This window comes from Pleurodeles waltl, chromosome 5, assembly GCF_031143425.1.
Source record: "Pleurodeles waltl isolate 20211129_DDA chromosome 5, aPleWal1.hap1.20221129, whole genome shotgun sequence".
Taxonomy (NCBI): domain Eukaryota; kingdom Metazoa; phylum Chordata; class Amphibia; order Caudata; family Salamandridae; genus Pleurodeles; species Pleurodeles waltl.
Window position 1 is genome coordinate 40,130,427 of NC_090444.1, and position 288,358 is coordinate 40,418,784.

Genomic DNA, 288,358 nt, shown 5'->3' on the forward strand with positions numbered 1-288,358 from the left:
AGAAAACATTTGAAAGGTGACATTTGGCCAAGGAAAAGCTCAAAAGGGGAGAAGATAAATTTAGTTTCATCAATTGAGGAAAAAGAGCTGAATTAAGGATAAAACATCAGTGAAGAAGAAGCTGAAAATAGTCAAAGAGAAAGAAAGTTGCAAACAGGAGATATTCTGGACCAGAATGGGCATATGTAACTAAAAATGAATGGCAAGAAGAGTTTTTGTTTTGAAAGAGGCATTCAGAATTCATATTTTGGCATGTGAAGAGACAAAGAAAGGAACTGGTGTTGAACTGAATTTCGAAAATAGAAAGTATTCTCATAAAGTTATGCCTAAAGATAAATTGATAACCTGACTTGACAAGCTGCTGAACTGGTATTAACAGTTTTTTTCTGAATTATGACAAGGAGGATCTTGATGATGTGAATTAATTTTGAAGGAAATAAAAATAAGAGGGATTGATGCTGTTGATGCAGAAAACTTTGAAAAATTCTGAAATTTTTTGTTTTTTGTTTTTGTGTTGATTTTTTCTGCATAGTTATATTTTGCTTACTTCTATTTTTGGTTCTCTATAGATCATGGGAAACTTTAGCAATCAACACACTAAAAATAGTTGTTGTAAATGTATAGGTATTGGTTTGACAGTTGTTTGGGTGATAGTATGTTTATTGTTATTTGTAGGTGTGATTGTTTATGAGATGAATGGAGCCAACCATGTTACAGAGAGACTCACATCTGACAGTTCTTTAGTGACTACACCAATGTTTCCAGTAATAGATAGGTTTAAGATACATATGAAATACTTACACAAAGAGAAAGAGCTTATGTCTATGGTCTTCTATTGCTTATTGCGTGAGTATGTTGAGGTGATGGGCGCGAAAGATTGTTATGTTTGCACGCAGATTCCAGCCTTTGTAGAGGAGGAAATTGCCTATCATAGTATACCTTTAATTTATGCTATATGTTGCAGTCTTTTACTAACACGGTTCTACCAAGAACATATTCAATACTTCTCTAATTTTGATGTTGTGTTTTCTTTTGTGCCTGTTATTTGATTAAAATAGCCAAGGATATCAATGTAATTTTAATAAGGGGTTTCTTTGAGCCTACACTAACTTTTGGGACTGCATTTGCCTACTGTTATAATCTTACTTGTTTACTCACATCTGTAGAAAATACGTTTTTAGATAACAAAAAAGATAGGAGAAGAGAAATTAAATCTAAGATAGATAAGGGAATACTAAATGGTAGACCTGGAATTGACTATGCTTATACTGCCATTACTAAACAAGGGAAACTAACATTGGATGCAGAACATGTGGGAAATATATAGGCAGCAAAGTCACATTGATAAAATACTGTATATGTGGGTTAAAGTGAATGTAGACATCTGTTTTTGTTTAGAGTAAATGGAGTTTTATGTTAAATGGACAAGACCCTCCAGTGGCTGGTGTATATTATATCAGTAGTAAAAATGATTATTACCGTTTTCCTAGAGGATGGTATGGCACATGTTATTTGTGAGTAGTCTTTCTGAAAATGTATCAGTTGGAAGACTTGATTAAGTAGTCAGAATCAGTTTCTGGCATTGTGGGAGACATATTTGGAGCAATAATTCCTTCAGTGGGAGTTGTACTGAATTTAATAAAATTACAGAAGGTGTGTACAGTTGTGGACAACATGTTGACAAGTTATTCCGGATCTGTTATTCTCCTAGATACTGAATTGGCTGCTACAAGAGCTATGACTCTTCAGAACCAACTTGCCTTAGACATTCTTTTTGCAAAGAAGGGTGGAGTTTGCAAATTACTTGGTCTGAGTCACTGTTGTTCATACATGCCGGACAATTCTAAGTTAGTTAGAGGTTTGATTAATAATTTAACAGATGATAAAACTGAACTAAAATAACTAACTGAAACCACTATCCAGGAGAACGCTGGCAAGGAAATTGCTTCAGGGAGAAACTGGATTGGTAACTTGGAAAAAGGGATTATATTGAAATTGACCATATGGATTCCAATTATTGTGTTTTTCTCAATTGGAATTTGGGTGGGGAATATATAAATTGTGCAAATTAATTAAAAGAAAAAGGTTTGAAAATAATCAGAGGAGACTGGATGTTCAATTGGATAGATGTAATGGCAAAAATACATATATAGTCATCAGAGGAGGGATTGGGAAAGTGTAGATTTTAGTGATAAAAATCTAGAATTATTATGTAATCATTTTGACAGAATAATGTGTGATTTAACTTTGATTAATAATCATGTTAACAAAATGGGTGACTTTTTGGCCACCATCCTACATTGACTTATGTAAACTTAAGCTAAACTGAGTTATTTTTCATTATTCAGTTTTTCTTAAGAGAAGAGTATGCCTCTTAACCAATAAACGTGTTTATAGTGACATCTGCAGGACCAGAGCGGAAGCAGAAGCAAGGTCATTGTGTAATACAGCAACTGTCTCTCTAAGTTTGAATATCTAATTGTTAGAGAAATGTTACTAACATGTGTATTTTCCTCGAGGGTGGAAGTAAAAGAAACAGTGTTAATCATTAATCGTTGTTTCTACGTGGTTGTATTCTTGGTGAAGTGAGAACAAAGGATCCACAGATGAGACCGAAGAGAAGAAAATCAAGAATATAAAATGTATTCATTTAGGTTTCGTCAATGGCGCAATAGTGAATAGAAAACTTGATGTAAAACGAATGTATAATTTCTGAATATCTAGATATCTGTTAATATTCTGACTGGTCATAATTGTCTCACCTTATTTCTCATCTAATCATTTTAACTGCCAAATTTAATTTAATATTCTGTCATCACTTTTCGGGGCAATCTTGGGTCAGTCTTCGGGCAGTTACCTCTTGGATCATTTGATGAGTGTATTCTTAGGCTATATTATTGTTCTGAATGCTTTATTGGTTAAGCATTTCTTATAGTACAAAGTCTAAACCATTATCCCTATCCTGAATCCTGATGCCGACTGCTGTTGGTGTCCCTCTGATGAAGTACACAGTGTTGCTGTTATCCATAGTGCATTGGTAATGTATAGACTGTGATTTGCTATGTGTCTTTTCTTTTCCAGGTACCAGCTGCAACTCATCAATTAACTGCTGCATATAATTTTTGATATAACGCAAGTTAGATGTTTACCTAACTTTTGCACTGCTAAAACTTTTACATGAAGCCCAACATGTTAATGCTAATGATTGGTTAGTGAAAGAAGTGTTTCTCACATGCTCATGATATGTTTCTGATGCTTTTTTGTTTATCATTATACTGATGTATTCAATCTCTCTTGCTTAGATTCTGGTGCTTTGGTTTTGTGTTATAACCTTTGAATTGATTTGTCTACTTGCATTGATTAAACTCAGATATATAAGGTATTCGAATCAGTCTTTATTGTCTCTCTATATGTATCATTTGTCTTTGAGAATCATTTTTGTGACCCTAGCGTTGTTAATATAGGGGAAATAAAATTGTAATAACTGGTGTGCTTCTTGAAGTGTTATTGAGATTGTATTGATTCTCATATGCTGTTGTGATGTTTATGACGTATTACAATTGACATCCCCTCCAAACAATGTCAGTTTGGTTCATCGCCCTGATGCTTGAAATCCACTATTCAGTCTAAAATAATAGCTAGGCCTTCTTCTCGTTCATACTTCCTGATCCTCATCAGTAGCCTTCATCATGGTTATGTCTTCCCTATCATTGTAGCATTTCAGGCGGTTAGCATGGATCATACTCTTGGGTGTCCTGCTAGTGCCCAGGTCCACCACGTAGGTGACCAGACTCTTTTTTTCTAGTATTGAGTAAGGGCCACTCCATCTGTCCTGAAGTGCCCTAGGAGCCCCAGGTTCCAGAACCCAAACTTTTTGCCCTGGGTGGAATTCCACCAGTGCATCCCTTTGGTCATACCACAACTTCTGGAATTGTTGGCCGGCCTCAAGTTTTTTGGATGCCTTTTCCATGTACTTAGCCATCCAAGAGTGGAGGCCTAGCACAGTCCACCATATCTTGTGTAGGCTCATGGAGAGGTCTCTCCCAGTATTCTTTAACAAGTGCAAGTTGACCCCTTATAGGATGGCCAAACAGAAGTTCAAAGGGGGAAAACCCTACTCCCTTGTGTAGTACCAATCTGTAGGCAAAAAACAGGCATGGCAGGAGGACATCCCCTCTTGTTTTGAGCTTTTCAGGGAGCCCAATGATCATGCCTTTCAATGTCTTGTTGAATCTTTCAACAAGTCCATTGGTTTGTGGATGGTATGGTGTGGTGAATTCATAAGTCACCCAGACACATTCCACATGTGTTTTAGGTAAGCTGACATGAAGTTTGTACTCTGTCAGAAACCTCCTCCTTAGGAAAACCCACTCTGGTAAAAATACCAATCAGGACCTTCGCTACTGCAGGAGCTATAGTAGACCTCAGGGGAATTGCTTCAGGGTATCTGCTAGCTTGATCCACTAATACCAGTATGTACTGGTTCCTTGAAGCTGTAGGTGGCTCAAGTGAAACCAAAATGTCCACACCAACCCTCTCAAAGTGAACCCCCCCACAGAAAGTAGAATGAGGGGGACCTTTGTGTGGCCACCTGTCTTGCCACTGGTTTTCCCGGTGACACAGGAGCTACAAAACTCCTTTAGTTTCTGTGATGTATTGGGCCAATAAAGTTGGTTGACAAGTCTACTCCATGTTTTTGTTTGTTCTAAATGCCCAGCTAAAGGGATGTCGTGGGCCAAAGTTAGGATACACTCCCAAAACTCCTGAGGCACTACCACTCTCCTAGTTTTACCAGGTGTGAGGTCTCTGGCCTCAATGTAAAGGAGTCCCATTTCTCAGTAGACCCTCTGGCACCACTGACATCTCCCTTCTCCTGTTCAGCAGCTTGATGCCTCATGCCTTCAAGAGTGAGACGAGCCTTTTGTCCCTGGCACAGCTTTTCCCTTGAACGTCTCCCTGGGCCCAACAGCTCTACCTGATGATGCTCCAGCTCCATGGACTCAGTTCCCTCAGGGGATAAGACATCTTTCTGAGAAGAGAGGTCTTGTTTCTTGTGCCGTTCAGAGGCTGGTCCCCCAGTCCTCTTATCTTTTCTCTTGGAAGGTTGGGCCATTATTCCAGGCTCCAACACTTCTTTTTTACCGTGTGCTCTGCTTTGCGCGCTAGTTTTCACACATACCAGTTCAGGGATTCCCAGCATGGCTGCATGGGATTTGAGCTCTACCTGAGCCCAAGCTGAGGACTCCAGATCAATCCCTATCAAGCATTCCACTGGGATTGCAGAAGAGACCACCACATGTTTCACGCCAGTAACCCCTCCCTATTCTAAAGTCCCCATAGCCATGGGATGGACTTTAGTCACATTGTCAGCATTGGTAACTGGATATGTTTGTTCAGCCAAATACTGTCCTGGGGAAACCAGCTTCTCTGTTACCATGGTGACACTGGCACCTGTATCCCTCAGGGCTTCTACTTTTGTCCCATTGATTAAGAGCTGCTGTCTGTATTTTTGCATGTTAAGCGGCCAGGCAGCCAATGGGGCAAGATCCACCCCATCCTCAGAGACTAGGGAAGCTTCAGTGTGGAACCTGACTTGCTCTGGACACACTGTTAATCCCACCTGGAGACTGGCTATTCCAGTATTAACTGGAGCAGCGCTAGTGGTATTTTTCTTGGGACAGGCCATGTCTCCAGTTTGGTGTCCATGCTGTCTACAGTTGTGACACAAGGCCTTCTTGAGATCAAAGTTTTTACGCTTATACCCATTTGTGCACTGTGAAGGGGCTCTGACCCACCCTCCTGAGCAGGTTTTTGGGGTCCTTGTGAAGACTCTGTTTTTGTCCTTACGCGTCTCACCACCCTTCCCCTAGGAAGGCTTTGTGGCCTCTTTCTTTTGGTTACCCCCTGTGGAAGTCACCCTAGTCTTGACCCAATGGTCTGCCTTCTTTCCCAATTCTTGGGGAGAAATTGGACCTACGTCTACCAGATGTTGATGAAACTTGTCATTAAAGCACTTACTACACAGGTGTTCCTTCATAAACAAATTATAAAGCCCATTATAGTCATGCACTCCACTGACAGATATCCAACTATCTAGTGCTTTTACTTAATACTCTACAAAAATAACCGAGGACCAGCTCAAGGTTTTGTGAGCCCCCCCCAAACCTTATTCTATACTACTCAGTGGTAAATCCAAAGCTCTCAATCAGGGTAGCCTTCATGTGGTCATAGGATTCAGCCTCTGCACCAGTGAGTGTGAGGAGTCTATCACTACACTTACAAGTAAACAGTTCCCAAAGGAGAGCTCCCTTGTGAGATCTGTTTACCTTTCTGGTTGCACAAGCCCTCTCAAAGTCTGTGAACCACTTGGTGATATCATCACCCTCTTCATATTTTGAGGCAATCCCTTTGGTGATTTTTAGGATATCGGTATTCTCTTTGACCCTATTTATATTGCTGCCACCATTAATGGGTGTTAAGCCCGTTTCTGGTCTCTATCTCTCTATGGCTAGGAGTTATTGCTCCAAAGATTTTGGCCATCCTTGCTAAAAGGAGGTCTTCTTCATTGGGGCTGCCCTCAATGTTCCCAGAGGAGCTGGACTACCCTGTGGAAGATCTAGAACCTGTGAGTACTATCTTTGGAGACTGGTATCTTGTGACCTTCATCTCCCTAGTTAGGTGAGGAGGAGGGAGGTCATCCTCCACATCTCTAACATCTTCCCTGTCTGAGTGGATGTCTTCCTCCTCAGCAGGCTTGTCCAATGTATACTCTGCCAAGAGCTCCTGGAGCTTGACCTTGGTAGGGTTGAAACCTGTTCTAATCTTTTTCAGCTTACAGAGGGACCTTAACTTTGCCATCCCTACATGGAGTTAAGGGGGGAAGTTGAGTTTCAAAACCATTTAATCTGAGCTGCTCTTCATGTTAATAAAGTTGGGATTACTTTTTAGAAACTAAAATCAAATTCTAGTAACTAACTCCTAACTTACAATAACTTTTAAATCTAGAAAGAAATGCTCAGGGGACTTAAGAAAGGCCCCAGCAGTACTTTAGAGTTTTTTTTTTAAAGTTTCCAAATTAAAAAAAAAATATTTCTAAAGGCAATTTTGGCATTTAGTCATGTGATCAGGTACTGGCTGAGTAGTCTAGCAAATGCAAAGTCGTAGACCCCAGTGCTGATTCATCAATGTAGGAAGCTGGTTCTGTATATACTAGATATACTACATCAAAGTGAGATATAGATGCAGAGCGTCTGGCGGTTCCCCAGAGGCTTAACAGAGGCCAAAGTAGACAATACTAATGCTATATTTGTGTTAGTGTCGTCGAGCAGTTAGGCTAATCAGAGGGTAGTAAATAGTATTTGTTGTACACATACAGACAATAGAAGAAGCACACACTGAATGACTTAACTCCAGACCAATGGTTTTTATGTAGCAAGAATATCATTTCCTAATTGATTTCTAGAACCACAAGATTCAAGTTGCAGGTAAGTACTTCAATAGTTTCGTATTTCACACATATATCAATAGCACTTTGTTTGAAATCCATAAGTTATACAGTTTTTGCAATATTGGCAATTATCCGTTTTAAAAGTTGACACACAACACTTTCAGGAACAGTTCCCTGGGGGAAGAAAAGTTAGATCAATTTGTGAGTAAGTACAACACTTACAGTTCCAATCTCTGTGGGTTAGGAAGTCAACAGGTTGGGGTTCAAGTGAACCCCAAACTCCCACCACCAGCAACACGGGGCCAGCCGGGTGCAGAGTTCAAAGTGTAGGCAAAATTAACATGTGCTCCTGTGAGAGAGTAGCCTCTTTCTAGCATGGTCACCCCCATTTTTGGCCTGTTTGTAAGTGTGTATGACTATGTCACTGGGATCCTGCTAGCCAGGACTCCTGTTCTTATGGGTTTTTGCCTGTTTGTCAGCATGTTTGACTGTTTGTCAGAATGCTTGACTGTGTCACTGGGATCCTGCTAACCAGGACCCCAGTGCTTATGTTCTCTCTTTTCACAAATTTGTTACTACATACTGGTAACCCACTATTTCAAACCAAATTGGCATACTGGTATCCCCATATAAGTTCCTAGTATATGGTATTTAGGTACCCAGTGCATTGGGGTTCCAGGGAATCCCTATGGGCTGAAACATTACTTTTGCCACCCATAAGGAGCCCATGCAAATGGTTCTACAATACTGCCATTGCAGCCTGTGTGAAATGGTGCATGCACCATTTCACAGCCATTTACACTGCACCAGGTCACTTCTAAGTCACCAATAGGTCAGGCTTTCCAACCCCAGAGGCTGGGGGCAAAGTACCTGTGTGTGAGGGCACCCCTGCACTAGCAGAGGTACCCCCATGTCATCTAGGACCATGTTCCCAGACTTTGTGAGCGTTGTGGCACCATTTTACACGTGCACTGGACATAGGTCAATACCTATGTCCAGCTTCACAATGATAACTCTGAGTATGGCCATGTAAGGTGTCTAACAACTGAGAATTATACCCCAATGCTAATTCTATTATTAATTGTGCAATCCCATGCACTCTGGGGCTCCACTATGGACCCCCAGTACTGCTATACCAGCCTTCTGAGGTTTTCCAGGTAGCCCCAGCTGCTGCCACCTCACAGACAGGTTCCTGCCCCCCTGTTGCTTCAGCAGCTCAGGCCCAGGAAGGCAGAACAAAGGATTTCCTTTGGGAGAAGGGTGTCACACCATCTCCCTTTGGAAAGAGGTGTTACAGACATGGAGGGGTAGCCTCCCAGAGCCTCTGGAAATGTTTTGAAGGGCAAAGATGGTGCCCTCCTTGCATAATCCAGTCCACACCAGTTCAGGGACCCCTAGTCCATGCTCTGGTGCGAAACTGGACAAAGGAAATGGGTGTGACCACTCCCCTGTCCATCACCACCCCAGGGGTGGTGCCCAGAGCTCCTCCAGAGTGTCCCTGGGTTTTGCCATTTTGGATTCCAAGGTGGTGTGGCATTCTAGGAGCATCTGAGTGGCCAGTGTCAGCAGGTGATGTCAGAGCCCTTCGCTGATCGGTGCTTACCTGTGTAGGTGACCAATTCCCATTTCAGGGCTATTTAGGGTCTCTCCTCTGGGTGCTTCCTCAGATTAGGATTGCAAGACTCCAGCAGGAATCCTCTGCGTCCTTCACTTTATCTTCTACTGACAGAACCGCAGCTGAACCCTCCAGGAACTCTACAAACTGCAACAAAGAAGCAAAGATGAATTCTGCAACATTGTATCTTCAGCTCCTGCTGTCGCGTGGGCTCTCATTATCCTAAATGAGACTACTGGATTTCTAGGCAGCAGGATCGATAACGGTGTGGGGGACTGAGTCTGACCCACGGGTAAGGAACTCTGTCACCCTAAATCCGGTTGTTGCTCCGGCTAACTAGCAGTGCCTCATTTCTCCCACGGGGAAGAAATGATTGGGCAGCCGAACGCATGACATCTTTGGAACTTCTCAGGGAAGTCATGGTCACTCAGATCCAAACCAACTCTCTCATTCACAATATGGTCTCATATACAAATGACAAAGACAGTATAAGTTTTATGTAATGTTTTAATAAAACAACTGTATTTTAGATATTATGGCGTGAGCCGCAATAACCAGAACAATACTACATAGTAGGATTGATATAGTAACCAGGAGAGTAAAACATAGAAATAAAGCTATCATAGGCCCTCATTACAACTTTGACGGGCGGCGGAGGCCGCCCGCCAAAGTTGCGCCGCAGGAATACCGCACCGCGGTCTGAAGACCGCGGCCGGCATTCCAAGTTTTCCCCTGGGCTGGCGGGCGGCCGCCGAAAGGCCGCCCGCCAGCCCAGGGGAAAACGACCTTCCCACCATGAAGCCGGCTCGTAATCGAGCCGGCGGAGTGGGAAGGTGCGACGGGTGCTACTGCACCCATCGCGTATTTCACTGTCTGCTATGCAGACAGTGAAATACAAGCGGGGCCCTCTTACGGGGGCCCCTGCAGTGCCCATGCCATTGGCATGGGCACTGCAGGGGCCCCCAGGGGCCCCGCGACTCCCCCTCCCGCCATCCGGTTCCCGGCGGGAGAACCGCCAGGAACTAGATGGCGGGAGGGGGAGTCGGAATCCCCAAGCCGGCGCAGCAAGCTGCGCCGGCTTGGAGGATTCCTTGGGGGCAGCGGGAAGACCGCCGGTTTCCCTTCTCTGACCGCGGCTAAGCCGCCACGGTCAGAATGCCCCGCGGGGCACCGCCGGCCTGTCGGCGGTGCCACCGCGTCCCGCGGCCTCGTAATGAGGGCCATAATTCCTAACCATTTCTACTCTCCCTCTGCTTGTTCTATTTAGAGCACAGCATGTTAAGCTTTCAGCTTGCCTTTCTGTATCACTAGGGAGACGGACACCCTCATACCTGAGCAAAGGCCTGTGATCTGGTTCAGCATCTGCAACGAGGCAGTCAGCGTCTAGTTGTGGTTCCCTGGTCGGAATCTCCCTCTTCCATGTATTAGGACAAGAAAGTGATTTTATAACTAACATGTCATCGTGATCACAAAATGTTCCCACGCAGGAATGGCAAGTCTAGACTCCTACCACGTCTATCGGCAATGTACCAGACTGTATCCTTGACTAAAGCACAGAGTGAATATGTTATGAAGAACTCCAGTGCTGAAGTAGGCAAAACAGTGTGATATGAATAAAAAACAACACCGTAGAACTGGCTATTCTGTAAAATAACAGTACGAAGCCTAATAGAAAGCATTCAGAGTAAAGTGCACAGAGGCTCTAAGCTGTTAGCAAATGAATAAAATATATTTAGGGCAAAGTGCACAGAGGCCTAAGGCCTGAAGCTAATGCGCAAAATATACGTAAAACTGACCACACTACACCCTCCCCTTGTCGGTAGCAAGTGGTTCTAACAACATAAAAAAAAAACATGACCTAAATTTAAACCCAACATTTCGACAAGATGAGAAGACAACAAAGTCATAAATTTAGGAAACATGTGACGATAGAGCGAATTGCAATATAGTGTCAATTTAGTCGGGAGAAAAAAAAAATCCAATTGTCAGACAGAAGCAATAGAACGTAGAAGCTCCTCCACTTCGAGATATGTCAATATCGGAAGATCCACGCCACAAAGTACCATGGAGCAGGTGTGTTCCAAAGCCCCAGAACCATTCAGGGCGGCACCCCGTGTAGTGCCAAGGAAAGAGACAAAACCATCTTCCTCCAGGAAGGGAATCTCATAATCCGCTTCACGAAGCAAACGCAACCGTAGTGCACAAGTCTGGGAATGAGCCCTAATCGGGAACATCAACAGATCAAGATCAACCACTGGAGAGCGCTGCAGTGAGAGACAGAAAGCCAGTGCATGTTCAAACGAGCACCAAAGGCATCGAAACACAGGTTGCACACAATCCAAAACCGGTCGGAACGACAAAGACCAGTCACACTCCAAAGGAGCCAGGAGTGTTGCTCCAAAACGCTGCATCATGCGTTCACGACACAGCTGCGCTGACGGGAGCAGCAATACAGGATCTCGTTGCGGCGGGACAGCGATTGCGAAAAAATAGCAACAATAGCAAAACTCCAGCCAATAAAGCCAAAGTAATTGGGAAACCCCCAAAAATGCTTCCGAAAATAGAGTGTATAGCCGAAGGTATCAAACCAAATATGGAAGAGAAGGTGTGAACGAAACCAACACCAACGGCTTTGAAAAAATGAGCAACACCAGCAGTGCTGGATGCATTAAATATACGTCCCACAAGTTCACCGAAGTGACTCGGAAAGTTAGTATTCAAAAGGGACTGTATCTCCGCCGATGACCTTGCCACTTGAAGTGCGTAGGTCTCGCTAGCAGATGTAAGGGCCACATGCTTTTGAAACAATAAAGCTTTCAGCCGACTCAACTTGTCGAAATCAACCTTGGAAGTAGCAATATGAGGCCAGATGTCCGCTACCTCCCTAAATTCAGTAGGGGGAAACAACACATTCCCGCAGCACGTAACGGCCTTGTTGACGACAACGACGTAAACTATTCCGGCACGCATGCCACAGCAGCGTTCGCTGTTAAGAACAATGTAACTGCCGTTAGAAAGCACCTGGAAAGTGTTTTTAATTACCGGGACTGGAACTCCCTTCAGATAACAAGCTAAGTTAGCAATCGAAGCATTACACGCTCCGTGCAAGGACAGCTGTTTACAAACCATGGAATGGCTAACAGAAGCTTCACATTCGCTACCGCTAAGAAAAACTTCCCGCAAACCATTAACACATCTGTACTGAAAAGGAAGCTCCCACACCTCGTGTATGTAACAGTCACCCAATAGTTCATATCTACCCACCGGAATGTGCTTCTTGTGGGGACAGGTATACTAGGCAAAGTAAATTCTCTAATCGACGCCAAGCCCAAACAACTAGTCTGTTGTACTGTGTCATTGAGGAAAATCATTTGCACAGGGATAATGCATGCTCGAAATAATGTATCTCTGCCTTGCATCTGCCAATTTTTAGTACCCCAAACACTTTTCAAGTCAACAGTCTTCAACCAGTATTCATATCCTTCGACCGAAAGTTTAGATACAAATGAATTATAATACAGTAATTTAGTATCGGTCAACAAAATTTGCTTATTAGAATACGGTGTCACTTTAAAATAGTAAGACTTAGCATTTCGCTGATCATGCCCAGAAAAATATGCAAATTTATCATTATACGTTTTCAAACTCCCTTGTGGAGGAGTCGAGCAATGTTCCCATTGTACATAATTAAAGATGGACTTAGGGCTACTCGCTTTGTGAATAAAGTGGTGTCCATAATAGGTGTAGCAAAACATATCACCATGATTATCTCTAAATTGGTAAGCATCTTCATCGTCATAGACAGTATAATATTGCAAATCTTTTAGCATAGCATCTACTGTCTTCACATCCCAACCATCAGAAACAATGCCTGGAATAACAATATCATTCATTGATAACTTAAGGACATACGGTATTTGAATCAATTCAGTGGGACCGTATATATCAAACATTACTTTATCCCACACAATCCCATCCGGAATTGGTATTGCAGAAATGTTCACATTGGATAAGTCTCTTCGAACCATATGAGACGAAAAATGTGGTCTCAACACAGTCTCCACGTGCTCAATGTCTGATCGATCTGGAAGAAAATGACCATGTATTACCAGAAAAAAGGTAACCACAAATCCCAACCATAAAAAAAAAGTCAGTACAGCCATAAAAAGCCACAAATAGTTCCAAGGAATAACAAAATATGTACGTTTAAGCCAACTGAGTAGCTTACGTGGACCTCGGATTGAAGACAGCGAAGACGAAGAGCTGGATACAGCCGCATCCGCGTCGTTGAAGCAGCCAGAGGCAGTTCTTGCAAAAGGTGCAACAGTGAACAAGGAAGCTGATGGAGGTTCTCTCCTAGGTACGCTATAAATCACATGTTCAGAAACATCAGAAGAACATACAGCAACTTGAGAAAAAGAATCGATATCAATCGTTGACTGTGGAACAATCGCAAGATCATCTTCCACCCTCCCCAAGCTCGGAGAGGAAACAGAGTCGGTGCAAATCACCTGCAGCGGGACTTCTTCCCCAGTAGTGAGAGGGATGCCGGAACTACTGGGTGTCCCTCTTGGTCTGCTGTGCAGAATCGGCCACATGTTGTAACTTGACATTATCAATGGAAACAAAACGATTTCCTTTGGCCCCTTGCAGCGGCGGTAAAATCACAGTTCTCGTGCCGCTCACCCCCAACACCGGGACAGGTGCTCGATAAGAAGGACCAAATTCTTTCTTTACTGCGACCTTTTCACGCACTAGATCTCCAATCCTGGGTATCCAACCAGTAGGTGTTACTGGCTCAACCTTAATTCCAGAGGAGGCAGCACTCGCAGAAGAGTTATCTTCACAAAATTGTTGTAAATCCTGCAAAACAGTGACACAATCATTTATGTCAAAGGGCGTATCTGCCGCCTCCACAACAGGACCATCTAGATCAGGAACATACATTTGTGTTCCGAACAGGCACTCATATGAAGTACGACCCCCCAGTGACCTTCTAGGCAAGTTATTAAGTGCTCTCTGTACTCCATACAGGTGGGCTAGCCAACTACGACCCGTACCTATAACCCTGGCTGTTAAGGATTGCTTTAAATCACGATTTAAACGCTCCATGACAGAATTTCCCTCGGAATGAAATGGAGACGAGAATTGGAGTTGGACCCCCAACGAAGCCATGGTGTCCCTGAATGCCTTAGAGGCAAAAGCAGGGCCCTGGTCCGAATGAAAAGCCGCAACTGCAAATGTATCGACAAAGATACGCAAATCTTTAATAACAGTCCGAGCATCAGCCGAGCGCTGTGGCCAGACCCACACAAATCTGGAGCACGAATCTACAGCAACCAATATGTATTTGTATGCACTATCTGGTGTCAGTGGACCACAATGGTCCAAGTACACACACTGTAATGGTCTATTTGATATCAGAAGAGGAGTCTGCTGCGGGCGTCTAGCCGACGATGCTTTAATTTGTTGACAGACGTCACAACAAAGGACATACTGCTTTGTCTCCTTATAGAGACCAGGCCACCAATAACGGGCCTGTAAAAGTGAAATTGTGGCAGCCACACCAGCATGCGCAGATGCCACCCCTTCATGTGCTGCAGAAATTAATCGAGGTCTCTCAATCTTATTCGGTAACTCACGTACACCAACGCCTGGAATATTAACAACAGCATTTAGTGCACCACTCAAGCAGTAACTATATTTAGAAGGGAATCCTTAAGGAATTGGCGTGCCATCATCTGTAGCTTTTATGGCAGCCGAAATCTCTATGTCTGGTTTTGAACTCGAACGAGTTACCGCGGCTACAGTGGCGATAGCCACTGCCGACTTTGCAGCCTCATCAGCCAAAGTATTCCCAGCAACGTGTATTCCAACGCGCTGGTGTCCAAGTGTATGTACAACATGGACTTTAGGAAGCGTTTCTTTCAGACCCGCAACCTTACCCCACAACAATTTATGTTTAATGGTGTTGCCTTTAGAATCTCTGAACCCATTCATTTTCCAATAATGCAGATATTCATTGAAGGATTGCACACAGTAGTAGGAGTCACAGACCAGCAAGGTCAATATCGCCGGCTCTGCATGTTCCAATGCTAACAAAAGAGCTTTGAGCTCAGCCAGCTGCGCCGTGCAATCTCCCAAGGTTTTAGTATAAGTATGTCGGGGGCAGAAGACTTCCCCCTCCATTGTCCCGCTCACCACCGCACATGCAGCAGAATACTGTTGTTTAGTCCCAACCGCCGGTTGCGCAGAGCCATCGGTATACATGACCACTTCATATTGGTCAATAGGCAATGTGCCAGCAGGAACTGGGTACTCTATTTCATATTGAAGAAATTCTTGAGTCTGCAGCTTAGGGTCAAATATGTAATCCACATCAGTGGCCGTCAAAGACGTAGCCCATTGTATCCACCGCGGGTGTAAAGCTTTCGAATTAGGGACACTCGCTTTTGTAACAGCCTCTAAGGCCGGAATTGGGGAAACGACAATAATGCGTTGGCCCTGGGCTAGCGTTCTTTCTTTGATCACAGCCATCTGGACTGCAGTGAGAATTTTCTCAGTCTGTGCAAAACGTTGTTCTGCAGCAGAATACAAGTGGGACTTGTATGCTATCGGGACTGTCTCCCCTTCATTAAAGGTGACATACGTAAATCCAACAGCCCCAGGAATCACCCTGATGACCAAATGAGTTTTATTGTCCCGTGTGTGTAAATGTTTAACCGCTAAGAGATCAGTCTGCAACTCTCGCAGTATGTGTGTATGCTCAATCGTCCAAAATCTACTTGAAAAATTCGGGCGAATCAGTTCATATAAGGGTTTTATACGTGTAGCATAATCAGGAATGTAAGTTCTGCCAAAATTCAGAAACCCCAACAATGACTGGAGCTTCCGAACCGTATTAGGAGGCTGCAGTAAAGCACATTTCTCCCAAAAATGTGGCGCCAGGCTCTTGCCCTCACTCGATAACTCATATCCCAGGAAAATAACACTGAGGAAGGCAATCTTCGATTTCTTAAAATTAAACTTATAACCAATATCAGCAAAACCCACAACAATGCGCGATACGCGACTGAGATGTTGTAGAATCTCATCGTCCGTCAAATAAATGTCATCAACATATGATAACGCCTCAGGGTCCAACTCGTGCAGAAGTTCAGTCACACAAGCCGAAAACAGTCCTGGGCTATTCTTATACCCCTGAGGTAAACGACAAAACTTTTTCTGAGAGCCAAACGCACTGAAACTGGTATAGTCCCGACTTTCGGGTGCTATATTCTGTCAGAAAAATCCATTCGAGATATCCAAGGTTGTTTTGTATTTTTTACGCACTATATTATTCATAAGCGCAGCGCTATGTGAATTCTGTATTGCATATGTGCGTGTATGACTATTCAAATGTCTGTAATCCACCACTATCCTATAGGAATGGTCCGGTTTAGCAACCGGAAATAAGGGATTATTCATCGGCGAGACACAAGGCTCAATCACACCTTGGTACTCCAATTGTGTAAGAATTTCCCGAACCGATGCCCTCGCTTCAAATTTAATAGGATATTGCGGCTGTGGCTGAGGTTCTCCTTTAATGGGAATGACATGATAAGGTGATTGTTTATCCCACCCCACACGATTTCTATATAGGGCGGGGGCTTGTGCTAGAGCCCATGATGTACGATAGGACTCCGCTAGTTCTCTCGGAACAAGTGGTGAAAAGGAAGGCGCAATAACCTCCTCCCCAACCGGACAGTCGCGAACAAAGTCAGGTGGCCAATCTTGTTCGGCCAACAGGACATCATATGATTTCACCACATGGTCCCAAAAGATGGCGTGTACAATGCGGTCAATGTCCCCTTCTAATCGTAGAGTCACAAGATATACTTGATCAGGAGCAGAGACTCGCATATCCGCCATCTCGACTTGTATGAAGTCATCAGTTGCTTTCGCCTCCAGATGCTCTAGAAGACTCCGGCGAAGTATTGTGACCTCTGCCGCGCTGTCTAACAGCGCTAACGCCCATGTCTTGTTCGTCAAGAGAACCCTCTTCTTGAGTGGCATGTCTAACTGAGACTGCTGCCACTTTTTCCTTTTTAAATTGCTGTTTTTGTTGCAGCGGTTTCTCTTCTTGTTTAATAGAAACCTCCGCTGAGCGTTGTGAATCCTGTCTCGGTTTCACGTACTCCGTCCTCCGCTCTGACCGCCCACCTCTCTCACTTCGTTTCTCCGAGGAGTCCTGAAAGGAACGAGATTGGCGCGTATCAGTATATTGATATCTATCAGGCGTCTTCAAAGTATCCCTATTCCTGAGATTATACTTATTTTGTGGGGTCTCCGGTTGCGGAGACTGCCCACCATCTTTCTTAGGTGTCTGCTGTTTCTTATCCCAGCGCTTTTTCGCACCCTCAGGTTGCTGTTGCTTAGAATTATCCTTATTATTTTTACCCTGCAATTGTGGCTTCTGCGGTCGAGCCCCTAGGCTATCACGACCAATACTAGAATATGTTTCAGCTATTATTCTCGGAAGTTCCCGCTCCTGATTAATCTGCGGAACGTCCCGAAGACGCATTCGCACTGCTAGTGCTACAGCCTCCCCCTTGAGATTACTCAAAATAATAGAAGAAACCGCGTCAAAATTACCCATCAATTGCATGCCTAAATCTAAGGCAGGGGCAGCCCCATATTCATCCTGAATTTGTTTAAGCACCTCCGGCAAATTAGCCAAAGTCGGTGTACCGTGTGCTGTAGTATATAGTGCGGCAAACACCGTGCCCCAAGTATTACAAAGATCCACTGTAGGAACCATCCCATACGGCAAACACATCGTCAAAATTCTATGCTTATCCTGAGGTCCCGGGTATACTGCTTCCAGTGTATTAATTTTTTGCGCCAGCCAAAATGGAGTCTCCTCACGTTTAGCCGGTACTTTGCCCATTACAGAGTGTACAGTGGCCGGATTGATTCCCGGTACCACCGCATGTGGGTGAGCTGGAGCAGCACGCGCTGCATTAGTATTCAATGTCTGCATCACAAACTGAACTAATCGTCTGTACGTTGCAGTTAATTCCACATATAAACGACGCACCTCAGCCACTGCCACATTTGCCACTCCAGGATATGGTGTATATGTAGCCAATAAAGGCCAGGTCGGACCATCATTACTCAACGGACCTAACCTTACTGGTGTTACTGAATGTGGGAGGGCGCCATCAAGCCAATTATGGTGTTCTTGATAAGATAAAGGTATTTCTAAGTATGCATAAGCCCTGTATTGTCCAGGGACATTCGCAACAGTATATTCGTGAAAAGTATTTGTACCCCCATCAGCTGCTGGAAATACGACCCAAGAATAAAATATTTCTGTTCTATAGGCTGCATGGGCGTCCACCACAAAAGTGACCGGACCCCCCTGGACCGTCAGTCCATGTGATATCAGATGACCCGTGAGCGGTAATCGCATATTAAGCGGTATATTTACTACAACTGGATTCGCCATTAATATAACAATAATAGCTCTAGGACAGAGAAGGCAGACCAATATCGGGGTTTTTCCTTTCAAAGTTCAAGCTTGAACAACCAACCACAAAGTATTAGGATGTACCCAACCTGTGGTGGCGGAAACCCTCAGCCCCACGGACGTCTCCGTATACGGAACCGAGGAGTCAAAATATATACGAGACCGAGAGAGTCAGTCGGACCCAAACATTAGAGCCAGACCAAACGTTGGCGGCGCCATGTCGCGTGGGCTCTCATTATCCTAAATGAGACTACTGGATTTCTAGGCAGCAGGATCGATAACGGTGTGGGGGACTGAGTCTGACCCACGGGTAAGGAACTCTGTCACCCTAAATCCGGTTGTTGCTCCGGCTAACTAGCAGTGCCTCATTTCTCCCACGGGGAAGAAATGATTGGGCAGCCGAGCGCATGACATCTTTGGAACTTCTCAGGGAAGTCGTGGTCACTCAGATCCAAACCAACTCTCTCATTCACAATATGGTCTCATATACAAATGACAAAGACAGTATAAGTTTTATATAATGTTTTAATAAAACGACTGTATTTTTGATATTATGGCGTGAGCCGCAATAACCAGAACAATACAACATAGTAGGATTGATATAGTAACCAGGAGAGTAAAACATAGAAATAAAGCTATCATAATTCCTAACCGTTTCTACTCTCCCTCTGCTTGTTCTATTTAGAGCAAAGCATGTTAAGCTTTCAGCTTGCCTTTCTGTATCACTAGGGAGACGGACACCCTCATACCTGAGCAAAGGCCTGTGATCTGGTTCAGCATCTGCAACGAGGCAGTCAGCGTCTAGTTGTGGTTCCCTGGTCGGAATCTCCCTCTTCCATGTATTGGGACAAGGAAGTGATTTTATAACTAACATGTCATCGTGATCACAAAATGTTCCTACGCAGGAATGGCAAGTCTAGACTCCTACCACGTCTATCGGCAATGTACCAGACTGTATCCTTGACTAAAGCACAGAGTGAATATGTTATGAAGAACTCCAGTACTGAAGTAGGCAAAACAGTGTGATATGAATAAAAAACAACACGGTAGAACTGGCTATTCTGTAAAATAACAGTACGAAGCCTAATAGAAAGCATTCAGGGTAAAGTGCACAGAGGCTCTAAGCTGTTAGCAAATGAATAAAATATATTTAGGGCAAAGTGCACAGAGGCCTAAGGCCTGAAGCTAATGCGCAAAATATACGTAAAACTGACCACACTACACTGCCAGCAACTGCAACTGTTTCCAGGTTATGCATCCTCTGAGGACTGCCTGTTTTCAGCCTGCAACAGAAAAACTAAAGGAAACTCCTGTGGAGGTACGGAGTCACTTCCCTGCTTCAGCAGGCACCTCTCTTCAGCGATGACCGGTGGCGTGGGTCCCCTCTCCAGACAATGAGTGAGGATCCAGCAACAATGGTGGTGGACTAAAGTGACCCCAACAGTCCCAAGGTCCAGCTGTCCAACTTTGGTGGAGATAAGAGCATGTTTTCCAATGCAAGACAGTACCCCCGTGCACCGCGTTGCGTTGCCAAGGCTTGTGTGCAGCCTTCCAAGAAGGCCCCACAGCTTAGGCCTCCAGCACTCCATCCTGTGATGCACAGGTTCCTGAGTGGTTTTCTGGCGGTGTTGGATCCCTTTGTGTAGTGCTGCATGGCCCTCCATTTGCACCTTCTTTCTCCCTGTGCTGTGGGACTCCTGTGTGCGCTGCCTGGGCTTTTGAGGGCTCTCTGAATTGCTGAGTGCCCCCCCATCTCACCCTCCTGGATAGAGGCCACCAAGTCCCTAACGGTTAATGCCAGCACCATTTTCCAATAACTACGAGCTTTGCATTTGCCCGGCAATGCCTTTCAACAAGCCTTTTCATAGCAGGCTCCCCTCCATGAAAAGGCTGGCAGAAGGAGGGGTTATATTCAGTCAGGCGGCTCTGAGTTCAGGGCCCCCATGGCTGATTACAAGCCTAACCGCCATCACCCCATTGGGATCTTTGATCCTGGTGGGAACTGTGGGCCAGATGTAGCAAACCATTTGTGACTCGCAAACGGCGAAAATCGCCGTTTGCGAGTCGCAAACGTGGGTTTGCCATGCAGAAATGCATATTGCGAGTCGTTACCGACTCGCAATATGCATTTCCGACTCGCAAATAGGAAGGGGTGTTCCCTTCCTATTTGCGAGTCGCAGTGGGATGCAATACCATTTGCAACCGCGTACGCGGTCGCAAATGGCATCGCAGTTACCATCCACTTCAAGTGGATGGTAACCCACTCAAAATTGGAAGGGGTCCCCATGGGACCCCTTCCAGTTTGTGACTGGACCCAAAAATATTTTTTCAGGGCAGGGAGTGGTCCAAGGGACCACTCCCTGCCCTGAAAAAATACCGAAACAAAGGGTTTCGTTTTTTTTTTAAGTGCAGCTCGTCTTCCTTGAAGGAAAACGGGCTACACTTAAAAAAAAAAAACTGCTTTATTTAAAAGCAGGTCACGAACATGGAGGTCTGCTGACGTCAGCAGGCCTCCATGTTAGCGAGTGCCTATACTCGCTATGGGGCAGCAATTTGCGACCCACCTCATGAATATTCATGAGGTGGGTCATTGCGACCCCATAGCGAGTCGCAGTCGGTGTCTGAGACACCGTACTGCATAGCAATTTGCGACTTGCAAATTGCGAGTCGCAGGGACTCGCAATTTGCAAGTCGCAAATTGCCGATTTGCTACATCTGGCCCTGTGTTCTTTAGGAGGGGCCTCATACCAATCTTGTAGTGTGGCGGTGTGCCCCCCACAGCCGCAGCAGTCCGACTGCCACCGTGAAGCTGACAGTCCTAGAAATGCCAGCCTCTTAATGAGGCCATTAATTTTGTTTTTGTTAGCCTGCATCTCACCGGTCATTGCAGACACATAGGACATCACCAGCTCCCAAACATTCTGCACAAGCATAACACTGCAGAGCATTTTTATCTGAGATAGAGGCTCCACTGAATATTTTCTTTGTGGGAAGTATCCATCTGAAATGTTTTCCAACAGATTTATTAAGACACACTAAAAATTAGGAAGACTTGCTAAGTGCTCTATAGACCCTTCAGTTGAATAAAAGAAAAACAAATAGAATGCTGAAAAGGGCATGTATTTATGGCAAGGCATTATTTAGTAGGACCCCGTTAGAAATGGGGTCTCTAGTTGTTAGTCAGTTTGCACTCTGTCCAAGTAGGGGCCCTCACTCCAGTCAGGGTAAGGGAGATACACACCTAGGATAACCCCTGTTCACATCCCTTGGTAGCTTGGCACAAGCAGTCAGGCTTATCTCAATGGCAATGCGTACAATATTTGTACCAACACACAGAGTAATACAGTGAAAATACTACAAAATGGACACCACACCAGTTTAGAAAAATAGCCAATGTTTATCTAAATCAAAAAAGACCTATTGGAAAGTGCCACTATTGGCATGGTTACCCCCTCACTTTTTGTGTAATGTTAATGCCAACTTTGATTGAAAGTGTGCTGAGATCCTGCTAACCAGGCCCTAGCACCAGTGTTCTTTCCCAAAATCTGTACCTTTGTTTCTGCAATTGGCCCACCCATGGCACACAGTTATGTTTGTTGTAAAAGGTACCCATGGTACCAAGGGCCCTGCGGCCAGGGAAGGTCCCCAAGGGCTGCAGCATGTATTATGCCACCCTGGGGACCCCTCATCAAGCACATGTACACTGCCTTTGCAGCTTGTGTGTGCTGATGGGGAGAAAAAGGCAAAGTTGACATGGCACCCCTCTCAGCGTACAATGCCCACAAACCACTGCCTGTGGCATAGGTAAGTCTCCCCGCTAGCAGGCCTTACAGCCCTAAGGCAGGGTGCACATACCACAGGTGAGGGCATAACTGCATGACCAGTATGCCCCTACAGTGTCTAAGTACATTCTTTGACACTGTAAGTTCAGTGTAGCCATATTGAGTATATTGCCTGGGAGTTTGTCATTTACAAACTCCACAGTTCCATAATGGCTTCACTGAATACTGGGAAGTTTGATATCAAACTACTAAGCACAATAAACCCCCACTGATGCCAGTGTGGGAGTTATTGAAAAATGCACCCAGAGGGCATATTAAAGATGTCCGCTGTACGTTAGCCCAACTGCTAGTGCAGGACTGACCCAGTCTGTGCCAGCCTGCCACTTTCAGACAAGTTTCCGACCACATGTGGGGGAGACCCTTTGTGCTCTCAGCAGCCAGAAACAAAGCCTGTCCTGGGTAGAGGTGCTTCACACCTACCCCCTACAGGAACTGTAACACATGGTGGTGAGCCTCAAAGGCTCAAGCCTTGGATTATAGTGCCCCAGGGCACTCCAGCTAGTAGAGTTGCCCACCCCCTGCACAAAGCTCCACCATTGGTGACAAGTCCAGCTAGAAAATTAGGGAAAACAGGGAGGAGTGACCACCCCAGCCAGGACTACCCCTAAGATGTCCAGAACTGAGGTGACCCCCCTCCATGCATAATCCTTCATCTTGGTTTGGAGGACAGGGACCAATAGGATTAGGGTTGTGCCCCCCTCCCCTAAGCACGTGGGCACATGAAGGGTGTAGCCACCCTCAGGGACAGTAGCTATTAGCTACTGCCCTCTGACCCATGAAACGCCCTACGTCTAGGATTTAAGGACCTCCCTGAACCCAGATCACCAGATTCTTGGTGATTTGACAAGAAGAATGACTGCCTAGTTGAAACCCCCAGCAGAGAAGAAGGAAGACGACAACTGGCTTGGCACCTGCCCTAACAGCCTGTCTCCTACTTCAAAGAACCTGCACATGAACAACAACGCATCCAGCAGGACCAGCAACCTCTGCCAAGCTCCAGAGGACTGCTCTGCACCCAAAAGGACCAAGACCTCTTATGGACAGCAGCCCCGTCCAAAAAAGAAACAACTACCAAGGACTCCAGCCTCACTTTGAATGTGTGAGACAACTCTGCACCTGACGCCCATGGCCCGTGTCTAGCTGGCCCAAATAACTAGAGAGGATCCGTAGGGGATTCTGAGCAATTGCCCACCCTGGGTTGACCTCATTACCCCTCCACGACAACACCGGCATAGGGAAGCCCGAGGACCTCCCTGACCGCAAAAGCTCAGGACGAAGATATCCAATGCCTAAAGGCAGACTGCACCCGCAGCCCCCCGACCTTGGAGAACGTGACCTGGGGCAGCCCGCCTACCTTTCCAGCCTGTGGTTTGCCCGAGCTGACCTCCTGGACCTCGCCTGCAGCCTCTGAGTGACCCTTAGTATCTCCTCATAGAGAATTATTGGAGACTCAACACCTTGTTTGCACCCTGCACCCGGCTGCCCCAGTGCTGCTGAGGGTGTATGTTTGGTGCCTACTTGTGGCTGCCCCAGGTCTGCCCTCCAAAGACGTGGGTACTTACCTGCCTGCAGATCTGAAACTGAGGCCCTGATTTATACTTTATTTGCACTGCATCACTGTCATTTTTTGACACAAAAAGTTTGTGTCGCTTTTGCATCAAAAAATTACTGTGATGCAGCACAAAAAAAGTATAAATCAGGGCCTGAGTGCCCCCAGTCTCCTTAGCAGCTGTAGGAGTCTGGCATGGCTTGTAGTTGGTACCAAGGGTACTTACACCTTATATCAGGTCCAGTTATCCTTTATTAGTGAAATGTAGTCAGTGTCTAGCAGCCAGGCTGTGTAGGGGTTGCTGTAGCTGAGCAGCCAATGCTAATCTAAGAGACATGCAACACTCTTGCAATACTACTGTAGCCCCACAGTGCTCACACACATGAAAGAAAATATTCAGTGTTACAAAAGGAAAGGTACTTTATTTTTAGTTACACAATGCCAAAAATACCTTAAAGACTATACTCCTTTAGGAGGTAAGTAATATACACAGTATATACACTAGAATTCCGTGATAGCTGTAAAATAGGTTAGAAAACAGCGCAAATAGTGAAAATCACAATAGGCTGAAATGGGCCTAGGGGGGACACAAACCATATACTAAAATAGTGGAATACGAAAGTTGGTTTCCAATCTAAGCAAGTGTAGTGTAGTGTGTAGAGGGGCACTGCGAGTCTAAGAAAACAGCAAAGGTAAATAATAGAATACATCCCAGAGCCCAGGAAAACAGGAGTAAATCACATTACGTTTTCCTGAAACACACAAGTCATTATAGAAGATTATGCAAGAATCAGAAGAGACTGCAAGACACCAGTGATGGATTCCTGGACCTGAAGACCTGTGGAAGAAGGGGACTAAGTCCAAGAATCACTGAAGAGTCCAGGGAGAACAGGAGCCCCTGCTAACCCGGATACAGGTGCAAAGGGAGAACCAACAGTGAGAAGAAAAAGTCAGTTATACATCCAAGAAGACACATGCAGGTTCCTGGTTTGTGCAGAAGATGTCCCACGCCAGATGGATGATTGCAGTCTTGTTTGCGTCGCTGGGTTCCGCCAACAAGCCTTGGCACATGCAAAGCTCACAGTTAGCAGAAAATGGTGCTGCCCAGGAACAAGAGGGACCTGGTTGACTCTACCCAGGAGGGAGAGTCAGAGGTGGCTCTCAGCAACTCAGAGAGCCCTCAGAAGACCAGGCAGCACCCACAGGAGTCCCACAGCAGGGGGACAAAAAAGGTGAAAAAGCAGGCCCACACAGCACTACAACAAACAATCCCACACCACTGGAGAACCACTCAGGAAGCTTTGCATTGCAGGATAGAGTAGTGGGTGCTTAAGCTAACCGGTGCATGAAGAACTTTGTTGAAGGAAGCCAATAAGCCTTGGCAACTGTGAAACACACAGTGCATGGGGGTACTGTCTTGTGTGGGGAGGTAAGCTCTTACCTCCACCAAAGTTGGACAGTAGGCCACCACGACTGCTGGTACCACTTCAGTCTACCAATTGTGATGCAGGATCCATGCAGCTTGTCAGGAGAGGGGTCCCACGCAGCTGGTCATTGATGCCGAGAGGTGCCTGCTGAAGCAGGGGAGTGACTCCTTTACTCCAAGGGAGATACCTTTGTTCTTCTCGGGCAGGCTGAAGACAGGCTGTCCTCTGAGGATGCAGGGCTGGGAAACAGTTGCAGTTGCTGGCAGGAGCTGAAGATACAATGTTGCAAAAGTCATCTTTGCTTCTTTGGTGCAGATTGCAGAGTTCCTAGAGGGCCCAGATGCAGTTTCTTCAGTGAGAAGGTGAAGTAAAGGATGCAGAGGATTCCAGCTGCAGTTTTGCAATCTGAATCTGAAGAACCATCTAAGAGATACCCTTAATATCCCTAAAAGGGGGATTGGTCAGCTAAATAGGTAAGCACCTATCAGGGGAGGGCTCTGATCCCATCTGCTTGCACTGGCCACTCAGATGCTCCCAGAGGTCCCTGCTGTAGGAAGGTAGCCTCTTTCTAGCCTTGTTACCCCCACTTTTGGCCTGTTCATGAGTATATGTCAGGGTGTTTTTACTGTCTCACTGGGATCCTGCTAGCCAATGCTCATAAGTAGGTGGCCTATATGTGTTTCCTGTGTGGTGCCTAACTGTATCACAGAGGCTCTGCTAAACAGAACTTCAGTGTTTATGCTCTCTCTGCTTTTAAAATTGTCACTGCCGGCTAGTAACTAATTTTACCAATTCTGATTGGGACACTGGAACACCTTTATAATTCCCTAATATATGGTATCTATGTGCCCTGGGTATTGGGGTTCCAGGAAATCCCTATGGGCTGCAGCATTTCTTTTACCACCCATAGGGAGCTCAGACAATTCGTACACAGTACTGCCACTGCAACTTGAGTGAAATAACGCCCACGTTATTTCACAGCCATTTTACACTGCACTTAAGTAACTTATCAGTCACCCATAGGTCTAATCCTCACTTAGTGAAGGTTAGGTGCAAAGTTACTAAGTGTGAGGGCACCCTGGCACTAGACAAGGTGCCCCCACATTGTTCAAAGCAATTTCCCCAGACTTTGTGAGTGCGGGGACACCGTTATACACATGCACTACATATAGGTCAATACCCAGAATCCCCTATCTTGACTTTACTGTCTTTCTGGGGTAGTAGGGTAACTTACTCCTACTTTTCAGGGTCTTGGGGTGGGGTATCTTGGACACCCTTAGTGTTTTCTTACACTCCCTGCAACCCTTTACACATTCGTGGTTCGCATCCCCTTTTAGAGCATATGGTTTGTGTTGCCCCAAGGCCTATTGTCTCCTATTGCAGTCTATTGTGTTCTACAGAATTTGCACTACTTTGCTAACTGTTTATTTACCTAATTTTTGGTCTGTGTGTATATTTTGTGTATTTTTGCCTACCTCCTAAGGAAGTATATCCTCTGAGATACTTTTGGCATATTGTCACTAAAATAAAGTACCTTTATTTTTAGTAACTCTGAGTATTGTGTTTCTTATGACATAGTGCTAAGTGATATAAGTGGTATGGTAAGAGCTTTGCATGTCTCCTAGTTCGGCCTAAGCTGCTCTGCTATAGCTACCTCTATCAGCCTAAGCTGCTAGAACACTTCTAATCTAGTAATAAGGGATAACTGGACCTGGCACAAGGTGTAAGTACCACAAGGTACCCACTATAAGCCAGGCCAGCCTCCAACACCTGCCAACTTGGAATCCAAGATGGCAAAACCAGGAGACCCTCTGGAGGAGCTCTAAGCACCACCACTGGGTGGCGAAGGACAGCGGAGTGGTCACTCCCCTTACCTTTGTCCAGTTTCACGCCAGAGCAGGGACTGGGGTCCCTGGACCATTGTAGACTGGATTATGCAAGGAGGCACCAAATATGACCTTCAAAGCATTTCCAGTGGCTTGAGGAGGCTACCCCTCCCAAGCCTGTAACACCTATTTTCAAAGGGAGAGTATGTAACACCCCTCTCCTAAAGGAAATCCTCTGTTCTGCCTTCCTGGGTTTAGCTGCTCAAGCAACAGGAGGTCAGAAACCTGTCTGAGAGGTGGCAGCAGCTAGGGCTGCCTGGAAAATCTCAGAAGGCTGGAATGGCAATACTGGGGGTCCTCTTAGGAGCCCCCACAGTGCATGGGATCATATAACCAGTGCTTGCAAAAGCATTGGGGTATGATTTCAACATGTTTGATAGCAAACATGCCTATGTTCAGAGTGACCTATGTCCAGTATACAAGTAAAATGACTGCCCCGTACTCATGAAGTCCGGGAAAATGGTCTTGGAGGTCTTGGGAGCACCTCAGCTAGTGCAGGGATGCCCTCACATACAGGTACTCTGCACCCTGCCCTCAGGGCTGGAGGGCCTGCTATAGGGGTGACTTATAAGTGATCTGGTGCAGTGTAAGTGGCAGTAAAAGGGTGCAATGACAGTCCTTCAGAAGCCTTTGCATGGGCTTGCTATGGGTGGCAAAAGAAATACTGCAGCCAATAGGGATCCCCGGGAACCCCAGTGCCCTGGGTACCTAGGTACCATATACTGGAGATTTATAAGGGGGTACCAGTGTGCCACTTTTGGGTGAAATACTGGGTTACCAGAATGCAACAACAAAATTTAGAGGAGAGAAAGCATAATCACTGGGGTCTTGGTTGGCAAGATCCCAGTGAACACAGTCAAGCACACTGACATCAGGCATAAAACAAGGGTAACCATGGAAAAAAGACAATACTTTCCTACACCAGGACACTGGAGGACGGAAAAGGAGGTGGTTCAACCACCAGCACCACCACCCAACCAAAAAGACTCTAATCATATTATTATCCACAAATCACAAGAGCGATTCTTCAACGGTGGAATACCATTGGCGGTGTGAGTCGTGGCGGTCTGAAGTCACATCAGTCAGAACACCACACCACATTGGATAGCTTGAATACCCCACACCTGACACACCTACACAATGCACTATACAAGACACCCCCACACAACCTACAATCCTTTGCAACCAGAACGCCACCCACAGCCATAAGCAATACAAAAATTTAAGATATAGCAAAACAATAGACACCCCTATACATTTCACTCCGCACTCAATCCACACCTGCACAACATACACAACACCCAGTTTAGTATCCTACACAATATACAACTATCACCCACTCACATCACAGAACTCACACCTCTTCACTAAATAATGTTTTCCTAATTTTTCACTACCTCACCGTCTCTTCCACCACTACCATGTCCCCAGAAAAACATCCACGTTTCACTGATGATTAGTTGAGGGTCATGGTGGCCGAAATTGTAAGAGTAGAGCCATAACTTTTTGGAGCACAGTTCCGGCAAACATCAGTAGCCAGGAAAATGGAATTGTGGCAATGGATAGTCGACAATGTGCATTCTTTAAGCAGTTGTTCATGCACAAGGGAGGACATCAGGAAGAGGTAGAACAACCTAAGGGGGAAGGTATGTTCATGGCCCTCAGGCACGAGCTGGTGGTTTGAAATACTGGTGGTGGACCCCTACCTCCTCCCCCTACTTTCACATCATGGAAAGAGAAATTCTTAGACAACCTGCAGCCTGAGGGGCTCACAGGAAACAGAAGTCTGGTAAGTCACCTCACCATTCATGTCACCAAAAAGTTTTGTCTTGCTTGCTCGCTGATAATCTTTCCCCACCTCAATGATCAAGTCACCCAACGCCCCTGTGTTCAAATTTCGAGATGCCATTCTATGGCATGCCACATGTCAACTAAGCTCACCTGGGATCACAGTGTTTGTGCGTGGCATATGAATTATGGGTACTGACAGCACTACAACTCCCAGCAGGCACTGTTCCACCTGTTATAAAGCCAGAACAATGTACTACATTTTAAAATGTCTTGCATGTAAAATTCACAATCAATGTAACCCCTTGTGAATGCACCACTTTTTAACAGTCCATGGCAATGACAGCAATACTATGGCCTACTACCAGTACTATTACAATCAAAACACATCTACAGCTGTGTCCCCTACTAAACTGGCCTTTGAGTAACCCATCATAACAATATCATATACTCGCATGGGGGAAAACTAACTGGGATGTACATGCAGTAAATCCATACAGAGGCACAGGTCAAATGGTAACTCTGATACTGTTTGCCAGCCCTGTCACCACTGTGCATTGTGCAGCTATTAGTTGAATCAATTATGCCATTAACCTTACTAGGAGATAAATGGACATTGCCATTTCTGTATTCAGACAAGATATGAGGGTATTAGTCATCTAAACACCAACATGTCCAAGAGCTTGGAGCACGGTGTATGCAATTACAAATCTCAGTGTCCCACATTGCTCTAACTCAGATTTGAAATCAGCTGCCATTGTCATATCATTGGATCATGTAAAGACAGTGTATGCATGTCACAGTGCAAGTCTAGTTGTCAAAGTTAAACATCACTTGTTGCATCACTTACAGCAACTGTGCGTTCCACTTCTCCTATAGGTAACCTTGTCATTCTCAACATGAAAAGGACACCAGAGACTGCCACTTACCCTCCGGATAAAGGCTCCATTGGGAAAAGTACCCCTGGATGTTTAGACACTAAGGACAGAGCTGACCATCAGGGACACCTGGTCAGTAGACAACAGTAAGCCTCACCCTGTCCACATCGACTCCTCCCAGCCCGTTGCATCCACATCACAGGCAACTATTTGCCCCCAAACCTGTGTCCCAAGGACAGGGTATTTCATCGTGTGCCACCCAGTAAAGGTGCATGAGTCTCCTATTGTCACCCCTGACAATGATAGTCCTGCTACCAGTGGGACTGGGCACACTGTGCTAGGGGCACAGGTACGTGGGGGCAGGGTGCATGGGAGCGGTGGTGTGGGCCAGAGGATGGAGCTCCAAGGTACACAACTAATCAGGACTCTGTCTCCCAAGTCATTAGAGCCTACCAACATTCCCAAGGCATGATGGGCCAGGCACTAACCATGATGGGGGAAATCTAACAGCTGCAGAGGGACAAGCACCAGGAAGTCATGCAGCAGTGGCAGGCCAAAAATGCCATCCTGGCTTCCATTGCTGGGGTGTTGAGGGACATGAATACCACCCTGAGTAGGTTTCATACCCATCAGGTCTCTTCCACTAGTGAAGAAACATCAGGCCCTTCTACATCAGTGTCTGCTAGCAGAATTCAGGCCCTGGCAGTGGAAGGGAATGCCTCAGACACCCCACCCTCTGTAGCAGAACCCCCTCGCCCCCAAAAGTGGACGGCCACACAAGCATCCAGGAGGAGCAGATGCCAAGACCAAAACCACTGTCAGGAAGTGAACCTCTACTGATTGGTCCCTCTTTTGTGGCACAGATACACCCTGTTGACTGTTCTGAAACCATATCTCCATGTTGATATGGTACAAGAACACTGGCCTTGTGTTTCAAAATGGTGTAGCAGTTACCCTGATGATTTCATCCACCATGACTGAAACCTTCACTGTTTGTTTGTGTTATTTTTGTTTCTTACCACTCATTTTGCTGTGAACTCCCCAATAAATACCACTTAACCACAAATCATGTGTTAATGTGATTTATCAACCCTATACAGCTGTTATGAATGACATGTCTTGTATCAAAATGTTCCACTCTAATGTAAAACATTTGTCATGGTCATTACACATGTACTGTTTAACCAGGATACATATTGCAGGATACATATTGCAGTGACAATGTATTATAAACATAACACAAATCACTCGTATTGTACATTTCCACATATTTATTTGGAGAATGCCAATTACCACATAGTGAATTATTACTGTTAACGGAAGTGTCTCAGCATAGGTGTCATACACTACGAACACACAGACTTCTGAAGTTGGGGACATGTCAGTCTTTCATTATTCCAGGAGGCAAACAGATTGGTTCAATATTTCATCAGATAAAGCCTTATCACATATTCATACTGTAGCTCAAAAGTGACCAAACCCCATGAAACAGACAGAGGTCATGTTGGAATGGGGATTTTGGTAAGGGCAGGTAATTACCTACACATACCAATAGGCCACTAACCCCCATTAGGTTCAGTTAAGTCTCAATAAATTAACCCCAGCTTAACCCTTGGTAGCTTGGCAACGAGCAACAAGGCTTAACTTAGGAGACAAAGGGGCTCATTATGACTTTGATGGCCAGTGGAGGCAGCCCGCCAAAGTCCTGCGTAGGGCTGATCGCCTATGCGGCTGTCCCTCCGCGGGCACTATTCTGAGTTTCCCACCAGCCCAGCGTGAAACTCACCACAACATTGACGTTGGCTCATAATCGAGCTGGGGGCAATGTTGCGGTGCGTCAGGTGCGACAGCACTTGTTGTGCTTTTCACTGCCTGTAATTCGAGCAGTGAAAGCGCAACTGGGCTTTCCATGGGTGCCCCTGCACTGTCCATGCCAAGTGCATGGCCAGAGCAGGACCCCCCATGGGGGACCCAACACCCCCTTTCTGTCGGCCTTTGCATGGCAGTCTGACCGCCTTGCAAAGGCTTGTAGGAAAGGGGACTCGTATTCCAGGGGGCAGTGCTTGCAGTGCTGCCCTGGCGGTTCAAAACCGCCATGACCGCCAGGCTGTCAGGCAGTGGCAACCTGACAGTGCCAGCAGTTGGACCATGGAGACTCTGCTGCAGTCATAATATCGTGGTCGGACTGCTGCTTTTCTGGTGGTCCGACCTCCATCGCAAGATTGGCCGTCCCTGGAATGCCAGACTAGTAATGAGGCCCAAAGTGTGTAAGGCAGCCAAGTATCACAAAACAGTAATTAAATAAATCACATGAAACAGAATCCAACACCAATGTACCAAAATAGCCAATATTTTTATCTTTAATTTCACACCAAAACGAAGAAAATCGGATGAGGGGAACTGGGGATATGATTTTTTTTAAAGAATTAGGCCCTCATTATGACATTGGCGGTAAGTACCGCTTACCGCCATGCTGACTGCTGCCAACATACCGCAGCCGCAGTGGATTTCTGCTACCTATATTATGACACACACATAACAATCCGTCACAAGACCGCCAGCCCAAAGGTCAGTGACAAACTGGCGGTAGCAAAACCCACACCGTTATGCCAACAGAACTACACCCACAGCATTATGACCTATGAATCACCACGGTGGACATTCAATGGCGTTGAACCATTGCCAGTACATACCGCCGAACAAAAAATACACACACACACGGGCCCGTCTTTGCACGTCATCGCCCGACTGAGGCCAGGACGGGACCAGTCCCTTTAAAGGAAGTTTCCAACTTCACCCAAGTAAGACTACTATCCTATCTCTTTTACTTTTGGCTATTACTGTTAAAATAAAAAAATCATGGGGAAAAGGAAAGCCGTTGATCTGCCGGCATCACTGGATGACATTAAAAAACAGAAAAAGCGTCCCAGGAAACTAGCAAATAAGACCGCATGAGGCGGCTCGAAATCACTCGACGAGATAGATCTATTATTTGAGGAGGTGGAGGCCATTCTCAATAGCGAATTAGTTACCCATGAAACTTTGCCCCTAAAGAAGCCTTTGCCCCAACCCTAAAGGATCCAAGAGTTCTTTAACAAGAGAAAGAAGGGCCAAACTGTTGACTCTGGAAAATTGATCAATGGTGCAGAAAAACTGCCTAAAGTCAATGTTACTACTCCCCCTACTCAACAGGGAACTGTGGCCTATAGTAGTACCACTAATGTTTCACCCACCCAGGGGACATCTCACGTAGAGGTAATAGAACACATATCCCTCCCAGTGAGCCCTGAGATAAGGCTGGTCCCTAACCTACCGTGTAGAAATTGCTTTGAGCTCTTGAATGAGGAGGGTGATCCGATTGGGGCCCATGATGATCTCACGCCCAAGCCAGTCATCGAGGCTGCTATTTCCCCTCTTATTAACGCTACTCGCTTTGAACCACCTGCTAGTGAAGTTAACTTGCCTCTAATTCTTCATAGAGTAGATGAAGTTAGGAATTTGGTACTGCAGCTAACCAAATTCCTCCAGGGGAAAATGGCACAACTACCGAGATGTAAATGTCAAGTGTCAGAGGCAGCCGGGGAAGGAGGAACCCTGGCGGACGAATTAATGCCATCCAACATTAATGTACATGGGGGACTGTAGGAAAGTACCATCTTGCCTGGCATGTTACCCCCATATTTCACTGTATATATGTTGTTTTAGTTGTATGTGTCACTGGGACCCGGCCAGCCAGGGCCCCAGTGCTCATAAGTGTGCCTGAATGTGTTACCTGTGTAGTGACTAACTGTCTCACTGAGGCTCTGCTAATCAGAACCTCAGTGGTTATGCTCTCTCATTTCTTTCCAAATTGTCACTAACAGGCTAGTGACCAATTTTACCAATTTACATTGGCATACTGGAACACCCTTATAATTCCCTAGTATTTGGTACTGAGGTACCCAGGGTATTGGGGTTCCAGGAGATCCCTATGGGCTGCAGCATTTCTTTTGCCACCCATAGGGAGCTCGGACAATTCTTACACAGTCCTGCCACTGCAGCCTGAGTGAAATAACGTCCACGTTATTTCACAGCCATTTTACACTGCACTTAAGTAACTTATAAGTCACCTATATGTCTAACCTTTACCTGGTAAAGGTTAGGTGCTAAGTTACTTAGTGTGTGGGCACCCTGGCACTAGCCAAGGTGTCCCCACATTGTTCATGGCCAATTCCCCGGACGTTGTGAGTGCGGGGACACCATTACACGTGTGCATTACACATAGGTCACTACCTATGTGTAGCTTCACAATGGTAACTCCGAATATGGCCATGTAACATGTCTAAGATCATGGAATTGCCCCCCCAATGCCATCCTGGTATTGGGGAGACAATCCCATGATTCCCCAGGTCTCTAGCACAGACCCGGGTACTGCCAAACTGCCTTTCCCGGGGTTTCACTGCAGCTGCTGCTGCTGCCAACCCCTCAGACAGGGTTCTGCCCTCCTGGGGTCCAGCCAGGCTTGGCCCAGGAAGGCAGAACAAAGGACTTCCTCAGAGAGAGGGTGTTACACCCTCTCCCTTTGGAATAAGGTGTCAGGGCTGGGGAGGAGTAGCCTCCCCCAGCCTCTGGAAATGCTTTGATGGGCACAGATGGTGCCCATCTCTGCATAAGCCAGTCTACACCGGTTCAGGGATCCCCCAGCCCTGCTCTGGCGCGAAACTGGACAAAGGAAAGGGGAGTGACCACTCCCCTGACCTGCAGCTCCCCTGGGAGGTGCCCAGAGCTCCTCCAGTGTGCTCCAGACCTCTGCCATCTTGGAAACAGAGGTGCTGCTGGCACACTGGACTGCTCTGAGTGGCCAGGGCCAGCAGGTGACGTCAGAGACTCCTTCTGATAGGCTCCTTCAGGTGTTGCTAGCCTATCCTCTCTCCTAAGTAGCCAAACCTCCTTTTCTGGCTATTTAGGGTCTCTGCTTTGGGGAATTCTTTAGATAACGAATGCAAGAGCTCATCCGAGTTCCTCTGCATCTCTCTCTTCACCTTCTGCCAAGGAATCGACTGCTGACCGCGCTGGAAGCCTGCAAAACTGCAACAAAGTAGCAAAGACAACTACTGTGACCTTGTAACGCTGATCCTGCCGCCTTCTCGACTGCTTTCCTGGTGGTGCATGCTGTGGGGGTAGTCTGCCTCCTCTCTGCACTAGAAGCTCCGAAGAAATCCCCCGTGGGTCGACGGAATCTTCCCCCTGCAACCGCAGGCACCAAAGAACTGCATCACCGGTCCTCTGGGTCTCCTCTCAGCATGACGGGCGAGGTCCCTTGAACTCAGCAACTCTGTCCAATTGACTCTCACAGTCCAGTGACTCTTCAGTCCAAGTTTGGTGGAGGTAAGTCCTTGCCTCCCCACGCTAGACTGCATTGCTGGGAACCACGTGTTTTGCCGCTACTCCGGCTCCTGTGCACTCTTCCAGGATTTCCTTTGTGCACAGCCAAGCCTGGGTCCCCAGCACTCGAACCTGCATTGCACGACCTCCTGAGTTGTCCTGCGGCTTCGTGGGACCCTCTTGTGCAACTTCGGGTGAGCTCCAGTTCACTCCACTTCGTAGAGCCTGTTCTGGCACTTCTGCAGGTGCTGCTTGCTTCTGAGTGAGCTCTTTGTCTTTCTGGACATCTCCTCTGTCCCCTTACGCAATTGGTGACATCCTGGTCCCTCCTGGGCCACAGCAGCATCCAAAAACCCTTACCGTGACCTTTGCAGCTAGCAAGGCTTGTTGGCAGTCTTTCTGCACGGAAATACTTCTGCACGACTCTTCACGATGTGGGACATCCATCCTCCAAAGGGGAAGTTTCTAGCCCTTGTCGTTCTTGCAGAATCCACAGCTTCTACCATCCGGTGGCAGCTTCTTTGCACCCACAGCTGGCATTTCCTGGGCATCTGCCCACTCCCGACTTGATCGTGACTCTTGGACTTGGTCCCCTTGTTCCACAGGTACTCTCGTCAGGAAATCCATCATTGTTGCATTGCTGGTGTTGTTGTTTCTGGCAGAATTCCCCAATCACGACTTCTGTGCTCTTTGGGGAACTTAGGTGAACTTTGCACCCACTTTTCAGGGTCTTGGGGTGGGCTATTTTTCTAACCCTCACTGTTTTCTTACAGTCCCAGCGACCCTCTACAAGGTCACATAGGTTTGGGGTCCATTCGTGGTTCGCATTCCACTTCTAGAGTATATGGTTTGTGTTGCCCCTATCCCTATGTGCCCCCATTGCATTCTATTGTGACTATACATTGTTTGCACTGTTTTCTATTGCTATTACTGCATATTTTGGTATTGTGTACATATATCTTGTGTATATTTGCTATCCTCATACTGAGGGTACTCACTGAGATACGTTTTTTCATATTGTCATAAAAATAAAGTACCTTTATTTTTAGTATATCTGTGTATTGTGTTTTCTTATGATATTGTGCATATGACACTAGTTGTACTGTAGGAGCTTCACTCGTCTCCTAGTTCAGCCTAAGCTACTCTGCTAAGCTACCTTTTCTATCAGCCTAAACTGCTAGACACCCCTCTACACTAATAAGGGATACCTGGGCCTGGTGCAAGGTGTAAGTACCCCTTGGTACTCACTTCAAGCCAGACCAGCCTCCTACAGGGACCAACCAACTATTCCCGAAGTACTGGACCTCATATGGGTGCCGCAGAGGTGAATCTAATTCCCCATATAGCCAGACCTAAAAGTAAACAACTAGGATGCAACAGTACCATCTTTGACGGAACTACTGTGGCGAATGGTGTTGATGTTACCGGTCGCCCTCTTGCTCCACTGAATAGCCATCTACCCAAGAGGCACAATATCACTACCAATATTTTAGGTACGATGGATTGTACTCCCCCTAATACTAATAGGCTGCCCACCTCCCCCCTGATTAATGATCCAATCTGTACTATCCCCTCCCAAGGAGTTCATAGCGCCTTAGACATGCCTTTAAAAAGTACAGGCCCTAGGCACGGAGGCAACATTCTCTTTTTAACTAATGTCCCGAAGTTGCCACCTAGGTCTGTTGAGGACCAAGAGTCCTGGATTAATAAGATTACCCACTGGCTACGTTATCGACAGGAATGCCTTTCAGTTATACGTTCGCACATCTTAAAAACTGACGGATGGAGTCCCTCTGGGTCAAACTTCGATGTAATCTCAATTGAGTTTTTGGATTAAACCTTGGCAGACCAACTCATTGACTTTGTTGTACGCGTGCACCAGCACAAGGGGCAAAAAAGAGGAGGTATTATGTTAGTCTCCGAACTAGTTGATCTAAAGCAGGCCCCTGTGTCTGGTCATACCGCCCATACCAATAGGAGGGATCCCCCGGAGCAAGGTGAATTTACGCACCATGGTTCTGTATGACTGTCTTCTGGCCAGAAAGCTCTCATCAGGGACAACTTAGAAGAATCCCAAACGAATAGCCCTGATAAGATTATTACTAATGAGTTGAACCTCGAGGATGCTTTCCCACAACCTATGGTATTGAAACAGACACTACTAGCCTATCCATAATGACTTGGAATCTAGCTGGCCTTGCTAGGAAACTGTACGATATAGATTGGGTCACTTATATAAAGACCCAAGACGTGTGTCTCTTCCAAGAAACATGGGTAGAGGGTTGAACTAGTATAGACGGGTTCCTTTCTTTCAATATTCCTGCACAGCCATCAGAGAAAGCAACAGGTCGTGCAAAAGGGGGACTTTTATTTCTTTTAAACTCAAAACTTCAATGTGATTATAAGGTTTTAAAATTTGATTGTGCTGATCTGATGGGTTTACAAATTTCCTTCTAACAGAATTTTAATGTAATTTTTATTAATGTATATGCTCAATCTGTTTCTCGAGGATCAGAATCACACATTTTAACTTTACTCTCTGATTTCCTAGATAGTATACAAACCAACTCTTATTTAATTATAGCTGGGGATGTAAATTGTACTTTTGAACCCTCTGTCCTTTTTAGTGACTTAACCATGGAGGAGGACGAACTATGGGGGATTGCACAATTGAATGGTGACATCCCTTGCCCACGTTCTCGAGTTGCAGTCCAGTTAGCCTCACTATGCTTAAAGTTTGGCCTTAGGGCTTGTAATGGTTGTACTCCTTCTGATTTAAACCTTGCACCTACATTCCAATGAGGTTCTCTGACTAGTGTTATCGATTATTTCCTAGCGGATATGCGACTTTGGCCGTTATTGAGAGATATGAGGGTGGATTCCAGGTGTGAGAGAGCGACCACTACCCCCTGTTACTCACCCTCTCTGGGAATATCTTTGGTAGAACCTTGAACATGCAATTCACAATGGTCCCTCCCCCTATTCAGAATAATGCTTATACGAAGGTTGGGTGTCCTAAAGTGTTGTCGAATCCCTATCTGTTACGCGAGATCTACCAAATGTTTATTGATAATCTGTCAGTCTATGAAGACCTTGATCCTAAGGCTATTCCAATTCTTGGTATTCATGAAAACATGACTGTCAAACTCCAAAGTATTTTTTACAAAAAGGTTATGGTAAGACCGCGATGTGGGGTTTCGACTAATAATAGATGGGTCAACGATTCATGTATGAGAGTCAAGTCCGGGCTAAAAAAGGCTATTAACGATGGGACCCCGGGGGCGATCCAATCAGCTAGATGTCTGTATAAGAAGACAATCTTACAATCAAAGAAATACTGGGAAGATTCTATTTGGCAGGAACTGTTGGATGCCACGAAAACTAATAATAACACGCTGTTCTGGGAACTGTTGACTAAACGTGAGAAAGGGGGCAGGTCTAGCCTAAGGAACCATATTCAACCTGAAAGTTGGGTGGAGCACTTCTCTTTCCTTTATGAGAAAATTACCACTCCAGGGGCTCCTGATAGTGACAACGTGGGACTAGATCCCCTCACTTTGTTAAATGCTAACCTTGTTATCTCTTGAAACCTGGTAAAGCCCCAGGACAAGACAAAATCCCAGGCGATCTTTATAGATCTGAGCCATCTATATGGACCTGGTATATCAACTTACTGTTGAATAAAATCACAGAAGGAGGATAGATTCCCGGGACGTGGAAGGGTGCCGAAATTATCCCCATCTACAAAAAGGGTAACGCAAATCTCCCAACCAACTATAGACCGATTAGTCTAATTGATAACCTGCAAAAAATCTTTGCCAAACAGCTCTTAGATAGACTATAGAGTTGGGTCATGGAACAACAGATTCTTTCTCCGCTCCAGGGGGGGTTCCGGCCTAGAATAAGTACGGTAGACCAGGCTTTTAGGTTAGCAGTGCTACATTGGAAATATGTAGTCTTGGCAAAGCAAACCTTATATGTTGCCTTTGTTGATTTGCGATCTGCTTTTGATTTGGTCCCAAGAGAAAAGCTGTGGGAAGAGCTATACAAAATAGGGATACCAGCTAATATAACTCACCTATTGAAACGCATGCATGAAGACACATACGCGCAAGTGAGATGGGGCAACCAAGGTGAGTTGACTAATAAATTCCCCATTAAAAGGGGTGTCCGACAGGGTTGTGTGCTAGCACCACTCCTGTTCTCCCTATTTATTAACGAGGTGGTGCAAGAATTAAGGGCATGTCAGAATGATGCTCCTACCTTAGACAATCAGAAAATTCCTATTCTTCTCTTTGCAGATGACTCCTTACTCAGCTCAAAAATCCCTATGGGCCTACAAATTCTTGTGGACAAATTTAATCTATTTTGTCGGAACTCTGGTCTAGAGCTGAACTTGAAGAAAACTAAACTGATGGTGTTTCGCTCTGGTTCTCGGAAGAAATGCACTATAAGATTAGATGGTGTTACTTTGGAGCAGGTTAGTTCCATCCATTACCTGGGTGTGAGGCTTACAGATTCACTTCATAGGGAAGAACAGGTTAGCAAGAGTGCTGGGCTCTTGCAACATCGGGTAGCATCCATACTGCGCCTTTATAGGAGCACGATGGCCAAAGCTGTATCCCCAGCAATTAAGATCTATGTGGCCAAGGCGCAGGGAGCTGCTGCCTATGGTGCAGAGATCTGGGGCATCTCTGATAGTAGTAGAATAACCAAAATCGAGAATAGCTTTGCAAGGGCCATATGTGCGTGCCCTACTAGCACCCCATTAATCCCCTTGTTTCTAGATTTACGACTAAAATGGATGGCCGACCTAATTATTTTACGACCTCTGCTGTATTGGGTGAGGCTATGGATAGTCCCTGAATTGGTCGTATATAAGACCTCACTTCTAGAATTGCTAAAATGTTCAAATTCTACCTCCATTCCATGGATTAAACACATATCTAGTTGGTTTCGTACATTGGGATTGAGAGATTTATGAAAGAATCCCCACCAACTTGAGAAATCCCATGTAAAAGTATTGAAGGGTGTTTACTGGTCCTACATACGGAACAATTATATTTCTCACAAATCCCATGGCCGTCTAACTAATCTTTTTATTGATTTTAAATGGTACCCAGAGTTCGAATCATATCTAGATATAATACCTGACCTACTAGGAAAAGGACTGTATGCCAGATTCCGTTTTGGGACACTACCATTGAAGACCCTGATGGGGATCCAATACCACTTCTGATATTTGCCCTGTGTGTGGCAATTCCCCCGAAACAGTAGAACATTTTATGTTTTTCTGTCCTGCATACTTAGTCCCAAGGTTTAAATGGATCTGTAAAATCTGCCGGGAATTGAATTTAAGGAAATGTGCCTTAGCTCTGAGGATCTTAAAAAGTCACAATTCAAATGTGTTAATTTATGCGGTAAGCAAGTTTTTAGTAGCAGCATGGTGTATACGCAATTTTTATATAAACAAACATCTTTAAAAAAAAAAAAATTTTTTGTTTATTAGAGAAAAATATAGGACGATACACAGTATGCATTGACATTTTTTTCAGTAGTCCGTAGTTCAGTCGGTAATTTTACAAATGATATCTGAATGTACATTGTCTAATAGGTACACTGATTCGTCGACATAGACTGTGGTTTGAAGATTAGGGAGGGTGAGGGGAAGGGAGGTAAAGGCTGTTGGGGGGTCAGGTTGTTGTAGGGGGGAGCAGGAGAGAGAGAAGAGTGATGAAGAGGAAAGCGGGGAAGTGGGGAGGTTAGGTAGGGTGTAAGGGGGGAAGAGCAAGTCTTTTGGCTCAATGTTTCTGGGTTATTAGATGGATATTCCAGTTGTTCCTCGTCATTTGTCGACGATCTTACAGGATTGTGCCATGTGGTACATTTATCGAAGTGTATTTTAGGGTGGGCCAAGAGGGTTAATTTATGGGGGGGTAAAAAGCCATTCCGGGGGAGGGTAGACAAGGGAGAGTATCTGTGTGGATACAGGGTTAGATGTATGAAGAATCCGGCCTTGCCTACTAGTGTTGGACAGTTAGCCACTGGTCGAGCAGATTAAAGGAGGATAATTTCTAGTGCGTATTTAAACGGGTCGATATGGTATGGTATGGAGGGTGTTCTCTGGGATGAATAGTCTCAGGAGTGGAGGAAAATGATAGGAGGGCGGGGAGGGGAGCGAGGGAGAGAGAGAAGGAAATGATAGGGTGTCAACTGCCATCCACTGACCATCAACTAGCTGCCTCATGGTCTTGTCAGGAAGGGGCTCCAAATTTCTGTGAATAGGGCCGCTTGATCCTGCAGGTTATAAATGACTCGCTCATGAGTAGCTGTTTGGAACATGGCTGTCATCCATTCCGTTGGTGTTGGGGCGATAGTAGACCTCCAGTGTCGGAGAATGCAGATTTTAGCTGTGGCAATTGGCAAGGGAGTGGTATGGGCGCATGTCATGTAACATAATGAGTGTTATCGGTGACGGGTTTGGTATTGATATGAAATCCCTAAGTGTCTGGAACACAGCTTCCCATAGGGGTTGTATCATCGGACAGTGGCATAGAATATGAAGTAGATCGCAATGGAGATCTGCACATCGCCAACACCTCCCGTGTGGTATCAGACCTGCCCTGAAGGTTTGTGGGGGTCCAGTAGCAGTCCTGGAGGATTTTGAAGAGACAGAATTTCAGGTGGGCTTCGCGGACCCCCCTGTCTAGGGCCTCGATTATGTCCTGCCATTCTTCTTCTGTGTAGGCTATCGCTAGTCGATCTTGCCATCTGAGGTGCAGTCGCTCTAGGAGAGGTTGCGAGTAAAGGTGGTTCGTAATCTCTGCATATAGACCGCCCATAACTCCTCTGTGTCGGCCCCATTTCTGCAGGTAATTGACAACAGGTGAGATTTTGATCGTCCATGGGGGGGGGTCCTAGGGCCTTGCGCATGCAGTGCATGAGTTGCATGTACCTCCATTCCTGATTTTTGTGAATTCCGAACTCTTCCCGTAAGGATTCAAACGACTGGAGACCATTGGCATCTATTATTTGGGTTATGTTGTGGATACCAGCGTCGCTCCACTGGGGCCATCTTAGGGTACTTCCCCCTATTTTTATGCATTTGTTTCCCGCTAGAGGGGCTTGATCATGTAGAGAAGGGTGCACTCCCAGTAGCCGGTGGGCTCTGCGCCACGCTGCATTTGTGGCCGCGAGGATAGGGTTGGACGAGTGAGAGTAGTCGGTATATATCCCGCCTAGTTCGGAATGCTGTCCCTGTATGTGTTTCTCCGTGATTGTCCATTGTGGGGGGTCTGGGGTACCTGGTAATGTGTAAGCTAGTTATGATAGTTGTAGGGCTAAAGAGTATTGTTCTACTGAGGGTAGACCTAGTCCTCCATAGGGTCTGCGTGCTAATATTGTCCCCAGTTTTAGTCTTGGCCGTATAGAACCCCAGACGAAGGACCTTATTAAGGTATCAATCCTTCGGAGAAGAGAGAGCGGAATCTGTAGGGGGAGCATGCCTAAAACATATGTGAAGCGGGGGAGGGTGACCATCCTAACCACCTGTGTTCTGCCCCACATGGTTAGGCCGAGTAAGGACCACTTGGCAAAGTCCTGTTTCAGCCGGGATATTAGAGGGTTTAGGTTGTCCCTGACCATGTGTTCTAAGCCTCGGTTAATATATGTCCCCAGATATTTGAGGTGGGTTGGAGTCCATTTAAATGGGCGGCCATGGATTGCAGCTCTCATTGTTACGCGAGATAGGGGCAACAATTCACTCTTGTCCCAGTTTACTCGATACCCGGACAGGGGTGCAAAGCTTTCTATGATAGAAAGTAGGGATGGGATGGATCTTTCTAAGTCGGGCAAGGTTAACAGAATATCGTCTGCATATAAATAGATTTTGGAGGAACCCCCTGGTAAGGAGATGCCTGTTATCTGTTGAGAATTCCTTATAGTTGCCGCCAGCGGTTCCATTGCTAGTAGGAATAAGAGCGGTGACAAGGGGCAGCCCTGTCGAGTGCCCCTTCCGATGGGGAATGGGCCCAACAGAAAGCCCCCACAGTTAACTTGTGCCGTAGGGTGATCGTATAATAATCGGACTTTAGAAATAAATTGATCTCCGAGGCCAAAATGTTTCATGGTGGTGAATAGGTAGGGCCATTGCCTTCTCCGCGTCGAGGGATAGTGCCAACGCTTCTTCTGGTAGGTTTAACGATTCAAGTAGGGTGTGGCATAGTGTGCGCATATGGTTTCTGGAGGTGCGGCCCGATACAAATCCCACCTGGGTATTGTGGATTAGGGACGGTATGACTTTGCTTAGACGTGCTGCAAGGACACTAGCTAATAATTTAACATCTTTGTTTAAAAGGGAGATGGGGCGATAGCTACTACAGAGTAGGGGGTCCCTTCCAAGTTTAAGCAGAACGACAATCGTGGCCCTGTTGGACAGGGCACCCAAAGAACCCTCCTGGCAGGCCTCCACGAGTGCCTCGTGTACTGCTGTGGTTGTCTCTTCCCCTGACCATCTGTAAAATTCCGCGGGGAATCCATCTTCGCCTGGGGATTTGTGGTATGGGAGTTTTGTGATAACCTGTGTGACTTCTTCCCTGCTTATATCGCCGTCAAGGAGAGCTCGTCCGGCTTCTGATAGGCAGGACAACTTTGCCGCAATAAGAAATGCCTCTGTCTGTGCCTGGTTGGTCGTTGTTTCGGGGGTGTAAAGGTGTTGATAATATGTAGCAAATTCATTCACAATGTCTTGCGGGCGGGTCAGTACTGCTCTGGAGGGGGACTTTATGGCCGGGATGGCTGAGGCAGCATCTCTCTGTCGGAGCTGTGCCACTAAGAGGCGTCCGGCCTTTTCTCCTTGCTCATAGTGGCGGTAGCATAACCTTTGTAGTGCATATTCTGCCTGTGTTGTGTAAAGAACGTTATGTGCCATTCGGGCTTGTTCGAGGGAGCGGCGTAACGCAGGGGATGGCTGAATAGTGTATTGTTTGGTGAGGCATTGAATTGTGTCTTCTAGGGTGCGGTAGCGGACCTCCCTATCTCTATTGGCCAGTGCTGCGTCCCTCATCATGTTCCCTCTCAAAGTGGCCTTAGCTGCTGCCCACAAGACCCACTTGGATGTCACAGAGCCCATGTTTTCGGTCATATATGTGGATATGTGGGCCTTGAGTTGCTCTTTCCCCTGGGGGGAACGGTATCTGTGTATGGCAAAGCGTCATGGTTTACGACCAGGAGAGGTCAAGCCCACCTGAATAGAGAGTAGAATCGGGGAATGGTCTGAGAGTCCGCTATCTAAGATGCTAGGGTCTTGTATTTGGGGGATTATGGTGTGTGATACAAGAAAATAGTCCAGGCGTGATTGGGTGCCATGGACGGACGAAATGAATGTGAATTCCTTGTCCTTTGGGTGTGTTAATCTCCAGCAATCGACTAGGCCTACATCCGCTGTGATGTCCATCAGTAGGGCCCTATCGGAATTATTGCTCAAGGATGATGTTGAAAAGAGTCAAGGAAAAGGCTCAGTTCGTCTGGATTATAGAAGTCTTTGGATATACTGTTATTGGTGACCCACATTCTGGCGGGTCGAAGAGGCCGTATTTCATCCCCAGTTGGCGAAGTCGAGGTCTTAAAGCTAGGAAGGCTTTTCTTTGTTCGTTGGTGTCCTTGGAGTAATCAGCCGTTATTCGGATGTCATGTTGGCCTATCCGGAAAGGGCCATGTTTGCGCGCCGTTTGTAATATCTGTCGGGCATGGTTGTGGCGTAATAGACAAGCGATTATCGGTCTGGGTCTTAAAGATGTGTCAGAATGTTTCGGGCCTACTCTGTGTGCTCTTTGGAATTCCAGCGGTGGGTCAAAGTCCAGGGAGGTTAGCTTGGGGAGAACGGAGCCCAGGAATGTTTGTATGCCTGTGCCTTCTTCATGCTCCGGGATTCCCAGTAGGCGAATGTTATCTCTTCGACTCCTGTCCTCTAGGTCTGTGAGTTTGCTCCTAAGGTAAAGGAGGACTTGGTCTCTGTCTCGGTGAGTGGTCACCTGCATTTCTAATGAGCCCATGCGGTGTTCCAAGCCTGTCACCCTGGTTTGAAAACCTGCAATGTCTGATCTCATAGATTTGGTTTCCAGGGTCAGTGAAGATAGAGAAGCGTCCATTCCCTCTGACAGCAGTGATCTCCTGTAGTATCTTTTCCATGGTTATGGATTGTTCCTTGTTAGACACTGCGGTGGGTTGCGTTGGGGAGGGTGGTGAGTGATCGTAGATGTTGGGCGCCTATGATGAAGAGCTTTGGAGAATAATAATTGTCGTGCCGACTTACCAGTGGATTTCTGGTTTGTTTTGCTGCCGGGCATCGCCTCGTACGTCTGCGTGTGTTGTCCATCTGATTCCAGAGTTTTCCTCGGGGTCTGGCGGAAGCAGCGTTACACAGTCAGCCGGCTCTTGTCTTGTTCTGACTTTTTTATGTTCTTTTTTTTTCCCCTTTCTTTTCCCCTCCCCTCCTCTTTTTTTTTTTTTTTTTTTAGGGTTTAGGCTGTGAGAGGATATTTGGTCCTTTTTCTGTTCCCGGATATGTTGGGGGGGGGAGGATTTTTTGGTTTGTTTCTTCTTTCTTTCTTTCTTCTCCCCCTTTTTTCCCCCTTCCCCCCTTCGCCTCCTCTCTCCTCTCCTCCCTTTCTTTTTTTTTTTTTTTGTTCTTAGTTCTCTTCTTCCCCTTTTCTGTTGGCTCTTTCTTCTTCCTTCCTTTTATTTTCCCTTACTCCCCTTCTTCTCTTGTTTCCGTGTCTTTATTGATTTCTATTATTTACTGTCCTGGTTCACTCCTCCTCTCCTCCTCACCTCGTTCCCCTCGGTGTCGGCGGACGGTTGTTAAGGTTCGGGTCGGAAGCTCGGGGTTGTGGGAGGGTTTCAACGTGCGTTAAGGTGATTTTTCGGCCTCCGCAGGGCCCCCGCCGCGGCACGGAGCTCGGGATTTAGGCGCCCATCTTCTTTCATGGCCCGGCCACGCCCCATAAACAATCATCTTAACTGATTTTTAAGTCTGGGCAATCAGGGATTTTTTACTTTAGATTTTGGTTCATGGTAGATTTGTACTGTTTTATTTATGATGATTATTTATCTTTGTATTGTATTGCTTTGATGGTCTGTTGGCCGAATAAAGCTTATTGTGAACGACCTATTGTGAACGACACACACACATACATTGGACAATTTGAATAACACACACCTGACACCCATACACACACCACACCCACACACCCACACCACTATAAAATGCACACCCACATTACCCACAACCCTTTGAGACAAAAAACAATTGTCACAGGAGAGATAGCGAAACCACAGACAAGACCACAGACACATGCCACCATCACCTATACACCATCCACGCACCTTACATCACACACCCCAACACATTGCCCCACACGCCCTCACCCACACCACTCACACTACACCCATGGCACCACAACGACACCCCAGGTTCTCAGAGGAGGAGCTAAGGGTCAATGTGGATAAAATCATCTGGGTAGAGCCACAGCCATTCAGTTCACAGGTGCAGCAGACATCCATTACAAGGAAGATGGAGCTATGGGGGAGAATTGTGGACAAGGTCAACAATGTGGGACAGCACCCCAGAACGAGGGATGACATCAGGAAGAGGTTCCACAGCAGCAAGACATCAAATAGATGTACATAGGACTGGCGGTGAACCTCCACCTCCTCCCCTACAACTAACAACATGGGAGGAACAAGTCTTGGCAATCATGTATCCTGAGGGCCAGGCAGGAGTAGGAGGAGGACTGGATTCTGGTAAGTCAAATCTCTATTACTATCACCCCCCTATCTGCATGCCATCAAAAACTCCCACCCTTACCCTCGCTCCCATCACTCCACCACCTCACACACACCCCACCATCACAACCCACCCCTTGCACTACTGAGCCCTGCATGTAACACTAATGCACGGACCCCCATCACAGACCTGCATGGACACCCATCACTAAAGCATGCACACTAGAGAGAATCACTTAGCCCACCAAATAACTACTCACACAAGGCAAAGCTGCCAGGGCAATAACAACCATAGAGGGCAGCACACCCATGCACAAGATGTCATACGCAGAAACAATAACACTGCATTTACATCCCCACAGGTCCCCGACCCAATGTCACCAGAGAGGAGGGTCCAACCCCAGAAGAGGCCCACAGTGATAACAGCAGCTCTGGACGCTTAGATCTGGATGACCAACCTGGCCCATCAGGGACCTCCAGACAGTCGGTTACCCAGGCACAGTCCCATACCACCACATAGCCTACCCCCTCATGAAACAGCAGCACAGTACCCACCCAGCGGGCCCATACCTCTGTCCCCATGTCAATCAGCAGTGTGTCCACCACTACAGGTACCCCAGTGCACCCCACAAACACAGGATGATCAGGGACCTGGGGTCAGTGGGCACACGGTTCAGGAGACAGAGGCGCAGGACAACAGGGAAGCTGGGAGTACTGCTGTGCAACAGGGAGAGGACAGGCCCAAGGAACCGACTCTCCATGAGGCACTTACCAAGATCCTGGGAGCATACCACCATTCCCAGAAGATGATGGGCCAGATACTGGACAAGTTGCAGGAGACCCAACGGCTGCAGGAGGGACAGTACCTGGGGATCAGGGAGGACTTGAAGGACATCAACACCACCCTGGTCACCATTGCGGGGGTGCTGGCAGACATGGCCATGAGGGAGGCAGTGGAACACCAGCGGGCCCCTGACACTAGCCAAACCGATGAACAGCCTTCCACCTCCTTGGCCGCTAGTGGACAGGAGGCCCCGCCACAAGCGTGCAGAAGGAGAACCACCACACAAACGGTCCCTGCGATCCAGGCAGAAACCAGACTATTGCCAAGACCCCCGCCAGTAAATAAGAATCTCCTGATTGTCACCCTTGTGTCCCACCCTGTCACCCTGAACTGCCATTGCTACACTTCCTATGCCCCCTTGTGCAATGCACCTGTGATCCATATAGACTGGACTCTATCCTGGACATTCCTCCACCATCACCCCAGCCCATTGCACATCCCCCTCTACTTATTGGCACTTAAATAAACACCATTTGAATAAATACTCTTATGGAGTCTGTCAAATGATTGAACCATGTGTTAGTTTAACAAGCTTTAAACACTGTAATACAACTGTACAGTAATGTAACCATAAGAACGACCAGTAATTGGCTGCAGTCAACACACCAGGAGTGATAGTGGGGCACAAATCTCTGAAAATAGAGGTGCCAAAGGGTACAGTAAGTGGCCAAAGAAGTGGGAAAATCAGCCCGCCAGTAACAATGTCAAACACAAAACTGTCAATGAAAAGTGAAGTTACATTGTCTTACCTGTGTCTCATAGGAAGTATTGTTGTATTATGTTGTTTTATTGCACTTCTGTTGTCCTCATCCTCATCCTCTGCCTCCTCATCTTCACTATCCACAGGGTTCACTTGTGCCACACGCCCATCTCTAGCCTCATCTTCCTGCAGAAAAGGCACCAGGCGACGTAAGGCAAGGTTGTGCAACATACATCATGCCAAGATGATTTGGCACAACATCTTGGGTGAGTAGTACAGGGATCCACCTATTAGATGGAGGCAACAGGACCTGGCCTTAAGGAGGCCGAATGTCCTCTCTATGATTCTTCTTGTTCGCCCATGTGCCTCAATGCAACTTTCCTCTGCACTTGTCCTGGCATTCCTCACAGGGGTCAGTAGCCATGAGAGGTTGGGGTAACCAAAGTCACCTGCAAATATCGAGGGACAACTGTTAGCCACACTCTAACCCTTAGGGCCCACCCCATACACCAACTCCTACTGGGTGGGAATCAGGGCTCACCTATTAGCCACACCCGATGCCATCTGAATTGAGCTATTGCATATGGGATTCTGCTATTTTTCAGGCTAAAGGCATCATGCGCATTCATGGAGTGAAAGCTCTTTCGACTTCTGAACATATGTTCATTTCACCGGGGGAGGGGGCACATGCAATATGTGTACCATCAATAGCCCCACTGAAATGTCGTCTGCCTGTCCTGTATGGAAGGACACGTAGAAATTAGGTGTGAGAAAACAGGGCTGATTGCAGAGGCCCCATAACTTTTTGCCTCCATTTTCCACTTTATGCTGGTGTTTTCCTGACTCTGATGGTGCCCTGGGTACTGCTAACCAGTCCCAGGGCCTGTGCTCTGTGTAAAATGGATATGCAAATTAGGCTAATTATAATTGGCTAAGTTAACCTACCTATAAGTCCCTAGTATATGGTAGGGCATGTAGGTTTAGGGACCACAGCATAGGTGGTGCACACCTAGGTGCATTGCTGAGGTGCCCAGTGTCATTTTAAAAGCAAGCCTGCCTTGCTGGCTGCTTTTAAATTAAAGTTATATGCAAATTCGACTTTGGAATTAAAGGTACTTCCAAAGTCTTAAACTACCTTATTTTTACATATAAGTCACCCCTAAGGTGTGCCCTATGTGCCCCTAGGGCTGGGTGCCATGTAACTATAAGCAGGGACTTTATAAAAATAGATTTATAAGCCCTGGTGAGGTAAAAACAGCCAAATTCGTTTTTCCCTCATTGAAGTAAATGGCCTTCATAGGCTAGAATGGGCAGACTTTATTTAAAATTTTAAAGTCTCCATAAATGTTGCATACCAAGAATTTGGTATCAAATTAATTGTTGTAATAAATCCTACAACTTCCAGTTGTTGGATTTAATATAACTAGTTCAGGTAAAAAGTTTAGACTTTACCTAAAAAGTTGCCAATTTCAGCTCTGCATTGTTTTTGCTGCTGTGCTCTGATTGGCCAGCCTGCAGCAGCTTCTGCCAGGCTGACTTGATGAGGTGTGAAGTGGCCAGGCTTCACACAAAGGAATGTGCTTGGGGGAGAGAATCTCCCCTCAGCAGATGGTGAGGCAGGAAGGGGGAGGGCTGCCAAACTGGTCTTCAAAGGCAGAGAAGGACATTTGCAGCACCCAGCAACACCCCCACATCCTGCAACCCCAGACAATTAGGTGCCCCCTTGATTAGATTAGGAGAGGGCAGGAGAGGGGTGTGTTTATGATTTTTAGCCACACCAGTGGGTGGGCTCAGCCAGATGTAACCTCCAAAAATCAGATTCATCCATGTTGGATTTTTAGAGACTGTTGCCTTCTGGGATGGATTTTTGCCACACTTCCCAGGAAGTGGTCATCACAGGGGGACGACCCTGTCCCTGATTGGAGAACCAGGGCCCCCCTGCTTTTCACCCAGGAGCAAGGATAAAACTGGCAGACCTGCACCCACGCCTCAGATCCCCTCCAGAATTCAACAAGGAAGGAACTAAAGAAGAAGAAGGACTGCCCTGCTGGACCCCTGGCCTGCACCTGGAACCTGCACTCAGAAGGACTGCACCAGCTGCACACTTGGGCTTCACCACATGAAGGACTTTGCCTGGCTTCAACTGGTTCAAGGAGGGACTCCCTGTTTGCTACAGGTGAAAAATTGCTAACCAGAGTCCCCTGCACCAACTCCTGAAGAAAGCGACCAGCTGACCACTGTCCAGTGGCCAAAAAGGAGTTTGCGCCAGGTGCATTCTGGGAGTTGAAGTCCGCACCCCCCAAGGACCATCACAGAACTTCTGGACCCTTGGGGTGAGCTGTGGACCCCAAAAGAACCTTAAAAGAACATCTGGGTGAAGCCCCAGAAGTTTGGAAAAGATTTGAGAATTTTGGGAAAAAAGCTCCAGAGAGGGACCGACCCGCCGCGGAAATTCTAGCCGGCTTGCCTCAACCGCGACCCGGCCTGACTTCGTGGTTCGTCCCGGTAAAGAAAAACATCCAAAAAAGAGACTAAGTCCGAACGTAAAAAGTTGACCGGGACCTCCCAGCCATCGTATCCGAGAAGGGCTCCATGGACGTCGGATCACGATCCAGGTTTACCCCGGTCGAAGGATTTTCATCTCGAAAAAACGACTAAGTCCGAAGGTAAAAGTCTCCACCGAGGAAACCCACATCGCGTATCCGGACAAGGGCTCCAGGAGGTCGGATTCAACTGGCAGGTTCGTCCCGGTGAAGAAAAACTTCAAAATAAAGACTAAGTCAGAAGGTAACTTTTTAACCGAGGCCTCCCGCGACCTCTAGCCGAGCGGGGCTCCATCGCGGTCGGCCTGAAAGTTTGACTTTGCCCCGGTCGAGGTGCAACCAGATGACCCGATTGGCGCTTTTTGTTTCTAAGCGCTAGAAAAGTAATAATTCTTTAAAAATTCATATCTCCGGTTCCCCTGAACCGATTTTAATCGTTTTTGTGTCATTTTAAAGATAAAAATATAAACTATTTTTATAAATTGGTTTTGGATTTTTAAACTGTTTCCTGTGTTTTATTTAATTACTGTTTTGTGATATTTGAATGCTTTACACTTTGTCTCCTAAGTTAAGCCTTGACGCTCGTTGCCAAGCTACCAAGGGTTGAGCTGGGATTAATTTACTGAGACCTAACTGTACCTATGTGGAGGTTAGTGGCTTGTTGCTAGGTGTAGGTACCTACCTGCCCTATCAATAACCCATTTTCCAACATAATTGGAAGCAGCGACGGGATCCTGTACTTGTGTTCAATATCACGTTACAGTTTTAGGTAAAACAAATTAAAAATCCTTTAAATTGTCCTAGTGCAAAAATTGTTTTTAATTTTTAATTTGGATTAATTTCAATTATTGAATTTTTGTAATTTTTCTAAATTCTTGTTTCCAATTTTTGCAAAAAGTTTTTGTTGACACAAAACTAGGGAACCATGGAGCTTGATCTGGCTAGCCTACCCACACTGTCAGTAGTCCAGCTTAGGGGTTGTGTATTGAAAGAGGGTTGCCTGCAACCACTGATCTCAGGAAGCAAATCCTGATCACATCCCTGACAGCATGGGCTGAGGCCCAAGAGGTAGAGTCAGAAGAAGCTCCAGAGGAGGGAGAAAGAAGGGAGGATGCAAGCTCTAACCACTCAGGGGAGGGAAGGCATCTGAGCCTAAGTGAGGATGAGGAAGAACGGTCCTCAGTAAACACAGTCACTAGGGGCAGATCCAAAGCTAGTGGTGGGAAGGGGGTCCTTTCAGGAGGAGAGAACCCATCCATCAGAGAAAGAGAGCTGGAGGCCCAGCTAGCATACATAGCTTTGGAAGCAGAGAAGCTGGCCCTAGAAAAGAAAAAGTGGGCATACAAAGAAAAAAGAGATGGAAGCAGCGATAAAGAAGCTGAGGTGTCCATGGGTGGGGGAGTTTGCCCCAGATTACCCAAGGGGGTAGTTCCTGCTTATGTAGAGGGGGATGACATAGATAAGTGGCTGGGGTCCTTTGAGAGGGCACTCCAAATGAGAAGGGTTAGGCCTCAATACTGGGGTTCCCTTTTGTGGGAGTTGGTCCCCAACTCAGGGAGGGATAGGCTTCTGACCTTAAGGGGGGAGGAGGCAGATTCATACCCTAGTATGAAGAGGTTCTTAGCCAAGAAGTTTGGTCTGACCCCAGAGCAATATAGAATGAAGTTCAGGGACACCCAGAAGGTCAGTACCCAGTCTTGGGTTGACTTTGTGGACATTTCACTAAAGGCACTAGAGGGCTGGATTATTGGTAACAAAGTAGATACTTATGAGGGGTTATACAATCTGATCATGAGAGAGCACATCTTGACCAATTGTACCCAAGAAAGGTTACGCCAGCATCTAGTGGACTCTAAGCAGACCAACCCTAGAGAGCTAGGGGAGGCAGCTGATGAGTGGTGGAGAACCAGGGTGGTTGTCAAGTCCCAGGGGGCAGACTCCAAGAAGGGGGGGACAGGTCCCCAAAAACCTAAGGAGGGAGGTGGTAAGCCCACCACAGAGACTCCCTCTGTACCCCAGAACCCTAAGAAGGAGGAGAGTAAATCCCACTCTGACCAGCAGAGACAGTTAGACCCAGGGTTAAAAAAGCTCTTGGACAGTAGGGCTTGCTTTGACTGTCAGCAGACAGGTCACTTCAGAGGAGATGCAGCCTGTCCAAAGAAGGTGGTTAGCACTGGGCTGTCCAGTGTAGCCATAGAGGAGGATTCCTCAGATGATGAAGTCCTCCTAGCATTTAGCTGGGAGACAGGACCAGATGGTAAGCTGGTGATCCCTGAGGGTGGGAGTAGGCACTTCCACCACATTCAAGTGAATGGGATCCCTACCACTGGCCTGAGAGACACCTGTGCCAGTCACACTATAGTGAGTGACCGGTTAGTGACCCCAGACATGTATGTCCCAGGAAAGACAAAGAAAGTCAGGATAGCCACAGGGGAGGTCACCTCCAAACCTGTAGCCATAGTGCCCCTAGAGAGGGAGGGTATCCTTGACTGGATTAGGGTGGTAGTCAGTGCTGACCTTCCCCTAGATTGTATCCTGGGCAATGACCTCCCAGAGGTGAGTCTGGTCACAGATGGGGTGGTCGCCCAGGGCGCCCCCCCAAACCAAAGTCCTGGGGAGTCAGTCCCTACAGTTAGGAGACAGGGGTCCCCAAGAAAAGGAAAGAAGAAAAGGAAGGGTAGGTCACTCTTAAAGAGAGTTCCAGGGAGCCAAAGGCCTTCTGCCCCAGTAGGGGGGGAGCCCAGAGTTGGCACTGGTGAGGCCTCACCTGACCCCAAGGAAGTCCTGAGTAGTCAGGCAGCTGTCCAGATGCAAGGTGTTGCCCCTGCACTGACAGAAGGGAGAGTGGAAGGAGGGTGTCTGCCACAGGAGGTGGTAGCCCCCCACTCTAGACAGCAAGAGGGGTACCAGGACCCCAAAGTTGCCCTTAAAGCAGCTCAGCCACCTGTCAGTGGAGAGCTTAGGGTGTGGTTCTGGGTACTGACAGCTGTCAGTAGCCTCTGCTGGGTGCTAGCCTTCCTGGCAGCACTGTACTTGGCCTGGGAGGCAGACCCCAGGGCCAATAGCAAAGTAGGCCCCCTGACCCTATTGGTCATGGTGGGGTTGTTCAAGTGTTGGGTAACCTCTTTGGGTAAGCTAGGTGTTGCCCTAGCAAAGTTAGGAGTAGGGGAGGTGGGCACCTCCCTACCCAAGTTGGCAGAGAGAGAGGAGGAAGACCCCCCTAGAGGGAAGTTTCAGTTTGAGTTGGGTCCTTTTACTGTTGGGATGGCTTCACTACCCAGAGGGAGTGACCCTGACAGGAGGATGTAAGGCAGAGTAGGCCCTGCAAAGGGACAGCCAGTTTTCTTCACTGTCTTCCTCGCCTAACAAGCCAGGAAGACTCTCCCAGGGTTGGGCTGAGTCTCCTGGGCGTGTGGGCTGGGGGGGGGTTGTGTGAGAAAACAGGGCTGATTGCAGAGGCCCCATAACTTTTTGCCCCCATTTTCCACTTTATGCTGGTGTTTTCCTGACTCTGATGGTGCCCTGGGTACTGCTAACCAGTCCCAGGGCCTGTGCTATGTGTAAAATGGATATGCAAATTAGGCTAATTATAATTGGCTAAGTTAACCTACCTATAAGTCCCTAGTATATGGTAGGGCATGTAGGTTTAGGGACCACAGCATAGGTGGTGCACACCTAGGTGCATTGCTGAGGTGCCCAGTGTCATTTTAAAAGCAAGCCTGCCTTGCTGGCTGCTATTAAATTAAAGTTATATGCAAATTCGACTTTGGAATTAAAGGTACTTCCAAAGTCTTAAACTACCTTATTTTTACATATAAGTCACCCCTAAGGTGTGCCCTATGTGCCCCTAGGGCTGGGTGCCATGTAACTATAAGCAGGGACTTTATAAAAATAGATTTATAAGCCCTGGTGAGGTAAAAACAGCCAAATTCGTTTTTCCCTCATTGAAGTAAATGGCCTTCATAGGCTAGAATGGGCAGACTTTATTTTAAATTTTAAAGTCTCCTTAAATGTTGCATACCAAGAATTTGGTATCAAATTAATTGTTGTAATAAATCCTACAACTTCCAGTTGTTGGATTTAATATAACTAGTTCAGGTAAAAAGTTTAGACTTTACCTAAAAAGTTGCCAATTTCAGCTCTGCATTGTTTTTGCTGCTGTGCTCTGATTGGCCAGCCTGCAGCAGCTTCTGCCAGGCTGCCTTGATGAGGTGTGAAGTGGCCAGGCTTCACACAAAGGAATGTGCTTGGGGGAGAGAATCTCCCCTCAGCAGATGGTGAGGCAGGAAGGGGGAGGGCTGCCAAACTGGTCTTCAAAGGCAGAGAAGGACATTTGCAGCACCCAGCAACACCCCCACATCCTGCAACCCCAGACAATTAGGTGCCCCCTTGATTAGATTAGGAGAGGGCAGGAGAGGGGTGTGTTTATGATTTTTAGCCACACCAGTGGGTGGGCTCAGCCAGATGTAACCTCCAAAAATCAGATTCATCCATGTTGGATTTTTAGAGACTGTTGCCTTCTGGGATGGATTTTTGCCACACTTCCCAGGAAGTGGTCATCACAGGGGGACGACCCTGTCCCTGATTGGAGAACCAGGGCCCCCCTGCTTTTCACCCAGGAGCAAGGATAAAACTGGCAGACCTGCACCCACGCCTCAGATCCCCTCCAGAATTCAACAAGGAAGGAACTAAAGAAGAAGAAGGACTGCCCTGCTGGACCCCTGGCCTGCACCTGGAACCTGCACTAAGAAGGACTGCACCAGCTGCACACTTGGGCTTCACCACATGAAGGACTTTGCCTGGCTTCAACTGGTTCAAGGAGGGACTCCCTGTTTGCTACAGGTGAAAAATTGCTAACCAGAGTCCCCTGCACCAACTCCTGAAGAAAGCGACCAGCTGACCACTGTCCAGTGGCCAAAAAGGAGTTTGCGCCAGGTGCATTCTGGGAGTTGAAGTCCGCACCCCCCAAGGACCATCACAGAACTTCTGGACCCTTGGGGTGAGCTGTGGACCCCAAAAGAACCTTAAAAGAACATCTGGGTGAAGCCCCAGAAGTTTGGAAAAGATTAGAGAATTTTTGGAAAAAAGCTCCAGAGAGGGACCGACCCGCCGCGGAAATTCTAGCCGGCTTGCCTCAACCGCGACCCGGCCTGACTTCGTGGTTCGTCCCGGTAAAGAAAAACATCCAAAAAAGAGACTAAGTCCGAACGTAAAAAGTTGACCGGGACCTCCCAGCCATCGTATCCGAGAAGGGCTCCATGGACGTCGGATCACGATCCAGGTTTACCCCGGTCGAAGGATTTTCATCTCGAAAAAACGACTAAGTCCGAAGGTAAAAGTCTCCACCGAGGAAACCCACATCGCGTATCCGGACAAGGGCTCCAGGAGGTCGGATTCAACTGGCAGGTTCGTCCCGGTGAAGAAAAACTTCAAAATAAAGACTAAGTCAGAAGGTAACTTTTTAACCGAGGCCTCCCGCGACCTCTAGCCGAGCGGGGCTCCATCGCGGTCGGCCTGAACGTTTGACTTTGCCCCGGTCGAGGTGCAACCAGATGACCCGATTGGCGCTTTTTGTTTCTAAGCGCTAGAAAAGTAATAATTCTTTAAAAATTCATATCTCCGGTTCCCCTGAACCGATTTTAATCGTTTTTGTGTCATTTTAAAGATAAAAATATAAACTATTTTTATAAATTGGTTTTGGATTTTTAAACTGTTTCCTGTGTTTTATTTAATTACTGTTTTGTGATATTTGAATGCTTTACACTTTGTCTCCTAAGTTAAGCCTTGACGCTCGTTGCCAAGCTACCAAGGGTTGAGCTGGGATTAATTTACTGAGACCTAACTGTACCTATGTGGAGGTTAGTGGCTTGTTGCTAGGTGTAGGTACCTACCTGCCCTATCAATAACCCATTTTCCAACATAATTGGAAGCAGCGACGGGATCCTGTACTTGTGTTCAATATCACGTTACAGTTTTAGGTAAAACAAATTAAAAATCCTTTAAATTGTCCTAGTGCAAAAATTGTTTTTAATTTTTAATTTGGATTAATTTCAATTATTGAATTTTTGTAATTTTTCTAAATTCTTGTTTCCAATTTTTGCAAAAAGTTTTTGTTGACACAAAACTAGGGAACCATGGAGCTTGATCTGGCTAGCCTACCCACACTGTCAGTAGTCCAGCTTAGGGGTTGTGTATTGAAAGAGGGTTGCCTGCAACCACTGATCTCAGGAAGCAAATCCTAATCACATCCCTGACAGCATGGGCTGAGGCCCAAGAGGTAGAGTCAGAAGAAACTCCAGAGGAGGGAGAAAGAAGGGAGGATGCAAGCTCTAACCACTCAGGGGAGGGAAGGCATCTGAGCCTAAGTGAGGATGAGGAAGAACGGTCCTCAGTAAACACAGTCACTAGGGGCAGATCCAAAGCTAGTGGTGGGAAGGGGGTCCTTTCAGGAGGAGAGAACCCATCCATCAGAGAAAGAGAGCTGGAGGCCCAGCTAGCATACATAGCTTTGGAAGCAGAGAAGCTGGCCCTAGAAAAGAAAAAGTGGGCATACAAAGAAAAAAGAGATGGAAGCAGCGATAAAGAAGCTGAGGTGTCCATGGGTGGGGGAGTTTGCCCCAGATTACCCAAGGGGGTAGTTCCTGCTTATGTAGAGGGGGATGACATAGATAAGTGGCTGGGGTCCTTTGAGAGGGCACTCCAAATGAGAAGGGTTAGGCCTCAATACTGGGGTTCCCTTTTGTGGGAGTTGGTCCCCAACTCAGGGAGGGATAGGCTTCTGACCTTAAGGGGGGAGGAGGCAGATTCATACCCTAGTATGAAGAGGTTCTTAGCCAAGAAGTTTGGTCTGACCCCAGAGCAATATAGAATGAAGTTCAGGGACACCCAGAAGGTCAGTACCCAGTCTTGGGTTGACTTTGTGGACATTTCACTAAAGGCACTAGAGGGCTGGATTATTGGTAACAAAGTAGATACTTATGAGGGGTTATACAATCTGATCATGAGAGAGCACATCTTGACCAATTATACCCAAGAAAGGTTACGCCAGCATCTAGTGGACTCTAAGCAGACCAACCCTAGAGAGCTAGGGGAGGCAGCTGATGAGTGGTGGAGAACCAGGGTGGTTGTCAAGTCCCAGGGGGCAGACTCCAAGAAGGGGGGGACAGGTCCCCAAAAACCTAAGGAGGGAGGTGGTAAGCCCACCACAGAGACTCCCTCTGTACCCCAGAACCCTAAGAAGGAGGAGAGTAAATCCCACTCTGACCAGCAGAGACAGTTAGACCCAGGGTTAAAAAAGCTCTTGGACAGTAGGGCTTGCTTTGACTGTCAGCAGACAGGTCACTTCAGAGGAGATGCAGCCTGTCCAAAGAAGGTGGTTAGCACTGGGCTGTCCAGTGTAGCCATAGAGGAGGATTCCTCAGATGATGAAGTCCTCCTAGCATTTAGCTGGGAGACAGGACCAGATGGTAAGCTGGTGATCCCTGAGGGTGGGAGTAGGCACTTCCACCACATTCAAGTGAATGGGATCCCTACCACTGGCCTGAGAGACACCTGTGCCAGTCACACTATAGTGAGTGACCGGTTAGTGACCCCAGACATGTATGTCCCAGGAAAGACAAAGAAAGTCAGGATAGCCACAGGGGAGGTCACCTCCAAACCTGTAGCCATAGTGCCCCTAGAGAGGGAGGGTATCCTTGACTGGATTAGGGTGGTAGTCAGTGCTGACCTTCCCCTAGATTGTATCCTGGGCAATGACCTCCCAGAGGTGAGTCTGGTCACAGATGGGGTGGTCGCCCAGGGCGCCCCCCCAAACCAAAGTCCTGGGGAGTCAGTCCCTACAGTTAGGAGACAGGGGTCCCCAAGAAAAGGAAAGAAGAAAAGGAAGGGTAGGTCACTCTTAAAGAGAGTTCCAGGGAGCCAAAGGCCTTCTGCCCCAGTAGGGGGGGAGCCCAGAGTTGGCACTGGTGAGGCCTCACCTGACCCCAAGGAAGTCCTGAGTAGTCAGGCAGCTGTCCAGATGCAAGGTGTTGCCCCTGCACTGACAGAAGGGAGAGTGGAAGGAGGGTGTCTGCCACAGGAGGTGGTAGCCCCCCACTCTAGACAGCAAGAGGGGTACCAGGACCCCAAAGTTGCCCTTAAAGCAGCTCAGCCACCTGTCAGTGGAGAGCTTAGGGTGTGGTTCTGGGTACTGACAGCTGTCAGTAGCCTCTGCTGGGTGCTAGCCTTCCTGGCAGCACTGTACTTGGCCTGGGAGGCAGACCCCAGGGCCAATAGCAAAGTAGGCCCCCTGACCCTATTGGTCATGGTGGGGTTGTTCAAGTGTTGGGTAACCTCTTTGGGTAAGCTAGGTGTTGCCCTAGCAAAGTTAGGAGTAGGGGAGGTGGGCACCTCCCTACCCAAGTTGGCAGAGAGAGAGGAGGAAGACCCCCCTAGAGGGAAGTTTCAGTTTGAGTTGGGTCCCTTTACTGTTGGGATGGCTTCACTACCCAGAGGGAGTGACCCTGACAGGAGGATGTAAGGCAGAGTAGGCCCTGCAAAGGGACAGCCAGTTTTCTTCACTGTCTTCCTCGCCTAACAAGCCAGGAAGACTCTCCCAGGGTTGGGCTGAGTCTCCTGGGCGTGTGGGCTGGGGGGGGTTGTGTGAGAAAACAGGGCTGATTGCAGAGGCCCCATAACTTTTTGCCCCCATTTTCCACTTTATGCTGGTGTTTTCCTGACTCTGATGGTGCCCTGGGTACTGCTAACCAGTCCCAGGGCCTGTGCTATGTGTAAAATGGATATGTAAATTAGGCTAATTATAATTGGCTAAGTTAACCTACCTATAAGTCCCTAGTATATGGTAGGGCATGTAGGTTTAGGGACCACAGCATAGGTGGTGCACACCTAGGTGCATTGCTGAGGTGCCCAGTGTCATTTTAAAAGCAAGCCTGCCTTGCTGGCTGCTTTTAAATTAAAGTTATATGCAAATTCGACTTTGGAATTAAAGGTACTTCCAAAGTCTTAAACTACCTTATTTTTACATATAAGTCACCCCTAAGGTGTGCCCTATGTGCCCCTAGGGCTGGGTGCCATGTAACTATAAGCAGGGACTTTATAAAAATAGATTTATAAGCCCTGGTGAGGTAAAAACAGCCAAATTCGTTTTTCCCTCATTGAAGTAAATGGCCTTCATAGGCTAGAATGGGCAGACTTTATTTTAAATTTTAAAGTCTCCTTAAATGTTGCATACCAAGAATTTGGTATCAAATTAATTGTTGTAATAAATCCTACAACTTCCAGTTGTTGGATTTAATATAACTAGTTCAGGTAAAAAGTTTAGACTTTACCTAAAAAGTTGCCAATTTCAGCTCTGCATTGTTTTTGCTGCTGTGCTCTGATTGGCCAGCCTGCAGCAGCTTCTGCCAGGCTGCCTTGATGAGGTGTGAAGTGGCCAGGCTTCACACAAAGGAATGTGCTTGGGGGAGAGAATCTCCCCTCAGCAGATGGTGAGGCAGGAAGGGGGAGGGCTGCCAAACTGGTCTTCAAAGGCAGAGAAGGACATTTGCAGCACCCAGCAACACCCCCACATCCTGCAACCCCAGACAATTAGGTGCCCCCTTGATTAGATTAGGAGAGGGCAGGAGAGGGGTGTGTTTATGATTTTTAGCCACACCAGTGGGTGGGCTCAGCCAGATGTAACCTCCAAAAATCAGATTCATCCATGTTGGATTTTTAGAGACTGTTGCCTTCTGGGATGGATTTTTGCCACACTTCCCAGGAAGTGGTCATCACAGGGGGACGACCCTGTCCCTGATTGGAGAACCAGGGCCCCCCTGCTTTTCACCCAGGAGCAAGGATAAAACTGGCAGACCTGCACCCACGCCTCAGATCCCCTCCAGAATTCAACAAGAAAGGAACTAAAGAAGAAGAAGGACTGCCCTGCTGGACCCCTGGCCTGCACCTGGAACCTGCACTCAGAAGGACTGCACCAGCTGCACACTTGGGCTTCACCACAAGAAGGACTTTGCCTGGCTTCAACTGGTTCAAGGAGGGACTCCCTTTTTGCTACAGGTGAAAAATTGCTAACCAGAGTCCCCTGCACCAACTCCTGAAGAAAGCGACCAGCTGACCACTGTCCAGTGGCCAAAAAGGAGTTTGCGCCAGGTGCATTCTGGGAGTTGAAGTCCGCACCCCCCAAGGACCATCACAGAACTTCTGGACCCTTGGGGTGAGCTGTGGACCCCAAAAGAACCTTAAAAGAACATCTGGGTGAAGCCCCAGAAGTTTGGAAAAGATTTGAGAATTTTTGGAAAAAAGCTCCAGAGAGGGACCGACCCGCCGCGGAAATTCTAGCCGGCTTGCCTCAACCACGACCCGGCCTGACTTTGTGGTTCGTCCCGGTAAAGAAAAACATCCAAAAAAGAGACTAAGTCCGAACGTAAAAAGTTGACCGGGACCTCCCAGCCATCGTATCCGAGAAGGGCTCCATGGACGTCGGATCAAGATCGAGGTTTACCCCGGTCGAAGGATTTTCATCTCGAAAAAACGACTAAGTCCGAAGGTAAAATTCTCCACCGAGGAAACCCACATCGCGTATCCGGACAAGGGCTCCAGGAGGTAGGATTCAACTGGCAGGTTCGTCCCGGTGAAGAAAAACTTCAAAATAAAGACTAAGTCAGAAGGTAACTTTTTAACCGAGGCCTCCCGCGACCTGTAGCCGAGCAGGGCTCCATCGCGGTCGGCCTGAAAGTTTGACTTTGCCCCGGTCGAGGTGCAACCAGATGACCCGATTGGCGCTTTTTGTTTCTAAGCGCTAGAAAAGTAATAATTCTTTAAAAATTCATATCTCCGGTTCCCCTGAACCGATTTTAATCGTTTTTGTGTCATTTTAAAGATAAAAATATAAACTATTTTTATAAATTGGTTTTGGATTTTTAAACTGTTTCCTGTGTTTTATTTAATTACTGTTTTGTGATATTTGAATGCTTTACACTTTGTCTCCTAAGTTAAGCCTTGACGCTCGTTGCCAAGCTACCAAGGGTTGAGCTGGGATTAATTTACTGAGACCTAACTGTACCTATGTGGAGGTTAGTGGCTTGTTGCTAGGTGTAGGTACCTACCTGCCCTACCAATAACCCATTTTCCAACATTAGGTAATTCCTCTGACATTGTGCCCCGTCGCAGGAGGTGGTCGAGAATCACCGTGCAACTCCTCATTGTATACCATTGGGCCCTATGGGTTACAGAGGCCAATTGTGATGTACTCCGGTGGTGACAGTACCACCGCCACGGACGTGACCGCCATTTTCTATCTGTTGACTCACTTGCTACCTGACCTTCAACAGGAGAGGACCTACACTGAAAGTGATGCTGTGACCTGTGTCTGGAACCGACCATGGCTTGTGTCACTGGGGAAAGGGCCCCTGCCTTCACCGCTGCGGAGTTGGAGAGACTGGTGGTTGGGGTCCTACCCCAGTAGGACTGCTGTAAGGGCCTCCAGACCAACAGGTAAGTAAACTGTGAGCACGATGCATGGGGCATGAATGCATGGAGTGCTGCGTGTGAGGGCCTTGTGTGGGGTGGAGTTGGTGGAAGGGCCCTGAGGAGCGTGCTGCATGTATGGTGGGCAATGTCTGTGCATAAGGGGATGTGCGGGCTATGGTGGGCCATGAGTGTAACAGGCAGGATGGTCTGACTGATACCTTTTCACATGTGTACTTTTCTGCAGGTCAGCACCCATCAAAAAAACGGTATATGGCATGCCATCACCAAGGATGTGTGGACCCTGGGGGTCTACGGCAGGCGGAGCACCCACTGTAGGAAACAGTGGGAGGACCTGAGACGCTGGGCACAGAAGACGGCAGAGGCCCAGCTGGGGATGGCCTCCCAATGAGGAAGGGGTGCCCGTCGAACCCTGAGCCCCTGATGGCCCACAGACTGGCAGTGGCCTATCCGTAGCTGGATGGGCGCTTGGGGGCATCACGGCAGCCACAAGGGGATGAGTACAGTGCCCCAATATACTACTTGCACGTGGTGGGGTGGAATCCGTGTGGGGGATGAGGGCCTGTGGGTGCCCCTAGGCCAGGCCGGACTGTGCAGGGTAGGGCTCATGTTGGGCACGGTCTGATGTAAACCTCCTCCAACCAAGGTAGTATGCCTCCACTACTGGGTAGGGGTCTGTAGGTCTCAGGTATGCTACAATTTGTGTTAGGTAGCCCTGTCCATGGGCTGGTAACTAGCATTGTGACTGTTAGTGCATTGCCTAGTGTGTAGGGTTGTTTCCTGTGTGTGTGTGTCGTGTACCCCAATGGTGGTGTTGTTGCCGCCATTGACCAAGGGTATCCTTTGTCTCTGCCCCCCTTTTTGATTTGTCACCCTGTCCTTATGTGCATTAGCAACATCTGGCAGAGGAGCAGAGGAACCAGCGATGGGGAGAGCTGCATCCCATAGGGCCCAGGAGGCTGAATCCACTGAGGGTGTGGGCACCAGTGGGATGGAGGGTGAGGGGAGCACCACGGCGGAGACTGGAGTGGACAGTTCTGACAGTGATACCTCCTCCAATGGAAGCTCCCTGGTGGTGGCAGACACTTCTGTTCCCACCCCAACTACAAGTACAGCCGCCACCACCACACCAGCACTGCCCTCACAGCAGCCCCTCAGCCTGTTTCCCATGCCCGCTCACCCAGGCGGGTGGGCATCTCCTTCACCCCAGGCACCTCAGTCCCTACCCCAGTTAGCCCTGCTGCCCTGAGTGAGGAGGCTATTGACCTCCTACAAACCATCTCTGTTGGGCTGTCAACCATTGTGAATGCCATCCAGGGGCTGGTAGCCCATTTGCAACAAACACATGCATGCCTGGAGGGCATTCACACTGGCATGGCGGCCCTACAGAGATCAATCCAGGCTCTGGCCTCTTCCCTGATGGCAGCTATTGTCCCTGTTTCTAGCCTCTCCCCTCCAACTTCCTCTTCCCAGTCCCATTCCCCTCAACCCCAACCGATCCCAAGTTCATGGGCTGACCAGCATGCACCCAGGACAACACACAGGTGTGGTTCAGGCAAACAAAAGCACCACACATCATCCCACAGGCACTCACACAAGCACCATCCAGATGCAGACATACCAACATCCACTGCCTCCAGTGTGTCCCCCTCCTCACCGTCATCCATCTCCCTCCCAGTAGCATCTACACTCACACCTGCATGCACTACATCCTCATCCACTACCATCATCACATCTATAACTACACACCCCTCCGTGGCAGTCACCACCCCCACATCTATGCACATGTCCCCTGTGTCCTCTCCCACTGTGTCTGTGCCCCCTCCTCCCAAAGTATACAAACGCAAGCAGTCAGATACCCAACAGCCATCCACCTCACAACAGCATCCAGCCCACCTACAACCTCCTACAACCACTTCATCTTTCTCCACTGCCAAACCTTCACCCTCTTCCTGCTCTGTATCCCTAAGAAGCATTTCCTCTCCACCGTTGACCTCTTCCCTACCACTTCCTCCCCATCCTTCATGTCGGGCCAGGGTGGTCAGAACCCAGACGAGCACCTCAGCCACCCAGTCCACAGCCACAGCAGTGTTGACAGCTACTGCAGGTGGGAGAGGATTCTGGGCACCAGGCAGCAACACTGAAAGGGTGCTTGCACCAGGTGCATCAAGGAAGGGCAAGGAGGCACCACCAGCTGTGACAGGGAAGGGCAAGGAGGCACCACCAGCTGCCCCAGGGAAAGGGAAGGAGGCACTGCCAGCTGCAACAGGGAAGGGCATGAAGGCACTACCAGCAGCGTCTAGGAAGGGCAAGGATGCACCACCAGCTGCAGGAGGGAAGGGTAAGGGGCAATCCTCGGCTGCTGACAGGAAGGGCAAGGGGCCTGCACCAGCAGGCAGGAGAACAGGAGGCCTGGTGCTGGCACTCATTCGGAGCCCCCACCACCAACCATGGTGGTTCAGCCGTCCGAGGCTGCAAGGAAAGGGCTGGAGCCTCCCCCCATCACAGCCAGCAACGCCACCAGCACGGTCACCAGCACTGCCACCAGCACTACTATCAGCAGCAGCAACCCCAGTGGGCAGCCATCTGAAGCTGCAGGGGATGAGCTGGAGCCTTCCCCCACCACTGCCAGCACCGCCACCAGCACCACTGCCAGCAGCAGCAGCCCCAGTGGGCAGCTGTCCGAGGCTGTAGGGGATGCCCTGGAGCCTCCCCACACCACTGCCAGCACCACCACCAGCATTGCCGCCAGCACCGCCACCACTGCCACCAGCACTGCCACCTGCACCACTGCCAGCAGCATCAGCCCCAGTGGGCAGCCATCCAAAGCTGCAGGGGATGGACTTGAGCCTCCCCCCCACCACTGCCAGCACCACCACCAGCACCACTGCCAGCAGCAGCAGCCCCAGTGGGCAGCCGCCTGAGGCTGCAGGGGATTGGCTGGAGCCTCCCACCACCACTGCCAGCACTGCCACCAGCACCACTGCCAGCAGCAGCAGCCCCAGTGGGCAGCCGCCTGAGGCTGCAGGGGATTGGCTGGAGCCTCCCACCACCACTGCCAGCACTGCCACCAGCACCACTGCCAGCAGCAGCAGCCCCAGTGGGCAGCCGTCCGAGGTTGCAGGGGATGGGCTGGGGCCTCCCCTCACCACTGCCAGCACCGCCCCCAGCCCCACCACTGCCACTACTGAGCAGCCGTCACTGCCGACGGACAGTGTGTAGTCCTGCCTCCAGGGCTGTTGTGCATCCAGGCCCCTGCAAATCCTGTGAGTGTGACACCCAGATGAGAGACTGTGAACTTGCACTCCCTAAAATCTGCATCACAGGGCACAAGGCCCCCTCCAGAACCAGTGGAAGAAGCCATCCACTCACCCCATTCTTCCCAGGATAAAGCACACTGGGCATAAGGCCCCCTCCAGAACCACTGGAGAAGCCATCCACTCACCCATCCTTCCCAGGATGAAGCACACTGGCACAAGGCCTCCTCCAGAACCAGTGGAGAAGCCATCCACTCACCCCATCCTTCCCAGGATGAAAAACACCGGGCACAATGCCCCCTCCGGAACCAGTTGAGAAGCCATCCTCTAGAGAGACTGTGGCCTTGCACTCCCCAGGACCAAGAAGTGGGCAAACCACCCACTTGACAGACTGCGGCTTTGCACTGCACATTACAGCGCACAGGGCATGTTTCCCCCTCCAGAGCAAGTGTGCAAATCTCCCACTTGAGAGACTGTGGCCTTGTACTCTCCAGGACAACAAACAGGGCATGTTGCCCCCTCCAGAGCATGTGGGCAAATCACCCACTTGAGAGACTGTGGCCTTGCACTCCCCAGGACAGCGCACAGGGCATGTTGCCCCCTCCAGGACCAGTGGTGTTGCACCATCTTCTGGCTGAGGTGCCCCCCATTTCCCATCCCCTGAGGTGCCTGTGTATTTTTGACCTGATGCTCCTGCAGTGTTCTTTCCGTGTTGTTGCAGGAGGGAGGTGGGGCCTTGGCCTATGTGTTGTGGACCTGTGTCCCACAAAGAGGACTGGCCAGTGTCCCTAATTTGTAAGTATGTCTATACGTTTGTATTTTGATGCACTTATTCATGTTATTTTATCGTATTACACACACTTTCTTCAAATCATTTTGTCCTTGCAATATTCCTGAGGGGTACAGGTTGAATATGTAATGTTTGTGCTCTAGTTGTGTGTATGGTGTTGGTGTTGGGGGTGGGGGTGTGTGTTGCGTGTGTGTCACTCTTTTGCCTCCCCCCTCCCTTGTGTGCTAAGCGGCAGTACTCACTGTGGTCGTCTTTGCCGGCACTGATGTTCATAATGCAGCAGAAGGTAGACGAGTAGCTCGGGCTCCATGGCGTTGTGGTTGTTCCCCGAGTCTCCACAGGTGAGTTCTTTGACTTCTGTGCAGTGTTTCTGCCATGCTTTTGATGTTGTTGATACCTCCCTGGAAAAGGTGGCAGATAGGCCGGTCGTAATAGTGTGGGCTGTACATTGTCTTCTGCCTGGCTGTTGGCGGTTACCGCTGTGGTGCTTGTTGATACTGCCGTGGTGGTCGGTACGTTAAAGTGGCTGTCTGTCTGAGCAGTTTCCACGTTGGTCATAATTTGATTTTGGTTACCGCCGGCCTGTTGGCAGTATTACCACCACTTTATCACCGACTGCCAGGGTTGTAGTGAGGGCCTTAATGTTTTCTAGTACAAAGAAAAAAAAAACGCCAGTCTGGTCATCTGATCGGACCTCGACTGGGGCAAAGTCAAAGTTTCAAGCTGACCAAGATGGAGGTCTGCTCGGCTACAGCAAGCTGGAAGACCTAGGTCAAAAGTTTACCTTCTGACATGGTTGTTTTCTTGAAAAAAAAATCAGCAGGACGAAGTCACAAATCCAATCCGACCTCCCTGGAGCCCTCTTTGGATACACATCACAGAAGTGAGGATTTCTACATTTGGACTCAGACCATTTTTTTGGGACAGAAAGCTGAATCTTGATCTGACGTCCCTGGAGCCGTCCTTCGGTTACGCTGCACAGGAAGTCCCCATCAACTTTTTACCTTCAGAGTTAGTCACTTTTTTTTAGCTTTTCCTCTCTGATGTCAGACAACCCTCCACAGCAAGCCGATTTCGAGTTGATGTCGCCGGATTGCCTTCCCAGGAACCCCCGGTGAAATCCTGGAAGTCTGGGGCTCCGGAGCTTTTTAGTGGTATGAACCTGCAAGTCAAGCAGGGCCGCGGTAGACGTAAGTCAGGTTGACTCTCGACAGCGGGTCGGTTCCTTTATGGAGCTTTTTCCAAAAGTTCTGCAATATTCTCCAAACTTCTGGATCTTCTTCCAGAAGGTCTTTGAAGGTCCTCTAGGAGTCCACAGCTCACCCCAAGGTTCTAGAAGCTCTGAGTTGCTCCTTGAGGGTTAGGACTCAAAATCCCAGAATGCACCTGCCTTAGACTCAAATATGACCAGCTGGTCAGTTTCTTCAGGATTTGATGCAGGGGACTCTGGTTAGATATTTTCCACCTGTAGCAAGCAGGGAGTCCCTTCTGGAACCAGTTAAAGCCAGGCAAAGTCCTTCTTGTGGTGAAGTCCAAGTGTGCAACAGTGTCCAGGTGCAGGCCGGGGGTCTAGCAGGGAAGTCCTTCTTCTTCTAATAATGTTCCTGGTAGGAATCTGAGGTCTGAGATCACAGGCAGTATCCTTCCCCCTTTGATGACCGCTTCCTGGGAAGTGTGGAAAAAATAAATCCCAGGGAGCAACATTCTTCTAAAATCCAGCTTGGTTGACAGTGGTTTTTGGAGGTTTGGTCTGGCTGAGCCCACCCACAGGTGTGGCAAAAAAATCCTAAACACACCCCTCTCCTGCCCTCTACCAATCTAATCAAGAGGGCTCCTACTTGTCTGGGGTTGCAGGAATTGGAGGAGGTCCTGAGCTGCTCCAAATGTCCTTCTCTTCCTTTGAAGACCGGTTTGGCTGCTCTCCCCCATCCTGTTTCAGCATCTGCTGAGGCAGATCTTCTCCCCCAGGCACATTCTTTGTGTTCAGCCCAGGCACTTCGCACCTCATCAAGGCTGCCTGGCCAGGCTAGCAGAGGCTGGGCAATCAGAGAGCAGCATTACAGAGCTGAAGTGGGCAACTTTCAGGTAGAGTTTTACAACTTTTTACCAGCACTAGTATTGACTGTATTAAATCCAACAATGTCAAGGTGTGGGATTTATTATAACAATTAATTTGATACCAAACTCAGGATATCTCTTATGGGGACTAAAGTCTCCCTATTTTAGCCTATGGAGGCCAATCACTACAGTGAGGGAAAAAATGCATTTGGCTGTTTTACCTCACCAGGGCTTATGAACCAATGTTTATAAGGTCCCTGCTTATAGTTACATGGCACCCAACCCTAGGGGCACAAAGGGAACACCTTAGAGTTGAATTACATGTAAAAAATAAGGTAGTTTAAGACTTTGGAAGTTCTTTTGATTCCAAAGTCAAATTTTGCAAATAACCTTCGTTTAAAAGCAGCCAGCAAGGCAAGCCTGCCTGTAAAATGAGACTGGGCACCTCAGCAGTGCACCCATGGGTGCACCACCTATACTGGGCTCCCTAAACCTACGTGTCATACCATATACTAGGGACTTATAGGTAGGTTGATACTGCCAATTATAATTAGCCCAAATTGCATAACCACTTTACACAGAGCACTGGCCATGGGATTGGTAAGCAGTTCCCAGTCAAGAGTCAGTAACCTTCAGTATGTGTCCACAATGTTTGGGGGTGACCAGTGCAAAAAGGAGGTATTTTATACAGATCAGTACTAATGTCCCCAGTCATGGAACCTTCTAGTTACCATGGTCAGGTATCTGTAGGCTTGCCGCTCATCTATGTTAGTCTGCAGACACATGCACATTGGTCTGCAAAGTGGAAACACACCGATAGGTGTGCACAAGTTTGTTCACATACAACACCAATCATTATGACGTTAGAGGGTCTGAATACCACATTATGACATGTGTCAGAGACACATGAACACACACATGGCATCATTGGCCCTACCTCCAATACCAAGCAGGTCTTTAGTGTGGAAAAGGACACTACCATCCCACTGTCCTCGCAGTCTGGGCATAGAACTCACTCACCACAACTCTCATGCCAGAAATACCTGGTTTAATCCATGTTCACTTCACGTGTCCGTCTGCCAGTCTCATCTGCCTGTGACACTGTCTGATATTGCCAATTAAAGATGAGCCAGTCAATCTACAAACATAAGGTATAGGCCACATTGGTACATGTACATTACACTGCCAAAACATATGTACAAATGTGACTTTGATTGTAGATTGTGAAAACATAACACTATGTATATAACAGTGTTGCACACAACTTCAAGTAGCAATCTGCATGCATATCTGAGCCATGGGCTTTGAAGCCATTATGACCCATCTGAGGGTCATAGTAAGAAACTTATCTGGCATTCCTAACCTCACCAATACACCATTGAACCACTTTTATTACATCACATCACATGCCTTGAGTCAGTTGAAGTACTGATTGATAAGATCAGCCCTGATGTCTCCAGCATCGTGCTCATCCTCATTTGGCAAATCTGCATTTCAACCTACAGGATCTACTTGCTTCCTCTCATCTGGTATGAATGGCATCTGATGTCTCTGGACAAGGTTGGGGAGCAAGCAGAAAGCAAGAATAATTTTACAAACCTCGTTGGGTGAGTAGAGGAGGGCTCCTCCATATTTATCAATGCTGCAAAATCCTGCCTTCAGGAGCCCAAAAGCCAGCTCCACGACACGCCTTGTCCTTCCACTGGGCCTCATTGGAGCAGACTTCACCTGGCGTGGTTGGGTACCTCACTGGTGTCAACAACCAAGGACGGTTTGGGTAACCAGAGCACCCTAGAAGGTATAGTTACAACAATCCAAACAATAACCTTGCACATCCACATATCTGGTAGCAGATAAAAGGTACACATACACATGACATACATCACTTACCAACCAGCCAGGCCCTCTCTGTGAATAGTCGTGTTGTTAGCAGTGGGATTTTCTGTTCTGCATGATAAAAGAATCATGGACGTTGATCGAGTGGAAGTTTTTCCTGTTCCTATATACCTGTTCATTGGCACGTGGGAGAACCAAGGCTGCATGGGTGCCATCTAAGGCTCCAACCACATGTGGAATGTGTCCCAAAGAGTAAAAATCAGCCTTTACATGGGCTAAATCATCACAATGGGGAAATCTGATGTAGCTATCCAGGTGTTTCAACAATGCAGAGAGTACAGCTTTCAAAACCAGACTGAACATGGGCTGAGACATCCCTGCAGTTAGTGCCACTGTATCTTGAAAGGAGCACTAACATGACTTGGACAATGGGAGGTATGGAATAGGAGTTACAAATGACAGGCATCAGATCTGGCCCCAACTGACGACAGAGATCCATTATTGGCTGCCCATCCAGACGGTATATTTGGATGACATGTCGCTCCTCCATTGTGTGCAGGTCTGCTAGTGGACGGTACGCTGGAGGTTGTCTTGCTCTTCTCATACCAGGTAACTATTTGGGACAACACCAGCATATATGTGTATGACTCAATCGATACGTCCTAAGTATGATCACACCAACTTCACAGATAAGACTACATTATGCACATGAAACAGTGAAAAAGTTGTATTCGCGCATACCTAGGCAACATTTGGCAAAATACTGGAATCAGATCCCCTAACCCATAGCACGTTCTTTAAATAGAGAAACATGTCACTGATAGTAAAAATGACATCAATGTACTTAACATGTGAAACATATTTGTAACACCTATGCTATGTTCAGGTCATCATTACTCTGCTGACAATACTGTTTCATGCACATAACTCAGGATAGATCATTTGCACATCCTCTATATATTACATACAAATTGCTACATGTTTGCATAAAGCCAGCAGTTCCCACATTATCATAAATACGATACTTAGTCAATGATACACCTTTCATAACCTTAATGTACATATATGAGCCTTAAAATGGCAGCTGCCTGACTTACTCTACTAGTCATCAGGTAGTGACCTAACTTCTGGCGGATGTCATCATGGCAGTAGGCGGTCACAACCATGGTGGGCATTGCCATTGGAACACATTGCTGCTTTTGGCTGACTTGGATCAATTTGGATGTCCGCCAGTGGTGATGGTCCTGTATGTGGTAGACGTGACCTCCATCTCATACGTCATGCCTCACTTGACCCCTGACACTGCTGCCAGCAAGACCTCCATGACCTGAGCTGCTGAGTACTGCCTTTGGGAGCAATCATGCCATGTCTTACAGGTGATAGGTCCCCTGCCTTCTCAGCAGATGAGCAGAGCAAGTTTCTGGAGGAGGTTCTACCCCTGTATGAACAGCTCTGTGGTGCACCAGAGGAGCAGGTAAGTTCAATGCAATACCAATGTTTGAAATGTTGAGTGTATGATGATGTTGATGAAATGTGGTGGAATGAAGGATTGGTATAATATATGTGCGTAGTTGAACATGTGAACATGTGCTTAGATCCGATACATAGTAGGGAATATGTATGTGTGTACCCTGGCCCACCTAAAAACTGTACATTATAATTGAAGGTGGTGTTAGAAATAGTTATATACTCATACCATGTTTAAAAACATGCTTGTGGTCTGGTCATATGTTTCTAGCCAAAACCTGGTACTGGATAGCATGGTGTATGCCTGACTCCACTTCACACATGGCCTGACTGCAGATAGTCATTCCACTTAGAAGGGAATGTTAGAGGAAGTGTATGTATAGATACTTGTGCAAAACTTTTTTTTAACCCTTTTTGGAAAGTGGATTTTTGGTAGTGGTAAGTATGAACCTACCACTGGCAACGAGGCTTCAGTAAATTAGCCTCTTGTTCAACCCTTGGTAGCAGTAACCAAGCAGGCCAGCATAACTTAGGAGACAAAAGTATAAAGCATTCCAAACAAAAATAACAGTAAATAAATGAGAAACAACACACAATAAAATCCTACACCAATTTATAAAAATAGGTTATTTTTTATGAGTAAATAGACACCAAAATGACAAAACCTCAGTGCACCGAACCAAGGATCTGAATTTTTAAAGAATTAACACTTTCTAGTGCTTAGAAACTCAAAGTGGCAACTTTACCAAATGCCTCCAAACTTCAGGACGTGTTTCGTGAAGTCCTCCTTGCAGGTACAAAAGGTCAAAAACCTGGTTGGTCCTTGGAACTGGAGCTGTGAATTTTATAAAGACTAAAAACTTCCTAGTACTTAGAAACACAAAGCGCCAACTTTACCAAAATTCTCCAAACTTCAGGAGCTGTTTCCTGAAGTCCTACTTGCAGGTACAGAGGGTCTAAAACGCAAATCCAAAGGTCTGGAATCACCTGGCTGGTCTTTGGAAACGTGAACCACAATTCCCACAATACACCAGGCCAAATCCTTAAAAGTCCACTGGATGCACTCCAGGCAGGCGACTCTTGCTGGAGATGATGCACATGAAGCTTTGTTAACCTGTAGCTGCAGGGAGTCCTCTCCTGAGACCTTCTTGAAACAAGGCACTGTTCCCAGGGCTGTAGTGCCAGATTGTACAGCAGACACAGTTCACGCAGAAGTGCAGGCCAAGGGTGCAGATCCAGATTCCATCAGGGTAGTCCTTCTTCCTCTTGTAGTTTCCGTCAGCAAATCTGGGAGGCAATGTACCTGTCACATATTTATTCTCAGCTCCTGGGCATCAGGAAGGGGGGCTTTCCAACCAATAGAATGCTGAGTGATTCCCAGATGCATGACTGCCATGAAAAGACTGCTGGAGAAAAGGTGCAGGGAGACTCGGGGGGGCTGCACTGCCCATGCCCTTGGCATGGCAGTGCAGGGATCCCCCTGCCCAGCACCCTCTTAATGCACACTGTCTGCTGAGCAGACAGTGCACATTGCAAGGATGCTGGTGCCCCCTGCGGGAAGCAGTATTGCTGCCGGTTTAATTACGAGCCAGCGGCAATGCTGCCACCACTTTCCCACTGAGCTGATGGGTGGAAACCTTGGTTTCTACGCATCAGCCCAGCTGGAAAGTTAAAATATGTCTAGCAGGAGGTCACCAGTGAGGCAGAAACCTCCCCGTCAGAAGTTCAGCGGACAGGTCTTCCAATCTGCCAAACTCGTAATGAGGTCCAATGTCTGTAAGTGTTAATATGAACAGCCTCTTGGAGAATGCAGCAGAGATGTGTACAAGTGCACCAGGAACCATAGCCTTTGAAAGGTTCCAGTAAGGTTAGGTCCAGTCAATGTTTGAGGGACTTCAGTCCCCATAGTGCTTTCCAGTAGAGCAGTGGTTTTTAACTTGAGGTCCAGGAAGCCTTGAGGGTCCCGGAAACGTACTCAGGAGGTCCAATGCTACATAGAAAATGAAATAATATTAACAGATAATTAAAGTGTAAATAATTAAAGGAGCAAATTGTAAAACTGAACATTTTAAAGCTTTCTCTAAAGATGAGGGAATCTAAAGTTGTAGGTTACAAATGAAGGACCTGGGGCCAGATTTAAGACCCGTAAAACTATTTTTGTCATATAGAAAGACAAAATGCGAATCTGTAACTTGTTACCAGATCACATTCTTCTTTTACTATTCAGTATTAGGAAGGGGCTTGTTTAGGGCATCCCTTCCCAATATTGAATTGCACGGGTTTGTATGACTGTTTGCAGTCAGAATGCAATTGCAAAACATTCAAAGATTACCACCAATTTCAAATTGGTGGTAAGCCATTCACAAAAGGGAAGGCACCCATAAGGATCCCCTACCCCTTTCTGAATGGGGTTGCCAACATTTTTTCAGAGCAGACATTGGTTCCATGGACCACTGCCTACTCTTAAAAAATGAAAACAATTTTTTTTGTTTTTTTTGTTTGAAATGCATCCGGTTTTCTTTAGAAAAACGGGAAGCATGTAAAAAAAAGAAAAACAAAAAAACAGCTCTATTTAAAAAGTAGTCACAGACGTGGTGGACTGCTGACCCCGGCAAGCAACCATCCCTGTGAGTGCCGGCCATTCCCAATGGGTCACAAATTATGACCTGTCTCATGAATGTTAATGAGGCAGGTCCTGTGAGACCCATTTGAGAATCGCAAACAGTGTCTCACACACTGATGTACATCAGATTTTGCGATTTGCAATTTGCAACTCGCTAAAATTCACAATTTGCGAGTCACAAAATCTGACGGTCGTACATCTGACCTTGATTTAGAGTTTGGTGGATGGGGTTACTCCATCACACATGTGACTGCTATCCCACCTGCCATATGATGATGTCATTATGTCCTGTGGAGATAGTAATATGGTGAGCGGGATATCCGTCATGTTTGTGATGGATTTGCCTATCTGCCAAACTCTTAATTAGATTTAGGATTAGCTTTTATCCTCAGATTGATTCATGGGTGTAGTGTAGGTACATGAAACAGAACCTAGAATGGAAGATGTATAGCCTCCCAATTAAAATTAACATTTTGATTTTTAATATTTGTTTGTGAATTCTATAAAATGTTTCATCATTTGTGGTTGTGTTTGATGAATACTTGTTTCTGTTTCATATTTTATGCATTGTTTTGTGGTTCACATCATCTGAAATACTTAGTCTGTAGTGGCACAGTGGGTGTTTCCTTCCCTCCAAGTTCCAGTAATGATTAAGTAGAGTCAACAGATATAAAAAGGTCAAGAAGCATGCAATAGATTACTGAACCTTCTCTTAAGCAGGCACATAAAATAAAATGTGCACCTCCACAGAAGAACTCTTATTTTCATGTAAGAAGGTGTGGCAAAATGAATGTGCATGGCTTAATCATTTTAATTTCAGTTACACAAACAAGTGCAATGGCACCTTTCCGGAAGATAGCTCTGTATTTCAAGAATGTGACCTTAAAGATGACCTTGTGGTTATTTTGAAAAAGTCCCCGCCTTGAAATGGAGTTTATTATCAGTTGTTGTATATGATGGTAATGCTATGAAGATAGACCACAGCCTTGAATTTACCTGTTCATCTTCACCCTCATGACAGAGTCTTCCCTAGGGAAAGAAATATTGAAATGGATGCATAGTGGACCCACTTTTGTCTGTATTATGTCTAGATGATGTCTCTATTGTGTCTAAAGACAGGTCTCCAAATCAGGACTCTGGCTTAAGAAATATTATCACCAGGGGGTATACCCCCCAATGCACAAGGGTCATTCCTGGACTATTTTCTCTGTTTGTGGTAGAAAGACTGAATCCAAAGGAAGTGGAATCAGTGCAGCAGCCCCAATAAAGTATGAAACGTTCACATTCAGGCTGAGAGTGCTGGATCAACCTCAAATGTTTTTGAAATCCCTTTTGATTATTTAACTATCCCATATTGCAATACCACCAATCCAACATAAGGATCATATGTAGGTGTAGCCTTGTGATCACACATATTGAATCTGTATAGGTTATAATTACTGAAAACTATTAATTAGTGTTAGTTTCTGCAGAGCCTTTTTCACATCCTTGTTTCTCAGACTGTAGATGACTGGATTTAGAGCTGGGGGGATTACTGTGTAAAACAATGAGACAATTTTTTCCTGATTTTCTTGTCTTTTAGACACTGGTTTCATGTACATGAAGAGGGCTGGTCCACCTGTCAAGCTGATGACAACCATATGTGAGATGCAAGTGGAGAATGCTTTGTGTCGACCTTTAACAGAGCGTATTCCCACAATGGTAATGATGATACTGGAGTAGGAGAAGAGACAGATAAATATTGGAACCAACAGAACAAGACCCCCAACAGAAAAAATCACTATTTCTGCAATTAAGCTGTCTGCACATGCTATCTTCACAAGAGCACTGGGTTCACAAAAGAAATGGTCAATGACATTGTTGTCACAGAAGGACACCTGTAGAGTAAAAAATGTTTCTAAAACTGCCAACAGGCTGCCACTTAACCAGCAACACATCACCAGTGTAATACAAACAGGCTTGCACATGATAAGGTTATAACGCAAGGCAAGAGAGGTGGCTACAAAGCGATCATATGCCATGACAGCTAGAAGCAAACATTCTGTACATGCTAAGAGCAAAAAGATGTACATCTGAGCTGCACATGCAGAGAATTGTAATGTCTTCCTCCCATTCAGCTGCATCAGCATTTTAGGCACAAGTGTGGATGAGTAGAAGAGATCTATCAGCGACAGGTTGGTCAGGAAGAAGTACATAGCAGTATGCAGACATGGGTCACTGGTACAAGCTGTGATCAGGATGATGTTTCCACTGAGCGTGGTTATATAAACCACCACAAACATCATAAAGAGAATCATCTGTATGTTGGGGTCCACAGTTAGTCCCACCAGCAGGAACTCAGTTACTGAGGTTCCGTTCATCTTCTCCATTGAGCCTTCTTTCATTTGTCTGCAAGACAATTAGGATAAAGCTACAGTAACATAACAACAAGTATTGGAAGGTGTTTCACCATGTTATTGGTTGCAGACATGCTATAATATGGTTATATATATATACACACATATCTGCCTGCCACTCTACAGGAATGTGGTAATTTAGAATCCTTTACTGCTTCCCAGGTATACAGTTCTACTGTGGTAACTCAGAGCCCTGCAGTGCTTCTCTGCTACACAACTACAATGTGGTAACTCAGAGGCCTGTGCTGCTTCCCTGGTATACAGCTGTAGTGATGTAGCTCAGAGCCATGCACTTCTTCCCTGGTGTGCAGCTATAATGTGGTAACTCAGAGCCCTGTGCTGCTTCCCTGGTATACAGCTGTAATGATGTAGCTCAGAGCCATGCACTTCTTCCCTGGTGTGCAGCTATAATGTGGTAACTCAGAGCCCCCTACTGCTTCCCAGGTATGCAGCTATAATGAGGTAACTCAGAACCTTGTACTACTTTTCTGCTATGCAGGTGTAATGAGGTAACTGAGAGCCATATACTGGTTCCCTGCTATGCAGCTGTAATGTGGTAACTCTGAGCCCTGTGCCACTTCCCTGGTATTCAGCTGTAATGTAGTAACTCAGAGCCCTGTATCTTTCCCTTGTATGCAGCTGTAAAGTCATAGCTCAGAGCACTGTACTGCTTCCCTGGTATGCAGCTCTAATGTGGTAACTCACAGCCCCATACTGCTTCCCTAGTATGCAGCTCTAATGTGGTAACTCAGAGCCTCATAATGCTTCCCTGATATGGGCTGTAATATGGTAGCTCAGAGCTCTGTACCGCTTCCCTGGTATGCAGCTCTAATGTAGTAACTCAGAGATCTGTAATGATTCACCTGGTATCAAGCTGTAATGTGGCAACTTAGAGCCCCACCTTGTTTCACCTGGTATGCAACTATGAGGTAACTCAGAGCCCCTCTTTGCTTTCCCGGTATGCAGCTGTAATGTGGCAACTCAGAGCCCCGTACTGCTTCCCTGGTATACAGCTGTAATGTGGTAACTCAGAGCCCCGTACTACTTCCCTGGTATACAGCTGTAATGGTAACTCAGAGCTCCGTACTGCTTCCCTCGTATACAGCTGTAATGTGGTAACTCAGAGCCCCGTACTGCTTCCCTAGTGTGCAGCTGTAATGTGGTACCTCAAACTCCTGTACTGCTCCCCTGGTATACAGCTGTAATGTGGTACCTCAGACTCCTGTACTGCTTCTGTGGTATAAAGCTGTAATGTGGTAACTCAGAGCCTCGTACTGCTTCCCTAGTGTGCAGCTGTAATGTGGTACCTCAGACTCCTGCACTGCTCCCCTGGTATACAGCTGTAATGTGGTAACTCAGACCCCCGTACTGCTTCCCTAGTGTGCAGCTATAATGTGTTACTTCAGACTCCTGTACTGCTTCCCTGGTATACAGCTGTAATGTGGTAACTCAGAGCCCCGTACTGCTTTCCTGGTATAAAGCTGTAATGTGGTAACTCGGAGCCCCATACTGCTCCCCTGGTATACAGCTATAATGTGGTAACTCAGAGCCCCGTACTGCTTCCCTGGTGTGCAGCTGTAGTGTGGTAACTCAGAGCTCCTCTTTGCTTTCCCGGTATGCAGCTGTAATGTGGCAACTCAGAGCCCCGTACTGCTTCCCTGGTATACAGCTGTAATGTGGTAACTCAGAGCCCCGTACTACTTCCCTGGTATACAGCTGTAATGGTAACTCAGAGCTCCGTACTGCTTCCCTCGTATACAGCTGTAATGTGGTAACTCAGAGCCCCGTACTGCTTCCCTAGTGTGCAGCTGTAATGTGGTACCTCAAACTCCTGTACTGCTCCCCTGGTATACAGCTGTAATGTGGTACCTCAGACTCCTTTACTGCTTCTGTGGTATAAAGCTGTAATGTGGTAACTCAGAGCCTCGTACTGCTTCCCTAGTGTGCAGCTGTAATGTGGTACCTCAGACTCCTGCACTGCTCCCCTGGTATACAGCTGTAATGTGGTAACTCAGACCCCCGTACTGCTTCCCTAGTGTGCAGCTATAATGTGTTACTTCAGACTCCTGTACTGCTTCCCTGGTATACAGCTGTAATGTGGTAACTCAGAGCCCCGTACTGCTTTCCTGGTATAAAGCTGTAATGTGGTAACTCGGAGCCCCATACTGCTCCCCTGGTATACAGCTATAATGTGGTAACTCAGAGCCCCGTACTGCTTCCCTGGTGTGCAGCTGTAGTGTGGTAACTCAGAGCTCCTCTTTGCTTCCCCGGTATGCAGCTGTAATGTGGCAACTCAGAGCCCTGTACTGCTTCCCTGGTATAAAGCTGTAATGTGGTAATTCAGGGCCCCATACTGCTTCCCTGGTATATAGCTGTAATGTGGTAACTCAGACTCCCGTACTGCTTCCCTGGTATAAAGCTGTAATGTGGTAACTCAGAGCCCCATAGTGCTCCCCTGGTATACAGCTGTAATGTGGTAACTCAGAGCCCCGTACTGCTTCCCTGGTATACAGCTGTAATGTGGTAACTCAGAAACCCGTACTGCTTCCCTAGTGTGCAGCTGTAATGTGGTAACTCAGAGCCCCATACTGCTTCCCTGGTATACAGCTGTAATGTGGTAACTCAGAGCCCAGTACTACATTTTCTTGGTACGCAGGTGTAATGGGGTATCTCAGAGCCCTGTACTGCTTCCCTGGTATACAGCTGTAATGTGGTAACTCAGAGCCCAGTACTACATTTTCTTGGTACGCAGGTGTAATGTGGTAACTCAGAGCCCTGTACTGCTTCCCTAGTGTGTAACTGTAATGTGGTAACTCAGAGCCCAGTACTACATTTTCTTGGTACGCAGGTGTAATGTGGTAACTCAGAGCCCTATACTGCTTCCCTAGTGTGTAACTGTAATGTGGTAACTCAGAGCCCAGTACTACATTTTCTTGGTACGCAGGTGTAATGGGGTAACTCAGAGCCCTGTACTGCTTCCCTAGTGTGCAGCTGTAATGTGGTAACTCAGAGCCCCGTACTGCTTCCTTGGTATGCAGCTGTGATTGGTTGCCTTTGGCTTGTGTCTCTAAGGTTGCCCTTCTGAAGACACTGTACATGTCCTGCCACAGGAATCTATAAAGAGGAATGAGTCTTATTTCACCAGTCTCTAGTCATGGAGGTGAGAAACCCAGAAAAAAGCACAATTTTGATGGGGAAATTGCGGTCCATATTGAAAGAAATATGGTTAAAGATGCATTTTGTCAAATATATTGGTTGAGAAGTCATAGCTTTGGCAGTTCACAATTAAAGATACGTTTTACCACACTACTCACTGTAATCTTTGTTTCACAATGGATTATGCCTAAAGGCATCCACTAGAAATATCAAATTTTCCTCTTAGACGCACTGGATACAACACAAATAAATATATGTATGGTACTTTTATGATAATGGCCCAGACAAAAAATGTACCAACTGTACAATATTTCATTTACGCTGCTATGCCTCACAATATAATAACTTACTATTTATGAGTTAACATCTCATGAAAATCCCTTTGCCAAATAAAATATGGATTGTTTTGACATCTTATGCCAGGGTCTTTGACGATTTGAAGGGCAAATGACGGGCATTTCGTTTGTCTGGAAGTGAGAGTCACTGTGTGGTAATGTGTGGTGACAGGCCCATGTCAAGGGAGGGATAGGCCATTTAGCCTTAGCAGCTTGGATTACATTGCATTGCCTGACATGAGTGCATGTAAAAGATGGAAGATTTGCTACAAACCACTAGGCCTAAAAAAGAGATAGCTTTTCTGCATTTGTGGCATCCAGGTAACTAGTGATTTAGCTTAGCTAGTGAGTATGGTATTTAAATGAGAGGGTCTTAGAAAGATGCAGATCTACTGTTACAAGAATGACAAATTCATTTTAGAGACTTTTATTTTGCATCAGCCTATTTGTCCGAAACAGAAAGCTATCAGTCTACAGAGTGCAACTCATTAATGTGACACTCAGGTCCAGATTTGTCAAACTTTCACCCAACGCAATGCAGCAAGACGCCTTGCTGTGCTACCTGTAAGGGAGAGGGCAGCAATGTGCCATGTTTAGCATTATATGGTCCATTCCTGTCCTCTCCTCGTATTGGCATACAGCGTGCTGGCTTGCGCCAATGCAGACACTGTTGCACTGTGGTATCAGGGTGCCTGCATTGTAGGCAGGATTTCTTTTGTGCAAGAAGGTACACATTCCTGCACCAACACAATCATCTGAAGCTTTTTCTGCAAAATTAAGCAAATGTAGAAAGAGGAACAACGAGGAGAAATAAACATATGTTTCCTCCCTACTACTCCATTATGAAGGCAGAACATTATGATGCTTCCCTGGAGCACAGTCATGCAAGCACCAGAAGGGCCTTGTAGGAAGGTAGCCTTTTTCTAGCCTTGTTACCCCCACTTTTGGCCTGTTTGAGAGTATATGTCAGGGTGCTTTTACTGTCTCACTGAGATCCTGCTAGCCAGGGCCCAGTGCTCATAGTGGAAACCCTATGTTGTCAGTGTGTTTGATATGTGTCACTGGGATCCTGCTAGCCAGGGCCCAGTGCTCATAAGTTTGTGGCCTATATGTGTTCCCTGTCTTATGACTAACTGTCTCACTGAGGCTCTGCTAACCAGAACCTCAGTGTTTATGCTCTCTCTCCTTTAAAATTGTCACTGCAGGCTACTGGCTAATTTTACCAATTCTCATTGGAACACTGGAACACCCTTAAGATTCCCTTGTATATGGTACCTAGGTACCCAGGGTTTTGGGGTTCCAGGAGATCCCTATGGGCTACAGCATTTCTTTTTCCACCCATAGGGAGCTCAGAGAAATCTTACACAGACCTGCCACTGCAGCCTGATTGAAATAATGTCCACATTATTTCACAGCCATTTTTCACTGCACATAAGTAACTTATAAGTCACCTATATGTCTAACCCTCACTTGGTGAAGGTTAGGTGCCAAGTTACTTAGTGTGTGGGCACCCTGGCACTAACCAAGGTGCCCCCACATTGTTCAGGGCAAATTCCCCGGACTTTGTGAGAGCGGGGACACCATTACACGTGTGCACTACATCTAGGTCACTATGTAGCTTCACAATGGTAACTCCGAACATGGCCATGTAACATGTCTAGGATCGTGGAATTGTCACCTCCATACCATTCTGGTATTGGGGGGACAATTCCATGCATCCCCGGGTCTCTAGCACAGAACCCGGGTACTTCCAAACTGCCTTTCCGGAGTCTCCACTGCAGCTGCAGCGGCTGCCAACCCCTCAGACAGGTTTCTGCCCCCCTGGGGCCTGGGCTGCCTGGTCCCAGGAAGGAAGAACAAAGGATTTCCTCTGAGAGAGGGTTTTACACCCTCTCCCTTTGGAAATAGGTGTGAAGGGCTGGGGAGGAGTAGCCTGGACCTGAGGACCTGCAAAGGAAGGGGACCAAGTCCAAGAGTCACGCAAGTGTCCAGGGGGGGCAGGAGCCCACTAAACCCCGGATGAAGGTGCAAAAGGGCAGCCTCTGGGTGGAAGAAGCTGAAGATTCTGCAACAGCGGAAGGGGCCAGGAACTTCTCCTTTGGTCAGAAGATGTCCCATCGTGTGCTGGAGGATGCAGAGTTGTTTCCACGCAGAAAGACGGCAAACAAGCCTTGTTAGCTGTAAGAGTCGCAGTTGAAGGTTTTGGGTGCTGCCAAGGCCCAGAAAGGACCAGGAGGTCGCCCCTTGGAGAAGGAGACAGAGGGGGCGCTCAGCAACATGGAGAGCCCACTTAGAACCAGGCAGCACCCACAGAAGCACCTGAACAGGCATTCAGAATATCTGAGCACAATGGTCAACTCAGCACAACAAAAGAGGGTCCCACGAAGTCGGAGTCCATCTCAGCGAGTTGGGCAATGCAGGACGGAGTGCTGGTGACCTAGGCTAGGCTGTGCACAAAGGAAGTCTTGCAAAAGTGCACAGAAGCCCTAGCAGCTGCAGTTCATGCAGTACACAGGATTACTGTCTGGCGTGGGGAGGAAAGGACTTTCCTCCACCAAATTTGGACAGAAGGGCCACTGGACTGTTGGAAACACTTGGATCCAGCTCCTGTGTTCCAGGGACCACGCTCGTCAGGATGAGAGGGGACCCAGAGGACCGGTGATGCAGAACTTTGGTGCCTGCGTTGGCAGGGGGAAGATTCCGTCGACCCATGGGAGATTTCCTCTTGGCTTCCAGTGCAGGGTGAAGGCACACAGCCCTCAGAACATGCACCACCAGGAAATAGCCAAGAAAGCCGGCAGGATGAGGCGCTACAATGTTGCTGGTAGTCTTCTTGCTACTTTGTTGCAGTTTTGCAGGCGTCCTGGAGCAGTCAGCAGTCGATTCTTGGCAGAAGTCAAAGAGGGAAGTGCAAAGGAACTCTGGTGAGATCTTGCATTTGTTATCTGGTGAGATACCCACAGGAGAGACCCTAAATAGCCCTCAGAGGAGGATTGGCTACAGAGAAAGGTAAGCACCTATCAGGAGGGGTCTCTGACGTCACCTGCTGGCACTGGCTACTCAGAGGTGTCCATTGTGCTCTCCCACCTCTGCATCCAATATGCAGAGGTCTGGGACACACTGGAGGAGTTCTGGGCACCTCCCCTTGGGAGGTGCTGGTCTGGGGAGTGGCCACTTGCCTTTCCTTTGTCCTGTTTCACGCCAGAGCAGGGCTGGAGGGATCCCTGAACCGGTGTAGTCTGGCTTATGCAAGGAGGGCATCATCTGTGCCCATCAAAGCATTTCCAGAGGCCAGGAGAGGCTACTCCTCTCAGGCCCCTCACGCCTATTTCCAAAGGGAGAGGGTGTGACACCCTCTCTCAGAGGAAAACCTTTGTTCTGCCTTCCTGGGACTGGGCTGCCCAGGCCCCAGGGGAGCAGAAACCTGTCTGAGAGTTGGCAGCAGCGGCAGCTGCAGAGAAAACTCTGGGAAGTTAGTTTGGCAGTACTCGGGCTCTATGCTGAAGCCCCGGGGATGCATGGAATTGTCCCCCCAATACCAGAATAGTGTTGGGGTGACACTTCCATGATCCTAGACATGTTACATGGCCATGTTCAGAGTTACCATGGTGATGCTACATATAGGTATTGACCTATATGTAGTGCGTGCGTGTAATGGTGTCCCTGCACTCACAAAGTCCATGGAAATTGCCCTGAACAATGTGGGGGCACCTTGGCTAGGGCCAGGGTGCCCTCACACTAAGTAACATTGCACCTAACCTTCAATAAGGAAGGGTTAGACATATATGTGACTTATAAGTTACTTAAGTGCAGTGTAAAATGGCTGTGAAATAACGTGGACGTTATTTCACTCAGGCTGCAGTGGCAGTCCTGTGTAAGAATTGTCTGAGCTCCCTATGGGTGGCAAAAGAAATGCTGCAGCTCATAGGGATCTCCTGGAACCCCAATACCCTGGGTACCTAGGTACCATATACTAGGGAATCTTAAGGGTGTTCGAGTATGCCAATCAGAATTGGTAAAATTAGTCACTAGCCTGCAGTGACAATTTTAAAAGCAAAGAGAACATAAAGACTGAGGCTCTGGTTAGCAGAGCCTCAGTGATACAGTTAGGCACCACACAGGGAACACATACAGGGCATACTTTATGAGCACTGGGGTCCTGGCTAGCAGGATCCCAGTGACACAGGCAAAAATCATCATACGTACAATAAAAATGGGGGTAACATGCCAGTCACGATGGTACTTTCCTACATAGACCAATTCTTATAGCAAAAATAGCAGAGTGAAAAATGGGTATCAAGGAAACTTATGCATTTCTGAAATGGGCAGAAGATAGATGTATTAGGAGAAGTGGTTATTTCTAAATCTCTGAATTTGTGCATACCAATACTAGTGTATGATTTTGAGGATATTTGTCAAAAAGTCATCTTTTTATAGACTAGCTTACAATTGAAAGGGTCAAATGCAGCGAAATGCAATTGATAATATCAAATGTTCAACTATTCTATGTGCCCAATAAAAATGGTACCTCACTTATGTGGTTCATATATTCTGTTTAAACATCCCCCTGCCCAGATTAGTGAACCCTTATGCATGAAAGTATATTTGAAGGGCATTATGGGGCACTCCTTTGTAGACCAGTCAATTACAAATGAGCGGCTCTGGCAACTATTTATAATTATTTCTCTAAAATATACATATATATCATATAGATATATATATGTATGTGTGTGTGTGTGTGTGTGTGTGTGTGTGTGTATGTAACTATAGCTCATGCCCTAAGGTAACTATAACCCGCGCCCTCGCCATCCACTGCTAATTACCCCAGATATTACAGCACTCATGACAACTTCTATAACATCATTAAAAATATAAATGCAACATTAACACTCATATTATTGAAGTACAAACTGTGCATTGCGGGGGCACAAGTTATAGTTTCCTTAGGACACGAGTTCTAGTTACTTGAAATAACTCTAACTATAACTGCTGGATTTTTATGGTTTTGCACGAGTAAATTCAGAACCAAACTATAACCTAACTAATATATATTTTTTTTTTTAAGTGTTTCAGGAGCTTCCAGAGCACCCAAATTTTTTTTTTATCTGGGGCTACGAAGAAATGCTCAGGGCCTTCAAGGAACCTTCCAGCTTCCTGGTCAGAACCCATTGTGTGTGCCACTGATAGCTAGCCACTTTTAATTTGTAACTGTGCCAGTGCCCACTGGGTCCAAAGGGGGAGCTCCATAGTCCACACAGCCCATCCTGGCTACCCTGCCAACTCCCATCCTGGACGCTAAAAAACACTAGAAATGGAGTACTGTAGGTACAAGTTAAAGTGCCTAGTACACAGAAAGACACTGTTAATTGGGCATAGGGATTTTAATCACTCACACAATTTGCTGTGTTCATTATATACCAAATTCATTTTGAATGGGTCTCTGATAGCAAAAATAGGAAGAAAAACAATTAAAATCATTAAACCTGTCAGGACGGTCAAAAAGTTCACCATTTTTGTCTCAAGAATGGCATGAAGCTCAGAAAGGGCCCAGCTCCATTCTCAACAGAGCTCCCAAGTGAATCACACTGGACCTCAGGTGTGCCAGGTAAGGGGAAGGGAAGGGAACAATGGAGAAGGGGACCTGAAATAAGAAAACGGGAAATTAGCACCATCTGTTTTACAATGATTATTTATACTCATATACAGGGAGTCCAGAATTATTAGGCAAGTTGTATTTTTGAGGATTAATTTTATTATTGAACAACAACCATGTTCTCAATGAACCCAAAAAACTCATTAATATCAAAGCTGAATATTTTTGGAAGTAGTTTTTAGTTTGTTTTTAGTTTTAGCTATGTTAGGGGGATATCTGTGTGTGCAGGTGACTATTACTGTGCATAATTATTAGGCAACTTAAGAAAAAAAAATATATACCCATTTCAATTATTTATTATTACTAGTGAAACCAATATAACATCTCAACATTCACAAATATACATTTCTGACATTCAAAAACAAAACAAAAACAAATCAGTGACCAATATAGCCACCTTTCTTTGCAAGGACACTCAAAAGCCTGCCATCCATGGATTCTGTCAGTGTTTTGATCTGTTCACCATCAACATTGCGTGCAGCAGCAACCACAGCCTCCCAGACACTGTTCAGAGAGGTGTACTGTTTTCCCTCCTTGTAAATCTCACATTTGATGATGGACCACAGGTTCTCAATGGGGTTCAGATCAGGTGAACAAGGAGGCCATGTCATTAGATTTCCTTCTTTTATACCCTTTTTTGCCAGCCACGCTGTGGAGTACTTGGACGCGTGTGATGGAGCATTGTCCTGCATGAAAATCATGTTTTTCTTGAAGGATGCAGACTTCTTCCTGTACCACTGCTTGAAGAAGGTGTCTTCCAGGAACTGGCAGTAGGACTGGGAGTTGAGCTTGACTCCATCCTCAACCCGAAAAGGCCCCACAAGCTCATCTTTGATGATACCAGCCCAAACCAGTACTCCACCTCCACCTTGCTGGCGTCTGAGTCGGACTGGAGCTCTCTGCCCTTTACCAATCCAGCCACGGGCCCATCCATCTGGCCCATCAAGACTCACTCTCATTTCATCAGTCCATAAAACCTTAGAAAAATCAGTCTTGAGATATTTCTTGGCCCAGTCTTGACGTTTCAGCTTGTGTGTCTTGTTCAGTGGTGGTCGCCTTTCAGCCTTTCTTACCTTGGCCATGTCTCTGAGTATTGCACACCTTGTGCTTTTGGGCACTCCAGTGATGTTGCAGCTCTGAAATATGGCCAAACTGGTGGCAAGTGGCATCGTGGCAGCTGCACGCTTGACTTTTCTCAGTTCATGGGCAGTTATTTTGCGCCTTGGTTTTTCCACACGCTTCTTGCGACCCTGTTGACTATTTTGAATGAAACGCTTGATTGTTCGATGATCACGCTTCAGAAGCTTTGCAATTTTAAGAGTGCTGCATCCCTCTGCAAGATATCTCACTATTTTTGACTTTTCTGAGCCTGTCAAGTCCTTCTTTTGACCCATTTTGCCAAAGGAAAGGAAGTTGCCTAATAATTATGCACACCTGATATAGGGTGTTGATGTCATTAGACCACACCCCTTCTCATTACAGAGATGCACATCACCTAATATGCTTAATTGGTAGTAGGCTTTCGAGCCTATACAGCTTGGAGTAAGACAACATGCATAAAGAGGATGATGTGGTCAAAATACTCATTTGCCTAATAATTCTGCACTCCCTGTATTACCTCTCCCTCCTCCCTCTACTGTGTACCTGATATCAATGTGGTAAGTGTCTCAGAATCACCAAGCAAATATAACATGGATAATGACCAGGGCCTCATTGTGTTCTCTTTAAATAAATATTGGGAGCTGAAGGCATCAAAAGACATTTTTAAGGTTTGAACTACTTCATTGTTAGTTTCCTCTTGTTAGTTCTCCATATCACACACCTCAACAAAAGTAACAGTTTAGGAAGTTATATCTCATGGAACATCTCTTTTAAGTTAAATTAAAATGAATGTTCACCATAATATGGTAATGGGCTTTATTGAAACTTCTATGGTACTTGATAACTATTGCACCAGATGAAAAAGAAAATAAAAAAATGCATAATATTTGCATTTCGGCCAACTTGTTTTTAAAAAAAAAGGCTTACTGAATTCTTGTGGAGCGATATTTCTCCTGGAAAACTTTAGCATGAAGTAGAAACGAAAATCCAGACACTAATTTAGCTTTTGTCCATAAATCATTATGAAAACAACTGTGTTTGAAAAGTTCTCTTCTATGGAGAACCAAATGCCTGCTCAGTGTGTCAGATCAAAGTAAGGCACATCAACTTGTACAGCATTCCTTGCCTTGTTCAAAGAGTAATATATATATATATATATATATATATATATATATATATATATATATATATGCACTTTCTAGACTCTTCCCTTCTGTATCCTTCATTTAACTCATTCCATATCTCATTTTACTATCATCTCCCTAATAATCCTTTCTAGTCTGTTCCCTTCTATATCCTTCTTTTGACTTGTCCCAGTCTTCATTTTACTACTATGATCTCCCAAAAACACTTTCTAGACTCTTCCTTCCTTTAGCCCTCATTTATCCTATTCAGTCCAATTAACAAACTCATATGTCCCCCTCTTGATTTAACAATTTATATTTCCCTCTACAAATCCACAACTAATCTGCTGTGGGTTACAAAGTGGCATGCTACTCACTGAAAAGCACTTACACGCTTCATCATGAGTTGTAAGAGCTATATAAATATAACTACAATTGCATTTGGATTGTGATAATAGAAATATGCAGTTTATATATGTAGGAAAGTACCATCTTGCCTGGCATGTTACCCCCATTTTTCACTGTATATATGTTGTTTTAGTTGTATGTGTCACTGGGACCCTGGTAACCCAGGGCCCCAGTGCTCATAAGTGTGCCTGAATGTGTTACCTGTGTAGTGACTAACTGTCTCACTGAGGCTCTGCTAATCAGAACCTCAGTGGTTATGCTCTCTCATTTCTTTCCAAATTGTCACTAACAGGCTAGTGACCATTTTTACCAATTTACATTGGCTTACTGGAACACCCTTATAATTCCCTAGTATATGGTACTGAGGTACCCAGGGTATTGGGGTTCCAGGAGATCCCTATGGGCTGCAGCATTTCTTTGGCCACCCATAGGGAGCTCTGACAATTCTTACACAGGCCTGCCACTGCAGCCTGAGTGAAATAACGTCCACGTTATTTCACAGCCATTTTACACTGCACTTAAGTAACTTATAAGTCACCTATATGTCTAACCTTTACCTGGTAAAGGTTAGGTGCAAAGTTACTTAGTGTGAGGGCACCCTGGCACTAGCCAAGGTGCCCCCACATTGTTCAGAGCCAATTCCCTGAACTTTGTGAGTGCGGGGACACCATTACACGCGTGCACTACATATAGGTCACTACCTATATGTAGCTTCACAATGGTAACTCCGAATATGGCCATGTAACATGTCTATGATCATGGAATTGCCCCCTCTATGCCATCCTGGCATAGTTGGCACAATCCCATGATCCCAGTGGTCTGTAGCACAGACCCTGGTACTGCCAAACTGCCCTTCCTGGGGTTTCACTGCAGCTGCTGCTGCTGCCAACCCCTCAGACAGGCATCTGCCCTCCTGGGGTCCAGCCAGGCCTGGCCCAGGATGGCAGAACAAAGAACTTCCTCTGAGAGAGGGTGTGACACCCTCTCCCTTTGGAAAATGGTGTGAAGGCAGGGGAGGAGTAGCCTCCCCCAGCCTCTGGAAATGCTTTCTTGGGCAAAGATGTGCCCAATTCTGCATAAGCCAGTCTACACCGGTTCAGGGACCCCTTAGCCCCTGCTCTGGCGCGAAACTGGACAAAGGAAAGGGGAGTGACCACTCCCCTGACCTGCACCTCCCCTGGGAGGTGTCCAGAGCTCCTCCAGTGTGCTCCAGACCTCTGCCATCTTGGAAACAGAGGTGCTGCTGGCACACTGGACTGCTCTGAGTGGCCAGTGCCACCAGGTGACGTCAGAGACTCCTGCTGATAGGCTCCTTCAGGTGTTAGTAGCCTATCCTCTCTCCTAGGTAGCCAAACCCCCTCTTTTCTGGCTATTTAGGGTCTCTGTCTCTGGGGAAACTTTAGATAACGAATGCAAGAGCTCATCCGAGTTCCTCTGCATCCCTCTCTTCACCTTCTGATAAGGAATCGACTGCTGACCGCGCTGGAAGCCTGCAAACCTGCAACATAGTAGCAAAGACGACTACTGCAACTCTGTAACGCTGATCCTGCCGCCTTCTCGACTGTTTTCCTGCTTGTGCATGCTGTGGGGGTAGCCTGCCTCCTCTCTGCACCAGAAGCTCCGAAGAAATCTCCCATGGGTCGACGGAATCTTCCCCCTGCAACCGCAGGCACCAAAAAGCTGCATTACCGGTCCCTTGGGTCTCCTCTCAGCACGACGAGCGAGGTCCCTCGAATCCAGCGACTCTGTCCAAGTGACCCCCACAGTCCAGTGACTCTTCAGTCCAAGTTTGGTGGAGGTAAGTCCTTGCCTCACCTCGCTGGGCTGCATTGCGGGGAACCGCGACTTTGCAGCTACTCCGGCCCCTGTGCACTTCCGGCGGAAATCCTTTGTGCACAGCCACGCCTGGGTCCACGGCACTCTAACCTACATTGCACGACTTTCTAAGTTGGTCTCCGGCGACGTGGGACTCCTTTGTGCAACTTCGGCGAGCACCGTTTCACGCATCCTTGTAGTGCCTGTTTCTGGCACTTCTCCGGATGCTACCTGCTTCAGTGAGAGCTCTTTGTCTTGCTCGACATCCCTTCTCTCTTCAGGTCCAATTTGCGACCTCCTGGTCCCTCCTGGGCCCCAGCAGCATCCAAAAACGCCAAACGCACGATTTGCAGCTAGCAAGGCTTGTTGGCGTTCTTTTGGCGGGAAAACACTTTTGCACAACTCTCCACGGCGAGGGGGATCCGTCCACCAAAGGGGAAGTCTCTAGCCCTTTTCGTTCCTGCAGAAACCTCAGCTTCTTCTGTCCAGTAGAAGCTTCTTTGCACCCGCAGCTGGCATTTCCTGGGCATCTGCCCATCTCCGACTTGCTTGTGACTTTTGGACTTGGTCCCCTTGTTCCACAGGTACCCTAGATTGGAAATCCACAGTTGTTGCATTGCTGGTTTGTGTCTTTCCTGCATTATTCCTCTAACACGACTACTTTGTCCTTAGGGGAACTTTAGTGCACTTTGCACTCACTTTTCAGGGTCTTGGGGAGGGTTATTTTTCTAACTCTCACTATTTTCTAATAGTCCCAGCGACCCTCTACAAGGTCACATAGGTTTGGGGTCCATTCGTGGTTCGCATTCCACTTTTGGAGTATATGGTTTGTGTTGCCCCTATCCCTATGTTTCCCCATTGCATCCTATTGTAACTATACATTGTTTGCACTGTTTTCTAAGACTATACTGCATATTTTTGCTATTGTGTATATATATCTTGTGTATATTTCCTATCCTCTCACTGAGGGTACACTCTAAGATACTTTGGCATATTGTCATAAAAATAAAGTACCTTTATTTTTAGTATAACTGTGTATTGTGTTTTCTTATGATATTGTGCATATGACACTAGGTGGTACTGTAGTAGCTTCACACGTCTCCTAGTTCAGCCTAAGCTGCTCTGCTAAGCTACCATTATCTATCAGCCTAAGCTGCTAGACACCCTATACACTAATAAGGGATAACTGGGCCTGGTGCAAGGTGCAAGTACCCCTTGGTACTCACTACAAGCCAGTCCAGCCTCCTACAATATACACATATCCCAATAATTTCAATTGAAGTACTCACATAAGTGAATCACAGGGAATACAATAACACCAATGCATTATCCAAATGACCTGTCCATTGACATAATCGCTCCCAAGTGAGCATATGCATCACACAAATGTAAACATCAAGAGAAAGTAAAAAAAAAATATAAAGGAGTTGCTTCTACTTAAGCACAAACCCGCTGATTTGTCAAATCGGTGTTAACTCATACAGCAATTATCAAATCTTACCAAAGTGGATATGCAAGCCTAAATACACCAATCCTATAAATGTGCATAAAAAATACCCACAATGTGAAAATAGAAAATAATCGAATCAATAACACTGAAATGGACACCCTTATGGGTAACATCATTAAACTGAAATTTGACAACTTGTATCACGGAACAACCCTTTATTCTTAAATCAATCCCCTATGAACTGAAGCTATAATCCACCCCCAAAGTACTCTAAAAAGGTGTACAGTACACATTATTATGATACAGGTTTATACAATGAAAGAAAAACAAAATGCATAATATTTACGTATCAAAATCTTGTGGGAACACAATGGTAGGTGGTGCCGACCAACTCTCCTGAGAGAGTGCCTCTCTCATCTCCGATGGAAAAGCGCAGGGAAGAAAGAGAAAAAGTAATACAGAACCTGAATTCAATGAGAGAGCAACATGGCAGAGAAAGAATAACAATTCTAGCATAAATCTCCTGAGTAAGAATATCTAGTCACCTAAGTGTACTGTAACTTATTCCTCAGCATTTAAACCCCTCGGTACATTTGTCCCTAGATCAATAATGTACCTTGAATTCATACACTTAAGTTGTGAGACCATGATACCACCTCAGCAGTCACGATCAATTTGATCAGAGCCATCAATTTATAGTAGGTTGTGGCAGTAGAATTCTGTGAAATGATGGGTCAAAGGATAATGTGTATCAATCTTATCAATTGGCCTCAAATGTTCAAGTACCCATTTTTGCACGCCGGATAGTGTTTCCAACATATAGTTTTTCTAAGGGCATGACAGAAGATAGATCACATAATTAGCACTGCATATTATGAATTTTCCAATCCTTCTCTCACATGTACCATCTGGGGTTGGGAAACGTTTCTGGTTATTGTTATTTTTACATGCTTTGTACTTTTCACAGATGAAAAAACACTAGGGCCCATATTTATACTTTTTGATGCAAAACTGCACAAGCGCAGTTTTGTGGCAAAAAGTATAACGCCGGCTTGCATCATTCCAGAGCGCTAGACAGGTGCCAAATTTATGGAATGCTGCAAGCCAGTGCAAAGGATGGGCTAGTGTAAAAAACAATGGCATTAGACAGGTGGGGGTGGCAGTATGGGAGAAGGGGTTTTGCACCCAAAAAATGTGTTTGGCTGGTTAGAGGCAAACAAATGCCTCTAACCAGCCTAGCATAGTTTTCTGATGCAAAACCATCCATACCACATGACTCCTGTCTTAGAAAATACAGGATTTATGCCCACTACCCCAATGGCCAGCACAGGAGACCAGTGTCCCCTGGGCATGGCCATTGCACCCTGTGTAATGCAGGGGCCCTCAAGTTGGGCCCAATGGCACTTTAGTTTTAGAAGAAAATACTTACTTATACTTACTCTACTTACCTAGGATGGGATCCCCCATCCTAAAGTGTCCCTCTGATGTGCGTGGGGGTGTTCCTGGGGCTTGAGGAGGGCATGTGTCGACCCATTCCATGGTGATCAACCATGGAATGGGTCCACAGGTCTCCTAACACCAGGTCTGGCCCAGGCATTAAATAACGGTACAAAGCAAGCTTTGCTCCATTATTTAACCTCTCCTCCCACCCGTGTGTCATTTTAGCACGGGGATAAATATGGGGCTATGGAGTTAGGACCTTTTTTAGATGGGAACGCCTACCTCACATCTCATTGACGCAAGGTAGGTTCACTCATCTAAAAAATGGTGCAATCGCCAATATTTTAGCGTTAGACGGGTCTAACTTCAAATTATAAATATGGAGTTAGTTTTGCACTGAATTTGCATAAAAAGAAATGACGCAGATTTGACTCAAATGGAGTATAAATATGCCCCTAAGTTCCAGACCCCACTCCTGTCTTTCTCTGTAATATTGCTGTGTACCAGCCAATTCTGAATAGACCTGCTTTGCTGATTTGTAATTTTAGGACTTCATCCAATCAGTGCTGTCACCTTTCCACCCACACTTGGCACCACATGAAAGCATCACATGGTGGAAAGTTGGAGGACACAGGACAAGTGCTGCACTCTTTGATAAGTCTTAGGTTTCGAACAGTATTTTTGGTCTGGGGCTGGAAACTGCAAACCTAGTTTCATTTCAACTCATTCAGCCACAGGGTTCTCTTTGGCAGTCTATTTCATTTGGTTAGCATCATTAATATAGCATGATTTTCATTCCATTCAACTCCTTTAATTATTTTGTTTTCTTTAGAGCGCTTAAAAACATTGCAGTAAGTTCTGAGTTACATGCCAGAGACATAAATGATTGAAAAGTGACTTAAGTTTTGCCGATAATGGACCATCTGATATTATCTGAGGGCTGAGGAAAAATGGAGAACAGAGACAGGCACAGGGAGAGCTATCAGAGAGTTTGCTTGAACACATGGGTGTTCAGCAATCTCCTAAATATGAGCCACTCAGATTCCTTGTGTAGAATGAGTGGTAGGGAGCTCCACAATGATTGGCCTTCACATGAGAGGTCATTCCTCTTAGGTTCATGTAACACGCTGGAAGTGTGGGGAGTCGATTAAGATTAAGACATCTGTGGGACATAAAAAGACAAACTTAGTCAACAGGCAAATCAGAGTAAAGCCATGTACAATTTTGTAGACAAAGCAGACGTATTTGAAATGTGTTCCTTCGGTGATAGTGATCCAGTGGGGTCCCTCTGTCCAGGGCTAATACAGTCAGGCTGTTTCAGCTGTTGAGCAGGGTGGTATCGATCTCTTTGAAATTTGGATAGTGATTGTTTGAGAGTTGAGTGTAAAGATTATTGCAGTAGCGAAAGTGAGAAATGGTTACCTAAATGCTGAAGAATGTTTCTCTTTTCCCAAACACTAGAGGTTATTCTTTTAAAACATGTAATTGATCTAACTATGAAATAAAGAAAATGCATTTCAAGCTTTTTTATCTGCCTGGCCCAGTCATTCTCACTCGATTGTGTTAGGTATCTCCATTCAGTGGATGACAATTGAATTATTTTCAAATTAGAACTCTACTGCCTACAAGAGTAGACTAATATCACACAATGCAGCTCTTTCCATATCATGCGAGGTGCCCAGTCCATGTTGCTCTTTCATTCAAGAGGAATGAACAGAGGCTTGTGCAGTGCTTCCTGCTGGTGCAGCCCAGTCATTATAATCATGAGTTCACAGCACCAACCAAAATACTGAGTACTTTTCCCCTGGTTTCTCTCCTACTTTGACAGCCAAAACAGACACACTTGCTATACGCCATCATCACATCTTTTGTGCAATCCTTTCATGATCTACCCTACTTTGCCCTAGTTCACATAACCATGGGAAGGAATTTCAAACATGTGCCACTTGGACCTTCTATGTCACTAGCACTCCTGCCTACAAGGACCCAGAGACAGTGAGTAAAGTGTGTTTTGCTGTAGCCTTGCACTCAGGATAATGACCACTATCCCAGGTGATATCTTTCACTTTCAGGTGCATCCTTCATGTCAGAAATATTTTGCAGAAACATATCTTCATAGATCTGTGCATCTGCCCATCCACAAACAATGAGAACAGGCACATCCTTTCACAGATGTTATGTGTAAGCATGGTCCTGTTAACTACAACTAATTGGTACTTGTAAATTTAAGATGGCGACATACTGGTTTTTAAGTTGGGCCTGAAAGAAACAGTGCCTTCTTACTGTACCACACTAAAGAAGACTGAGGAAGCATGAAGACATTTTGGGTTACCTGTTGTTGGTTTCATATTTGGTCTGATTGTCTTAATAGTGTTGCAGCTTGGTCCTTGTACCAATAACACAGAGGAAAAGGCAATGGATACTGCTCAGGGGGGACTATCGTCCGCAGGGAGATCTAATTTCTTTAGAAAGTGAACACTTTATCACAGATGACTCTTCTTCAGGCACATTGATATCACAGATGATACAATTCACCAGATAGAATTAAGGATGACCCCCTGCTCTCCTGAATCATATTCAAGCTTTTGAGCTGGAGGAGAGAGGGTCTATGGTCATTGACGGAATATACTACCAGAAGTCACATGCTTTAAGACTATGGGCCAGATTCACACACATTTTGCTTAGCAAATTAAACATAGCAATTCCATTTGAATTGCTATTAGAAAATTGTTTTTGGAAATGTATGAATACACCTTCTGCAAATAGCGATTAGGTAAGAATACCATTTGCAAGTTTGTGATTTCCTAATAATAAAACTCGCTTTTGGGAACATAATGATGACATCACTATGAGGAAGTGTTTAAACGCATGCCCCTCTTGTGTTCTGTAACACACAGAAAGTGAGTGCTGTTGCTGGTGTACATCTGTGCAGTCTTGTGGGAGACTGGCTGCAACCAATTTCTACAATATCCAGAGAAGAAGCAGACTATGACCTTGTAGCATGAAAGATAAAGCTTAGGTTCTCAGAGACGGAGTTGGAGGTCCTCACCAAGGAGTATATGAGACATAATGAGGAACTTTTTGGGAAGGGCTCATTCACTGCTCCAGAAGCACAAAAAAAGAAAATCGGGAATGACATCCTGATGAAAATCAATTCCCTTGAAGTGATACAATGCACCATCCCAGAAATCGGGAAAAGACGTAATGACTTAAGATCGCATAAAAATAAACCAGAACGTTTCTTGGCAGAGACACATGGGACCATCTCAGCAGCCACCCCCAACACCCATGGAAATATTTCAGCCAGTGAGCGTTGCTGGGATGCCTAACAGAGATACCTCTAGTCTTCCATATACATGGGACGGTAGGATTACATTATAGTGACACCATTCATCAATGTATCATAGATAGAGAAACACAAGTAAACTAGTTTGCACCCAAAAACATTGTCCCTAAAGGTATCCAATAAAGAGACAAGTGAACTTAGAGTTACATAAACTCATAAATATTCATGTAAAAACTCAGATGCATCACAACAGAGTGTGACACAGAGCAAGATGGCGCTGATAAAACCATTGTAAAATTGAGCAATCCAAAGACATACCTTCCCCAGGACAGAGTAAGTAACAACCAGAAGAGCTATAGTTTGACCACTCTTTGATTTTGGAGAAGAACCAAGCCTAGCCAGGAATAGTACTACAATACCTTTGAGAAACATATAAATGCATCACGGTCTTTTCGTAATGCTGATCGCCTTGCTGTGGAAAATGCTTTGAAGCATCTTAATACTTTGGAGGATTAGATGCGAAATGCTTTAATTGCAATGGCTGCAGACCAAAAATATAAAAATGTCAATCGGTAACTTACTTGTATCAATGAGCAAGAGAGTTTTAGCAAAACAGTTGAGGATGGTCCAATCATGATGAATAATAACTTTGCAAGACTTACTGATTCAATTGATAGACTAGTTACAACAATGCAGCAGAAACACTCAACACAAAGGTACAAGTGTCACCAGCACATGGTGAGGTTCAATACATTAAGCCCATCCATCAACGGTATGACAAAGGGTAATAGTAGATTATCATGATGCACTGCAACATTCAGACTCAGACAGGGCACTGTTTAGTGATGTAGTCAGTGAGTTAACTCTGATTACATCTCCCTTTGAACACATATAATGCCAGTTTCATATCAGGGCCTGCAGAAGTAAAGTTCGGGAATAGTGAAGAGTATAAGTAGCCTCTCTGTGCCTGTTGTCTCAAAACATAGGTACACACACCAACATATATATCCTACAGATTTGCTGATACTACATAGGCAGAAACTGCTGAGAAAAGTGATGCAAACAGAGGTAGAAGAAAGCATTAATCTGCTTGTTGTCTGGTCATATGATTTCACAACTTATCATGTTTGTTTGATGAAAAAAACACTGAACAATTGTGAAAAAAGTTGATCATGATGTACATTATTTGATCTTTCAACAGAAAATGAGAATGGATCCTGAATAAAAGGAACCATTTTATTTCAAACCGGTTTCAATCATTTGGTATGGTCTTCATTTCCAATGTTCATTTGTTTCCCTTTTACTTACCTTAAAAAAATAATTGGTGATCTCAGCATGAACTTCTCTACCCTCTGAGGTATGAGAAGCATCCTGTCAGTGTTTTATTTGTGGTATTCAATCCTCAGGATCAGAATCCAATTCTATATTCACATTGTGTGGAGTCCTCCCAGTAGCAAGATTGTGCAACATGCTTTAGCTATGATTTTGGAACATGCTTGAGGATGGTCCTGGGGGCGCCAATACTCTTCTGCAGACACCTAAAGCATCCTTTATGATTCCAAATGTCACCTCTATGACAGAGCGTATAGTTTTGTGAGCATGGTTATATCTCCGCTCACTCCTTGTACTTCGATTTAAATAAGGTGACACGATTGAATGCATTAATCCTTATGCATTGTCCCCTGAAATGGTGCATAATATAAATTAGTATGACTTTTTAGTTTGCGTGCTAAACTGTGTGTAAAATAATTATTTTGTCTTACCAAATAGAAAAATGTCGCCAAATCCACTTTGGGACAGCCTATTTTAAATCCCACTGTGGTGGAATACATATGAATCATGAGTGCTAACTTGGAAATCGTGCAACCTGGTCTGTTATAGAGGACGCTTCCCCCAAAATCTGTATATAGAGGGAACAACTATTATTGTGGTTTCTAAAAATGAATTCATTAGCAGATTGTAGACAGTGGCGATATGTGTATCATCAACACACCCTATGACACTGGGAAACTGCCAGCCGACAAAATTATATTTTTGCATGTTATAAGTCCTGTTGAGATGTAGGAAAACAAATTACTCATTCATTTTGGATAACATAATTACAAGAAGTCTGTGGAAAAAAAGTGACAGTGCACTTTGGGACACTCCCACTGTTACTGCTATTACTCCCTGCGTAGACAGCACAGTACCTTCACATGTGGTGAAATAGACTTGTTCTATATGTGAGGGTGTGTAGATCTGTATTTAACTCATTAAATAATTCTAAAATGACCTGACTTCCGAGCCTATATTTATCAAATATCTCCACCTCACTTTGATTGAACAAGGTTATCCTAGCCCGAAAAATCTTCTCCTGTCTCCTCTGTATACCAACCAAAATCCTCATCCTCCTCACCAAAACATACAATACTGCCATTGCAAAGGTGTCTGATGCATTTTGGGACAATTTTTATAGGTTGCACCTGATTAGCACCTGATTGACATTGGTGGTAATTGCATCATCTAAAACTGCATTTTGAGACTAGTCATAATTAGGAAATTCTTCATACATACAAATTGTGATTCACAATTTGGAAATTCCGATTTGAGATTCGTTATTCGCAAATAGTGATTTGGACCATTTGTGAATCCAAAAACCTTCAGCTACAGCTAGTCCTAAATTCTTTAAAGATGATGATAGCATAAGCAAACACTAAATTCTCACCATAGAAAATGTATGTTTCAAGGAAGAATAAAATAGTGATTGGTGTTTCTCTAAGCATAACTACAGTGATATAGACTGAGGGTTGTGTTTTTTTTTAAATAAGGTGTAGTTATATTTCAAGTATACTGAAGATATACCACTTTTGACATTACATATTGTTTTCAAACATCAAAACTATCTCCTTGTAACGGCTGAAATGCTTTACGCTTTTATTTGTATGTGTTTACCACTGATTACTGGTCAGTACTGTCATTGGAAATGGGCTACAAGAAAATCCAACCAAAGTAATCCTAGACATAGAGTACCCTTAAGCTCAGGGTCATTAGTATAAATCAACAAAAACAGGCTTCCCTAAAGGAGACCTCTAATCAATTTTCATTTCTTGGCTTTGTATGAGAAACTAGCACCCTTACCTTCAACTGTGGCTGGTGATGACCGATCAGTCTTCATGGTCAGAAAAAAAGATTCAACAATGAATGGATTATATTTGAGATCTGCTGGAGATCCCTGTGTCTGCTAGAGACTCCTACTTCGAAACTCCCCACCACAATGCTACCTGGACCCGTAGATCATCTTCTCAATGACCTATTGCTTTGTGAGTCCTGCAGGACATCTACAGCATCTCAATAGGAATATAAAAAGTTAAGCTATCCTCTATCTTCCCCTATCTATCGCGGTGTCAAGCTCTCACAATCTACAAATGTGAAGTGTTCCTTTTCCTGGTCTACATAATTATTCCATAATAATCTTCCACGTATAAGTTAACATCAACCTTTTTGTGTGATGTCCTAGGGCTGCTTTAACCATTGGCATTGGATGAATGTTGTGAAGCCACATCTTCATCATAAAGCTACCATGGCTTTAATGCAATGAGGAAAGTCCCTTTTATAAAGATTAAAACATTGAGATAACTCCTGCTGATGTCATTCCTGACACTGGTAATTAGACGATTCATTGTCTCAATGGAGCTGCCTGATCTCAGATGCCTTTCCTTCTACTGAGCTCAGAGGTAGTCACATGTGGCCAATTATTGACAAGCCACAGAAGGATGGTTTGAGATGGTGTTTAATGGGTAATGAGTAGGAAGCTTTTGACATCTTTATCTCTTATCATTTCATCATGCCATGGCCTCTTCATATCTTGTGACCACAGTCAATAGTTATAAAAAATATATAGTATGCATAAAATAAGATTGAACAATAATGGGTATACAAGAAGTGACCAACTTCCAGCATCACCCCCAGCTGTGTGCTGTACATACTGTTCTTAATCCAGCAGACCCTTCTCTGTGGAAACCCCCACTTTCAATGCCCAGTCACTTTATGACCATGCTGTGACAATCCAAGAGCACCTCTAGGCCTAGAGTATTCTCAGCTGCTTTGCCTGGTTTGGGTTGTGGGATCAGTCCTTACGCCTTTGGGGGCCATAGTTTGGGTCAAATCAGTACTCATCTCCTCCCTAAACAACATTAAATCAGAGAATGGTCACAACATATTTAGAAAATCAGCATGGGCAAGTGGAAGAAGCACTGCAACACATTCTTTCATCTGTGATGTATTAAATAGGCTCTATTTAATATACATAGCTGCATCAATGTAATCCTATCATTATGCAATAATTGGCTGGGACACACCAGTTTCTGTCTTCCTGTTGTCAGGCAGAGGACCCTGTCAGTCTGTCTCCCACTAAGTATGGAGCCTAAGTGTTGATACCAATTCACAGCTAATGATTTCTTATTTGGAACGTCTGAAAAGGAAGCCACCAGTGATAAAGAATCAATGTGATTTGTTTTTTTTTCCAAATAAGGAATCCTTAAAATTCAATCTCAATTTACTAGCTTTCAGAAATTGTGAATGATGACCTGGCTGTGCTTGAACTAGTAGTTGAGGACTGCATGGCAAAAACAGAGGATCTTTTGGAAAGGCCTCATTCAGTGTACTAGAATCTACTTAATTGTAGCAGCTCCTAGAGTGCACTTAGGCTCTGAAGGAAAGTGGAGTGTTACGCAGTGATGCCCGTAATACTCTCACAAGACCCCAAAGATGGTCCCTCGGATTCATAATCTAATTTACACAAAATAAAGCAGGTTTTACATAATTATAGATACCAAAACAAAGCAAATATGATATGTATAACTGAGTTATGGCATTTAGAGTAGACATGTAACCAGTGCATTCACAAGCTGGCAAATCTCACCATTGCAATCAATGGGAAAAGTTACTATTGACAAGACCTCTGGCAGGTGAGGCCAGGCTCCATCAGCTGTAGTTTCCTCCTCAGGTGTTAGGGCATCTCCCTCAGGAGAATTCTCCCACTGGTCCTGTGACCTCTTAGAAGCTGACTTAGCAGTCTTCCTGCCCTTTTTCTTGAACTTAGAGCCTTGGGCCATTATTTCGGGCACCAAGTCCTCTAGACTGCTCTGTCATTTCGTTGTGCTCTTGTTGTCACATGTACCCACTCAGTGAGACCAAGGGTTTCTGCATGAACCTTCCTTTCTACCTCTGCTCATGCAGAAGTTTTAAGATCATTTCCCAACAGACATTCAACTGGGACGGCAGGGGACTAAACAACCTTTTTTGGGCCAGTAACCCCTCCCCACTCTGAGCTTACCAAGGTGTAGGATGCTGGCCTGGTTTGTAGTGGATACCTATGGTACTTACACCTTATACCAGGTCCAGATATCCTTTATTTGTGAAATGTAGGCAGTGTCTAGAAGCCAGGCTCTCTAGGGGTAGCTGTAGCTGTGCAGCCAAGGCTTATCTAGGAGACATGCAGTGCTCATGCTATACCACTGTAGTCATACAGTACTCACACACATGAAAGAAAATACTCAGTGTTACAAAAATAAAGATTCTTTATTTTGGTGGCACAAATGCCAAAAATACCATAGAAAATATACTTTCTCAGGAGGCAAGTAATACACAAATTAAATACATTAGTATGCAGAAATAGCTATCAAAACAGATAGAAAACAGTACAATCTGTGACAATCACAATAGTTAGAAATGGGCCTAAGGCGAACACAAACCATATACTAAGGAAGTGGAATACAAATGTCAGTTTCCCACCTAGGCAAGTGTAGTGTGTAGAGGGGTGCTGGGAGTATTAGAAAACACCACAGGTAAGTAATAAAACCCACCCAAGAGCCAAGGAAAGCAGGAGTAAATCACAGTAACTTTCTTAGAACACTCAAGAACACTAGAAAGAAGAATATGCAAGAACCAGAAGAGACTGCAAGACACCAACAGTGGATTCCTGGACCTGAAGACCTATGGAAAAAGTGAACCAAGTCCAAGTAGCACTGAAGAGTCCAGGGAGAACAGGAGTCCCTGCTAACCCAGATGAAGGTGCAAAAGAAGAACCAGCGGTGAAGAACAATAGTCACTACTGCAAGAAGACAGGTGCGGGTTCCAGGTTGGTGCAGATGATGTCCCATGCCGGATGGAAGATTGCAGACTGGTTTGTTTTGCTGGATTCTGCAAACAAGCCTTGGCACACGCAAAGCTTGCGATTAGCGGAAAATGGCGGTGCTTAGGATCAGGACTCTACCCAGGAGGGGGAGTTGATGGGGCTCTCAGCAACTGAGAGAGCTCACAGAAGACCAGACAACATGCACAGGAGTCCCACAGCACAGGAACTAAGAAGACTCAAAAGTATGCCCATGCAGCACGACAACACAGGATCCCATACCACCGGAGAACCGCTCAGGAGCTGTGCATCGCAGGAAGGAGTGTTGGGGGCCAGAGCTGCACACTGCATGAAAAACTTTGTGGAAGGATGCCAACAAGCATTGGCAACTGCAAAACACATTATGCATGGGGGTACTGTCTTGCGTGGGAAGGGAAGCTCTTACCTCCACCAAAGTTGTATAGAAGGACATCAGGACCATTGGGGACACTTCAATCTACCACCTGTGATGCAAGATCCACGCAACTCTTCAGGAGAGGGGACCCAACCAGCCAGTCATCATTGTAGAGAGGTGCCTGCTGAATCAGGGGAGGGATTTCTTCACTCAAATGGAGATTCCTTTGTTCTTCTGGTGCAGGCTGAGACAGGCTGTCCTCTGAGGAAGCACAACCGGGAAACAGTTGCAGTTGCTGGCAGGAGCTGAAGCTACAATGGGGCTGATTACGTTCTTGGTGGAGGGGGTTACTCTGTCTTAAATGTGACGGATATCTTGTGCGCCGTATTACAAGTTCCATAGTATATATTGGAACTTGTAATACTGTATAGCGGCGGGATAGCCGTCAGATTTGGGACAGAGTAATGCCTTCCACCAAGGTCGTAATCAGGCCCAATGTTGCAGAAGTCGTCTTTGCTTCTTTGTTGCAGTTTATAGAGTTCCTGGAGGGCCCAGATTCAGTTTCGTCGGTGAGAGGGTGAAGTTAGGGATGCAGAGGATTCCTGCTGGAGTCTTGCAATCCGCATCTGAAGAACCACCCAAGAGAGAGACCCTAAAGAGCCCTGAAATGGGGATTGGTCAGCTAAACAGGTAAGCAAATATCAGGACAGGGCTCTAACATCACCTGCTGGCTCTGGCCACTCAGATGCTCCCAGAGTTCCTTGCCAACTTAGACTCCAAGATGGCAAAACCCAGGGACCCTCTGGGACCCTCTGGAGGAGCTCTGACCACTTGCAACAGGAGGGCAGAAACGTGTCTGAGAGGTGGCAGCAGCTGGGGCTGCTTTGAAAACCTCAGAAGGCTGGAATGGCAATACTGGGGGTCTTCTAAGGAGCCCCGAGAGTGCATGGAATCATATAACCAATATTTGCAACCTGTTGGGTATGTGAGTGGGTGTGTGGCTGGCTGTATGTGCCTGTCATCAGGGGTGTGAGTGGTTGTGTGTGTCTGCAAGTGGGTGTTTGAGTGGCTGTATGTGTTTGTGAGTGACTGTATGGGTATGTGAGTGGATGTGTGAGTGGCTGTGTGGAGGTCTGAGTGAATATGTGAGTGGGTTTGTAAGTGTGTGTATTTGTTTTATATAATTGGGCTCTGCATCTGCTGATCATGGCAAATTTACTCATGGAGGCGCGCTGAGCACTGCAGTAAATCTGTGGATCCTCTATTGTGCAAAAAAAATATTTTTTGCAATATCTTCCATGTGAGGGGTACCTCACAGACCCCTCCATCAAACTTCATTCAATTGAATGTCTTATTTTTACTCAACGGGACTGAGACCCATAATTGAAAATGGTGGCCACAACTTTCCTTTCAGGGTTGCGGCTAGCTATGTGATTCTGCATATCCATGTATCTGTGTCCCTAGATATACATAAATCTTTTTTCGTTAATAACTCCAGAATTATTGAACAGATTTACATCAAGTTAGAAAAAGTACCCTTTCTAGACCAAGATCTAGCTTTATTCCAAATTTGGTGTACACCCATTTATTGGTTCAGGCGGTAGTCGTGTCTAAATTTCTCATGGGAAATTGCATGGGGCAAACACATTTTCAGAATCCCACTTTTTCTCAGTCCCAGCTTGATCACTCACCTCTGAAATTTTCCAGACATCAGATGAGGAGAGTGTATATATACTCAGCAACCAATCAAGAGAAAGTCAGGTAGTAGACCAAAGCCAGCTTAAAAGTATAACATGAAGGTAACATATATGTAGGAGGAAATATTACAATGTTATTTTTTATTTATTGATTCTTTTGTTATTGTTTGAAGAAGATAATGAACACATATCTGTGATGTAACAGAAAAATTACAACGTAATGTTAAACAAAATTAAAAGTATGTTTGTTTTTTAAAAAATACATTTCATTAAAAATTTCCATTCGTGATCTCTGTACTTCGGTCTCCTTCCGCTGAATATAAATTGCCTCACATCAATCAGTGTTGTTAATTATTTCCTGTATTTATCTTCTCCACATTTCTATATAATGCAAAATTGTGCACACAGCTGGTGCTTACTCAAATGCACCCCTCACTTCTATGAAGGCATCGAAATCTGCTCCTCAAAATCCCAAAGATTTTCTCAGTCGCATTTCTGGTTTTGTGTGTAGCACTGTAATGCCATTCCCTTGCTGACCTAGGCTTGAATCCAAAGATGAATGGCATAAGACTGTCATATATAAAAAAAAAAAAACGTTGAGTCTTAAGTAAAGTTGGTGTCTTCAGTTATATGTTAAATGCATTGTCCAGACACCTAGCAAATAACCATCTCCCATGTTGCCTTGGGCTATTCGACTAGAGCCTACAATTGTGAAAGAGTTCTGAGTGCTCCCAAGATAATGGGCAACAGTGTCCATTATAATATATTCTGAATTGCAGACCACTTGAAATTTAAGGAAGTGCTATTGTATTCTGTTTGGGAAAAGGAACACAGTTGCAGAGGTTGGAATTAAAAGGAAGCACGTACCATTCAAACATTCTATGTATGTGAGATACAGACGAAGCAAGTCCATCGTTATGGTTGTAATTAATGACTTGGATCCTCTCATCCTCTGAGATTTGGTAATTGTGCAATTTGGTAAAAAACTAAATTTAGTTGACTGCTTATCAGCATGGCTATTTGGGGGGAAAATGCTCATTGCTTCATAGAGATCAAAGCATGCAAAAATTACAAAAAGCACAGGACTTTGAACTCTTGGAAATGCCAACAGAAAAATCCATAGTATTCACCTAATGCCTTGGCACAACCAGATGTAGGAAGCATAAAACCTGAACGTGCACTAGGATGGCTTGTTCTGCATCCATGGGGCCTTGCAAGCATTGGCTCCAAGTCATTAATTACATCCATAATGATGGACTTGTTTACATACACGTCCTCCTCAGTTTGATCAAATAAAGTTATACGCTTGCATTAAATACGCTTCTGTAACCTTCTCACCCTTTGAGCTCCCACCTCTCACCTTCCGATCACCATCACATAGATTGTGGCCATTGTGGATGTTAGCCCTGGAATTCAGCTGCCTGTTTATACCTTCTATGACAAAGTGCCTCTTTGAAAAGGTAACCCCCCCCCTTTTTGCCTTGAACATAATATAGTTTTGAATTGTAGTGCCTTGGGGCCCTGCTAAACTTGTCCCCATATCTCTTTCCCCTAAAACTTCTCAGATGTTGTTATAATTGGCAGCATCTTTTGCTACTACTATAAATCCCTAATAAATGGTACACATGGTTCCTAGGGTATGGGGTACTAAAGGAAGGCCCCTGGGGACTGTACCACATACTGTGCCACCCTCAGGGACCCTGCCACTAAGAGCACATTGCACTGCCATTTCAGGCTGCATGTTGTGGTGCAGAGCCAAAATGAAAGCATGACATGGCACACAGGCTTTGTACCATGTCCCCTAACACTGTATGCAATATAGGTCTTTCACCCCTCTAGCAGGCCTTACAGCCCAAAGCAGGGTGCACTATAATGCATATGTGGGTATAAGTGCATGAGCAACATGCCCCTACTCTGTCTTTGTCAATTCTTAGGCATACTAAGTGTACAGGGAATCCATTTAAGTACATGTGCTGGACACTGGTCATCACGAGTTCCCCAGCTACATGATGGCTTCTCTGAACCCAGGGTTGTTTGGTAACAAACAGCTCAGTATAATAAATCCTCACTGGTACCAGTGTTGGATTTATTATAAAATTTACCCAAAGGGTACCTTAGAGGTGTCCCTGCAACTCTAAATAGCCCTGGCATGTTTGCTAGCTGGTCCTAACCAGTTTGCCACCATCAGACACAAGTCTCAATCCCTGGGGTGAGCGCTCACACTCTCTGTGACCAGAAGACAGAGCCTTTCCTAGGCAGAGGTGTCAACCCCTGCAGAAGTGGGAAGCTTCAAAGGCCAAGCTACCTTTGAAATGCAATACCAGCTGTTTGCTACTAGCAGCAGATGACAACTCCGCAGTCCAGATCCCTGTTTTGGTGGGAGGAACGGACGGAAAAGGATAGGAGGTGTGGCCACCCTCAGCCTGCACCACCCCTCAGATGTGGCATTTTCCTTCATTTTGGATGGAAGGAAAATAGCCAATTAGGGTCAGGGTTGTGCCATCTTCCCAAAGGAAGTGGTCACTTAGTGGGTGTAGCCAACCTAAGGTAGGTAGTCCAGTGGATCCTACCAGGTACTTCCACAAATGCCCCTTAAGTACAGTATTTAGGGGGCAACCCCTTACCAGGGCTTCTGACTCAATGGACACAAGAAGCCCAGGACAAAAGAACACATCAGGCATGAAAACTGAAGCCCTGCTTCAGAAAGAAAAAGACACCAACCCATGCCTGCTGCCCCAAGGACATGAAAATAGCTGTTTTAGTGTCGTCCTGGAGCCTAAAGGCCTCCACAAAACCCTGGAACACATCTAGCCTTCTACAAATCACAAAGAACCACCCTCAGAGTGAAGGTATCACTCTCCTGCATCCTGCAGGCACCAATCCCATGATGTTCATTTCAATGACATGCTGCTGCCTGACGCCTGTGACATAGGCCCTCATTACAACCCTGGGGGTCGGTGTTAAAGCGGCGGTAATACCGCAAACAGGCCAGCGGTAAAAAAAAATGGGATTACGACCGTGGCAGAAACCGCCAACATAGACAGCCACTTTAACACTCCGACCGCCACAGCGATAGAAACAAACAGCGCGGCGGACACTGCCAACAGACAGGTGGGAGACAAAGTAACGCCCACTTTATTACAAGAGGCCTATCCACCACCTTTTCTGGGGTGGAACCAACGCGACCAAAAGCACGGTGGAAACAGTACACAGAAGGGAAAACACTCACCTCTCGACATCCAACGAGAAACCAGGACGCCATGGAGCCCGAACTTCACGTCCTGCCCATGTTGTTTTACCTCTTCTTCTACCAGGAGTACGAACGGCAGCGACCACGGTGAGTACTGCACCTACAACACAGGGGAGGGGGGAAAGAGAGTGACACACACACACATAACGCGCAACATCCCCACCCTCACACACAACAACATAAACACAAATACATGCAGCAACATTACATATACACTCCCCACCCCCTGGAAGAACGCAAGGACAAAAGGAAATGATTGTAACGATTGTAATCATGAAAAATCTATTAGTCAAAAGTAAAAATTCTGTATATACAAATATGTACACCAACTACACAAGTCCAGATAGTGTAGTAATCATTGTCCGTGGACCACTGGGCCCATAATGCATGGGCAAGGCCCACACATGATACCTGACTAGAAACGGAGAGAGCACTGCAGGGGCATCAGATCGAAATATACAGAGACAGAGGTAGTGGATGCTTTTCTCCACTGGTTCTGGAGGGGGCATTGTGCCCAGAGTGCTTCATCCTGCCAAGGACAGAGGTAGTGGATGTGATACTCCACTGGTTCTGGAGGGGGCTTTGTGCCCAGAGTGCTCCTTGTGCAGTGTGGCCGGTACAATTCCCTCACCTGGGTGTGCGTGCCACGAGATTTGCGAGGTTCAGGTAGCATGATACGCCATGGAAGCAGCAACATACCCCACACTGTTGCGGCTGCGCCTTGCACCTGCAGGTGCAAACAGTGATGGAAGAAATGCCTCATGGAAGCAGCCCAGGGTCCAGGAATTCTCCTCCAGCCTCAGACGACTGACCACTGGGGATGGTGGCCATGTCAGCAGTGGTGCCTGTGTCCGAGGATGCCGCGGGGCTGGTGGCTGTGCTTGTGGCGGTGTCTGTTACGGCAGTGCTGCCGGCGGTGCTGCCGGCGGTGCTGGTGGCAGTACATGGGTCAGCACCTGCTGAGGGACACAGCAGGACGTCTCCTGCCGCCTCGGATGGCTGCCCACTGGGGAAGGGGCTGGGGACTGTCGCTGAGGCTGTAGACGTGCCGGGGGTAGTGCAGGTGGCGGTGCTTGCGGCGGTGTCTGTTGCGGTGGTGCTTGCAATGGTGTGTGTTACGGTGGTGCTGGCGGCAGTGCTGCCGGTGGTGCATGGCTCAGCACCTGCCGAGGGACACAGCAGGATGTCTCCTGCAGCCTCGGACTGCTGCCCACTGAGGAAGAGGTTGGGGACTGTCGTTGAGGCTGCAGACGTGCCAGGGGCGGTGCAGGTGACGGTTGTGGTGGCGTGGCAGCTAGCGGTGTTCGCCGCCATACAGGTTGGCGTGGTCGTGGACACAAAGTGTGACACTGGTCCATCAGTCGGTGCCACCATGCCCTCTCTTGACCTGCTCCTTAGCTTTTGGCCCTTCCCCAGCTTTGATGGTGCCACAGTTGTCTTGCCACTATCCCCTTTGTTTTTTGCTGAGCCCTTGGTGGCTGGTACTTTCAGCTTCTCCCTCTGGGATGTAGGCACCTTTTTCACCTTGGCAGGTGGCGGAATGTCCTTGCCCTCACTACGTGGCACACTGGCAGCCCTGATGTGTGGTGTACTTGATGAGCCCGCAGTTGCTGGCACCACTGTGCCTGGGGATTTGGTGGCTGAGGTGCTGGGCTGGGACCTGGAAAGCCTGGCCCTAGGGGAAGGACGGGGATGGAGGTGAAGGGAAGAGGTCAAGGTTTGCCAGGAACAGTTTTTTAGACACACTAGGATGGGAAGATGGAGTGGGTTTGGGAGTGGAGGTAGAGGTAGTGGTTGTAGGAGGTGTACATCTGCTGAATTTGGGTGAAGGTGCATGGGCCGGAGGCTGTTGTGAGGTGGATGGCTGTTGGGTGGGTGTGTGCCTGCATTTGTGTACTTTGGGAGGAGGGCCCACTGACACACTGGGAGAGGACACTGGGGATGTGTGAATGGTTGTGGGGGAGGTGAGTGCACGTGAGCGGTGTGTGGTGATGGGCGTGATGGTGATGGAGGCAGTGGCTGAGGATGTAGAGCATGCAGGTGTGAGTGGAGACGAGACAGGGAGGGAGGAGGAGGACGTGGAGGAGGGGGACACAGTGGAGGCAGTAGATGTTGGTGTGTCTGCATGGGGATGGTGCTTGTGTGAGTGCCTGTGGGATGTGTGGTGCTTATGTTTGCCTGAGCCACTCTTGTGTGTTGATGAGTGTGCATGCTGGTCTGATGGTGTGCTTGGGATAGGCTGAGGCACAGTGGATTGGTTCTGGGTGGAGGAAGTTGGAGGGGAAGGCTGGACACAGGGACAAAGGCTGCCATCAGTGCTGAGGCCAGAGCCTGAAATGCTCTCTGTTGGGCTGCCTGCCCAGAATGAAGGCCCTCCAGGTATGCATTTGTTTGTTGCAATTGCCTCTCTACACCCTGGATGGCATTCACAATGGTAGATTGCCCAACAGTGAGGGATCTCAGGAGGTCAATAGCGTCCTCACTGAGGGCAGCAGAGCTGACAGGGGCAGGGCCTGAGGTGCCCTGGGCGAAGGAGATTCCCACCCTCCCAGGTGAGCGAGCACGGGACACACGCTGAGGGGCTGCTGAGAGGGCAGTGCTGGTGGGGGGGTGGCGGCTGTACCTGTTGATGTGGTGGGCACAGAGGTGCCCACCACCGCAAGGGAGCTCTCATCAGAGGAGGAGTCGCTGTCACTGCTGTCCGCTCCTGTCCCCACTGTGGAGCTCACCTTACCCTCCGTCCCACTGGTGGCTTCAGACTCCATTGTTTTGCCCTCCAGGGCCAAGTGCGTTGCAGCTCCCTCCTGCTCCGGTGCTAATGCTCCACCGCCTGATTATGCTATTGCACACAAGAACAGGGAGACCACAAAAAGGGGGGAGAAGACAGAAGGAAGACATGTTCAGTGCATGCAAAACCTCTACCGTTGGCGGACACAACACACAGGGAGCAGCCCTCAGCACTATGCCATGCACTGACAGTTCCTAGAAATTTCAGCTGACCATGGGGTAAGAGGCCTAAGATCAATTGTTGCACACCTTGAAGTCACAGGAGCCTGACTAGGTGTAGATGGCTATTACCACTGGTGGGTTTCGGGTGCCACATGGCCTGCCTCACAAGGGACCTTGCCTAACAAGTTTGCCCTGGCCTAGGGGAACCCACTGCCCACCTCCCCCACCCAGACACCTTCTAATGCGTGCAGACTCAGCTGAATGAGAGTGTACTCACCCCCTTGTGGCTGCTGTGATGCCCTCAAGCACCCCTCCAACTCCGTATATGCCACTGCCAGGATCCGGAACATCAGGGGGGTCATGGTGCGACGGGCACCCCTTCGATGTTGGGAGGCCATCCCCAGCTGGGCCTCCGCCGTCTTCTTGCTCCAGCGGCGAAGGTCCTCCCATCTTTTCCGGCAGTGGGAGCTCCGTCTGTGGTAGACCCCTAGGGTCCGAACGTCCTTTGCGATCGCATGCCAAATACCCTTCTTCTGGTACCCTTAGATGAATGGTACAGGGGGAAAGGAAATTACTTACCCATCAGGGCCGTCATACTCATTGCCCCCCAGTTTCCACCCTTGCCCTGATGCACAGACACTCCCCATCTACACATGCAGGCCTCAGCCCCCCTCCCATGTATCTTGCATCCACACCACTCAAAACAGGCATTGCCCATGCAGCATGCTCACTGTACTCACCTGTTTGTCTTGAGGACCGTACAGTTGCATGTACTGGGGAAGGACCCCATCCACTAGTTTCCCCAACTCCTCCGAAGTGAAGGCAGGGGACCTTTCCCCAGACACATGAGCCATCGTTGCTTCCAGACACAGGTCACAGCAGCTCTTGCAGTGTAGGTCCTCTCCTGTTGAAGGTCAGGTTTCAAGTGAGTGAACAGACAGAAAATGTTGGTCACGTCCGTGGAGGTGCGCACCGTGACCGCCGGCGTACATCGTCATTGGTTCCTGGGACCCATAGGGCCCAATGTTAACCAATGCAGAATTGCGCCACGGTCTTTGACCGCCCACTGCGACGGTGTAGAACGCCAGTGCAGTTACCTCATATCCCCTTGTCCCACCTTACAGGTCAGGCAGCCGCTATTTCAGGAGGCCACATGGGATGGATGTTAACTGCGACACACCTATATAGGCTGGGTATATAGACAGATACTGGCACATTGCGGATTAATAACGTTTCTGCAAATAACACATTGTGATACCTCAGTGTTGGATGACTCTCTGTTCGCTGTTCTCTTCCATAGGGCAAGTCTGCTGGGGCAGGTGATGAGATGGCGGCATCCTCCGGTGTACAAACCCCTGGTGGACCTGTCGACAATGGAAGAGAGACACATCCTAGTCACCTACAGACTTGATCGTGCAAAAATCCAGGAACTGTGTGCCCAGTTGGAACCGCACCTGATGTCAGCTATTCGCCATCCCACAGGAATCCCCCCTCTAGTACAGGTCCTGTCTGTGCTCCATTTCCTGGCCAGTGGGTCTTTTCAAACAACAGTGGCCATGGCATCAGGGATGTCCCAGACAATGTTCTCTAACGTGTTGTCCAGAGTGTTGTCTGCCTTGCTGAAACACATGCGCAGCAACATAGTGTTCCCTCAGGTGGAGGATTTGTCCACAGTGAAAAGTGACTTTTATGCCCTGGGACATATGCCCAACATCATTGGTGCCATTGATGGTACACATGTGGCATTTGTACCCCCGCAGGAATGAACAGGTGTACAGAAACCGGAAGAGCTACCATTCTATGAATGTGCAGATGGTGTGTTTGCCAGACCAGCACATCTCCCATGTGAATGCCAAGTATCCTGGCTCAGTCCATGACGCTTACATTTTGAGGAGTAGCAGCATCCCTTATGTGATGGGGCAACTCCAGAGGCACCGTGTGTGGCTAATAGGTGAGCCTAAAGTCCCACACAGTTTCATTTGCTGTCTGGGTATGGGGCTGTCCCTAAGGGCTAGTGTGTGTCTAACAGTTGTCCCTCGACATTTGCAGGTGCCTCTGATCACCCCAACCTGTCATGGCTACTGACCCCAGTGAGGAATCCCAGGACAAGGGCAGAGGAACGCTACAATGAGGCACATGGTCGAACTAGGAGGGTGATCGAATGCACCTTCGGCCTCCTGAAGGCCAGATTCCGGTGCCTCCATCTGACAGGTGGCTCCCTATAGTGCTCACCGAAGAAGGTGTGCCAGATAATCGTGGCCTGCTGTATGCTGCACAACCTGGCTTTGCGACGGCAGGTGCCTTTTCTGCAGGAGGATGGGCCAGATGGTGTTCTTGTGGCAGCTGTGGAGCCTATGGACAGTGAAGAAGAGGAAGCAGAAGAGGATATCGACAACAGAAACAACATCATCATGCAATACTTCCAGTGAGACACAGGTAAGAAGATGCCACTGCTTCCCACATCTCATTCTATTGTTGGAACTAGCATAAGTCTGTCATTTTAATTTAGTATATGGACCCTGACTTGTCACTTTGACTTTCCATTTCACAGATCTGGGTCCCACTTTGTGCCCTCTGCTATGTTTACTGCTGGCCTACAGCTGTGTTACATTGGTATGTGAACATGTAAATTGACATTGCTATTTTCCATAGTTATTGCAATTGCACATTTGTGAAAGCACAGACTGACTCCAGGTTGTTTTGTGATTGAAGTGTGTTTATTCCTGTGCTAATAAGTGGAGGGGATTGTAAAATGGGCTGGGGGGATGGTGAAGGAATGTCCATGGGAGAGTTCAGTCTATTTGTTTCACAGGTGCATTGTCCAAAGGGGCATAGGAAGTGGAGCAATGGCAGTTTAAGGATGGACAGGGTGACATAGTGGGACAGAAGGGTATCATTCAGGTGGGGTCCCATTTCCTGGCGGGGGTCTTGAAATGTTCTCTGTCTTGTGTCTTGTATTGTGGCGGATTCTGGGCTGTCAGCCGCAACGGTATGTTGGCGGTCTTCTGCACGATAAGCGGGATTTACCGCCAGGGTTGTAATGAGGGCCATAGTATCTTAGCCAAAAACTGTACACGATCTTCAGTGTATCCCTGACAAGTTTGGGGACCAGAGCTGTGATGTCCGATACCTGGGGCACCGGACCCCCGAAGGCAACTTCCAAGAAGTAGAGTCTGCAGCAGATTCCCAAAGGACCAGAGACAGTCTGTTACTGAGGGACTTCAGAACACTTGAGACCTACATCCTGAGTGGTCTGGCTGAAGTGTGAGTTCCCCTCCAGTTGCCTCCTTCTAACCAAGAGGACCTGAAGACGCACAACACCTGGCTGACATGTCCATGCCGCTCTCAGCCCCAGTGACCCCAGTGACCCCAGCATTGACTAACCAGCTATGCTCCCATGGGCCCCAAGCCCTTGTGACCTCCACCCTCCAACGGGACCCTCCAGACTTACCTTTAAGTCCACATGTGCAGTGAGTTTCCAAGTAGCCCCTTTCCTCATTGTGCACCAGCTCCTAGATTTTCAGCCACTGCTCCCATCGGAACGGGGAGTCGTCCAAACTCCTCCTGCTGGGCTTTTGGACCTGAAGTAATGGTAATTTGCACATACTTTTTTTTTTTTTTAACATATCACAGTTTGGAAATGTTTAGTACATAGAAACAATGATTTACAAATTGAGATCCCTATTTAATGAATCACTAAATCCGGGCCCATGTCTGTGACTGCCTTTTAAATAAGACAGTTTTTTTGTTGAAATTCCTTAAAGGAAAATGGTATGCATTTCAAACAAAAAGTGAACAATTTTCTTTTCATTTATTCAGAGTAGGCAGTGATCCGTCGGACCACTACCTGGTCTGAAAAAATATTTTTGCTTCCATTCGCAAAGGGGAAGGGGTCTCATGGGGACTCCTTCCCATTTACAAATGGGTTACCACCAACTTGGTGGTAACTGCAATTGTTTTGTGACCCCATTTGTGGGCTCAAAACAATCCTACATGCCCCTGCAACTTGCTATGAGGAAGGGATCCCTTTGGTATGCCCCTTCCTAATAGCGACTTCGAAACCTGTTCTGTGAGTCAGTAACTGGTTATCGGTTCGTAGAATAGGACTGTTATATGTAGAAAAGCCTTTTCCCAGTCGCAAATGGCCCAATAGGCCACATGCGACCAGGAAAAAAACTTTCATACATCTGTCCCTAAGTGTGCAGGTGAGAAGGTTTATGATGGATTAATGGAAACGTGAGTGGCTAGGCACTTGATAAACGGGGGAGAGATTAGTAGTACAGGAAAGGGGGATTTTCATTTGCCATCAACATGATTGAGTGTATTGTCTTAGATATTCATGCATCCATGCTCTGCCTCACACATTAATACATCTGTACAAGTGTCTATTCATACATACATCTGCTGATGTATTAGTTTACTCGTTTATCCATCCATGCACTCCCTCATTCATATATGCGCTGTCACGCATGAACTCACTTATTTAGCCTTTCATTTCATTCATCAATTCAACTGATGCTGGTGATCCTAGAGAGCTCCAGATTTCAGTGAGCTCAGTGGGCAGGCCAAATCTCTGCCTTGAAGGTGGTTTGCCAACTTCAACTACATGGCCCAGACCCATGGCATATTTTGTTAATTTTTTCACTTTTTCCATATATATGTATTGGCACTTGTGGTTGATTGTAATACAGCGTTATTATTTTTATGAATGTATTAAATTTTGCCTGCCTTCATTTGCCTCCCATGGAGACCCTGTAGGTCCTGGATGGGCACCAGTGGGTATTTCATTAACTTATTCAATTTGTGCCTGTCTCTATAGAGGGCCCGTGGGTACTAGCAATTAATTCATTCATATACTCAATTTTTACTTACCTCCCCATGTCTGCCATAGAGTCTCCATGGGCCCTGGAGGGGCATCATCAATTCTTGAAATTAATTTATTACATTTTTGTCTGTCTCCCATAGAAGGGGCATCAGCAGATATTTAATTTCTTTATTTCATTTTCCTGGCTCCCATAGAGGCCTCATGAGACATTGAGTGGCACCAATTTATGTTAAATTAATTTATTGCTTGTTGCCTACCACCTCGACCCTCCATACAGTCCCTATGAGCCCTTTAGGTGCACCAACAATTATCCAATTATTTCAGTCTTTGCACTCCCCCTCATCCCCAAAGGGGTCCAATGGGCCATCGAGGGACACCAGAAAATATTTAATTAATTTATTCCATTTTGGCTGTCCTCTTCTCTCCCATGAAGTCCTTATAGGCCTTGAATAGCAGTACCAGTAATTGGTTGGTGATTTATTTGTTTTTGTACTATTTCCTGTAGTGTCCCTATGTGCTTCTGAGGAGCACCTGCAATTGTTGTATTAATGTAATGAATCCAATAGGAATCTCAGGGGCTCTGGAGGGGTAACAGTAATTATTTAACTAATGTGTTCAAGTTTTGCCTGCCTCCTACCTCCTATGGATTCCCAGTTGACCCAGGAGAGCTGCCATCAAATAATTTATTAATTTGTTTCATTATTGCATGCATCCCACGCCAAAGGGGTCTATTGAGCCCTGGAGGGGCACCAGAAATTATTCCATTCATTTATATGATTTTTGCCTTCCTGCCCTTATCTCCCATATACCCCTATTTATTCATTACACGTTTGCCTTCCTCAGTTTGAGCCCTCATGTGATTTATTCAATTTTTTCCAGCCTCCCATATTACCCCATGGGCCCCTGAGGGACACTAGAAATGATTTACTTATTTATTTGTCTTTTGCTTGCCTCCCTCTGCCTACCATAGAGCGCCATGAGGTCTCCAGGAACACCACCCATCATTGAATTTTTTAATTTTATTTTTGTACACCCTTGGCACCCAGACAAGTTCCATGGGTCATAGAGGGGCACCAACAATTATTTAGTTGCTTCATTTAATTTGTAGATGCACCTAGTTTAGGTACTTGTAAAGCACTCAGCTACATAATTGAGTGTCCTGGCACTCGCAGATTAGAAGGCCCAAATTCCTGCAATAGGAGAAAGCTACATTAAAAGAAACATTTAAAGGAGTCAACCTCCTTTATGTCAGGAAGATGTAGTGGAAGAGCATTCCACTCTAGCTGCGGGCAGTGCTGAGAAAGCGGGACCACCACACCTCTTCCTCTTCATTTTAGGCACTGTCATCAGCAATTTACTAGAAGAACATAAAACTCTAGATGTGGGTAGTGGGAAAGTTTCTTGATTTTTTAAGAGGGTCAAAGACCATATAAAGCCATATATGCCAAGACAGCCCCTTAAACCTCACTCTCTCCTGAACACCCAGTCAGTGCAGCTCCCTAAAGTGAGCCCTAACAGAGATGTTTCTCAGAATGTTATGCAAAATCCTTGCTGTAGCATTCTGCACCAGTTGAAGTCTCTTAAGTTGGTATAAAGGGAGACCCCAACATAGTGCATTAGCATATTCTAGATGGGCGGGAATCCGTTTGTGAACAACCATCTTCTGACATGAAATTTGGAGCAGGAACAAGAACTTTCCTATGAGCGGCAAAAGACTAAGGCGGTCATTACATCATTGACGGTAAAAGCCGCTTACCGCCGTGCTGAAGACCACCACCGCACCCGCGGAAATCCATTATGACCCACAGCACAGAATCCGCCAATATTCAGACACCCACACAAGTCCGCCACACCAAAGGTCAGTGATAAACTGGCGAAAACAAAACCTCTACCGTCACGCCAACAGAAATACGCCCACACTATCACGACACACGAATCCACATGGCAGTCTTTCAACCGCGGTGTTCCATTGGCAGTACACACTGGCGCGCTCAAAATACACACACACATACAAAACACAACCACATTGGACAATTCGAAATACACACACCTGATACACATACACACACACCACTCCCACACACTCAATACAATATAAAAAACGCACCCACATCACCCACAAACCCCTGCAACCACAATTGAGAAAGAAGCAGAGAGAGAGACATCACCTTCAAAAATACTAGCATCCACAGGCACATAACACCATCACCCACATAACTTCCATGCACCTCACACAACACCCCACTACATATCACCACACACACCACTCCACACATCATCCACACCACCCCATGGCACGGCAAAGACACCACAGGTTCTCGGAGGAGGAGCTCAGGGTGGAGGAAATAGTCCGGGTAGAGCCACAGCTATTCGGATCACAGGTGACGATCACAGGTGCAGTCCGGGTAGAGCCACAGCTATTCGGATCACAGGTGCAGCACACCTCCATTGCAAGGAAGATGGAGCTATGGCAAAGAATAGTGGACAGGGTCAACGCAGTGGGACAGCACCCAAGAAATCGGGATGACATCAGGAAGAGGTGGAACGACCTACGGGGGAAGGTGCGTTTCGTGGTCTCAAGACACCACCTTGCGGTTCAGCTGAGTGGCGGCGGACCCCCCACCTCCTCCCCCACAACTAATAACATGGGAGGAGCAGGTCTTGGCTATTCTGCATCCTGAGGGCCTTGCAGGAGTAGCAGGAGGAATGGACTCTGGTAAGTCAAATCTTAACTATTACATCCCCCACCCTACCTGCATGCCATCACATACCCCCACCCTCATCCTCACCCCCATCACTCCAACTCCTCACAAATGTCCCAATATCACAAACCACACATCCCAACACCAAGCCCTGCATGCAACACCAAAGCATGGACACCCATCACTAAAGCATGCCAAATGAACATACCCATACACCCCCCTAAACCATCATCACACAAGGTCCCACACAGGAATGCAAGCACTGGGGTACATGGTCACCCACCCAATGCACACCATGGCACACACAGATGTAATAAACACCCTTTTATACCGCTGCAGGACTCCTTCCCAATGTCACCGGACAGGAGGGTCCACACATGTCCAAACCACCAACAGAAGAGGCCCACAGTAATGACAACACCTCTGTTCAACTGGATCTAGATGACCAGCCTGGACCATCGGGGACCTCTCGACAGTTGGTTTCCATCACACAGACATAGGCCACTACAGAGCTTCCCCCCTCTGGAAACACCAGCACAGCACCCACCCAGCGGGCCCATACCTCCGTCCCCAGGACACGTCAATCAGCAGTGTGTCCACCACTACAGGGAACCCAGGCTAACACACCACCCCAACAACAACAGGAACCTGGGGGCAGTGGGCACACGGTACAGGGGACGGAGGCCCAGGAACACAGGGGAACTGGGAGGGCTGCTGTGCAACAGGGGGAGGACTGGCCAAGGGAACCCACTCTCCACGAGGCCCTCTCCAACATCATGGGAGCCTACCACCACTCCCAGGAGACAATGGTACTGGCCAATTTTTAGGAGACCCAGCGCCTGCAGGAGGAACAGTATTTGAGCTTCAGTGAGGAACTCAGAGCCATCAATTCCACCCTGGGCACCATTGTAGGGGTGCTGAAGGAAGTACTCAACACCAGGAGGGACACTGTGGCACTACAAGGGGCCCCTGACACTAGCCTGGACGATGAACTGCCCACCACCTCTGCCGGCGCTAGTGGACAGGAGGCACCGCCACAGGACCACAACACCAGCACCCCACCCCCTGCAGAGGGAAAACCACCCCGCAAACAGTCCCTGAGATCCAGGACAAAGACAGAGAACAATGCCAAGACACCCACCAAGAAATGAGGCCACCCTGAATGTCATCCTTCTGTCCCACTTTGTCACCCTGTTGATCCTTAAACTGCCCCAGCTCCACTTCCTAGGCCCATTTGGGCAATGCCAATGAGACTAATAGACTGGACTCTGCCATGGACATTCCTCCACCATCACCCCTCACCATTTTGCAATCCCCTCCAACATTGAGCACTAACTGTGAAATCATAAGGGAAAGTGACAACTCAGTGACCATACACTGGGTGAAAACGACAGACAGTAGAGAGGTAGTAGTGTTAAAGTGCATGTAGTAGGCAGGGTTGTATTCTTACCTGTGTCTCACTGGAAATATTGCACGATCACTGAGTCCACTGTTGTCCATGTCTTCTTCTTCTGCTTCCTTGTCTTCACTGTCCACAGGCTCCACAGCTGCAACAACACCACAATCTGGACCATCCTCCTGCAGAAAAGGCACCTGTCGTCGCAAAGCTAAGTTGTGAAGCATACAGCAGGCCATGATGATCTGTCACACCTTCTTTGGTGAGTAGAATAGGGATCCACCTGTCATATGGAGGCACCTGAACCTGGCCTTCAGGAGGCCGAAGGTCTGCTAGATTATCCGCCATGTTCGCCCATGGGCCTCATTGTAGCGTTCCTCTGCCCTTGTCCTGGGATTCCTCACTGGGGTGAGCCATGACAGGTTGGGGTAACCAGAGTCACCTGCAAATGGCGAGGGGCAACAGTTAGACACACACTAACCTGTAGGGATAACCCCAGACCCAGACAACCATTCCCACTGTCTTTCTTCCAGGTGCTCACCTAATAGCCACACACGGTGCCTCTGGAGTTGACCCATCACATAAGGGATGCTGCTATTCCGCAGGATGTAGGCGTCATGCATTGAGCCAGGGAACTTGGCATTAACACTGGAGATGTACTGGTCTGCCAAACATACCATCTGTACATTCATCGAATGATAATTCTTCCGGTTTCTGTACACCTGTTCACTCCTGCGGCTGGGACCAAAGCCACATGTGTCCAATCAATGGCACCTATGATGTTGAGGATATGTCCCAGGGCATAGAAATCACATTTCACTGTAGGCAAATCCTCCACCTGAGGGAAAACGATGTAGCTCCGCATGTGTTTCAGCAGGGCAGACAACACTCTGGACAACACGTTGGAAAACATAGGCTGGGACATCCCTGATGCAATGGCCACAGTTGTTTGAAATGACCCACTTGCAAGGAAATGGAGCACTGACAGCACCTGCATTAGAGGGGGGATTCCTGTGGGATGGCGGATAGCTGACATCAGGTCTGGCTCCAGCTGGGTACACAGTTCCTGGATTGTGGCACGGTCAAGCCTGTAGGTGATGATCACATGTCTTTCCTCCATTGTCAACAGGTCCACCAGCGATCGGTACACCGGAGGATGCCGCCATCTCCTCACATGTCCCAGCGGACGGTGCCTATGAAGGACAACAGCGAGCACAGAGTCAACCAACTCAGAGGTACGTACCCACAGCTTACACAGAACACGAATCATAATCCAAAAAGTGGCCTGTATGTGTGTTGAGTCTAGGCCTAGGTATGTGTGACGCAGTTAAAAATGAAGCCATGTGGGCCACTGAAATGGCGGCTGCCTGACCTCTTAAGTGGGACAATGGGATGTGAGGTAACTGTGCTGGCGTTGTACAGCATTGCGGTAGGCGGTCGAAGACCGCAGCGCAATGCTGCATTCGTTAACATTGGACCCTATGGATCCCATGAGCCAATGACGATGTACGCCGGCGGTGACGGTACGCACCGCTGCGGACGTGACCGCCATTTTCTATCTGTTCAATCACTCGATACCTGATCTTCGACAGCAGAGGACCTACACTGCAAGTGCTGCTGTAACCTCGGTCTGGAAGAGACAAGGGCTCGAGTGTCTGGGGAAATGGCCCCTGCCTTCACATCGGAGGAGTTGGAGAAACTTGTGGACGGGGTCCTCCCCCAGGACACGCTACTCTACGGTCCTTAATACAAACAGGTAAGTACACTGGGAGCATGGTCTATGGGCTATGTCTGTGTGGAGTGGGGTGGATGTAAGAAGGGGAGGGAGATTGCGGCATGCATGAAATGACGGTGAGTGCATGTGCCACATGGCAAGGGTAGGGATGGGGGCCAATGACTGACAGTGCAGTTGGTAATACGTTTCTCTTCCCCCTGTACAATTCATGTAGGTCAGCGCCCACCAGAAAAAAGATTTTTGGCATGCCATCACCAAAGACGTCCGGACCCTGGGGGTCTATCACAGACGGAGCACCCTTGCCGAAAAAGATGGGAGGACATTTGCCGCTGGAGTAAGAAGACGACGGAGGCTCAGCTGGGGATGGCCTCCCAATGTGGGAGGGGTGCCCATCGCACCATGACCCCCGTGATGTTCAGGATCCTGGCGGTGGCGTACCCGGAGTTGGATGGGCGCTTGAGGGCATCACAGCAGCAACAAGGGGGGTGAGTACACTCTCCTCCTGCTGTGGAGGGGTCTGGGTGGGGGAGGTGGGCTGTGGGTTTCCCTGGGCCAGGGCGAGTTTCATAGGCAAGGTCCCTCCGTAAGGCAGGCCATGTGGCACCCCACCCCACCTCTGTAGAGTGCCAAGTACACCTAGTCATGCCCCTGTGTCATCCATGTGTGCAGATGTCGTCCATAGCCTAGTAGGCCATTTCCCAGGGATTGAACAGTGGAGCCCAAGAGCGCGGCATAGTGCAGGGGGCTTCTGTGTCTGTTGTTTCCGCCAACGGTAGCGGTAATGAATGCACTCGACATGTCTTTCTTCTTTCGTTCCCCCTCTTTTTGTGGTCTTCCTGTTCTTGTGTGCATTAGCATCATCAGGCGGAGGAGCAGTGGCACCGGAACATGAGGGGGCTGCATCCCACATGGCCATGGAGGGCCACACTACGGACTCAGACTTCACCAGTGGGACGGAGGGCGAGGGGAGCTCCACGGCGGGGACAGGAGCTGAGACCAGCGACACGGACTCATCCTCTCATGGGAGCTCCCTTGTGGTCGTGGCAACATCTGTGCCCCCCATCTACAGGTACAGCCACCACCCCCCCTACCTGCACCGCCCTCCCAGCAGGCCCTCAGCCTTTGCCCCGTGCCCGCTCACCCGGGAGGTTTCGCCCCAGGCACCTCAGCCCCTGCCCAAGTCACCCCTGCTGCCCTCAGTGAGGAGGCCATTGACCTCCCCAGGTCCCTCACTGTTGGGCAGTCTACCGTTTTGAATGCCATCCAGGGTGTAGAAAGGCAGTTGCAACAAACAAATGCATTCCTGAAGGGCATTAATTCTGGTCAGGCGGCCCTTCAGCGAGCTTTTCAGACTCTGGCCTCAGCACTGATGGCAGCCATTGTCCCTGTCTCTAGCCTCCCCCCTGCAACTTTCTCCACCCAGACCCAATCCCCTGTACCCCAGCCTATCACAAGCACACCTACAGACCAGCATGCACACATGTCAACACACAAGGGAAGCTATGGCAAACATAAGCACCACACATCCCACAAGCACTCACGCAAGCATCACACACATGCAGACACACCAACATCCACTGCCTCCACTGTGTCCCCCTCCTCCTCATTTCCCTCCTCCCTCCCAGTCTTGTCTACACTTACACCTGCATGCACTACATCTACAGACACTACTGCAATCACCAGCACACCCACCACCACGCCCCGCTCACGTGCAGTCACCACCCCCACTACCATTCACACGTCCCCTGTGTCCTCTGCCAGTGTGTCTGTGACGCCACCTCCCAAGATACACAAATGCAGGCACCCACCCACCCATCAGCCATCCACCTCACGACCGCCTCCAGCCCATGCACCTTCACACAAAGTCAGCAAACGAACACCTCCTACAACCACAACCTCTTCCTCCACTCCCAAACCCCCTCCAGCTACCCGTCCCAGTGTCTCCCAAAAACTTTTCCTGTCCAACCTTGACCTCTTTCCCACACCTCCCCCACCCCATCCGTCTCCGAGGTCCTGAACGAGCCCCTCAGCCACAACATCTCCGGGACCAGTGGTTCCTGTAGTCACCGGAATGTGGAGTGCACCGGCCACCAGGGCAGCCAGTTTCGCATGGAGCCACAGCACGGACAGTCCCCTACTTGTCAAGCATCAAAAGTTGGCCAGTGCCCGGCGAGAGTGGGGGAAGGCTTCAGCCACCAAAGCCGCTTCCATGGGTTCCAGTGGGAGTGTGGAATCAGCTGCGACACCTTCCAAGGTGGGGAAGGGCCACAAGAAACCAGGAAAGTCTGGGAAGAACAGCACGGTGGAGGAGACCGCCATCATCCCCGCTGCCCAGGAGGCCACCGCCATCATCCCCGCTGCCCAGGAGGCCACAGCCGTCATCCCCGCTGCCCAGGAGGCCACCGCCATCATCCCCGCTGCCCAGGAGGCCACCGCCATCATCCCCGCTGGGACAGAGAGGACCGCCAGCACAAGCCCCGCTGGGACAGAAAGGACCACCAGCACAAGCACTGCTGGGACAGAGAGGACCGCCAGCACAAGCCCCGCTGGGACAGAGAGGACCGCCAGCACAAGCCCTGCTGGGACAGAGAGGACCGCCAACAGCTGGGTCACCGCAAAGGAGCCTGCCGCCTCAAGCACCGCTGAACAGGGCACCGCCACCTGGAGCACCACTGAACAGGGCCCCGCCGCTCCAAGCACCGCTGAACAGGGCACCGCCACCTCAAGCACCGCTGAACAGGGCACCGCCACCTCAAGCACCGCTGAACAGGGCACCGCCGCTCCAAGCACCGCTGAACAGGGAACCGCCGCTCCAAGCACCGCTGGCCCATGAGCGCCAAGGGCACTGACGCTACTGAGTCCGTCACAAGCAGGATGAAGCACTCTGGGCACCATGCCCCCTCCAGAACCAGTGGAGAGATACATCCACTACCTCTATCCTTAGCAGGATGAAGCACTCTGGGCACAGAGCCCCCTCCTGAACCAGTGGAGAGATACATCCACTACCTCTGTCCTTAGCAGGAGGAAGCATGCTGGGCACTATGCCCCCTCCAGAACCAGTGGAGAAAGTCATCCACTAAATCTGTCCTTAGCAGGATGAAGCACTCTGGGCACCATGCCCCCTCCAGAACCAATAGAGACTGTCATCCACTTGTGAGACTGTGGCTTTGCACTCCCCAGGATGGAACAGTGGGCAACCCACCCACTATAGAGACTTGAGAGACTGTGGCTTTGCACTCCCCAGGATGGTACAGTGGGCAGCCCACCCACTGTAGAGACTTGAGAAACTGTGGCTTTGCACTCCCCAGGATTGAACAGTGGGCAACCCACCCACTGTATAGACTTGAGAGACTGTGGCTTTGCACTCCCCAGGACTGCACAGTGGGCATGTGGCCCTCTCGTGGATTTGGCGTTGTGCACTCAACCGGCTGAAGTGCCCCCCCTTCCCTCCCCCTGTGGTGCCTGTTTTCTTGCTCTCTGATGCTCCTGCAGTGTTCTCTCTGTCATGGTCGGGGATCTTGTGTGGGCCTCGCCCATACCGTGTGGGCCCAGTGTACCACGGACTTCATTGGAGCACTACCTGGACTACTAAGCTTGGTGTATATTTTGTTTATGGTGTATATATATATTTTTGCATACTTCATTTTAATATATTACAATGGTTACACTCATTTCCTTTTGTCTTTGCATTCTTCCCGGGGGCTTGGGGGCTGTAACTATAATGTATAAATATGTATTAGTGTGTGTGTTGTAGTGGGTGAGGGTGGGGGTGGGGGTGTTGCATGTGTGTGTCCCTGTTTTTTCCCTCCCCCTCCCCCCTCCCCTGTGTCATAGGTGCAGTACTCACCGTGGTCTTCGCCGCCGGCGTTCGCGATCCTGGTAGAGGAGCAAGGAGATGAGGGCTGGCAGGATGTGCAGCTCTGGTTCCATGGCGTCCGGATTCCTCGTGGGGTGTGTATAGGTGAGCGTTTTCCCTTCGAAGTCCTGTTTCTGCTGTATTTTTATCCGCAGTGAATCTGCCCCGGAAAAGTTGGCGGATTGGTCGGTTGTGATACTGTGGGCGATACTTTGTCTTCCGCCTGTCTGCTGGCGGTGACCGCCAAGCTGTTTGTCTGTACCGCTGTGGCGGTTGGAGTGTTAAAGTGGCTGTCTTTTTTGGCGGTTTCCGCCATGGTCGCAATTTAAATTTTTTTACCGCTGGCCTGTTGGCGGTCTTACCGCTGCTTTAACACCGACCGCCAGGGTTGTAATGACCACCTAAAACAGGATGCAACCACACTTCCGGTCTGGGGTTTAAAGGACAGATTATTGTCAAATTTTACTCTAAGATTCCGGACCACGTTGGTCCGGCATAGTAGAAGATGGTGCAGGGCTAAGCCAAACTACAGCATACCAGCAAGGAGGAGGAACCCAAAAAACAGAACTTCCGTCTTACTTGTGTTACACTGGAGCTTACTTAAGCATATCCACTGGAAAACAGCTGACAGATATGCTTCAAATTTAAATGGGTGATGGAGACCTTTTGATCCCACATTAAAATCATCTGTGTGCCTGCTCTGCCACATAAGAGATGACCTGCACTCCAAAGGATTTCATCGGGGGCCAAGGATGACAAATAAATATTAAACAACATTGTACGCAACGCCAAACCCTGAGTGACACCAAACTTAAGAAGTTTGGAGACAGAAGCATAAGGAGCCATCCACATAGATTGGCTTCTGTTTGATATAAAGGAGCCCAACCAGGCCAGCACGCTCCCACCTACCCCTATGTCCTCTAGTTGACTTAGTAAAATCAGATGGGAAACCATATTAATATTTTTGGTTTTTGCCTGTCCCCGACTTTCCCTAGAAACACCAATGGGCTCTAGAGGATCACCAAGTTAGCTTTTACTACATAATGTCTAACACAAAATAGTTTATGCATGGGAACACTGTTACACATTGATGATGCTGATGATTTGTATTACATTGGCTAGACTGAGCAAATCTCACTGATTTCCTACTTTATTGGGATTGCCAAAAGTTTCACAAAGCTTCATGTCATACATAATACTATGACATGAAGAACTCCAAGAAGAAGCTGACATTGACACCATAGTCCGCTGCTAAGTATTTCTGCTTGTGCTAAATACTACTGTGTACCCCATCAAATAATATTTCCCCAAATAGGGAGGCCCTTGAGGAGAAGACATCTGTTGCCACCACCTAAATCAAGCCCTCCTCTTTCTTCATAAATACAACATATGTGTTGCAACCCCCTCTGAACCGGAAGGGGCTAGAAGGAGGGTCACCCCTAAATCAAAGGTACCATCACCACCTAAACGTAAGTCCATGTCTTTCAGCACTACAGTGCCCACGGCCATGCAGAGAACTGAGGCCTATATTTATACTTTTTGATGCAAAACTGTGCAAACGCAGTTTTGGTCACAAAGTATAGCACCAGCTTGCATCATTCCAGAGTGCCTGCTGGGCTTCAAATTTATGGAATCCCGCGAGCCGGCTCAAAGGGTGGGCTAATGTTTGGGAAAATTACATTAGCCGGGTGGGGGTGACGGTATGGGGGAAGGGGGTTTTGCACCCAAAAATGACGTTAGTCTGGTTAGAGGAAAACAAAATGCCTTTAACCAGCCAACCATCATTTCCTAATGCAAAACCATCCATACCACATGACTCCTGTCTTATAAAAGACAGGAGTCATACCTACCACCCCAATGGCCAGCACAGGGAACAAGGCTCCCATGGGCATGGCCATTGTACCAAGTGCCATGTAGGGGGGCCCATTTCAGGGCCCCTAATGGCACTTAAAACATTTTTTTAAATACTTACCTCTACTTACACTACTTACCTGGGATGGGGTCCCCCATCCTCTGGTGTCCCTCTGTTAAGGGTAGGGGTGTTCCTTGGGCTTGGGGTGGGCCTTGGGCTCTTTCTATGGTGTTTCACCATGGAAATGGGTCCACAGGTCCCCTAACGCCTGCCATGTCCCAGGCGATAAATAATGGCGCTAAGCAGGCTTGGCACCATTATTTAGGCCAGCCTCCCTCCGTGCACCTTTTTTGTAGGAGCTTTGAGTCATTTTTTGGACGAGAACTCCTATCTTACATCTCATTGACACAAGGTGGTTTCACGCATCCACAAAATGACCTTAACTCCAATATTTTAACGCTAGACGGGTCTAGCATCAAAATATAAATATGGAGAAAAAGAAGTGCAAATATGCCTCTGAATATAAATTAAAATTGTCCCAGCAGACAACCAAATTATCACAGGAATATCACAAAAGGAACCACAGCATGCAACAACAGTTCTTCAAGAAGAAGGAGCAGGAAGGTGAGCTTTTTGCAGAGCAGCATGCTGTTGTGACTGCTCTTCCACTGGACACGTCAGCTACAGAATCTACATCAAGGGAAAAAAGAGCACTCACCCATCCTCTCTAAGCCCACCTTCTGATATTCTCAATAAGAATTGCAGCTCAACGGAGCCACATGTCAGACAAGGGAAAATGAAGTTTCCAGAAGCCTTGGGAGTGAGGAAGATAATGATGAGAATTGTTAGTATGGAGAGTGCACACACACACACACACGGAAAATAAAGCTCACTATACGTAACCTACTCTAATTCATATAGTACCACCAACACCACCTGCTTCCATCTTTTCAAGACCCCAAAAACCTGAACCAGCTATCACCCCTATCGCTGTCACAACCTGTGCTAGTTTATGGCCAGCCAACCACATAGCTCCAACTCAATACCTTTGTTAGCCTTTACATTTGTAAGAAAACTCACCTTCCCTGTTTGGGACATCTTTACATGCAGGCAGAAGGAGGATCAAATCTTAAAATGCTCAATTCATTTAAAACATTAATAGTGATGAACCAGGTGGACATTATTCAGCATGTAATTGTGTGCAGATCACATCAAAAACAAGTTCAAGCCATAAAACGAGGTGGTGATGATGGAACAGAGGTAGATGTCCGCAGCATGCAAAGCATCTCTGCTGCAGATGCTATGCAATCATCAACCAAAGCATCCTAAAAATGACAGAAGGAACAGAAGTCTATTTTCACCCCAGATAGCATAAGCAGTCTATCTTTTCCCATCGGACACTACTACTGGAGGTATTACACAGAGAACTGTCACAAGAATCTCCCATCAAGTCTTTGTTCACCAAGAAGTAACAGTACCACTGTACCCATGAGAACACCAATTTATACAATGAGAATCTTATAACAATGTTAGTGCATAACCCCCTCAATTTTTCTATTGTATAAAGCGAAGGGTGTTGCAGATTAGAAGATATAGGCCCTCATTACAACCCTGGCGGTCGGTGATAAAGTGGCGGTAATACCGCCAACAGGCTGGTGGTAAGTACCGCCAAATTATGACCATGGCGGTGATATCTCCCATAGACAGCCACTTTACAACATTGACCACCAGGGCAGAAAAAACAGCCACCACGGCGGTAGCCACCTACAGCCAGGCGGAAGTCAATGTTCTGCCCACCATATTAAGGCACTGGAAACAGCCAACTTTTCTGGGACAGTACCAATGACATCAAAAGCATGGTGGAAACAGAACTCAGAAGGGAAAGGACACACCTTTGGAGACACAGGGAAGAACCACGCTGCCATGGAGCCCGAGCTGCAAATATTTCCAATGATCTTCTACATCCTGCACCACCACGAACACCAGCAACGGCGAAGACGACCACAGTGAGTATAGATGCCTAGCTTACAGGGGGGGAGGAATCATTGTGCGTGGGCCACAGGCCAAATTCCAGGGCCCCACCTGTCACCTGCAGCAACACGAGTGGAGAACACTGCAGGGGCATCAGTTAGAAAATAGGCAGGCACCTAAGGAGGATGGGGAAAGGGGGGCACCACGGCCAGCAGATGACAGAAGACCACTGGTTCTGGAGGGGGCAACATGCCCTGTGCCTGATCCTGGGGAGTGCAAGGCAACAGTCTCTCAAGTGGGTGACTTGCCCACATGCTTTGGAGGGGGCAACATGTCCTGTGCTTGATTGTGGGGAGTGCAAGGTCACAGTCTCTCAAGTGGGTGACTTGCCTACATGCTCTGGAGGGGGCATCGTGTCCTGTGCCCTGGATCCTGGGGAGGCTGGGGTTGGTGGGTGTTTTACCCACTGGTTCTGGAACGGGCATAGTGCCCTGTGCTCTGGATCCTGGAGAGACTAGGGTTGGTGGGTGTCTTACCCACTGGTTCTGGAGGGAGCATCGTACCCTGTGCCCTGGATCCTGGGAACTGCGTTGGGTGGGTGTCTTACCCACTGGTTCTGGAGGGGGCAATGGGCCCTGTGCTCTGGATCCTGGGGAGTGCAAGGTCACAGTCTCTCAGGTGGTTGTCATACCCACTGGATTTTCAGGGGGCAGGCCGCACAGCAGCCCATGGATGCAGGACCACATACCGTCCGCCGAAGGTGATGGCTGCTCAGTGGTGGTAGTGGTGCTGCTGGTGGTGGTGGGGGGAAGCTCTAGTCCATCCCCTGCAGCCTCAAATTGCTGTCCACTGGTGGTGGTGATGCTGCTGCTGGTGATGGGGGGAGGCTCCAGCCCATCCTCTGCAACCTCAGATGGCTGCCCACTGGTAGTGCTGCTGCTGGAGGTGGTGGGGGAAGCTCTAGCCCATCCCCTGCAGCCTTGGATGGCTGCCCACTGGTGGTGGTGCTGCTGCTGCTGGTGGGGGGAGGCTAGAGCCCATACCCTGCAGCCTCAGATGTCTGCCCACTGATGGTGGTGCTGCAGATGGTGGTGGGGGGAAGCTCCAGTCCATCCCCTGCAGCCTTGGACGGCTACCCACTTGTGGTGGTGGTGGTGGTGCTCCTTCTGCTGCTGGTGGGGGGAGGCTCCAGCCCATCCCCTGGAGCCTTGGACAGATACACAACCATGGTTGGTGGTGTGGTCTCCATCGGAGTCCCTGCACCAGGCCCCTTGACCTTCCTGTCTGCTGGTGCTGGTTCTTTACCCTTCCTGGCAGAAGCTGGTGATGGCTCCTTGCCCTTTGTGGCAGCAGCTGGGGCTGGCTCCTTGCCCTCCCTGGCAGCAGCTGGGGCTGGCTCTTTGCCCTTCATGGCAGCAGCTGGGGCTGGCTCCTTGCCCTTCCCGGCAGCAGCTGGAGCTGGCTCCTTGCCCTTCTGGCCCGCAGCTGGGGCAGGCACCCTTTCCTTGTGGCTGCCTGGTGAAGGCTCCTTCAACCTCTAGATATGTGCCCTGGATCCTTTCCCACCACGAGTGGGTGTGGAGACTACTGGGCCCGTGGAGTGGGTGGCTGAGGTGCTTGCCTGGGTTTTTGCCACCCTGGCCAGACATGAAGGATGGTTGTAGGGAAGAGGTCAATGGTGGAGAGGAAAAGCTTCTTAGGGACATTGGGGTGGGAAAAAGGAGAAGGTTTGGGAGTGGAGGAAGAGGGAGTGGTTGTAGGGGGGGTCTGTCTGCTGTGTTTGGGTGATGGTGCATGGGCTGGATGCTGTTCTGAGGTGGACGGCTGTTGGGGGTCTGCTTGCGTTTGTGTACCTTGGGAGGGAGGACAAACACAGTGGGAGAGGACACAGGGCCCGTGTGCATGGCTGTTGTGGAGGTGTCTGCCAGTGAGGTGTGTGTTCTGCTAGCTGTGATGGTGATGCTGGTAGTGGATGAGGATGTAGTGCATGCAGGTGTGAGTGTAGGTGGAACTGGGAGGGAGGTGGAGGAGGAGGAGGGGGGCAGAGTGGAAATTGTGGATGTTGGTATGTCTGCATCTTGATGGTGTTTGTGTGAGTGCCTGTGGGATGAGGTGTGGTGCTTGTGTTTGCCTGTGCCACTCTTGTGTATTGTCTTGTGAGCATGGTCGTTTGCCTGTGTGCTTGGGATAGATTGGGCTTGAGGGGAATTTGATTGGGAAGAGGAAGTTGGAGGGGGGGGTGGAAACAGGGAAAATGGCTGCCATCAGAGAGGAGGCCAGAGCCTGGATTGATCTCTGTTGGGCTGCCAAGCCAGTGTGAATGCCCTCCAGGAATGTATTAGTCTGTTGCATCTGGGCTGCCAGCCCCTGGATGCCATTCACAATGGTTGTCTGCCCTACAGAGATGGATCGCAGGAGATCAATAGCCTCCTCACTCAGGGCAGCAGGGCTCACTTGGGCAGGGTCTGAGGTGCCTGGGTCGAAGGAGATGCCCACCCTCCTGGGTGAGTGGCCATGGGCAACTCGCTGAGGGGCTGCTGGGAGGGTGGTGTTGGTATGGGGGGTGGCAGAGGTACCTGTAGCTGGGGTGGTCACAGAGGTGTCTGACTCCACCAGGGAGCTTCCATCAAAGGAGGTATCTGTGTCAGAATTGTCCCCTCCGGTCTCTGCCGTGGTGCCCCCCTCACCCTCCACCCCACTGGTGCCCTCACCGTCAGTGGACTCTGCCTCCTGGGTCCTGTGAGATGCAGATCTCTCCATCACCGGTGCCTCTTCTCCTCTGCAAGATGGTGCTAATGCACATAAGGACAGGGTGAGAAAACAAGAAGGGTCTGGGAAGAGCCAAAGGATACACTTGGTCAATGGCTGTACCAACACCACCGTTGGCGTACACAGCACCATCACACACAGAAAACAGTCCTACGCACTATGCATTGTACTACCAGTAACATTGCTAGCAACCAAGGCATGGGGAGGGGCTCACACCACCAAATGCAGCACACCTGGGACCCACGCAGCCCTGACCAGTAATGGATGCCTACGAGCTAGGTAGCAGGACTATCCCTTCAGGACCCTTGCCACCAGGGGACCTACTCTGCAATGTCAGGCCTGGCGTAGGGGCACCCACTGACACACATCCCCTACCGGGATACCTCCTTGCCATGCGTAAGTTGTAATGATGGGCACTGCACTCACCCCCTTGTGGCTGGTGTGATGCCCTCAAGTGCCCCTCCAGCTTAGGATAGGCCACCACCAGTATGCAGGCCATCTTTTGATGAGCGCTGACCTGCAGAGGCAATACACACAGGAAATAGTATCAATCAGACCGTCCTGCCTGTTACACATATGGCCCACCACACCCCTTCACATTACCATTTACACAAACATGGCCCAGCACACAAGCTGAACACTGCCAAGGGGACATTCAACCAGCCCCCCCACACGAGGCCTTCACACACACCACCCCATGCATTCATGCCACATGCACTGTGCCCACAGTGTACTCACCTATTGGTCTTCTCAAATTACATAATTTGTCACAAGAGAATGCATTTTAGGGTAGCAATTTATAATTAGTGTTGTCTATGTAGTGAGTGAAAAGAGTGTGTAATGATGTTCACTACTCATAATAATTTGAAGTTGGTGGAAAAATCGTAAATGAAAGTTTTAACTTTAACTTTAGAATTTTTAGATTCTGCATAGTTTAAATTTGGTTTGTGTGTGGAATCTAAGTTTTCTTTACTATAACTAAGCTTTAATCTTTGTTGTTTTCATTGAATTTCAATGTTTTTTTCTAATTTTTAATAAAAGTGTGTTTCAAGACATAGAGTCCAGTGTCGCAAGTAGAGGGGGGTTATGTGGATTGTCGTACACTACAGTGGAGGAGAGAGTTGCAAAGTAAATTGTCAAAGACTGGAGTATTGTAGATTTGAATTGAGTATAACAGAGTAGTGTGCCCTAGGGTATCGTACAGTCTAGTAAAGTGTTATATTGTGCAGTGGCTTGGTGTCTTATGTATAGTGGGTGTCATAGACTTCCATAGAGTAGAGTGGAGTAGAGTGGAATAGAGTGGAGTAGAGTGGAGTAGAGTGGAGTAGAGTGACATAGACTTTCATAGAGTGGAGTATCCTCAAATGAAGTGTCATAGACTACAGTGGAGGGGAGTGTCATAGAGTGGATTGCTATGTCATATAGTGGAGTAGCGTATCATAGAGAGAAATTGAGTGGTGTGTTGTTGATTGTCATATAGTGTAGTACAGTGACATAGAGTAGATAGACATAGAGGGGAGAATAGTGTTATGGAGTGACATACAGTATAGTATGGAGTTGTAGATTAGAGTTGCTAATAGGTGAGTAGAGTGTCAGACAAGGGAGTGGCAAAGTATAATACAGTGGCATAGAGTGGGATGCAGTGTAGTAGAGTGGAGTACTCTGCTGTGGGATAGTGTAGAATGGAGTAAAGTGTCATAGTGTGGAGTGTTGTGTCATAGACTATAATAAAGTGCTGTACAGGAGAATGTAGTGGTGTATTGTGAAGTATTGGAAAATGATGTAGACATACATTTTAGTTGATCTCTGTAGAATAGAGTAGTGTACAGTACAGTACAGTGCTGTACAGTGTGGTACTATGACTTTTACCTTGGACTAAGACTGCTTGGTTTCGGACCGCAGCATCACCACATCCTGGAATGAGCATGTGTTTGGGTATTCCTACCTACACCCAATTCTCTAACATGAGAGCACAGCAGTGTTAGCCTTTATGTCCGTCCCAGTCTTTTGGAAGAAGCTTCAACCCCATACCTGAAAGATAGGCAAAGACCTGCCTGTTGTTCTGCTTGGCAGTCCTCCCAGTTGGCAGTAACGTCAAGGCCAAGATCAGTGAAGCTGTTGAAGAAATGGTGTTCAGCACAAGACAGCTTTATGGCTCAAATGCCCTCTAAGCTTCACAAGCCTGTGTGGTGTTTATATAACAAAACATGTTGTGTTCTGAGAACAGACCTAATGTGACTGTGTGTTCATGGTTAGAAGCTGACTTTGTACCCTTGTATCAATAATGCTTAGTAAACTATTGAGTATAAATATACCAGCTTTGAGCAAAGCACAAAACAAAATCCATACAAGGTAAATGTAGAACATGAACAAATGTGTTCTCTGAGAAAGGCAGCTGATAAAATGTCAAATGTAAAAGCCACAAGCTGAAAAGCTTGCAGTGGTAAGATATAATAAGATGAATAAAAGCAAACAAAATGTGCACAGACTATGGGCCTAAAGGCTAAAATCTGACATTGAATTGTATACAGTGGAGTGGTGTACAGTGGCGTGGTGGAGTAGAGAGAGAAGCTGTCTTAGAGTAGAGTGGAGTAAAGTCGGGTAAAGTGGCATATAAAGAATTCCGTACAGTGCTGTATAGTGGACTAGACTATCATAGACTAGAGTGTAATACAGTGGCATACAGTATAGTACAGTGTGGTGCAGTGGAGTGAAAGGCTATAAATAGGAGCAAAGTGTCGGAGAGTGGCATACAGCGTAGTAGAGTGTTGTAGAGTAGAGTTGCACAGAGTAAAGTAGTGTGTGAAAAGTACAGCTGCGTAGATTGGATTGTTGAATCGTAGAGTGAGGTTATGTCTCAGACAGTGAAGTAGAGTTGAGTAGAGAGGTGTAACGTAGTGTGAAGTAAAGTACAATAGAGAATTGTGGTGTTTCATAGAGTTGAGTAGCAAGGAGTGGAGTGTACTGGCGTATGCTAGGTAGTATATTGTTATAAATTGGAGAAGAGTCCCGCAAAGTAGAATGGAAGGATGTGTCATTTATAAAATTGTTGCATAGTGGAATAGAGTGTTGTGCATTGGATTGTGTGGGCATAGAGCGAGTGAAGTATATAATTGGACAGTGGAGTTTCCAGGTATAGAGTGGAGAAGAATGTCACATAGGGCCAGAGGTATCAAAGCTTTTTGCAAAATGCCTTTCAGATTGTATGAAAGGCATTTGCAGTGAAATTTTAAGGAATCGCTAAGATAGCGATTCCCTGAAATTGCGACTCCATTTAGGGAATCGCAAATTGTGGTTCCCTAAATAGGTAATCGCAAATAGGGGATACCTATTTATGATTACCAGTGCACATGTATCATGCATTTCCTAAATGCGAATTTGGCATTTAGGAAATGCAATTACCACAAATTGAAGTTTGGTGGTAAGCATGTGCAATTTTTAAAAATGCATTAAAAATGCATTTTTTTAAATGACATATAGCGCACACATGCCCACAAATATTTTTTTGAGATGCATCAAAAGGGGCCTTAGGCCCCCAGCACTCTAGGATTTGCATTACCTATTTTGCGAATTCCTAACAGGAATTAGCAAATTCAGAAATGCAAAACCATTCACACCTTTGGGCAGGCCCATAGGGATCAATGGAGTCCCATTCCCTAATTGAGATTCACCAATGACGATTGCGATTTTTAGGACATCACTATTACCGAATTGCAATTTTCATTCATACCATTTTGCATTTCTCAAATAGCAATTTCTAAAAATTCGCCATTTAAGAAATGCAGACCGGGAGCTTGATACATCTGGCCCATAGTGCCATGAAGTGTGTTAGACTTTTTATAGAGTGGAGTTAAATTAGGTGAAGGAGAGTGTCATACAATGGAGCAACACAGATTGGAGTGACATACACTGTAGTGGTGTAGAGTGGAGTGGCATACACTGTAGTGGCATGGAGTAGATTACTTAAAAGTGGAGTAGTATACAGTGGAACAGCAAACAGTGGAAATCTGTACAGCGGTATGTAGAAAAGTAGAGTTGCATAGAGTGGAGTCCGATACAGTGGATTAGTATAGAGTGAAGTGGCATACATTGAAGTGGTATAGCGTAGAGTCAAGGAAATTGTAATAAATTGAGGTGGAGTCTCATACAGTATAGTGAATTGCTGTGTCATACAGTGATGGAAACTGTCATAGAGTGGAGTAGTCTGTTGAACAATAGAGTGTACAAGCACTCAGTTGAGTGTAAATTTGGACAGTGAAGTGTACGGGGAAGAGTAGAGTAGAGTCCAGTAGAGTAGCATTGAATGTAGTAGAGTTTTGTAGAAAGGAGTTATGTAGAATGAAGAAGAGTAGACTAGAGGGGCATAGAGTGGAATAGCGTACAGTAGAGTGGCAGAAAGTGGAATTTCATGGAGTTGAGTACCATAGACTGCAATGGCATACAGTGGAGTGGCATAGAATGCAATAGCGTATAGTGTAGGCGCGTACAGTGGAGTGGCATAAAGTGTATCAGCATATAGGGGGTTATTCTAACTTTGGAGGAGTGTTAATCCGTCCCAAAAGTGACGGTAAAGTGACGGATATACCACCAGCCGTATTACGAGTTCCATAGGATATAATGGACTCGTAATACGGCTGGTGGTAAATCCGTCACTTTTCCGTCACTTATGGGACGGATTAACACCTCCTCCAAAGTTAGAATAACCCCCATAGTGTGGTATAGTGTGGTAATGTACAGTAGAGAAGCATACAGTGAAGTAGTTTAGACTGTAGTGGTTACTATGGGGTTGGGCAGAGTGTAAGGTACAGTTGAGTATTGTACAATAAAAAATGGGTTAAAGTGGAATACCATACAGTAGATGGGCGAAAAGGGGCAAAGGGGCAAAGAGAGGCAGAGGAAGTTGAAGATTGAAGCTGTGTACAATGTAATAGCATGAATGGAGTTATGTACAATGGAATAACATGAAGTAGAATAGCCTAGAGTGGAGTGACATACAGTGGAGTGATATTGACTGGAGTAGTGTACAGTGAAGTGGGTTAGACTAAAACAGTATATAGTGGAGTGGCATGGAGTGGAGGAGCATCCAATGGGCTAGCATAGAATGCAGAGGTGTAGTGGTATACAACTGACTTGTGTAGAATAGTGTATAGTGCAGTGGGATAACGTAGAGTGGAGTGGTATACAATAGAGTGGCATAGAATGGAATAGCATATGCTGGAGTAACGTACAGCGGAGTGGCATACAATGAAATGACATACACTGAAGAGGATTAGAATGGAGTTACATTCAGTACAATAGCGTAGAGTGGACTGGCATAGATTAGAGTTGTGTATAGTACAATAGCATGGAGTGGAGTGGCGTAGAGAGGAGCACTGTACAGTAGAGTGTCATAGAGTATAATAGTGCATAGTGGAGTAGTGTACAGTGGAGTGGCGTATACTGGAGAGGCAAGTGACATTCAGGAGTGTGAGGTAGAGCATAATACTGTACAGTGGCATAGAGTGGCATGCCATATCCTGGAGTGGCCTACAGTGGAATAGCATACAGTGAAATAGAGTGCATTGCAGTGTTGTAGAGGGAGTGTCATATGGTAGAATGACATAGAGTGGAATAGCATATGGGTGAGTAGCATTCAGTGGAGTGGTGTACAGTGGAGTGACATAGACTAGAGTGGCTACAGTGGCATTGCACAAAGTGTAATAACATAGAGTAGAGTGGTACAGAGTGGCTTCTTGTTCAGATTAGAGACATAGGGCATGAGTCACAAAGCTAAGCTTAGACGTTTTGTCTAAGTTTAGACCAAAAGTCTAACTTTACTACTTTCCGATATTCACAAAGGTAAGTTCTGAGTACTTACTTTATGTCTGTCGGGGAAGAATATCTGCACTCAGGGTGGAATCGCTGACTTGAGTACAGAAGTTCCACTCCACATCCAGTGTGGAATCTCTGCACCACAGTGGAATCTCAGCACCCCTGAGTGTGGAGATTCCACTCTGAATGCAGACTTAAAGATACTGCTCGTAAATTACCTTTGTGAATACCAAAAAGTAGTAAAGCTAGACTTTTGGTTTAAACTTAGACCAAAAGATTATGGCCTATATTTATGGGAAAATGACGGAGAACAACGCTGCGCCGTCATTTTCACAACGCAGGGATGCACTAAATTTAGCTGCCAGTGCCAACGTAGACATCTTTGTATCATCCTGCAAGGATGTCTTCATTGAGGGGTATGATTGTTTATGCGCGGGTAGGTGTCCCTTCCTGTACATAAATAATCACTAATGGCGCTTTGGCGCTTTGGCACTTCTGTGTGTGATGCAGAATGCCCTGAGTGGTGCTAACCGTTACATCCTGGGCATCCACGGGGTTAAAGAAAAATTGTTGCACAGCTCAATACATTTTCCAAAAGGGTCATCTAGCCAGTAGGAGCAGTACTATTAGTCATCAGTGTACAAAATAAGGCCCGTATTTATACTTTTTTTAGCGCCGCATTTGCGCCGCTTTTTGACGCAAAACGGCGCAAACCTACAAAATACAATGGTATTTTACAAGTTTGCGCCGTTTTTGCGTCAAAAACGGCGCAAATGCGGCGCAAAAAAAGTATAAATACGGGCCTAAGTGTTTCAGTGTACATGCTTTTAAAACTTCATTTAGGACAGGGATGGTGTTGGATTAAATAAAAAATGTTGCCATTTGTTTGCATTCCATGTATTTTTTGCAAAAAGGGTATGTTGTGGGGTAATGTTTGATGGCATAGGAGGATTTGTGTTGTGAAATTTGTAATGCTCAGTTCATTTTCATGTTTTTCATTACTAAATTGTTGTTGGTGTTTTCTTCAGTGTTATTACCATGCCTCTTATGGCCATTGTGTGTGTTTGTCATCGTCCACCATTTGCCATTGTTCTCCATGGCATGTTGCCATTGGCCATTTTGTGTAGTCTATGTCCATAGGCATGCATGTGTTCTTTGTTCTCCATGCCTCCTTGTTTACAGTTGTTGTTCGACCATGTGGCTGGGAACCATTTTGTGTATCCAGCCAGTGTTTCATTGCCATAGGCTTGCATGTGTTCTTTCTTCTCCTTGCTCCTTGATGTTGTTGTTGTTTGACCATGTTGCTGGTGACCATTTTGTGCATCCAGCCAGTGTCTCTTTGCTAAAGGCTTGCATTTGTTCTTTGTTCTTTTATGCGCCTTGTTGCTGATGTTTGACTATGTGACTGTCAGCCATTTTGTGCATGAAGCCAGTGTGTCTTTGACATAGGATTGCATGCTTTCTTTATCCCTATATCTCTTTGCTGTTGTTGTTTGACCATGTGGCTGGCAGCCATTTTGTGCATCCAGCCAGTATTCCTTTGCCATAGCCCTGTATGTGTTCTTTGTTCCCCATGCCTCCTTGTAGTTGATTATGTGGTTATGGCCATTTTGTGCATCTAGCTAGTGTCTCTTTGCAAAAGGCTTGCATTTGTTCTTTGGTCACCATGCCTCCTTGCTCCTTGTTGTTGTTTGACCATGTGGCTGGCAGCCATTCTGTGCATCCAGCCACAGTGTCTTTGCCATAGGCTTGCATACAAACATGTGCAATAATACAGCATTTGTTTAATTTAAGTTTATATTTTATATTTTAATTTTCTTTTCTATTTTCATTTATTTTATTTTTATTTTTCACATTTTTTAACCCCTACGGTGCCCTGGACGAGGTGATCTCGTCCAAGGCACCCGGGAACCCCCGGAATGGCTCCCCCCATGTGCTCCCCACCCACCCCCCCAAGGCAGGGATAGACGGGGAAGCCCTTCCCCTTCCACCCCGACCTCCCCACCCCCCCTGCGACTTCAGCACGCATCACACGCTGACAATCACAGAGGGCTTCCAGCGCGATTGAAAGGGAAATACAAAGCATTTCTCTTTCGATCACGTGGGGGAGGCCCAGAGAGGCTTCAAAGGGAAGGAAAGGAATTTCCTTCCCTTTGAAGTCTCTCTGAGCGTTTCAAAAGCCGGATTGCTTACAATCTGGCTTTTGAAACGCCCACTACACACCAGGTATTTTCTATTTTTTATGAAACTGACATAAGAGAGCAACCCCTTGGGCAAGGGTCGCTCCCGGGGGGGGGGGCATTTTTTTGGAAGGCCTTTTCTGCCCCCAGGGGGGGCAGAAACCTCTAGGCACCAGGGATCATTTTTTTTTCTTTTTGTTTTGTTTTGTATTTTTTGGAGGTGGGGAGCGACCCCTTAGGCAAGGGTCGCTCCCCTAGGGGGCAAATTATGTTTAGGCCATTTCTGCCCCCCTTGGGGGCAGATTGGCCCATTTTTATGAGGCCAATCTGCCCCCAAGGGGGACAGAAACCACTAGACACCAGGGAGTTGTTTTTTTTTTACTTGACTTTCACGCAAGGGGAGCGACCCCTTAGGCAAGGGTTCCTCCCCTGGGGGAAAATTTATTTTAGGCCATTTCTGCCGATTTTGATTAGGCCGATCTGCCCCAAAGGGGGGGCAGAAACCACTAGGCACCGGGGATTGTTTTTTGTTTTACAGATGGGAAACGACCCCTAGGACAAGGGTCGCTCCCCTGGAGGGGAAATTGTATTTAGGCCAAGATCCACAGGTAGACACTTCTCAAAAAACACCTCTGTTTTCTGTGAACAAATGTGATGTGTCCACGTTGTGTTTTGAGCCATTTCCTGTCGCGGGCGCTAGGCCTACCCACACAAGTGAGGTATCATTTTTATCGGGAGACTTGAAGGAACGCTGGGTGGAAGGAAATTTGTGGCTCCTCTCAGATTTCAGAACTTTCTGTCACCGAAATGTGAGGAAAATGTGTTTTTTTAGCCAAATTGTGAGGTTTGCAAAGGATTCTACCTCCATCACCAGCACACCCACCACCACACCTGCTCACGTGCAGTCACCACCCCCACTACCATTCACACGTCCCCTGTGTCCTCTCCCAGTGTGTCTGTGAGGCCACCTCCCAAGGTACACAAACGCAGCCACACACCCACCCAACAGCCATCCACCTCACGACAGCCTCCAGCCCATGCACCCTCACCCAAAGTCACCAAACGTACACCTCCTACAACGACTACCTCTTCCTCCACTCCCAAACCCCCTCCATCTGCCCGTCCCAGTGTTCCTAAAAAACTTTTCCTGTCCAACCTTGACCTCTTTCCCTCACCTCCCCCACCCCTTCAGTCTCCTAGGGCCCGACTCCCCAGGTCCCAACCCAGCACCTCAGCCACAACATCTGTGGGACCAGTGGTGCCAGTAGTAACCGGCTTCTGGAGTGCACCAGGCAGCAGGGCAGCCACTGTGGCAAGGAACCAGAGTACGGACAGTCCCCCACCTGTAAAGCATAAAAAGTTAGACAGTGCCCGGCGGGAGAGGGGAAAGAAATCAGCCACCAAAGCCGCTCTCAGGGGTACAGTTGGGGGTGTAGAGACAGCTGTGCCACCATCCAAGGTGGGGAAGGGGCAAAGTAAAACCGGCAAGTCTGGGAAGATCTGCACGGAGGACAAGACCGCCAGCAGCCCCACTGCCCAGGACACCGCCGCCAGCAGCACCGCTGCCCAGGAAACCACCGCCAGCAGGACCGCTGCCCAGGACACCGTCGCCAGCAGCACTGCTGCCCAGGACACCGCCGCCAGCAGCACCGCTGCCCAGGACACTGCCGCCACCAGCCCCGCTGCCCAGGACACCGCCGCCCAAGGACACCGCCGCCAGCAGGACCGCTGCCCAGGACACCGCCACCAGCAGCACTGCAGGCCAGTGAGCGCCAATGATTCCGACGCTACTGAGGCCGCCACAGGGAGGATGAAGCACTCTGGGCACAAAGCCACCTCCAGAACCAGTGGAGTATCACATCCACTACCCCTACCCCTGACCCCCCACCCCAACCCCCTCCCCAAAACCAAAAACGCCCCACCCCCCCAACCCCACCCCAAAACCTAAAACCCCATAACCCCCCACCTCCTCCCCAAAACCAAAAACACCCCACCCCCCCAAATCTGCCCAAAAACCTAAAACACCCTGACCCTCCACCCCTCCCCAAAACCAAAAACGCCCCACCCACACAACCCCACCCCACAACCTAAAACCCCCTCACCCCAACCCCCTCGCCAAAACCAAAAATACCCCACCCCCTAACCCCACCCCAAAACCGAAAACCCTCTAGCCCTCCACCGCCTCCCCAAAACCAAAAACGCCCCACCTCCCAACCCCACCCCAAAACCTAAAACCCCCTGACCCCACACCCACTCCCCAAAACCAAAAACGCCCCCCCTAACCCCACCCCAAAACCTAAAACCCCCTCACGCTCCACCACTTCCCCAAAACCAAAAACGCCCCACCCACACAACCCCACCCCACAACCTAAAACCCCCTCACCCCAACCCCCTCGCCAAAACAAAAAATACCCCACCCCCTAACCCCACCCCAAAACCGAAAACCCTCTAGCCCTCCACCGCCTCCCCAAAACCAAATACGCCCCACCTCCCAACCCCACCCCAAAACCTAAAACCCCCTGACCCCACACCCACTCCCCAAAACCAAAAACGCCCCCCCTAACCCCACCCCAAAACCTAAAACCCCCTCACGCTCCACCACTTCCCCAAAACCAAAAACACCACACACCCCCAAACCCACCCCAAAACCTAAAACCCCCTGACCCTCCACCCCCTCCCCAAAACCAAAACCCCCCCACTAACCCAATTAAACCCCTTGTCAGCTGCATAATCCTCCTTCACCAACTCCCTTCTTTGTACCTTAACCACACATGTTCATTATTCAGAACATACATAGTTAACTCACAAAATAACGTATTCATTGTTAAGAAAAGCATTGTTACACTTTAATTAACCACGACTTTGTAAATAAAACATCATAATAAAGGATGTTTCCCAAAATTTACTATAACAACTCCACCACATACTTACATCGCAGCACCTGCTACACAATAAATAGCACGAAAATTACTATTCCTACTCCACCAACTACTTACCTCATATCACATTAAAATACTCAAGACATTAAAAAATAATCAAAGCAACTTCACTAGATACTTACATTAACATAGGTGCTGCAGAATAATTATCAAATAATATACTATTACTATTACAACTCCATTAACTACTTACCTCATAACAAAAACTAGGAACACAATAGACCCACAAATACAAATCTAAAAGCAAAAATTACTTACCTCAATAAATAACACACAATCACCAAATATAAAACATAACAAACCACCTACACCAAACACTTACAAATAGGACACATTATATATTAATTAACTTACTAAGTGGTAAACTAAATCCACCACAAATTTAATAATAAAAACTGCAAACTTCTTTTAACCTATTTCTTTTATATTATTTACAGATATTTCACAAATGGCATCGCAAGGAGAAGCAAGTTACATAACCTCAAGAACCGGAAACCAGCTACTAAAGTATGAAGTTTATCTTTATTGCAGAGACAAGGTTGTCAACCTCAGGAGCCATTGGAGGTGTGTACAATTCTACTCTTCACATTGTAGAGGCAGAGCTGTAACTCTAGAAAACACTGTTGTTAAAACAACAGATCACAACCACTCTGCCTCTGCAATAGAAATTGAGATAAGAGAAAACATACAAAAAATAAAAAACATTGCACACAACTCCAATGACTCCTGTGGACAGGTTATAAGGGAGGTAGTACAAAATATTCCAATACAGATTTCCGGTAGCATGCCTTCTGTACCAAACCTTAGGAGAATATTTCAACGACAAAGACTGGCAAGTAATCCCCAACATATAACACCACAAACCTATGAAGACATTAATATCCCCACAGAACTAACAATTACCTTCTCCAAAGAAACTTTCCTCATTTACGACAACGAAAACCCTCAAAAAAGAATTTTTATATTCAGCACAACAAGCAACTTACTAATCCTACAAAACAGTGAAATTTGGATGATGGATGGAACCTTTAAATCTACACCCCATCCATTCACTCAAATTTACACCATACATGCCACAAAAAATAACACTATAATCCCTCTAGTGTATGCATTACTACCTGATAAACATTCCTCTACTTACAGTGAATTTTTATCAACAATCAAAAACAAAACATCAAATAAAACACCTAGAAAAGTAATACTAGATTTCGAATTATCAATGATAAATACAATACTAAAAATATATCCACAAACCCAAATTCAAGGATGCTTTTTCCACTTTTCACAAGCATATTGACATAGAATACAAAAATCATCTCTAAGTAGAGAATATTTCTCAGATTGCATACTACAATTTGAATTAAAAAAACTCACAGCATTATGCTTTGTACCACCTACAAAAGTAGATGAGTATTACACCGCAATAACAGAGTCTAACTATTATACACAAAATGAAGACAAATTAGAACCCTTACTAAATTACTTCGAACAAACCTGGATTGGACACCTAAACAGATCTGGTCGCAGACGAAAGCCAAGATTTCCAATAGAATGGTGGAACTGCTACCAAACCTGTTTAGAAGGTGGTGCAAAGACTAATAATGCCATAGAAGGATGGCACAACGCCTTCAATAAAGTAATAGGTAAACCCCACCCAAACCTGTATCATTTCATGGAAATTTTGAAAAAGGAACAAAGTTTCCAAGAAATGAGACTTGATCAATCACTGTGTGGTAGCCTGAACCCACGCACAAGTAAAAAAAGCAAAGAAATGACCAAAATAATTTTGGCAAAAATACAACAATTTGAAACAATAACACCATCAGACTACCTCAACAGTCTAGCATATATTCTACATTACTAACAACCACTAACATACTAAAAAATTACTTGCCAGTTCTAAAAAAAACAAACACCATCAATTAAATTGGCATTTTTCAATTTTTTTTACACTAAATGTACACAACAAAAATAGTTCCTACCTTTGACGTTTTCATGTCTTTATCGAAACACGTGATGCTGAATAAATCTTCTTCATTAATATATAAAACAGCATCTCATACTTAGAAAAGAAAAAAAAAACATTAATCATCCAAAAACAATTAAAAAATATTCATATTAAATGGATGATAAAAAACCAACTCTATATACTATACAAACAATCCAAGAAATAAAATATAATACTTTACCCAACCAGAAATTCGAAAAATATCTAAAAAACGTAAAATACCAAATATACTTTTTTTACCCAAAAAAAGTAAAAAAATTAATCACATACTAACCAAAGCCACATGATTAATTAAAACATTAACTATCAAGAAAATGACATGAAAACGATATAAAGGATACTACTAACACAAAAGAAAAAATTTATCACAAAACCTATTACAATGAACTACATTTTTTTTCATAAACCGAACAACTGACTCGCTCAAAAATCCCCAAACTAAATTTAGCAAAAAAATATACAATTCTTTCCAACTACTACAAAAACAGTATAATCATTTTGAAGATATATCACTACTAAACAAATGTGTTTACTTTTACAAAACCACTATCGTATACAAAAATATACGAAAACAAAAATTTAAACATAAGAAACATAACAAACACCGAAAATCTACTACCTACCTTATAACTACCTCCGACAACTCTTTCTGTAATAAAAATACCCTACTACATACTGTAAAAAAAATTATAATCCCACTTACCTGAACGAGGTCTCCGCTTCAGTCCTATCTTAACCGCAACGCTCCTCCAACTGAATACAGAAGACGTCAAACAACGTAAACATGGAAGAGCACTAAAAATAGAAAACTGACTATTTCACTCATAGACTATAATAGGGAATATAAGAAAATACCACAGAAAATAGATAAAGAAATATAAATAAATAAGTAAAAAAAGTCTATAAATCTGTAAATATCAAATTATAATTAAAAACATTTTTTTGCATTTTTTAAACTTGATTATGTTCAAAATAAAAAAAAGTAAAAAAAATGAATGGTATTTTTATTTTTAAAAAATTAAATTTGCATGAAAAAACATTATTGCACATGCTAAAATTTCTAACACCTAAAAAAAACAAAATCTATATATAATCTACAAATAATTATTTAATTATATAATTTTTAGAAATAATATTAAAACAAATTAATATATATAAAATTATACATCCCAAAAAATAATTAAAAAATATTAATAATATTAATAACATCACATCAAAAAATATATATATATATATATATATAAAAAATGTGTACAAATTTTAAAAATCACAAAAAAAAATCTAATAAATATTTAAAATTAAAAAAATGTAACATTATTATATTCCAAAATCTACTATACCAACTACTATACTATTAAAAAATCTAATATAAATTCTTAAACATAACTAGTTTTAAACAAAATTATTTTTACACCTTCAATAACAATAAAAAAAAACACAAAACCTAAAAATATAACACAACAAAAAATAAATTCACCCATAATAAAAAAATATAAACTATCAATACATTTCAAAATCATAATCCACCAATAAACCAAATTGCATCCCCAAAAAAAAAATAATAATAATAATAATAAAAACTCATAGAAAAAAAACCTAATCATAAAAACAAAACCCCAACCATAAACCCTACATCCCCTATATCCCACCCCTAATTGTAAATATACTTTCAATAAAAAAAATAAACAATTAACCAAATACAATAAATAATACCAGACTACTAATATACTTCCCACCCATAACTCCTAGATTCTATATATCCCACCCCTAAACCCACAACATAAATGCCAAATTTAAATAAAATACAATAACTTAAATTAATACCTGAGAATTAATACACTTCCCCACCCATACCCCCTACATCCCACATATCCCGCCCCTAAACCCACAACATAAATTACAACATATAAAAAAATACAATTACTTAAAAAAATACCTAAGTATTAATACACTTCCCCACCCATAACCCCTACATCCCATATATCCCGCCCCTAAACCAACAACATAAATTACAACATATAAAAAAATACAATTACTTAAAAAAATACCTGAGTATTAATACACTCCCCCACCCATGACCCCTACATCCCATATATCGCACCCCTAAACCCACAACATAAATTACAACATATAAAAAACACAAGTACTCAAATGAATACCTGAGTATTAATACACTTCCCCACCCATAACCCCTACATCCCATATATACCCATAACCCCTACATCCCATATATCCCGCCCCTAAACCCACAACATAAATGACAACATATCAAAATACACAAGTACTTAAATTAATACCTGAGTATTAATACACTCCCCCACCCATAACCTCTACATCCCATATATCTCACCCCTAAACCCACAACATAAATTACAACATATAAAAAATGCAAGTACTCAAATAAATACCTGAGTATTAATACACTTCCCCACCCATAACCCCTACATCCCATATATACCCATAACCCCTACATCCCATATATCCCGCCCCTAAACCTACAACATAAATTACAACATATAAAAAAACACAAGTACTTAAATTAATACCTGAGTATCAATACACTTCCCCACCCATAACCCCTACATCCCATATATCCCGCCCCTAAACCCACATCATAAATTACAACATATAAAAAAACAAAAGTACTTAAAATAATACCTGAGTATTAATACAATACCCCACCCATAACACCCACAGCCCATAGAATCCATTACTTAATCCACACAATATATTTTAACCCCTACACCCCATATATCCTACCCCTAAACCCACAACATAAATTACAACATATAAAAAACACAAGTGCTCAAATTAATACCTGAGTATTAATACACTTTCTCACCCATAACCCCTACATCCCATATACACCCATAACCCCTACATCCCTTATATCCCGCCCCTAAATCTATAACATAAATTACAACATATAAAAAAACACAAGTACTTAAAATAATACCTGGGTATTAACACACTTCCCCACCCATAACCCGTACAACCCATATATTCCGCCCCTAAACCCACAACATAAAATACAAGATATAAAAAAACACAAGTACTTATATTAATACCTGAGTATTAATACACTTCCCCACCCATAACCCCTACATCCCATATATCCCGCCCCTAAACCCACAACATAAATTAAAACATGCAAAAAAACAAAAGTACTTAAAATAATACCCGAGTATTAATACAATACCCCACCCATAACACCCACAACCCATACAATCCATTTTAATCCACACAATATACTTTAAAAAATTAAACATATAATAATGAAACCCTAAACAAATAAAAATCCAAACACAAAACTCACCTTAAAATTAATCAAAAAATAATTCACTTACCTTAAAATTCGTTGTTCTGGCATTAGTTGTTAAGGTAAAATCGTTGTTAAACCAGTAGTTGTTCAAAACGTTGTTGTTAATTCCCAGTAGTTCTTCAAGAGTCGTTGTTAAAGCAAGTAGTAATTCAAACGTAGTTGTTTCCCCCTGGAACTCTTCTCCGGGAGCCCTCGGTGGAGATTTTTAACTTCGGACTTAGTTGTTTTTTCGAGGTGAAAATCCTTCGACCGGGGTAAACCTGGATCTTGATCCGAGGTCTTTGGAGCCCTCCTCGGATACGCTGGCTGGGAGGTAACTTTTTACTTTCGGAATTACTCTCTTTTTTTGGAGATTTTCTTCAGCGGGATGAACCTGCAAATCAGGCCGGGTCACGGTTCAGGCAAGCCAGCTAGAGTTGCTGCGGTGGGTCAGTCCCTCTTTGGAGCTTTTTTTCAAAAGTTCTCCAAACTTCTGGGGCTTCTCCCAGATGTTCTTTTAAGGTTCCTTTGGGGTCCACAGCTCACCCCAAGGGTCCAGAAGCTCTGAGATGATCCTTGGGGGTGCGGACTACAACTCCCAGAATGCACCTGGTGCAAAATCCTTTTTGGCCACTGGTCAGTGGTCAGCTAGTCGGTTTCTTCAGGACTTGGTGCAGGGGACTCTGGTTAGCAATTTTTCACCTGTAGCAAACAGGGAGTCCCTCCTTGAACCAGTTGAAGCCAGGCAAAGTCCTTCTTGTGGTGAAGCCCAAGTGTGCAGCTGGTGCAGTCCTTCTGAGTGCAGGTTCCAGGTGCAGCCCAGGGGTCCAGCAGGGCAGTCCTTCTTCTTCTGCAGTTCTTCCTGGTAGGGATGTGGTAGGGAACTGAGGTGTGGGTGCAGGTCTGCCAGTTTTATCTTTGCTCCTGGGTGAAAAACAGGGGGGTCCTATTCTCCAATCAGGTGCAGGGTCCTTCCCCCTGTGATGACCACTTCCTAGGAAGTGTGGCAAAAGTCAATCCCAGGAGGCAACATTCTTCAAAAATCCATCATGGCTGAATCTGATTTTTGGAGGTTACATCTGGCTGAGCCCAGTCACTGGTGTGGCTAAAAATCATAAACACACCCGTCTCCTGCCCTCTCCTAATCTAATCAAGGGGGCACCTAGTTGTCTAGGGTTGCAGGATGTGGGGGTGTTGCTGGGTTGCTCCAATTGTCCGTCTTTGCCTTTGAAGACCAGTTTGGCAGCCCTTCCTGCCTCATCATCTGCTGAGGGGAGATGCCCTCCCACAGGCACATCTCTTTGTGTGAAGCCAGGCCACTTCACACCTCATCAAGGCAGCCTGGCCAGGCTGCCAGAGGCTGGCCAATCAGAGCACAGCAGCAAAAACAATGCAGGGCTGAAATTGACAACTTTTCAGGTAAAGTTTAAAACTCTTTACCTGAACAAGTTATATTAAATCCCACAACTGGAAGTTGTGGGATTTATTATGACAATTAATTTGATGCCAAACTCTTGGTATCCATTACTTAAGGGGACTTTTAAAATTAAAATAAAATCTCCCCATTCCAGCCTATGAAGGCCATTCACTAAAATGAGGGAAAAACGAATTTGGCTGTTTTTACCTCACCAGGGCTTATAAAACTACTTTTATAAGGTCCCTGCTTATAGTTACATGGCACATAGGGCACACCTCAGGAGTGACTTGTATGTAAAAATAAGGTAGTTTAAGACTTTGGAACTACTTTTAATTCCAAAGTCGAATTTGCATATAACTTTAATTTAAAAGCAGCCAGCAAGGCAGGCCTGCCTTTAAAATGACACTGTGCACCTCAGCAGTGCACCTATGGGTACACTACCTATGCTGTGGTCCCTAAACCTACATGCCATACCATATACTAGGGACTTATAGGTAGGTTGACTTAGCCAATTATAATTAGCCTAATTTGCATATTGATTTTACACAGGGCACAGGCCCTGGGACTGGTTAGTAGTACCCAGGGCACCATCAGAGTCAGGAAAACACCAGCAAAAAGTGGAAAATGGGGGCAAAAAGTTAGGGGGGCTCTGCAATCAGCCCTGTTTTCTCAAACTGTGTAACTCAAGGTTCTGTATATCAGGAAAAAGTAGCAATCCTTGGTTTGATTCCCAATGTCAGCAGTTGGAAAAAAGAAAAAAGAGCTTAAAAATTAAACTCCTTCTCTGCTCATGGGGATTTCAATTGTAAAGTTCTTAAAATGTATAAAGCAAGGATAACATATTATATGAACAATTGGGAAGAAACCTTGGTTGTAATTATTTCCTGAACCCTTCAACTATTCTAGAATTAGATTTAGGGTTGGAAGCATGGGCAAATTATCTGCAAACAATATAAAATGGGGCAGGTGGGAGTAACACAGAAAACGGTTCATGGTCTTGTTCTTTGATTCCTGTATCCCCTGTGAAATGTACACTCTCTTTGATCAAGTTCACAAAAGCAGCAGGTCTGGATGAACTAGCAGCTGCAATAATGACATTTAACACTTGTAATCAATGTTATCAAGTGGTGCACACAAACCCTTAAAATGGGAGGGGGTAGTAATAAAACCCATCCTCAAAAAGATTGACCTATCAGGCTCCAAGAACTAGGATTTGCTTTGCCTCATCTTTGTCAGTGTGAAAATCAATGTAAAGGTACTACTGCAACTGCTCCATCAGTGGTACGAGGATACCAATAGCATCCTGTTAGAACAGGGTGGTTTCAAAGCAGGACACTCGATAATGGCTGATTATTTTAGCTTCCAGGCCCTAGCGCAAAAATCCACTGAGGGCGAAGGCTCATTATTTGACCTAGCCCTATCTGCAGGGAGGGTCAGCACAAAGCTGTTTGCCTTTTGCTATCCACTTTTAACTGAATTTCTTTTGTTTGCCCTAGGACTCCGTGCACTTTACAGCTGTTAACCAATGTTTATGTGTTTGTTCTCGCTCACATGGTGCAATTGGCTTATACCTGACATAACTCCAGGCGCTTAAAATGGAAATTGGCTAAATTTGACAAATACTGCCAAAGGAATACATTAACAATTAAGTTAAAGAAAACCAAAGTTATGGATTTTGATGGGAAAAAATATGCTTGTATATGGCCAATTGGACAAACAAGGATAGAAGAAAGATCTCAATATAAGTACTCAGGGAAAGATTTTAACAGCATCCTCACTTGGGCTTTTCATCCCACATTTTTAAGCACCAAAGGAATTTCATTCAGAAGCAGGCTAAAACAGTTTAAACAGGACTATGAAGACCAGTTACTGCCCCCATCTTGGCTACATATAAAGCAACAGTTCCAAAACACGATTTCAAATGATTTTGTACATTGGACATGTATATTTATTGCCTGTGAGTTTTGAATATTTTAACCATGTTGTATTGTGCACTTGGTAGTCTGGTATGATGCTATTTGTGTCTTGAATTGCTTATGGATAAGGGGTTCAGTACACGGAACAAGTATTCACAGTTTTATTGTATACGTTGTTATTTCTTTCTTTTCTTTGAGCTTGTGCCTCAAATAAAGACAATTTGTGAGCCCATAATAGCTACCCCCTTGTCTCTCTGCATACTATCAAGGAAGGAGGTACAATAATGAGGATTGAGAATACCTCTTCTGCTATCTTTTTCCTATCAACAGCAATATACAGTTTGGGAATTAGTTGTACCTGCAGATGATTCCAGACTGCTTTTAATAAATTACTTTCCTGAATTATAGCTACAGCCTTTTAAGGACAGATAATTCTTGTATGAAGCTCCTGCATTTCACCAGCTATTTCACTCTCTGATATTATAAGTTGTCATTGATAGTGGCATGATATATAGGGGGTCATTACAACCTCGGTGGTCATTTTACAAGACCGCCGAGGGACCGCAGTGCGGAAGTCCGCCAGCAGTGGCGGTTTGCTGCTCGGCATATTATGACTGTTGGCTGCTCTTCGTCCTTTTACGGACAGAGAGTCACCAACAGCCATACTGGCGGTGTTCTGTTGGCGGTGTGGCGGTGTGGCGGAGCTTCCCCCATGGCTCCCGTCCCCTCCCGGAGGATCGTCGGACCAGGTAAGTCAATCGTCCGTGAGAGGAGGGGGTGTGTTGTGTGGGTGCATGTGGGTGTGCGTGTGTGTATGTAGAGGGGGTGTGTGAGTGTGTGTATTCTTGCGGGGGTGTTGTGTGTGTGGGAATGAGCGCGTGTATGTCTGTGGGTATGTCTGTATGGATGTGTGCGTGTATGTTTGTATGTGGGTATGTGTGTGTGTGGATGTAGGCATGTATGTTGGTGTGTGTGCGTGTGAGTGTGTAGGTGGTGCCTGCGTGCGTGTCGTGTGGGTATGGGAGATGTGATGTTGGGGGTCAGAGTGGGGAGGGGGGCCCTGCCACCTGTGGGGGGTGGCAGGGGTGGTAGGGGAGGGAGTCGGGTGGGGGTGAGGGGTGGGGGAGACCCCTATCAGTGCCAGGGAAGGAATTCCCTGGCACTGATAGTGCTTACCTCCATGGATTTCATGGCGGTTCAAACCGCTGGAAATCCACGGCGGTAAGCCGGGTCCAAATACCGCCAGCGGTATAGTGACGGCCGCCGGGCTGGAGACCCAGGTCTCCAGCCCGGCGGTCGTCTCCGCCCTGGCAGGCGGAACGGAGAACCAGCGGATGACCATAATTCCATGCAGTAAGACCGCCAGCCTGTTGGCGGTCTTACCGCCGGTTCTCCGCCTTCCGCCAAGGTCGTAATGACCCCCATAGTGAAGTTTCTTTTTGACCTCCTTGGTCCCTTTATGTTTCAGTCACCTGTCAAGTGTGCATACAGTGACCAGAAACTATCCATCCTTCCTACCTCCCTCCAGATTGCCACAACAAGTCTATCCCTATATTTCCCAACAACATTATACAACAATAAGAACTACTGCTCCAACCACTCAGATTCACCAAACCCAGTCACACACACTGCAATCTTCAAGGGTATGGAAGGGTCCACCTTATACTCTGGAGCAGTTCCCACAGTGCTCTAAAAGAGATAATTCACACCTCAACACAAACAGCTACTTCAATAACAAGTGTGCCTGAGCTAGTGAGGGATAACAACCATATGGGGGCCATATCATACACAACAAGGGATTCAATTAAGGATAGAATCAAAAACAAAGTATGACCTATGCCCCTAACTAGGTTAAGCGACCAAATATTGTATGAAAACAAAAAGGTTTTAAGTTGTTTTAAAAAAATTAGAAGATTGGATTGTGAATGAGGTGTCTGAGGTAGTACGCTCCAGGCCTTCAAAGTCATAACTGGCAGGAAACAGCCCACTGGGGACATTTAAAAACTATAATGATTGTTAGAACTGTATGCCTTGGGGTGGTCTTCCATGCAAACATTTTGCCTTTGCCAGCTACTTTCTGCTGGAATTCATTTTTGCTGGCCTTAGGACTTTTGTGCACTTTACCACAGCTAACCAGTGCTAAAGTGCCTGTGCTCTGACCCTAAAACATGGTAAAACTGGCCTAGACCTAATTGACATATCTATAATTCCCTTTTAGGGCGATAAACCCTATATCTAGGGTCTGTAAATTAAATTCTACAAGTGGGCCTGCAAACGTTGTTGTGCCACCCACTTACGTAGCCCCTTACAACATTTGCCGGCTCTGCCATTGCAGCCGGAATACAATTTTAAATGTAAATTTAGTTTGGCAATAAACCTCCTTGCCAAGCGTTTAAGCTTTTCTTTTGTTGTATAAGACACCCCTAAGGTAGGATCTGGGTAGTCCATAGGGCAGGGCGCAATACAATTAAAAGGTTGAACAAGTACATTTAAGTTTTACATGTCCTGGAAGTGAAAAACACATAGATTTGTTTTTCGCTACAGTGAATCCTTCCTGTCTCATAGGATAACTTTAGGTTTCCTTATTATCTTTAATCAGTGCTTTCATTTGATTAAGAACATTTCATGACTGGTGACAAAGAAATTGTAATAAAAAATCCTCTTTAATGATACAGTAGAATTGCAATTTTGAAAATTACACTTTTAAAAAATGTCCCTTTTTCTGCCCTACATATTTGGTGTTTTCAACCTATCCTGGTTCATATGGTTGGGTATAGTTAGCAATTGTACTATGCTTACTCTTCCCAGACAGCCACACAAGTGAGGTATTAGGTGTTCCTGGACAGCCCATGAACTGGCAAGTTGAGGAGGACGGTGTGTGGCATAGCCCCACTTGCAATCAAATAGGTTGTGCTCTGCCTTCACTCGAAGGACTTGTCTCCCCTACATTCTTGTAGCCAGATTGGAGCTTTGGAAACTTCAAGGACTTTCAAGGGAGTTCTCTAGAAATTTTTCCTATTTCAAAAAAGGTAGCAGGTATAAAAATAAGACCCTTGACCTACTTTAAAATGCATATCTGCTCCTGTAGGAGACTGAGAAGAAGGACTAGACTTCTGAGCTGCTTTGCTGCATGAAGGACTGCCAGTCTGCTGCCCTGCTGTGCTACTCTGTGGCCCTCTGACCTCCTGCCTGAGTTAAAAGGATTAGACCTGCATCTTGAATGCAGGACCCTAGAGAGACTCCATGGGCTAGTAGGCTGGCCTCATGAGCAGAGCATCAGTGTCAAAACAGGCTCCAACAATCTTGAACCCAGCACCTGGAATTGGGCAGGTGCAATTCATATCCCCCAAAGGTGCCACCTCAGTCCTGGACCCTTTGAAGTGGGCCTGAAACTACTCTGCCATTTGTGGTCCCGGCAGAACTGGTGCAGCATGACGCATCAACTGCCATGTCTGTCCATTGGTACCGCTGTGTGATGCATGCTTAACGCAGGACACCCTTTTTCAGACCACAGCTCTTGTAACTGCCGCTGTGCAACCCATCTCCATGCAAGGACTTCACAGCTCCACCTCAGCTCCTCAGAAATGTCACTGCATGATGCATCTCCATGTATAGACCTTGCATTGCCACAGGGGCTTCCTCTGAACCAATGCTGTACAACGCATCTCCACTTAAGGACCCCACATCTCCTTTACTGAACAAATCATCCTCGAACAGGACTTTGCATCACTCTGCAAGCAGAATTTAATGTACCTTGTTGAGTAGGCCTAGGTTGGTCCCTGTGTCCGGCCCACTCTCCATCGCTGTCAGCCTCAACTTGTGAAATGTTCCCAGTTCCAAGTAACCACAGTAAGCACTTTGTGGTTCTAGCCACCATTTTTATTTATAGCTTTAACATTCTTTATATCTGGATCTACTGATTGGAATGGTGCCAAATAAATTGGTGTGGGATTTTGCTTGTGCTGTGTATTCACTTTAAAGCTGTTTGTGTGATGAATAAATACTTTACACATTGCCTGACTGCACGTGTTCCAATCTACCAGAAGGTAAAGCATAGGTTAGTTGGCATTTACTTGTGACTTCACCCTGATAGAAATTGTGTTGGTGCTTGAGTAGGGTTTCACTCCGCTCAACTAGTAACACATTTTCCAGCAGTGTTTTTACACAGCTACTGGCAAAACATCTGGAACCATACAGGGTGTTAATGGAGGGCTAGCAGAATTTAATGCAGGCTCTAGTATTAAAGAAGAGCTAGTTTTCTTCTTGAATAATCTCTGCTCCTGGTCGGGTGAGTGAAAGATGTCAGATCTTACTCTTCTGGCCCCTTCGGCAGCATCTATATGGTCAATTGCACCATTCTTTAAGATTGTCTCTGTGTTGCCAAACTGGTAGGTGGTGTCCTGTCTTGGTTTATCTTCTATCTATCTAATTAGTCATTTCATTCAGCTGACTTGTTGACATCTTACAAAGTTCTGCATTTGTCAAATCTCTTGTCCATGCCATTTGATCTTTGCAGTTATCTGCTCTGTTGCATCATCTGTTCTTTTTTGCTAAAATGTGATTAGGCTACAACCATCTATATCAGATGGCTGAAAGACTGATGCTGAACTGAAGATCTTTAAATTGAAGTGTTTTAAAATTGAATTGGGATAAAGGCATCCTTTTAACAGTAGCTGAAGTAGAGGGCTTGACAAAAGACCTTAACTGGGACCCACCTCAATTCTAGTGACCGAAGTCTGAAATTGTTGGACTTGGATTTATCATTCAGGAGACAAATCGAGAATGTAATCATAATAATAATAATAATATTAATAATAATAATAATAATAGTAATTACTATTGTTGTTTATGTTGTCACTGTTCTTTTTATTATTATGGTTTGCAATAGGGGTGGTGGGGTTGACAGGAGAAAAAGGAATTATAGAAGCATCAGATGTCTGTATCAGTTATTTCTGCACAGATGTGGTGGGAACATATACACTGATGCTGAGAGATTCAGAGAGGGACAGGTCAGAGTCTTGAAGAAACAGAACTGTATTTTAATTGACGCTTTTGCTATCCAGTGAGAATACTGATGTATTAATTGGCATGGTGTTACTTTTGTTTACCCCTTGTTGCATCTCAGCTATATGTTGCTGATAAACAGTAGTCCACAACTCATTAAACATCATCAGATGCTGCTGCTTCATTTTTAACACTAGGGTCAAGATTTATAAAGGTTTTGCGTCAGGCTTATGTTACTGTCTTAATGCAAACCTGAAGCAAAACCTTTTTAGGGAGTTATAAACCAACAGAATTGGTGTTTGCGTTGGTTTGTATGGAAAAGGAATGCAAACAGTACAAAGCATTGCTTTGTGCTACTTAGAGGCAAGGGGGTATTGTATGGGTGGTACATGGGCGTTTCCATGAAACCACCCAAGCTTTTGGATGCAAAACCCTATCTACTGACATTAGTAGACAGGATTTTGTGTCAAAAGATAACACTGCTAGAAAACAGCCATTAAAGTGTCAAACATGTTCATTGCACCTTTATTTTCTGACTTTGCATGTGTTCTGCACTGTACATAGCACAGTGTTCAGATTTACATGTTTTCATGCCCAAGGCATCAGCCTAATCTTCTTCTGATGATTTCATCACACTACTGCTGTCAACTTGTATCCTTTGTCAGGAACAAGCAACACTACATGTGAAGCAGGCCAGTGTACCCCATAACTGCTTGACGTATGTGCTAGACTTTTCAAGACCAATGTCTGCTCCAAGAGATCTGTGACTCTTAACAGTAATCATGATTCTTGCATTTCTCTGGGTTTGGTCCCTCCTCAAAGGGTTTCAGATGATCTGTTGACAAATTTGCCCTGTGGCCTAAAACACTACATCCAGGTGGAATCCAATTCTTTGAAATGTTTGACTTTCAGGCAGCCATTGCACCACTGTGCTGTGAATCAGAGCACCGAGTCTATTTACTTCAGAGCAGCAACTAGACAGTTTCAAGATTGCATAACCCAGAGGTATTCACAGCAAGTTGAGTGCATGGCATTGTATAAAGGGGCACCCCCTGACGTCAGGACGTAAAAGTGTGACATAGCTGACCACAGGCATGGAATTATAGATCATATGTGTGTGACAAGAAGTCAACAGTTGGCAAACTCTGTAACTTTGCCTGCTCAATGCATTGTATGTCAAACTCCAAGTAAGAGGTATATTATTTGATTGATCAGCTCAAACCTACCTGTACATCCTAAACTGCACATTCTGGACATTGAAATTGCAGCCCATTTTCTGTAAACCCCAAACGGGACTGAAGAGCAATTTTGCGCTGATCCTCCACATTCTGCTTCCCATGCTATGCATCTGCTTTCTCTCTTAATGTTGCTGAATGGAGTTTGAAAATGGATTGTGTAGTTTATCAGACAAAGTACCACCTAGCCTCCTACCACAACTGTGTATCACACAGCCGTGCTCTTGGTTTCATAGAAGTAGGGATTATATATAAATCTGGATGAAATCATAGTAATGTTTTCTTTGGGTTACCTTACAACATCATAGTCAGAGTGGTTAAATGTTCAATGCTGCTCCTGGAAACTCTATCAATGTGCTCCATCTTGCATGTAGTAGAGATACTGCTTCAAAACCTGGTTCATTTGTTCACGATGACAGTATGCGGGGGTAACTGATTGATAGGCATAAACTGGTGCATGTATCTGGGTCCACTTCCTGTGAACCAGGCACAGGAGCACAGGTAAAGACTTTATATCCCTGAACCTCAAGCAAAATGGTGGCTATGGCAATTATTAAAACAGTTGAGAGTGATCACAACCCTTTATGTTGCTCATTAAAGTCATTATTTGGGACCCGTAAAAAGGACGGATGCCCGTTTGCTTGCACACAAGAACTCCAGGGATGTCACAACAGGTGCTGCCTTAAGTGGCAGAGCATTGCTTTGAAAGCCGGGGTCCTCAGCCTTGGACCAACTGAATGCACTCCCTTCTGGAGACAATAGTGGTGTTGATGTGGCCTATATCCATCTTACTCTCTTCGGAGGTGTACGCTCAAATTTTATTGCGCATGGGGTCAAGAAAGAAAGAAAATTGACTAAGCCAAACCACTTAAGTTGGTATGACAAGCATTATAGACTGGCAAGGGCTGTCCTGATTAAAGCTATTAGATCCCTGTACTGGGATAGAATTTCTATGCTTAGTGCTTCGTTTAAGGCGGACTAGGTGCAGACAAGGGAAATTTGGGAGCTTAATAGATGGGAGTCCCTTAAAGCCTCATATAAGGCACATGATCATGTCAGATTCTGGGATCTGGTAAGCAAAGGGGGGAGGACATTAAGGGGGTGATTCTAACCCTGGCGGTCGGTGATAAAGCGGCGGCCAACCCGCCAACAGGCTGGCAGTCCAAAAAATGGAATTCTGACCCTGGCGGGAACCGCCAACACAGCCCGCCACATTAACACTCCGACCGCCACGGCGGGACAAACAAACAGCGCGGCGGTCACAGCCAACAGGCAGGCGGCAGACAATGTACCGCCCACACCATCACGACCCACCAATCCGCCACCTTTTCCGGGGCGGGAGCCCCGCCGATAAAAACACGGCGGAAACAGACTACGAATGGGAAAACGCTCACCTCTACGCACTCCACGAGCACGGAGGACAGCATGGAACCCGAATTGAACATCATACCTGCTCTCGTCTACCTGCTCATCTACCACGAGTACGAACTCCGGCGCAGACGACAACGGTGAGTACTGCACCTACGACACACAGGAGGGGGGAGGACGAAAGGTTACGGGCACACACATATGCGACCCCCCCAATATGTACACACCAATGCAGAGCAACAAGTCACAGTGACACCACCCAAACCCCCGTAAAAAAAGCAATGACATTTTCAATTTGTCAATAAATATTTTTGTCCAAAATAGCCTCCGATAAGTATTGGTCAACTAGCAAAAATATTTACATTTAAAAAACTATATACACAGCAGTGGACAACTGAAGAAATCAGTCCTGCACATTTTACGTATTAACGATTTGTCCGTGGGCCAAAGTGTAGCAACACAAGGGCAAAGCCCACACACGAGACCTGAGTCCTTTGGAGAGAACACTGCAGGGGCATCTGATGACAAAACTACAGGCACCTCAGGGGGAAGGGAAGGGGGGGGCTCCTCAGCCACATGAGTCCACCACGCCAGATCCACGAAGGGGCCACCATGCCCACTGCCATATCCTGGGGAGTGCAAAGCCACAGTCTCTCAATGTCTCTACAGTGGGTGGATTGCCCACTGCCATATCCTGGGGAGTGCAAAGCCACAGTCTCTCAATGTCTCTACAGTGGGTGGATTGCCCACTGCCATATCCTGGGAGTGCAAAGCCACAGTCTCTCAATGTCTCTACAGTGGGTGGATTGCCCACTGCCATATCCTGGGGAGTGCAAAGCCACAGTCCATCAGGTGGAGGAATTGCTCCACTGGTCAAGGAGGATGCATGATGGCCACAGTGAACCGTGAACTGTGTCTGCAGGAAGGGCCCAGCGGAGCGGTGCTTGACAGGAAGGGCCCAGCGGAGCGGTGCTTGAGACGGCGGGGCCCGGCGGGGCCCAGCGGAGCGGTGCTTGAGACGGCGGGTCCCAGCGGAGCGGTGCTTGACAGGAAGGGCCCAGCGGAGCGGTGCTTGAGACGGCGGGGCCCAGCGGAGCGGTGCTTGAGACGGCGGGCCCAGCGGAGTGGTGCTTGACAGGAAGGGCCCAGCGGAGCGGTGCTTAACAGGAAGGGCCCAGCGGAGCGGTGCTTGAGACGGCGGGGCCCAGCGGAGCGGTGCTTGAGACGGCGGGGCCCAGCGGAGCGGTGCTTGACAGGAAGGGCCCAGCGGAGCGGTGCTTGACAGGAAGGGCCTAGCGGAGCGGTGCTTGAGACGGCAGGGCCCAGCGGAGCGGTGCTTGAGACGCGGGGCCCAGCGGAGCGGTGCTTGACAGGAAGGGCCCAGCGGAGCGGTGCTTGACAGGAAGGGCCCAGCGGAGCGGTGCTTGAGACGGCGGGGCCCTGTTCAGCGGTGCTCTTCTGCACGGCGGGCCCTGTTCAGCAGTGCTCTTCTGCACAGCGGGGCCCTGTTCAGCGGTGCCTATCTTCACGGCGGGGCCCTGTTCAGCGGTGCCTATCTTCACGGCGGGGCCCTGTTCAGCGGTGCCTGTCTTCACGGCGGGGCCCTGTTCAGCGGTGCTCTTCTGCACGGCGGGGCCCTGTTCAGCGGTGCCTATCTTCACGGTGGGGCCCTGTTCAGCGGTGCCTGTCTTCACGGCGGGGCCCTGTTCAGCGGTGCTCATCTGCATGGCGGGGCCCTGTTCAGCGGTGCTCTTCTGCAAGGCGGGGCCCTGTTCAGCGGTGCTCTTCTGCACGGCGGGGCCCTGTTCAGCGGTGCTCTTCTGCACGGTGGGGCCCTGTTCAGCGGTGCCTATCTTCACGGCGGGGCCCTGTTCAGCGGTGCTCTTCCAGTAAGTCTGGGAGCCAGACCTGGGCTGGACACCCTGCTCACTCGCCCTCCGACCGTGCAGTGGCAGGCCCCTTCGGGGACGGAGTCCTGGGCCCTTTGCTGTCGTCCCTTGCAGGCGGGATGGGGCTTGCGGGGCCCTCCTGCTCCGCGCTCCTGCTGGCTGACCTCTCCGCCCTGCTGCCCTTTCGCTCCCTAGATGGGGCTCTCGGGCCCTTGCCTCCCCTGGCTGTTGTGGCAGGTGAAGTGGCCGTTGTTAGCTCCTTGGGGGCAGCCGTCTCAGTCCTCTCACGGCGGCCCTTCAGTTTCCGTGTCCTCTTGCCTGGGGGTGGTCTGGATGTCCCCTTGCTGCTCAGTGAAGTGTCACTGCCGCCAAAGGGTGGACTCCAGAAGCCATGCACCACTTGGACACTCGAAGCTGGGCTGGTGGTGGCTGAGGTGCTCTTGGGACTCTTAACCGATGGAGGGGGTGGGTCAGGGGAGGGAAAGAGGTTAAGATTAGAGAGGTAATATTTCTTAGGACCAAGGTAAAGGGTAGGAGTAGTGGTGATGGAAGTGGAGGAAGAGGATGTGGTTGTAGGAGAGTCAGGTGTGCTGTCTTTGGGTGCAGGTGACTGAGACGTAGGCTGTCGTGAGGTGGTTGGCTGTTGGGTGGGTGGCTGCCTGCGTTTATGTGTCTTGGAAGAGGGGGTGACAGACACAGTGGGAGAGGACACAGGGGACGTGTAAATGGCAGTGGGAGTGGTGACTGCACGTGTGAGGACTGTAGTGGAGGGTGTGCTGGTGATGGAAGCACTGGCTGATGGTGGTGTGCATGCAGGTGTGAGTGTAGACGTCACAGGGAGGGAGGAGGGAGACGAGGAGGAGGGGGACACAGAGGTGGTAGTGACTGTTGCCCTGTCTGCATCTGGGTGTTGCTTGGGTGAGTGTTTGTGGGATCTGTGGTGCTTGTGTCTGGATGAGCTGCTCTTGGGTGTTGAGGTGTGTGCAGGCTGGTCTGATGGTGTGGATGGGATAGGCTGAGGAACAGGAGACAGAGAAAGGGTGCAGGCAGTTAGAAGAGGGAGACTGGAGACAGTGACAATGGCTGCCGTCAGTGCTGAGGCCAGAGCAGTGAACGATCGTTGATGGGCAGCCTGACCCGAATGAATGCCCTCCAGGTAGGCATTGCTCCGATGCACCTCCCTTTCCACCCCCTGGATGGCATTCAAAAGGGTAGTCTGCCCAACAATGAGCGTCCTCACCAGGTCAATGAGCTCCGCACTGAGGGCAGCAGGGGTAACTGGGGCAGGGGCTGAGGTGCCTGGGGCGAAGGAGACGCCCGCCTTCCTGGGCGAGCGGGCACGGAGCGAAGGCTGAGGGGCTGCTGGGAGGGCGGAGCTGGAGCGCTGGGTGGCGGCTGTACCTGTTGAGGCGGGGGGCCCAGATGTTGCCGCCACCGCTAGGGAGCTCCCAAACGAGGACGTGTCTGTGTCGCTGGTGTCTTCACCGGTCCCCGTTGTGGTGCTCCCCTCGCCCTCCGGATCACTGGTGCCCTCGGTGTCTGTTCCAGTGCCCACTGGGGCCTTGTGACTTGCAGCTCCCTCGTGCTCCGACGCCAAATCTCCTTCGCCTGATGATGCTAATGCACAAGAAGACAAAGAATAAGGGTGGGGGGAGAAATAAAACAAAGTTGAGTGCATGCCTTGTCAATACCGTTGGCGGAGAGGACAGACTCAGGTGCCTCATGCACTAAGCCGCGAAATTGGGGTACACTACTCAGTACTTGTGACTAGGCCAACAGGTCTAGGGACAACAGACGCGCACATGGGTGATGCAGGACCATGGATAGCTGTACTTGGCACCCTACAGAGGTGGGGGGCGGGGGCACAGGGCCATGTCTAAGGGAGGGGACTACACTACAGAAAGCGCCCTGGCCTACTGTCACCCACAGCCCTCCTCCCCCACCCAGACGCCTCAACTGCGCGTAAGGATAGCAGAATGTGCATATACTCACCCCCTTGTGTCTGCTGTGATGTCCTCAAGCGCCCATCCAAATCAGGGTACGCCACCGCCAGGATACGGGACATCAGGGGGGTCAGGGTACGACTGGCACCCCTCCTAGGTCGGGAGGCCATCCCCAGCAGTGACTCGGCGGTCTTTCGGGTTCCGCGGCGGATGTCCTCCCACCTCTTGCGGCAGTGGGTGCCCCGTCTGGTGTAGACCCCCAGGGCCCGGACTTCCTTGGCGATGGCACGCCAAATGTCGATTTTCTGATGGGCGCTCACCTGTTTGACATGTACAGGGTGGGAAAGAGAAAACGTGATATTTCTGCATGTTTGGAGTACATGCCCCCCCCTCCCCAACCTTGCCATGTGGGCCATTCTCTCATCTGTTGTGCGTTGCACTCCTCATTTTCTCCCCACCCCACCAACTTACATCCACCCCACTCCACACAGGCATAACCCAATCAATGTGCACTCAGGGTACTCACCTGTTGGTCTGGAGGACCGTAGAGTAGCGCATACTGGGGGAGGACCCCATCCACAAGTTTCTCCAACTCTTCAGACGTGAAGGCAGGGGCCCTTTCCCCAGTCGCAGCAGCCATTGTCACTTCCAGACCGAGTTCACAGCAGCACTTGCAGTATAGGTCCTCTCCTGTGGATGATCAGGTCTCGAGTGATTAAGCAGATAGAAAATGGCAGTCACGCCCGCGGCGGTGCGTACCGCGGCGGTGCGTACCGCGACCGCCAGCGCACATCGTCATTGGCTCCTGAATCCCATAGGGTTCAATGTTAACCAATGCGGCTTCGTACAGCGGTCTTCGACCGCCTACCGCCACGGTGTGCCATGCCAGCGCATTGACCTCACATCCCATTGTCCCACTTCACAGGTCAGGCAGCCGCCATTTCAAGGGCCCACATGGCTTAATTTCAACTGCGTCACACAGGCCTAGGCCTTGCATTGGCACACATCCAAACATAGCAATCCATAGCTTTTCGTGTACTGTGCAAGCTGTGGTGAACGTACCTGTGAGTTGATTGACTCTGTGCTCCATATTCTCCTTCCTAGGCACCGTCCGCTGGGACTTGCGATGAGAAGGAGGAATCCTCGCGTGTACCGGCCGCTGGTGGACCTGTCGACAATGGAAGAACGCCATATTATACTACGATACCGACTTGACCGTGCCACTATCCATGAACTGTGTGCCCAGCTTGAGCCAGCCCTGATGTCCCCCATCCGCCATCCCACAGGAATTCCCCCTCTAGTGCAGGTTCTGTCAGTCCTCCATTTTTTGGATAGTGGCTCATTCCAGACAACAGTGGCCATGTCATCTGGAATGTCTCAGCCTATGTTTTCAAAGATTTTGTCCAGAGTGTTGTCTGCCCTGATGAAACTCATGAGGAGCTACATCATTTTCCCAGAGGAGGATGATTTGCCTACAGTGAAGGGTGATTTCTATGCCCTTGGACATATCCCCAACATCATTGGTGCCATTGATGGGACCCATGTGGCTTTAGTACCCCCAAATTACGATGAGCAGGTGTACAGAAACAGGAAAAATTACCATTCTATGAATGTCCAGGTGGTCTGCTTGGCAGACCAGTACATCTCCCATGTTAATGCCATGTTCCCTGGGTCAGTGCATGACGCGTATGTTATGCGTAATAGCAGCGTCCCATATGTGATGGAACAGCTACAGAGGCACCGTGTGTGGCTAATAGGTGACTCTGGTTACCCCAACCTGCCGTGGCTACTGACCCCAGTGAGGAATCCCAGGACCAGGGCAGAGGAACGGTACAATGAGGCCCATGGGCGTACTAGGAGGGTCATAGAAAGGACATTCGGCCTCCTGAAGGCCAGGTTTAGGTGCCTGCATATGACAGGTGGATCCCTAATGTACTCACCAAAGAAGGTGTGCCATATCATCGTGGCCTGCTGTATGCTTCACAACCTGGCTTTGCGACGCCAGGTGCCTTTCCTGCAGGAGGATGGCCCAGATGGTGGTGTTGTAGAAGCCGTGGAGCCTGTGGAGAGTGAAGAGGAGGAAGACGACGGGGAGAACACAGACAACAGGGAAACTGTTATACAACAGTATTTTCAGTAGCACACAGGTAAGATTCACCCACGCCATTTCCCATTTACTTAGCGCCTCCTGCATCTCTACTTACTGTATTTCCCCCCAGCTCTTTTAAACAAACTTTTTTATTTTCCCTTCCCTTCTCAGTGCTTTATGAGTCAGAGCCTGACTTCTGCTTGGTTTGCCCATGAACTACAGCGTATTGACATTGGTATGTTATCATCACTAATTGACATCACATATATTGAACTGTTATGTGTAATTCATTTGATGAGAATACAGCATGACTCCAAAATGTTTTCTGTGCAATAATTGTTTTATTTTTTGTGCTCAGATATTGGTCCATGATAGTGAAACGGTGATGGGTGGGGGTGGAGTAATGTCCATGGCAGAGTCCAGTTCTCAGTCTGACAGGTGCATTGTCCATATGCCTGTGGAAGGATGGAGCAGGGGCTGTTTAAGGTTGGACAGGGTGGCAATATGGGACAGTGGGATGTCTTCAGGGGGTACCTCATGCTGGTGGGGGTCTTGGCATCCTACTCTGTCTTTTTTTTGGATCTCAGGCTCCTCTTGCGGGGTGGTTGTTCCTCAGCAGGAGGTGGGGTTCTGGTGGCCTGTCGTTGTGTGGGGGCCTCCTGTCCACTAGCGCCGGCGGAGGTGGTAGGCTGTTCCTGGCTAGTGACAGGGGCCCTGTGTGGTGCCACATGGTCCCGCAACGTGTTTTCTATCCTGTTGAGGGCCTGGACTATGGTCCCCATGGCGGTAGCGATGTTCCTGAGTTCATTGCTGAACCCCATGTAGCGTTCCTCCTGCTGTGCCTGGATCTCGGTGAACCTGGCCAGTACCGTCGCCATCGTCTCTTGGGAGTGTTGGTATGCTCCCATGATGGTGGTGAGGGCCTCTTGGAGAGTGGGTTCCCTGGGCCTCTCCTCCCCCCCCTGTCGCACGGCAGCCCTCCGAGTTGCCCTGTTTCCCCCGGCCTCTGTCCCCTGGACGGTGTGCCCACTACCACTGCCCCCAGGTCCCTGTTGTTGTTGGGGTGGTGGGTTAGCCTGGGTGCCCTGTAGTGGCAGACACACTGCTGATTGACCTGTCCTAGAGACAGAGGCATGGGCCCGCTGGGTGGGAGCTGTGCTGTTGTTGCCAGAGGGGGTTGGGTCTGCTGTGGCCTGTGTCTGTGTGTGGGGTACCCACTGCCCAGAGTTCCCCGATGGTCCGGGCTGGTCATCAGGTTCCAGGTCGACAGAGCTGCTGTCATCACTGGGGGCCTGTTCCGGGGGTGGGATGGACATTTCTGGACCCTCCTGACCGGTGTGTTGGCGTTCGGGGCCTGCATGGGGTGAGAGAGTATGGTTATTGTTTCTGTGTGTGCAATTGCGTGAGATTTATGGGTGCCCTTATCCCCCAGTGCAGGCATTCCCTTGGGGGAGGTGTTGTGAGGGTGGTTTGTGGGGGGGGGATGGATATGTGCAGTGGTCATGCTTAGGTGATGGGTGTCCATTGTTTGTGGTGGCATGCAGGGGTTGGTGTTGGGTTGGGTGGGTTGTGCTGGGGAGACATTCTCAGGGAGGATGTGTGCTGGGGGGTTGGGGGTGAGGGTGGGGGTGTGGGTTGGCATGCTGGTGGGGTAGGGTGGATGAAGTATTTGAGATTCGACTTACCAGAGTCCATTCCTCTGTGTACTCCAGAGAGGCCGTCAGGATGCAGGATGTTGAAGACCTCTTGCTCCCATGCTGTGAATTCTGGTGGGGTGGGTGGGGGTCCGCCGCCAGTCTTCTGCACTGCGATGTTGTGTCGCGACACCATCGAGCGCACCTTCCCCCGTAGGTCGTTCCAGCATTTGCGGATGTCGTCCCTATTTCTGGGATGCTGTCCCACCGCGTTGACCCTGTCCACGATCCGCTGCCATAGCTCCGCCTTCCTTGCTATAGTGGTGTGCTGCACCTGTGAGCCGAAGAACTGGGGTTCAACTCTTATGATTTCCTCCACCATGACCCGGAGTTCTTGGTCCGAAAAACGTGGGTGCCTTTGGGGTGCCATGGGGTGGTGTGGATGAGGTGTGGGGTGGTGTATGTGGTGATGTGTGTTGGTGTGTGGTGCTTTGTGCTTATTTGTGGTGTGTGTGATGTTGTAGTGTGCCTCTGTGTGTATAGCTCTTTATTCTCTGATGTGTCTCTCTCTCCTTCGTCTCTGATCTTTGGTTGTAGGGGTTTGTGGGTGATGTGGGTGTGTGTTTTATATTGTGTTGGGTGTGTGGGAGTGGTGTGTGTATGTGTTTCAGGTGTGTGTGTTTCACATTGTCCAATGGGGTAGTGTTTTGTATAGGTGTGTGTATTTTGACCGCGGCGGTGTGTACCGCCAATGGACTACCGCGTTCGAAAGACCGCCGCGTGGATTTGTGGGTCGTAATGGCATGGGCGTATTTCTGTTGGCGTGGCGGTGGAGGTTTGGTCATCTCCAGTTTACCACTGGCCGCTGATGTGGCGGACTGCAGTGGAGGTCGGATTTTTGGAGGTTTGGCAGTTGTGGGTCAGAATGTCCGTAGTGGCTAACCGCGGCCGCGGCGGTGTTGTGGCGGGCTTCTGACCGGCGGTAAGCGGCTTTTACCGCCGAGGTCAGAATGACCCCCTAAATGCCAATTGGATTTTGACAGCATTATTTCCCCTGAGGCATGGGTGGAACACTTTGAATTCCTCTATTCTAGAAAACAAATATTTGACCCATGCAAGCTCAACACAATAGTGGTCTTACCCAGCCGCATGGACATGGTCAAGCTGTCAGAGATTATAAGGCTCTAATGATGCCATTGTGGGCAAAAAGGCCCCTGGCCTGATGGAATCCCAGGTGATATAGTCAAGCATGAAATGGAAGTTTGGGCTACTTATATGCTACAATTGGCTAATCACATTGTACATGGGGCTCCCATTCTCTTGGAAATCTGCTGAGGTTGTACCAATCTATAAGAAGGGGACTAGGGATTCCCCCACCAACTATAGGCCTATAAGCCTGATTGAGGCAGCAAAAAATGTTTTTAGTAGGGCATTATTTTAGATTGAATTGAGGACCAGAATATTCTATTTCCTTTCCAAGCCAGCTTTAGTCCGAAGACTAGCACAATTGATCAAGTGTTTAGATTTGTGTTATTATATTGGAAGGCTGTAGTGGTAGGCAAAGGCAGTCTATATGTAACATTTATCCACCTAAAATTGGCTTTTGATACAGTCCCAAGAGATAAATTATAGTCCGTCTTAGAGGATATGGGTATGCCCAGTGGCATATTGGTTCTTATTTGCCTACATGAGAACAATCAGGCAGTCATTCGGTGCAATAGATAAAGGTGTGAGGCAAGGGTGCGTCCTTGCCCCTACTCATTTCTCTGTTTTTGAATGAACTTGTAAATTTTATGTCTATCCCCTTGACAGATGCCCCCTCAATTGGGAGGCATAACATTGCAACCCAAATTTATATGGATGATACCCTCTTGGTGTTTAAGACTCCAGTTGGCCTTCAAAGGCTCCTGGCAAAATTTTGCAGATTTTGGGGCCTAATTATTAACACCAGTAAGACCAAATTTATGGTTATCAACCTGCATAAGGCATTCAGGGGGAGTCTGGCCATGGGAGAGTTAAACTCTTGAGAGTGTGAACATCTTTGATTATTTAGATATCAAGCTGGTAGATAATATGGTTTGGCACCACCATATTAACAAAATGGGCAATAAGCTAAGACAAGTGATTGGAGTAATGCTGAAGGAGCATAGAGCTCCTTCTTTGAAGCCTGTGGCAGCGTCCAAGCTTCAGCACTGTCTGGTAGAGAACTCTAGGACATTTCTGGTCTCAGCGACCTGACTCAGACGAAACATCAGTTCATCAGGAGTCTTGTTCAGGTGCATCCTAGCACCCCGCTCCTTCTGCTAAAATTGGATTTGTGCGGGAAGTCCTTTTATGATAAGGCAAGATTGCGCCCACTGCCATTCACGAGAAGGCTGACGGTCACAGAAGAGCTTGAGCAGAATGCAGCCATCTTTAGGGAATTACTAAAGTGTTCCAGGAAGCACAAGATACCAGGCTCATGAATATAAAGAGAATGTCACATACCCTAGGGATTGAGTTCGATCTAGCTCTGAACATTGAGAGGAATTTCCATTCAGGGCAGAATTAAAAAGACAGTATTGGGCCCGGGCTTAGTGTTGGGGTGGGGTTCTTTAACAAGTGAATTTTTAGATTTTAAAGCCAAAAGCTTTATAGAGCCGGGTATTTATTTTATCCTGGTCCCCAGGGGTAGGAGGTTGTACATTCAGTTTGGAATAAGGTCCATTTCCCTGAGGGCCTTTACAGATAACTGGTCAACAGATTCTGCTGTCTCACCTATATGCCTGGGCTGCAAGCAATGCAAGGAAACAGATGGTCATGTCTTGTTTGCGTGCCAGGCATACGTTGAGCCCTGCAGGACATGGATTAAACCTGTTGCTAGGACTTTAGGAACACACTATAGTGCAATTGCACAGAGAGTTACGAGGTTGGATCCTAGACCTGTGCTCGTCTGCACAGTTGCAAAGTTTTTGGGGCATGTATGGTCTATTAGAGCAAAGGCAATAAAGGAATGGGAAGGAATGGATGATCTTGGTCTTGCTGATGATCCTTTTCTCTGCTGCTATCAAACTTTGCACTTTACTATGTAATATGCTGAATATTGTATTCTGAGTAGTGCATGAGATTCCGCCCGAGTGTGGATATTCTGCCCTAAGTGCAGACGTAAAGATACTACTCATAACTTCCCCTGTGAATAACTAAAAGTTGGAAACATAGGCCAATATTTATAAAGACCCTAGTGTCACCTTGAACCACATTAGCATCATTTTTTTGATGCTAATGTGCAGTTAGGGTGGCAATAACACTGCACTATCTTTACAAAGTGGTGCAATGCATGCATTGTGCCACTTTGTAACCCCTTTCGCCACATTATGAATACTCCAGGCATAATGTATGCAACGGGGTATTCCGGGGTTGAGAGGCTTGAAAAAATGGGCAAAGGAATCTATGAGACTCCTTTGTGCCATTTGTAATGCCTGCTCTTTGCATATGTTAAAAAGAGGCTCTCATTATATTGAATGGGCCTCTGGGTGCTTTGCTAGTCCCCCTAACTACCATTACAATACGGTGTACACATGGTGGCATTAGGCGGTTGCTGAGGGGCACAAGGAAACAGGTGCTTCACTTTTCATAATTATGTCCCTTAGACTTTTGGTCTAAGTTTATACCAAAAGTCTACGTTTACCTTTGTGACTCAGGCCCTAGGCCTGGTACCTGGCCTGGCTGACTCAAACTGACTTACTGGACTGTCTTAGGTGACAAGAATAAATCCTACCTGTGAGTGAGGAAAGGAAGCACTAAACCTGCAGGAGGAGTGAATTGATTTACTTGTCCCTTGAGTGGGCTCCATCCAACAGAGATGTATTGTGCAAACATGCCAAAGGACCCATGCTACTGATGGATCAGGCACTGTATCCTCTGTCATGTATCTCCTTTGTAGATGTCAGGCACATTCTGTAATGTGCCTTTGTGGTAGGCCCTACTGAAGCTATTACAAGCACCTGCCGGTGGTCCATGTGCCCCATTAGTGGACTGTGTAACCACAGCACTGAAAGTTTATTGTTGGATCAAAACCAGTCTAAAAGATTAAATAACCAGAGAGGTGCTCTAAGGGGCGACTTGTGAGCAATCAAGGATGTTGCATCATGGCACTGTGTGCTGAAAATAGAGCCTGGCATCTGCTATGCTGAAAAATCATCTGTAGCTGTTATAATCAATAAAAAGAGTCAAGTACTCACTGGAATGTTGGAGGTTACCTCATCATGAATCAAGTACCCAGCTGAGTGCTGGAATGAGCCTGGATCTGCAGCTCATTGTTCGTAAGATAGATCCCTACAGAAGCGTCTGCTCGTGGTGCAATGCTACAAGGGATACCCTGCATATCCAGCTGCTGCATAATTCCTGAGAACGTTTCAGTGTTCCACCTGGAAGCTGCTGTGACTGATGAGGTCTTGCTGCCATGGCATGGTGAAACATGGCCCCACATTGATTCTTCAACCTTGGTGAGCGACTGAGTGCTTTAACTAGAACAAAGGGGTGTAAGAGGCTGGCCTGGTTTATAGTGGGTACCTTGGGTACTTACATTTTATCCAAAGTCCAGGTATCCCTTATTATTGAAGTAGTAGTGTTCTAGCAGCTTAGGCTGATAGCGGTAACTATAGCAGAGCAGCTTAGGCTAAACTAGGAGACATGCAAAGCTCATGTAATACCACGTATAGTTACACAGTACTTATACACAAGTAAAGACAATACTCAGTCTTACTAAAAAAGTAAAGGTAGTTTATTTCGGTGACACAGTACCAAAAATATATTAGAGGCAATACTCCTTCTGGAGGTAAGTATTATACACAATCTATACACTAGACACCAACATAAGGTAAGTAATTAGACATAGGATATTGCAAACAATAGGAAATGATATAGAATGCAATGGGCGAAAATAGGTCTATGGGCAACACAAACCATATACTAAGAAGGTGGAATGCGAATCACAAATTCCCCCCTAGACAAGTGTCTGGGAGAGTAAGAATACAGTAAAGGTAAGTAAATTACCCCACCCCAGAGCCCAGAAAAACAGGAGTAAAGTATTGCAAGTTCCCTTAGGACACACTACACCTCATGATTGGTATTATTGCAAGAACCAACTAAATTTGCAAACGTGTGGATTCCTGGAACTGAAGACCCGCAAAAGAAGGAGACCAAGTCCAGAAGTCGAAAGAAGTTCCAGGAAGGACAGGAGCCCCTGCCAACCCAGAAGTGGGTGAAAAAATTGAGTCCCCGGTTGGACAAGACTGCAGAAATGCACCCTAGGAAGGTGCCAGGGGGTTCCTGCATGATGCAAAGATGTCCCACGTAGTGAAGTTGTATGCAGGTGACTTTTGGTGCTGGATTCCTCCAACAAGCCTTGGTTCCGGCAAAGTTTCATTTTGTGTCAATTAGGTGCTCTCTGGACCCAGGTGGGACCTGGGGGCCTCAACTCTATGTGAGGAGGATGAGGGTACTCTCAGCACTTCAGAGAGCCCTCAGAGCACCAGATAGCACCCAACAGAGTCCAAGGACATGGGGATAAAGGAGGTGCAAAATGCAGTTGGGGCAGCACTACACAGGAAGGTCCCACGCCACTGGCGATCAACTTAGCGAGTTGAGCGTCGCAGGATGGAGTGCCGGGGACCTGGACCAGGCTGTGCACAAAGGAATTTTACAAATAGTGCACAGAGGCCTCAGGAGATGAAGAAGACGCAGTGCACAGAGGTACTGTCGTTCTGTGGGAAGACAAGGTCTTATCTACTCCAAATTGCAACAGCAGGACCTTAGGACAGTTTGTGTCAATGGGGTCCACCCTCTGTGTTCCAAGGAGCACGCTCGTCACTGTGAGAGGAGTCCAAGAGAACCGGTTGTCGACTTGGAAGGTGCCTGCATGAGCAGGGGAGTGACTCCATCACCCCACAGGGAATTTCTTTGGTCCTTCTGGTGCAGGGTAAAGACAGGGAGTCCTCAGAGAGTGCACACTGCAGAAACTGTTGCAGTTACTGGCTGCAGCTGAAGTTGCAGAAGAAAAATATCCCTTTGTTGCTGTTTCAGCGGTTCCTGTAGCAGGCTGTGGTTGATTCGAGGTCAGAGGGTGAAGTAGTACTTGCAGAGGATTCCTGCTGGAAACTTGCAAGTGGAATCTGAAGAGAACCCACAGGAGAGACCCTAATTAGCCCTCAGAGGGGGATTGGCTACCATATCAGGTAAGAACCTATCAGAAGGGGACTCTGGTGTCACCTGCTGGCACTGGCCACTCAGAGCCCTCCAGAGTGCCCCCACTCCTTCCAAAGCAAGTATTGGACACACTGGAGGAGCTTTGGCCACCACTTCTAGAGTGGTGATGGACAGGGGAGTGGTCACTCCCCTTTCCTTTGTCCAGTTTTGCGTCAGAGCAGGGGACAAGAGGTCCCTGAACCGGTGTAGACTGGCTTATGCAAGCAGGGCACCATCTGTGCCTTTCAAAGCATTCCCCATCCTGTAACACCTATTTCCAAAGGGAGAGGGTGTAACACCCTGCTCCCAATGGAAATGCTTTGTCTGCCTTCCTGAGACTGAGCTTCTCAGACCCCACGAGGGCAGAACTGTGTCTGTGAGGTGTCAGCAGCTGTAGCTGTAGTGCCAGCCTCAGAGAGCTGGTTTGGCAGTACTGAGGATTCATAGTGGAGACCCGAGGATGCATGAATTGGCCCCCCAATACCATATTTGGAATGGGGGGACAATTCCATGATCTTAGACTCCTTACATGGCCATATTCAGAGTTACCAATGTGAAGCTACATATAGGTATTGACCTATATGTAGTGCACGCATTTCACTGTTCTCTAGTTAAAATTAACCAAACAGGTTGGGTCACCTCCCCAAAGGGAAGGGACCACATACTGGATGATAAAGAAAGTAACCACTCTATTGCAGAGCTACTCTCCACTTATCACCACTTAGACAATGAAGTCTCAACTGGCCAAGGTTAGCCTTATTGTCCTTCGTTTGGGTGTGTGTGTAGGAAAGTAGCCTCTTTGTATCTTGGTAACCCACACTTTTGGCCTGATTGTCAGTGTGTTTGACTGTGCCTACTAGGATCCTGCTACTCAGGACCCCAGTAGTTATGCTCTCTTCTTCTAAATTTGGTTGTTGCATACTGGTAACCCAGTATTTCACCCACAACTGGCATAATACTGCCCACTTCTAAATCCCTAGTATATGGGATTTAGGTACCCAGGGCATTGGGGTTCCAAGGGATCCCTATGGACTGCAGCCACTCACAGGGAGCCCATGCAAAGGCTTCTGCATGACTGCCATTGTAGCCTGCGTGAAAATGTGCAAACACCCTTTCACAGCCATTTACACTGCACCAGGTCACTAACAAGTCACCCCTGTGGCAGGCCCTCTCGCCCTGAGGGCAAGGTGCAAAGTACCTGTGTGTGAGGGCACCCCTGAACTAACAGAGGTGCCCCCACGAATTCCAGGCCCATTTTCCCAGACTTCGTGAGTGCAGGGATGACATGTTATGCGTGTACTGGACATAGGTCAATACCTATGTCCAACAACATAATGGTAACTCTGAATATGGTCATGTTTGGTATCATACCCCAAGGCTTTTGCAAGCATTGGTTGCAGGATTTCATGTACTCTGGGGGCTCCTTAGAGGACCCCCAGTATTGCCATTATAGCCTTCTGAGGTTTTCCAGGCAGCCGCAGCTGCTGCCACCTCAGAGACAGCTTTCTGCCCTCCTGTTGCTTGAGAAGCTCAAGCCCAGGAAGACAGAACCAAGGACTTCCTTAGGGACAGGGGTGTTACACCCTCTCCCTTTGGAAATAGGTGTTACAGGCTGGGCAATGCTTTGAAAGGCACAGATGGTGCCTACAGCTACATTACAGATGCTAAAGAAATAACTGTCCTACACACAACAAAAGCATGAAGCTAGAAAAAGTGTTTTAGTAAGAAATGCTGCTGGGAGTCATTTATTAATCGGATACTCCCTTGCACAAAATGGGCAATATACCTTATGTTCAGACTAGAAACGTTAAAGGTGTAGACCCTCACAAAATCCTGGTTGAATGCCCCTGGATCCAGAATGACATGTGCAACTGTATCTTGGGAAGCCAAGAAACTGTTATGCACTTTATGCTTCTTTGTGCCACGTCACTACATCTAAGAATGTTTTATCTCCACCTCCAGTTGCTAAAAAGAAACATGAGGAACTACAAAGCTGCTTTATCATTAGCTGGATATATGCTGTAAGGCCACCTTCCACCAACTTGTTTGATTAGACATTATCAATGATTTTTAACTGGATGTTAATTTTAACTGTACTTGCACTTTGATATGTGCACTAGTATCTTAATTGATAATCGTGTTCCATAACCATGGATTGTATGGGGCTGGACTTCTAGTTTTGTTTCTTCACAACTGAACCACTTTTAGGTTGAGGTAATTTTAATGTTAATGTTTTAAGATTTATGTGTGTACTTTTAGGATCCATTTAGTGTATAGGTATAGGATTCATATTTTTATTATTTCTAAGACTCTACAATCTATATGTGTAGACATTTTTATTAATTAGTTTTTTTGTTCACTAAACTTTATTACACTTGCACTTTAACATACGCAAGATCGTCCATACTGTCCGGCAGTTTTAGCTTGTAGGAAGAATATTTCTTTGCAGTTTTAGTCTATGAATTTTAGGGAAAAAAAGGAAAGTGACATAGACAGAGGTATACGTAGATCAGTCAAGAGTTGGGTGATGGAGTATACTTCGAATGAAATGAAAAATTGCTCCAAATGTGTTTCAATGAAACTAAGGGGCAGATTTATGAAAAGTGGTGCTGCACTTAGTAAGTATGGCGTGGCACTTTTCCCCTTCCAACGCCACATTAGTTTTAAAAAATTACACTAATTTGAAATTGGAATGGCACGAGGCCAGCATAAATCTGGGCCTAAAGATCTTAGGGCGTGATTTAGAGGTTGGCAGATGGAATACTTCATCACAAACGAGATCCCCATAGGATATAATGGGATTGCAATACGGCGGACAGGATATCTGTCATGTTTGTGAAAGAGTATTCCCCTCTGTCGACATCTAAATCAGGCCCAAAGTAATGTTCAGGATTAAAACCATATAATAAAGATCTGCACAGTTATTGCTTCTCTCTCGATTCAAGGTGCGCTGTCTGCATTTCATGCAAAAACTCTGAAAAATACCAGGATACATGCATTAACCTTCGAGGCTTCAAACCTGAAAAAACAGGCCCTCAGCTCAGGATGAGCAAGATCAGCTCTTCCTGATACAGACCCTGCAAAATACCATCCGCCTAGGGAAAAGAGAGGGTACTTTGTGCAGAGAGTGTCATTACAAGTATAAGTAAAATGATCCTAAAAGTGCAGTGTCAGTAAAAGTATAAGTGAAATGAGCCTAAAACTGTGAAATACAATTGCAATGAAATTTGGTGGAATACATTTGACTGAATGCAAATGTTCAAATTATACAACACTATGTAAATGAAACTTCCTTCAAAAACAATTTAGAAAACAGCTTCCTGCTTCAATAATATTATTTTTTCAAATATCTTTATTAGCTTTTATGTCATGATAAAATAGAAAAAGGAACAACCTTACAAATTCAATCACTGTTCTATTACACCCTTCCCCTCCCCTCTCCAACTAAGGAGAGCGATCTAGGTAACACCATATAGCATCAGCCTACACACCGCCAGAAATGTGTACAATGAAATAAAAATGTTATCACATTTTCAGTTTCAATGCATACACTATCATGTCACATCTATAAATCGTCATACATCAGTTTTATCTGCAATAAATTCAAGCTCAAGGTCTCCCAGTTCCTGTTGCAATCTGACTTCAAATGGGTCCCATACCACCTTCCCTCACTGTACCACTCCATTGTAAATCAGTCTACGTCATTCCCCACATTCGGCCCTCACCCACCTTGCAAATTTCTGTAGCTATTGTTTTTGCGTGGGTAACAGTTTAGTCATCCATCTCAGGGCTATGCATTGTTTTGCCACTTTGAGACTGAGTTCTTATACCTTCTGTGCATATTTAGGAGCATATTTGCAAGAAAGTCGCGCATTGGTCCCGATGCACCACTTTTCTTACATTGCCCCACCCCATCTAATGACACCATGGGTATGCTGCATTCATAACATTGTGCACCATGGCGGTTGTTAGGACACTAGCATCAAACTTTTGGATGGTGTTGTGGCCCTCTGCTGCACTAACATAAAAAATGTTGACGCTTGTGCAGCAGAGCAAAGGGATGCCCCTTGATTAAAATGGGTGTGTAATTTTAATGCCTACTCTGAGCAGGCATTAAAAATGACAGAATTCTTTTTTGGGGGGGCCAATACCCCTTTCTCAAATGCTTCCCTGTACATAGCTAGTAACAGGCATAATAGTAGGTCCACATATGTCTGATAGAATTCAGCTGTCAGCCCATCAATGCCAGGTGTTTTCTCTGTTTTAATTTGCTTTATAGCCCACCTAATCTGCGCCTCCTCTATTAGGGCATTCAATATAGTTCTCACATCTTCATCTACAATTGGTAGGCTCGCTTTGCTTGAAATGTTGTCCATACTTATGTTATCACTACCCTTGTGTTCCGAGTACAATGTCTTGTAGAATTCTGCAAATGTATCTAGTATATCGGTTTGTGTTGTCACTATCTTCCCTGTAACAGCTTTAGGGGCAACAACTGCCCTCCACCTCTTTCTGTATTTACCATTCATGCCAGTAAATGTCCAGATTTATCTTCTTGCTTCTGTTGGGTTTCTGTATATGTTCTGTAGTTGTTCTTTCCCAGTGTTTCCTATGCCTTGTCAGTTAAGCCATTAATTTATGTAAACCCCCAAATGTTGTTTCATCATGTGGGACTTGTCTGTCTATCTCTCATATTTAGTTTTAGTTTCATAACCATGTGCCCCAATGCTTTCCGTACCCCGTGCGTTAGGGCTATACATTTGCCTGTTATCATAACTTTAAATGCTTCCCAAGTCACCCCAGCAGAGGACATCATTCCAACATTTACATCAAAAAAATTCCTGACTGCTTCTCAGATTTCGCTCTCAGTATGCCCATGCCTGGTCGCAAAAGGCACGGGCTTAGAAATGCCATTGTGATATCAGCGCTACATATGCCTTACCCTGATACTCTACCGCAAGTGGGGCGTGATCCAACATGTACGGTCCAAATATCATGCCAGTCCAAAGTATGTAACCTGTTCTGGATGAATGAGAAGGGAATCTATGCTGGAGAAAGTCTTGTGTGATGGGGAGAAAAGAGTAACTCCTTCTTTGACCATTCTGTGTCCTCCCGAGTTCCACTAGGTTGAAGATATCCATTCTTTCCAATAATACTCTGGATGATCTTCCTAAATCTCTAGTGGTAGGTTTACAGCTGTCTAGCTGTCGGGGGGCTGGCCTGGCTTATTGTGGGTACCTGATGGTATTTAAACCTTGTTCCAGGACCAGTTATCCCTTATTAGTAGATTAGTAGTGTTGTAGTAGCTTAGGCTGATAGAGGTAGCTATAGCAGAGCAGCTTAGGTTGAACTAGGAGACATGCAAAGCTCCTACTATACCACTTATGCCATATAGGTACTACATCAGAAGAAACACAATACTCAGAGTTACTAAAAATAAAGGTACTTTATTTTAGTGACAATGTGCCAAAAATATCTCAAAGGATATACTCCCTTAGGAGGTAAATAAAATACACAAAATATACACACAAACCAAAATCAGGTAAGTAAAACAGTCAGAAAGTAGTGCAAACACTGTAGAATACAATAGGATGCAATAGGCCTAACGGCAACACAAACCATATACTCAAAAGTGGAATGCGAACCACAAATGGACCCCTTGGCTAGCGTAGTGTGTAGAGGGTCACTGAGAGTGTAAGAAAGCACTAAAGGTGTCCAAGATACCCCACTCCAAGACCCTGAAAAGTAGGAGTAAAGTGATACTACTTCCCCAGAAACACACTAAACTCTTGATAGGGGATTCTGCAAAGACCACAACAGACTGAAAAGCACTGCAGATGGATTCCTGGACCTGAGGACCTGCAAGGGAAAGGGACTAAGTCCAGGAGTCGTAAAAGTGTCCAGGGGGGGCAGGAGCCCACTAAACCCTGGATGGAGGTGTATAATGGCTGCCTCTGGATGGAAGAAGCTGAAGATTCTGCAAACAACTAAAGGTACTAGGAACTTCTCCTTTGGGCACAAGATGTCCCACGGAATGCTGGCGGATGCAGCATTGTTTCTTTGGAGAAGAACCACAAACAAGCCTTGCTAGCTGCAAAGGTCGTAGTTCAAGAAAAAAGGTGCTGCCCAGGCCCAGGAAGGAACAGAATGTTGCCACATGGGAGAGGAGACAGAGGGGGCCCTCAGGAACACAGAGAGCCCATGCACAAGAAGGCAGCACCCACAGAAGTCCTTCCACATGGGTTCAAGAAGACTGAGCATGGCGGTCATCTCAACACTACAAAAGAGGGTCCCATGAAGCCGGAGGTCAACTCAGTGAGTTGAGCAATGCAGGGTGGAGTGTTGGGGACCTGGGCTATGCTGTGCATGAAGGATTCCTTGCAAAAGTGCACAGAAGCCCTAGCAGCTGCAGTTCACATGATACACAGGATTACTGTCTGGAGGGGGGAGGCAAGGACTTACCTCCTCTAAATGTGGACAGCTGGACCACTGGAAAGTCTGGGTCACTTGGGTCCACCACCTGGGTTCCAGGGGCCACGCTCATCAGGGTGAGAGGGGTCCCAGATTACCAGTGACATTGAAGTTTTGGTGCCTGCTGGAGCAGGGGGAAGATTCTATGAACCCACAGGAGATTTCTTTGTTGCTTCCAGTGCAGGGTGAAGGCAGACAGCCCACAGAGCATGCACCACCAGGAAACAGTCGAGAAAGCCGGCAGGGTTAGGTGCTACAATGTCGCTGGTAGTCTTCTTGCTACTTTGTTTCAGTTTTGCAGACGTCCTGGAGCAGTCAGCGGTTGATCCTTGGCAGAAGTTGAATAGAGAGATACAGAGGAACTCTGGTCAATTCTTGCCAGTCTTTATCTGAGGAAAAGCCCACAGGAGAGACTCCAAATAGCCCTCAGAGGAGTATTGGCCAACTAGTGAGATAAGCGCCTATCAGGAGGGGTCTCTGACGTCACCTGCTGGCACTGGCCACTCAGAGGCCTCCATTGTGCCCTCACACCACTGGATTCAAGATGGCAGAGGTCTGGGACACACAGGAAGAGCTCTGGGCACCAAACCTGGGGTGGTGATGGACAAGGGAGTGGTCACTCTCCTTTCCTTTGTCCGGTTTCATGCCAGAGCAGGGACTGGGGGTTCCCTGAACCGGTGTAGACTGGCTTATGCAAGGAGGGCACCATCTGTGCCCTTCAAAGCATTTCCAGAGGCTGGGAGAGGCTATTCCTCCCCTGCCCTTAACACCTATTTCTAAAGGGATCTCTCAGAGGAAATTCTTTGTTCTGCCTTCCTGGGACTGGGCTCCCCAGACCCCAGGAGGATAGAACCCTGTCTGAGGGGTGACAGCAGCGGTACCTGCAGTGAAAACCCCAGAGAGCTGAGTTGGCAGTACCCGGGGTCCATGGTGGAGCCCCAGGAATGCATGGGATTTGCACCCCAATACCAGATTTGGCATGGGTGGACAAGTCCATGATCTTAGACATGTTACATGGCCTTGTTCGGAGTTACCATTGTGAAGCAACATATAGGTATTGACCTATATGTAGTGCATACGTGTAATGGTGTCCCCGCACTCACAAAGTCCAGGAAATTGCCCTGAACAATGTGGGGGCACCTTGGCTAGTGCCAGGGTGTCCTCACACTTAGTAACTTTGCACCTAACCTTCACTAAGTTAAGGTTAGACATATGGGTGACTTATAAGTTACTTAAGTGCAGTGTAAAATGGCTGTGAAATAACGTGTGAGTTGTTTCACTCAGGCTGCAGTGGCAGTCCCGTGTAAGATTTGTCTAAGCTCCCTATGGGTGGCAAAAGAAAGGCTGCAGCCCATAGGGATCTCCTGGAACCGCAATACCCTGGGTACCTAGGTACCATATACTAGGGAATTGTAAGGGTGTTCCAGTGTGCCAATTAGAATTGGTGAAAATGGTCACTAGCCTATAGTGACAATTTTAAAGGCAGAGAGAGCATAAGCACTGAGGTTCTGGATAGCAGAGCCTCAGTGGCACAGTTAGTCACTACACAGATACACACATTCAGGCCACAACTATGAGCACTGGGGTCCTACCTAGCAGGATCCCAGTGAGACAGGCAAAAAGAAACTTACATTCATGTGAAAAATGGGAGTAACATGCAAGGCAAGATGGTACTTTCCTACTTTATTCCTATCCAGAACACAATTATAGTTGTCCATCTGTTACAAATGGGGTCACTAGTTGGCAGAGGCATACACCCTTGCTCAAGTAGGGACCACAATCTTCGTCAGATTAAGTCACACACAATCCAAATTATCCTGTGCCCACTCTCTGGCAGCTTGTCACTGAACAGTCAGGCTTAACTTAGAAGGCAATGTGTAAAGTATTTGTGCAATAAATCATACAGTAACACAGTGAAACCACCACAAAAATATAGCACATGGGTTTGGAAAAATAGATGACATTTATCTGAATAAATTAAGGTTACAATTATAAAGATTCAATAAGCACAAGTTGAAATATCACTTTTACAAGTTAAAAAGAGGCTTTAATCTTAGAAATCAAGAGTTGTATCTGGATTACACAAAGTACCCGGTTTGAGTAAAACATTACATGCACAGAGAATGCAGAGAAGGAGATGTGTGGAAAAATAAGGTGTGCGTTGGATTTTCCAGCAAGGCACAGACGTTGCATCATTTCTTTCCATGCTGCAAGGGGTTTGCATTGATTTTCGGTGCTCAGTCTTGGTTCCTCACTTCGATGCGGGGATCTTTTTGATTCCCAGTGATGATGTGAGGAAATCCTGGGCGCATGGGAATAAGACAAAGTCTTGCGTCAATTGGTAGTGCGATACATTGAGGCCCATTTTTATACTTTTTGACGCACAACTGCGCCAACGCAGTTGTGCGTCAAAAATTTTACCGCCGGCTAACGCCATTTCAACGCGCCATGCGGGCGCCTTATTAATGGAATGACGTTAGCCGGCGCTGCGGACTGGTATGCGTAAAAAAAATGACTCACACCAGGCAGCGCCGGCGTATGGGAAAATGGGGGTTGTGCGTCAAAAAACGGTGCAAGTCAGGTCTGAGGCAAAATTCAGGCCTCAAACCGGATTTGCACCTTTTTGTTTGACGCCCAACCTCCATTGGCATGACTCCTGCCTTAGCAAAGACAGGAGACATGCCCCCTTGCCCAATGGCCATGCCCAGGGGACTTTTGTCCCCTGGGCATGGCCATTGGGCATAGTGGCATGTAGGGGGGCCCAAATCAGGCCCCCCTATGCCACAAAAAAAATCTGAAAAAAATACTTACCCGAACTTACCTTTACTTCCCTGGGATGGGTCCCTTCATCCTTGGGTGTCCTCCTGGGATGGGCAAGGGTGGCAGGGGGTGTCCCTGGGGGCAGGGGAGGGCACCTCTGGGCTCCTTCCGAGCCCACATGTCCCTTAACGCCTGCCCTGACCCAGGCGTTAAAAAACGGCTCACATCAGGCTGTGCGCCGTTTTTTAAGGCCCACCCCCTCCTGTGCGTCAAAATGACACCAGAGTATAAATAAGGGGCACAGGCCATAAAGTCATTTTTTGGAAGGGAACGCCTACCTTGCATATAATTAACGCAAGGCTGGTTCCCCCTTCCAAAAAATGACGCACATGGTGGAATTTTGACGCCCGCGGGGTCGGACGTCAAAGTATAAATATGGGGCAGGGTTTGCGCCGATTGTGCGTCAAAACATTTTGACGCACATTCGGCGCAAACAGAGTATAAATATGCCCCTGAATTTTCTATTGCACGGCAGGCGATGTGTTTATTTTGCGCTGAAGGAATCAGGCTGCATCATTCCAGTTTGGCTGGGCGTCAACCCGTTAGGGTGGTGTGTAGAGTTTTCTGTCGCAAGGCAGGTGCTGCATTCAATTTCCACTCAGGAGTCAGGCTGTGTCGTACCGGTTCAGCTGTGCAGAAATTTCTCAGTCACAAGGCAGGCTGTGTGTTGTTTCCAGTAGGCCATGCGTCAATTTTTAGCACCCACGGAATTTCCTGAAGAGTTGAAGTCTTTTTGCCCCTGAGACTTCAGAAAACAGGAGTTAAGCTCAATCCAAGCCCTTGGAGAACAATTCTTAGCAAAGTTAGAGGCCAGCAAGGCAGCAGTCCTTCACAGCAAAGCAGTCCAGATGAGTCCTTTGGGCAGCCAGTCAGGTCCTCTTGACATGTTGCAAGTTCAGGTCCAGAAGGGTCTGAGTTGGTGGGGTCAGAGACCCAGTTTATATACCCAACAATGCCTTTGAAGTGGGTGAGACTTCAAAGAGTGGTTTTGAAGTGCACGAGTTCCCCTTTCAGTACAATTCTGTCTGCTGGGGTCCCAGTAGGGGGTTTGGCAGTCGACTGTTTGAGGGCAGGCCACTAGCCTTTGAAATGTAAGTGTCAGGCCCTCCACCCTTCCAGACATTGATTGGAGACCAGCTGTAAGACACAGATGGTTTTACGTGCAGGGAAATGCCCACTTTCTAAAAGGGGAATTTCTAAAATAGTAATATAAAATCCAACCTCACCATTAAGCAGGATTTTCTATTAACATTCTTTTAATACAAATATGACCTGGTTACCCCTTTCTGATCAGAACCTACCACTCAAACAGTATCTGAGGGTAGCACTAATGTTAGCCGATAAAAGGAGCAGGCCTCACAGCAGTGTACAATGAATTTAGGAGTTCTACACTACCAGGACATATAAACTACACAGGTATATGTCCTGCCTTTTATCTACATAGCACCCTGCCATATGGGTTACCTACGGCCCACCTTAAGGGTGACTTATATGTAGAAAAAAGGGAATTTAAGGTTTGGCAAGTACTCTTAAATGCCAAGTGGAAATGGCAGTGAAACTACACACACAAGCCTTGCAAAGGCAGCCTTGAGACATAGTTAAGGGGCTACTAATGGGGGTGGCACAATCAGTGATGCAGGGCCTCTAGTAGCATTTAATTTATAGGCCCTGGGCACATGTAGCGCACTTTACTAGGGTCTTACAATTAAATCAAATATGCCAAGTGTGAGTGAACAAAAGTTTCCATGTTTAAGGGAGAGAGCATGCACACTTTAGCACTGGTTACCAGTGGTAAAGTGCGCCGAGTCCTAAAACCTGCAAAAACAGTGTCAAAAAAGTAGAGGGAGGCAGGCAAAAACTTGGGGGATGGCCACCCTATAGTTGTCAAGTCTAACACCATCCAAATAATATTGTAGTGTGCACAAGGTGTGCATAAGATGCCAGCATATGTGTCTCTGCCTTAAAAAATTGTGTCAATGTTTGATGCATATGTATTTAGCAGTAATGTAGGTTTACCACAGATGCCTCCTACCACCTCAACATATCTGCTATTAGTGGCCTTAAGTTTATTTGTCACCCTAAGTGCTACACTTGAGTCCCCCATAGTAATATCTCTCATGCAGAGGACATAAAACTGGCATATCACAGCCTGCCTCCCCACTTAGTTTCGGTATTTTTGTGTTTCTGTGGGGACAAGTGGGTCTCCTGGACCAGCACTATGTAGCCCAGTGATGAGAACTTCCCCTCAACATACTCAACTGTAGAACCCCTGATTCCCCCTCCCTTTTGGTCCCCCTCAACCTAGGCTCCATATTTTACATACAGTTCATCATACCCACCTCATACGAAAAACATCCTAACAACATGCCTGGCCCTGCCTGTGTGCTCCCACTCAAGTCATCTCAGAGGCTGCACTACCGATGGATACATAAGACTTAGAAAGAACCATATCCATTACATACTCCCCTCATTACTTCTGACATGCGTACTGCTCTCATTCCAATACCACCTTCACTTTCCACAAATTTACATCAGCCCCCCTTCATATAGTCTGATAAAAAAAGTATGTAGTGTAGTACACTCCTGCTCCGTTGCATCATTCAGTTGCCTTCAATAAATTGTATAGTATTTTCAGAGTTGTCCAAAAAATGTCTCTTGCCTTGCAGATCCACCCTAAGGTGCTCCGGTGCAAGTAATGCATATGTCAGTCCTCTCACTTTCAACTTCCTTTTTACCTCTGTGAATGTTCTGCACTTCTTTTGGGTTGCTATGCCTTAGAATCAAAGGAGATTCAGTTGCCGTTGAATTCCACATTGCCTTGTAGTCGGGCAGTTGCCAGGATGTTCAGCTTATCTTTATAGTGCAGTAATCACTCTAAGCATACGTGGTGGTGCTCCAGGTTTTGTTTTCCGCCTTGGGACCAGTGTACTCTGCCCACCTGGAGTTCTCCTCCTCCCCCTAGTCCAGGCAGAATTGTAGGCAACCAGGTTGCCAGAAATTGTTCAACCAGTACAGACTCTGTCCCTCCCGGTTTAATCAGTATACACAAATTATTACACCTTGACCTGTCAACCAAGTGTGCTAGTTTGGTCTCCTGCAGTTGTATGTGGCTTTCCTAGTCCCCAATTTGGCTTGAGTATGCTTCCAGAATTTCCTCTGCAGTGTTTACTGTTGTCCCAAGATCCTTGACCTGTTCTCGCACTTTTATCCATGTTTTGGCACAGTAGCACCACTGAAATATCCACCCTATCAATCTTCTCTGTGATACCGTTGTTACCCTCAAACATAAGATTCTTAATGTCCAATGTCAATGGGGGTGTGACTTCACCAGTTGCGGGGTCATCATTTTGAGTTGAAATTTGTGCCATTCTGGCAAGGCCTTCTTTTATGGGGTGACATACCTTAGGGGCAGCATCCAGTCCCCCCTTCAGCTTGGGTGGCATGTGTATCACTAGTACGGTTTGAGTGATCTCAGTTCCTCCGTTTTTCACAATGTTGCCCTTATACCACCATCAAGTCTGTAATCACTGCAATTTCACAAGCCGCTTCACTTTCAGGAAGCACAACTGACACAATTGTGTGGCATAGACAATAATGAGCAGGAATAAGCTTGCCAAATGAAGTGTCTCTCAGTCCCCCAGCTATTTTTTTAGTTTGTTAGCACCAACTACATTAGATGCGACAGCGATTATTTATGACCGCCTATACAAAAGCCCAACAGGTGTCATTCATTAGTTGTCTGTATATCGCCTCCCCATCTGAGCCCTGCTTGCCTCTTGTAACTGGTGTGATGGTTCACTGTTTAGTTGAGCACATGTATATCTCCAGTGGCTACCTCCATTGACCAGTGGGATTATATCTTTGTGCACTGCAGCAGTCTGATGCTTTTTCAAATACGCTGTTAATGTCTCTGTGTCAAAGTATTATACATGCCTTATGCAAAGTCTGTGTATTCAGCAGATATCCTTAAAAGCTTGGTTTCTTTTCTTTGTGCGCCTGCATGGTGTCTCCCTCACTAATTAGGCTACTGACCCCTCTGCTTCACTAAAGCAGCAGACCGATCAGATCCTTGTGCCACAGGCCCCGCACGCCATCCTCTCTGCACATCCAGCTTACAGCTGGCCACTGCATACAGTTTCCTCCACACCTCAATCTGCTCACAGTGCCACCAGCTCTGTCCATTTGCCAGTCTTCCAATGAAATGTAAACACTGTGATCCAGCAATGTGGAGAGCGACTTCCCGCCCTTGCCCTTGCGTTAGCCTCCTCTAGCGTTTGGGTTGTTTGTCTCTTGTGGCTGTGTTCTTTAGGCATGCACCACTGGACAGCAGTCATCCCAGAAGAATGGGGGGTCAGATTCACTATTTTATACTCCCAACTGTGATGTATAGGATCGTAAGGGGTCCCAAAGTTACAATTTTTTGGACTTTCTGTTTGGCGTGTCTGCCTAGGCAGCCATCTTGGCTCCTCCCCTCTTCACTAATAATTTTATTATATTGTGAACTGTCCCTGTTTCTGTTGTTTTTCTTTGTATGCTTCTGAGCTGCAGGAGGACTTATATCCTCCAGCTCATTCAATGGTTTACCTCCTTATATGTTTGCACTGGCACTGCTTAATATCACACACCATAAAGTTACTAGAAATGCACTTGCCTACTTCTTCTAAAATTATTTTCTTTCTCCTAATTTTCTGTTTTTCGAGGGAGCTACAGCTTTTCCCACCTGTAGAACAGTCAGAGTGAATCTAGAGGCGGACAATGTTGAAGTAACAGTAGTTAAGTAACTTTGCATATTAACCTGGTGAAGTTATATGTTAATTTTCATTCAGTCATCAATCCTCCTTTAAAACATTTGACCACTGTGTCTTTTAATCTGTTGTATTCACTGTGGGCCTGATTTAGTTTTTGGCAGAGGGGAATACTCTGTCACAAACATGACGGATATCCCATCCATCATATTACAATTCCATTATATCCTGCAGAGATTGTAATAGAGTGACAGGATAGCCGCCACATTTGTGATAAAGTAGTACATCAGCTGAGATCTATGATTTAATTCTTCATCGCAGATTAGTTAATCCGTCACAACGATGATGGATATCCCATCTGCCGAACTCTACATCCTGTTCTCCTCTATGGGAATTAGATTTCGGTGGATGGGCTATCCATCACAGTTGTGAAGAAGTAACCCATCTGCCAAGTTCCAAATCAGGCCCTAAACGTTAACTGTACATTTGTGTTCATCCAAGGGATCTAAAAATCCTTTCCATTTTTTAAAGTGAACTGCGTTGAAACTATTTGAATTAAAAGGCTTTTGGTTACTCATCTAGTGGCCCTGAATGTAATAGCTTCTTTGCAGCAATTCTACTGATGTAGTAGAAAGTTTGATTGAATATCACATTCACCACAGTTAATTTTACAAAGTCTCTTCCTTTTCTTATCTAACAGGTTAACTGCATTGCATTCACAGGAGCTCATAAACACAATATATTTATGACAAATTAATGAGAACCATTCCACCTCATAAGTTTCTTCAGAGCCACCTTGACATCCTTGTTTCTCAGACTGTAGATCAAGGGGTTCAGCATTGAAGGCATCACAGTGTAAAACACAGAGATCACTTTATCCTCATTTACAGTTTTCTCAGACACTGGTTTCATGTACATGGAGATGGTGGTGCTGAAGAATATGGTGACAACAATCAGGTGTGAGGCACAAGTAGAGAAAGCTTTGTGTCGGCCTGTAGAGGAGGGTATTCTTATGATGGTAATGATGATGCGGATATAGGTGAAGAGAATGAAGAAGACAGGAATCAATAGCACAATAACCCCACCAATGAAATTAATCATCTCAGAGACATAGGTATCACCACATGCTATCTTTGCAAAAGCAGTGGACTCGCAAAAGAAATGGTCAATAACATAGTGGCCACATAAGGGCAATTTCAGTGCGCCCATTGTGCCCAGGAATGACATTAAGCTCCCATTTAGCCAGCTGAAGACCACCATAAAAGTACAAACAGACTTTCTCATAATGTTTGCATAATTCAAGGGAAAAGTTATGGCTACGTAACGGTCGTATGACATGACTGCTAGGAGAACGCATTCTGTGCTACCCAGGAGTAGATAAGTGAACATCTGAATACCACATGCGATGAAGCTGATTTTCCTTTTGACAAGTAGTTGGACCAACATGTTAGGTAATATCGCTGATGAGTAGAAGATGTCTACAAAAGAGAGGTTGCTCAGGAAGAAGTACATTGGAGTATGGAGTTTAGGATCAATAATGCAGGCTGTCACCAAGATAACATTACCAATAACAGTGACCATGTAGATAGGTAAAAATACAATAAAGAGAACAATCTTTATTTTGGGGTCCTCAGAAAGTCCCAGGAGCAGGAATTCTGTGGCTGAACTACTATAACTTCCATTCATGATGTTAATTTAGTTCCTGATGGCGACTCTGTTAAGAAATTAGGAAAAATGCACTGTAAATGAGGTTAGAGATGACATTTGTATTGTATCTGCAACACTATATGGACAAGTGAGATTGTCTTCACTATCATGAGAGGGTGAGAAGGATTACTGTAGAGCTGGCAGGACATGTTCACCTGTCTGATGAATGACAAATCTAGGAACATATGTTTCTTCAATGTGCTACATGCCATCTTCTGCACCTTTTCTACTGTGTTCCCCTGTATTTTTTACAAAGTAGGTGGCGTCATTAAGCAGTGCCGTTAGAGAGATCCCCCAACTCTTCTCCTGTTCAATTCATGGGCAAATAACACGTATTTAGTCTTCTAGAAGCTTTTTGAGTTAGAAGCAGAAATTGAACCTAAATAGCATTGCCTATAATGTCAATTAGTATGGGTTTTGGTCAGATGTATGTATGTCAGCATTGTGCTTGAATGTGATGAGGAAGAAGAATTTCAATGTCTGCACTGAAACGTTGAGAACTTACTATCCAAAATTCTCCATAATTCTTGTTGATGTTCAATGAAGCATCATGCACTGTGAAACAAGCCCACCATAACAGTTGCAAGAGGGGTCCTCTGGCAGGCTGGGTTGTGGGGCTGGCATCAAGAATGAGCTGTAACACCACCACTCCACACAGATAGAGAGCTTGAAGAAAAATAATTCATGTGGTAGCCGCACCAGGAAATTAAAAAGGAAAGGATGCTGATTTACAAACTGTACTTTGGAGAACTTTAGTAATACTACAATAGTATTGCTCACATACTAAAAATGTTACAAACATATGTGGAGAGGTGTCTGTCTCTACTTCTTCTATCTTGTCTTTGAGAATCTCCCCATCCGAATGTGGAGATCTTTGTACATGTATGCATGTTTTTGCAATAAAAGTAGGAGGCACCAGGTGCAGTGGTTAGAAAATGGAGAATATTTTCTACAAAATGAGATGGAGCCATGAAGGGTAATGAGGAGTTTAGAGAAGGACAAAATACTAAGGGAAAGATTTAAGGAAAGTGGCACTGCACTCAGTGCAGCGCCACTTTCCTTGTGCCCCTTAGCGCCGCCCCCTCCTGCCACCGTTTGTGCACTGTATTTAAAATACGGTGCACTATGGCACATGGTAGGGGGCAATAGTGTCCTTTTTTACGCTACTGATGTACTCTGCAGGAGTAGCACCAAAATTATGGCTCTTCTCCTGCAGAGTACTAGGGACCCATTATAAATAATTAATTATTAATAATTATAATTAATGGTATGCCCCTTTTTAATGCCTGCTCTGAGGAAATGATTTCCTTGTATCATTTTTTTGGTCCCCCTGATGAGTGAACGCCCCCTTGCATACATTATGCCTGGCACAGGCATAATGTGGCACAAGGGTTTACAAAGTGGCACAATGGCCCTCATTCTGACCTTGGCGGTCGGCGGAGAGGCGGCGGTCGGACCGCGAACAGACCGGCGGTCCAAAAAATGGCATTCTGACCGCGGCGGTCACCGCCGCGATCGACCGCCACTTTCCCACTCCGACCGCCACGGCGGTCATGACCGACGGGCTGGAGTTTGCGCACTCCGGCCCGGCGGTCGACTCAAGACCGCCAACCGTATCATGACCCTGCTTACCGCCGCGGTTTTTGGCGGTCGGGAACCGCCATGCGAACCATGGCGGTAGGCACTAACGGGGCCAGGGAATTCCTTCCCTGGCACTGATAGGGGTCTCCCCCACCCCCCACTACCCCCCACGAGTCCTCCCCCCACACCCTCCACCCCCCCAGAGGTCGTACGAACCACCTGCCCCCCCCACCCCGACATGCACATACACGCACCTCGACATGCACGCACCCCCAACATGCACATATGCACACCCCGTACACACACACATACACAACGGGGGCACATACCCGCACACATACATGCCAACATGCGCACCCGCCGAACTACACACATTGCCCATAGGCACAGCAGCACCCCCCGCCCGCCCGCATGCACGCACTCACACACCCCCTCTACACACCCCCATGCACGCACACATCACACAACACTCCCCCACCCCCTACCCTCACAGACGATCAACTTACCTTGTGCGTTGGTCCTCCGGGAGGCGACGGGAGCCATAGGGACGTGACCGCCAACAGAAGACCGCCAACAGAAGACCGCCACACAGAAATGTGGGTTGTAATTCTGGGGGCGGTGTTCTGCTGGCGTGGCGGTGGAGGTTGACCAGTCTCCACTTTCCCGCCGACCGCCAGTGTGGCTGCTGGCGGTTTTCCGGCAGAACGCTCCCAGCGGTCGGAATACGCGCAGCGGCATACCGCCGCGGTCGGCGGTCTTTACCGCGGCGGTAACTCGGCGGTCTTGCGAAAAGACCGCCAAGGTCAGAATGAGGGCCAATGTCTGCTTTGCATCACTTTGTAAATATGGCACGGGGAAACTTTAGCACTGCCTTTAACACAACCTTAGCATCACAGAAATTATGCTATGGCAGCGCTAAGGTGGCACTAGGGTCTCTTAACCCCTTCGCTGCCAGGCCTTTTCCCCCTCCTGTGCCGAGCCTTTTTCTGGCTATTTCGGGCAGTTCGCGCTTAGGCTCTCATAACTTTTTATTCACATTAGCCACCCACGCCAAATTTGCGTCCTTTTTTTTCAACATTCTAAGGATTCTAGAAGTACCCAGACTTTGTGGGTTCCCCAGAAGGAGGCCAAGAAATTAGCCAAAATACAGTGAAAATTTTGTTCAAAATGTAGAGAAAGACAAGGGGCATTAACACTTGTTTTGCTATTCTATGTTCTCCCAAGTCTCCCGATAAAAATGGTACCTCACTTGTGTGGGTAGGCCTAGCGCCTGCAACAGGAAATGCCCCAAAACACAACGTGGACACATCCCATTTTTTGACAGAAAACAGAGGTGTTTTTTGCAAAGTGCTACCTGTAGATTTTGGCCTCTAGCTCAGCCGGCACCTAGGGAAACCTACCAAACCTGTGCATTTTTTAAATCTAGAGACCTAAGGGAATCCAAGATGGGGTGACTTGTGGGGCTCTGATCAGGTTCTGTTACCCAGAATCGTTTGCAAATCTCAGGATTTGGCTAAAAAAAACACATTTTCCTCACATTTCGGTGACAGAAAGTTCTGGAATTTGAGAGGAGTCACAAATCTACTTCCACCCAGCGTTCCCCCAAGTCTCCCGATAAAAATGGTACCTCACTTGTGTGGGTGGGCCTAGCGCCCATGAAAGGAAATGGCCCAAAACACAACGTGGACACAACACATTTTTTCACAGAAAACAGAGGTGTTTTTTGCAAAGTGCCTACCTGTGGATTTTGGCCTCTAGCTCAGCCGACCCCAGGGGGGGCAGAAATGACTTAAAATAAATGTGCCCCGCCAATCTAAGGGGTCGCTCCCCATCTTTAAAAAAACAAACAAACAAGAACAAAAACACAAAAAATAAATTAGCCCTGCCACCTAGAGGTTTCTGCCCCCCCGGGGGCAGATCACCTAAAAACAATAGGCTGATCTCCCCCCAGGCGGAGCCGAAATGGCCTATAATAAATTTGCCCCCCTGCCTACTGGGTCGCTCCCCTTGCGTGACGTCGCAAAAAAAAAGATCCCTGGTGCCTAGTGGTTTCTCCCCCCCTTGGGGGCAGATTGACCTAAAATCGGCCCATCTGCCCCTAAAGCGGGCAGAAATGGCCTAAATACAATTTACCCCTTCAGGGGAGCGACCCTTGCCTAAGGGGTCGCTCCCCATCTCTAAAAAAACCAACAAACAAAAAAAAAAAAAATTTTTTTTTTAGCCCTGGCGTCTAGAGGTTTCTGCCCCCCCCCAGGGCAGATCCACCTAATACCAACAGGCCGATCTGCCCCCAGGGGGGTCGGAAATGGCCTAAAATAAATTTGCCCCCCAGCCCCCAGGGAGCGACCCTTGCCTATGGGGTCGCTCCCCATGCGTGATGGCGCAAAAATAAAGATCCCTGGTGCCTAATGGTTTCTGCGCCCCTTGGGGGCAGATTGACTTAAAATCGGCCGATCTGCCCCCAAAGCAGGCAGAAATGGCCTAAATACAATTTGCCCTTCTAGGGGAGCGACCCTTGCCTAAGGGGTCGCTCCCCATCTCTAAAAAACAAACAAACAAAAAAATAAAAATAAAAATTAAAATTGCCCTGGCGTCTAGAGGTTTCTGCCCCCCCTGGGGGCAGATCGGCCTAATAACAATAGGCCGATCTGCCTCCGGGGGGGCAGAAATGGCCTAAAATAAATTTGCTCCCCCATCCTCCCGGGGAGCGACCCTTGCCTAAACTGTCGCTCCCCTTACGTGAAATTCACGAACAAAAAAAAAAAAAACTCCTTGGTATCTAGTGGTTTATGTCCCCCATGGGGGCAGATTGGCCTCATAAAAATAGGCTAATCTGCCCCCAAGGGGGGCAGAAATGGCCTAAATGTAATTTGCCCCCTATGGGAGCGACCCTTGCCTAAGGGGTCGCTCCCCACCTCTAAAACAAAAAAAACAAAAACAAAACATTTTTTTTTTATCCCTGGTGCCTAGAGCTTTCTACCCCCCCGGGGGAAGATTGGCCTAATAATAGGCCGATCTGCCACCAGGGGGGGCAGAAAAGGCCTTAAAAAAAATGCCCCCCCCGGAGCGACCCTTGCCCAAGGGGTCGCTCCCTCATGCCAGTTTCATTTTTGAAAAAACATCCCTGGTGTCTAGTCGGCGTTTTGACAGCCGGATTGCTTTCAATCTGGCTGCCAAAACGCAGAGAGAGACTTTAAAGGGGAGGAAATAATTTTCCTTCCCTTTGAAGCCTCTCTCGTCCTCCCCCACGTGATCGGAATAGAAATGCAAAGCATTTCTCTTCCGATCGCGCTGGAAGCTGGGTTTCCAGCGCAATGGGAGGAGGCTCTGTGACAATCAGCGCGCGCTCGAGCACTGATGTCACGAGGGGTGGAGGGTCTTCCCTTTCCATCCCTGACTTGGGGGGGGGGTGAGGGGAACCCCACAGAGGGAGCGCTAGCGCCCCCTCTGGGCTGTGTGCCCAGGACGTAATGGTTACGTCCTGGGCACAGCAGCACTGTGCCTCAGGACATAACCATTAAGTCCTGGGCACAGAAGGGGTTAAATATGGTCCTAAGATCATTGCCATTACTACAACCAAAAAAAAAAAACATATTAGTCACTGTACTGCAGTTCAGCCATAGAGTAACTTCTGCACCACAAATGGGCAACTTCCCGTAGAAATTTCGAGATACAGATTTTAAATACAACAACATAGGAACAATATTGAAATAGCTATCAAAACTGATTAATAAATATTGAACCTAGCTCCAGTTTCTTCAATGGAAGATGTTTTAGTACCATTGGTTGGAATGCAGTGTGCTGGTCTTACTCTGTGGCTGAGATGCAGTGCATTACTATTGTTTTGGGGCTTTTTTGGCTGTATTAGCTTTAACTGTGCAGTTTATGAATGCTAATGATCTTAGTATGTTGCAAGGATGTATAAAGTTGAACGTTTCTATTCAAATATCTTGATGACTTTTTTAAGTAAAAATAAATATAAATCAATTGTTTAATGTAAACATTACTTTTAATTATTCTATACATACCTTTTAATAAATAATAAATACATTTTAACATTTTACTTTAGACGGTTATTGTGTATATTAACAGTTAAAAACATTGATCCCGATTTAGATCTGGCCTGGTATTGATGTTCTGTGTTGTGGTGGGAGCTTGATGGATCCACTTTCACTTGGCCCCTCAGTGCATGAAACTTGTACCGGCATGAGGAGAGCTTGATGGTCCTGCCTTTGTCAGATTTTGAAACTGGGCTCCTCAGTTCATGAAACTAACCTTGATGTAGGGATGTTGGGGAAGGGGGATCTTGAATCTTCCACTTACCTGCTGAATTTTCACCAGTTCAGGACGTTTGCCCTGGTGCAAATGTACCAGGTGGCAGGTAACTGCTTTTTGCCCATTTTCAGTGAGCCCCATCAGGGTCGGAATCTTGCCCTGGTGTGGGATACTGGTTGGGTGTGAACTGACTTTGCCCTTGCACATCTTGGCCCTCCAGTATGAGAAACCTGCCCGTTTGTGGGTAAACATGGTGGAAAGTACTTGTCTTCAAGTGTGCCCTGCTGCCCCCTCCGGTCTGGGAAGCCTAACCACATGCATATGTATGAGCTAGGTGGTAACTTGGTGACAACTGCCTTTTCCCATGTGTAGCCAGGTTTACTTCAGTCCAGGAAACATTAGTGTACAAGGTGGGTGAAGTCTGCAGGTACTGTGGAGCCATACCTGGGTGCACAGTACCTGGGAGCCTCAAAGGATTACAACCCCTTAAAAATATCCATTGAAGTTTTTTCCAGGACTTAGGACCAATTCCTGAAGTCCTGTAATGGCAGCTGCAGCATTTTCTTTCAGTATTATGTCAGCCAATTAGATTGTTTCTGGTACTCAGATCTTCTTTCAGAACGTAGATCCAAAATGGCCATCAAAAAATAAATCCCCATCAGTCACTAGGTTTTATTTATTTTTTGAGTGTGGGAGTTGAGGATACCCACATGTCCAGGTACCAATATCTTTTACTTGAAATTAACTCTTTCATTCCCAACCTAAACCACTATATAAATGCTAATTGTCCAAAACTAAAGAATGGATTTACACCCTATCAACATAAGAATAGTCTCTCAGTAAAGTTCTAACTTAGCGTAAATCAGTCAAAGCAGTTTTGCTGTATTTGGAGAACAAGTCTTTCTGTGGGTATCAACATGGGAAATCACATTTTTTATAATCCTACTCATGAAATTGGTGGAATTTGGGCAACTCTACATTACACTTGTAATTCTGAGTTCCTGCCATATTCCGTCAGTCCATATATGCTGGAATTATTCTGCCATTTGCACCTCACAGAAACAACATGAGGCTCCATAACACACGCTTGTGAGTGTGAGCAGGATGTGCTGGCCCTGGTGCGATTTCATATTACCACGGAGCCTTCCAGTGCCATTTTAATAATGTTGGTGTATGCAAGCAGTTGCAGTCAGAGAGGACAGCCATTTGAGTAGATATGCTGCCACCTGAGTAGATTTTCTCCTCAAGCAGCAGCAAAATCGACTCAAATGGCAATGAACTCTTGTGCAACACAGGGTGCTGTTTGAGCTAATTTTCAGCATTGCTCACGCACCAAATTGCAGTGAGAGCAACATATTTTCCATCCCTTGGCAGTATCCTACTTAATCTTGTGGATTTTTTCTGTAAGTCTGCAGAATTCCTATGCATGAAACTCCACAAGTTCTGCCTGCCCCTACTTTCCATGAAGGAATTATTGTGGCTGACCTTTATTTAATGAAAGTTATGTGCAGATTTGTAGAACAATCCATAAAGCTAGACTTGGTGTATTAGTGTGGCTGGATCTTGAAGCTTCCAACTACCAGGAGGACATCTGACTGTGTCTTTTTGCTGATAGGTACAAGACTCAATTCTACATGTCTCTAATCTATGCTACCTCACTATATGAACTCTACATCACTGCACTGTACACCAGTAAACACAATGTTTTTCCACTTTATATCGCTCCACTGTGTGCTACTCCACTGATTGCCACTCTACTCTACGCCACTCCTCTCTACACCACTGCACTCTGTGCTATTCCACTGTACGCAATGATCTCTACAACACACCACTCTACAGAACTCCACAGTATGCAAATACACTCTACACCACTCCATTCTACCCAGCTACACTCTACCCGGATCCATTTTACAATACTCCACTCTGTTATTCCTCTGTACAGCACTTCTTTCAATGTCACTCTACTCAAACCCAATCCACTGCATGCCACTCCAGTCTAAACTATTCCACTGTACATCGCTACACTGTGCTTCATTCCAATCAACAACACTCCATTGTACACTGATCCAGTCTATGCACTCCACTTTATGGTATTCCACTCTACGACACCACACTCTATTCCACCCTATTCTACCCTACGCCAGTGTATGCTATTCCGCTGTATGACACTGCACTGTACACTGCTCAACTCTATGCTATTCCACTGTACACCAGTGTATTCTTCCACACTCCAATCTGCGCCACTTCCCTCTACCTTATACTTCTGTAGGCCCTCCACTGTATAGCACTCCAGACTATGCCACTCCAGTCTATGCCACTCCACTACATGCTACCCCTCTCTCTGCTACTTCACTCTATACTAATACACTGTATGGAACTACACTCTCGCCACTCCACTAACACTATTCTACTCTACGCCATTCTACTCTATGTCACTCCACTGTACATCAATTCAATATACCCCAATCCACTGTCCACCACTTTACTCAATTGCACTCTATGCTATTCCACTCTACACCACTCCGCTGAGCCTCACTTCACTATATGCCACTCCACTGTAGCCAATCAATTCTAAGGGCGATGTGTACAAAGCCTGTTTGCATTTCTTTAAGGAATCACAAATTGGGATTTCTACACTGTAAAATCACAATTTACAATTCCCAGAATAGGAAATGCAAATAGAGATTTCCAATTTGCATTTCCCATTTTGATGTACTATGCATTTCCAAAATGTGATTTGGGCATTTTGGAGATGCAATTACCACCGACTTGAAGTCGGTGGTAACCAGGTGCAATTAAATAAAAAGCACCCAAGGTGCTTTTTATTGCAATAGAGCACACACATGCCCCTTAGGCATATGTGTGCTCTACACATGCACCCCTATGTTTGGGGTGCACCAAATGGGGCCTTTTTCCCATTGCCATCGCTGGTTTTACATTTCCTGAATAGCAATTGCTTTAAATGCAATGGGATTTCTTAATACCTATTTCCCAATAGCGATTCCTACTTTGAAGGAAAAGCAATTGGGAAATCGGTATCTTTGTACACAGCATTTTGCATTTCTTAAATAGCGATTTCTATGAAGTCGCTATTTAAGAAAGGCAAAGTTGCATTTTTGTACTTCTGGCCCTAAGCCACTCCACTTCACTCCATTTCACTATTCATTTGTAAACAACTAGACTCTCTGACACTCAACGTGATTCGATTCTATGCCACTACACTCTAACCCACTACACTGTACCCCATCCACACTATGCTAATCCACTGTATGCTATCATAATCTGTGCCACTCTTTTGTATGCTACTGAGTATTCTGCTTGCTACTGTAATCTGCACTACTCCACTATTTGCTATTTCAATGTGTACTACTCTACTGTGTAATATTTCACTGTAAGCCACTAGAGTCTATGCCACTCCACTGTATGCCACTCCACTATACACTGTTGTGGGGTTATTTTAATGCTTTAATGCTTTGCCTGGGCACACATATTTTCACTTTGAGCCCGCAGACTGTGCCCTTTTACAAAGTTTAATTCATTTATTCCTTTTTATGTTGAGCGTTAGCGTTCGGTCTGCTGTATACTAAAGTATACACTAGAGTGAGTTCCAGCGTTCTGATTTGTTAGTTGCAGTATCCTTCAAAAATCCCTGCTTGCTAGTGGTCAGTTTGCCTCTTTGTCCTGCCTTTTTTCACTTTGGGAGCAGCACAAAGTACTGTGTAATTACGCCATGTACTGTTTATCTCTCTGTAAGGGACTATCTTTTGGCATTTGCCTGTTTCACCTCAACAGTGCGGGTGCTTGTTCAGTTACTCCTCCCCACCAGCTCCCTCTGAAAACATAAACCAACAGCAGAGGGGGGCTTTTCCAGGGCCAGCTCACCCTCGCTCTCTTCCTTTTGTTGTTTTCAGTCTGTGTGGCAATAAAAGTCCAGTCAGTAATTTACAACACTATGGCCCGTATTTATACTCCGTTTGCGCCGAATTAGCGTTGTTTTTTTCGACGCAAATTCCGCGCAAAACTAACGCCATATTTATACTTTGGCGTTAGACGCGTCTAGCGCCAAAGTATGGGCAAATAGCGTCATTTTTTTGCGTGAACGCCTTCCTTGCGTTAATGAGATGCAAGGAAGGCGTTCCCGTCTAAAAAAATTACGGCGACGCAAATGCGTCGTATTTATACTCCCGGGCAAAAATCACGCCCGGGAGTTGGCGGGTCAAAAAACCCCGCATTTGCGCCACTATTTAACGCCTGGGTCAGGGTAGGCGTTAAGGGGCCTGTGGGCTCAAAATGAGCCCACAGGTGCCCTCCCCTGCCCCCAGGGACCCCCCCTGCCACCCCTGCCCACCCCAGGAGGACACCCAAGGATGGAGGGACCCACCCCAGGGACATTCAGGTAAGTTCAGGTAAGTATAATTTTTTATATTTTTTTAATTTTTTTGGTGGCATAGGGGGGCCTTATTTGTGCCCCCCTACATGCCACTATGCCCAATGACCATGCCCAGGGGACATAAGTCCCCTGGGCTTGGCCATTGGGCAAGGGGGCATGACTCCTGTCTTTACTAAGACAGGAGTCATTTAAATGGCGTCTGGGCGTCGAAAAAAATGGCGCAAATCGGGTTGAGGCGGTTTTTTTGCCTCAACCTGACTTGCCCCATTTTAAGACGCCCTAACGCCATTTTCCCCCTACGCCGGCGCTGCCTGGTCTACGTGGCTTTTTTCCACGCACACCAGGCAGCGCCGGTCTGCTAGCGCCGGCTAACGCCATTCCATAAATACGGCGCCCGCATGGCACTTCAGAATGGCGTTAGACGGCGCTAAATTTTTTGACGCTAAACTGCGTTAGCGCAGTTTAGCGTCAAAAAGTATAAATATGGGCCCATGAGCTCTAACTTGAGCAAACACAAGACTATTGCATTCCAATTGCTTGTTCCTCTTATTAGGGTCAAGGCTGCATTGCATGCACTTGTAGCTAGAAAAGGGTTCGGAGCCCCGTCCATGTCACGTCAGTGTCTTTCATTGGTTCGTGGGCTTGCCTGTTAAAATCTGCTTGCTTTCATTAGTGGAAGGCATGCATACATCATGCCTTTTTTCCGGTGGTTAGCCCTCCTCGTGCGTAGCAACCAAGTACTGAAAACATGTGAGGCTCGCTGTTTTCTGTCCGGTTTGTGGACTACATTTTTTTCTTTTTTTGGCAGTGCGATCTCGCTTGGCAGAAGTCTTTTCTGTTTCACGTTGTTTTTATGCAACATCATGTGTGTTAAAATAAGCCATTCTGCCTGTTGGTCGAGCGCAAGACACTGTTTAACTGCATACTCTGCTGATGAAAGCGACAAGAGCCTGCTTACGAGCAAGCTGTTAAGCCGTGATTGATTGTTGCGCCCTTCATTCTGAGTAGATTTATTTTCCATGCTGGCAATGCACATTGATACCTGAACCATGTGTTACGAAAATCTTTTCTCAGATTGGAGAATGCTGCGTCCACAGACCACACACACAGCATCTGCATTAACAGAGAAAAGGGATAAACACGCCGTACAAATTCGTAAACACCCCCCCTTCCTCGCCTTTAATGGAATGGAATGCGAGAGGTGCTGACTGGATAATGCCTGCTTAAGTACCTCATGTTGCTTCTGTAATGCTGCATTCAGCTCGCTCTTGACTTGACTTGCTGGGTTTGGTGAAGAGGAATCTGCCTCCCAAACTCCTTGGCAATTCAGAGTACCGGGAGCTTGAAATGCAATTAAGTGGTGCCCATTGATTATTGTAATCACACCAAGAAAGGGAAGCCCTGTGTTTAAAAGTGGCTTGAGAACAATATGTTTCAGTAGAACAACAGGTTTAGAACAACACAGACATTTGTTTTAGATGAAAAAAAAACAATTTATTACTACTTACATTTCTTTAAAACGGCATGTATAAGTAAAAGTATGATATGTAAATTCCCTAATTACTTTCTGTCTAGGAGCGGTGGGTGACGGAACAATTTTGTGAAAAGGACTGGAATAAAAATGTAGGTCATGGCGTAGTGAACAAGCTTTGCCTCAGCCTGAGTGAAAGATCACAATCTATTTGTGATCTTGTCTTGTTTTTACCCCTCCAGAAGACTTTAATTTTCACTATATCAGTATAGCATTGAAATACTATAATTGCAAAGGTTAAAAGCAACATTAATTTTTTTCAAAAAAATGTGTGACTTAAGTGGACCTTTGTAAGTTTCTGTTCATTTCGACGTCCTGTGGTTTTGTTTACTGTGTTGCTTCATGCGGATTCTATGGGTTTCGGTAACGGTTCCCTTTCCCCTTTCTTTTACTTCAAGTTCTCTAGAGAATGGTGTTATAGAAATGTCTTCCCGCAATCTTCGCCCACGAGCAAGAACTGTTCTGAAATGGAGTGATCTGAAAGTGGGAGATGTTGTGATGGTGAACTATAATGATGATAGTCCAGAGAGCATTCTAGTTTGATGCCAAATAACAGTGTTGAACGTATTCTCGAGGTCGAACAAAGAGGTGCATGCCAGAATTTTCATGAGGTAAGTTTGTTTTCTCTGTTTTGCATCGAGATTTGTTGTTTTACGTAATTTGTAATACAATGAAATTTCAATGTAATCTTTATTATCACCATATCTTTTTAATTGGATTTTATTTAAGGAAATGTACAAGGGTGTAAAAGAGCTAATTGTGCTCTAGCCAAAACACTGCGAAATTAAAAATATTGCTAAAATTAGATATTTTAAACGGAGCTGGGGCACCACTGTTAATGTACCTTGTGCTCACCCTGCCATATTTGTGTTCCACCCACTTTTTAGGTCAAGCGCGCAATTGTGTGATGTGTTGTAATCTATCTGTGTGCTTTTAACCACACCAACCGCACGCCCATCACTATCACTTGTTCATGAGCTTACCTTACAAAAATCCTTTGTTATTTGTAAATGCTTACGTTTGTCCCTCCCTGGGGTAGTTTTGTTACAGCCTTGGCCATCAACCCTGTTCCATGGATAACTGCACGATTGCCGATACGTTTTGACTTTTTGTGCCTCTCCTTTGCGCTCATGCTCATGGCGGCCATGGCACTTTGAATCGCCTTACTTATGTTAACTGTTTTACTTTTAATTTTTAATTTATGTGGCAAGAAAAGTCTAGTTGGGAATTTAGATCACCAATAACTCTAACTCGAGCAAATGCGAGACCTGTTGCATTACAAATGCTTGTTTTTAAAGAGCTGGTGTGAGACCATAGGATTTCGTGCTGTTCATTAACCCACTATGTTGCCTGTGCATTACTCTGTGTGCATTTTAACGTTTTTAGGGGCATATTTATACTCTGTCTGCGCTGAATGTGCATCAAAAAATTTGACGCACATTCAGCACAAGCCTTGCCCCATATTTAAACTTTGAAACCCGAGCCCGCGGACGTCAAAATCCCGCTGTGTGCGTAATTTTTTGGATGTGGCAACCCGCCTTGCATTAATCATATACAAGGTAGGCTTTCCTGTCCAAAAAATGACTTAAACGACGTGCGTCGTATTTATGCTTCCAGGCAAAAGTCCTGCACGGCCGGGAGGAGGAGCCGGAAAATGACGCAGAGCCCGATTTGTGTAAAAAATTAACGCCTGGGTCAGGGCAGGCGTTAAAATGGGGCAAACACACCTGTATTTAATCAGAACACACAGAAGCAACAGCAGAGCAGAAAAAGGGAGACATGGAGGTGATTCTCATCCAGCGTGCACGCAGACGCAGAGCCCAGCAACAACAACAGCAGCTACCACAACACCAGCAGGGACCCCAAAGGCAGTGCAGAAGGCAGGAGAGAATATTCCGCACCAGAACAGCCCTTCATGGCCTCAGGGAACATGACATCATCCAGAGGTACAGGTTGAACTGGCAGGCCATTCAGCAGCTGCTGCGAAACATAGAGCCACAGTTGGCACCCACCTTGCTGACACCCCGCACCATCCCAACAGAAACCAAGCTGCTGGCTGTACTTCACATGCTGGCAAGTGGCTCTTTTCAAACAACTGGTGCTCTGGTTGCCGGAATATCACAGCCATCATTTTATGCCTTTTTGCACAAAGTACTGGATGCCATTGGACTCACACCCCGCCACACCCACTTCCCAAACACACAGCAGAAGCAGCAGGAGACAAAACAGGGGTTTTACCTCATTAGTGGCTTCCCACACGTCCTTGGTGTCATTGATTTCACACATGTACGCCTTGTGCCACCTGCTGCAACTGAACACCTCTACCGCAACAGGAAGCACACACATTCCATCAATGTGCAGGCCATTGTTGATCACCAAGGATTGATCAACAACATCGTGGCAAAATATCCTGGGAGTGTCCATGACTCATTCATCTTCCATCACTCTACCATCAATCAGCACTTCCAGGATGGATGGTATGGCAATGGACTACTTGTTGGTAAGTACAGAAACCTACTTATATACACACTGCACAGCAACCCTCTAGGACACACAACACATACACCATGACAGCAACATGTCGACAGGAACACACTGAGGTCGTGACATTGCCAGCCATGTTTCATAGGTCTGCATTGAACCTGTCACACATCTGAAATTAGTGTACAGTCTAATGTTAAGAAGTCAATGATCACAACGTTTGGAGTGGTTTGCCTAATTGTCACCTTGCAAAATGTAAGCGTCTCACTGATGTTCAAATTAATCCATTGCATAAGTCTAAAGGTATGGGATGTCCAGGGTACATTGATGTGAACGTGTTAACAACACTGTCAAAATTAATCTGTGTAAGGAATTATCATCTCACCCCCAGTGAAGACACAGGGACACCTGTATCACAAGTCACAATGCTAGGGAGTACACATTGTACTGCAAATCCCAAAACATACTGCTGACAACCGGTCAGCAGACAAACACTCATTCAGCCAAGGAAACAACACAAGGCAGATGTTACATCCTACAAGCCTAAGAAGGAACACTATAATACAAAAGAGTCACAGACAACAGAAGACAACTACTGCCATGCAAGGTGATCTCAATGGGGCAAGCTACATCAACATGATCCCATTCATTTTCTCATTCAGCTGATCAGAGGTATGGGATCCAGCCATGGATAATGACACCATTAGGCAACCCAAGCACTGCAGTAGAACGTGCCTACAATGACGCACATAGGAGGACACACAGCATAGTCGAGAGGACCTTCGGCATCCTGAAGTCGAGATTCAGGTGCCTCAACATCACTGGTGGTAGCCTTCTATATTCCACCGAAATGGTCTGTAAGATCATTCTAACATGTGCCATCCTGCACAACATTTGCATAAGAAGGAACATTCCCCTCTTGGAAACAGAGCCACACATGCCTGAAGAGGAGGAAGAGAAGGATGGTGGCCTGCAACATGAAGGGGAAAAACAAAACACGGCTGCTGGAGTGCGTAGGCGCCAACATATCGTGAACAATTTCTTTTAAAAATAATCACCATCACCACTATATTAACTAATGTAAATAAACACCGATAATAACCACCATATCATGGTCTGGCTAATCATTTTTGCTCACCTTTACCTCTAACTATCAGAATAAGAGTGTAGCTTCATGGAGCATTGCTGATATACCAATCAGGACACAGAAAATCCTAGAGCAATTGTGATGCGTACCATACAACAGTCACATACACACACACTGTAAATGACAAAGGGCAATAGCCGAGGACTACAGCTATTTCACACATACATGTTGGCAACATGGTTCATCGCAGCATATGGCACACAACTAAGACACCATCACTCAATAAGGGAAAAACAAGCCTCATACATGAGTTGTCTTTGAATACCAAAATTGTGGCCCATCCCTTGTCTGGGTCTCATGTATGCATGAACGACAAAGTGTGACAGTGTACCAGGGCAGTATGCAGGGATTGGGCATGGTGCCTCCAGCAGAACCAGCTACCTCTGATAATGTCCATGAAAAGTCCACACATATTAGGACCCTGACAGTTCACACACTGAATCACATTGCTCACAACATATTGATGGGCTGTGCATGCTGAATAGCTGCTACATTAATCAACACAGAGGCTATGATATTCCCAGATGCAGTGGGAACATCACAGGCCAACCTGTGTACAAATGTTGTAATAACACCTGCCAGAACATGACACCTGAGACATTATCTCACTCAGCACACCAAGGTTGACAGTCTCATTACATGTCTTCAGTGACAGGGTGGGACCATCCCCATGCAGGTTCTCATGTCCTGGTCCACTTTACTCATATTGATCTCTGAATGTTACTCAGTAGATACAGGAATAGCTGCCACTGACTAATGATGAGATCTGGACGTAACTGTGACAACATACACCTCTAAAAATATACTGGATCAACATTGGACCACACACATGAACAAGACAACTCTGTGCAATTGATCACTGGAAATACGTGCGGCCTCGTCTGCTGGTCCACCACTGCCACTGGATAGTTGGGGCTCAGTCATATGACCACAACTGTGGCGTCATATTACATTTGTGGTTCACCTTTGGTCAAAAAATGACTTTAAGGCCTGTGCCCCTTATTTATACTCTGGCCTCATTTTGACACACAGGAGGGGGTGGGCCTTAAAAAACGGCGCACAGCCTGATGGGCGCCGTTTTTTAACGCCTGGGTCAGGGCAGGCGTTAAGGGACCTGTGGGCTCGGAAGGAGCCCAGAGGTGCCCTCCCCTGCCCTCAGGGACACCCCCTGCCACCCTTGCCCACCCCAGGAGGACACCCAAGGATGGAGGGACCCATCCCAGGGTAGGAAAGGTAAGTTTGTGCAAGTATTTTTATCCGATTTTTTTTGTGGCATAGGGGGGCCTGATTTGTGCCCCCCTACATGCCACAATGCCCAATGACCATGCCCAGGGGACATAAGTCCCCTGGGCATTGCCATTGGGCAAGGGGGCATGACTCCTGTCTTTACTAAGACAGGAGTCATGTAAATGGCGTCTGGGCGTCGTTAAAAATGGCGCAAATCGGGTGGAGGCGATTTTTTGCGTCAACCTGACTTGCACCATTTTTAAGACGCCCTAGCGCCATTTTTCCCAACGCCGGCGCTGTCTGGTGTACGTGTTTTTTTTCCACGCACACCAGGCAGCGCCGGTCTGCTTGCGCCGGCTAACGACATTCAATAAATACGGCGCCCGCATGGCGCTTCAGAATGGCGTTAGCCGGCGCAAAAAATGTTGACGCTAAACTGCGTTAGCGCAGTTTAGCGTCAAAAAGTATAAATACGGGCCTTAGGGGCATATTTATACTCCGTTTGCGCCGAAATTGCGTCGTTTTTTTTGACGCAATTTCGACGCAAAACTAACGCCAACTAACGCCATATTTATACTATGGCGTTAGAGGCGAATAGCGCCAAAGTTCCCGGAATGTGCGTCATTTTTTAGCGTGAACCCCTTCCTTGCGTTAATGATATGCAAGGGAGGCGTTCCCGTCTAAAAAATGACTCCCAGGACTTTACGTGGTATTTATACTCCCGGGCAAAAGAGACGCCCGGGAGTGGGCGTTGCTAAAAACGGCGCATTTGCGCCGCTTTTTAACGCCTGGGTCAGGCATGGCGTTAAGGGACAAGTGGGCTCAAAATGAGCCCAGAGTGCCCTCCCCTGCCCCCAGGGACCCCCCCTGCCACTCTTGCCCACCCCAGGAGGACACCCAAGGCTGGAGGGACCCACCCCAGGGACATTCAGGTAAGTATTTTTTTAATTTTTTTTAATGATTTTTTTTGGCATAGGGGGGCCTGATTTGTGCCCCCCTACATGCCACTATGCCCAATGACCATGCCCAGGGGACAGAAGTCCCCTGGGCATGGCCATTGGGCAAGGGGGCATGACTCCTATCTTTACAATGATAGGAGTCATGTTGATGGGGGATGGGCGTCGTTAAAAAATGGCGCAAGTCGGGTTAAGACGATTTTTTCGACGTAACCTGACTTGCCCCATTTTAAGACGCCCATGCGCCATTTTCCCCCTACGCCTGCGCTGTCTGGTCTACGTGGTTTTTTCCCACGCAAACCAGGCAGCGCCGGTCTGATTGCGCCGTCTAACGCCATTCCATAAATACGGCGCCCGCATGGCGCTTCAGAATGGCGTTAGACGGCGCAAAACTTTTTGACGCTAAACTGCGTTAGCGCAGTTTAGCGTCAAAAAGTATAAATATGGGCCTTAATGTTTAACGTTTTAACGTTAATTGCTTGGCAGCCTGGTATTTCATGTTGAAACACTAGAGTGCATTTTAATGTCCCAGGTGGGACAGTAGATGGCGCTCACAATTCACTGATTTGCTCTCACCGAAGAGACTGCACCAGAAAAAGAACACGCTTGGTTGTCTATATATAACCGTGCAAATAAAATAAAAACAAATGGAAACTGCTTTGGACAGAGATGTGGTGTTGCCATTCCTAACCAGTTAAACTCACAGACCTGTCTGCAACGCGTTTCGGCTGTAAATATCATAAATAGTACTATACATATGAAATAGCATGTTAGCATCACTTTTGTAGCGTCGGTTATGCTGCTCGAGTTTGGAATTATAATAATATCTCAAATTAAGAGCACGCAGCAAGCAATGCTTCAACAAGCCAAGCTCAATAACAAACACATAAGCGTTGCCGACATCCCATCTAACGTCTAGGAGTGGAAGCGTGAGTGCCCAAGAAACATGAATGCTGAAACCTGGCCCCTCAGGGTGGAGGACAACGTCCGTCATTCACCTTCTTATGTGACCACATCAAAATTCATTTAAACATGTCTATCTGCGTAAGAATGTGAGAGCTTTGGCGACAAGGCGCGCGCCGTGAACGCGTAGCTGAGCGCCCACGGCTTCCAGGCGCTGCATGCTGAATTTTTATCAGTGTGTTCTGGAGTTATGATGTTTATTTTTTATTGTAGATTAATGCGATTTGGGCACGGAGGTCGTAGCAGTGGAGCCGAGGGTGATGACGGCAGTAGTGAGGAAGGCTGCTCGCGGAAGCGCCTCTGGGATGTGCCTAACAAGTGCTGGTCGGCAGGCGCTTCTCTGCTCCACATCATGTGCAGTACCACGGAGCCGGGCCGGCTGAAAGCCGCTTAAACGCTCTAACAATCCGTGTGGCTGACCTTTTGTTATCGGCACAATCATCATCGGCTTTTTAGCACAGCTCCTGATTGCAATGTGCAAGGTGAGGCGGTCTGCAGGCTCGTCACCGCCTCATCTCGGATGTGAGCAGCCGCGGGATGCGGGCCGAGGCGGCCCTTCATCTTGTCGCCAATGCACAAGTGCCAGATCTCTAAACTAATTGTAGCAGACAAGTGCCCGAAACGGACAGTGGAAAGTACCTGCAGGCATTGATTAGGAAGACGGATTGAACTGCCCCTGTCAGCGGCCTGGCCTGCCTGCTATTTGTGTACAACAGCCTCTCCCTGTCTGCCTCAAGTCTGTACTGTTTACAACTGTTCGATAGGTCATGTAAGGAGAAAGGCAAAGGACATAGGCCCTATTTATACTTTTTTAGCGCCGCATTTGCGCCGCTTTTTGACGCAAAAACGGCTCAAACGTACAAAATACAATTGTATTTTGCAAGTTTGCGACTTGTGCGTCAAAAAATGACACAAATGCTGCACTAAAAAAGTATAAATATGGGCCATAGATTCCAGGCTCTTCCATGTCAGTAAGCAAGTCCTCTCCCAGTCCTCTTTTTTAGGTCTCGCCTACCATATATCGCATGCTGTCTGGTTGTAAAATAACTTTTGTGGCTTCCAAGTACCTACAGTGGGCTTACGCTCAACACACTGCTTATCACTGGTTGCTTCTTCTTTGATGGCTTTCCTTGTCCTGTCTTGTTAACCTTGTGTTTATCCCTCCTCTTGAACAATCTTCTTTACCTTCTTTTTGCTTAGCCAGGTTGTATTCTTTCACTCTTCACTTTTTGTGAACTCCTTTTTAGGGCGAGCACAAATTGCTCCGTCCCGTGGCCTTCTAACCACACCCATGTCACGTCAGTCCCTTACATTGGTTTGTGGGCTTGCCTTGTAAGATCCGCTTGCTTTTAGTGTAAGGCCTGCATACGTCATGCCTTTTCCGGTGTTTAGCCCTCCTTGAGCGCACCAACCAACTACTGGAAACATACAAGACTGCGGGGCATATTTATACTCCGTTTGCGCCGAATTTGCGTCGTTTTTTCCGACGCAAATTCGACGCAAAACTAACTCCATATTTATACTTTGGCGTTAGACGCGTCTAGCGCCAAAGTTCATGGAATTAGCGTCATTTTTTGGCGTGAACACCTTCCTTGCGTTAATGAGATGCAAGGTAGGCGTTCCCGTCTTAAAAAATGACTCCCAGGCATGTGCGTGGTATTTATACTCCCGGGCAAAAATGACGCCCGGGAGTGGGCGGGGCAAAAAACCCCGCATTTGCGCCTCTTTTTAACGCCTGGGTCAGGGCAGGCGTTAAGGGACCTGTGGGCTCAGAATGAGCCCAGAGGTGCCCTCCCCTGCCCCCAGGGACACCCCCTGCCACCCTTGCCCACCCCAGGAGGACACCCAAGGATGGAGGGACCCATCCCACGGAAGAAAAGGTAAGTTGTGGTAAGTATTTTTAAAAAAAAATTGTTGTGGCATAGGGGGGCCTGATTTGTGCCCCCCTACATGCCACTATGCCCAATGACCATGCCCAGGGGACATAAGTCACCTGGGCATGGCCATTGGGCAAGGGGGCATGACTCCTGTCTTTGCTAAGACAGGAGTCATGTTAATGGCGTCTGGGCGCCCAAAAAAAATGGCGCAAATCGGGTTAAGACGATTTTTTTGCCTCAGCCTGACTTGCCCCATTTTGGGACGCCCAAACGCCATTTTTCCCTACGCCGGCGCTGCCTGGTGTACGTCGTTTTTTTTCACGCACACCTGGCAGCGCCGGTCGGCTAACGCCATTCAATAAATACGGCGCCCGCATGGTGCTTCAGAATGGCGTTAGCCGGCGCTAATATTTTTGGCGCAAAACTGCGTTAGCGCAGTTTTGCGTCAAAAAGTATAAATATGGCCCTGCATGTTTTCCGTATGGTTTCTGGACTACTTTTTCTCTTTATTTCACAGCGCAATCATGCTTGTTTTTTTTCTTCTCCATTTAATGTGGCAAGAAAAGTCTGGTTAGGAGTTTACAACGCTAATAGTTTTAACTGCATGGAATGCAACACCTGCTGCATTGCAAATGCTTCTTATTATTTTAGCACAGCTTGTTTTACATGAGATTTTTCTTATTTTTATCAGCTTCCCTTCCACACAAGGATTGTTATTAGTTATTGTGTACAATATTTCATCTTGTGCTCCGTGTAGGATGCTGGCCTGGTTTGTGGTGGATACCTGTGGTACTTAACCATATACAAGGTCCAGCTATCCCTTATTAGTGAAATGTAGGCAGTCTCTAGAAGCCAGGCTCTCTAGTGGTAGTGTGGAAGAGCAGCCAAGGCCTAACTAGGACACATGCAAAGCTCATGCAATATCACTGTAGTCACACAGTACTCACACATAAAAGAAAACACTCAGTGTTACAAAAACAACAGTACTTTATTTTGGTGACACAAATATCAAAAATACCATAGAGGCTAAACTTCCTTAGGAGGTAAGTAATGCAGAAATTATGGCCCATATTTATACTTTTTGACGCTAAACTGCGCTAACGCAGTTTAGCGTCAAAAAATTTTGCGCCGTCTAACGCCATTCTGAAGCGCCATGCGGGCGCCGTATTTATGGAATGGCGTTAGACGGCGCAATCAGACCGGCGCTGCCTGGTGTGCGTGGAAAAAAACCACGTACACCAGACAGCGCCGGCGTAGGGGGAAAATGGCGTATGGGCGTCTTAAAATGGGGCAAGTCAGGTTACGTCGAAAAAATCGTCGTAACCCGACTTGCGCCATTTTTTTTCGACGCCCATCCCCCATCAACATGACTCCTATCATTGTAAAGATAGGAGTCATGCCCCCTTGCCCAATGGCCATGCCCAGGGGACTTCTGTCCCCTGGGCATGGTCATTGGGCATAGTGGCATGTAGGGGGGCACAAATCAGGCCCCCCTATGCCACAAAAAAAAAAAAAAAAAAACTTACCTGGACTTACCTTAATGTCCATGGGATGGGTCCCTCCGTCCTTGGGTGTCCTCCTGGGGTGGGCAAGGGTGGCAGGGGGGGTCCCTGGGGGCAGGGGAGGGCACCTCTGGGCTCATTTTGAGCCCACTTGTCCCTTAACGCCATGCCTGACCCAGGCGTTAAAAAGCGGTGCAAAAGCGCTGTTTTTGGCCACGCCCTCTCCCGGGCGTCATTTTTGCCCGGGAGTATAAATACCACGTAAAGGCCTGGGAGTCATTTTTTAAGACGGGAACGCCTCCCTTGCATATCATTAACGCAAGGAAGGGGTTCACGCTAAAAAATGACGCCCACTCCGGGCACTTTGGCGCCCGAAGCGTCTAACGCCATAGTATAAATATGGCGTTAGTTGGCGTTAGTTTAGCGTCAAATTTGCGTCGAAAAAAACGACGCAAATTCGGCGCAACCAGAGTATAAATACGGCCCTATATACACTGGTATCCAGAAATATAGATAACAACAGTTAGAAAACTGTGCAATTAGTGAATATCACTATGGGTAGAAATGGGCCTGGGGGAACACAAACCATATACTAAGAAAGTGGAATGCCAAAGTCAGTTTCCCACCTAGTCAAGTGTAGTGTGTAGAGGGGTGCTGGGAGTACAAGAAAATCCCTAAGGTAAGTACTAGCACCCACCCCAGAACCCAGGAAAGCAGGAGTAAAACACAGTAACTTTCGTGGAAGACACACAGACACAAGAAAGATTATGCAAGAACCAGAAGAGACTGCAAGACACTAAGGCCCTCATTACAACCCTGGCGGTGGTTGTTAAAGCAGCGATAATACCGCCAACAGGCCGGCGGAAAAAATGGAATCACAACCATGGCGGAAACCGCCAACATAGACAGCCACTTTAACACTCCGACCGCCACGGCGGTAGAAATAAACACCGCGGCGGTAACCGCCAACAGACAGGCGGAAGACAAGGTTCCGCCCACTGTATTACAACACGCCTATCCGCCACCTTTTCGGGAGCGGTATCAACAACATCAAAAGCACGGCAGAAACAGGACTTTGAAGGGAAACCACTCACCTTTCGACACTGAAGGAAGAACCAGGACTCCATGGAGCCCCAACTACAGGTGCTGCCCATGCTGGTCTACCTCCTCTCGTATCAGGAGCAGCAAAGACGCTGGCGACGACCACAGTGAGTATGCACCTAGCACACAGGGGAGAGGGGGAGGGAAAAGAAAGTGACACACACACGCAACACGCAACACCCTCACCCCACCCCCACCCTCACCCTCACCCTCAACACCATACACACAAATACATGCAGCAACATTACATATACACCCCGTCACCCCCTGGAAGAACGCGAGGACAAAAGGAAATTATTGTAATGAGTGTAATCAAATAAATATCAGATAGGCCAAAAGTATATACAAATATGTACACCAACTACAAAAGTCTGGATATTAAATAAATCATTGTCCGTGGATCAGTGTCCCAAAATGCATGGGCGAAGCCTACACAAGATACCTGACTCGAAACGGAGAGAACACTGCATGGGCATCAGATGAAAAATAAACAGGCACCTCAGGGGGAGAGGGAGGGGAGGCACCTCAGCCGGATGAACGGACGATGCCACTGCTCCACAAGGGGGCTCCATGCTCACTGAATGGTCCTGGGGAGTGCAAAGCCACAGTCTCTCAAGTCTCTCCAGTGGGTGGGTTGCCCACTGCTCTATCCTGGGGAGTGCAAAGCCACAGTCTCTCAAGTCTCTTCAGTGGGTGGATTGCCCACTGCTTTATCCTGGGGAGTGCAAAGCCACAGTCTCTCAAGTGGATGCCTTTCTCCACTGGTTCTGGAGGGGGCTTTGTGCCCAAAGTGCTTCATCCTGTCAAGGACTGAGGTAGTGGATGTGAATCTCCACTGGTTCTGGAGGGGGCTTGGTGCCCAAAGTGCTTCATCCTGCCAAGGACTGAGGTAGTGGATGCCTTTCTCCACTGTTTCTGGAGGGGGCTTTGTGCCCAGAGTGCTTCATCCTGCCAAGGACTGAGGTAGTGGATGTGAATCTCCACTGGTTCTGGAGGGGGCATTGTGCCCAGAGTGCTTCATCCTGCCAAGGACTGAGGTAGTGGATGTGAATCTCCACTGGTTCTGGAGGGGGCTTAGTGCCCAGAGTTCTTCACATGCAGTGTGGTAGGTCCCATTCCCTCACCTGGGTGTATGTGCCATGAGATTGCCTGGGAACAGGTAGCATGATACTCCATGGAGGCAGAGACACACTCCACCCTTCTGCAACTTCCCCTGCCACCTGCTGGTACAAACAGTGCTGAGAGTCATGCCTCATGTATGCTGGGCAAGGTCCAGGACGTCTCCTGCAGCCTCAGACGGCTGGCCACTGGGGATGATTGCCATGTCAGCTGTGGTGGCACTGTCTGAGAGCGTTGTGGGGCTGGTGGCGGTGGTTGCGGCGGTGTCTGTGTCAGAGGTGCTGGCAGTGGTGCATGTGTCTGCACCTGTTGAGGGACACAGCAGGACGTCTCCTGCAGCCTCGGACGGCTGCCCACTGGAGATGAAGCTGGGACTGTTGGTGAGGTAGCAGATGTGCAGATGGCGACGCTGGTGGCGGTGCTGGTGGCGGTGCAGGTGGCGGTGTCCACCGCTGTACAGGTTGGTGTTGTGGTTGAGAGAAGGGGTGACTCTGGTCCCTCAGCCGGAGCCTCCGTGGCCCGTCCTGACCTGTTCTTCAGCTTGTGTTCCTTCCCCACCTTTGAAGTCGCTGCTGGTGTCTTGCCACAGTCCCCTTTTGGCTTGGAGGAGCCCTTGCTTGCAGGTAGGTGCAGCTTCTCTCTCTGGCATGTATGCACCTTCTTCACCTTGGCAGGTGGCAGAATGGCCTGCTCCTTGGCCTCGCTAGGTGGCACACTGGCAGCCCTGATGGGTGGCGCCCGCGATGTGACCGGACTTACTGAGACCACTGTTCAGGAGGATTTGGTGGTTGAGGTGCTGGGCTGGGACCTGGACAGCCTGGCCCTAGGGGAAGGACGGGGGGGAGCTGTAGGGAAGAGGTCAATGTTAGCCAGGAAAAGTTTTTTAGACACACTGGGACGGGAAGATGGAGGGGGTTTGGGAGTGGAGGAAGAGGCAGTGGTTGAAGGAGGTGTACGTTTGCTGAATTTGGGTGAAGGTGCATGGGCCGGAGGCTGTTGTGAGGTGGATGGCTGTTGGGAGAGTGTGTGCCTGCGTTTGTGTAGTTTGGGAGGAGGGCTCACAGACACACTGGGAGAGGACCCAGGGGATGTGTGAATGGTAGTGGGGTGGTGAGTGCACGTGAGCGGTGTGTGGTGATGGGCGTGCTGGTGATGGAGGTAGTGGATGAGGATGTAGTGCATGCAGGTGTGAGTGGAGATGAGACAGGGAGGGAGAGGAGGATGTGGAAGAGGGGGACACAGTGGAGGCAGTGGATGTTGGTGTGTCTGCATGGGAATGGTGCTTGTGTGAGTGCCTGTGGGATGTGTGGTGCTTATGTTTGCCATGTCCACTCTTGTGTGTTGATGAGTATGCATGCTGGTCAGATGGTGTACTTGGGATAGGCTGATGTACAGGGGATTATTGGGTCTGGGTGGAGGAAGTTGGAGGAGGGAGGCTGGACACAGGGACAATGGCTGCCATCAGTGTTGAGGCCAGTGCCTGAAATTCTCTCTGTTGGGCCGCCTGGCCAGAATGAATGCCCTCCAGGTATGCATTTGTTTGCTGCAAATGCCTCTCAACACCCTGGATGGCATTTAAAATGGTAGATTGCCCAACTGTGAGGAATCTCAGGAGGTCAATAGCCTCCTCACTGAGGGCAGCAGGGCTGACTGGGGCAGGGCCTGAGGTGTCTGGGTGAAGGAGATGCCCACCCTCCTGGGTGAGCAGGCACAGGAAACTCGATGAGGGGCTGCTGGGAGGGTGATGCTGGTAGGGGGTGTGGTGGCTGTACTTGTTGTTGGGGTGGGCACAGAGGTGTCCGCCACCACCAGGGAGCTGCCATCGGAGGAGGAGTCGCTGTCTGTGGTCTCCCCTCCTGTCCTCGTCGTGGTGCTCCCCTCGCCCTCCGTCCCACTGGTGCCTTCACTCTCGGTGCTTTCTGCCTCCAGGCCCATGTGGGATGCAGCTCCCTGCGTCACTGTGCCTCTGCTCCTCTTCCAGATGATGCTAATGCACACAAGGACAGGGTGAGAAAAAAAAGGGGGGTAGAGACAGAGGATACACTTGGTCAATGCCAGCAACACCACTACCGTTGTCGTACACAACACACAGGGAGCCGCATTATGTACTAGGTCATGCCCAACCATTTACTGAGACAGTCACCAGCCCATGGGGTACAATGCCTAGCGCCAGCATCTGCACACCTGAAACCCACAGGACCTTGCACAGTAATAAATGGCCACTTACACCATTGGGGTAGGAGTGAGCCAGAGCCTGCCCAACAAGGGACCTACCCTGCCATGATCGCCCTGGCCTAAGGGCACCCACAGCCCACATCCCTTACCCAGCTACCTCCTTAAGCGCGCAAAGTAAGCATTCAGAAACTGTACTCACCCCCTTGTGGCTGCTGTGATGCCTTCAAGCGCCCATCCAACTCCGCATAGGCCACCGCCAGGATGCGGAACATCAGGGGGGGTCAGGGTACGACGGGCACCCCTTCCTCGTTGGGAGGCCAGCCCCAGCTGGGCCTCTGCCATCTTCCTAGCCCAGCGGTGCAGGTCCTCCCAGCGTTTGTGGCAGTGGGTGCTCCGTCTGTCAAAGACACCCAGGGTCCGCACCTCCTTAGCGATGGCATGCCAAATACCTTTTTTCTGGTGGGCGCTGACCTGCATGGAAAAGACAGCAGAAAATGGAATTAGTCATACCGTCCTGACCATCACACTAATGGCCCACCAGATCCCTCCCATCCCCTGACGCACATACATTGACCACCATACATGCAGCACTCTGGCCAGGACGCCTCAGCCCCCCCCTACATTTGGCTTACATACATAGCAATCCATACATTCATGGCCCACGCATCAAGCTCACAGTGTACTCACCTGTTTATCTGGAGGACCGCAGAGTAACATGTACTGGGGTAGGACCCCATCCACCAGTTTCTCCAACTCCTCCACAGTGAAGGCAGGGCCCCTCTCCCAGACACATGAGCCATGGTTGCTTCCAGACTCAGATCACAGCAGCACTTGCAGTGTATGTCCTCTCCTGTTGAAGGTCAGGTACCAAGTGAGTGAACAGATAAAAAATGGCGGTCACGTTCCACAGCAGTGCGTACCGTCACTGCCGGCGTACATCGCCATTGGCTCCTGGAGCCCATAGGGCCCAATGATAACAAATGCAAAGTTGCGCAGCGGTCGTCTGCTCACCGTTTTCTTCCATAGGATCGAATTGCTGAGGCTGAACATGAGATGGAGACATCCTCCGGTGTAGAGACCCCTGGTGGACAATGCGACAATGGAGGACAGACACATTATCATTACATACAGATTTGATTGGGCCACAATCCAAGAACTGTGTGCCCAATTGGAGCCAGACCTGATGTCAGCTATCCGCCAGCCCACAGGTATGGTATCCCCCTTTTAGTGTAGGTCCTGTCAGTGCTCCATTTCCTGGCAAGTGGTTCCTTCTAAACTACAGTGGCCATGGCATCAGGGATGTCTCAGCCAATGCTCTCCAATGTGTTGACCAGAGTGTTGTCTGCCCTGATGAAACACGTGCTCAGCTACATTGTATTCCCCCAGGTGGAGGATTTGGCCACAGTGAAAGCTGACTTTTATGCCCTGGGACATATCCCCAACATCATTGGTACACATGTGGCATTTGTCCCCCCCCCTCCCCCCCGGAAAAATGAACAAGTATTCAGGAATAGAAAAAGCTATCACTCTATGAATGTGCTGCTGGTGTGTTTGGCGGACCAGTACATCTCCCATGTGACTGCCAAGTATCCTGGCTCTGTCAATGACACATTTATCTTGAGGAATAGCAGCATCCAAATGTGATGAGCCAACTCCAGAGGCACCAGGTGTGGCTAATAGATGAGCCTAAGGTCCCCACCCAGTATAAGTAGAGGTCTGGGCATGGGGTTGTGTAGGAAAGTACCATCTTGCCTGGCATGTTACCCCCATATTTCACTGTATATATGTTGTTTTAGTTGTATGTGTCACTGGGACCCTGTTAGCCAGGGCCCCAGTGCTCATAAGTGTGCCCTGTATGTGTTCCCTGTGTGATAACTAACTGTCTCACTGAGGCTCTGCTAACCAGAACCTCAGTGGTTATGCTCTCTCTTTGCTTTCCAAATTGTCACTAACAGGCTAGTGACCAATTTCACCAATTCACATTGGCATACTGGAACACCCTTATAATTCCCTAGTATATGGTACTGAGGTACCCAGGGTATTGGGGTTCCAGGAGATCCCTATGGGCTGCAGCATTTCTTTTGCCACCCATAGGGAGCTCTGACAATTCTTACACAGCCCTGCCACTGCAACCTGAGTGAAATAACATCCACGTTATTTCACAGGCATTTACCACTGCACTTAAGTAACTTATAAGTCACCTAAATGTCTAACCTTTACCTGGTAAATGTTGGGTGCTAAGTTACTTAGTGTGTGAGCACCCTGGCACTAGCCAAGGTGCCCCCACATTGTTCAGGGCAAATTCCCCGGACTTTGTGAGTGCGGGGACACCATTACACGCGTGCACTATACATAGGTCACTACCTATGTATAGCGTCACAATGGTAACTCCGAACATGGCCATGTAACATGTCTAAGATCATGGAATTGTCACCTCAATGCCATTCTGGCATTGGGGAGACAATTCCATGATCCCCTGTGTCTCTAGCAGAGACCCGGGTACTGCCAAACTGCCTTTCCCGGGGTTTCACTGCAGCTGCTGCTGCTGCCAACCCCTCAGACAGGTTTGTGCCCTCATGGGGTCCAGCCAAGCTTGGCCCAGGAAGGCCGAACAAAGGACTTCCTCAGAGAGAGGGTGTTACACCCTCTCCCTTTGGAAAAAGGTGTCAGGGCTGGGGAGGAGTAGCCTCCCCAGCCTCTGGAAATGCTTTGATGGGCACAGATGGTGCCCATCTCTGCATAAGCCAGTCTACACCGGTTCAGGGATCCCCCAGCCCTGCTCTGGCACGAAACTGGACAAAGGAAAGGGGAGTGACCACTCCCCTGACCTGCACCTCCCCTGGGAGGTGCCCAGAGCTCCTCCAGTGTGCTCCAGACCTCTGCCATCTTGGAAACAGAGGTGCTGCTGGCACACTGGCTGCTCTGAGTGGCCAGTGCCAGCAGGTGACGTCAGAGACTCCTCCTGATAGGCTCTTACCTGTGTTGCTAGCCTATCCTCCTTCCTAGGTAGCCAAACCTCCTTTTCTGACTATTTAGGGTCTCTGCTTTGGGGAATTCTTTAGATAACGAATGCAAGAGCTCATCAGAGTTCCTCTGCATCTCTCTCTTCACCTTCTGCCAAGGAATCGACCGCTGACTGCTCAGGATGCCTGCAAAACCGCAACAAAGTAGCAAAGACGACTACTGCAACCTTGCATCACTGATCCTGCCGCCTTCTCGACTGTTTTCCTGGTGGTGCATGCTGTGGGGGTAATCTGCCTCCTCTCTGCACTAGACACTCCGAAGAAATCTCCCACGGGACGACGGAACCATCCCCCTGCAACCGCAGGTACCAAAAGAACTGCATCACCGGTCCTCTGGGTCCCCTCTCAGCACGACGAGCGTGGTCCCTGGAACTCAGCAACTCTGTCCAAGTGACTCCCACAGTCCAGTGACTCTTCAGTCCAAGGTTGGTGGAGGTAAGTCCTTGCCTCCCCACGCTAGACTACATTGCTGGGTACCGCGTGATTTTGCAGCTGCTCCGGCTCCTGTGCACTCTTCCAGGATTTCCTTTGTGCACAGCCAAACCTGGGTCCCCGACACTCTTACCTGCAGTGCACAACCTCCTGAGTTGTCCTCCGGCATCGTGGGATCTCCTTTTTTGACTTCGGGTGAGCTCCGGTTCACTCCTCTTCGTAGTGCCTGTTCCGGCACTTCTGCGGGTGCTGCCTGCTTCTGTGAGGGCGCCCCCTCTGTCTCCTCACGCAATTGGCGACATCCTGTTCCCTCCTGGGCCACAGCAGCATCCAAAAACCCTAACCGCGACCCTTGCAGCTAGCAAGGCTTGTTTGTGGTCATTCTGCGTGGGAACACCTCTGCAAGCTTCTTCACGACGTGGGACATCCATCCTCCAAAGGGGAAGTTCCTAGTCCTCTTCGTTCTTGCAGAAACCACAGCTTCTACCATCCGGTGGCAGCTTCTTTGCATCCTCAGCTGGCATTTCCTGGGCATCTGCCCAATCTCAACTTTGTCGCGACTCTTGGACTTGGTCCCCTTGTTCCACAGGTACTCTCGTCCGGAAATCCACCTTTGTTGCATTGCTGGTGTTGGTCTTCCTTGCAGAATTCCCCTATCACAACTTCTGTGCTCTCTGGGGAATATAGGTGCACTTTACACCTACTTTTCAGGGTCTTGGGGTGGGCTATTTTTCTAACCCTGACTGTTTTTTTACAGTCCCAGTGTCCCTCTACAAGCTCACATAGGTTTGGGGTCCATTCGTGGTTCGCATTCCACTTCTAGAGTATATGGTTTGTGTTGCCCCTATACCTATGTGCTCTCTTTGCAATCTATTGTGATTGTACATTGCTTGCATTACTTCCTTTTGCAGCATATTTTTGGTATTGTGTACATATATCTTGTCTATATTTGGCATCCTCATACTGAGGGTACTCACTGAGATACTTTTGGCATATTTTCATAAAAATAAAGTACCTTTATTTTTAGTATATCTGTGTATTGTGTTTTCTTATGATATTGTGCATATGACACCAGTGGTATAGTAGGAGCTTTGCATGTCTCCTAGTTCAGCCTAAGCTGCTCTCCATAGCTACGTTCTATCAGCCTAAGCTGCTTGAAACACCTCTTCTACACTAATAAGGGATAACCGGTCCTGGTACAGAGTGTAAGTACCCCTTGGTACCCACTACAAGCCAGGCCAGCCTCCTACAGGTGTTCCCTAAGGGTTAGTGTGTGTCTAACAGTTGTCCCTCGATATTTGCAGGTGACTCTGGTTACCCCAACCTCTCATGGCTACTGACCCCAGTGAGGAATGCCAGGACAAGGGCAGAGGAGTGTTGCAATGAGGCACATCAGCAAACAAGGAGGATAATTGAAAGAACCTTTGGCCTCCTTAAGGCCAGGTTCCGGTGCCTCCATCTGACAGGTGGATCCCTGTACTACTCACCCAAGAAGGTGTACCAGATCATCGTTGCATGTTGCAAGTTGCACAACCTGTCCTTGAGACGCCAGGTGCCTTTTCTGCAGGAGGATGAGCATGGAGATAGTCTTGTGGCAGTGGTGGAGCCTGTGGACAGTGAAGAAGAGGAGGCAGAGGAAGAAGATGTTGACAACAGAAGTAATATAATACAGCAGTACTTCCAGTGACACACAGGTAAGACTCTGTAACTTCACTTTACATTTCAGTTTTCTGTTGGACATTGTACATGGCAGCCTGACTTCCCTATGTCTATGGCCACTTACTGTACCCTTTGGCATCTCTAGATCTTCAGATCTCCGTGGCCCACTCTGGCTCCTGGTGTGTTTACTGCTGCCCACAAAAGGTGATTCCAATGTAAATTTAACTGTACATATGACTTGCAATGCTTTGATTATGTTGTACTAATACATATTTGAATCATTTGTCAGACTCCAGATTTGTATTAGTTCCAAGGGTGTTTATTTAAGTGCTCATAAGTAGAGCGGGATATGCAATGGACTGGGGTGAGGATGGAGGAATGTCCAGTTAGAGTCCAGTCTCTTGGTATCACAGGTGCATTGTGCAATGGGGCATAGGAAGGGGAGTAATGGCAGTTCAAGGTGGACAGGGTGACAGAGTGGGACAGAAGGGTAACAATCAGGAGAGTCTTGTTTCCTGGTGGGGGTCTTGGCAATGTTCTCTGGCTTCTGCCTGGATCGCAGGGACCATTTGCCGGGTGGTTCTCCTTCTGCAGGGGGTGGGGTGCTGGTGACCTGTTGTTCCTGTGGTGGGGCATCCTGCTCACTAGTGCCGACGGAGGTGGAGGGCTGTTCTTCAGTGTAGCTAGTGTCAGGGGCTCGTTGGTGTGCCACTGCCTCCCTCATGGTGTTGGCCATGTCAGCCAGGACCCCTTCAATGGTGACTAGGATGGTGTAGATGTGTTCCAGGTCCTTCCCTGATCCCCAGGTACTGTCCCTCCTGCAGCCACTAGGTCTCCTGCAACTTGGCCAGTATCTGTCCCATCGTCTCCTGGGAATGGTAGTATGCTCCCAGGATGTTGATGAGTGCCTCCTGGAGAGTGGGTTCCCTAGGCTTGTCCTCTCCCTGTCGCACATCAGTCCTCTCAGCTTCCCTGTTGGCCTGTGCCTCTGTCCCCTGAACCGTGTGCCCACTGCCACTGACCCCAGGTCCCTGATCATCCTGTGTTTGTGGGGTTGCCTGGAGTCCCTGTAATGGTGGACGCACTGCTGGTTGACGTGTCCTGGGGACAGTGGCGTGGGCCCGCTGGGCGGGTGCTGTTCTGGTGTTTCCTGTGTGGGGAGGCTTTGTGGTGGGTTGGGGCTATGGCAGGGTAACCGACTGTCCAGAGGTCCCTGATAGGCCAGGTTGGTCAATGTGATCCAGGCGTGCAGAGCTGCTGTCGTTACTGTGGACCTCTTTTGAGGGGGACTGAATATAGCTGGCAAGTCCTCTCCGGTGACGTTGAGTGGAGGTCCTGTGGGGATGCAAATGCAATGTTATTGTGTCTGCGTGTGCCATCTTGTGCATGGGTGTGTTTCCCTGTATGACTGTGATTTCCCTGTCAGCTTTGCCTTGTGTGAGTGGTGATTTTGTGGGCTGGGTGATTCTCTCTACTGGGCATTCTGTGGAGATGGGTGTCCATGCATGTCTGTGATGGGGGTCCATGGATTTTTGGGGCATGCAGGGCTTGGGATGGGTGGGTTGTGATAGTGGGGTATGTGTGAGGTGGTGGAGTGATGGGAGTGAGGGTGAGCGTTGGGTGTGTGATGGCATGCAGGTTGGGGGGCGATAGTAGTAAAGGTTTGACTTACCAGAGTCCAGTCCTTCTGCTACTTCTGGGAGGCCCTCAGGATGCATTTTTGCCAAGACTTGCTCCTCTCATGTTTTTAGTTGTGGGGGAGGGGGCAGGGTCCACCGTCATTCCTCTGTACGGCTGGCTGGTGTCTTGCAACCATGGAACGCACCTTCCCCTGTAGGTCATTCCACCTCTTCCTGATGTCATTCCTTGTTCTGGGGTGCTGTCCCATGGCGTTGACCCTGTTCACGATTCTCGCCATAGCTCCATCTTCCTTGCAATGGACGTCTGCTGCACCTGTGATCCGAATAGCTGTGGCTCTACCCGGATGATTTCCTCCACCATGACCCAGAGCTCCTCCTCTGAAAACCTGGGGTGTCTTTGGGGTGCTATGGATGTGGTGTGAGTGATATGTGTGAGGGTGTGCGGGGTGATGTGTTCGGGTGTGTGGTGTGAGGTGCGTGGATGGTGTATGGGTGATGGTGTAAGGTGCCTCTGATTGATTGGGTGCTCCTGGTTTGTTTCTCTCTGCTTGTGGGTAATGTGGGTGTGTGTTTTATATTGGATTGGGTGTTTGGCTGTGGTGTGTGTACGTGTGCCAGGTGTGTGTAGTTTGAATTTCGCAATGTGGTGTAGTTTTATAAGTGTGTGTTTATTTTGAGTGCGGTGTGTACCGCCAATGGTTTACCGCGGTTGAAAGACCGCTGTGGGGAGTCATGGGTCGTGATACTGTGGGCGTATTCCTGTTGGCGTAACGGCGTGGGTTTTGCTATCGCCAGTTTATCACTGACCTTTGGTCAGGCGGACTTGTGTGGGTGTCTGAATAGTGGCGGATTTCTTGGTGTGGGTCATAATACCCATACTGGAATACTGCCACAGTCACGGTATGTTGGCGATCATCAGCACGGCGGTAGGCAGGATTTACCGCTGGGGTTGTAATGAGGGCCTAAATGTGTTATCATGTACCGTTCTTGCCAGACTTGGGCAGAGGTACATGATGAAATGTTGTGTAAAAAAACTTTTGTAGAATCACAGAATTACAGCTGACTAGAAAAAAATACCCTAGGCTAAAATGAATAAAACAAATAAATTAAGTTGGAGCATATATCTGGGTTAAAGGGCACAGGCTGCACGCCTATGGTAAGCTAAAATATGTGTGCCTAAGCAAGTCTAAAATAAACCCACAACCATTTTCAAGATCACGAAGGCTTTTCAACTGGCTTAAAAACAACTATTTGATTCATCCATGGTATTATCTACATATATTTCTGACTTTGCTTGACTTCCTTCTTTGGATTGGTTTTATCATTGTTTTCTTTCTGATGATACATATTCACTGTCTTCCTGAATGCTCTGCTGTTGAACTGGTGGATGAAGTTTTAAAACCTTGTCAGAAGAAACTTATCCCTAGTGAACATTTCAGCTGTTTTGATTCCTGATGGGATTGTTGGGGATAAAGTACTGTTCAATATCTTCAGTCCTACAGAAATGATTCAAACTTCATATGTATTCAAAGTATCTATGAATGATATCATAACACCAGGAGTTGTTTCTGATAACTGTGTTTAAAAGTGAAGATGTTTATATGACAGCTGCGAACTATGGGGAAACCTTTTGTTACCATTATTACGGACATTATTTTCTGAATAAAACCAGAATCCCAAGAACTGTTTAGAATTACAGACAACGAGAACACTGTCCAACTCCACCAGTGGACATTTCCAAAACATTTGTAGAAAAGTTCTTATTTTGTACTGGGCACGATGTAAAACATTGCTGAGTCTTATTATTTTAAATAGCCACCTACAAAATTACAGAACATTTTGTTAAAAGATACAAAATTGATTTATTCTGATTCTTTTGTGCCCCAGCTGACTACAGAAGGCTGTACATGTTGGTTGAAGTTGATTGACTTAAAAAGAGTGTAGGGAACTAGAGATTGGCAAATCTTTTTTCTTAATGACACTGTACCACAAAGAATTTGGCTAGGCTTGGTGAAAGTTTAAAAAATGGAATGTGCTCAGTGTAGGAAAATGGCTGTCTCTTGCAGTTACCCCCCACTTTTTGCCTGATATTGATGCTGGCTTGACTGAGAAGTGCCCCTCAGGATGCCATGCACACAAAATACTGCCTGTGGCATACGTAAGTCACCCCTCTAGCAGACCTTAAAGTCCTAAGGCAGGTGCACTATACCACAGGTGAGGGCATAGCTGCATGAACAATATGCCCCTACAGTGTCTAAGTCCATTCATAGACATTGTAAGTGCAGGTGGCCATATTAAGTATATGGTCCAGGAGTTTTTCAAAAACAAACTCCACAGTTCTATAATGGCTACACTGAATACCGGAAAGTTTGATATCAGGCTTCTCATAATAATAAACCGCACTGATGCCAGTGTTGGATTTATTACAAAAATGCACAAACAGGGCATTTCCGCCCCAAAAAACTGATGTTATTGCCAGAAACGTAGTGCTCACATAATTAGTGCCACGTTTTTTACGCTAATCATGCTAGCTTCTGTAGGAGGCTGGCTTGGCTTATAGTGGGTACCTAATGGTACTTACACCTTGTGCCAGGTCCAGTTATCCCATATTAGTAGACTAATAGTGTTCTAGCAGCTTAGGCTGATAGAGGTAGCTGTGGCAGAACAGCTTAGGCTGAACTAGGAGACATGCAAAGCTCCTACAATACCACTTATATCACGTAGCACTATATCATAAGAAAACACAATACAATATTTTTGGGATCTGACTACAGACAGGACATTTAAACTATTAATGTAGCCACACAGCTAATGATTGATTCCCCATGTGTCCAACATGTTTGCTCACATGATACCCCTCATAAATTTGTCTCCTGGAATCCATTTGACTTTACCTAGATCGTGGCTACCTCACCCTTCTCTACGACAGTGCATTTGTGTGTTACTCTAATGTCTGTCCAAAGGAGGGGACATCAGCCTGTCATGCAAGATGGATAACGTACAGTTCCCCATGCAGGCTAGTGTGGTAATGTTTACAACAGACATGTGCCATGGATGTCTTCATCATGTCATGCATGTGTTTGGTTTATGCTCCTCATGTGTGATATCTTTCACACATGTCAAGATTATATGTCTGGGATAACAGGGCCACGATCTTCATGATGTATTCATGACTGATATGAGTTACTAACATGTTACACTCTGTAGATCCCTTGCTATTGTTTGTAAGTGTTAAGCGTGTTTCTGCACACACCATGAGCTATAATGCATCATCAAATTTGGCCATGCTCATAATTGTGGGCCACACAGAGCCAGGGGCACTTAGTAGGAGAGTTAGGTCACAATTTGTGACAATATATTTTCAACAAACTACTTGACAACACAAATCCTCCCCACATATTTTAACTCAGAATAGCCTTCTAGCTCACACTATGATTGGCAGAGTTGCAATCAGACAAGGAAGGGTGGTTATACATTAGTGTACGTACAGAGTCTACAGGTGCAGCCTATAAGGATCTCCTGGAACCCCAATGCCCCGGGTACCTAGGTACCAGATACTAAGGACCTATAAGGGGGTCCAGTATGCCAACTTGGAGTGAAATATGTAGTCACTAGACTATAGTGACAAATTTGGAACTAGAGAGAGCCTAATCACTGGAGTTCTGATTAGCAGGACTCCAGTGACACAGTCAAGCATACTAAAAGAACAGTAAAACATACTGAAATGTAGGCCACTACCCGTAAGTACTGGGGTCCTGACTAGCAGGTTCCCAGTGACACAGTCACAACACACTGAGAATCAGGAAGAAATTGGGGGTAACATGCCAAGAAAGATGGTACTTTCCTACAGGATTGCATTGGAAATGCCCTGCCTTATGTCATGGGGGTATTGTCTGAAATGTAAGGGGTGATGTAGGAATGTTTGCTATGGTTGTAAAGGTAATGAGAAATGCTGCTTACTGGTGTAGGTGTATTTTTTTATTACCATGATAGAAATGCCACTTCTAGAAAGTGAGCATTTCTCTGTCCTTATGACTCTGGTGTTTTGCAGCTTGACTCCAATCCACGTCTGGGGCAGAGTGACAGCTGGGCTTTGTGCATACTTTTCATAAAGCCTGTACACAGGGAGGGTGAAGGTGTCACACAGGTGCATCTGCATACTGAATGGTCTTCCTGGGCTGGGAGGAGGACAGATGGGCACACCTGTATTTGTAAAGGCTGTGCCCTGGCCTCACATGAAAGGCTTGTTTACCCCCAACTGATGTCAGGAGCCTATGCTGGAGGGGAGAGGTGACCCTACTAGAACTAGTTGTAAATAGTTGGAACCTCTTCTTCCCGTCTTTGTATATCTGTGCAAAACTGAGTATAAGTACAGGGATTTAAAAAAAAAAAAAATCCCTGCATTTGTGGATCCGCTACGAATCAATGTGAACATTAAAAAAAAAAAATGCTTTTTAGCTCTAGGCCAGTGGTCCCTCTAGGACCTCACCACCAGAGCTTAGTGGTCGGGGTGTTTCTACTCTGCCCCCTTTTTTTTGTTTTTTTGTTGTGGGACTCAGGTGAAGTCGAGTCCCAAACTGGCTGCCAACACTTTCTGGATTGAAGTGCTGGCAACCAATCAGAGCAGTGCATTTGCCTGCACAAGCTTGCATTATTTGCGAAGTCAACACGGCTAGAGGTATACAAATTTGCATTTCTTTTAATATCTCAAAAACAACTGAACAGATTTACACAAAATAAGTGAAAGAGAATTAACGTGGGAAACTCAATTTTTTTGCCACCCCCTTCCCTTTCTCTCGGCCCCTGCTGATGGATCACCCTGTTACAAGGATCACCGCCACACTTTTTTTGGTCAATTTCATGAAGATTCGTCAAACGATGCCAAAGATATAGGAAAGTCAAAAACAGATTTTTTCTATGGAATTATGGTCCTAACTATAACTATCTAGTAGCGACCGCCACTAGGTAAGATATAGTGAGGAGTATCTCTATAAAAGATATATCTATATATTTGTATAGGTATATATCTTTCAGTCATATATAGCTTTCAGGCAGCAATAAAATGTCAAGATAATTCTTGTGATTATGTTCCTGCTGGAGAAAGAGATCAGACTTTTGTCTATTGCCAGTTTTGATGCCATAAAATAGCGCAGAAGGTTTGTATGCCTGGCGCAAAGGACAGATCCATATTTTATGTGAATAGCTGAGTAAATTAGTAAAGCCAGCCACTAACCGTGCTTTAAAACAAATTAAATGTAAGTGTGAGGGGGGCTGTGTAGAGATGAAGTGGGTGGAATTGAGGTAATCCCTGAAGGAGGTCATAGGAGGGGAAGCACCAAAAATGATTGTTGCACAGGGTGCCACCTGCTCTAAAGGCTGTGATGAGGGGTATGGGGGCAAAGTGAAGCAACAGTGTGTCTTTTTTGTTATTTTCAGTGTTGTTGGACCTGGCCCTTTTTGCAGGGTCATCCCCAAACTTTTTTCCTCTTTCCTCCTATTTTTTCTAACCAGTTATTTTTGGCTTTAGGACTCTGGGCACTTTACCACTGCTAACCAGTGCTAAAGTGCATATGTTTTCTGTGTACATTGTATTGTTGATTGGCTTTTCCATGACTGGCAAAGTTGATTTACTAGTAAGCCCCTCGTACAGTGCACTAGAGTTGCTAAAGGCCAGTAAATCAAATGCTACTAGTGGCCCTGCAGCACTGGTTGTGCAACCCACATACGTTGCCCTATAAACATGGCTCAGACCTGCGCCTGCAGTATCTGTGTGTACAGTCTTGCACTGCCAATTTGACGTGGCAAGTGTACCCACTTGCCAGGCCTAAACCTTCCCTTTTTCTACATGTAAGACCCTAAGGTAGGGACTAAGGTAGACCCTAGGTAGCCCCATCAGCAGGCTGCAGTGTATGTTAAAGTTGGGACATGTACTGAGTGAAATACTGCCAAATTTGTTTTTCACTGTTGCACACATGCAGGAATGTACCACAAACTTCAGTCTTTGTCCTCTTTGAGGCAGAAGCAGCAACTGTAGGCCAACCCTGCAAAGTCACAGGCAAACAGGCAGTACTCCTCCTCCAGCTCTTCAGCTCTTCTCCTTGGCAGAGGTTCCTCTTGTCCTCTAGACAGTGACACAAAGGGATCTGGGTTGTAGACTGCATATCCTGATGGGCCAGCTAAGCTAGAATGGAGGGAGGGAGGAGTGGTCACTCACACCTGAATGGGCTGTATCTGCACTCCCAAAGTGCAGTCTCCAACCCCCTGGTGTTAAGTAATAGTTGGCAATGTTGCATTGATGTAAATGTGACGTAACATATTACAAATACTCATTTTACTCTCCTGTCATTCCAGGAGACAGTGCCTATGCTGTGTGGTCATTCATACTGACGCCCTAACTGAGTCCTGCAACGCCAGCCGAAAGGAGGTATAATGCTGCTCACAGTGGAGAGGATCTTTGGCCTGCTGAAGAGCCAATTCAGATGCATCCACAAGAGTTGTGGTGCACTACAGTTCAGCCCTGAAACAACCTGCAATAATCGTGGCTACATGTGCTACGTTGCACAGCATTGTTACAACGAGGGGCATACCTGTGGAACCCACTGAGACGGCCTCAGATGAGGATGGTGATCCTTTGCTACCCCTTCACCCATTAGACAGAAGCAGTGCCGCAGAGGGCAGAAAAAGACATGCTGACATCACGCGCAACCATTTCTGAAGTAAGTAATCACAATACCACGTCTATTATGTGTATTGCTGTAAGTAGTATCTTTATTGCCTTGACTTCAGGTAATATATGTGTGATTAGAACATAGCTATGCACTATACACAAACAGGTGCAAGTAACAGTGTCACACTATTAGCATCATCGTATAACTGTTTTGCTACATGTTAAGCTAGTCCCTTACACCCCTCATCATTACTTCCTACGTCCACGCACTCCACTTGAGTGCTCAGTGGCCCCGGTGGCACCTCTCGTAGCGGATTCAAAGACAGTACTGTGTCTGTTACTGCAACACCTAGGATCCATCACAGGGGCTGTGAGACTGCTGAGGCTAGAGAGCTCCTCATTATCTCCACCACCCAGTTCGCTGTTTGTAGCACTCTGTGCTGTCTGCATCATCTCCAAAACATTGGTTATTTGCACCAATCCTTGTGCAATATCCTGACTGCAATGTGCGATCTCCACTTGTATGCCCAAAGCATGTTATGATATCAAGGCAGTTGAGGTAGCAAGCCGATTGACAGATCTGCAGAACCCATCCAACCTGCCCATCAATTGGTGATGGCGCCTACGGTGACTGACAGGCTCATGCTGAATTGCAGTGCAGAGTTCCCTAATGGCGTTTGTCATCTCCTTTGTGTTTTCTGCTGCTGTTTGCTGTCCCTCATGCAGCTTGCACATGTTTTCATTATGAGTCTTTAACTGCTTGTGCATTACTCCGATGGTTTTTCTTGTTTTGTAAGTTTTGTATGTTGTCAGTTTTTTTATATATGCTGACAATTGTTTCCTTTTTTCCTTTTTGATGTGATTAGTTGTCCCTTGCCTTCATATGTATTCATGTTGTTGATGATGTTTCTAACATAAAGGGGGTTATTACAACTTTGGAGGAGGTGTTAATCCATCCCAAATGTGACGGATATACCACCAGCCGTATTACGAGTTTCATAGGATATAATGGACTCGTAATACGGCTGGTGGTATATCCGTCAATTTACCGTCTCTTTTAGGACGGATTAACACCTCCTCCAAAGTTGTAATAACCCCCAAAGTATTCTAAGCATCCCTATCTATATTCTGTTATATGCCATTTATGTATTATCTATGTATGTCAGTACATATGCTTAGATTATATTTGTGTTTTTTTATCATGTTTTCATCCCTGAAGAAGTCCTTTCACCAGGACGAAACTCGTTGGCTGTTTTGTTTTAATATCTAAGGATACTTTAATAAAGAGAACATATTCCTGTATTAATATGGACTAAGTGGACTTAATTGTCTTGCTCTTTGTGGTGCACGTTCAAAATGTCTATCATTGAAACTCTTAGGAGGTAGCACCTTGGCAGCAGGTACTGTGATCAGGGCACACATCCTATTACTAATATTCTTCGTTTACAAGGACCATATACAAACTGACGACAGGAATAGGTGCATTTCTTTCCTCTCTTTTGGTTTTGAACCCGCTGCCAATTTTAGTTTTTTTGCTTTTTCCACCCCACATTTACATCCATCGCTCCCGAGCTCTGAAACACGATGAACTGCAGCACTCATACTCCTCGACCTCTCAGCAGCCTTCGACACGGTCTCCCACAGCACTATATGCACCACACTCCACGACATAGGAATCCACAGAAGAACCCCAGACTGGATCCACTCCTTCCTCTCCGGGAGGACTGAGAGGGTCAGACTCCCTACCTATACATCCAGACTCACAGGAGTCAACTATGGAGTCCCCCAAGGATCCTCACCGACTCCCACACTGTTCAACGTATACATGGCCCCTCTCTCAGCCATCGTCAGAAGCCATGGAGTGAACATCGTGTCATATGCCGGTGACACACAACTCATTATTTGCCTCACCGAAGACCAAAAGGAACTTCCACTCAGGAATAGCAGCTGTAGCCACCTGGTTGAGCAAAAGCTGCCTCAAGCTCAACTACGACAAGACTGAGCTCATCATCTTCGGAAACGCCACCTCAGCTTGGGCTGACTCCTGGTGGCCCACATCCCTCAGCACCCCCTCTGGACTGACTGAGCATGCCCGCAACCTAGGCATCATCCTTGACTCCTCCGTATCTATGACCTGCCAGGTAAACTCAGTCACCTATTCCTGACACACACTCCACAAACTTCGGAAAATCTTCAAATGGATCCCAGCAGACTACCTCAGGACAGTCATCCACGCCTTAGTCACAAGCAAGCCTGACTACGGCAATGCCCTCTATGCTGGAAGCTCGACTAGAAACATCAAAATAACTGCAACTCATCCAGGACGCCGCTGCCAGACTCATCCTGGACCTCCCACACCAATAATATATCTCCCAACACCTGAGAACCCTCCACTGGCTCCCGGTCAAGAAATGAATCACCTTCAAGACAGTCACCCACACGTATAGGGCCATATACAATGCAGGACCAGCATTCCTGAACCACCGCGTCTCCTTAAACACCCCGCCAGATCCCTTTGCTCCGCTCATCTGGCCCTGGCCACCATCCCTCGCATTCGTGAAATCACCGCCGGAGGACGCTCCTTCCCCTACATCGCAGCAAAGATCAGAAACAGCCTCACCATGCACCTCAGACAAAGCCCATCACTCACCATCTTCAGGAAGAACCTCAGGACGTGGATCTTCTGATGAGGGCCCCCTCTGCCCCTCCCCACCCGCAGCAACTTGAGATTCTCATGGGTGAGTAGCCAAGCTTTACAAACACTTATTGATTGATATGTGAGAGAGTATGTTAGGAAATCTGCGTGAGTATATGTGACTGTATGAGTGTTTTATTGTCAGAGACTGTGCTTCAATGTTGGCATTAATGAAAAAATGTATGTATGTAAGATTGTGAAATTGTGTGGGTATGTATTTTATATGTAAGAGTGAGAGTCTATAGAGGTATTTATGAATATGTTTAAGTTGTGCGTTAATAAATGTGAGTGTGTGCTTGTATGTTTATGTGTGTGTGTGTTGGTATAAAAGAATCATTGTGTGCGATAGATTGTATTTATTTATGTAACTGTGTTTGTGTGTGCATGTCTGTGTTTGTTAGTAGGTGTTTTCCTGTCAGAGTGTGTGTCTGGGTATGACTGTTTAAGTCTAACAATTTATGTGTGAGCGTGTGTGACGTTATGTATGTTAGCTTTTTGTGATTAAATGTGAAAGTGTTTGTTTATATGTTCGTATGTGTTGCTTGACTGGGATGTGAGTCTGGTCAAACAACGCCACAAACAACAGCCACAATCCCTACCAGGGTAAACCAGAATAATTTACTAACTTAGCCTCTGCTTAACCCTGGGTATTTTGTCACAAAAACCAGTCAGGCTTAATTTAGAGGCAACGTGTAAAGTACTTATGCAGCACATAAACCATAATGAAGTAATAAAGTAAAAACACAACAGAAGAAAAATCTCAAAACAATCTAGGGAAATAGAGTACATTTGCATAAACTATTTGACAAAATCCAGTCAGTAAAACCAAAGTTATGACTTTCAATTTCTTTTAAGGAACAGTAGTGCCTTAAGGATCAAAGCACTAAGCATGGGCATCTAGATGGCAGTAATGGAGTGTTGATTAGATACAAAAAGTGGATTATGCCCGGTCAGTATTTACCTTCAGACTTACAAACGTTCTTTAGAAAAATGTACTGAGAAGGTAACGTTCAGCGATGCAAGGCTGCAGAAAGTGTCCAATAAGGGAGCATTGTCACAGGATAGCCTTGGGTCAAAGCCACTGTGAAAATGTCCATGTTCATATTTAGAACTGGATGTCAACAATCTCCAGCAATACAAGGCAAAGGGCTGAACCAAAAGACAGTTTGCTAACGGTGGATACTGCTATGGAGAAGGACCACTTAAACAGATTTTCAGAGGTGTAGAAGAAAGCAGGGGGAGAAGCCCCAAAGTCAAGATGACTTGAGATGCTCCCTGGGCAGATAGACGAGCAGGGTGATCCTGGTCTCCTCCTGGTTCTCAGAGTAGTTTTTAGCCAAAAATGTCTAAGTTCTAACTTTTCGACTTCGATATCTGGGTACTTTAAGCATAATGTCTAAGGGTCGAAGATTAGAGGGGCATGCTTTGGAGGATCAGGACTTGCTCAGGCTGGACCAGGAGCAAGCTCAAGATGGAGGAAGCATTTTGTGTCCTTGTGGCTCTCAATAGGAAGCCAGCAAATTAGCCCTTGTGAGCCATTCTGGAGGCCCTGGGACAGCTGAAGAGTCTATCCTTGTCTCCATGTAAAATGTAGCAGAGCAGCAGGACAAACAGGGCAGCATCAAGCCAGGTCATCTGTCCTGTAGATCAGCAGTCCAGTAGAGTGGTAGTCCTTCCAGAAACACAAACATCCTTCTTCCTGGCAGAGTATCCACAGTTCCAGAAATGGAGTGAAGAGTTGGTCTTAAGGTCCTGTCTTCAAGCCAGGTGCCATTTGAAGGTAAGAGAAGCTTCTGGAAAGGTTATTTGAAGTGCCCTGCCATGGCTCCAAGTTGGCTGCAGTGGAAATACAGGGGCGTTAGGCTCTTTGTGTTAAGGCAGAGCACAGGCTATTCAGGTTTAAGTTGGGCTGTGCTCAGCTCCATCCCCATCATTCCAGCAAAATGCCGATTGTGGTACAACTAATACATCTATTGTGTGCCATTCGATGAGGAATTCACACAGCCTAACTGTCAGCTACAACCAGTCATGTGACCCAGGCCAGGCTGCTGACACAAAGGCTAGGGGTAGAAAAATGAATTTCAACTTTCAAAATTGCAATTACAAATCTGACTTTCCTATGAAAGAGGGTTTATCATTACAATTTCATAGGTACCAAATAAGACATATCTACTTGTTTCCAATTAGAAAGTATAGCTTAGTAAATGTTATACAATATTCCTAGTGTTATCCTGTGGAAGGGGTAGGCCTCACAGTAGTGAAAAATGTATTAGGGAGTTGTGTACTACCAGGACATGTAAAACTTAAAAGTATATCTCCAACCTTTTAATTGCACAGAACCCTGCCCTATGATCTACCTAGGGACTACCTTAGTCTTCTATGTAATAAAAAGAATGTTGAAAGTCTGGTAAAGGGGAGAAAATGGCAAGTAGGTATGGGAGCTTAAAATTCAATTGAGGCTGCAATGGCAGGCCTGAGACATGCTTGAAGGTGCTACTTAAGTAGTGGCACAGTAAGTGCTGCAGCCCCATTAGTAACATTTAGTTTAAAAGCCCTAGGTGCATGGCACACCACTCTACCATGGACTTATATATAAATGTAATAATATGTCAATTAGGTATATGCCAATCAAAACAGGTTTAGGGGAGTAAGCACAAAGGCCAACAAGAATGAATTTCAGAAAACATTGGAGCAAGTATGTTTAAACTTTGGGGAAGACCACCATAATGCTGATAGGTCTAGCGGTCTCCACATGTGTAAATGTGTCTGTTTGTGCATGTGTTTTATAACTTGTGAATGGGTATAGGTCTCTGTGTGATAGTGTGTGTATGTGGGTGCATGTCACTTTGTATGTGTGTATATAATTGAGTGTTTGGGGTCCTCTAGGAATAAATGTATGCATGAGTGTAAATATGTGTATGTGATTGTGCATATATGAGAGTGTAAGGATATATGTGTCTTTTTGTTACATGTGTGTGAGTAAATGTGAAGGTGTGTGTATATATGTGTGTTAGACTTGGCATCCTTTTCGTAGTCTCCCCTAACTTTTTTCCTCTGCTTCCCAGGTTAGTTCTGTGTGTTGGACTCTGTTTTTGCTGTTTTGTTTGTCCTGGAAACTTTACCATTGCTGACCAGTGCCAAAGTGTAAGTGTTCCCTGTGTAAATTACATGCGTAATTGGCTTTTCATTATTGGAATATTTGATTTACTGGTAAGTCCCTAGTACAGTGCACTAGAGATACCCAGGGCCTGTAAATCAATTGCTACTAGTGGGCATGAACCACTGGTTGTGCCACCCACATGAGTAGCTCTGTAAACATGGCTCAGACCTGCCACTGCAGTGTCTGTTTGTGCAGTTTTAAACTGACAATTCAAAAGCGTATCCACTTCCCAGGCCTAAACCTTCCCTTTTGCTACATGTAAAGCATCCCTAAGGTAGGCCCTGGGTTGCCCCACAGGCAGGGTGCAGTGTATGTTTAAGGTAGGACATATACTAATGTGTTTTATATGTCCTAACAATAAAATACTGCCAAACATGTTTTTCACTGTTGCATGGAATCTCGCTCTCAGGGGTTTAAATATTAATAAAGTGCAGATTCCCTGTGGCAGCAGATAGAAATTTAGAGTTTTGGGTCTCTGAACTCACAATTTAAAAATACATCTTTGGTAAAATTTGTTTTTTGAATGTCTGTTTGAAAAAGCCACTTTTAGAAAGTAGGCATTTTCTTGTTTAAACCATTATGTGACTCTGCCTATTTGTATATTGCCTATCTGGGTCAGACTGACGGTTGGGCTGTTTGCAACCCTTATGCCCAACTCCAACTGCTAGGAGAACAACTCTTTCCACCACTTCCAGGCTCTGTGGACGGTGATGAAGGACACAACAGAAGCAGGGATACCAACACGTCTGAGGGCAGAACACACAGACACCATAGTGGCCAGCCAGCTACAATCCACAATGAGCATGTGTCAGATGACATGGCAGACAGATCTCCTGTGTTTGAGGGCCCAGAGAAGTCTATCATCTCCATGCAGTACCTGCAAACAAACCAGATTAAGACTGACAATAGGCATCTGCTCGATATGCCATGGTCAATGCAGTAAATGCAGAAGAGGCAGGGCTGGTGATTTGCTGCTATGGAGAAAGAGAAACAGGTGCAGAGACACAGGCAAAAGCAGTACTTGACAAGCTTTGATGCCGTCACCTGTGCATCTATCGATTGGCAGTAGCAACAACAATAACTGTTAGATGAAGAACTGTCAACAAACAGAATGACAAGGGGCACTGATGTTTGAATGTTGCCTGTGGGCTAGTTCAGGTGACTACAACCCTTGAGAACATGCAGCCCAACAACCACTCTGTCCTCAACATACTGCAACCACCTGAAGGTAAAGACGGCTCTTGCATCTGTGCCACATTCATGCAGGAGATATGCTGTGCCAGGCATACTCGTCAGAACACTTCTGGTCTGACAATCAATCAATCAATCATAGGATTTGTAAAGTGCAGGACTATCACCCCAGGGTATCTGGACAATGAGGGTGCTGAGTCTGAATTGAAAATCCACGTCTTGAGACTCCTTCTGAAGTCCATGAGGGTGAGGGACAGGTTGTTCCAGGACTGCCTTATGGAGAAAGAGCAGCCTCAACAGTGACTGCGATGGCTGCAGGGGTATGTGTGAGCTTAAGTGAGGCAAAGCATAGTTGTCTGGTGGGGATGTGGAAGGTCAGATGATAGTAGATGTAGGACAGGCCTTTGTTGTGTTGAGCTTTGTATGTGAATGTGACTGTTGTTGTGGTCATTGAGGTGGTGAGGGGGAGCTATGAGGGTGGTGATGGCATTGTAAAAGGCTTTGCGTTGTCCCAGGGGGATGCACTCTAAGTTACCTTACATTGTGGTATTAGCATCAGTATGGAATGGGAAGGTGAGGTGCTCCATGAGAGGCGTTGGATCATCAACGGTTATGGTGCATTGGATGGTTTACTTGAAGACGATGCTGATGTCTCAGCCATGTTTGTTGGTGGGGTCTTTGTGTATCATCTTGTAGACGTGTCCCTACTCTTACAGACAGTGATGCTGACAAGCCACCCGAACCCTGAAGCCAGAAGAAGTGACTATCCTGAAAATTCTGAGTCATGAGTCCAAGGTTTATTCGTTTGTAATGCATACTTGTTTGCTTAGTTGACACAATGGTACATCTGCAATGGATACATTGCTTTAGGAGAGTAACATAACCGCAACAGTGGGAATAAAAGGTGAACTTTCTGTTATACACCATGCATTGCCATCCTGTGTGTATTTCCATTTCTTAGATGTTGTAACTTTTGCCTCAAAAAATGTTGGTGATTTCAGTGCATCGCACATGACAATCTGCTGCATGTGTCCCTGCCTGAGGCACGTGTAGTGGTGGTAAGATTCCTCCTCAATGGTGATGTTGTGCGGACCCTTTCTCATGTCGATGTTGTCTTGAATGGCAGATTTGGAGATGATCTTACAACATGTCTCAGGTCTGCACAACATTCCAGGGGATCCCTATGGGCTGCAGCATATATTTTGTCACCCATAGGGAGCCCAAGCAAGGGGTGCTGCATAACTGCCATTGCAACCTGAATGAAAAGGTGAAGCACCCTTTCACTGCCATTTTCACTGCACCAGGTCACTTATAAGTCACCCTTAAGGCAGGCCTTCCAGCCAGAGTCCAGGGTGCAAAGTACCTGTGTGTGAGGGCACCCCTGCAATAGCAGAGGTGCCCCCACACACTCCAGGCCCATTTTCTCAGACTTCATGAGTGCGGGGACACAATTTTACGCAAGTACTGGACATAGGTCAATACCTATGTCCAGCTACATAATGGTAACATAGACACGTTTGGTATCAAACATGTTGGAATCATACCCCGATAATTCAGTTCACTCAGGGGGCTCCTTAGAGGGCTCCCAGTATTGCCATTTCAGCCTTCTGAAGTTTTCCAGGCAGCCCACGCTGCTGCCACCTCACAGACAGATTTCTGCCCTCCTGCTGCTCGACCTGTTCAACCCAGGAAGGCAGAACAAAGGATTTCCTTTGGCAGAGGGGTGTTACACCCTCTCCCTTTGTACATAGGTGTTACATGCTTAAGAGTGGTAGCCTCCCCAAGCCCCTGGTAATGTTTTAAAGGGCACATTTGGTATCCTCCTTGCATAAACCTGTCTACACTGGTTCAGGGACCCCTAGTCTCTGCTCTGGCATGAAACTGGACAAAGGAAAGAGGAGTGACCACTCCCCTGTCCATTAGCACCTGAAGGGGTGGTGCTCAGAGCTCCTCCAGGGGGTACTCGTTTTGCCATCTTGGATCCAAGGTTGGCCGGGAACACTGAGAGCATCTGAGTCGCCAGTGCCAGCAGGTGGTGTCAGAGCCTCCTCCTGATAGGTGGTCACTGAGCTAGGTGACCAATATCCCATACAGGGCTATTTAGGGTCTCTCTCTTGGGTGGTTCCTCAGATTCGGCTTGCAAGAATCCAGAAGGAATACTCTGCAACCTCCACTTCAACTTCTGACCGAAGAAACCGCATCTGGGCGCTCCAGGACCCGACAAGCTGCAACAAAGAAGCAAGATGTAGGGAAGTAGCCTCTTTCTAGCATGGTTACCCCCAATTTTGGCCTGTTTGTGAGTGTGTGACAGTGTGTTTTTACTGTGTCAGTGTGTTTTTACTGTGTCACTGGGATCCTGCTAGCCAGGACCCGCGTGCTCATAGATAAAAACCTATATGTCAGTGTAGTTTGCCTGTCTCACTGGGATCCTGCTAGCCAGGACCCCAGTGCTCATAGTTTGTGGCCTAATGTGTATGCCTGTGTCATGCCTAATTGTGTCACTGAGGCTTTGCTAACCAGACCCTCAGTGCTTTTGCTATCTCTGCTTTTAAGTTTGTCACTGTAGGCCAGTGACTACATTTACCAATTTCATTTGGCATACTGGCCCCCCTTATAAGTGCCCAGTACATGGTACCTAGGTACCCAGGGCATTGGGGTTCCAGGAGATCCATATGGGCTGCAGCATTTATTTTGCCTCCCATTGGGAGCTCAGACAAATCCTTGCACAGGCATGCCATTGCAGCCTGTGTGAAATAATGCATGCGTTATTTCACAGTCATTTTCACTGCACTTAAGTAACTTAAAAGTCACCTATATGTATAACCTTCACTTGCTGAAGGTTAGGTGCAAAGTCACTAAGTGTGAGGGCACCCTTGCACTAGCAAAGGTGCCCTCACATTGTATAGGGCCATAAACCAAGCAGTGTGGGTTGCGATCTCACCTGCCTCAGCGTTGCTGCATGCCGTTTATGCAGCTGCGTGCATCAATTTCCCAGCCGCGCTGCAGGTAAAGCATTGATTTCAGCCGCAAAGCCGGCGGCGTGTTCTTTTTCCAGAGGTTGCGTCTAAATTTTCCCCACACGGCGGTCTGTGCATAGATTTCTCAAACTTGGCCTGCCAGCTTCTCCTTTCAAGGCCCCAGGAACTGGATAGGGCACCACTTGGCAGGGCAGAAGTCTCAGCATAGGCTCCAGGTGCTGGCAGAGAGAAGTCTTTGCTGTCCCTGAGACTTCAACAACAGGAGGCAAGCTCAATTTCCAGCCCTTGGAGAGTTCTTCATAAGCAGGAAGATGCACAAAGTCCAGTCTTTGTCCTCTTGCACAGGTAAAAGCAGCAACTGTGGGATAGCTCCACAAAGCACAGTCATAGGCAGGGCAGGTCTTCTTCCTCAGCTCTTCTCCAGGCAGAGGTTCCTCTTGGTTTCCAGAAGTGATCTAAAGACTGTGTTTTGGATGCCCTTCTTATAACCATTTTGCCCTTTAAAGTAGGTGTACTTCAAAGAAAAGTCACTCTTGTTTGTGAAATCATGCCTCGCACAAGCCAGGCCCCAGACACACACCAGGGGGTTGGAGGCTGCACTGTGTCACGGCAGGCACAGCCCTTTCAGGTGTGAGTGACCACTCCTCCCCTCCCTCATAGCACAGATGGCTCATCAGGATATGCAGGCTACACCCCAGCTCCTTTTGTGTCACTGTCTAGATAGAGGTGCAAACAGCCCAACTGTCAAACTGACCCAGACAGGGAATCCACAACTAGGCAGAGTCACAGAATTATTTAAGCAAGAACATGCTCACTTTCTAAAAGTGGCATTTTCAAACACACAATCTTAAAATCAACTTTACTAAAAGATGTATTTTTAAATTGTGAGCTCAGAGACCCCAAACTCCACATGTTTGTATGCTCCCAAAGGGAATCTACACTTTAATCATATTCAAAGGCAGCCCCCATGTTAACCTATGAGAGGGATAGGCCTTGCAACAGTGAAAACCGAATTTAACAGTATTTCACTGTTAGGACATATAAAACAGATTAGTATATGTCCTAACTTAAATATACACTGCACTGTGCCGATGGGGCTACCTAGGGCCTACCTTAGTGGTGTCTTATATATAGGAAAAGGGAACGTTTAGGCCTGGCAAGTGGGTACACTTGCCAAGTCGAATTGGCAGTTTAAAACTGCACACACAGACACTGCAGGGGAAGGCATGAGCCATGTTTACAGGGCTACTATGGTAGTTGGCACAACCAGTGCTGCAGGCCCACTAGTAGCATTTGATTCACAGGCCCTGGGCACCTCTAGTGCACTGTACTAGGGACTTACCAGTAAATCAAATATGCCAATCATGGATGAACCAATTACATACACATTTTGTATAGGAGCAGTTGCACTTTAGCACTGGTCAGCAGTGGTAAAGTGCCCAGAGGAACAAAAATAGCAAAAACAGAGTCCAGCACACATCGACAACCTGGGTAACAGACGCAAAATGTTAAGGGAGACCTCACCAAGGATGAAAAGTCTAACTGAGGAGGTGGTGAGGAGCCATGACCGGCTGTTCGGGAAGAGCTCACTCCAGGTCCCTGAGAGTGAGAAGCGCAAACTCTGGGAGGACATACAAACAAAAATCTGCGCTGTGGGGGTTGCGCAGCGCTCAGTGGAGGAGATCAAAAAGAGGTGGTACAACCTGCATTCCCGTGCCAAGGAGAGGGTGGCCAGAAGACTACAGGAGGCAAGGAGCACAGGAGGCGGACCATCCACAGAGACACCATTCACCCCCATGAAAGACCTTGTGGAGTCAACACTCCTCCCAGAAGCTGTCAGTGGGGTCACTGACATAGACACATCAGGCACACCAAGCACCAGTAAAGGTAAGTGCAATATTGAAATTTAACCCCATATGTGTATGTACAAATGCCCCTTAGGAATTAGCAATTAGTGCAAAGCATTGTGACAAGTAGTCCATTCCATATCTTAGAAGCGGCACAACAATGCCTTATGGGAGTGCTAGTCCACAACCCAGAGCTGAAAGTAGCACTTTGAATGTAATTAAGTAGAGCGACACCCAGAAGAACACAACACCCACTACATAGTGATATGATGTAACTGTACATTTATTACCATTGTTGAACTTTAGTGGTGTCTTATATGTAGGAAAAGGAAACGTTTAGGCCTGGCAAGTGGGTACACTTGCCAAGTCGAATTGGCAGTTTAAAACTGCACACACAGATACTGCAGGGGCAGGCCTGAGCCATGTTTACAGGGCTACTATGTTAGTTGGCACAACCAGTGCTGCAGGCCCACTAGTAGCATTTGATTCACAGGCCCTGGGCACCTCTAGTGCACTGTACTAGGGACTTATCAGTGAATCAAATATGCCAATCATGGATGAACCAATTACATACACATTTTGTATAGGAGCAGTTGAACTTTTGCACTGGTCAGCAGTGGTAAAGTGCCCAGAGGAACAAAAATAGCAAAAACAGAGTCCAGCACACATCGACAACCTGGGTAACAGACGCAAAACGTTAACGGAGACCTCGCCAAGGATGAAAAGTCTAACAGTGATTTTCACTAATTTTGCTGTTTTCTAACCGTTTTAATGTTTGTTTTTGCATACTAGTGTATATATTTTGTATATTATTTACCTTCTAAGGGAGTATAGCCTCTATGATATTTTTTGTGTTTGTGTCATGAAAATAAAGTACCTTTATTTTTGTAACACTGACTTTTTTTCTTTCATGTGTGTAAGTACTAAGTGTGACTATAGTGGTATTGCATGAGCTTTGCATGTCTCCTAGATAAACCTTGGCTGCTCATCTACAGCTACCTCTAGAGAGCCTGGCTTCTAGACGCTGACTACACTACACTGATAAGGGATATCTGGACCTGGTATAAGGTGTAAGTACCATCTACCACACACCAGGCCAGCCCCCTACAGTCTCTCACTTCTTGTTCTAGGAATCTGGCAAGATGTGAGAACTTAGCACTGCATGGCATGTGCACTGTCTCCTTAAGGGCATGAGAAGGTATACCGTTAGGTCACATTACAAACACAGTTATGCCCACTGTATTCATGGAGTCACCTATTCTCTAACCAAGTAAGAAACCAACAAGGGACAGATGTATGAACAAACCCCTTTGTGAATCGCAAATAGCTTTTTTTTTTAAATCGAGATTTCTGAGTCGCTATATGCAATGTCACATAATTGCGATTCGGAATTAGCGATTTCTTAAAAACTGCTAATACAATTTGGAGGCCCAAATACCGAATCGCAAAAAAGAAATGCGATTCGGTAATTGAAAATCGCAAATTGCGAGAACGCACACCTGGCAGAACCTGATGACATCACAAGCAGGAAGTGAGTCATCTCAGGCAGTTTGCAGGTGCAACACCCAAAGTAGCAGTGCGAAAGACACAGCCCAGCCGCAGGGAGCAAGTCTGTGAACAAGGCAGGACTGCACATCAGCATGGACAACTCTGCAAATGGAAAGGAGAAGGGAGAGAGGAAAAGAAAATTGAAGTTCAGTGAGCAGGAACTGGAGGTGCTCACTGAGGAGGTGGTGAGGAGCCATGACCTGCTGTTCGGGAAGATCTCACTCCAGGTCCCTGAGAGTGAGAAGCGCAAACTCTGGGTGGACATACAAACAAAAATCTGCGCTGTGGGGGTTGCGCAGCACTCAGTGGAGGAGATCAAAAAGAGGTGGTACGACCTGCGTTCCCGTGCCAAGGAGAGGGTGGCCAGACGACTACAGGAGGCAAGGAGCACAGGAGGCGGACCATCCACCGAGACACCCTCCACCCCCATGAAAGACCTTGTGAAGTCGACACTCCTCCCAGAAGCTGTCAGTGGGGTCACTGACATAGACACATCCGGCACACCAAGCACCAGTAAAGGTAAGTGCAATATTGAAATTTAACCCCATATGTGTATGTACAAATGCCCCTTAGGAATTAGCAATTAGTGCAAAGCATTATGATAAGTAGTCCATTCCATATCTTAGAAGCGGCACAATAATGCCTTATGGGAGCCTTATGAGAGTGCTAGTAACTGAAAGTAGCACTTTGAATGTAATTAAGTAGAGCGACACCCAGAAGAACACAACACCCACTACATAGTGATATGATGTAACTGTACATTTATTACCATTGTTGAACCTTTGGTGATACATACATAAATGACATGCTGCACATTGTCGTTGCAGATGGCCCAGGCCCAGCAGCATCAGCATGTGCCATTGTGGGGGATGCTGAAACCCAGCCTCCATCAGACTCCAACACCAGTGAGTCAGTGAATATTGCACCTATCAGACGCAGGGCAAGGGCTGTCCCCAAATTGAGCAAGGACTCAGATGACATGCGGGATGACGGCCACACTCCATCCCCAGACGGCAGATCCACCGTAATGCAGGAGTCAAAGTCCCAGCTTCACTCAACACCCCGCAGGAGGCCTCAGTATGCAGGCACACAGCATGTGGAAGCAGGAGAGGGCCCATCAGTCTTCGGTGGCCTGGAATCCTCTATGCTGAAACTGCAGCGCCTGCAAAATAAGAAGATTATGGCAATGCATAGACAGATGCAGGCACACAATGCCAACATGGGGGGGCTGCATCGGCAGTTGGAGTGCCTTAATTCAAATATTTCAAAGCTGCATGAGGGACAGATCACAGTTTCCGAGAACACCAGGGAGCTGACCAATGCAGTGAGGGAACTCTGCACAGAGCTAAGGCATGACAGAGTCGATTCATGGGCATGTTCAGTGGATTCTGTAGATCGGTCAATCGCCTTGCAACATCTACGGCCCTCATATCGCGGCGTGCTGTGGCCGCACAGGTGGAAGCAGCTCACAGCAGTAGGGATGTAGCCCAGGGACTGGTCCAGATAACAAATGTGCTGGATACTATGCTTGGTAACCGCTCTGCTACACCCAGTGAACTTGGACTAGGGGAGACTGAGGACTCATCTAGCCTCAACAGCATAGCAGTGCCCACTACAGATCCTAGGTGTCGCAGTGCCAGGCACAGCACTGCCACAGAGGCAGATATCAGAGGTGCCGGTGAGGCCACTGCGCACTCGAGCGGCTTGCGTGGCCGTAAGAAGTGACTGTAATGGCCACAGGGGACTGTCTACTTTTTTGTTTTACAGTGAACTATGAATAAATAGTGAGACACTGTCACTGCTTATTTAATGACACATGTTTAATTTTTGTGCTAGTGACACTTATGTTACCTGACGTTAAGGTAATAAAGGTATTAACTACCAGTACACATGTCAGTGAAGTTGTGTTGTTAGTACTTACATCTGAAATGGTTGTGCGTGATGTCTGCACGCCTTTGCTTGCCCTCTGCTGCACTGGTCCTGTCTGCTGGCTGTAGGGGGGGTATGGGATCATCATCCGTGTCTGAGTCTGGATCGGATATTTCCACAGGTATGCCCCTGGTGGTAGCTATATTGTGCAGGATCGCACATGTGGCCACTATTCTACAGGTCGTGTCCGGGCTGTACTGTAGTGCCCCTCCACTTTTGTGGATGCATCGGAAGCGACTCTTCAGCAGGCCAAAGGTGCGCTCAACCACATTGCGGGTTGCCCTGTGTGATGAATTGTATCTCCGTTCTGCTGGTGTTGTAGGATTTAGGTAGGGTGTCATCATGTAGGTGTGCACTGCGTAGGCACTGTCTCATGGAAGGAACAGAGGGTATAATGTGTAAGTGAGCAATTTGACGTCACAACGCCATCAATGCACCAGTGTACAGAGGGACAATACCTAGTAGATATCTTTCACCAAACTCCCTAGCTAGTAGTCTTGTGTGAATTCCGCTGTGGCGAAAGATGCATGAATCATGTGTGCTCCCTGGGTAACTGGCCACGAGATCAGTTATGATGTAGGAGGCATTGCATATCACCTGTATATTCATCGAATGTCACATACTCTGTGGCCAATGGTGGACAGATTGCAACATGTGTCCCATCTATGGCACCTAGGACGTGGGGGAACTGTGCTATCTGGTAGAAATCTATTTTAGTCTGCTGTATTTCCTGTGGGGTGTGGGGGAATCTGATGTACTGGTGTATCCTACTAAGCATGGCATTGATAAAAGCATTGAAAAATCTAGAGAGAGCACTCTGTGATACTCCTCCAGCTGCTGCAATGACCCCTTGATAGCTCCCTGAGGTAAGTAGGTGCAGGGAGTATAATACCTGCAAATGGGTGGGTATGCTATGTGTCCTATTTGTTGTGCACTGCAGTATGGGTTGTGGCTCAGCTATCAGGTCAAGTATCATGGCTGAGTTCAACCTGTACTCATCTTATATCTCCTCCTCAGTTTGGTCAAAAAGGGTAATGCGCACTCTGAAAATGCGCTCCTGTCTCCTCCTCCCTCTCCTCAAACCTGCCAAGATCCTCATTCTCCTCACCATGACGTAGAGTGCAGCCATTGTGGAAAAGAGTCTGAGGCATTCTGGGCCTCTTTATATAGGTTGCACCTGGTTACCACTTGGTTTCACTCACTTGTAATTTGCATGTGCAAAAGGCCATTCTGCGAAAATTTGCAATTTGATAATTTTTGATGCATCAAATTGCAATGTGGTTTTGCGAGTAGCATTTTGCGACTCGCAATTTGCGAAATGATGATTGTGATTCGGTATTTCATGTCACAAATTGCAAGACGCAAAATGCGACACGCAAAACCATGTCGCTTTGCAAAAAAATTGCAATCTTTGCGATTCCTTATTTTTGAGCTGCGAATGCCTTTCATGCATCGCAGACCACGTTTTGGCATTCGCAAACGGCCAAATTCTACGATTCGCACCGTTTGCGAATGCAAAATGGTTTGATACATCTGGCCCCAAGTAAGTAAGAAACCATGGTCAAATTCACCCTGTGACATTTGGGCCCATATTTATACTCTGTTTGTGCCGGATTTGTGTCTTTTTTTTTTTTACGCAAATCCGGCGCAAACTTAACTCCATATTTATATGTTGTCGTTAGACATGTCTAGCACCGAAATATTGGAGTTAACGATTTTGTTTGCCTGCGGGAACCTACCTTGCGTCAATGAGATGCAAGGTAGGCGTTCCCTTGCAAAAAATGCCTCTAAGGACCTAGCGCCTTATTTATCCTCCCGTACAAAAATCACGCACGGGAGGAGGAGGGCCTTAAATAATGGCACTAAGCCTGCTTAGCACCATTATTTAATGCCTGGGTCTGGACAGTTGTAAGGGGACCTATAGGGAGATTGCCCACAGGTGCCCTCCCCTGTCACCAGGAACACCCCCACCCACACCAGGAGGTCATCCACGGATGGGGGACCTATCCGCAGTTAAGTCCGGGTGAGTATTTTTTTGTGGTCCAACACCACTCGGGGGCCCTGACTTGGGCCTGACATTCGTCCCCTGAGCATGGCCATTTGGGTGGTGGGCATGGCTCCTGCCTTCACGAAGACAGGAGCCATGTCCATGGGGCTTGTGCACCAGAAAATGGTGCTACTCTGCTTTCTTTTTTTTTGCCTCTAAATAGTGTAGCACCATAATTTGGCGCACAAGCCCTGTTTCCCCCTCCACCCCCCAGGCCCTGTTTGCATCCTTTCAAAGGATGCTAACAGAGCCTTAGTGCCAGCTAGCACCATTCCTTAAATATGGTTCCCGGCCGGCATCTAGGAATGGCGCTAGCCGGTGCTATACTTTTTGCCACAAACCTGCGTTAACAAAGGTTTGCAGCAAAAAGTATAAATCTGTCCCTTGGTTTTGTATTCCACTGTTATGCTATATGTAGCATCACACACTACCTGCACAATGAGTGAATTTGAGCTTTTCCTCTTCCTGTATCGTATATATATTTATTGTTGGAGAGTGGGTTATTTATTAGTAAGAGCAGGTAGGTACCTATACTTAGCAATAAGGCACAAACCCCCAATAGTCCAGTCAAGGTCTCAGTAAATTAATCCTTACTTGGACCCTTGGTAGTTTGGCCCATGGGTAGTTAGGCTTAACTTAGGAGAAAGGTGTGTAAAGCATTTAAAATTACCAAAACAGTAAAACCCAACACATTAAAAATCCAATACCAATTTATAAACATAGGAAATATTATATATCTTTAAAATGACACCAAGATGACAAAAATGCAATGTAGGGAACCAGACATATGAATTTTTTAAATGTCAAAGTAAAAAGTAAAACAAGTGCTTAGAAGCTAACAGAACTCAAAGGGTTAAAAAACAGGGACCAAGTCCAGCATTCATGGTACCCACAATGCAAAACTGCTACACATACTTTCAGAGGTGCTTTTTGAGTCAGGAAAGGGGTCCACGGCAAATGCCAAGGGTTCAGAGGGTCCGGTTTGCCTCTTGGGGTCTGAGACTACAACTCCCATAACCTCTTCACCTTATGGAGCTTTATACAATAGTGATTCCAAACTTCTGGATCTTCTTTCAGAGGTCTTTTTTGGGTCCTTAAGTATCGATAAACTTGATCCAAGGTCCCAGAAGCTCTGAGTTGCTCTTTGGAAGATTAGACTGTTCGCAGAATGCACCTAGTTATAATCCTTAAATGGCCACTGGACACTGGTCAGTTGGGCTCTTCTTGCAGGACTTAATGCAAGGGACTCTGTTTTGCTCTTTTGTGCCTCTAGGTTACAGGGAGTCTTCTCTTGGAGTTGCATGAGCAAGTCAAATTCCTTTTCTTGGTAAAGCCCGAAGTGTCTAGCTGGTGTAGTCCTTGCGAATACAGTTCTTCAGGTGTAGACCATGGGTTCAGCAGGGCAGTCCTTCTTCTCCCATATCTTCTTCTAGAAAGGATGTGAATTGTGGGGCACCCCTACCATATTTATCCTTGATCCTGGGCGTGGGAAGCAGGGGGGTACTCCTTTCCAATGAGATGCAGGCCACCACCCTCTGGGGTGACCACTTCCTGTGAGGTGTGGCAAAAATCAATCTCAGGGATTAACATTCTTTTAAAATCCAAGAAAGCAAAAATTAATTCTTAGAGGTTAAATCTGGCTGAGTCCACCCACTGGTGTGGCTAAGTCTTTCGTAACACACCCCTTCCAGAGCCTCTTTTAATCTAATCAGAGGGGCTCCAATCTGTCTGGGGGTGCAGGAAATAGGGGAGGTCAAGTTTCTGACCCAGGTGGCTTTCCCTCCTTTTAAGACTAGTTGGGCTACTCTTTCACCATCCTGCTCTGCCATCTGCTGCAGGAGCAGTTCTTCTTCTACCAGCTGCTTCCTTCTTCCCAGTCCAGGCCACTTCACACCTCATTAGGGTAACCTGGATGTCCAATCATGAAAGGACACTACAGGGCTGAATTTGGTAACTTTCAGAAAGAGATCTAAAAATTATTCATGCCAGACACTGATAAAGGTCCTCAATATGAGTGGTCCGGTAATTGATGTGATATATACTTTACTCAATAAAATCAGATGTACTAATTAAAAATTTATAGGAAGAGAAAAACACTGTCCAATTTCAGATTTGTAGATAATAACTTGTAGAATGCGGAAAGCTTATGTCATGATAAATAATGCAGGTTTGACCTGCCGATGAGTATCAAAAATCTCATTATTGATTTATGTAAGTACTTACTGCACGTATCACAATTAACAGGGTGCGTGACATGATGGGCTTAACATCTAACAATGACTCTACTGAAGTCCCAGTACCTGATCCACACAGAACACTGTGCACCACAAGAAGATAAGGTTACTTCTCTAACAAAGCACAATTAGCCGATCCATGATCCAATCCAGTTACTCAAAATATACAATATTCAACTGCAGGATGAAGAATGATACACAACAAGAGAACAATTTTAAAAACATACCAGGTGAGCCAACAGTTACTGCAAGTCATCAAGCATCACGTTCAGTAGCAGAGAAATGCTTTAATTTCTCTTTCCTTTTCTGACTTTGCATTTTTGCTACAGTGTACAGCACACATACAAAGAGGGAAATGTTTCAAAGTTAGTCTAAGCATAGTGGGGCATATTTACAAGAGGTTTGCACTGCCAGAGCATTACTTTATCTAAAGCTCTGACAGAGCAAGTCTTGCAACAGTGTCTATGATGCCACCCAAAGCTACTTTGCTATACTCTATGCCAGGTGGGCAATCCATGGGTGTTGCGGTGGGATTTTGAAGCTGCTCCAGATTAACAAGAGTTTGTAAACCTGGCACAGTGCCAAAACCTTACATCCACCCACCCCCCCAAAGCAGGCATAATGAGCAGAATTCTGCAGCGGGCATAGAAAGAGGAAAACACCTCTGTGGATTATTTTTGTGCAGAAAGGTGTCCTTTCTTGCAAAAAAACAACCCTGCATAAAGCACAGACACCCTTGCACCATGGTGCATGGGGGCCTGCATTGGCGTTAGGCAGCTAATTGTGAACCAGTGCAGGGGCAAAGGACATAAATGCACTGTATTTCATGAATTTAGGGGCATATTTATACTCCGTTTGCACCAAATTTGCATCGTTTTTTTCGACGCAAATTCGGCGCAAAACTAACGCCATATTTATACTTTGGCGTTAGACGCGTCTAGCACCAAAGTATGAGTAAAGAGCGTCATTTTTTTGCGTGAACGCCTTCCTTGCGTTAATGAGATGCAAGGTAGGCGTTCCCGTCCAAAAAAATGACTGCGACGCAAATGCGATGTATTTATACTCCCGGGCAAAAATCACGCCCGGGAGTGGTCGGGGCAAAAAAACCCGCATTTGCGCCTCTTTTTAACGCCTGGGTCAGGGCAGGCGTTAAGGGACCTGTGGGCTCAAAATGAGCCCACAGCTGCCCTCCCATGCCCCCAGGGACCCCCCCTGCCACCCTTGCCCACCCCAGGAGGACACCCAAGGATGGAGGGACCCACCCCAGGGACATTCCGGTAAGTTCAGGTAAGTATAAATTTGTTTTTTTTTTATATATATTTTTTTGGCATAGGGAGGCCTGATTTGTGCCCCCCTACATGCCACAATGCCCAATGACCATGCCCAGGGGACATAAGTCCCCTGGGCATGGCCATTGGGCCAGGGGGAATGACTCCTGTCTTTACTAAGACAGGAGTCATGTAAATGGCGTCTGGGCGTCGTTAAAAATGGCGCAAATCGGGTGGAGGCGATTTTTTAGCGTCAACCTGACTTGCACCATTTTTAAGACGCCCTAACGCCATTTTTCCCTACGCCGGCGCTGCCTGGTGTACGTGGTTTTTTTCCACGCACACCAGGCAGCGCCGGTCTGCTTGCGCCGGCTAACGCCATTCAATAAGTACGGCGCCCGCATGGCGCTTCAGAATGGCGTTAGCCGGCGCAACATTTTTTGACACTAAACTGCGTTAGCGCAGTTTAGCGTCAAAAAGTATAAATACGGGCCTTAATGTATTCCTGCCATTTCACATTGGCGTAGGGTAGCACAGCAAGAAGACTTGCAGTACTGCCCTGCGTGAATTCCTTGTAAATCTGTCCCAGCATTTAGCACTGGAAGGCTATCCTTCCAGTACAAAACCTATGCTAGACTCACGCAGACAGCCTTGCATTATGGTGAAAAGGTGTGTGTGTGGCACAAGTCAGCAAATTTCTGCACTAGTGCTAGGGGATGGGGTGGAGAGTGCCAAATTTCGGTAAATATGGTGCTCTTCTGCTCTCACCTTCTCATGCAGCACAACACAACATTTTTCACTGCTTCACAACTTTGTGTGACAATTTAGTAAATCTATGCCTGTATACTTTACAGTTACTGGTTCACATACTGAAGCTACCACACCACATGTTTGATGATGCTACAAGAATACATACTGTGCCCCTGAATTCACAGGTAGGAAGCGAGAAAACACTGGTCACCCTGAGCTCACCAAAGAAACCAGAGTTAGTACTAAAGGATCAAACCATATATTCCATTTGGGGCTGTTGGAACTGGGGTCTCTGGTTGGCAGTCAGTTTGCACTCTGTCCAAGCACGGACCCTCACTCGAGTTAAGGTAAAGGAGAAACACACCTGGTTAACCCCTGTTCACCCCCTTGGTAGCTTGGCACAAGCAGAAAGGCTTAACCCCAGAAGCAATGTGTAAAGAATTTGTACCAACACACAGAGTAATACAGTGAAAACACTACAAAATGAACACCACACCAGTTTAGAAATAAAGGTAATATTTATCTAAATCAAACAAGACCAAAACAACAAAAATCCAACATACACAAGTCAAGATATGAATTTTAAAAAGAATAAAAGTCTTAATTCATAGAAAACAGTGAGAACACTGTTGTTACACAAAAGTACCAGGTTTGCATGTATTTCAGTCCTTTTCTACCAGCGTCACTTTTCCAGGGCCCAGAGACTGTATGGGGCACCACTTGGCAGGGCAGGAGTCTCACCAGAGAGTCCAGGTGCTAGCAGAGAGAAGTCTTTGATGACCCTGAGACTTCAGCAACAGGAGGCAGGCTCAGATCAAGCTGTCGAGATCCTGCTCAAGCAGGAATGCACAACAAAGTCCAGACTTTATCGCTTTTTACAGGCAGAAGCAGCAACTGCAGGATTGCCCAACAAAACACAGTAAAAGGCAGGGGCAGCACTTCTCCTCCGCTCTTCAGCTTTTCTCTTTGGCAGAGGTTCCTCTTAAATCCTTGAAGAAATCAGATTTTCAGAGGTTGGCAAACTTCAACAGGAATTCTCTCTTGTTTGTAAGATCCTGCTTTGTCCAGACCAGGAGCCAGACACACACCAGGGGGTTGGAGTCTGCATTGTGTGAGGACAGGCACAGCACATTCAGGTGTAAGCGACCACTCCTCCCACCACTCTAGCTCAGATGGCCCATCAGGATATGCAGACTACGCCCAGCTCCCTTTGTGTCACTGTCTAGAGGAGATTCACAAACAGCCCAACTGTCAGTCTGATCCGGACAGGCAATCCACAAACTGGCAGCGTCATAGAATGGTTTAAGCAAGAAAAAAAGGGGCATTTTCAAACTAACAATCTAAAAACAACCTTCACTGAAAGATTTTTACATTGTGAGTTCAGAGACCACAAACTCCAAATTTCTATTGGCTCCCAAAAGGAATCTGAACTTTAATGACATTTAAAGGCAGCCCCCCTGTTAACCTACGAGAGAGATAGGCCTTGCAACAGTGAAGGCTGAATGTAGCAGTTTTTCACTGTTAGGACATGTAAAACTTACCAGTACATGTCCCACCTTTAACATACACTACACCCTGTCCATGGGGCTACCTAGGGCATATCTTAGGGGTGCCTTACATGTAGAAAAAGGGAAGGTTTAGGCCTGGCAAGCTGGTGAGCTTGCCAGTTCGAATTGGCAATTTCAAAACTACACACAGAGACACTGCAGGGGCAGGTCTGAGCCATGTTTACAGGGCTACTCATGTGGCTGACACAACCAGTGCTGCAGACCCACTAATAGCATTTGATTTACAGGCCCTAGGCATCTCTAGTGCACTTTACTGTGGACTTACTAGTAAATCGAATATGCCAATCAGGATTAAGCCATTCACACATGCAACTTACACACAATTTGCACTTTAGCACTGGTCAGCAGTGGTTAAGTGCCCAGAGTACCAAAAATAGCAATAACAGAGTCCAGCACACAGTCAAAACATGGGAAGCAGAGTTAAAAAAGGCAGGGGATACCACACCAAGGATGCCAGTTCTAACAGGGCATTGTAATTGTGTTGGGAGTGGTGGAAACATATCCAACAGTTCTATTCTTGAACAAGGGAGTATCTTGGTCAGGAAGATTGGGGGTGAAAGCTTCAGATATTCAAACAATCACAGTGTCATATGATGTTAAAATACATTATGAGAAGCAGGGCATGGGGTGCTTTAAAGGCATTGGAAAGAGAGAGGAGTGTGGATGGTTAAGGGTATGTAAAACACAATAGGGGCAAATTTATCAAAGTGTTGCGTTACTTTTGGAACACGCAACAGGATGCAAAACTGATGCAACCCTTAAAATCGATTTATCAAGCCACACAAGGCCACCTTGTGTGGCCCTGAGTGGCTTGATAAACTTTGAGTAATGCAACGCAGCGCAATCACAGATTTACCTAAGTGGTAGAGCTGGGAATGTGTCAAAATTGCTGTGCTTCCCCAAGTGAGGCGTAATGGGGAAAAACATGGTAATTTCTCCTATTGTTTTCCTCTTTATGTGTGGTGCATTTTGCAACACATGTAGAAAGAGAAAAATGGCTCGAGATTTTTGTTTGTGCAGGAAAGTGTCTTATCCTGTAAAATAAAAAATCCTTACAACACCGACACCCATGCACCATGGTGCAAGAGTGTCTGCATTGGTGCTAGGCAGCACATTTTGCAACAGCGCTGGGAAAAAGCAGTCATACGCTATATAGTGATAGATACAGTGCATCCCTGCCATTTCCCTGACATGCAGCGAAGCTAGCTCACTTGCTGTTTTGCTCTGCTTGAATTTTTGATAAATGTGCCCCAATAGTTTTAAAACCAACCAAGTTCTAGGCAGAGGCGAGAGAAAGAACAGTTTAGTATGTGTTTTTGTATGTGCATGTAAACATCCGACAGACACCCCACAGTACCCGCCAGAAAGCACCTGTAGTTTTAGGGGATATAACACCTCAAACAACACCCCTCCCTGGAAGCTACGCCCCTGTTCCCCTGGAATCCTGCTCCCAAACAAAGGCACAGGACACTCAATGATCATCAATGGTCTCCTGGCAGCCTGCTCTCAAATGCAAGTGCAGAACAGTACTGCAGTTTGATGGAGCTGTACTATTGAACAACATCCAGCAAATGGGTGGAACATCCAAGTCTAATCCTGTGTCCCGGACTGATGTGTGGCACTCTGATGATAAAAATACACATGTAGCACAAACCTCTTGTATGGCCTCGAGGGAGAAAAGAAAGACAATTTGCAATGACATATGGGGGAGACAGACATCTGCATAATGGCAACAAAGATAAGAAACCGAAGGCCACAGGTATTGTTGAGTGGTGCATGAGTTTAGGCAGGAATGTTTGCCCTAATTCAATGGTGGAACTTTACTAGTTTAACAGCCACTGTCATTTATTTTGCAGAATGATATTGTTTGTAGCTTGAATCTGAACCTCACCTGTGCTTAACTTGTCAAAGAAGAAGTGCTGGGGCCTAACGTTTAGCTCACTAGCCCCGTGGTTCCCAAACTTTGCGCCGCAGCACCCCGGAGCGCCATTAGAAGTTGCCAGGGGCGCATCGTGCATTTTGGAAACATGATAGGAACAATTTAAAAGATTTATGTGCACAGTTTATATATGATCTGTTAGGACGAGTTAAAAAGTCTTTTGCGGCGAGTAACTCATTTGGCATTTCATGTGGGGGAGTTACATAAGCCCCACCTGTCAACGTCTTACCTCTGGAGCATGGTTTCACTCAACATGATTACGTTATCAGAGCCTTCACTTCTTAGGCGTTGCAAGGCATGTGGCAATTCCGAAGACAGGAGTGTGATCAGGCAATGCTCATTGAAGTGCGCACATCCGACGGTGCGCACATCCGACGTGTTTGCCTGAAGTTCCTTGTCGAATTTAGGAAAATCAGGTAAGTATTATTATAATTAGGAGAATCTAGGGTGAGAGATAGGGCACGGCAGGACCGGCGATTTCAGGAATGCACAGAAAATTCTCCTAACCAGTGCCAGTGTGGTGACTAAATGGGGCTCCTCTTATCTTACGCTGCATCTAGGCGCCTTTGATAACAGTGTCTACAGAGTCTTATAAACGACAACATTATTCACAATGATCCTGTTTCTATTTGTTCCCTCGCGCACAGCCTTTGCCTTCGGCAAAACCATTCCCCTTGGAACCCCCGTCCGAAAAACAGGATAATAGTTTATTTGGAAAGAACCGAGTTAATTTGCTACAAGTCAGGGTCAAGATGTGTGCACTCCACGGCCTTGCAGGGGAGATTTATGATGCACCATTGATGTTAAAGAAAATTCTTAATTTTTGTAGCATGCCGCTAAATACAATCACATTTACATATTTACATTTTTACTACTTAATGGTTTGCGTCCAAAAAAGAGACAGTAGCATGAAATTGTATGTAATGGGGCTATTTTTACTGATTTTAAGTATAACAACTGGAGCACATGATCTGTTTCCATGCCTCTGTATTTATTTTGTTGAACTACAAAAAACAGAAATGAGTTATTTAAGTGTCAGCCAATTTGGTTGGTCATGACGCCTTTTTCTCATTATAAAGCACACCTTTCCTTTTTTATGCATTTGTGTTAAAAAAATGCTGTTTAAATTGTCCAAAATAAATTATAGGCCCACAGTCCTCCCTCACTTGCATGCCCAAATCAGATTACTTACTGAGTCTTGCTGCCAAGGAAAGGCAATTTTCGTTGTGAGGCCAGAAAAACGGCTATGGGAGGTACAGACCGAGTGGAACTTGGAAAGCACAGTTATCAAAAGCTGAAGGCTTTGAAATAATTTAGAAACAGCAGAGTGGGAGTGTGAACGACAGTGCTTAATTTGTAAATAAAACTGTGCCGGTGCCCAAAGCCCTCCTGAGGCAGTGTAATCCTTAAACCATCTCAAGCCTCTTCAATGATTTTAAAGCCACTCCCTGCCCCTTCAGTTCACTCTTGCAGCCTTCTGTTTTCTCCTACTGTGACAATATTTAGTTTTTTCTCTTCCTCTGTCTTTCCCATATGTGTCTTTTGCTCGCAGTAAATGCTTGAGGCAGACAAATAAGTGCCGGCCCTCAAAAATAAGTGCTGGTGCTGTGCACCGGAAACAAGCACAAATTAAGCACTGATGAAGAATCAAGTACTGTTAAGTAGTGTTAGAGGAGAAAGTGTTCAGATTGAAGGCAGAATGTGTGCTCCAAAGGTGAGGTGTGAGGTGTGTGTGGTCAAGGCAAAGTACTGGCGTTGTAAACAGAGAAGAAAATATGTGCATGAAGGACAGCAAGTGTGACACAGAGGGGAGATGTGGCTACATTTTTTGGACATTCAAAAAAGGTTGCTAATTCATGGAAACATTTTTGCCCTTAATATTGTATTGTTTCTGACTTAACTGAATTGAAATTTCTTTTTAAAGTAAACAACTTATATTTTATTTTCTGACCAATATGATAATACCTTCATCGCCTTCATCCCAATTATTTGCAGGGAGAAAAACTGAAGTACTCCCGAGGCTGGGCTTACATCGCCTACCCGAAAAAAAGTGACATAATGGGGAGCCGCGGGCAATGGCCAATATAGGTGAAGGGAGCCGCGGGTCGAAAAAGTTTGGGAACCACTGCACTAGCCTGTGGCCATCACTATCGAATGTCAGAATCTGAAAAGGAGACCATGAGTCTCCCATATCTCACAGATATTTTTTGGCCTTGGGGTGGAAGTGTTTGGAGGCCCCTGAAGGTTTGGAGGTCCCTCTGCACCGAAGGAGCTGCAGGGTTTGATGTGTACAAATAGTCCCATGTAAATATATCAAGTGCGTCACAGAAAGGCATGCAGTGCAGGTAGGGTAGCATTGCTAGTATGTTCCTGTGGGATTGTGCCTCTGATGTGTGTCTCTATGGCCACCTTATCATGCAACAACTTTATCGTAGCTAAACTTTCAATACAAATCTTTGTAATGTGTGGATGCCAGCGCACTGACAACAAACATGAATATTGGAAAGAGAGCAGGAAGGTATTTCTTCTGTTTATTTCTTTCTAGTTCCAGTACATTGTTTAAGTGAATTTGTGAGGGTCTGCAGAATCATAGGCTCTTCCTTATTTCCAAATGGGTTGAAAAGGCCACGACTATTATGTTTTCCCAGACAGCGTCAAGGAGAAATGAGTCCTGCTTGCCTAAGGTGGCACAACTCCTGTCAAGAAACAGATATGCCCATTAATTTTGATCTGCAGTTGGTGAGGCTTATGTCTGGACAAGTGGACCATTGCTTAGAAAGCTGTACTGCCATCTGTGGCTCCCAGCACAGTACCTTCTCATATTCTCCTGTTCCATCCGGGACATGGTCAGAGAGCTGCTCCTTAGGAACTCGTTTAGACTTACTGGAGAGCACTTCAACTATCAGGATGGCGGAGGATAACACCACCACCCTGACACACTACTATCGGACACATTTAGCGGCACATTTATGAAAAGTGGCCCATTAGCGCCCCCCCCAATGCCACCATGGTAGCGCTGTATTTAAATACGGTGCACCATGGTAGTACTTAGGGTGACTAGCGTCATCATTTTTTACATTAGTCCGGTGCTTTGCTGGATTAACGTAAAAAATTAGCATTCTTATCCTGCAAAGCACCCAGAGGCCCGTCATAACAATGGGAGCCTTTTTTTAATGCCTGCACTTAGCAGGCGTTAAAAACAGCTGTTAAAATAGCACAAAGGAATCGCATAGATTCCTTTGCGCCATTTTTACGCCCTCTTTAGTGCCGGAAGGACACCTTCGCATACTTTATGCCTGGCGCAGACATAATGTGGCAAAGGGTTACAAAGTGGTGCAATGCAAGCATTGCGCCACTTTGTAATTATGGCCCCTGGTTTTCCTCTTCCAACGCCACATTAGCATAAAAAAATAACGCTATTGTGGCATTGGAACAGCGCAAGGCCAGCATAAGTCTGGCCCTTAGTGCCGACCACCGACCTAGTAGTCATCTATGTGTATTGAAAAGAACCACTTGAAGGTACAAACAGTTTGATGGACTGCCTCCAAAGTACGAGTTTGTGACTAGAAAAGCAAAAGGCTAATGAACTCCACACGCAGGAAGTGGGATGCACAATCTCTTTTTCTGACCTTCACTGCCACAGATTTTATGGTAGAGAGAGAAAGAAAAAAGGGCAATATACCATCCACTCTAAATAATGTGGGCAGCTCTGTGCCTTTCCTCTGACAAACCCTGCTCCCTTAGTGCATCAGAGCAAGGTTTCCCTCGGCAGACCCAAGTATAGGGAACTGAAGTACAGAGAAGTATCAAGGACAAATGCATAACTTAATGTTCTGGAATGTTAATCGGGCGACCAGGAATGGCCCAGTCTCAGGAATATTAACATTAGTAGAAAGGAAGACGTAGAAAATGTTAGCGATAACATGCATTTAAATAAATAAATAAAAGTGACTTACCATGGATTTCTGCTAAGTGGTGAGCTGTCCGTTCTCTCCACGTTTGTCTACAGATTTCAAAAAACCTTTTCTTCGGAAGGAGGAAGATGGAGAATAGTGTCCGTTTGAGGTCAGTGATGCTGTGACCCTATGGGCATGTACACACTGCCGGTAGCTTAATAGATCGAAAGTATGGTCTGGTTCCCTGGGCCCATTTTAATTTACTGTTGGAGGTGAGCTGAAACCACAAAAGCAGTGCACCGAAGATAAACCCTACTTCTGTAGGATGTAGTGACTAGCTATTCTCCATGTAATTTACCATGTACAAGTTGGCATCATTCACTCATCTAGCAGCAAGCCAATGCACATACTTTGTGTAGGTGAGAAACATAGGGGCTCATTTACAAGCCCTTTGTGCTTCCATAGCATCATTTTTATTTACACGAAGGCAGTGCAGAACAGTCCACCACCCTGTGCCGTATTTACAAACTGGAACAATGGTATTATGGCACCAGTTTGTCAACCCTTGTGCCACATTACACCTGCACCAGATATTATGTATGCAAAGGAGGTGTATCCCTGCTAGGAGGCCTGCAGGAGTGGTGCATTGAAAGATTTCACTGCATCATTCTGGTGTCATTTTATAACACCTGTGAAGTGAAGCTAGGTTATTTTCAATGGGCCTCCCCAAGCTTTGCTAGAGCAGTGTTGAAACTCTGATATAGCTGTGCTAAGTAGTGCCATGGTGTGTTGTATTGTAAAAACAGCGCTACCATGTTGTCATTAGGGGGGCATAGGGCAGCGTAAGCAAACAGGCGCATTGTGATTGATGCACCAGTTTCTTCTAAATGACACCCATAGTGCTGCAAAGCCTCTATAAAGGATTCCATTGTTGCAAATTTGCACATGAGGCCAATTAGCATTATGTTTATGTGATTGATGTTACCCATCCTTAAGGGAGCTGTCTTGCCAAAGTACTTTCTCAGGTGATGAACAATTTGGTATAGCATGTAGGCAGTTAATGATCGGTTAAGACAGGAGGGACTGGCATCAAACAAACCAAAGAAATTTAGAATAAAGCCAAACAATGCAATCTAGAGTTTTCAAAATGTACCCACATATATACATATCTAATTACCAAAGAAAAACAGTGATAAAAGTTCATTATGGTTCAGTGGATACAAAACCGAAAAGCCTTGACACTGATTTAGGAGCATGTTAACGGCATGAATTATGGTTTGTATTGTCTATTGCACACCATAACAGGGTTTATGATCCCTGAACATTTAAACAATGTACCCTCCATGTTTTTCTTGAGACTGCTGCAATGAAATGTCTCTATGCACTGCAGGCAAAGGAATGTGGACCAAAGGCATCCAATGCCCCCCTATGCAAGCCAGCATGGAGTTGCAAGTTTCAACCAGTGCCACTTGACACTGTAAAGATCTGTTTGAAATTCAAGGTCAAACTGCTGCATTTTGATCCACATTTAGGTATATCTATCTTTGAAGTTGTTGTTATAATATAATTATGTCACAAACTAAAATGGCCATATCAGCAGCCACAGGATGACTTGTACTACTTACAACATGTATGATTTACTATGGTCAGCCAGGTGCAAAATGGTGGATGAGCCTCACATCAGTCTATATTTTACATTGCAGATGACATGGTAGTCTGCTGTCAGCCTGGGATACTGTCTTTAATAAACAATACCTCATGCCAATGGTGTCAAAATCACACCAAGGCAAATCCACAAGGACCTAATGGAGAGGTCACCAGACTATCACCTGCACAGATCAATTCCCCAAAACATCAACAGGTGAATACAATATCACTATCACCCCTCACTGTGAGAACTGTATCTGTGCTGGGCCACAGACATGCACAGTCTGCATTAGTCTTTTATCATATGTCAGGATGGCAGACCAATCAGCAAATGAGCAGATGCCTAAACATTTCTTCTCTCAGAAGACAGACAAAACTAAAGTTGTCCAATACCATGATCAAAATACTTTTATTACCTAAATGCATAGCCTTGCCACCCTTACCCACATTCAATGCTCAGTCTCTTTCTAACAGTTAAGCCTCTCCTCCAATCCACATTTCTTCCATTTTGTAACCACAATCAATGTACCCTCATAGACACATTCAAGCTCTCAACCACACCCATTTTGCTACACCATTATCAAAGCCCCACCTAATAACCACATTCAAGCCACCATTATGCCCACTAATACTGAAGCCCACGCCGGAATGGCCAATTCTGGGACTATTTCCATTGTGTGATTCGGCATCACAGAATTATGGAACAGGCGTGAGCTTATGTGGAAGCCTACGAACACAAGTTCAATACCTCTGGTTTAAGGAATTCATTGCCTAACATAATTTTGTCTAATGTTATACATGTGTATATTCTAACTAGAGGCATTAGAAAGGTTAAGCCATAAGTTGGAAGGAAAAGTACTTGTACGTATCAGCTTTTGGATAGATTGCAATGTGGTCTTTGCCCTACCTATTTGTGTTCTAGTTCTTACAAAAGATGAACAGGATAATTTGGTTGTTAAAACCATGCATGCTAGCACTCATGATTTAGACATAAGCCTCCTTATTTTGTAAGACATAAGTGGCTTTATTTCCGTTTTTTCTTCAGTTTCAGATGGCACAATGCTGACTCAAGATTTTTTGAACTTTTTACATCAGCAGAAGATTATATTAGAGCTTATTTTAGGCACTGGGATATTAAATATGATTGTTCGGGAATCACAGGATGTTGCCCTGGGATTCGAACCTGGATCTACAGTTGCAAAGTCAGAGGAATGTCTGCGAGGGCATGTTGGAAAGTGGGTTATTGGTAAGGGGAGGTAGGTACCTGTACTTAGCAATAGGCCACAAACCCCCATTAGGTCAAGTCAAGGTCTCAGTAAATTAATCCTTGCTCATCCCTTGACCCATGAGCAGTTAGGCTTATTTTAGGAGACAGGTGTGTAAAGCATTTAATATCACCAAAACTGTAAATACTGTAAACACAACACACAATAAAAACTCAAGACCAATGTATAAAAAAATCAATATTTTTATCCTTAAAATTACACCAAAGTGACAAAAATCCAATGTAGGGAACCAGAGATATGAATTTTTAAACATTAAGGCCCAGATTTATACTTGCTTTGCGCCGGATGTGCATCATATTTTTTGGCGCAAATGTGGCACACACCTAACTCTAAATTTATACTTTAGGTTTAGCTCCAAAGTTTTGGAGTTAAAGTCATTTTTTTTTCTAGTGGGAAACTAGCTTCCGTCAATGAGATGCAAGGTAGCCAATCCCGGGCAAAAAATGACTCTAAGGCCCTAGCACCTTGTTTATCCTCTGTGCTGGCCAATGGGGTGGTGGGCATGACTCCTGCCTTTTCTAAGACAGGAGTCATGTGACATGGAAGGTTTTGTGTCAAGAAATGACACCATTCTAGGCTGGGTAGAGCACTCTAACCAGCTTAACGTAATTTTTTGGTGCAAAACCCTCTTCCCGGCTAACGTAATTTTCCTTGACGTTAGCCCACCCTTTGCACCGGCTTGCGCCATTCCTTAAATATGGCGCTTTGGAATGGCACAAAGACGGCGCTATTCTTTTTGGCGCAAAGCTGCGTTTGTGCAGTTTTGGCACAAAAAGTATAAATCTGGGCCTCAATGCAAAAAAATGCTTTCTAGTGCCTAAAAACCAAAAGCGCCAGCCAGCGACATCTGGTTGCATTCCTTCTCAGATACACTGAGCGGGAGGCCTCTGTCAAAGTTTTACCTTCAAACTTGGAAACTTTTCTGGAGCTTTTTTCGTCAACGTCAGCCGGTCCTCCACAGCAAGCTGATTTCTATGCAACCTCAGCTTGCCTTTCCCCAGGTCAAATCCTGTAAGTCTGGAGCTCCGGAGCTTTCAGCGGGGCAAACTTAAAATTCATGCTGTGTAACAGTTCGACGTTGCAGGCTTGACTCTCGTTGATGGACCTGTCACCTTAAGGAGCTTTTTTTTTTAAGTTACTCTAAACTTCTGGATCTTCTTCCAGAAGTAGTTTTTGGGTCCTTGAAGTGTCCGGAAACTTGATCCAATGTTCCACAAGTTCTGAGTTGCTCCTTGGAAGTTAGGATTACAGTTCCCAGAAGGCACCTGGTCAGAATCCTCAAATGTCCCCCGGATGCTGGTCAGCTGGGATCTTCATGCATGACTTGATGCAGGGGACTCTGGTTAGTTCCTTTATATCTGTAGCTTACAGAGATTCTACTCCTGGAGTTGCAGGCATAAGGCAAACTCATTTTCTTGGTGGAGCCCAGAGTGTGCAGCTGATGCAGTCCTTGTGAAAACAGTTTCACAGATGCAGGCCTGGGGCCCAACAGGGCAGTCCTTCTTCTCTTATATCTTCTCCCAGCACAGATCTGTATTGTTGGGCAGCTCTGCCATATTTATCTTTGCTCCTGGGTTGGTAAGGAGGGGGCCCCACTGGCCAGTAGAGTGCAGAATGTCACCCTCTGGGGTGACCATTTCCTGGGAAGTATGGCAAAAATCAGTCCCAGAAAGCAAAAATCCAACATGGAGAATTGATTTCCTTGGAGGTTACTTCTGTCTGAGACCACCCACTGGTACAGACAAGTTTCCCTAACACACTCCCTCGAGCCTCTCTTCTAACCTTATTAGCAGAGCACCGATCTGGCTGGGGGAAGAGGAAATGGGGAAGGTCCAGTTTCTGTTCCACCCAGTTTGGCCACTTTCCCCCATTCTGCACTGCCATCTGCTGCAGCAGTTCTCCTCCAACCAGATTATTCATTTGTTTCAGCAAAAAACACTTCACGCCTCATCAAGGCATCTTGGCTCAGGCTGCCAGAGGCTGACCAATCAGGAAAGAGCACTATAGGGATGATTTTGTTAACTTTCAGAAATAATTCTAAAACTCTTTCTCTGTACTAGTTATAATAAATCAAACTTTGGCATGTTGTTGGATTTATTAAAACTTTTAATTTGATGCCAATCATGATAGATTTAACTCTTTTCTAGGGGAAATTAGAATTGACTAAATTTAAATAAAGTTGCCCCATGTTAGCCTTTGGAGCCAATTGACTACAGTGGGGAAAGACTATGGGGGTCATTACAACATTGGCGGTAATAGCCGCTTGCCACCGTGCAGAAGACTGCCAACACACCGCTGCAGAAATCCGCCACAGCTATTATGACCCACAGCTCGGAACCCATCAAAAGTCAGACACCCACACAAGTCTGCCACACCAAAGGTCAGTGATAAACTGGCGAAAACAAAACCGACACGTCACGCCAACGGAAATACGCCCACACAATCACAACACATGAATCCACACGGCGGTCTTTCAACCGCGGTATTCCATTGGCGGTACACATCGCCGTGCTCAAAATACACACACTCTTACAAAACATCCCCACATTGGACAATTCAAAATACACACACCTGAGACACATACACACACCACTCCCACACACCCAATACAATATAAAACACACACCCACATCACCCACAAACCCCTACGACCACAATTCACGACCGAAGGCCAGAGAGAGACACCACCATCAACAATACTAGCATCCACAGGCACACAACACCATCACCCACACAACTTCCACGCACCTCACACAACACACCACTACATATCACCACACTTATCACCAGACACACCACCCACCACATCACCTACACCACCCCATGGCACGGCAAAGACAGCTCAGGTTCTCGGAGGAGGAGCTTAGGGTCATGGTGGAGACAATCGTCCGGGTAGAGCCACAGCTATTTGGATCCCAGGTGCAGCACACCTCAATTGCAAGGAAGATGGAGCTATGGCGAAGAATAGTCGACAGGGTCAATGCAGTGGGACAACACCCAAGAAATCAGGAGGACATCAGGAAGAGGTGGAACGACCTACGGGGGAAAGTGCGTTCCGTGGTCTCAAGACACCACCAGGCGGTTCAGCGGACTGGGAGCGGACCCCCACCTCCCTAACCACAACTAACAACATGGGAGGAGCAGGTCTTGGCGATTCTGCATCCTGAGGGCCTCGCAGGAGTCGGTGGAGGAATGGACTCTGGTAAGTCAAATCTTAACTATTACATCCCCCACCCTACCTGCATGCCATCACATACCCCCACCCTCGCCCTCACCCCTATCACTCCAACTCCTCACAAATGTACCAATATCACAAACCACACATCCCAACACCAAGCCCTGCATGCAACAACAACGCATGGACGCCCATCACTAAAGCATGCCCACTGCACATACCCATACACCCCCCTAAACCATCATCACACAAGCTCACACACAGGAATGCAAGCACTGATGTACACGGTCACCCACCCATTGCACACCATGACACACACAGATGCAATAATCATGCCTTTCCACCCCTGCAGGACCACTACCCAACGTCACCAGACAGGAGGGTCCAGACATGTCCACTCCACCCCCAGAAGAGGCCCACAGTGATGACAGCACCTCTGTCCACCTGGATCTAGATGACCAGCCCAGACCATCGGGGGCCTCGGGACAGTCGGTTCCCCTCACACAGGCACAGGCCACCACAGACCTTCCCCCCTTTGGAAACACCAGCACAGCACAGCACCCACCCAGCGGGCCCATACCTCCGTCCCCAGGACACGTCAATCAGCTGTGTGTCCACCGCTACAGGGAACCCAGGATAACCCACCACCCCAACAACAACAGGGACCTGGGGGCAGTGGCAGTGGGCACACGGTCCAGGGGACGGAGGCCCAGGAACACAGGGGAACTTTGAGGGCTGCTGTGCGACAGGGGGCAGACAGGCCAAGGGAACCCACTCTCCATGAATCCCTCTCTTCCATCATGGGAGCCTACCACCACTCCCAGGAGACGATGGCAACGGTACTGGCCAAGTTTCAGGAGACCCAGCGGATGCAGGAGGAACAGTATTTGGGATTCAGGGAGGAACTCAGAACCTTCAGCTCCACCCTGGGCACCATCATAGGTGTGCTCAAGGAAGTACTCAACACCAGGTGGGACACTGTGGCACTACAAGGGGCCCCTGACACTAGCATTGACGATGAACTGCCCACCACCTCCGCCGGCGCTAGTGGACAGGAGGCACCGTAGAACGTAGAACCACCCCGCAAATGGTCCCTGTGATCCAGGAACAAGACAGAGCACGATGCCAAGACCCCTGCCAAGAAATGAGACCACCCTGATTTTCATTCCACTGTCCCACTTTGTCACCCTGTCCATATTGAAACTGCCCCAGCTCCACTTCCTATGCCCATATGGGCAATGCACCTGTGAGACTAATAGACTGGACTCTGCCATGGACGCTCCTCCGCCATCACCCCTCACCATTCAACTTCCCCCTCCAATATCTTGTATTTAAATAAACACACCTAAAGCACCAAAAGATCTGGAGTCTGTCTGTGATTTCAAAATTGTGTATTTGCAATTACAGTGACAAAATGTTCTTGCAATAGTAATGTCAACATACCTATGTCACACAGCTCTATTCCATGAGGAATCTAAGCAGATGAGATACGTTGGGAACCACACCTCTGAAACCGTAAGGGAAAGTGACAACTCAGTGACCATACACTGTGTGAAAACGACAGACAGGAAAGAGGTAGAAGTGTAAAAGTACATGTAGTAGGCAGGAATGTATTCTCACCTGTGTTTCACTGGAAATATTGCTGCATCACTGAGTCCCTGTTCTGCATGTCTTCTTCCTCTGCTTCATCCTCATCACTGTCCACAGACTCCACAGCTGCCACAACACCGCCATCTGGACCATCCTCCTGCAGAAAAGGCACCTTTCGTCGCAAAGCCAAGTTGTGAAGCATACAGCAGGCCACGATGATCTGGCACACCTTCTTTGGTGAGTAGAATAGGGATCCACCTGTCATATGCAGAGACCTGAACCTGGCTTTCAGGAGGCCAAAGGTCCGCTCGATCACCCTCCTAGTTCGCCCATGGGCCTCATTGTAGCGTTCCTCTGCCCTTGTCCTGGAATTTCTCACTGGGGTCAGTAGCCATGACAGGTTGGGGTAACCTGGGTCACCTAATAGCCACACACCGTGCCTCTGGAGTTGACCCATCACATAAGGGATGCTGCTTTTCCGCAGGATGTAGGTGTCATGCACTGAACCAGGGAACATGGCATTCACATGGGAGATGTACTGGTCTGCCAAACATACCATCTGTACATTCATGGAATGATAACTCTTCCGGTTTCTGTACACCTGTTCACTCCTGTGGGGGGGGGAACCAAAGCCACATGGGTCCCATCAATGGCACCTATGATGTTGGGGATATGTCCAAGGGCATAGAAGTCACCTTTCACTGTAGGCAAATCCTCCACCTGAGGGAAAACGATGTAGCTCCTCATGTGTGTCAGCAGGGCAGACAACACTCTGGACAATACATTGGAAAACATAGGCCGCGAAATCCCTGATGCCATGGCCACAGTTGTTTGAAAAGACCCACTTGCAAGGAAATGGAGCACTGATAGCACTTGAGGGGGGATTCCTGTGGGATGGCGGATTGCTGACATCAGGTCAGTCTTCAACTGTGTACACAGCTCCTGGATTGTGGCACGGTCAAACCTGTAGGTGATATGAAGGACAACAGCGAGCACAGAGTCAAACAACTCAGAGGTATGTACCCACAGTCTACACAGAACACCAATCATACACAAAATGTGGCCTGTATGTGTGTTGAGTCTAGGCCTAGGTATGTGTGATGCACTTGGAAATTCGGCCATGAGGGCCCCTGAAATGGCGGCTGCCTGACCTCTAAAGTGGGACAATGGGATGTGAGGTAACTGCGCTGGCATTGTACACCGCCGCGGTAGGCGGACAAAGACCGCGGCGCAATGCTGCATTGGTTAACATTGGACCGTACGGGTCCCAGGAGCCAATGATGATGTACGCCGGCGGTGATGGTACGCACCGCCGTGGATGTGACCGCCATTTTCTATCTGTATAATCACTTGATACTTGATCTTCGACAGGAGAGGACCTACACTGCAAGTGCTGCTGTGACCTCGGTCTGGAAGAGACAATGGCTCGTGCGTCTGGGGAAAGGGCCCCTGCCTTCACATAGGAGGAGTTGGAGAAGCTCGTCGATGGGGTCCTCCCCCAGTACACGCTACTCTACGGTCCTCCAGACCAACAGGTAAGTAAACAGGGAGCATTTTGCCTGTGTGGAGAGGGCTGGTTGTAAGAAGGATGGGGGCAGAGTTCTGCGTGCATGAAAGACGGTGGGTGCATGTGCCACATGACAAGGGTAGGGATGGGGACCACTCACTTTGACGGCACAGTTGGTAATGACTTCTCTTCTTCCCCTGTACATTTCATGTAGGTCAGCGCCCACCAGAAGAAGGATGTTTGGCGTGCCATCGCCAAGGACGTCCGGACCCTGGCGGTCCACCACAGACGGAGCACCCACTGCCGGAAAAGATGGGAGGACATTCGCCGTTGGAGCAAGAAGACGGCGGAGACTCAGCTGGGGATGGCCTCCCAATGTGGGAGGGGTGCCCGTCAAACCATGACCCCCCTGATGTTCAGGATCCTGGCGGTGGCCTACCCGGAGTTGGATGGGCGCTTGAGGGCATCACAGCAGACACAAGGGGGTGAGTACACTCTCATTCAGCTGGCTCTGCGCGCAGTGGAGGTGTCTGGGTGGGGGAGGAGGGCTGTGGGTTTCCCTAGGCCAAGGCGAGTTCCGTAGGCTAGGCCCCTCAGTAAGGCATGGCCCTGTGGCCCCCCACCTCTGTAGAGTGCCAAGTACAGCTATTCATGCACCTGTGTCATCTATGTGTGCAGATGTCGTCCATAGGCTTGTAGGCCATTTCCCAGGAATTGCACTGTAGAGCCGAAGAGCGCGACGTAGTGCAGGGGGCTTCTGTGTCTGTATTGCCCGCTAACGGTAGCGGTAATCCATACACTCAACATGTCTTTCTTCTTTTCCCCCCCCACCCTTTTCTGTGGTCTCCTTGTTCTTGTGTGCATTAGCATCATCAGGCGGAGGAGCAGTGGCACCGGAGCATGAGGGAGCTGCATCCCACATGGCCATGGAGGGCCACACTACGGACTCAGAATTCACCAGTGTGACGGAGGGCGAGGGGAGCACCACGGCGGGGACAGGAGCTGAAACCAGCGACACAGACTCGTCCTCTGATGGGAGCTCCCCTGTGGTGGCGGCAACATCTGTGTCCCCCACATCTACAGGTACAGCCGCCATCCCCCCTACCAGCACGGCCCCCCCAGCAGCCCCTCAGCCTTCGCCCGTGCCCGCTCACCCAGGAGGGTGGGCATCACCTTCGCCCCAGGCAACCTCAGGCCCTGCCCCAGTCACTCCTGCTGCCCTCAGTGAGGAGGCCATTGACCTCCTCAGGTCCCTCACTGTTGGGCAGTCTACCATTTTGAATGCCATCCAGGGTGTAGAAAGGCAGTTGCAACAAACAAATGCATTCCTGGAGGGCATTCATTCTGGTCAGGCGGCCCTTCACCGAGCCTTTCAAAACTCTGGCCTCAGCACTGATGGCAGCCATTGTCCCTGTGTCTAGCCTTCCCCCTCCAACTTCCTCTACCCAGACCCAATCCCCTGTACCTCTGCCTATCCCAAGCACACCATCAGACCAGCCTGCACACACCTCACCACACAAAAGGAAGCTCAGGCAAACATAAGCACCACACATCCGACAGGCACTCACGCAAGCATCACACACATACAGACACACCAACATCCACTGCCTCCACTGTGTCCCCTCCTCGTCGCCTCCCTCCTCCCTCCCAGTCTCGTCTACACTCACACCTGCATGCACTACCTCTACAGCCACTACGTCCCTCACCAGCACACCCACCAGCACACCCCGCTCACGTGCAGTCACCACCCCCACTACCATACACACGTCCCCTGTGTCCTCTCCCAGTGTGTCTGTGACGCCCCCTCCGAAGATGCACAAACGCAGGCACACACCCACCCAACAGCCATCCACCTCACGACAGCCTCCAGCGCATGCACCTGCACCCAAAGCCACCAAACGTACACCTCCTACAACCACCACCTCTTCCTCCACTCCCAAACCCCCTCCAGCTACCCGTCCCAGTGTGTCAAAAACACTTTTCCTGTCCAGCCTTGACCTATTTCCCACCCCCCGTCCCCCGTCCAACTCATAGGTCCCGAACTAGCACCTCAGCCACAACATCTCCGGGACCAGTGGTGCCTGTAATCACAGGTATGTGGAGTGCACCGGCCACCAGGACAGCCAGTGTGGCACAGAGCCGCAGCACTGCCAGTCCCCCCCCCTGTGAAGCACCAGAAGTTGGCCAGTGCCCGGCGGGAGAGGGGGAAGACTCCAGCCACCCAAGCCACTCCCAGGGGTCCTGGTGGGAGTGGACTCAGCTGTGACTCCTCCCAAGGTGGGGAAGTGCCACAAGAAACCTAGCAAGTCTGGGAGGAGCAGCACGGCGGAGAAGCCCGCCATCATCCCCGCTGCCCTGGAGGGCCCCGCCAGCCCCATCCCCGCTGCCCAGGAGGGCCCCGCCAGCCCTATCGTCACTGCCCAGGAGGGCCCCGCCAGCCCCATCGTCACTGCCCAGGAGGCCACCGCCAGCCCCATCCTCGCTGCACAGGAGGGCCCCACCAGCCACAGCCCAGCTGCCCAGGAGGGCCCCGCCAGCCACAGCCCAGCTGCCCAATGAAGGACCGCCAGCCCCAGCTCAGCTGGGCAATGAAGGACCGCCAACTCAAGCACCGCTGAACAAGGCACCGCCAACTCAAGCACCGCTGAACATGGCACTGCCAACTCAAGCACCGCTGGACAGGGCACCGCCAACTCAAGCACCGCTAGCCTGTGAGCGGCAGGGGCACTGACGCAACTGGGACCGTCACGGGGTGCGTGATGCACTCTGGGCACCAGTCCCCCTCCAAAACTAGTGGAGACATGCATCCACTCCGTCTGTTCTTAATAGGATGAAGCACTCTGGGCACCAGTCCCCCTCCAGAACCAGAGGAGACATCCATCCACTCCGTCTGTCCTTAACAGGATGAAGCACTCTGGCCACCAGTCCCCCTCCAGAACCAGTGGAGACATGCATCCACTACCTCTGGGCACCAGTCCCCCTCCAGAACCAGTGGAGACATGCATCCACTACCTCTGTCCTTCACAGGATAAAGCACTCTGGGCACCAGTCCCCCTCCAGAACCAGTGGAGACATGCATCCACTCCATCTGTCCTTCACAGGATGAAGCACTCTGGGCACCAGTCCCCCTCCGGAACCAGTGGAGACATGCATCCACTACCTCTGTCCTTCACAGGATGAAGCACTCTGGGCACCAGTCCCCCTCCAGAACCAGCGGAGACTGTTATCCACTTGAGAGACTGTGGCTTTGCACTCCCCAGGATTCAACAGTGGGCAAACCACCCACTGTAGAGACTTGAGAGACTGTGGCTTTGCACTCCCCAGGATACATCAATGGGCATGGAGCCCCCTTGTGGATCTGGCATTGTGCACTCATCCGTCTGAGGTGCCCCCCCTTCCCTTCCCCCTGAGGTGCCTGTTGTATTTCTATCTGATGCCCCTGCAGTGTTCTCTCTGTTTTGATCTGGTATCGAATGTGGGCCTCGCCCATGAATTTTGGGCCCAGTGGTCCACGGACTATAAATGGTGCAATACCTGGACTACTATTCTTGGTGTATATTTTGTTAATAGTGTATATATGTATATTTTTGCATACTGGATTTTAATATATTCCAATGGTTACACTCATTTGCTTTTGTCTTTGCATTCTTCCGGGGGGGTTGGTGGGGTGTTACTTTAATGTAGAGATATGTATTAGTGTGTGTGTTGTAGTGGGCGAGGGTGGGGGTGGGGGTGTTGCGTGTGTGTGTGTCTGTTTTTTGCCTCCCCCCTCCCCTGTGTCGTAGGTGCAGTTCTCACCGTGGTCTTCGCTGCTGGTGTTGGTGCTCCTGGTACAGGAGCAGGAAGACTATCGCAGGTAGGATTTGGAGTTCCGGGTCCATGGTGTCCTCGTTCCTCGTGGAGTGTGTAGAGGTGAGCGTTTTCCCTTCGAAATTCCTGTTTCCGCCGTGTCTTTATCCGTGGTGAATCCACCCCGGAAAAGGTGGCGGATTGGTCTGTCATAATAGTGTGGGCGGTACATTGTCCTCCGCCTGTCTGTTGGCGGTGACCGCTGCGCTGTTTGTTTGTACCGCCGTGGCGGTCAGAGTCTTAAAGTGGCTGTCTTTGTTGGCGGTTTCCGCCACGGTCGTAATTGCTACATTTTTACCGCTGGCCTGTTGGCAGTCTTACCGCCGCTTTAACACTGTCCGTCAGGGTTGTAATGACCCCCTAAGTTGGTTGTTTTTCCTTATCAGGGCTTAATAAACATATTTTATAAAGTCCTTGTTTATGTTTAGACTGCACCCAAATCTTGGAGCATGTACGGCAGTCCTTAGGGGTGACTGATATGTACAAATAAGGTAGTTAAGAACTTTGGAAGTACTTTTAATTCCAAAGTCGAATTTTGGGTTAACTTAAATGTAAAAGCATCCCGCAAGGCTAGGCCTGCCTTTAAAATTACACTGGACACCACAGCATTGCACCTGGGGTGCATGAACTATACTGAGGTCCCTAAACCTACATGCCCTACCATATACTAGAGACTTATAGGTAGGTTGTCAGAGACAATTTTAATTAGGCGTAACCTGCATACATCATTTTATTCAGAGCATAGGCCCTGGGACTGGTTAGTAATGCACAATTAGAATCAGAAAACACCTGTATTAGGGAAACGTGAGGGAAAAAAGAGAGGGAGCTTCTTCAATTAGCCCAGATTCCTCACAGGCCACATTTCCCCCTTCTTAAAGCTGCTTCCACTTTAATGAAATGTCAGTATTGTTGGATGGCACCCTATAGGCCCATTCCTACTACCACTCGGCTTGACTCTAAGGGGCATATTTAAGAGCCCCCAGCTCCATTCGAACGCCACATTAGCATCATTTTTGTACGGTAATGTGGCGTTAGAAGGCCAAAAACGGCAAGCCATATCTACAAAGTGGCACAATGCATGCATTGTGCCACTTTGTGACCATTTACACTACATTATTGCTGCACCAGGCATAATGTATGCAAAGAGGGCATTCCCCCATGGGGGGGGGCAAAATAATTATGCAAGGACATTTTTATTTTCTGAACTTTTAATGCCAGCTTAGGGCAGGCATTAAAAAAAGGCTTCTATTGCTTACAATGGGCCTCTGAGTGCTTTACAGGATTAGTGTCAGAATTTTTGATGCTAATCCTGTAAAGCTCAAGAGTAGCATCAAAAGTTCTGACGCCAGTCCCCTAACTACCACCTTGGTACACAGTATTTTAAATATGTCGTACACATGGTAACATTAGGGGGCACTAAAGGGTGCAAGAAAAGTGGCACTGCACTGTGTGCAGTGCCACTTTTCTTAAATAAGCCTCTAAGTTTTAAGTGCCCTAATAGTTAAAGAATATACACAAAAAACGTATGCCAGGATGCAGAGTGAAAGACAGCAGAAGAGCAACAGAAATGTGAAGACCCTCCAACCCACACTTCTCTCTCATCCCAGTATGTGCACATGTAAGCATGCAATAAACACTGATTTTGGTAGTAGGAAGGTATTTGCAGCTGCACCCTGCATGCTCCATTGCATAAGAGACTATTTCATGCAATACCCATGAGTCTGTTTACCGTTGAAAGCACTAATACTGCAGTGAAACAGTTTTTGGTGCTACATACATTGCTATTTATAAAACAAATATACATTTAATTCTTTATACTGAATACATTCATTACAGACTTTAGCTGTAACTGTCCCACTCTCTTTCTTTAGTTTTATTTAAAGGCAGGTTGCATTTTCCTGACCTGAAGCTAGGGAACAAACTGTATCAGTGTTTTTTATCCCCTCATCTTCCTTCATATCAATCTACTTGCAGTCTAAATGGAACATCACTTTTAACTGTTTTATTTCACTGAAATTGATGGGTTTTTATGCTAGACCACATTCGCCCCCTATGTACCCATTCTGTGATGTGCGCAGCCTTTGCAAACCCATTTGACCAGGTGGCGCTTGAGATATCATCTGTGATGTAATTAATGTTGGCATTTAACATGTCATGAATGATTTAATATGTAAGGTCATAAGAAATATGCTGCAGTGCTCAAGTTATACTAATCTCACTAAATTGTAACCAGTGAATTCAGTTTCTTTTTCTAAGCATTAGATCCAACTCATTTCAACTCCTAACTATATCATTACTTTAACTTTAGTTTTTTTCAGTGAATATGTGTGTGTGTCTTTAGAGTATTTCTGTGTGTGTGTATTTTTTCGTGTGTGTATCTACATGTACAAACACTGATACAGTCACACTTTTCGCTTGACCTTCTCTTTTTGCTAGTTGTAGTAGGTAACAAAGGGACTGTGCACTCCCTTTCAACAATATGAAATTGTCATATCCCTTATTGACATATTTAACTTACCTATAATTCTCTAGTTAATGGTCCAAGCTGTACGCAGTTCTTTAACCTTAAAGATCACTAGTGGACTGCAGAATCCAGTGTGCCAATCACTAACGTGACAGTGCAAGCATAACTACAGGCCTAACACTTGTGGCCTGGCCACTGAAGTTTTAAATTGCAAATTTGACCTGTCAAAATAATCCTTTTTGATAGGTCAAAACTTTCCTTTTAAATGATTAGAAGTCACAGCTATGTAGGACTTATTACCCATAAGGCGGATGCAATGTATTTTAAAGTAGGTAATGTAAGAATTTATTGTTAAATATTTCCTTTCAATGAAGAAGGCCCAAATATATTTTCAGTGCAATAAGGCTTGCTCTTTCATAGGAAAAGAATGGGTTACATTATTACATTTAATGATATTATTTTTGGTTACAAAACAGGTAGAAAAATATTTAAACAATTAATTTGAATAATTATTAAAACTCCAATTCAATGAAATCAGATTTTTAATAAATACTATGGAACAATACTTTTAGAAAGTTACCTTTTCCTTGTTTGAATTTACCGTTTCCCTGACTAAAGGCTCTGGAGGTTTATTTGCACTGTTCTCCCACTTCTGCCAGCTAGTACTTAGCACTTCTTTAGGTGATAAGGGTTGTGAAATTCTTCCCAGGAGCAAACAACAGACTAACCTGAATGAGAAGAGATGACCCTTCTGAAACAGACGAAAATGCAGTCTGTGAGAATACTTTGTGACAATACAGTGTCAAATCCTGCTTCAGAGTCAAATCTTGACAGGTCTGCTGGGGTTTTGCATATCAATTAAATTTGTAAAGCGCACTATGTACCCGCGAGGGTCTTAAGATGCGGCTACTGCTTGAAGAGCCAGGTCTTAAGGTGTCTTCTGAAGGTGAGCAGGTTGGTCGGTGGGTGTTTCAGGTCTTGGCGGAGAGGTAGAAGAAGGATCTGCGCCGGAGGTTTTTCATTGGATGCGGGGGACGGAGACAAGGGTGAGGTCGGAAGAGCGGAGCTGTCGGGTGGGGGTGTAGAAGCTGAGTATGTTGTTTAGGTAGGCTGGCCCGGTGTTCTGGAGTGCTTTGTGTGCGTGGGCGAGGAGCTTGGTGCAAATCTCTCAGGTGGGGGGTGATGTGGCTGCGGTGGGGTATGTCGAGGATGCTTGGATGGGATGCTTGCATAGAGTACGTTGCCGTAGTCGAGCCTGCTGCTGATGAGGGCCTGTGTTACTGTTTTTCTTGTTTCGGTTGGGATCCACTTGTAGATCCTGCGGAGCATGCAGAGGGTGTTGTAGCAGGAGGAGGAGATGGCATTGACCTGTTTTGACATGGAGAGGGATGAGTCGAGGATGAAGCCAAGGCTACGTGCGTGGTCAGTTGGTGCCGGTAGGGTCCCCAGCGAGGGTGGCCACCACAAGTCGTCCCAGGTGGAGGGGGTGGGCCCAAGGATGAGGACCTCCGTCTTGTCTGTGTTCAGTTTCAGGCAGCTGTCACTCATCCAGTTGGCGAAGGCCTTCATGCCCTCATGTAGGTTGGTTTTGACGGTGTGCAGGTCCTTGGTGAGGGAGAGGATGAGCTGGGTGTTGTCGGCGTAGGAGATGATGTTGAGGTTGTGTTGGCTGGCCCCTTGAGCTAGGGGGGCCATGTAGATATTGAACAGCGTCGGGCTGAGGGATGAACCTTGGGGTACGCCGCAGATGATATTGGTGGCTTTGGATTGGAAGGGGGGGAGGCGGACTCTCTGGGGTCTGCCGGAGAGGAAGGATGTGGTCCAGTCGAGGGCTTTCTCTTGGATCCCTGCTTCGTGGAGGCGGGTTTTCAGAGTGTGGTGGCAGACTGTGTCGAAGGCGGCCGACAGGTCAAGGAGGATGAGGGCTGATGTTTCTCCATTGTCGAGTTGGCTTCTGATGTCGTCTGTGGTGCCCAGGAGGGCGGTCTCAGTGCTGTGGTTCCGTCTGAATCCAGACTGGGAGGGGTTGAGGATGTTGTTGTCTTCGAGGTAGCGGGTCAGTTGTGTGTTGACGATTTTCTCGATGACCTTCGCTGGAAAAGGGAGCAGGGAGATGGGCCGGAAATTCTTGAGGTCTTTGGGGTCCGCCTTCGGTTTTTGGAGAAGGGTGTTGATTTCAGCGTGCTTCCAGCTTTCCGGGAATTTTGCTGTTTCGAAGGAGGTGTTGATGACTTTCCGTAGGTTGGGTGTGATGGCTGTGTCTGCTTTGTTGTATATGTGGTGTGGGCACTGGTCTGATGGTGATCCTGAGTGGATGGAATTCATGGTCTTGCGTGTCTCATCGTCGTTGGCATTGGTCCATGAGGTCAGGCGGTTGGTGCGGGTGGAGTTCGCGGAGGAGGAGATTGGCGTGGTTGCGGTGGTTGGGATGTTGAAGCAGTCGTGGATGTCAGCGATCTTCCGTTGGGAAGCGGTGGCTAGTGCGTCGCACAGTTCTTGGGAGGGTGGGATGTCGTTGACGGTGGCGCTGTGGTTGGAGAGTTCCTTCATGATGTTGAAAAGTTTTTTGCTGTTGTGATGTTGTTTTCCAGGTGGGTTTTGAAGGAGGATCTCTTGGCTAGCCTGAGGAGTTCGTGATGTCTGCGTGTGGCATCCTTGAGTGCTGTGTGGCTGTCGGGTGTGCATTCGTGGAGCCATTTCTTCTTGAGATTGCAGCAGTTGCACTTGGAGGTCGTTGGTAAACAAGGTGGCTTTCTTGCTGGTTTGGTTGTTGGTGGGCTTTTTGGGGGGAGGTCGTTCGGTGTGGTGGTGTTTGTTTTGTTTCTTGAAGGTGAAATGGATGCATTGATGGTCGGTCCAGTAGAGTTCGGTGGTGCGGTTGAAAGTGATGTGGTCACTTGTGGAGAAGATGGGGTCTAGAATGTGGCCAGTGGCGTGGGTGGGTGTGTTGACAAGTTGTCTGAGGCCGAGGTTGGCGAGGTTGGCGATAAGGGTGGTGGAGTTAACGTCGTTATTGTTTTCGAGGTTGAAGTTTAGGTCCCCAAGGAGGATGTAACCCGTGAAGGCAAGTGCGTGGGTGCTGGCAAGGTCGGAGATGGCGTTGCTGAACAGAGCCCTGGGTCCAGGGGGCCTGTAGACAAGCGTGCCTCTGAGGGTGGTGTTGGGGTTGGTGTGGATTTGTAAGTGCAGGAGTTCAGCAGATTTGAGGGTGTCGCTCAAGTGGGTGGCCTTGTGGATGATGTCTATGCCTCCTCCGATTCCGTTGACGCGGTCCCTGCGGGAGATCTTGTACTCGTCCGGAATAGCTATGGCGGTGTCAGGCGTCGAGGAGTTGTTCCACCAGGTTTCGGTCAAAAATACCAAAGAGACTATACTTCCTTAGGAAGTAAGTAATATACATAATATATACACAATATATACAGTAGTAAACAAAAACAGGAAAGTAAACAGTTAGAAAAAATGGGCCTAGTGGAACACAAACCATATACTAAAAAATGGAATGTGAATGTCGGTTTCCCACCTAGACAAGTGTAGTGTTTAGAAGAGTACTGGGAGTATTAGAAAACACCAAAGGTAATAGAACCCACCCCAGAGCCCAGGAAAGTAGGAGTAAATCACAGGAACGTTCCTGGAACACACAAGAAATTGAAAAATAAAATATTGCAAGAACCAGAAGAGACTGCAATACACCAACAGTGGATTCATAGACCTGAAGACCTGTGGAAGAAGGAGACCAAGTACAAGAAGCACAGAAGAGTTCAGGAAGAACAGGAGCCCCTGCTAACCCGGATGAAGGTGCAAAAGTGGATCCACCGGTGAGGAACAACAGTCAGTACTGCACCCATGAAGATGGATGTGGGATCCTGGTTGGTGCAGATGATGTCCCACGCCGGATGGATGATTGCCGTCTAGTTTGCGGCACTGGATTTTGGCAACAAGCCTTGCTGAATGCAAAGCTTGCAGTTAGCAGAAAATGGCACTGCCTGGGACCAGCAAGGGCCAGGTCAACTCTACCAAGGAGGGGTAGGCAGAGGGGGCTCCCAGCAGTCCAGAGAGTCCACAAAAAATCAGGCAGCATGACCAGAAGTCCCACTGGGTAGGGATAAAGAAGGTGCCAATGGAGGCCCACGCAGCACTATAACAAAGAGTCCCACGCCGCCGGAGAACCACACAGGAAGCTGTGCATCGGAGGAGGGAGAGCTGGGGGATTGAGCTGTGGTGTGCGTATAGAACTTTGCGGAAGGTTGCACACAAGCCTTGGCAACTGTAAATCATGCATAGCCCAGGGATACTATCTTGCGTTGGGAGGCAAGCTCTTAGCTCCACCAAATTGTGACAGCTGGACATCAGGACTGTCGGACAACTTCAGTCCATCTCCTGTGATGCTGGATCCATGCACTTCTTCAGTAGCGGGGACCCAAGCCACCGGTCGTTGATGCAGAGGTTGCCTGCTGGAGCAGGGGAGATTCCTTCGCTCTTCTGGTGCAGGCTGAAGACTGGCTGTCCTCTGAGAATGCACAACTGGTAAATAGTTGCAGTTGCTGGCAGGAGTTGAAGATACAATGTTGCAGACATCACCCTGCCTTCCTTGTTGCAGTTTTGTAGAGTTCCTGAAGGTCCAGAGGCAGTTTTGTTGATGAGGAGGTGAAGTGAAGGATGCACAGGATTCCTGCTGGAGTCTTGCCATCGGAATCTGACGAACCACCCAGAGGAGAGACCCTAAATAGTCCTGAAAGGGGGATTGATCAGCTACACAGGTAAGCACCTATCAGAGGAGGACTCTGACATCATCTGCCGGCACTGGCTACTCAGATGCTCCCAGAGTTCCCAAGATGGCAGAATCCAGGGACCCTCAGGAGGAGCTCTGAGCACCACCCATGGGGTGGTGACAGACAGGGGAGTGGTCACTGCCCTTTCCTTTGTCCAGTTTCGCACCAAAGCAGGGACCGAGGGTCTCGGAACCGATGTAGACTGGATTATGCAAGGAGGGCACCAAATGTGCCCTTCAAAGCATTTTCATTGGCTTGTGGAGGCCACCCCCCCCCAACTCTGTAACACCTATTTCCAAAGGGAGAGGGTGTAACACCATCTGCCTGCCTGAGCTCAAGCTGTAGAAGCAGCAGGATGTCAGAAACCTGTCAGAGTATTGGTAGCAGCTGGGGATGCCTGGAAAACCTCAGAAGACTGGAATGGCAATACTGAGGATCCTCTAAGGAGCCCCCAGAGTGCATGGAATCAATCAACCAATGCTTGCAAAAGCCTTGGGCTATGATTTCAACATGTTTGATACCAAACATGGCCGTATTTGGAGTTACCATTATGTAGCTAGACATAGGTATTGACCTATGTCTTGTACACATATAAAATGGTGTCCCCCCTCTCACAAAGTCTGGGAAATTGGTCCAGGAGGTTGTGGGGGCAGCTCTGCTGGGGTACCCTCACCCCAGGTACTTGCACCCTGCCTGGTGTAGTGTAAATGGCAGTTAAAGGGTGCATGCACCTTTTCACGCAGGCTACAATGGCAGTCCTGCAGAACCCTTTACACGGGCAACCTATGGGTGGCAAAAAATATGCTGCAGCCCATAGGGATCCCCTGAACCCCCAATGCCATGGGTCCCTAAGTACCATATACTAAGGACTTATAATGAAGCACCAGTATGCCAATTATGGTTGAAATACTGTGTTACCAGAATGCAGTGACAACATTTAGAGGATAGAGAGCATAAGCACTGGGCTCCTGGTTAGCAGGATCCTGGTGACAAAGTCAAACACACTGACATGCAGGCAGAAATTGGGGGTAACATGCCAAAGAGAGAGTACTTTCCTACAAGTGTTTGCTCCAAACTGGATTTTGGTGTTAGATATGGGAGGATACTCGGTTTACCATACTACACTCCTCACACACACACACTGCCAAGCCACAATGCACAAGTTTAGCGGGATTGGAGACATTTGCATTCTTGATAATGTCAAATGTGGAGGAATGGAACTGCTTTCCATTGATAAGGCATGCCCAGGAGTCAACCCTACCTGCTGGCTCATGCCAGACTGAAATGTAACACCCACTACAGAACACTCTTGGACCTGAGGAAGAACAGAAGCAGACTGGAGCTGTTGTCCATGACCTGAGAGGTGCCCTGAAGGACTGGACCTGCTGTCCCTCTTGTACCCAGGACAAAAAAGTGGACTCCAAGGGGCAGATTCCTGAGCCCATTGAGACACTTTTGCACCATGCAAAGTAGTGTTGTGTGGATAAAAAGTGAGGCAAGCCCTATGCATGACCCTGCGTGGCTTCATTAATCTAGAGTAATGCATCACAGTGCAAATCACCACTTTCTGTTCTGGGAAGGCAATCCATGGGCATTGAGTGGGTGTTCCCATGCAACTCCCATGGTTTTTGATGCATTGCCAGATCTACCAAACCTGGTAAACTTTGGAATGCTCCAAAATCCTATAGCTGCCCAGGGGAGGCATGACAAGGGGAAATATCTTTATTTTTCCTCATTACTTCCTCTTTCTATGTGTGCTGCAGAATACAGAAATATGCCTCTAAGTATTGTCTTTGAGTAGGAAGCTGCCCCTTCCTACACAAAACAATCCTGCATGCAACACCGGTACCCTTGATTGCACCAAGGTGCAAGGGTGCCTGGGTTGGCGCTAGGCCATCTGGAATTACAAAGGTAACACATGAGAAAAACGTGGTCTCCGACAACTCCAATAGCATGGATGAAGTCTGGCTACCACACTAACCATACCACAACTAGGTGACCATTACACCCCAAACCTGTGTTACACACAGCACACCCCAGTGAACCAGGAGCCAATAATTGGATCTTATTGTAAGGTATACAACCAATTAAATAAACACAATCCTATGCACGCATCCAACGTGCGCTAATTTAATGTACCAACTGTAACAGATGTTGCTGAGGAAATGCAGACAACACTGGTACAAACATGCCAGACATGCATTAGGAGACATGGAAACGTCCATGTCACCATGGATACATGACAACAAACTACAGCCTTAAGAGTGACACCTGCCCAAAATGAGTCCAGGGGTAGTGGCAAGGCTACTCAGACAGGCCCCCATACGTGGTATTGCAAGGGACAACAATGAAGTCAGGTCTTAAACATCATGGACGGATGTCTCTTGAATACACACACAAATAGTCCAGTAAGACCCAGGACAGCCCAAACCAAGGTCTCACACCCATTTCCATGTTTACTTCTGACAGTGTTTGTAGTAGACATCAGTACCACACAAAAAGAAGGGACACAAACCTTGCATCCACTAACTGAAGGTCACCAAAGTGTTGTACAATTAGAAGCTACATCACTACCCAGATATTAGACAGGGCAAGTATTGCATCTGTCTGTGGATGAATTCTTGAGTCCAAACATATTTGATGCTAACATCATGGATATAAATGGTCATGAAGTGGATCCATACCCTGGCCCTACCTGTCATGTCCATCATGGCTACTGCAGATACACATGACAAATTACACACATTGAAGCATGAAGATTTCTGTCTGCAAGCATATGATGATGACACAGTCCTGTCTGGGCCATCACAGTAAATGGACAACCATTGTAGATGGAACTTTACAATAATGGGGGACCATAGCCATATATGTTAGAGATTCCAAACAGAAGCCCATCTGTATAGCTAGAACATGCCTACATATAATGCATAGCAACACAAAATGATGATGGACAGAGTGTTGAAACTTTTCAAACACTCACCCCCAGTCACAGATCTGGGTTTAATTCATCAGTTTTTTGCTCACCATGACATCCAAGCTTGGAACCAGCCATGTGCAAATCAGTCTTGACCCTGTTCCCCATGGGAACAGTCCAACCTGGAATGCCAGGCCAGGTCCTCCCTGGACTGGAAACATGCATTCTGGGACCTGCTTCATTTGAAGGTTTTGTTAAAATTCTGTGGTAAGGAAGAAATACAACAGTTCAAAGAGCTTTTAGAGAAAATATATAAAAAAGAAATATTAACGACTTACATTATATAGAATGCTTGACATAACCAACTGAACCAAGAAAAGCTATACAGACAATAGTTACAATTATTTCCCTTACGAGGAAACAAATAAGAGTCAGTTAACTAAGAGGTTATTCCTCATTGCTTGAATTTGAGATAATAATTATCTCTCTCTCTCTCTCTCTATATATATATATATATATATATATATATATATATATATATATATATATATATATATATAGCAACATTTTTGAATGAAGGAATAGAAGAGTTTGCAGAGGGAAAAGACTCAAAAAAATCTCTCAGTGGAGAAGCGAACAATTCTTCTATTTGAACAGAGAAAGTTTATTTTCTAAAAGACTTATTTTCATTTTAATACCAACAGTAAGACAAACAGAGAGAGAGGCAATTTCCCAGAGAGCAGCAGGGTGAGTGATTATAGTATTGCTGGATTGAAAGGAATAGTTGAAAAGTTAATTGGTATTTTATAGTGTGTCCTTATTAATTGTGACAATAATCTTTCAGGTACCGTTCATCAGCTGAACTAACAGTGAGGTGGTAGTCCATGCCTTGATGATGCATCATCTCTGAGGCAGTCTCTTTAAATCCCATCCCCCTTTCCCCTTCCAGGGTGCTCAATACGGAGATTAGTTTACTTGCGAATAGTCTGGGTTGGGATAGAGGACCAATCTTTTGCTCCTGTGGAAATCAACTCCAGGTATCTGACAGAATCCTGCCGGAATCTTGCAATCCGAATCTGAGGAACCACCCAAGAGAGAGACCCTAAATAGCCCAGAGAGGGGGCTTGGTCACCTAACCAGGTGAGCACCTATCAGGATGTGTTCTTGATCTCACCTGCCTAGCCTGGCCACTCAGATGCTCCCAGAGTTCACTGCCAACCCTGGAATTGAGATGGCAGAACCCAGGGACCCTCTCAATGAGCTCTGAGCACCACCCCTGGGGTGGTGATAGAGAGGGGAATGGTCCCACTCCCCTCCATTGTCATGTTTTGCACCAGAGCAGGGATTGTGGGTCCCTGAACTGATGTGGACTGGTTTAAGCTCCAAATGTGCCCTTCAAAGAAAAACCTGTGGCTTGGAAAGGCTACCCCTCCCAAGCCAGTCACTCCTATTTCCAAAGGGAGAGGGTGTAACACCCCTCTCCCAAAGGAAATCCTTTGTTCTGCCTTCCTGGGCTTGAGCTGCTCAAGCAACAGGAGGGCAGAAACCTGTCTGCGAGGTGGCACCAGCTGGGGCTGCCTGGAAAACCTCAGAAGGCTGCAGGCGTATTGCTGGGAGTCCTCCAAGGAGCCTCTGGAGTGCATGGAATCATACAACCAATATTCTTAAAAGTATTGGGGTATGGTTCCAATATGTTTGATACCAAACATGCCTATGTTTGGAGTTACCATTATGTAGCTGGACATAGGTAGTGACCTATGTCCAGTAAACACATAAAATGGCATCCCTGCAGGAAAATGGAGCTGGAGTTCATGGGGATACTTCTGCCAGTGCAGGGGTGCCCTCATACACAGGTAGCTGCACCCTGCCCTCTGGGCTAGGAGGGCCTGTCATATGGGTGACTTACAGTGACCTGGGCACAGAACTGGCAGTGAAAGGGTGCATGCACATTTTCATGCAGGCTGCAATGGCATGCCTGAAGAGCACTGTGCATGTGCTCCCTATGGGTGGCATAATACATGATGTAGCCCATAGGGATCTCCTGCTAGCCCAATGCTAGATACCTAGATACCTAGTACCTAGATACCATATACTAGGGACTTACAGGAGAGCACCAGTGTGCCAAATGTGAGATGAAATACAGAGTTTTGGGACAGAGAGCATAATCACTGGGGTTCTGGTGAGCAGGATCCCAGTGAACACAATCAAACACACTGACATCAGGCAGAAAAGTGGGTAACCAAGCCACGAAAGAAGGTACTTTCCTACATTGATGACAGAATTCCCAGTTGCAGCGGCAGCACAACCTGGAGAGAGATAATGTTAGTGCTTGTTTTGTGACATCTACCTCAAATAGTTTACAGTGACATTGGGCTAGGGCCATGTTCACATTGCATTTACTGATGTCCCTCATGTGACAGGTACACATATTTTCATTTGTCGTGAGCTGACATTGTAGCCACGTATCAGTCCATGTTCAATGACCTTGCCTCAGACTGTCTTGAATCATTAGTCGTTAGAGGGATGTTAATAGACTTATGTGTTGCCAGCAGTGCAGGCAGGACGTTGGCTGGGCAGGATGTTGTTTGAGTCATCTTGGAAGCTATTTGTTTTGTCATACAGACATTGTCAGGACCTTGGATGATGTGCAACAGTTGTCATCCTCTGGTCAGTGCATTGTGGAAGTGAGTGCTGCAAATGATATGCAGCAGACACAGTTTGGGGCCTTTGATCTGTGTAGGAAGTTCCTAACAGACAATTTGAGCTGCCCTTCCTGTTTACCCTATTGTCATCTTGGCATGCCAGTTCTAGTTGGATCTGGGTATGATACCACTTTAGAGGGTGTACCCTGACCTGTATTCTTGTCCTTCCTAGGTGTATCACATTCATTGTGGGTTCAGGGACTGCAGCAAAGCATCATCTGGACAGTGGTCTGTGTTTGGGGTTGCATGTCCTAGTCCTCCTTGAATGTATTCAGACATTGCTTTTTATACAACCCACAGTTCACATTGTCCACCCTCTGAGCTGAGTGGACATACGTGACAAGCATACAAACAGGGATAATTAACCATAGGCAGAGTGGTTTGGGTAATTGGATTTGATAGACAGTGACTTCCTGTACTAAATTCAGTTTTTCAGTTGGACTCTTCCAGGTATGTACACGTCATGTGTTTTCAGTTAAAGGTATTTTACAGTTGTACAATGTATTATTAGTTGGGATGTGAGTAAGGGATTCTCCTATGAGTACTAACCATTTCAAACCCTGCGTTCCACACAACGTAGAGTTATTCTCCTGTCACGTGAGTATAGTTGTATGACTGACTAGATGGAGAATGGTCATGGTAGAAGAGCACACAGTTGTGGACGAGTGCAGGTAGAGTCCCAGTGCCTCCTGGCGTTAGCAGTCCTGTCATAGTCTGTCCTACCCACACACTATACAGTTGTGATCACCTCAGGTGAGTACAGTTGTGTGGATGACTAGATGGGGAATGCTCATGGTAGCAGAGCACACAGTTGTATCAGGGGGTAGGGAAAGTCCCAGTGCCTCCTGGCCTTATCAGCCCTGCTATTGCCTATACTACAGACACACTACACTGATGTCATCCTCTCAGGTGGGTACACTACAATGATGATTTGACAAACAAGGTAATTTTGTCTATGGTACACTGTTCTGGTTTTGGTGATGTGTTAGAGCACCTGTTAGGAGTTACAGTGCTGTAAATCCCTATACTACATCCACTGTACAAAGATGTTGTTTCCCCAGTTTAGTCTACTTGATATGTTGGAGGCCAGACAGGTATCTATGGACAGGTTAGTTAAGCCTTCTTGCTCTGTGACATAGCTAACTGTGACTTTGAGGGTTCACCCTCACAAGGTTTGTGATTATTGCTAGAGGTGGGTAATGCCCTACCATAAATAATACTAGTCCAGTTTGTTTCAACACTTCACCATGGAGTTACATTTGTGGTGATTGATTTATGATTTTGTTTAATTTTTCATACATCTAAATCTGAAGAAAGTATCTGGTTTAGGTCTGTTGAGTTCCTCCTGTTACAACATTGCTAAAAGATACGGAATGGGGAACCAAAAGTAGCACTGAAAACATGTTCAAACTAGCCACACTCCCTTCTCCCTTATCATCCGTCCATCCATTTTCTTTCTCTTCTTCTCTCCTCTCTCTCCTTCATCTCCAATAACTTTCTCTTTATTACCCTTCACTTTTTCTCTTTTTCTGTCTCTTTTAAGGCATCCCCTGCCTGCTGCACTTAGCCTTGGGAAGCTGGGAAAAGTGGCAGATACACCATGCACGATCCTGAGCTTTGAACACTTGCTGCCAACGTCTCCAGCCCATTGGGGAAATGAACTGCTCTGGGTTTTACTTAGCTCTGGTGCAACTATCTAGCCTTGCTTTTCTCAAATAACTTAATATGACATTGTTGTCTGCATTTTACTCCTGAGTTGATGACCATGACTCACACAGCATTGATGATTCTGGGCTGAATTTGGTCATTGTGTCTGCTCCCTCTGTCCAGGGACTTGCCTGGGGGCTGCTCATGCTGGTGCTGCAGTGGAACAGCTGTATCTGCCATGTGCTTTGCTGGACTGAGCAAGCCAGTCAGATGAAGGTACAGATGAATCTGTTAAATCAGTATTTTAAGCACAATGGAAATAGTTTGGGGACTGGTAAAAGTTCATTCCTCAGCCTGCCTACTCCACTCGCCTAAGCTCATCCATCCACAATGCCTCATCAGATGCACGAGCTACACAGGCATCTCTCCATGCCCTTGTGTGATGCTCCAAAGTCTGGATGGGCCCAGCCAGTTGTTTCTGCATGGCCTGGTTACAAGGTGAGACAGTCCATGTTCTCAACATAATTTGGGCTTCAAAGGACTCTCAAAAGGCCAATGGGATGCTTGAGACAGAATGCCATTGCACTCCAACTGAGTGGCCCTCAGAACATCACCATGGTTGTTGTTGGACCTAGCCCTTTTTGCAGAGTAATCCCCAAATTTGTTGCCTCCTTCCTCCTATTTTTTCTGACCAGTTGCTGTTGGCTTTAGGACTCTGGCCACTTAAACACTGCTAATCAGTGCTAAAGTGCATATGCTCTCTGTCCAAATTGGATTGGTAATTGGTTTATCTGTGATTGGCATATTTGATTTACTAGTAAGACCCAGTAAAGTGAACTAGAAGTTCCCAAAGTCTGTAAATCAAATGCTACTGCTGGGCCTGCAGCATTGATTTTGCCACCCACATGAGTAGCCCTGCAAACTATTCTCAGACCTGCCACTGCAGTATCTGTGTGTGCAGTCCTGCACTGCCAATTCGACCTGGCAAATGTACCCTCTTGCCAGACCCAAACCTTTCCTCTTACCACATGTAAGTCACCCTTAAGTTAGGCCCTGTGTAGACCTATGGCAGGGTGCAGTGTATTTATGAGGTGAGATCGCAACCCACACTGCTCGGTGTTTGGATCATCGTGCAGCAGGATTTTTGATGCAAACATCGCTGGGTGTGTAAAAACGACGCAAAGCCTGCCCGGACCTGAGAGTGCTTGTCTGGATCGACACATCGCTCCAGGTGCTGGCAGAGAGAAGTCTTTGCTGTCCCTGAGACTTCAACAACAGGAGGCGAGCTCAGTTTCCAGCCCTTGGAGAGTTCTTCATAAGCAGGAAGATACACAAAGTCCAGTCTTTGTCCTCTTGCACAGGCAGAAGCAGCAACTCACAGGCAGGGAAGCTCTTCAGCTCTTCTCCAGGCAGAGGTTCCTCTTGGTTTCCAGAAGTGAACTAACATCTGTGGTTTTGGGTGCCCTTCTTATACCCATTTTGCCCTTCAAAGAAAAGTATCTCCTGTTTGTGAAATACTGCCTCGCACAAGCCAGGCCCCAGACACCCACCAGTGGGTTGGAGGCTGCATAGTGTCAGGGCAGGCACAGCCCTTTCAGGTGTGAGTGACCACTCTCCCCCTCCCTCCTAGCACAGATGGCTCATTAGGCTATGCAGGCTACACCCCAGCTCCCTTTGTGTCACTGTCTAGAGAGAGGTGCAAACAGCCTAACTGTCAAACTGACCCAGACAGGGAATCCACAACTAGGCAGAGTCACAGAATGGTTTACGCAAGAAAATGCGTACTTTCTAAAAGTGGCATTTTCAAAAACACAATCTTAAAATCAACTTTACTAAAAGATCTATTTTTAAATTGTGAGCTCAGAGACCCCAAACTCCACATGTCTATCCGCTTTCAAAAGGAATCTACACTTTAATCATATTTAAAGGCAGCCCCCTTGTTAACCTATGAGAGGGATAGGTCTTGCAACAGTGAAAACCAAATGTAGCAGTATTTCACTGTTAGGACATAAAAAACACATTAGTATATGTCCTACCTTAAATATACACTACACCGTGCCCATGGGGCTACCTAGGGCCTACCTTAGTGGTGTCTTACATGTAGGAACAGGGAAGGTTTAGGCCTGGCAAGTGGGTACACTTGCTAAGTCGAATTGGCAGTTTAAAACTGTACACACAGACACTGCAGGGCAGTTCTGAGCCATGTTTACAGGGCTACTATGGTAGTTGGCACAACCAGTGCTGCATGCCCACTAGTAGCATTTGATTCACAGGCCCTGGGTAGCTCTAGTGCACTGTACTAGGGACTTAGCAGTAAATCAAATATGCCAATCATGGATGACCCAATTATATACACATTTTGTATAGGAGCAGTTGCACTTTAGCACTGGTTAGTAGTGGTAAAGTGCCCAGAGTAACAAAAACAGCAAAAACAGAGTCCAGCACACATCGACAACCTGGGAAACAGAGACAAAAAGTTAAGGGAGACCTCGCCAAGGATGAAAAATCTAACTGTGATTTTCCCTAATTTCACTGTTTTCTAACCGTTTTAATGTCTGTTTTTGTATACTAGTATATATATTTTGTATATTACTTACCTTCTAAGGGAGTATAGCCTCTATGATATTTTTTGGGTTTGTGTCACGTAAATAACGTACCTTTATTTTTGCAACACTGAGTGTTTTCTTTCATGTGTGTAAGTACTAAGTGTGACTACAGTGGTTTTGCATGAGCTTTGCATGTCTCCTAGATAAACCTTGGCTGCTCATCTACAGCTACCTCTAGAGAGCCTGGCTTCTAGACGCTGACTACACTACACTGATAAGGGATATCTGGACCTGGTATAAGGTGTAAGTACCATCTACCACACACCAGGCCAGCCCCCTACAGTCTCTCACTTCTTGTTCTAGGAATCTGGCAAGATGTGAGAACTTAGCACTGCATGGCAT

At 46.8% G+C, this 288,358-nt stretch overlaps 2 protein-coding genes across 2 annotated transcripts; both read right to left on the bottom strand.

Moving 5' to 3' along the window:
• Nucleotides 1–76,126: 76,126 nt before the first annotated feature.
• On the bottom strand, nt 76,127–171,564 carry LOC138296966 (olfactory receptor 2D2-like). Its single transcript, XM_069236482.1, has 3 exons — nt 171,354–171,564; nt 120,234–120,330; nt 76,127–77,078 (listed from the first exon to the last, which is right to left on the bottom strand). The coding sequence occupies exons 1-3, from the start codon at nt 171,562–171,564 to the stop codon at nt 76,127–76,129; spliced, it is 1,260 nt and encodes a 419-aa protein (XP_069092583.1).
• A 16,546-nt stretch (nt 171,565–188,110) lies between these two features.
• Nucleotides 188,111–189,043, bottom strand: LOC138296967 (olfactory receptor 2D3-like). Its single transcript, XM_069236483.1, has one exon. The coding sequence runs from the start codon at nt 189,041–189,043 to the stop codon at nt 188,111–188,113; it is 933 nt and encodes a 310-aa protein (XP_069092584.1).
• Between the last annotated feature and the right edge of the window lie 99,315 nt (nt 189,044–288,358).

What these genes read in the sequence shown, in the direction of transcription:
- LOC138296966 (XM_069236482.1), bottom strand. Translation starts at nt 171,564, where the DNA reads ATGTGGGGCCATGTTTCACCATGCCATGGCAGCAAGACCTCATCAGTC. An exon ending in TCATTCCAGCACTCAGCTGG is followed by an intron (nt 120,331 to 171,353) that starts GTACTTGATTCA and finishes GTGTTGTTGCAG; the next exon opens with CTGTGGAGCCTGTGGACAGT. An exon ending in ATATTTCCAGTGAGACACAG is followed by an intron (nt 77,079 to 120,233) that starts GTAAGAATACAA and finishes ATTGTCTTGCAG; the next exon opens with ACAAATGAAAGAAGGCTCAA.
- LOC138296967 (XM_069236483.1), bottom strand. Translation starts at nt 189,043, where the DNA reads ATGAATGGAAGTTATAGTAGTTCAGCCACAGAATTCCTGCTCCTGGGA.